We start from the raw sequence: 288,358 nt of genomic DNA, 5'->3' as shown, positions 1-288,358 counted from the left end.
TGGAAGTTATAGAGCACAGCAGACTTTTTTTCCACCAAAAGGACCTTCACTATCTTCTATTTGGCCTCACGGAAAAGTAAGTGAATCAAAGATTAGTGTACATATATGAGATGTATGTTTGAACGTTTTTTTTTAAACACAATCTTTTAGATTGTGGTTTTTTTTTCCCGCCGTTAAATGATGAAGACTTTGAACTCACTAATTTAAGTGAAATTCAATATATTCTGAGAACAGCAAAAATAAATAATGTAACATATTGTAGAAGTTATTGTGTAGTTTGCATTGTGTAATTTATTTTGTGTTCACATTGTCTCACACTCATTTTCCTTTTTCACCCTTATTTACCTCTCTTCACTAATTTACACTCTTTTTTCATCGCTGTTTCTTTACTGCACTTCATTCACATCTTCTCAATCTAATTGGAAATGTCTGCATTTCTCTCTTCCTTCCACCACTTTTTGTCTTTTTCATATTCTCTCAGAACCACTGCTTTAGTTTTCTTACCCTCTCTTTCTTTTTCTCCTTTTTTTTTCGCACTCATTGTACTGTAGTTCACTCAGTCCGTCCTTTTGTTTTTCTGTGTACTTACTCTCTCACTCCTGTTTTATTCATCGTTCTATAATAACCATTCCTTTCATCCCTTCACTCTGTGACTTCACTTCACTCACTCTCAGTCATCTTCTATTCCTCTTTTAAATTAATAGTTTCTCATTCAGACTCCTCTCCTTTTCACTCATTTTCCTTTTACTTTCTTATCTTTACTGATTTTGTTTTGATATCTTACATTCTTTTAATATCTTACTTACCTTTAGAAATTTGTTCTCTTTCTATTTCTTTTTCCTTCTTTTTTCTCAAACTACATTACTTTCTTTCTTTTTTTGTATCCTTCACTATTGCTTCATTTCTTAGTAAACTTTTGTAGATTTTTAAACCTCATGAACTGTTTCTTCTATTTTATTATATATTTTTAAGTAATTATAACGTGTTTTTTCTTTTATCTTTCACAGATACAAGTTTTCATTAACTATATGGTAAGTGTGTTTAAAAAATGTTTTTTATTTTCACTATTTTTCTCTCACCCTACCACACCCCTGTTTCTTTACTTTGCTTCCCTCACTTATTCTTATCCTCCATGTTTACTTCCTACCACATTCAACTTCTTTCAGTACCTCTGCTTATCCACACTCCTTCACTTACCTTTTTTACTGGTTCACTTAGTTCCTTTGTGACACTCCTTCTTTTACTCTCTCTCTTCTTTCTCTCTGTTATTCCCCATGTCTTACCCTTATTCACTTATATATATCCTCTTTCACTCCTCTTTACTTACACTCACTGCTATTTTCATTCCCTCCGTCACCGCTGTTCCTTTTCTCTGGTTCCGTCACTATCTGTCATTCCCTATACTTAACTGTCCTTCCTTTTACTTTCATCATCCATTCACATTCTCCCAGAACCTCTGCTTTAGTCTTCTTCCTATTTTTTCTCTTCTTTTGCTCCCTTATTCTTTTTCTTTTTCTCAGTTACTTCCTCTTACACTTTTTCTCTGTCTTACTATCTATTACACAGTCCCTCTGTGTTCTTCCCTCTAGCTCTCTTTCTCTTAACACCACTCTCTCTGTCCCCATTCCTTTTAGTCTCATACTTTTTTTTTCTTTTTTTTTGTTGGTGCGCTGATGGGACGCGCACCGGTAAGCGCACCGGGAGCGCCCCAGAGATGAAAATATAAAAAAAAAACTATTTCAAAACAAAAACTAATATTATAATATACATTATAGCGTTCATTTTTATAAAAACATACCTTTCTCAGCTATAGACATTTTTGAAAAAATAAGCTTAGAAATTTACTAAAAACTACATAGGTATGAAGCCCTATAAAAAGTTAAAAATTAGCATTAAAAAAACCTATGAAATTCACTGAAAAAACCCAGAGGTTTCACACCAGTTATAGTTAGGAATTAGCATTTAAAAAACCTTTGAAATTCACTGAAAAAAACAGAGGTTTCACACCAGTTATAGTTAGGAATTAGCATTTAAAAAACCTATTAAATTCACTGAAAAAACCAGAGGTTTCACACCAGTTATAGTTAGCTGGAAATTTTACTGACATAAAACCATTGAAATTCCCACGTTATAGTTAGTCGGACTCACTATAACTTGCGCATGCAATGCACTGCTGATGACATCACATATTACATCACTCATGACATGGTCAGTGACATCACTCATGACATCACTGATGAGACCATCCTTGTGACACAGTGACAGACCTCCTCTCATTGTAAAGTTATCTTTGAAACACATATTCAAAAATAGAAACTAACATTTTCAAAAAAGTGGATATACCCATACCAGTTACAACAACCAATTCAGTAATTTTACCATCTACATACAAATTCACACATTCACCAACAGTTTTATATATTCACTCATACATATACTCACTCATCATATGTAGTGATACCCCTATTCATCCTGTTACACACTGACAGTCATCAAAAAGTTACTCACACATATACTCACACATGCAAATAAACTAATAAACATCCATTTATTTGAATTTACAGATTTACACACACTACCACCTTACTTCTAAGTAAACTTACAAATATGTACTCTCTTAAACAATCACTGATAGAAACACATACTTATTTAAACAGGAACTCTTACAATCTATCACTTACACATATACTGACTTAAATAAATCAATATTCACATATACTAGATTAAAATATATCTTGTTACTGATAAACACACTAATGAGACAGGCATTCAATTACTAACACACACATATACACACTCATCCACTCATACAGTCCTGCACATATGCAGTTTTCAAAAAACATACAAACAGTGAGTCAGTCATTGATACATCTATATGCTAAGTAACACCCCCACCAAACTATACAAACACTCATACTGATACTAAAAAAAACAACTAATAACCCATATAGACACTCATGTAGCTACTCACCAACCCATGCAGTCACTTATACACAAAGTGAAACACTGATACAAACATTTAAATATTTAAATATTACTCATTAATATATGTATTCACTAAGATACACTTAATAAGCCAGTTAACCAATCAATTTAAAAAAAAAATGCATTAATTAAGACAATAATTTAAACATTTATTCTTCCATCAACCTTTACATAAACATATATAAAATATATTTATTTTTCAGAAAGACATACATTCACTGGATGGTGTCATCAGTGATGTCATGAGTGATGTCACTGACCATGTCATGAGTGATGTAATATGTGATGTCATCAGCAGTGCATTGCATGCGCAAGTTATAGTGAGTCCGACTAACTATAACGTGGGAATTTCAATGGTTTTATGTCAGTAAAATTTCCAGCTAACTATAACTGGTGTGAAGCCTCTGTTTTTTTCAGTGAATTTAATAGGTTTTTTAAATGCTAATTCCTAACTATAACTGGTGTGAAACCTCTGGTTTTTTCAGTGAATATATATAAATATATATATATTACCTACTGGCGGTCGCCAGTAGGTATATATAGTTAGGATTTTTTCTCTATGGGACTTTTGAAAATTCTATGTCTAATAACTTTGGCGTTTGTGGACGGAATCGGCTGGAATTTTCAGGAAAATGGCACATTTTGTTTCTGAGCAGCCCCTGAAAATTTGAGGGGGTTTCGTCAAGGGGGGGCCGAGAAAAAAGGGGGGTCCCAAAACGCGTTTTTCCCATTCATTTTTCCATAGGGCGTTTGGCCTCACTTTTAGCTCGAACGGCTGAATGGATTTGCACGAAACTTGGCAAAAATGTAGGGACTGTTAGCCCGATGTGCCTTTGCTGGGTCTCAATATATGTGCTCCAGTGGATTTTTGAGAAATTAATGTTTTAAAAAACAGATATATCTGTGACAGCGTCCCGGGTAGCGCTCTGGTTCGCGTACTTTTCGCGTAACGGAGCTTTGTGAAGCGAAGCTGATTGGCTCTCCGGTGTCTGTCAACATTCTAAACAGTCCAGAGCGGCCGCCATCTTGTCTCTCGGTAGGATCGAGAGACAAGAGGAGGCCAAAACGAAGGGGCAAATGACCATAAGGGGGCATAGTAGATCCTCCCTGACCCCCTAGGTTTGATGTGGAGGCTTTAAAAGGGCCCCGGGGGGTAAAAAAAACAAAACGGTTTTTTTCGTGGGGTGCGCCCGGTACGCGCACCGGAAAGCGGTCCGGGGAGCATACTATAAGGAAACAAGAATGATTGACTTTCAAAATATTGTATGTTTATTGATTGTTCGTTTTGTTGGTTTTTTTTGTTTATTTTTATTTACGTAGCAACATGTAGGTACCAATGCAGAGTCTAAAAATAAAAATACATTGTTTCCTTTGTAGATATCTTGCTAGTTGTTTCAGAAGTTATTGAGGTATATGGAACTCATAGCGTAGTCTGTTAGGAAAGCAGAAACACCATGGAGGCAGGAGATGATAAAGAGATGTTAAATATACATTGGAGATGATATAGTGGAAGAAAGGAAGTAACTATGAGCAAACTTAAAGTTGCACGGTATATTTAAAGTCTGATTTTACATTAAAATCAATTTGCTACTAGTTTTAAAAATACATATAAAAATGAATAATGTCTCAAACAATTTTTGAATTATTATATATAAATTTATTATTCTGATTTATTTTCACAATTAAAAAGAACTTCTAATAATTCTTGGTCAGATTTTGACTTATTTTCAATTAACAAATCCACAGCTTCAACACATTGCAGAAGTTCTATGTCCATTGATTGATCAAAGAATTCTGAATCATTTTCTTTGTCTTGGTTGCATTCTGCAATTTCCATGTTATTTTTCTGCTCTCCTTCCATTTTGTATGCTGTAAAATGAATTTAAAAAAAATATATCAGTACAGATAGGGCACTGTTGGGTTTAAGTACAGACAGGTAGTTTGGTTTTTTAAACAGTGATTTTTTCGTTGGGCAGTGTATGGTATCAAACTGGAAGTAGAAATATGAAAAAATGTATGAAATAAACTCTAAGTCAATTCTTAATTATACAAGACAAGTCTAACTCCATCCATAACTAAAACAGAGAAGTCTATTTTATTCTATAAGTATTACAGAGGGATAGTATATAACTATCAGAAAATGTTTTCCTAATTAGCTTACAGTACAGAACATACTTCAGTTTTTAAAATAATATCTTACCTTTCAAATCGAACTTCAAGTTATCAGTTGATATGTACTTGATATGTACTTCAAGAAGTAGTAGTCAAAATGGCTGTGTTTCTCTCTCTTTCTTTATATATATTCAGGTACATAACCAATCAAATGTCATGATATAATAGTAGAAATTGAAAGTAACATTTTAATTGGTTGTCAATTCCAACACTTCAAATGTGTTTTGTGAAGTAATTTACCTCAGGGAATTTAGAGAGTTCTACAAGCTAAATGGCTAAATGGAATTCCAGCCAAATTTGTGAAAATGGTAGGGATTGGTATGTAGTATGAGCTAATGTTTAATTGGTGAAAGTGTCTTCTGTGTTTTTTTTGTAAATTACTTTCCCACCTTTTTTGAGCGAGGGCTTGTCAGTGCGTGTCCCGGTAGGCGAACCTGCAGCGTTACGGGAGTCCTCCATTTTGTGTTTTGGTAGAATTGAGATACAAGATGGAGGGTAAATAATGTTCAGAATGGGTATAAGGGGGCACTTTAGACGTATCCTGACCCCTATGTTTTCTGAGGGTGGCTGAGGAGGCTCATATATGTCGAAAAAAAATTTAATTTTTCGCGCTGTTAGCTGCCGGTACGCGAACCGGGTAGCGAACCGGGAAGCGAACATAAGTGAAAATTAGTGAAAAAAAGGTACATTCGAAATTTCAAAAGAGTAAATAAAGTTAAGGTAGCTCTGAAAAGAGCTTTTGTGTTCTGTGTAAGTTCTAGGTACTTATAAGTAGGAACCAATACACAGTCTTAAATTTTGTATGAAAACTCTGTTCCCCTCATCTGAGAAGTGCAAGCCATCTCCTCTGTAGATATCTTGCATGTAGTAACGCAAGTTATTGTTGTAGATGCAGCCCATTCCATGGTCTCTCATGTAAGCTGAAACAGACTTATTTACTTGCTTCCTCGATTTCTCAATTTGTGGACAAAATTGATTGGACCACCTCCATTTTTGTCTTTGGCATATATTGGAATATACCAAGGCAGTTTGAGGAAAAAGTGTCATCAATTGCTCAAAGGTGTCTTTTAAGAGCATTTCCAGACCTACCCCAGTCAAAGTGCCCAAATCATTTCCTCCACAGTGCACTATTATAAGGTCAGGGTTTGGCAAATGTAAAAAGGTTTTCACCAATGGTATCAATTGGTGACATTTCAATCCTCTTCGGCCAATCCATTTGATTTCCACATTTTGTAAATTGAGGTTGTGTAAATTTCTGTTATCAGCATACCTGTGAGCCCAGTGGATGTAGCTATGTCCAAGAATCCAGACTGAAAACATGGCTAGAGGAGTTTTTGCTGCAGTCAGATGAAGTATGGGAATGAAATGGCAGTTGATATAGTGAAGTTTGTAATGAAAAAAAACTGTGGAGTTTGAGTGCAAATGATTCATTAGTAGTGATTGGTGTATTTCCATTGCTGAAAACAGAAAGTTAGGGTGCATCGATGTGTTCTTTGAAAGATGTAATTTGAATGGTTAATAAAAAATGATGTTATGAAAGATTGCAGTGGATTAGCAGGTGTACTGAGAGTTCAGAGTTCATTTGAAACATTGTTGTGTGAACTTGTAAACATGAGAGGTCTGGCAGGCGGTAGTTGCTATGGAAAAAGGGCAGAAAGGGCAGAGGGGGGAAGGGTGTTGATTTGAAAATAGTGAGGGAAGAGTTTTGATTGGATGAGATGAGAGATATGTGTGATGAATATCAGCATTTCAGTGCCTTTGTTGGTTCCAGCCTCTGGAATGCATACCTTTTATTCTGCTAAAGAAAAATTGGTGTGTTTCTGAGACTGTTTTAAAATTCAAAAAGCATTTGTTAAGGTGAGTTATCGTTTCTATATTTTAGATAAAGACTAGTATGCTTTTTTGCGTAAATAAGAAAGCCAGCTGTGTATTTAAAATGATGTTTTGAGTCAAGTGTTTGCATTATGCTTTCAAAGAAGATTTTGCATTCTTTTACCAATTGTAATTGCAGATAATGTAAAGTATTAGTACTGACAAGGTGTGGTTGTACATAGGAGCTGTGCTGTGTTTTCAAATTATGATCAGAAAATCGTTTTTAAGGAAAAGGAATGCTTTAAAAAATTATGAGAATTTATTTACTTGTGATGTGACTCCTGTAATGCGTGGTTTTTGCGGAACAGATGCATGATGCATCTGTGTTGTTATTGCCCCATGCTGCTCTACAGTGTACATGTTAAAAGTGATGCATAAGTGTTGCACGGGCATTGTAAATACACTCTTATGTGTGCTTAGCCATTTCAAGTCACTTTTCCCTGGTTCAAGGGCCTTGTAAATACGTCCCCATGTGTGTTTGGTCATTTGTAGTCACTTTCCCCGTGGTGCAAGGTCCTTGTAAATACGCCCCCATGTGTGCTTGAAAAATTTTGATTTTGATTGTTTGAGTTACATAGCCATGTTAAAAGTTATTGAAAAAAAGGTGCAAGGACCTTAAAAAGACGTTTTCATGTGTATTAGGGCATTTTAAGTCAGTTCCCCATGAATGTAGGTATATAATTGTTTTACAAAAAAGGTTTAAAAACGTTTTTTTTTTAAATCAATTAGGTTTCTTGATATGTACTGCTAGTGTTTCATAGATTGTTTGGGGCATATTTACAAGGCCTTTGAGTCCCTTTGATGTAATTTTTCCAATTTTAATTTAAGACATTTCCCCTGGAGCAAGGTCCTTGTAAATACGTTCCCATGTGTGCTTGGGTAATTTAAGTATTGATAGGGTGTGCTTCTACATAGGACGTAGACTACATCTGCATAATGAGATAAGTAAGCTGAAGAAATACAGGTGATGTGATTGTTAAATGTGCAAAAATATTTTCACGTTTTTCAATTATATCACTTGTGTTTCCTAACATTACGAATCACATTGTGCAGATGATATTTAGTCGTGTTCAGGGAGATAGAGGAGGTCTGGCCTTTGTTCAAGAGTGCAGTGGACATGATTCACTTCTTTGGTAGGCCTGTACATGTCTTATCACCTCTGTACTCTTTAACAAGTCTAAATTTCATCTGCAACCCTGAGTAGGCATCACCTCAAACAAACTTCTAGATAGTCCACACCTTATCGTCATCCTGAATCAATCATTTAAAGTGTTAGGGGCAGATTTATGATGGTTGTGCACCTATTTTGTGCTGCTGTTGCGTCACTTTTAAAATGCAGTAGTGATTTACAAGATGTACCATGTTGCAAGATAGCAGCCGCGGGTCGTGGAGGGAGTTACGGTGGGGCAGGGAGGCGGGGAGGGGGAGGGGCAGGGTGGAGGGACCTAAACACTGGCATATGTATTATTGCAGGTAAGTACACAATTTAATGTGCGTAAAGTTTCATGTGGGCTTTTTGTTGCAGGGTGGGCAGTCATTTGCATGAAAGCCCTGTAAAACTATCACTATCACAGTAAAATTAAGAAGATTTCACTGAATCATCTTTATAGCATTGCTGAATCAAATCCTTACTGTTATTGAGTTACTGTTTGGTAATAGTGGTTAATAACATTTTTTATTATATTTTACCACAGATTCAACTGCAGATTATTTAGGAATTAGACAATGCCGTCTAAGGATAGAATCCGAAAGGCTACGAAACGTCAAAGACAGCAGATTACTAAATGCTTGCAGCAGTCCTCTACATTAAAATCACCTCAACGCACGAAGAAAGCTCCGGGTAAGAGAACGAAATCATTCCTTAGAAACATTTGTAGAAACAAAACTATAACTACAGAACAAGTTTTAGTCCAGAAAAAGAGAGCCAATTTAAATGGAAAGGAAAGGCCCCTCAAAAAAGTTTCTGCTAGAGCAGGAGATAACTCTGTGCATGGCAGTAGAAGGGAAAATACATTCAGGGACATTCGTAGGCGAATGTTCCGCAACAGGGTAATTGTCAATTTGCTAAAACAATTTAGGAAAGGCCAACAGAAAGTGGCATTTTATAAGAAAAAGAAAAATGTAGAGAAAATTATTGATCAGGCTTTCGAAATTAAGCGAAAGTTATTTATTTTGGTAATTAATAGAATTAGGAAACTAAACAAGGTAATCTATGTTTTCAAATCAAATAGTAGATGGAAGAGAGAAGTTAATCGAAATAATTTTTGTGACGTTTTCTTAGGAGAATGGATGCATAGTTCAAATAGTGAGGCATTTTTTAATGAGGAGAGTTATTTTCAGGACAATGATTTGGTGCATGCAGTTGACAGCAGTGGTCGAGCATATGATGTAAAAGATGGTCGTCCGGTTGAAAAAGAAATACTTGTGTCTGCAGATGCAGAAGAGGTGTAAAGTGATGAGGTTTTAGGGAGACGTCCTAAGGTACCAGTGTACACCTGGAAGTGTAGTTCTATTTGCAGTGTGCGACAGGATTCCATCAATTTGCTTTGTGATTTTATACGGACATTTAATAAGAAAAGTTTAAAACAAAAAATAAAGTTGTTGCAAGAATTAGATCCTTGTAGAGTGAGACAAGTGACAGGTTTGCATGGTCATTCATTGGCTTGTCTTTCTAGGAGAGTATGCCAGAGTGTTTTTCATCATTTTAGGATGCTAGCAGTGCATCATAATAAAGTGAGGAAATTAGTTAGAATGTTGTATTATGCTAAGAGTCCAGCAATTATGCTTAAACAATTAAGCAGAGCTCTTTTGCAAGGTTCTGAAGTAGATGTGAAGAATATTTGTCAAGAAATTGAGTTCTGTTACTTTGTTGGTAAAGAGAACAATGTTGATATTGAACCACTAGAAGAAGGTAATGTGGAAGACAGTGTACAGATTTTCAGTACACATAAGTTTCACAAGGAAATTTCCACGTTTATGGTGAAAACATGTGAGAGGCCTAATTTTACTTGTGTGTGTTGTCGACGGACTTATTATAAGAATCAGACTAAGTTAGTGGATTTATATGCAAAAAGTGATATGGAAAACAATAGTGAATGGAAGGATTTTGTCACATACTTGATGGTAGAAAATTGTTTTGATTTGGGAGCGGACCATCGTATGTGTACTTATTGCTATAACAAATGAAACCAAAACCAGATGCCTGCTAGAGCGGTTTATAATAATCTGGAATTAGTTGACATTCCTTCTCAATTGAAGGATTTAAATACTTATGAATCTATTTTGATTCAAAGTGTCCATCCCTTCCAGGCTATTGTACGAATGGAGCCAAAGACAGGGAAGTGGCCTCCATCAGATTTACAGAGAGGATTAAAGGGAAGGGTTGTTTATTTGCCTTTAGATTTGAAGAAAAACATAAATGCAATTGGAGTAGAGAAAGTGGAAGAGGAACCTCTGGTTATCATAGTTAATGGTGTTCCGACAAAGAGTAAGAAAATCTGGCAAGATTTAGTGGATGTTAGGAAAGTCAAAAAGGCAACATTGTATTTGATAAAAAATAATGAGTACTACAAGAATGTTTATGTTGCAGAAGAGGAAGTAAGTGAAGAAGAGGACAGCGATTTGTGTCCTGGACAAATTGAGAAAGTAGAAGCCTCTAAAAAGGAAGAAATATATGAACATTATAGTGTTCATCCTTTGCATTCCAAGGAAGTCATGGGGAATGCTATTGAGTTGTTTCAAATGAAACAAGCCAAAGGGAGTCCCATTAGTGTTTGGGAGGAAAGTTTGGAAGCTCGATGTTTCCCACAGTTATTTCCCACAGGTCGAGGAGGACGATATGATGAGCGACCTGTTCAAATTCCTGCTTCAGAATACCGGACTTTACGATTGTATGCAGAAGATCCTAGGTTTCGTCAATGCATTCCCTATTTATTTCATCTACTGTTTGAAAGTGATCTCTCTGGATTGTCTTATGCAGTGAACCACATCTTGAAAAGTGGTGTACAACTGCGAAATATCTCGGCAAGGGACTTTATGGATAAAGTCAATGTGCAAGACAGTATTTTGGATTCTCACCTGATTAATCTGATGGCATGTCAGCGTGGTACCAATGAGTATTGGTACCGTCGTCATGGTGACTTAAAATGTATGCTGAGGAACTTAGGAACTCCCACATGGTTCCTCACTCTCAGCTGTGCTGAGTATGGCTGGGAAGACTTACTTGAATTTCTACGAGAGGCAAATGGAAACATTGAAAATATCGAATTCAAGACACCCGAAGAACTGTGCTCTTTGGATCCAGTGAATGTATGCAGGTACTTCAATCATAGATTTGAAGCTATGATGTCTTTCATCATGAACAAGAAAAATCCACCTCTTGGAGAGGTGTTGGATTTCTTCTGGAGAAAGGAGTATCAAGCAAGAGGAGCTCCTCATATACATATGCTGCTATGGATCAAAGATGCACCCAAATTTGGAACAGATCCGGATGACTTAGTGATGAGTTTCATAGAACAGTATGCTACATGTGCTGTTCCAAAGACAAACGAAGACAAAAGTCTAAGAGAACAAGTTTTACGGTTTCAAAGCCATCGTAGTGGAAAGTACTGTCGTCGTAAATTCAGAAACAAGGACAAGTACTACACCAAATGTCGTTTTGCATTTCCATGGTCGGTGATATCAAAAGGAAGAGTTAACAATTTGATGTCTTCGCTGCGACATAATGTGACGAGGAAATCACCCAAAAACACATACAATTTGAAAAGAAACGAAGAGTCCAAGTACATTAACGACTACAACCCAGTGATTTTGTCCATGTGGAATGCTAACATGGATATACAGTTTGTGGCTGACAACTGTATGGCTGTGGCTCGGTATGTGACGTCTTACATCACCAAAAAAGAAAAGACAGAACTGAAGGATATGTGGGAGGATATTTCCCATGAAAAGAGCCTCAGTAAGAAGTTGTACAGTTTCAGTCTGAAGATGTTGTCGCATCGAGAAATCGGAGCTTACGAATGTTCTGACCGGTTATCTTCAGCAAGTCTCTATGCCAAATCTAGGAGTATCATTTGGGCGAGTCTTGGTCTTGCTGCAACGCGTAATCGAGTTCTGAAACCTGTACGGGAAATTGAGTATTTGGCAGAGAAGGAGCCAAACAGTACAGATATTTTGAAGACAAACATGTTGGATACATATTATCCAAATAGAAGCAGTCACCTGGAAAATGTTTGTCTGTATGATGTTCTACAAAATTACGTTTTCAAGAGGAACATCAAAGAAGATATTGATAAAGGAGTGTATGCTGTAATTGGAAGTGAGGGATGTCTGGTCAAGCAAAGAAAATGTCAATTGGTAAATCATCGAAAATTGGATTGCGAATCTCCAGAAAGAAAAGAGTTTTTCTATTTAGCTCATTTGCAACTTTTCAAGCCTTGGCGTGCAGAAGAGGAACTGCTTGGAGATTTCCTCTGTTACGAAGACTCTTTCAATGCAGCCAAGGAGTCCATAGAATGTCCTGTTTTTCCAAAATATCTAGAAATGTTGAATGCAGAAATCGAGCAGGAAGCAACAATTGCAGCTGAGATTGCTAGAGACAGATCTCAGGACAGTCAAAGTTCTGTTTCATTGAGTCAGGATCCACTAGGAGAACCAGTTATCGAAAATGAAGCTGCTACAGCCATGATTGAAGTGGAAAGAGCCATGGCACATGCTCAGGAGGATGCGGTTAACTTAGAAGATTTGGAAAGACAACTCAACGTTGAGCAGAGGAAAATATATGACGAAGTTACCAACCAAATTGATCATGGATTAAGTCATGAGAAGAAAGAGTGCTCATGTACGTCGTTGAAGCCTGTCAGACTGTACGTGAGTGGAGAAGCAGGAACTGGAAAAAGTTTCCTCATTAAAGCAATTTCATGTTATCTGCAGAAAAGGACTGAGTCATCGCTGTCTTGTGTTGTGACCGCTCCAACTGGACTGGCAGCTCATAACATTAAAGGGATTACTTTGCATCGGCTACTGATGCTGCCAGTGGAGCATGATAACAAATTACAATACCACAAGTTATCTGGGGATGCTTGTTGTGAAGTATCTAGAGTGTTGCAGAAGATGAAACTTCTTATCATTGACGAAGTAAGCATGGTTTCCAATGTCATGCTTGCCTTTGTGCATTTGAGAATGCAGGAAGTTCTTAAAACAGAGTATGATGTGTTATTCGGTGGCAAACACATCATTGTTTTTGGTGATCTTCTGCAGCTGACACCAGTGAAAGGACAACCAGTGTTTAAACTGCTTACACATGAAGATACCAAGAAGTGCCTAGGGAGCATTGGCAACGTTAACATATGGTTAAACTTCAATTATGCTGAGCTGCGTGAAAATATGCGCCAGGCGAAGGACGAAGATTACAAGAATATTCTACAAGATGTTAGAATCGGGAAAGTGACTGAGCGTGGGAAAGAAGCTTTACATGCACGATTACTGTCAAATTTGTATCCAGAAGAAGACGATCTGCCAGAGGATATTTTTCAGAAAATTACTGAGAAGAAATCTGGAATATGTTTGATGCCAACTCTTGCAGAATGTTCCATCTTCAACAACAAAATGTTGAATTTAGAAAAACAAGAGATTGTGAAACTGGAAGCTATTGACAGAATAGAGCATATGGGAGCAACAACTATTTTGTCTGAGAATTTGAAATCTAAATTGGATTCATTAGAAAAGACTATATCTAAAACTGCGGGTTTTGAAAAGACTCTGAATGTGTGCTTAAATTGCCGTATCATTTTGAGAAGGAATTTACATGTTGAAAGAGGTCTGGTAAATGGATCAATGGGTAATGTTGTTGATTTTGAGAAATACAGAAGTAGAGATGGAATTGAATTTTTAAAAATTAAATTTGATGGCATTGAAGAAGTACAGCTAATTGGTCGTTGCACAGCTAGGTTTTTGCTTGTAAAAGACCTATATGTTCGCCGTAAGCAGTTTCCTGTTTGCTTGGCATATGCAGTGACAATTCATAAATCGCAAGGTTTAAGTGTAGACACTGCTTTAGTGAATATTGGCAGTTCTGTGTTCAAAGAGGGTATGGCTTATGTAGCATTGTCACGAGTCAGAACTTTATCGGGATTGTACTTGATTGACTGTGATGTCACAAACATTTGTGCGGATCTAGATTGTGTTAAGGAATACAATAGGTTAAGAAGAGAGTATGCGCCACATTTGCCTCAATATCCTTTGTTTGAGAAACGTGTGGTAGGCCGGAAACGAAGAAATATCAGTAATAGTAGGGAGGTTGAAGCAAAAAGACCAAAAGTCGATGAACCAAAAATTGTAAGCAGGAATAAAATGAATTCTGTTGAAAATGTTGTTGGTTTTAAATTTGAAAATAGTTCTGGTGTCAACTGCTATGCTAATGTAGTTGTTAATGTTCTCTTTTCACTAGAGACTTTAAAAGAACAGATTGTGATCAATTCGGAACAAAGTTTATGCTGTTTGTTGAATTCTGTGTTAGAGAAATGTAGCGCTGATAGAACAAGAGTAGAAAGTGTGTCTGAAATTCGTTATCTGTTAGACGAATGTTCAGGTCAAACACAATTCTCTGAAAATATTCAGCAGGATTGTCAGGAGTTTTTAATGTATATGCTTGATGTATTGCAAGATGAAGGTGTAGATGTAGATTATCTGTTTGGCCTTTCTTATCTATGGCAGCATGATTGCGAGAACTGTAGGCTATCAAGTACAACGAACACAGAAAGGTATGAGGAGGGCCTGAGGGATTTTAGAGACCAAGACACATTCCCTAGCTACATGTAGAAAAACAAAAGAGTGTCAGAGGGTCTGGTTTGTCTATGTGAGGGTCATTAACCTAACAGAACCGTGTCAGATCATCTAACCAAAACAGAAAAGAGAGAGAATTGTTGGATACCAGTGATCACTTCCAGGTTATCCATCAGTCACCACACGGAACCGCCCTTCATCATTTGACATTCACCAACTGGCTCAGACGGAGGCTACGGAGTACCGACGGAGAGTGCGGTGCTTCCCTCGACCCCTGAGCCGTTGCCAGGCGGGGTGGAGCCTCCTACTCCAACTATCATGTGACGAATACACTTTCTACAATCCAAAGAATACACCTCACTTATCAGGTGATCTTTTTTCATGTTGTAAGAAATACAAGTATTAAGTCACGTTTAATTTAACTTACACACTTCACTTCACTGTTTGCAGTAGCATCCATATGTCTTTCGGTCCTGATGAAAGCAATGGACTCATTAGTCCCTATAAGTTTGCTGAAACATGTCGACCTATCTAATATCAGGGTAGATATTTGTTAAAACTACCTATGCTGCTTTTTAATGTTGGTGGAGCGAGCATATGACCTAATAAAGTTTTCTTATTTTTGCTCACTCACCCAATTTTATATATTTTCACTCACCCTATCCACACACCCTCTCTCACAGCACTGCAAATCAGTCACCCACCATACGAATTGATGGGTAGTTTGTGACACTCTACCACTATTTGGCCGCCACTTGGCTCTCAGGAGGTTATACCATCTGACCCCTCTCACCTGAGCCAGTGACGTACCAATGATTGTGAATAACAGGAATGCCAAATGATGAAGGGCTATCAAGTACTACTAGTGTAGACTCAGAAAGATTTATATATTTAACTTTGCCTGACAGTAAATCAGTATGCTTCAATAAGCTAGTAAAGGCAGCCGATCAAAACATGGAGTGTAGCCAATGTAAGTCTGCAATGCTGTCCACGTTAATTTTACGAAGTTATGGCCAGTATGTCATTTTAATGTTCCAACGATGTAGGCCTGATGGAACTAAATTGACAACTTTAATTAATAATTTTGTGGCTTCGCAGTTGTCAATATCAGGAAGGACTTTTGTAAGTACAGCAATTATATATCATGACGGTCCTTCAACTACTTCAGGACATTACACAGCTTATTTAAAATCTGGAAACGGCTGGTCATTCTGCAATGATTCTGTTTTAACTTTCAAAAAAAGATTGCCTTTCTACCTTCAAAATTCTTACCTGGTGTTCTTACAACCAAACTTTTAGGAAAGGAATCTTGGGATTTGTTCAGAGGAATTTCCAGAGGTTCTAATGGCTCCTACTCTATATGGCCTTGTGGATAATTGTAGTACAGAGCGAAAACTGTTTGTGTTTATAAGCTAAGTCAAGCAGCAGATCAAAATAAGGAGTAGAGGAAATGTAAGTCTGCAATGCTATCCATATTATTTATGGAAACTCATGGGTGAAATGTCATTTTACAATTTCAACTACATAAACTGGATGAAAAAAAGTTGTTAAGTCTAATTAAAAATGTTTTGGCTACACAGTCATCGATTTCAGGAAGAACATTTGCAATTGCAGCTATTATATATTATGATGGTCCTTTGACAACATCAGAATATTACACAGCTTATTTGAAATATAAAAAAGGCTAGTCTTTCGGCAATGGTTATCATTTTAGTATGAAGCAATGTTGCCTTTTGACTTGTTTTCTGAAGTGAGAATTTAGGGTAGGTAACTGGACTATAATGATTCAAGGTGTTGCTGTAATTTAGTGTGCTGTTTTAAATTGCTTTGTATGTCTCATTTTTCTTAAATCGATGGAGTTTATCTTTCAGAAAGTGGCGGGCAGAAAATAGTAACAGCACAACAGAGTATAAGCTGTTCATAGGACATCCTTTGACGTCATAGAAAGTAAGTTATTTTTGAGGAGTTCTGATTTCTGATTAGTTATATTATTTGGGTTTTTTAAACACAATCATTTTGATTGTGTTTTTTTTTCCCCGCTGTTATATGATGAATACCTTCAACTCACTGTTTTCAGTGAAATTTGATATATTCTGAGAACAGCAAAAATAAACCATTAAATATGTATAATTAATTTTGTACTTTGAATTGTGATTTATAATATGTATTCATCTTGTCTCATGCTCACTCTTTTTTTACTACCATCTATTAATTTAAAATTTTTTGTTCTTTCTTACACAGATTAAAAGTATAAAAATGACAATTGACTACGTTAATGACAATTATAAGGTAAGTGTTTAGTACTCTTTACGTTACATCTCTATCACATTTAACTTTTATTAGTTCCACTGCTTCATTTCTTTAACCCTTAGTTTCCTGCCTTTGCTACTTCCCTCATTTCTTTTTCTATTACTTATTTATACTACTCTTTTCACTCCTTTTCTCAGTCCCTCTTTCAACAGTAACTGTGTGTTACTCCCTCTATTTGTCTTTCTTTTAACATTACTCTCTGTTTACTTACTCATCTTTTTAAAAAAAAAAAAAAATTTTTAGTTCGCTTCCGGTTCGCGTACTGGCGCGCGAACCGGGAAGCGAATCAAAAGAAATAGAGGTTGCTAGAGTGCTAAACATTCTAGCAATTTTTCATAAAGGGAAGGTAGTTCTGAAAAGAACTTTTTTATTATTATTTTTGTTGTTTTATATTTTTTTGTGTTTTTTTGGAGGGGGGGAAACAAAAATGATTCATTACAAAGGGCTCAACAGGAGCAACAAAAAAAAAAGAAAATTTAGTTTCTGGGACGTTTTGTACATTGATGATGTTCATAAGCTCTATTGATTAGAGTTACACTCCTCTCTCCACATGAAATTAATTTGCCGCAAGTTAAACATGTGATTTTCATTTGTCCAAAGTTCTTCTGAAGATTTGGGACCGTTTCCCTTGCCTCTGATTCCGTCACTGCCACTTCATTGGTGGATGTACTGGCAGGTCGGGGGTTATCCACCAAATCTCGTATTTGGGCAGCACTGTAATTAATCGGGTGCCACCTCTCCATATGGCGATGCATGGTATAATTACCATAACTATATTTTTTTTCGGTTCCTCTGGAGAGTACATTGTGGCAGATGAGGCAGGTAACGTACCTGGCATTTACTTTTTTTTCATGTGGAGGAAATGAAAAAAATTGCCAAATAAAATTTTCTTTTATATGGGACCTCCTTGGCTGTTCTTTTAAAAACACCCTTGTCCCTTGCTCCTGTTCCTCGTCTTCCTCTTCTTCCTCCTCTTGTTGGAGGATGACCTGTGGAGTTGGTCCTCTCTTCCTTGGAGGTGGTGGTGGTGGTGGGGATCCACCAGCTGCAGCTACTACAGATGCCATGACTGAACAAGCAGAAACAGGTCTTTCTCTCATAAAAATGAAAGTCAGAGTGAGGAAAAAAAGGTGGGACTTTCATCATTTGGGAAAAAAAATGTTCTAAACCAATGAAAAGTGTTAATTTTACGTCATATGATCAAGCGTTCCATCATTAGGAAACTAAAAGTAAAATGAACCAATGAAAAGTTTTATGAACTAGTCACATGACCTGTTATGCTTACGTTACGCGCTCCGCGCCTCGGATCGTTTCCGGGGCTCTGCGTTTCGCGACTTGGTTCGCGTTCCAGAGCGCTTCCGGGTGCGCTAACGCGGCACGTCATAAGGCGCATTACGTAGTAACGCGATACGTTGCGATTACGCGACGCGTCACGATGTGGCTTTCTAACGCGGTACTTGCACTAACGGAACGTTTACCGGTTCGCGTACCGACAGCGAAACAATAAAAAATATTTTTAATTATAATATTAATTAAATTTAAAAAATATAATACAAAAATATAAAAAAAATATTTTAGAATTAGAATAAGAATACATTTTACAGCTTTTGATATTTGCTATTAAAAAACCATTGAAATTCACTGAAAAAAACCATAGGTTATAGACCATATATAGTTAGGGATTAGCATTTACAAAACCTTGAAAATTCACTGAAAAAACCATAGGTTATAGACCATATATAGTTAGGGATTAGCATTTACAAAACCTTATTTTACTCGCACAAAACCATTGAAATTCGCATATATAGTTAGTTGCACTAACTATATATCGCGCACCCGCAACCCACTGCTGATCATGTCACATATTACATCATTCATGACATGGTCAGTGACATCACTGATGACATCTCAAATGACATCACTGATGACATCACTGATGACATCACTGATGACATCTCAAATGACATCACTGATGACATCACTGATGACATCTCAAATGACATCACTGATGACATCACTGATGACATCTCAAATGACATCACTGATGACATCACTGATGACATCTCATTTGACATTACTGATCACATCACTGATGATATCATTCATGTGATAATACGATGAACCTCTTCAGACTCTAATATAACCTTAGATACAATCAGTGTAAACAGACACTCACAGACTGTCACTCATCCATGGAGTTACTCACACACCTAGTCAGTCATGCAAAGAATCAATCACACCTCCATTTCCTCAACTATACAGCTATACACACCTTACTTATTCAAACATATACTAACACAAAATTTAACCTCTTATACAATCCCTGATACAAGTTCACAATGATCCATACAGCCACTCACACATTCACTGGCTCTTATGCACAGTTATTTATATATGTCAACTCTCACATGTACTGTTTTTTAAATATGTACTTACTTTGACAAGTAGCACTGAGATATCCATTCACTCACCAATACACTCATGCATACAGTCAACCGCCCATACAGCTGTTTCCACATGCACTTTTAAACCCATACATCTAGTGAATCAACTGCTCACACATCTATGCACAGAGTCATACACCTCCCAGCCACCCACACACACACTCAGTATCCCATACAAATACTTGGGCAACCAATCAATAACCCATATAGTTACTCATATAGCTACTGATCAACACATGCAGCAGTTTACAAACCAACAGACATAATGATGCACAAATTAAGATAGTTTAGTCACTAACCCATTCACTCAGTGAGACACATTTAATCACTCACTCATACAGTCAGTCATGCACCTACTAAATCCTTCATCCAGACACTTACACATCCACTCATTCTTCAATATGTAAGACATATTTTAACTTTACAGAAACATACAGTCACTGGATGTTGTTATCAGTGATGTCATCAGTGATGTCATTTGAGATGTCATCAGTGATGTCATCAGTGATGTCACTGACCATGTCATGAATGATGTAATATGTGACATGATCAGCAGTGGATTGCGGGTGCGCGATATATAGTTAGTGCAACTAACTATATATGCAAATTTCAATGGTTTTGTGCGAGTAAAATAAGGTTTTGTAAATGCTAATCCCTAACTATATATGGTCTATAACCTATGTTTTTTTCAGTGAATTTTCAAGGTTTTGTAAATGCTAATCCCTAACTATTTATGGTCTATAACCTATGGTTTTTTCAGTGAATATATATATATATATATATATATATATATATATATATATATATATATATATATATATATATATATATATATATATATATATATATATATATATATATATATATATATATATATATATATATATATATATATATATATATATATATATTACCTACTGGCGGTTGCCAGTAGGTAGTTATAGTTAGGATTTTTTTCAATGTTAAATCTCAAAATTCTATTTGGAATAACTTTGGCGCCGGTTGACGAATCTGCCTGAAAATTTCCTCAAAATGGCCTCTTTGAGCTCCGGTCCTTCCCTGAAAGTTTGGGGGGGATTCGTCAAGCGGGGGCCGAGATAAAAGGGGGGTCCCAAAACGCGTTTTCCCCATGTTAATTTCCATAGGGCGGTCGATTTCACTTTTAGCCCGAATGGCTGAATGGATTTCCACCAAACTTGGCAAAATTGTAGGGACTGGTAGCCCGATGTGCCTTTGCTATGTCTCAAGATATGTGCTGCAGTGGATTTTGAGTAATTTAGGTTCCAAAAAATATATATATCTATAGGCGCTCTCCGGTGCGCGCACCGGAGTGCGCTCCCGGCGCGACACGCGACTTGCGCGCAGAAAGCTGATTGGCTCTCAGTTGTCTGTAAACATTCTAAACAGTCCGGAGCGGCCGCCATCTTGTGTCTCGGTAGGATCGAGACACGAGAGGTGGCCAAAACAAAGGGGGAAATGACCATAAGGGGGCAGGGTAAACCCCCCCTTGACCCCCTAGGTTTGATGTGGGGGCTATAAAAGGGCCCCGCGGGGCATTTAAAATATTTTTTTTTTTTTCGTTTTTCGCGGGGGAAGCGCCCGGTATGCGCACCAGGTAGTGCACCGGGGAGCGTAAAATGAGGGAAAAAGATGACAGTTTATAAAAAAAAAAAGCCTTTATTTAGAAATTGGAGGTAGTTCTAAAAAGAACTTTTTTTTTTCTTCTTTTTGTTGTTTTATATTTTTTTTGTGTTTTTTAACTTTTTGAACTTTTTTTGGCTTTTTAAAACAATTTTATAATTTTTGGGGATTTTTGTCAAGGGAAAAACAAAAAACAGGGATTCCAAAACGGCTCAACAGGAGCAAAAAAATGTGAAAATTTAGGGACTGTCAGGGCAGCGGTGTTGCTGTTTCTTTTGGGCAATAAGTTCAACACTCTGCTCCCCATAGCAGAGCAGTTCGTCACACTCCGTGCACAGAAATGTGATGCCTGCAAACTCTGGCTGTATGTTAGGGACCATTCTTCTACGGGATGGTCCCGAAGGTGTTGCTCCACCAGTGGAGGTGCTGCCGCCATCTGTGGGTAATTTCCGTGCCAGGTCTCTGACACTCTCCCTCGCAAAGTTGTTTGGGTGTCTTCTTTTGACATGCCTGATTAAATTGGCATTTCCAAAACTATATTTTTTCAGAGGATTGCCTCTGGATAAAGTACTACCACATATTTTGCAGGTTACTTTTGGAGCGTTGACTTTTTTTTCTCCTTCAGGGATGTTATAAAATTTCCAGATGAAATGGATTTTTTTCTTCTGCCTAGGAGGGTCCTCATCTACAAATGCCTCTGAATCACTGCTGGATGACTCTCTTGCAGCCATTGCTGTAGATCAGGAAAGTAGGAGATGAAGATAGTACACAGAACAGCTCTTGCTCTCTCCAAGTACAAAGCAATAGTGAAGGAAATGGGTGGGGATTTCATTCTTTGTAAAAAAAACTGTTAGCAACCAATGAAAAGTGTTATTTTAGGGTCACATGACCCGACGCGCTTACGCAGCGCGCTCCGGAGCACTTCCGGGTGCGTTTACGCGGCGCGGTCGTAGGCGCTTCCGGGGCGCAAACGTGGCGCGATCTTGGGCGCTTCCGGGTGCGTTTACGCGGCGCGATCGTAGGCGCTTCCGAGGGCACTTACGTTGCGCGCCAAAGTGACGTCATCAAACTTTTACAGAAATACATAATCATTTTCCTTATTAAAAAAAAACGGATTTTATTTGTATGGAACAAAATGTTTTGCATTATTATTAACTTTTCATTCATATTTTTTTTCACGAACGACAGTAGCGCTCTGGGTGCGCTTTCAGGTGAGCTCACCGGAAAGCTTACCGGAGAGCTTAGCTGAAAGCTTCCCGGAGCGCGCACCCAGAGCGCAAAAGAAAAAAAATATATTAAAAAAATGAATACTTAAAAAAAAACAGCAAATTGTAAAAAAAAAAAAAGGTTAGAAACTCGATATAGAAAGGAATTAGCATTTAAAAAACCTATGAAATTCACTGAAAAAACCATAGGGTTCACACCAGTTATAGTTAGGAATTAGCATTTAAAAAACCTATCAAATTCACTGAAAAAACCATAGGTTTAACACCAGTTATAGTTAGCTGGAAATTTTACTGACATAAAACCATTGAAATTCCCACGTTATAGTTAGTTGGACTCACTATAACTTGCACGTGTAATGCACTGCTGATGACATCACATATTACATCACTCATGACATGGTCAGTGACATCACTCATGACATCACTGATGACAGAGAGACTGACCTACTTTCACTCGCTAATATATGTATTCACTAAGATACACTTAATAAGGCAGATATCCAATTATTTTTTTTTTTAAAAACATCCATTAAGACAATAATTTAAACAAATATTCTTCCATCGACCTTAACATACATATATAAAACATATTTATTTATCTGAAAGACACACATTCACTGGATGGTGTCATCAGTGCATTACACGTGCAAGTTATAGTGAGTCCAACTAACTATAACGTGGGAATTTCAATGGTTTTATGTCAGTAAAATTTCCAGCTAACTATAACTGGTGTTAAACCTATGGTTTTTTCAGTGAATATATATATATATATATATATATATATATATATATATATATATATATATATATATATATATATATATATATATGTATGACTGGTGACTGTTCCGCATGTACCTGGATTCCTGGGTTTGGGCTTTCCCTGCAAGATGACGTCAGCACTGCCTCAACCAATTGTACGGAGGCTAGCAGCTTAAGAGGAGGCTGGGAGAACGTTTGAATTATTTTGGCAGCATTTGAGAAAGTTTAAATATGAAACGTGTCATGCAATGCCAATGTTTTAATAAAGAGCAGCCTTTCCTGAAATCCTGCGTGTGCTCTTCTCCTTTCAGAACGGTGGGGAGGTCTGGCCGGATATATATATATATATATATATATATATATTCACAGAAAAAACCATAGGTTATAGTGGATATATAGTTAGGAATTTGCATTTACAAAACCTTGAAAATTCAATGAAAAAACCATAGGTTATAGGCCATATATAGTTAGGAATTAGCATTTACAAAACCTTATTTTACTCGCATAAAACCATTGAAATTCCATATATAGTTAGCTAACTATAAGCGCTAACTATATATCGCGCACCCGCAATCCACTGCTGATGATGTCACATATTACATCATTCATGACATGGTCAGTGACATCACTGATGACATCACTGATGACATCTCAAATGACATCACTGATGACATCACTGATCACAACATCCAGTGATTGTATGTGTCTGTAAAGTTTAAATATGTTTTACATATTGAAGAATGAGTGGATGTATAAGTGTCTAGATGAAGAATTTAGTAGGTGCATGACTGACTGTATGAAAGAGTGATTAAATGTGTCTCACTGAGTGCATGGGTTAGTGACTAAACTGTCTTAATTTGTGCATCAGTATGTTTGTTGTTGTGTAAGCTGCTGCATGTGTTGATCAGTAGCTATAAGAGTGGCCATATGGGTTATTGATTGGTTGCCCAAGTATTTGAATGGGAGGCTGAGTGTGTGTGTGGGTGGCTGGGAGGTGCGTGACTCTGTGCATAGATGTGTAAGCAGTTGATTCACTAGGAGTATGAGTTCAAGAGTGCATGTGGAAACAGCTATATGGGCGGTTGACTGTGCATGGGTGTGTTGGTGAGTGAATGGATTTCTCATTGCTACATGTGCAAGTAAGTACGTATGTAAAACACAATACATGTGAGAGTTGACATATATAAATAACTGAACATAAGAGCCAGTGAATGTGTGAGTGGCTGTATCGATCACTGTGAGCTTGTATCAGGGATTATATAAGAGAGTAAATATGTGTTATTATATGTTTGAATAAGTAAGATGTGTATAACTGTATAGTTGAGGAAATGGAGGTGTGATTGATTCTTTGCATGACTGACTAGGTGTGTGAGTAACTCCATGGATGAGTGACAGTCTGTGAGTGTCTGTTTATACTGAGTGTATGTAAGGTTATATTAGAGTCTGAAGAGGTTCATTGTATTATCACATGAGTGATGTGATCAGTGATGACAAATGAGATGTCATCAGTGATGTCATTTGAGTTGTCATCAGTGATGTCATTTGAGATGTCATCATTGATATCATTTGAGTTGTCATCAGTGATGTCATTTGAGATGTCATCAGTGATGTCATCAGTGATGTCACTGACCATGTCATGAATGATGTAATATGTGACATCATCAGCAGTGGATTGCGGGTGCGCGATATATAGTTAGCGCTTATAGTTAGCTAACTATATATGGAATTTCAATGGTTTTATGCGAGTAAAATAAGGTTTTGTAAATGCTAATTCCTAACTATATATGGCCTATAACCTATGGTTTTTTCATTGAATTTTCAAGGTTTTGTAAATGCAAATTCCTAACTATATATCCACTATAACCTATGGTTTTTTCTGTGAATTTCATTGGTTTTTTAATAGCAAATATGAAAAGCTTTAAAATGTCAAGTACGTGATAGATAAAAACATTTTCGTATTTATGCACGCTGATGTGCTTTGAACGCTGCCCCCCCCCCCCCTCCCCTCTTTTGCCTTTGTTAGTACTCTCTCTTTGCAGATACAGAAGAGTAGTTAACGCAGGCCTTTACCCCCGTTGTAATCCGTCGTACCTCCTTGTCTCTCCATTTGATTGATTGTTGTCCAAGCATTTACTGTTTTAGAATTGGTTCTCTTTGGATCATTCTCTATTTACAAACAAGCACAAAGTCGCAATCCTCTGTTTAGTCTTTGCAGATAGTGAAAAATCGTGTAAAAAAATAAAAGTAATCGAGCAAAATCAGTAGGCCACTAATTGGATCTCTTTTTGACCTCGCTAAAATAGAAATATTAGGAACAACCCTTCTTGAGAAATACGAAAATAGTGAGATGAACTGAGCTCCACACCATGAGGGCTGCAAGACAGCTCGGCTCTATCACCCATCCCGCACAAAATAATGACAAACCCTATGCAAATATTAAAAATATAGACAACACACCAGCAAAGAAACAGGGTAAAACATTTTATTAAAAAACTATTTACATAACGTTGGTTTATAAGATGATGTCAGTAGTGGACCGATGTGTGAATAGATCGAAAACAGCACAAGGCTCCAAGATCCGGAGAGCAAGCTCCTGGATGTTGGGTGCCATAGTTTAGAGTTCTGAATTTCAGCCTTTTTCAATGCCTGTGCTTTGTTGAATCAAAATGGCGGCTTGACACAAAGCTGACTCAAGCGTTGCTACTGATGCAGACCAAAACTGGTTTTCAGTTTGTACATTTTTCTAGATTTTTCAATCCAAGTTTGGTTGACTTTGTAGAACGATGGCTTCAGATTTTCAACATACGATGTGGTGGCGCTGACTGGGAGGGGGCGCTTCGCTCCTGCCCCCTCCCCAAGTAAGATTTTCATACGTGAAAGTACGTTAATGGTTTTGGTCCCCGAGATGCTTCGATGTCACTACCATTCTCAAATAGCATAAGTTCTAGATGTTGGGTGCCATAGTTAAGAGTTCTGAGCAGCGCTTGTAACACTGTCTGAAGCTTATTTCCACCTACTGCAGCTTCACTATTCTCAAAGTAAGTGAGTGTCGTTTGTGGACCTGACTGCATTAGAAAACAATGTCATATGTTACCTTCCTAAACAGCTTGACGGAGGCCCCTGAGGGGCGCTGTGATGGCCATGGACTCGGAGAAGACGCTTGGCTCCGACACCCTCCCCAAGTCTTATAGCACTGGTGTAGCCTGAGATCGCCCCGGACATAGGCGGCCGGCTCCCGGGGTCCGGCGGTACTTTTTGCCTTTTGATGACTCTTCAATTCTGGACCTTGTCCCACAATCCGTTTGACCTGAAGACAAGCTGTAGTGGGGCGCCCCTTTATCGTTTTAGTTGCCATTCCGCCCGCTTTTGCTACACTGTGCCTCTTCCGCCATTCAGCTGTTTTCCGCCCGCTCTTGCGACTACAGCGTCTCGCTCACCATGTAGTTGAGATGCGCCCGCTCTTGCGGTGCAGCGATAGGCGGCTGCCACAGGACTCTCAAAATGGCGGCCGTCTCTTCGGTTTTGGGCCTGGTCCACTAAAATGGCCCTGGGACACCTTGGAACTCGGACGCTTGTCTGCTAGGGCTTGGGTCCCATTCTCGAAAAGCGTCCCCTCAGCCGTGAAGATTCTACAAAAGTCTTGGGGGCCTCCGACTCCCGCAGGCTTCTGGTGGGGAGCGGCTGCCATGATTGCTCGTGGAATGGCCACGACGGAGCTACGAAATGGTAGTGGTCTCATGCTGACGCCAGCTTTAGTCTGAAACATCCAGAAACACTGTAGACTACCAATTCGATCAGTTCCGGTAGCGCCCCAACATGACCCGGAAGAGAAGAACTTGCCCTCCCCTCTTTGACTGATGGTTCTTGTTGCCTGTCCCCTCTGTTGTCATTTAACAGAACTTTTTGGACTGCTGAAAGGGGTTGTGTTCTGAACGCTGGTTGGTGGAGACATTTAGACTATATTCTTGACCTACGTTGTCGCGTAATGCGTTTTATGACACGCCGCGTTAGCGCACCCGGAAGTGATCCGAGGCGCGGCGCGCAGCGCGTAACGTAAGCATAACAGGTCATGTGACTTGTTAATAAAACTTTTCATTGGTTCATTTTACTTTTGTTAATTTAATGATGAAAAGCTTGGTCATATGACCTAAAAATTACGCTTTTTATTATTTTCGAACAATATTTTTTTTTCAAACATATGTTATAATATTCCAAGCTAATGTACTTTCCCGGAAAATTTACAACTGTCTGGCAAGTAAAATATATTCCTTTTTCGAGAAAAAGGGCGTTTCTTCCTTCCATGACGGAGCCGTTGAGTAAAAGAGATTCGGCCTGCTGTCTTAGTCGCCGATACGCCTGATTATCAGATTCTTATCGATCACTTTATGTTGCAGACATGAAAAACACAACTGCCCTTGACCATTTATCTTTACTGCGTTCCTACATATTATACCTTTTATCCGTCATGTAATTGGACTGCTTTATTTCACTTGCCTTTTACTGATTCGAAAACAGTCACTAAAAGTAAAAACTTTACAAATGAAAATACTACTACCGTGTTTTGTTTTAAAAACCTTTATTGTGAAAATGTCAGTATACAAATACGGGCCTATAACCACGTGGGCCGGCCACGGAGCAAACTCAAATCGTATATGATGAGGAGACATTTACACTGTAGAAGAACGTAACGAGCGGGCCATTAGGTGACAAGAACAAAGGTGTCTAACAGTTGCGGAATCGGTGGACGTACATTTTGTAATTAAAATACGACAGGGCCACTTACAATAACATTTTCTAGATATACATTTGCGGGCAAAGAGTTACGAGTCCCATTTATACCGGCGCCATTTTGGGCGAGGCCGGGCAGGTCCAAGATATAGTCAAAATGTCTCCACCAACCATCGGCCAGACCAGAACCCCTTTCGGCCCTTTATGCTACAAGATGGTGTCTTCCATTCAGAAAATATTGGTGGCAGCATTTTGAAAGGAAACAGAAACAGCCGTTCTCCTAGTGAATTTCACATTGTTACATTTAGGAAGAATGTTGAAGAGTAGTATGTGGAAAATCTGAAGCCATTTTTCTACAAACTCTCAATCAGACTTGGATGGAAAAAAAAACCTGAAGAATGTACAAACTGAAAACCAATTTTTGTCTGTATAGCACCAACAGTAACGCTTGAGTCAGCTTTGTGTCAAGCCGCCATTTTCATTCAATCAATAGCGTCCCCCTGCACACATTCAGGGACCTGGTCGTGTCTTTAGATGAAACGCATTGTAGGAAAAGAAGCAGAAAGGAAAAGGAAAAAAGTTCCGCCGGACCTAGTGAAGCTGCAGCAGGTGCAAATAAGCTTCAGACAGTCTTACAAGCACTGCTCAGAACTCTCAACTGAGGCACTCAACATCCAGGACTTGCCATTCGGATCTTAGCGCCTTGTATTTTTGTTTTGTTTTTGATGGAGGGGAAAGAACAAAAAACAGACATTGAAAACGGCTCAACTGGAGAAAAAAAAAATTACTTCTTGGGTGCATTAGGGCATTTATGATTTTCGAATGCCGTATTCATCAGGTTGATGCTCATGTTGCCATAGGACAGCATAGCACCACAGTGTATACAAGTTAACTTCATATGTTCAGATGAGGCAGGTGGCATATTTAGCATTCACCTTCTTTGATCCAGGAGGGATGGAGAAAAACTGCCAGATGAAACTTGACCATCCAGATCTCGGCGCGTTCATTCATTCAATAGCGTCCCCCTGCACACATTCAGGGACCTGGTCGTGTCTTCAGAAGAAACGCATTGTAGGAAAAGAAGCACAAAGGAAAAGGCAACAAGTTCCGCCGGACCTAGTGAAGCTGCAGCAGGTGCAAATAAGCTTCAGACAGTTCTACAAGCACTGCTCAGAAATCTCAACTGAGGCACTCAACATCCAGGACTTGCCATTCGGATCTTGGCGCCTTGTGCTGGTTCCGACCTATTCACACATCAGTCCACTACTGACATCACCTCATAAGCCAACGGGGCACCCCACGCCATCTTTCGGCGCAGCATTGTAGGATGGCCACACCAGTGCAGCCACTTGCTGGACACCACCTCGGTGCCATCCGGATCTCAGCGCGTTCGAGTCACTGTGCCGGAAGACTAACCGGAACTCAGCTGAACACGCCGTCTTTCGGCGCAGCATTGTAGGATGGCCACACCAGTACGGCAATTTGCTGGACACCACCTCGGCGCCATCCGGATCTCGGCGCGTTCGAGTCACTGTACCGCAACAGTGACCGCAATTCTGCTGGACATGCCGTCTTTCGGCGCAGCATTGTAGGATGGCCACACCAGTGCGGCAATTTGCTGGACACCACCTCGGTGCCATCCGGATCTCGACGCGTTGTGCTGCCTTCGGCCTATTCGCACATCGGTCCGCTACTGACGCCGCCTCACGTGCCAACGGATTTTCTACGCTTTTTGTAGCCCTATGCCGCAGAACAGGTCATGTGACTTGTTTATAAAACTTTTCATTGGTTCATTTTACTTTTGGTTTCCTAAAGATGGAAGGCTTGGTCATATGACCTAAAAATAACACTTTTCATTGGTTTAGAACATTTTTTTTCCCAACCGATGAAAGCCCCACCTTGTTTCTGGATCATTCAGACTGAAGCTGGCGTCAGCATGAGAGCACCACCATCTCGTGGCTCCGTCGTGGTCATTCCGCGAGCAATCATGGCAGCCGCTCCCCACCGGAAGCCTGCGGGAGTCGGGGGCCCCCAAGACTTTTATACAATCTTCACGGCTGAGGGGACGCTTTTCGAGAATGGAGCCCAAGCCCTAGCAGGCAAGCGTCCGACTTCCAAGGTGTCCCAGGGCCATTTCAGTGGACCAGGCCCAAAACCGAAGAGCCGTCCGCCATTTTGACAGCCATGTGGCAGCCGCCTATCGCTGCACTGCAAGAGTGGGAGCAACTCCACAACATGGTGAGCGAGACGCAACTCAGCTAGATGGCCGCCACCTGGGGAGGCCCGTTCACGCCGCCTCCCCCCCCCCCCCCCCCGGGCCGCCGCACGCCAATTTTCGGAGCAGCATTGTAGGATACCAAAACCAGTGCGGCAGTTTACTGGACATCACCTGGGTGCCTGTCGTACATGTTGTGTCAGCCATGTGACACTGGACACAGACCGCTACTGACGAGGCCTCCCCCCGCACCACCCGGGACGCCCCACGCTGTTTTTCTGTGCTGCATTGTAGGATCCCTAAACCAGTGCGGCACCCAGGCGACATCACCTGGGTGCCGTCCAGAACTCTGCACGTTGTGCTGCCTTGGGACTATTCGCACAGCAGACCGCTACTGACGAGGCCTCCCCCCGCCCCACCCGGGACGCCCCACGCCAATTTTCGGAGCAGCATTGTAGGATCCCTAAACCAGTGCGGCACCCAGGCGACATCACCTGGGTGCCGTCCAGAACTCTGCACGTTGTGCTGCCTTGGGACTATTCGCACAAAAGACAGCTTCTAACCATTGTTGCTTTTTGTGTTAATAAATGTTTAAATGTTTTTAGTTTTTGTTCTGTTCATTATCGTTAAAAGTTAATAAAGTTTTATAACCTTACTTTGTTGGACTGTTATCTATTTTTTGAAAAACGGGTGAATGGGGCCTTGAATCGGGTTATTGTCATGTGTGGGCTTTGGAAGTGTGCTGCTGCAGGATCGGACATTTCAAACTCAAATGCACGTTCTTTTTCTTACCTTTCCGAAGCATGGAGCGCAATAGCAAGCAGAGAAAGGGTGATGCACGTGTTGAACACTACCTGACCTGGCAAGTTGCTGGCAGTGCCCCCCCGCCCGCTCCTGAAAGAGGGCACACACACACCGCCGTCCCGAGTACTTCAGAAATCTTTAAAAGACCATGCGCTTGTTCATGAGGCTTAAATGGTTTATCACCTCTTCTAGAACCCGTACATCGACCCTCTGACGTTTCATGGAAAAATTACCATGTAACACAATACCAAGCCCTATCAGCTGAAACCCCCAAGGAATCGTGGGGCATATTAGCAAGGGGGTTTATCTCCGCTTTTTTGGCTTTAAAAACCATGAAAGCGGAGATAAAATTATTTCCCTATTATCAAGCTGTCGCTAACACCAGTTAGTGACACCTAAAAGGAGATAGCGACCATCTTGGGCCCGGCTTTGCATGTCAGTGATACTTATCACTAATGACATGCAAAGTGGCGTGCCAAGATGTTAGCGACTGGAAACAGTCCCTAACATCGCTACCTTCTATTACCAACTTTTGGAGATATTCGCACTAAGCGCGAATATCTCCAAAAGCTAACACCTGCCCTGAGCAGGTCTTAGCCATGTTATCCAATGGGAGGTGGATAACATGGCTAAGAGCATTAGGTCGATAATACATGAATATCGCTGACTTTTCTGCGATAATAGCAAGGTTTATCTGCGATAAAAATCGCCGATGTGCGGCGATAATTTTTGTCTCTAAACAAGTTATAGACAAAAATTATCGCTAGTTGTTAGTAATATGCCCCCGGGTTTTTGCTGGCAGAAATCGGGAGGCGGGAGACTAGCACTGAAATCAGTACTTACACGCCTGAATCAGGAGAATTGGCATGTCTGAATTCTCTACAGCTGGGGCCATAAACTACATCCGCAGGGGTAGGTGATAGCCTGGGACCAGCCTGGCATCTAAAATGGCTGCCGTGCACGACAAAATTGTGGCATTCGAAAAAAGGCAAGATGGCGCAGCCGCTGGAAGAGATATATCAACATATATCAGCCTCCTCAGCCACCCTCAGGAAACATAGGGGATTAGGATATGTCTCCCGCACCCCCTTATACCTAGTACTTTAATTAACGAAGCACAAAATGGCGAATTCCCGTTTCGCTACCAGTTTGCGGCCCAGTTCGCGGCCCGTGAAGCGCTTCTACCGTGAAAAATCATTTTTTTTTTATTTTCCCCACGGGACCCTTTAATAACCCCAACAACATTCCTAGGGGGTCAAGAGGGGGATACCTTGCCCCCTTTCATTAAATTCCCCCTTAGTTTTTCACCTTTTCTTCTCTCTCGATCCTACCGAGAGACAAGATGGCGGCCGCTCCGGACTGTCACGCAGCAAAAAAAAAAAAAAAGCTCACGCACAGCCGCTGGAAGAGATGTATCAACATATATCAGCCTCCTCACCCACCCTCAGGAAACATAGGGGATTAGGATACGTCTCCCGTACCCACTTATAACTAGTAATTTAATTTACGAAGCACAAAATGGCGAATTCCCGTTTCGCTACCAGTTCGCGGCCGCGCTTCTACCGTGAAAAATCATTTTTTTTTTATTTTCCCCACGGGACCCTTTAATAACCCCAACAACATTCCTAGGAGGTCAAGAGGGGGATACCTTGCCCCCTTTCATTAAATTCCCCCTTCGTTTTCCACCTCTTCTTCTCTCTCGATCCTACCGAGAGACAAGATGGCGTCCGCTCCGGACTGTTTAGAATGTTGACAGACACCGGAGAGCCAATCAGCTTTCTGCGCGCAAAGTTCCGATAAGCGAAAAGTAAGCGGACCGGATCGCTGCCCAGAGCGCTGTTACAGATATATATCTTGGTTTGAACGTTAATTTCTCAAAAACTACTGGAGCACATATATTGAGACCTAGCAAAGGCACATCGGGCTAACAGTCCCTACAATTTTGCCAAGTTTCGTGCAAATCCATTCAGCCGTTCGAGCTAAAAGTGAGTCCAACCGCCCTATGGAAAACTCAATGCAAAAAACGCGTTTTGGGACCCCCCTTTTTTCTCAGCCCCCCCTTGACGAAACCCCCCCAAATTTTCAGGAGCTGCTCAGAAACAAAATGTGCCATTTTCCTGAAAATTTCAGCCGATTCCATCCACAAACGCCAAAGTTATTAGACATAGAATTTTCAAAAGTCCCATAGGGAATTTATCCTAACTATATATACCTACTGGCGAACGCCAGTAGGTAATATATATATATATATATATATATATATATATATATATATATATATATATATATATATATATATATATATATATATATATATATATATATATATATATATTCAATGAAAAAACCATAGGTTATAGACCATATATAGTTAGGGATTTGCATTTACAAAACCTTATTTTACTCGCATAAAACCATTGAAATTCCATATATAGTTAGTTGCGCTAACTATATATCGCGCACCCGCAATCCACTGCTGATGATGTCACATATTACATCATTCATGACATGGTCAGTGACATCACTGATGACATCACTGATGACAACATCCAGTGACTGTATGTTTCTGTAAAGTGTAAATATGTCTTACATATTGAAGAATGAGTGGATGTATAAGTGTTTGGATGAAGGATTTAGTAGGTGCATGACTGACTGTATGAGTGAGTGATTAAATATGTCTCACTGAGTGCATGGGTTAGTGACTAAACTGTCTTAATTTGTGCATTATTATGTCTGTTGTTCTGTAAACTGCTGCATGTGTTGATAAGTAGCTATATGAGTAACTATATGGGTTATTGATTGGTAGCCCAGGTATTTGTATGGGAGACTGAGTGTGTGTGTGGGTGGCTGGGAGGTGTATGACTCTGTGCATAGATGTGTGAGCAGTTGATTCACTAGATGTATGGTTTCAAAAGTGCATGTGGAAACAGCTGTATGGGCGGTTGACTGTGTGCATGAGTGTATTGGTGAGTGAATGGATATCTCAGTGCTACATGTGAAAGTAAGTACATATGTAAAACACAGTGCATGTGAGAGTTGACATATATAAATAACTGTGCATAAGAGCCAGTGAATGTGTGAGTGGCTGTATGGATCATTGTGAACTTCAATCAAGGATTTTATAAAAGAGTAAATATGTGTTAGTATATGTTTGAATAAGTAAGGTGTGTATAACTGTATAGTTGAGGAAATGGAGGTGTGATTGATTCTTTGCATGACTGACTAGGTGTGTGAGTAACTCCATGGATGAGTGACAGTCTGTGAGTGTCTGTTTACACTGAGTGCACCTAAAGTTATATTAGAGTCTGAAGAGGTTCATCGTATTATCACATGAATGATGTCATCAGTGATGTTGTCAGTGATGCCATTTGAGTTGTCAACAGTGATGTCATTTGAGATGTCATCAGTGATGTCATCAGTGATGTCACTGACCATGTCATGAATGATGTAATATGTGACATCATCAGCAGTGGATTGCGGGTGCGCGATATATAGTTAGCGCAACTAACTATATATGGAATTTCAATGGTTTTATGCGAGTAAAATAAGGTTTTGTAAATGCAAATCTCTAACTATATATGGTCTATAACCTATGGTTTTTTCATTGAATTTCAATGGTTTTTTAAATGCAAATTTCTAACTATATATGGTCTATAACCTATGGTTTTTTCTGTGAATTTCATTGGTTTTTTAAAAGCTAACATCTGTAGCTGTAAAATGTATTCTTCTTTAAATCCCAAAATATATTTAGATGTTTATTGATAATTTTTTTTAAAATTTTTTTTTCTTCGCTTCTAGTTCGCGAACCGGGAAGCTTTCCGTTAGCTCATCTCGATGCCGCGATCTAGTCCGCGAACCGGTCAACGTTACGTTAGCGGAACTGTGACGCGTCGCGGAAGCGCGACGTATCACGTTATCGCGTAATGCGTCTAATGACGCGCCGCGTTAGCGCTCCCGGAAGTGCTCCGGACCGCGAACCGGAAGCGATCTGGGACGCGGCGCGCGCCGCGTAACGTAAGCGGAACAGGTCATGTGACTTGTTTATCAAACTTTTCATTGGTTCATTTCACTTTTGGTTTCCAAATGATGTATGACTAGGTCATGTGACCTAAAAATAACACTTTTCATTGGTTCAGAACTTTTGCTTTCCCCAAATCATGTAAACCCCTCCTTATTTCCTCACTCTGACTTTCATCTTGGTGAGAGAAAGACCATTTAGCTAGAATTGAACAATGGCTTCTGTACTTGCTGCAGCTGGTGGAACCCCACCACCACCTCCACCTCCTCATAAGAAGAGAGGACCACCTAGTCAATTTATCACTAACAGAGAGGAGGAAGAGGAGGAAGAAGAAGAAGAGGACAGAGAGGAACAACAATTTGTCGAAGAGTTGCCCCGGGTTTCAAAGCGAAAAACAAGTTTCATCTGGCAGTTTTTCTCCATCCCTCCTGGATCAAAGAAGGTGAATGCTAAATATGCCACCTGCCTCATCTGTGATTACAGATTGTCGAGAGGCACAGATAAGAAATACAGTATGGGCAACTATACGATGCATCGACACATGAGCAGGTGGCATCCCTTAAACTACAGCCGGGCTGAGTTAAGGGATCTTCAAGACAATCCCACGACAACTCCTGTGGCCAGATCGACCTCCACAATGTCTTTGACGGGAAGAGAGGCACAAGAAACTGTGCCAAACATTCAACCCAACTTCCAGCATATGAAGTTAAGTTGTATATACTGTGGTGCTATGCTGTCATATGGCAACATGAGCGTCAACCTGATGAACATGGCGTTCGAAAATCATAAATGCCCTAATGCACCCAAGAAATAATTTTTTTTTTTGCTCCAGTTGAGCCGTTTTCAATGCCTGTTTTTTGTTGTCTCCCCTCCATAAAAAACACAAAAAAAACATAAAACAGTTCTAAAAATACAAAAAAATCAAAAAATGTTCAAAAAAAAAAAAAAAAAAAAAAAACAACAAAAACAAAAAAAAACTGTTCTTTTCAGAACTACCTCCCCTTTCAATCAAAATTGCTAGAATGTTTATCACTCTGGCAAGCTCTATTTCTTTTGGTTCGCTTCAAGTTCGCTGACCGGTTCGCGAACTTTAAGCGAACTAAAAAAATATTTTTTTTAAAAAAAGAAGAGCTAGTATAAGGGAAGTAAACAGAGAATAATGTAAAAAGAAAGACAGCTATAGAGAGTAAATGGGAGATACTGTCAATGACATCATCAGCAGTGCATTGCGGGTAAAAAGAGTAGAAAACATTTACCTTATAATTCTTGTTACCTTTTTTTAAATATTTTTTCATACTTTCAATCTGTAAAAAAAAGAACAAACATTTCCAAAAATATTAAAACATGTATTTAAAAATTAGAAAAGACAAGGGAAAAGGTTCAAAAACAAACAGTTTTTCAACAACTTTGACATTTACAGAAGTCTCTGCTTCTCTACGTCCCCTACACAATCCTAAAGATATATATTCTAAGGAAACTGTATCTTGATGTTGATGAACTGAGCCCTATTTTGGAACATGATGTTTTTCTTGCACTGCTAATGTCTCACAATAGTGATGCAATAGCAGCGCAAAAAAGATGTAAAGCCATCATAAAATTGTGTCTAACATTGTAAATGCTTGATTTAGGATGCAAATAAGATGTGTGCTTTCAAGAGCTTTCTTTGAGGTGAGGCCTCTTTTCTTTTTTTAAAAAAAACACTACCCAGAAGTACAGCACTGAAAGCATTAAAATTGATATTTACAGAACTCAGCTTACCCATATGTACCTCACATTTCTAAATGTATATCATAAGGACAAAAAGCATAACATTAATTATACATGTTAAATGGTTTCTTTTTGCTGTTCTCAGAATGTATCAAATTTCACTTAAATCAGTGACTTGAAGGTATTCATCATGTAACAGCGGGGAAAAAAAAACACAATCAAAATGACTGTGTTTAAAAAACCCATACAACCTTCGAAATCTGATTTCAAAACTCCTTAAAATTAACTTACTTTCAATGACGTCGAACGATCTCCTATGAACAGCATCCACTCTGTTGTGCTACAAATATTTTCAGCCCGCCACTTTCTGAAAGAAAACCTCCATCGATACGTAAAATATGTTACATAGAAAAAAAGACTTCTCTCATTATATCACATGTTTCCACTAGGCCAAATCATGTTGCCGCGATTCGCAAGTCTTGTTATTCTTCCAATCAAATCCCGACATTTTCTATTTTCGCAACTTTCAAAAATAAAATATTTGAGATTATTTTCACAATCCTGGACTACTAATAACTTACTCTTCTTTGTCACTCATGTTCTCCTTTTCCTATGACACTGATACTGCTTACTATGAAGCAGACTTACTTGCATTAAGTTTATATAGTTGGATTTTTAATCTAGACAGCATTGCAGACTTACATTCCCTCTACTTAAAATTTTGGTTTTAAAAACACCAGGTAAGAATTTTTAAGGTCAAACGGCAATTTTTTTTTGAACGTTACAACGGAATCATTACAGAATGACCAGCCGTTTCCAGACTTTAAGTAAGCTGTATAATGTCCTGATGTTGTTGATGGACCATCGTGATAGATAATTGCTACAGTAACAAAAGTCCTCCCTGATATTGACAGCTCAGAAGCCACAACATTTTTTATTAAAGTTGACAATTTTGATCCATCAGGCCTACAACGTTGGATCATTAAAATGACATACTGGCCATATCTACGTATAAATAATGTTGACATCATATCACATTTACATTGGCTACACTCCATGTTGTGATCCGCTGCATTTACTAGCTTATTAAAGGAGACTGATTTACTGTCTGGCAAAGTTAAATATATAAATCTTTCTGAGTCTACACTAGTAGTACTTGATACCATACAGTTCTCGCAGTCATGCTGCCATTGATAAGAAAGCCCAAACAGGTGATCTACATCTACACCCTCAACTTGCAATATATCAAGCATATACATTAAAAACTCCTGACAATCTTGCTGATTATTTTCAGAGAAGTCTGTTTGAACTGAACATTCATCTAACAGATAACGAACTTCAGACACACTTTCTACTTTTGTTCGATCAGTGCTACATTTCTCGAAAACAGAATTCAACAAACAGCATAAAATTTGTTCAGAATTCAACAGAATCTGTTCTTTTAAACTCTCTAGTGAAAAGAGAACATTAACCACTACATTTGCATAGCAGTTGACACCAGAACTGTTTTCAAATTGAAAACCGACAACATCTTCAACAGAATCCACTTTCTTTCTGCTAACAATTTTCGGTTCATTGACTTTTAGTCTTTTTGCAACAACCTCCCTACTATTACTGCTATTTCTACGTTTGCGGCCTACCACACGTTTCTCAAACAAAGGATATTGAGGCAAATGTGGCGCATACTCTCTTCTTAACCTATTGTATTCCTTAACACAATCTAGATCCGCACAAATGTTTGTGACATCACAGTCAATCAAGTACAATCCCGATAAAGTTCTAACTCGTGACAATGCCACATATGCCATACCCTCCTTGAACACAGAACTGCCAATATTCACCAATGCACAGTCTACACTTAAACCTTGCGATTTATGGATTGTCACCGCATATGCCAAGCAAACAGGAAACTGTTTACGGCGAACATATAAATCTTTAACAAGCAAAAACCTAGCAGAACAACGACCAATTTGCTGTACTTCCTCAATGCCATCAAATTTAATTCTTAAAAATTCTATTCCATCTCTATTTCTGTATTTCTCAAAATCAACAACATTACCCATTGATCCATTTACCAGACCTCTTTCTACATGTAAATTCCTTCTCAAAATAATTCGGCAATTTAAACACACATTCAAAGTCTTTTCAAAACCCGCTGTTTTAGATATAGTCTTCTCTAATGAATCCAATTTTGATTTCAAATTGTCTGACAAAATAATTGTTGATCCCATATGCTCTAATTTGTCGATAGCTTCAAGTTTCACAATCTCTTGCTTTTCTAAATTCAACATTTTGTTGTTGAAGATGGCACATTCTGCAAGAGTTGGCATGAGACATATCCCGGATTTCTTCTCAGTAATTTTCTGAAAAATATTCTCAGGCACAATCTCTTGTTTGGGATATAAATTTGACAGTAATCGTGCATTTAAAGCTTCTTTCCCATGCTCGGTCACTTTTCCAATTCTAATATCTTGTAGAATATTCTTGTAATCTTCATCCTTTGCCTGACGCATATTTTGATGCAGTTCTGCATAATTGAAGTTTAACCATATATTGACGTTGCCAATGCTCCCTAGGCACTTCCTGGTATCTTCATGCGTGAGTATTTTGAACACAGGTTGACCTTTTACTGGTGTCAGCTGCAGAAGATCTCCGAAAACAATGATGTGTTTCCCACCAAATAACACATCATATTCAGTTTTAAGTACTTCTTGCATTCTCAAATGCACAAAGGCAAGCATGACATTGGAAACCATGCTTACTTCGTCAATGATAAGTAGTTTCATTTTCCTCAAGACTCTTGAAACTTCACAGCAAGCATCTCCAGATAACTTGTTGTATTGTAATTTGTTGTCATGCTCCACCGGCAGCATCAGTAGACGATGCAAAGTAATACCTTTAATGTTATGTGCTGCCAGTCCAGTAGGAGCGGTGACAACACAAGACAGCGATGACTCAGTCCTTTCCTGCAAATAACAAGAGATTGCTTTAATGAGGAAACTTTTTCCAGTTCCCGCTTCTCCACTCACGTACAGTCGGACAGGCTTCAACGATGTACATGAGCACTTGTTCTTCTCATGACTTAATCCGTGCTCAATTTCCATGGTAACTTCATCATATATTTTCCTCTGCTCAACGTTGAGTTGTTTTTCCAAGTCTTCTAAGTTAACTGAATCCTCCTGAGCATGTGCCATGGCTCTTTCCACTTCATTCATAGCAGTGGCAGCTTCATTTTCGATAATAGGTCCTCCAAGTGGATCTTGACTCAATGAAACAGAACTCTGACTGTCCTGAGAACTGTCTCTGGCAATCTCGGCTGCAATCGTTGCTTCCTGCTCAATTTCCAAAGTTAGCATTTCTTGATATTTAGAAAAAGCAGGACATTCTATGGACTCCTTGGCTGCATTGAAAGAGTCTTCGTAACAGAGGAAATCTCCAAGCAGTTCCTCTTCTGCACGCCAAGGCTTGAAAAGTTGCAAAAGTGCTAAATAAAAAAACTCCTTTTTTTCTGGAGATTCACCACTCAATTTTCGATGGTTTACTAATTGGCATTTTCTTTGCTTGACCAGGCATCCCTCACTTCCAATTACAGCATACACTCCTTTCTCAATATCTTCTTTGATGTTCCTCTTGAATATATAATTTTGGAGAACCTCATGTAGACAAACATTCTCAAGGTGACTGCTTCGATTTGGATAATATGTATCCAACATGTTGGTCTTCAAAATGTCGGTACTGTTTGGTTCCTTTTCTGCCAAATACTCAATTTCCCGGACAGGTTTTAGAACTCGATTTCGCGTTGCAGCAAGACCAAGACTCGCCCAAACGAGACTCCTGGATTTGGCATAGAGACTTGCTGAAGACAACCGGTCAGAACATTCGTAAGCTCCGATTTCTCGATGCGACAACATCTTCAGACTGAAACTGTACAACTTCTTGCTGAGGCTCTTTTCATGAGAAATGTCCTCCCACATATCCTTCAGTTCAGTCTTTTCTTTTTTGGTGATGTAAGATGTCACATACCGAGCCACAGCCATACAGTTGTCAGCCACAAACTGTATATCCATGTTAGCATTCCACATGGACAAAATCACTGGGTTGTAGTCATTGATGTACTTGGACTCTTCGTTCCTTTTCAAATTGTATGTATTCTTGGGTGATTTCCTCGTCACATTATGTCGCAGCGAAGACATCAAACTGTTCACTCTTCCTTTAGAAATCACCGGTCGTGGAAAGTTGAAACGACATTTGGTGTAGAACTTGTCCTTGTTTCTGAATTTACGACGACAGTACTTTCCACAACGATGGCTTTGGAAACGTAGAACTTGTTCTCTTAGACTTTTCTTCTCCGTTGCGTTTGGAACAGCACACGTAGAATACTGTTCGATGAAATTCATCACTAAGTCATCCGGATCTGTTCCAAATTTAGGTGCATCCTTGATCCACAACAACATATGTATATGAGGGGCACCTCTTGCTTGGTACTCCTTTCTCCAGAAGAAATCCAACACCTCTCCAAGAGGTGGATTCTTTTTATTTGTGATGAAAGACATCATAGCTTCAAATCTATGATTGAAGTACCTGCATACATTCACTGGATCCAAAGAACACAGTTCTCCAGGTGTCTTGAATTCAATGTTTTCAATATTTCCATTTGCCTCTCGTAGAAATTCAAGTAAGTCTTCCCAGCCATACTCGGCACAGCTCAGAGTGAGGAACCATGTTGGAGTTCCTAAGTTCCTCAGCATACATTTTAAATCACCATGACGACGGTACCAGTACTCATTAGTACCACGCTGACACGCCATGAGATTAATTAAGTGAGAATCCAAAATACTGTCTTGGACATTGACTTTATGCATAAAGTCACTTGCCGAGATGTTTCGCATCTGTATACCACTTTTTAAGATGTGGTTCACTGCATATGACAGTCCAGACAGATCGCTTTCAAACAGGAGATGAAACAAATAGGGAATGCATTGCCGAAACCTAGGATCTGCTGCATACAATCGTAAAGTCCGGTATTCAGACGCAGGAATTTGATGAGGTCGCTCATCATATCTTCCTCCTTGACCTGTGAGAAATAGCTGTGGGAAACACCGAGCTTCCAAACTTTCCTCCCAAACACTAATGGGACTCCCTTTGGCTTGTTTCATTTGAAACAACTCAATAGCATTCCCCATGACTTCCTTGGAATGCAAAGGATGAACACTATAATGTTCATATATTTCTTCACTTTTAGAGGCCTCTACTTTCTCAATTTGGCCAGCACACAAATCGCTATCCTCTTCATCACTTACTTCCTCTTCTGCAACATATACATTCTTATAGTACTTATTATTTTTCTTCAAATACACTGTTGCCTTTTTGACTTTCCTAACATCCACTAAATCTTGCCATATTTTCTTATTCTTTGTCGGAACCCCATTAACCAAGATAACCAGAGGTTCCTCTTCCACTTTTTCTATTCCAATTGTGTTAATGTTTTTCTTCAAATCTAGAGGCAAATAAACAACTCTTCCCTTTAATCCTCTCTGTAAATCTGCTGGAGGCAACTTCCCTGTCTTTGGCTCCATTCTTACAATAGCCTGAAAGGGATGGATACTTTGAATCAAAATAGATTCATAAGTATTTAAATCCTTCAATTCAGAAGGAATCTCAACCAATTCCAGATTATTATGAACTGCCCTAGCAGGCATCTGGTTTTGGTTTAATTTATTACAACAATAAGTACACACACGTTGATCCGATCCCAAATCAAAATAATTTTCTACCATCAAGTATGTGGCAAAATCCTTCCATTCACTATTATTTTCCCTTTCACTTTTTGCATATAAATCCACTACCTTAGTCTGATTCTTATAATAAGTGCGTCGACAACATACACAAGTGAAATTAGGCCTCTCACTTGATTTCATCTGAAACGTGGCAATTTCCTTCTGAAAATTATCTGTACTGGAAACCTGTACATTATCTTCCACATTACCCTCTACTTCAGGGTCAATTTGAACATTCTCATCTTTACTACCAAAGTAACAAAACTCAATTTCTTCACAAATATTCTTCACATCTATTTCAGAACCATGCAAAAGAGCAGCACATAATTGTTTAAGCATAATTGCTGGACTCTTAGCATAATACAACATTCTCACTAATTTTCTCACTTTATTATGATGCACTGCTAGCATCCTGAAATGATGAAAAACACTCTGGCATACTCTCCTGGAAAGACAAGCCAGTGAATGACCACGCAAACCTGTCATTTGTCTCACTCTGCAAGGATCTAAATCTTGCAACAACTTCATTTTCTGCTTCAAACTTTTCTTATTAAATGTCCGTATAAAATCACAAAGCAAATTGATGGAAACCTGTCGCACACTGCAAATAGAACTACACTTCCAAATGTACACAGGACCCTTAGGACGTCTTCCTAAAACCTCATCACTTAGCGCCTCTTCTGTCTCTGTTGTCACAAGTTGTTCTTTTTCAACTGGACAACCATCCTTCACTTCATAAGCTCGACCACTGATGTCAACTGCATGCACCAAATCATTATCCTGAAAATAAGTCTCCTCATTAAAAAATGCCTCAGAACTTGAACTATGCATCCATTCTCCGGAAAAAACTTCACAAAAGTTAGTACGATTTACTACTCTCTTCCATCTACTTTTTGTTTTGAAATCAGAAATTACCTTGCTTAGTTTCCTAATTCTATTGATTACCAAAATAAACAACTTTCGCTTAATTTCAAAAGCATGATCAATAATTTTCTCTACATTTTTCTTCTTCTTATAAAATGCCGCTTTCTGTTGGCCTTTCTTTTTAATACTTTTCAATAAATTAACTAATATCCTATTACGGAACATTCGATTTCGAATGTCCCTAAACTGTTGTTTCCTTCTACTATCATGCACAGAGTTATCTCTTCCTCTACCAGTAACATTTGTGATGGGTCTCTCCTTTCCATTTAAATTACTTTTCTTTTTGTGAACTGAAACATTTTTTTGAGCAAAACTTTTTTTACTACAAATATTTCTTAAGAATGATTTCGTGCTCTTACCCGGACCTTTCTTGGTGTTTTGACAAGTATTTGGGGAAGAGGACTGCTGCAATACAACATCATCCTGCTGTCTTTGACGTTTTCTAGCCTTTCGTATTCGACTTTTGGAAGGCATTTTCCAAACTATGAAAGAATCTGCAGTTGAATCTGTGGAAAAATATAATATAAAATGTTATTAACCACTATTACCAAACAGTAAATAAATAACAGTCATCTAAAACTTAATGCCGTACTAATTATTTAACATAGCAAATGTTTTCCACCAGCACTGCATCACAAAAATGACACTCAATGGTACAAAAAAGGCATACAACACTCATAAATCACTCCCTAATATTTTAAATCATTAATTCAGGATGACGATAAGATGTAGCCTATCTAAAGATTTGTTTAGGCCCTGATCTTTAGACTGGGGTAAATGTGTGTCATTGATCCACATTCAGTCCATCACCTGTTTTGTTTATTTGAGGTGAGGCCAACACATGGTTGCAGATAAGATTTTCACTGAAAAATATCAAAATAAAAAAACATGTGAAGGCCTACCAATGAAGTAAATCATTAAATGAAAACCAATACATTTCTGGAAATATGCACTACTAGTGCTTCATAAGATGTTTTGGGTCATATTTATAAGGCATTTGAGTATCTAGTATGCTATTTTACGTTCTTCCTGGTGCAAATTTATTGTAAATATGCTCCCACCTGCGGTTGGCAAATTTAGATTTTGATTATGGGAGTTAGATAGGCATGTTACTAATTTCCCAAAAATGGTGTATAACCCCAAACAACCTTTGAAGCAAATGCTCTTAGCCATGTTATCCACCTCCCATTGGATAACATGGCTAAGAAGTGCTTGCAAATGTGAAAAAAAACGGCCGCAATGCATGAATATCGCAGAAAAGTCAGCGATATTCATGCATTTTCCAGCACATGCTCTTAGCCATGTAATCCACTTCCTATTAAATAACATGGCTAAGAACTGCTCAGGGCCCCATGAGGAACGCTTTCCATTTAAAAAGGGAAAAATAACATCAAAGACACTAAAATGCCTTCTAAATATGACCCCAAACAACCTATGAAGCTCTAACAGTACATATCCTGAAATGTAATTGATTTCAAAATTCGTTTTTAAACACAGCATATAAATCAATTGTATACCTGCATTCATGGAGAAATGACTAAAAATGTCCTTGAGACACATGAAAGTGTTTTCTGGAATGCCCTAGCACCATTTTTGGGACACTATTAACATGGCTACGTAACTCCCATAATCAAAATCTAACTTTGCCAAGCGCAAGTGGGAGCGTATTTACAAGACACTTGCCCCATGAGGAACACTTTACAATTTAAAAGGAAAACATAACATCTTAGACACTCAAATACCTTATAAATATGGCTCAAAACAACCTATGAAGCTCTAGCAGTACATATCCAGAAATGAAATTGATTTCTTAAATCGTTTTTAAAAGCAACATCTCTGTTTCAGCTTACATAACAGACCATAAAATGGGCTCCATGTACCACAATAACTTGTGTTACTGCATGCCAGAATGTTACACCAAATATGCAATTACAATTTCTCTATGAAACTAATTCTATTAGTATATCACTAGAGACAAAACCACATTTTAAAAACACAGCTTTCTTCATCATTTTCTCCTTAAATCATACTATTCTCTATCTAAATTAAATAAATCTTTTCTCACCTTAGCAAATATTTTTTGAGTTTTGAAAACAGTCTGAGAAATACACCAAATTGTCTTCAGCAGAAGAAAAAGGATGCACTCCAAAGGCTGCAGCTATTGAAAGCACAGAAATACAGATATTCTTTTCACATATCTCTCATATTAGCCAATCATACCTCTTCCCTCACTTTTTTCAAATCAAAACCCTTCCCCCCTCTGCCCTGTCTGCCTTGTTTCCATAGCAACCACCTCCTGGAAGACCTCTCATGTTTGCAAATTCACACAACAATGTTTCAATTGAACTCTGAACTCTCAGTGCACCTGCGTATCCAGTGCAATCTTTCATTAAATGTTTCTTCCTTGACCATTCAAATTACATCTTTCAAAGAACACATCCATGCACCCTAACTTTCTGTTTTCAGAAATGGAAATGCACCAATCACTGCTAATGAATCATTAGCATTGTAAATCCACAGTTTTTTTTCTTTAGAAACTCCTACTGTTTCAACTGCCCTTTCATTACCACACTTCATCTGACTGCAGAACAACCTTCTCCCACCATGTTTAAGGTCTGGATTGTTGGACATAGTTACATCCACTGGGCTCAAAGGTATGCTGAGAGCAGAAATTTACCTAACCTCAATTTACAAGATGTGGAAATTAAGTGGTTGGGCCAAAGAGGATTAAAATGTCACCAATTGATACCATTGGTGAAAACCTTTATGCATTTGCCAAAACCTGACCTGTTAATAGTGCACTGTGGAGGTAATGATTTGGGCACTTTGACAGGGGTAGGTCTGGAAATGCTTTTAAAGGACACCTTTGAGCAATTAATGGCACTTTTTCCTCAAACTGCCTTGGTATATTCCAATATATGCCAAAGACAGAAATGGAGGTGGTCCAACCAATTTTGTCCACAAATTGAGAAAGCGAGGAAGCATGTAAACAAATCTGTTTCAGCTTACATGAGAGACCATGGAATGGGCTCTCTGTACAACAATAACTTGCGTTACTACATGCAAGATATCTACAGAGGAGATGGAGTTCACTTCTCAGATGAGGGCAACAGAATTTTCATTCTGAATTTAAGACTGTGCATTGGTACCTACTTATAAGTACCTAAATGTACCATAAACCCAAAAGCTCTTCTCAGAGCTACCCTACATCTGATCACTCACAATTATTATTTTTCTCTAACTTTTTTCACTAATTTTCCACAAAATTCGCTCCCCGGAGCGCTACCCGGTTCGCTAACCGAAAGCTAACCTCGCGGAATTATTTTAAAAAAAGTTTTTTTTTCCGCACATATAAGCCTCCTCAGCCACGCTCAGAAAACCTAGGGGGTCAAGATAAGTCTACCATGACCCCTTCTACCCATTCTAAACATTATTTGCCCTCCATCTTGTATCTTAATGCGACCGAAACACAAAATGGTGGACTCCCGTGACGCTTAAGGTTCGCTAACCGGGCCGCTTCCCGGAAAGCGGTCCTAAAAAAAGGCGGGAAAGTAATTTACAGAAAAACGACTAGAGACACTCTCACCAAATATAGATTAGCTCATACTACATAACAATCCCTTCCATTCTCACAAATTTCATTGAAATTCCATTTAGCCATTTAGCCTGTAGACCTCTCCAAATACCGTGAGGTAAATTACTTCACAAAACACATCTGAATTGTTGGAATTGACAACCAATGAAAATGTTACTTTCCTTTTCTACTTTTATTACCTGACATTTGATTGGTTATATACCTGTATATATATAAAGGGAGAGAAGGAAACACAGCCATTTTGACTACTACTTGTTGTTGTATATATCATTTAGAATATCACTAATAACATCAACTTGTTTCTAAAGGTAAGTTGTTATTTTTAAAACTGAAGTATATTGTGCACTATAAGTAAATATGGTAAACTTTTTCAGATAGTTATATACTATCCCTCTGTAAGAGTTAGACATTGAGAAAGGCTTCTTTATTATAATTATGGACTGATTTAGGTTTCTGTGGTATAATTATGAATTTACTTAGGCTTCTTCACAGGCACTTTTTAATAGTACTACTTCACGCCTGAAACCATACAGTGCCCATAGATTACTTCTCTGTTATAAACTCACAAGTGCCTGTCTGAACTTAAACCCAACAGTGCCCTATCTCTACTGATATATTTATTTTTTATGCAAATTACAGCAATAAAATGGAAGGTGAGCAGAATGTTTCCTTCGAAATTGTTCTGGAGACCAACACAGAAAAAGTTATTGCGGACAATGATGACTCAGATTTCATGGATGAATCACGGGACCATGAATTAGTTCAATGTGTAGAATCAGTGGATCATTTACTTCATTATGATGACGGTCAAATGTTTGAACTTATGTTCACTGAACAAGAACACATATCAGACAGTGAAATGCTAGACGTTGTATTAAATTTCGAAAAACAATCCGAAAAATAAAATTGTATGTAATATTAAAAAATTGTTTGAGTCTTTAATCATTTTTATATGTAATTCATAAACTAGTTAAATGTTAGAAATGTTATTAAATTTTGAAACACAATCACAACAATAAAAAATTGCTTAAAAAATAAAAAAATTAAAAAATAATCAACAAAACCAACAAATAATTAACATACAGTATTAGAAAAGTCTTTCATTCTTTTATCCATAAAGTTCGCTGCCCAGAACGCTTTCCGGTTCGCGAACATGGCGCTTACCACGCAAAAAAAAAATTTTTTTTTTTTTTTTTGGACCCTCCTAGGCCCTTTTAAAACCTCCACATAAAACCTAGGGGGTCAACGAGGATCTACTATGCCCCCTTATGGTAATTTCCCCCTTTGTTTTGGCCTCCTCTTGTCTCTCGATCCTACCGAGAGACAAGATGGCGGCCGCTCCGGACTGTTTAGAATGTTGACAGACACCGGAGGGCCAATCAGCTTCGCATCGCAAAGTTCCGATACGCGAAAGGTTCGCTAACCGGATCGCTGCCCGGAGCGCTGTTACAGATATATATCTTGATTTAAACGTTAATTTCTCAAAATCCACTGAAGCACATATATTGAGACCTAGCAAAGGCACATCGGGCTAACAGTCCCTACAATTTTGCCAAGTTTCGTGAAAATCCATTCAGCCGTTCGGGCTAAAAGTAAGTCCAACCGCCCTATGGAAAACTCAATGCAAAAAACGCGTTTTGGGACCCCCCTTTTTTCTCAGCCCCCCCTTGACGAAACCCCACCAAATTTTCAGGGGCTGCTTAGAAACAAAATGTGCCATTTTCCTGAAAATTTCAGCCAATTCCGTCCACAAACGCAAAAGTTATTAGGCATAGAATTTTCAGAAATCCCATAGGGAAAAAATCCTAACTATATATACCTACTGGCGACCGCCACTAGGTAATATATATATATATATACATACAGAGTAGTTCTGCCACTTTTACTCTTTTGACTCTCTTCATTGTTTTTAACACAATTTTATATTGACTATGTTAACAAGATATATCTTTCATGGCATATTTTAAACGTCTTATGGACATTTGTAATATAGGTTTTGATATCCGACTGGACAAAACCATTTTTTATATATATTATTGATCTGCTATGAATTTTGATATTGTTGAGTATGTTGATATAAGATGCACAATGGACACTTTATATTTATCATCTTTGCACCTTTGCACATTATTTAGCACTTTTTCATAACTTTGCACTATTCTCAGTCAAGTAGGACTTAAGCGAGCTTCAGGTGAATGTCTTAATGAAGGGGTTTTTAAATGTATAATAGACATCATTTAAATAACAAAGATCTTGGCAAATTTGTTCACGGTTGAATTATAGCATATATCCTGAAAGGATATTAGTGTAAATATATCAAATGAGGATTGATCCTGTCATATGTTATTCAGCTTATTTAATGTGTACAATTTTGCCTTTTGTTAAATCAAGCAGTCGATTTATCATAGAATTTATATATGCATTTAAGCAGTTATCTTCATTGTAAGACTCCGGGAGATCTCAAGAAACACGGTAGTCTTTTGTTCCTGTTCATTCATTACGTGACTTGTAGTCCACGCAAACAAGGGGGTGTGCACATTGAGGTAAAAAATGTATAAAAAGTAACAGTGACGTAATTCATGCTGAATGTGATCAAGGGCTCCTGAAGCCCGAAACGCGTCGTTGCAGGCTGCGTGGGAAACGCAAATAAACGTACATCTTGCCTGAATTGCTGTGGCGGTCTGAGTTCCTTCTTTGCCGGGAGACGGAAGTGGTGGGAATTGTTTGGCATATATATATATATATATATATATTACCTACTGGCGATAGCCAGTAGGTATATATAGTTAGGATTTTTTTCCTATGGGACTTTTGAAAATTCTATGTCTAATAACTTTGGCATTTGTGGACGGAATCGGCTGAAATTTTCAGGAAAATGGCACATTTTGTTTCTGAGCAGCCCCTGAAAATTTGAGGGGGTTTCGTCAAGGGGGGGGCCGAGAAAAAAGGGGGGTCCCAAAATGCGTTTTTCCCATTCATTTTTCCATAGGGCGTTTGGCCTCACTTTTAGCTCGAACGGCTGAATGGATTTGCACGAAACTTGGCAAAATTGTAGGGACTGTTAGCCCGATGTGCCTTTGCTGGGTCTCAATATATGTGCTCCAGTGGATTTTGAGAAATTAACGTTTTAAAAAATTTATATATTTGTGACAGCGTCCTGGATAGCGCACCAGTTCGCGTACTTTTCGCGTAACGGAGCTTTGCAAAACGAAGCTGATTGGTTGTCCGGTGTCTGTCAACATTCTAAACAGTCCGGAGCGGCTGCCATCTTGTCTCTCGGTAGGATCGAGGGACAAGAGGAGGCCAAAACGAAGGGGGAAATGAAGGAATGGGGGCAAGGTACACCCCTCCTGACCCCCTAGGATTGATGAGGGAGATATTAAAGTGGCCCGCGGGGCAAAAAAAAAAATATATATATATATATGATTTTTCGCCGTAGAGGCGCGTCCCGGTACGCGAACCGGGCAGCTAACTGGGCAGCTAACCGGCAGCGTAACGGGAGTCTGAGGAGAAGCTGATTGGCTGTCAACATTGTAAACAGTCCGGAGCGGCCGCCATCTTGTCTCTCGGTAGGATCGAGAGACAAGAGGTGGTGAAAAACAAAGAGGGAAATAAAGGAAAGGGGGCAAGGTAGACCCCTCCTGACCCCCTAGGATTGATGGGGGGATATTAAAGTGCCCCGCGGGGCAAAAGAAAAAAAAAGAAAATTGCGATTTTTCGCGGTAGAGGCGCTTCCCGGTACGCCAACTGGGCAGCTAACCGGCAGCGTAACGGGGGTCCGACATCTTGTGTTTTTGGAGCGTCCGGTTTGCGTACCGGGTAGCGTTCCGGTAAGCGTAACAAGGGGAAAACCAAGAGAAACAGTAAAATAAAATTTAAAGGAATAGATTTCCACCAAACTTGGCAAAATTGTAGGGACTGTTTGTTTAATGTGCCTTTGCAAAGCCTCAAGATATGTGCACGTGTGGATTTTGTCTAATTAAGGTTAAAAAAAATATATATATCTGTAAGCGTGATCTGGCGCGCTTACGTTACGGGTTTTGTTTGCGCTGCAGAGATGATACGTCACGTTTATGCGACGCGTCATGAGGGGTCTCACGTGGATACGTGATACGTCACGTAATAAAGAATATATTTTACAGCTATAGATATTAGCTTTTAAAGAACCAATGAAATTCACTGAAAAAACCATAGGTTATAGACCATATATAGTTAGGAATTAGCATTTACAAAACCTTGAAAATTCACTGAAAAAACCATAGGTTATAGACCATATATAGTTAGGGATTAGCATTTACAAAACCTTATTTTACTCGCATAAAACCATTGAAATTCGCATATATAGTTAGTTGCGCTAACTATATATCGTGCACCCGCAATCCACTGCTGATGATGTCACATATTACATCATTCATGACATGGTCAGTGACATCACTGATGACATCTCAAATGACATCACTGATGACATCACTGATGACATTATCCAGTGACTGTATGTTTCTGTAAAGTTAAAATATGTCTTACATATTGAAGAATGAGTGGATGTATAAGTGTCTGGATGAAGGATTTAGTAGGTGCATGACTGACTGTATAAGTGAGTGATTAAATGTGTCTCACTGAGTGCATGGGTTAGTGACTAAACTGTCTTAATTTGTGCATCATTATATCTGTAGTTCTGTAAGCTGCTGCATGTGTTGATCAGTAGCTATATGAGTAACTATATGGGTTATTGATTGGTTGCCCAAGTATTTGTATGGGAGAGTGAGTGTGTGTGGGGGGGTGGCTGGGAGGTGTGTGACTCTGTGCATAGATGTGTGAGCAGTTGATTCACTAGATGTATGGGTTCAAAAGTGCATGTGGAAACAGCTGCATGGGCGGTTGACTGTGTGCATGAGTGTATTGGTGAGTGAATGGATATCTCAGTGCTACATGTCAAAGTAAGTACATATGTAAAACACAGTACATGTGAGAGTTGACATATATAAATAACTGTGCATAAGAGCCAGTGAATGTGTGAGTGGCTGTATGGATCATTGTGAACTTGTATCAGGGATTGTATAAGGGAGTAAATATGTGTTAGTATATGTTTGAATAAGTAAGATGTGTATAACTGTATAGTTGAGGAAATGGAGGTGTGATTGATTCTTTGCATGACTGACTAGGTGTGCGAGTAACTCCATGGGTGAGTGACAGTCTGTGAGTGTCTGTTTACACTGAGATTATCTAAGGTTATATCAGAGTCTGAAGAGGTTCATCGTATAATCACATGAATGATGTCATCAGTGATGTGATCAGTAATGTCAAATGAGATGTCATCAGTGATGTCATCAGTGATGTCATTTAAGATGTCATCATTGATGTCATCAGTGATGTCATTTGAGATGTCATCAGTGATGTCATCAGTGATGTCATTTGAGATGTCATCAGTGATGTCATCAGTGATGTCACTGACCATGTCATGAATGATGTAATATGTGGCATCATCAGCAGTGGATTGCGGGTGTGCGATATATAGTTAGCGCAACTAACTATATATGCGAATATATTACCTACTGGCGTCTCGCCAGTAGGTATATATAGTTAGGATTTTTTCTCTATGGGATTTTTGAAAATTCTATGTCTAATAACTTTGGCGTTTGTGGACGGAATCGGCTGAAATTTTCAAGAAAATGGCACATTTTGTTTCTGAGCAGCCCTTGAAAATTTGGGGGGGTTTTGTCGAGGGGGGCCGAGAAAAAAGGGGGGTCCCAAAACGCGTTTTTCCCATGTTAATTTCCATAGGGCGGTTGGACTCACTTTTAGCTCGAACGGCTGAATGGATTTGCACGAAACTTGGCAAAATTTTAGGGACTGTTAGCCCGATGTGCCTTTGCTAGGTCTCAAGATATGTGCTCCAGTAGTTTTTGAGAAATTAACGTTCAAAACAAGATATATATCTGTAACAGCGCTCCGGGCTGCGGTCCGGTTCGCTTACTTTTCGCGAAACCGAACTTTGCGCGCAGAAAGCTGATTGGCTCTCCGGTGTCTGTCAACATTCGAAACAGTCCGGAGCGGCCGCCATCTTATCTCTCGGTAGGATCGAGAGAGAAGAAGAGGTGAAAAACGAAGGGGGAATTTATTGAAAGGGGGCAAGGTATACCCCTCTTGACCCCCTAGGAATGTTGTTGGGGTTATTAAAGGGTCCCGTGGGGAAAATAAAAAAAAACATGATTTTTCACGGTAGAAGCGCTTCACGGGCCGCGAACTGGGCCGCAAACTGGTAGCGAAACGGGAATTCGCCATTTTGTGCTTCGTTTTAATTGTTTAGAGACAAAAATTATCGCCGCACATCGGCCACAATGCATGAATATCGCGGAAAAGTCAGCGATATTCATGCATTATCCAGCAAATGCTCTTAGCCATGTTATCCACCTTCCATTGGATAACATGGCTAAAAACTGCTCTGTGCGTGAGCTTTTTTTTTTTTTTTTGCTGCGTGACGTTTGTTAACGTTCCATTCGATGGAAATCAGGAAGTGTTGACCACCATTTTGTCACTGCGAGTAAATATTTTGTTATAAATGAATCCTTATTGATAAACATTGTCTGCGCCATCTTGCGTTTTTGTCCAATGCCACAATTTTGTCGTGCACGGCAGCCATTTTAGATGCCTTGACCAGGCCCACTCTCTGCACGCCGCCGATCCTCAGCATGGCTCCCCACCCTCGCAAGCATCTCCCCCACGCACTGGTCACCCCCGCTCTCTCTCTCATGCATGGGCCATATACTTCCCCCCATCTGCGCTGCTCTTCTCTGAGAATCACACCCTGTGCCCGCCCGACACCTCCCTTTCATCCTATTCACTAACGCACCCTCTGACACTCCTCTTCCTCTGTGTCCGATTGTCCAGGCCGGACCTAGGCTATCACCTAGCCCTGCGGATGTAGTTTATGGCCCCAGCTGTAGAGTATCCAGACATGCCAACCCTCCCGATTCAGGCGTGAGACTACTGATTTCAGTGCTAGTCTTTCGCCTCCCGATTCCTGCAAGGAAAAATCCGGGGGCATATTACCAACAACTAGCGATAATTTTTGTCTCTAACTTGTTTAGAGACAAAAATTATCGCCGCACATCGGCGAATTTTATCGCACATAAACCTTGCTATTAGCAAGGTTTATCGCAAATGCGATAAAAAACGGCCGCAATGCATGAATATCGTTGAAAAGTCAGCGATATTCATGCATTATCCAGCAAATGCGCTTAGCGCGAATATCTCCAAAAGTTGGTAATAGGAGATAGCGATGGTTAGGGACTGTTTCCAGTCGCTAAAATCTTGGCACGCCCACTTTGCATGTCATTAGTGATAAATATCACTGATATGCAAAGCGGGGCCCAAGATGGTCGCTATCTCCTTTTAGCTGTCACTAACTGGTGTTAGCGACAGCTTGGTAATAGGGAGATAATTTTATCTCTTTTTTTTTGGCTTTTAAAGCCAAAAAAGCGGAAATAAACCCCCTTGATAATATGCCCCATGATTTCTCGGGAGTTTCAGCTGACAGGGCTTGGTACTGTGTTACGTGCTAATTCTTCCAGGAAACGTCAGAGGGTCGATGCAGGGGTTCTAGAAGGGGTGATAAACCATTTAAGCCTCATGAACAAGCGCATGGTCTTTTAAAGATTTGTGAAGTACTCGGGGCGGCGGTGTGTGTGTGCCCTCTTTCAGGAGCGGGCGGGGGGGCACTGCCAGCAACTTGCCAGGCCAGGCAGTGTTCAACACGTGCATCACCCTTTCTCTGCCTGCTATTGCGCTCCATGCTTCGGAAAGGTAAGAAAAAGAACGTGCATTTGAGTTTGAAATGTCCGATCCTGTAGCAGTACACTTGCAAAGCCCACACATGACAATAACCCGATTCAAGGCCCCATTCACCCGATTTTTTAAACATATATAGCACTCCAACAAAGTTAGATTTTAAAACTTTATTAACTTTTAAATATAACGAACGCAACAAAAACTGTAAATATATTTAACCATTTTTTGAAATTAACCAGAACTATAACGATAACAACAACAACAACAATAATATAACTTTTATGCCTAAATTACGCAAACATTTAGCTAATCTGCTAAAGGGGGGAGTCGCCATTTCTTTACAATAATCAATAATGAAAAATCCACATCAATAGGGTTGTCCGTTTTCTCGATGCAGCACTATAGTGCAACATACACAGCACCTGGGGTGTCAAGAGTGAACAGGTCTTTCTTTGTTCCTTAAGATGTTATCTGTGTCAACCTCTTCCGAGAATGCTGATGCGTTAGGATTTCCTTGTGTTTCTTAATAGCATTGGTGTCTGCACACTTCTTTGTCAATTCTGTGAAGATGATAACTGCTTCATAAACAGACGATATCTTTGTTTAGTCATTAGTGTTAAGTGTGTCTGAAACTACAGTGCCCTTCTGTTTTTTTTTCTTCAGGCTCTACAGAGTTTTGTGTGTTGTTCTTTTGAGCGACAATTATTCCAGAGGTTTCAGGTTTACTTGTTTTGTCCTGCAGTGAGTTAACAGCTTTAGAGACTTCATGTTTATTTGCTATGTCCTGCTGTTCGTCAACTGCTTCAGAGACGTCAGCCTCATATGTTATGTTTGACTAGATCCTGGACCTGCCCGGCCGCGCCCAAAATGGTGCCGGTGTAAATGGGACTCGTAACTGCTTGTTGTGTACTGGTTGCCGAACCTTGATATCACGAGATACATATGCAGTTTTGAAGCACATGGCGGAGGCTTGTCTGCTGTAGTGGGGCGCCCCTTTATCGTTTCAGTCGCCATTCCGCCCGCTTTTGCTACACTGTGCCTTTTCCGCCATTCAGCTGTTTAGCGCCCGCTCTTACGGCTACAGCGTCTCGCTCACCATGTAGTTGAGTTGCTCCCACTCTTGCGGTGCAGCGATAGGCGGCTTCCACAGGACTCTTAAAATGGCGGCCGGCTCTTCGGATTTGGGCCTGGTCCAGTAAAATGGCCCTGGGACACCTTGGAACTCGGACGCTTGTCTGCCAGGGCTTGGGTTCCATTCTCGAAAGCGTCCCCTCAGCCTTGAAGATTGTACAAAAGTCTTGGGGGCCGTCGACTCCCGCAGGCTTCCGGTGGGGAGCGGCTGCCATGATTGCTTGCGGAATGGCCACGACGGAGCTACGAGATGGTGGTGCTCTCATGGTGACGCCAGCTTCAGTCTGAAACATCCAGAAACAAGATGGGGCTTTCATCGTTTGGGAAAAAAAATGTTTTAATCCAATGAAAAGTGTTATTTTTAGGTCACATGACCTAGTCTTACATCATTAGGAAAACAAAAGTAAAATGAACCAATGAAAATTTTTATTAACAAGTCACATGACCTGTTATGCTTACGTTACGCGCTGCGCGGCGCGCTCTGGATCGTTTCCGGGAAGCTGCGCCTTGCGCACCGGAGCACTTCAGGGTGCGCTAACGCGTCGCGTCATATGACGCATTACGCGACAATGCAGGTCCAGAATATAGTCAAAATGTCTCCACCAACCAGCGGTCGGAATACAACCGCTTTCAGCAGTCCAAAAAGTTCGGTTAAATCTTAAGAGCGGGAGCAACTCAACTACATGGTGAGCGAGACGTTGTAGTTGCAAGAGCGGGCGGTAAACAGCTGAATGGCGGAAGAGGCACAGAGTACCAAAAGCGGGCGGAATGGCAACTAAAACGGTAAAGGGGCGCCCCACGACAGCGTGTCTTCAGGTCAAACGGATTGTGGGACAAGGTCCAGAATGGAAGAGTCATCAAAAGGGAAAAAATTCCGCCGGACCCCGGGAGCCGGCCGCCTATGCCGGGGGCGATCTCAGGCCACACCAGAGCAACACGACTTGGGGAGGGGGCAGGAGCCAAGCGCCCCCTCTCAGTCAGCGCCATCTCACCGCCCCTCGGGGGTCTCCGTCAAGCGGTTTAGGGAGGCACCATATCACATTGTTTTCCAATGCAGTCAGGTCCACAAATGGACCCCACTTACTTTGAATAGTGAAGCTGCAGCAGGTGCAAATAAGGTTTAAACAGTGTTACAAGAGCTGCTTAGAACTCTGAAGTATGGCACTCAACAACCAGGACTTATGCCATTTGTGTAAGGCAGTGACATGGAAGCAACTCAGGGACAAAAAGCATGAACGAACATTCACGTATGAAAATCTTATTTGGGGAAGGGGTAGAATCCAAACGCCCCCTGCCAGTTCGCGCCACTACACCGTATGTGGAAAATCTGAAGCCATCGTTCTACAAACTCTCAACGCTTGCTATTAGTGCATGAGTTTCATGCTCGATCGATTGAGCTAGCCGGATCGGGCAATAAAAAGTATAAAATAGTTATGTAAATAGTTATTTAATAAAATGTTTTACCCTGTTTCTTTGCTGGTGTGTTGTGTATATTTATAATATTTGCATAGGGTTTGTCGTTATTTTGGGTGGGGTGGGTGGCGGAGTCGAGCTGTCTTGCAGCCCTTATGGTGTGGAGCTCAGTTCATTTCACTATTTTCGTATTTCTCATGAAGGGTTGTTCCTAATGTTTGTATTTTACCGAGGTCAAAAAGAGATCGAATTAGTGGTCTACTGATTTTGCTCGATTACTTTTATTTTTTTACACGATTTTTCACTATCTGCAAAGACTAAACAGAGTATTGCGACTTTGTGCTTGTTTGTAAATAGAGAATGATCCAAAGAGAACCAATTCTAAAACAGTAAATGCTTGGATAATAATCAATCAAATGGAAAGACAAGCAGGTACGACGGATTACAACAGGGGTAAAGGTCTGCGTTAACTACCGTTCACTATCTGCAAAGAGAGAGTACTACTAAGAGAAAAGAGGGGAGTGGGGGGGGGCAGCGTTCAAAGCACATCAGCGTGCATAAACACAAAAACGTTTTTACCTATCACGTACTTGACATTTGACAGCTTTTGATATTTGCTATTAAAAAACCATTGAAATTCACAGAAAAAACCATAGGTTATAGTCGATATATAGTTAGGAATTTGCATTTACAAAACCTTGAAAATTCAATGAAAAAACCATTGGTTTTAGGCCATATATAGTTAGGGATTTGCATTTAGAAAACCTTATTTTACTCGCATAAAACCATTGAAATTCCATATATAGTTAGATGCGCTAACTATATATCGCGCACCCGCAATCCACTGCTGATGATGTCACATATTACATCATTCATGACATGGTTAGTGACATCACTGATGACATCACTGATGACATCTCAAATGACATCACTGATGACATCACTGATAACATCTCATTTGACATGACTGATCACATCACTGATGATATCATTCATGTGATAATACCATGAACCTCTTCAGACTCTAATATAACCTTAGATACAATCAGTGTAAACAGACAGTCACAGACTGTCACTCATCCATGGAGTTACTCACACACCTAGTCAGTTATGCCAAAAATCAATCACACCTCCATTTTCTCAACTATACAGTTATACACACCTTACTTATTCAAACATATACTAACACATATTTACTTTACTCTCTTATACAATCTCTGATACATGTTCACAATGATCCATACAGCCACTCACACATTCACTGGCTCTTATGCACAGTTATTTATAGATGTCAACTCTCACATGTACTGTGTTTTACATATGTACTTACTTTGACATGTAGCACTGAGATATCCATTCACTCACTAATACACTCATGCACAGTCAACCGCCCATACAGCTGTTTCCACATGCACTTTTGAATCCATACATATAGTGAATCAACTACTCACACATCTATGTACAGAGTCACACACCTCCCAGCCACCCATACACACACACTCAGTTTCCCATACAAATACTTGGACAACCAATCAATAACCCATACAGTTACTCATATAGCTACTGATCAACTTATGCAGCAGTTTGTAGAACAACAGATATAATGATGCACAAATTAAAACAGTTTAGTCACTAACCCATGCACTCAGTGAGACACATTTAATCACTCACTCAATCAGTCAGTCATGCACCTAGTAAATCCTTCATCCAGACACTTATATATCCACTCATTCTTCAATATGTAAAACATATTTTAACTTTACAGAAACATACAGTCACTGGATGTTGTAATCAGTGATGTCATCAGTGATGTCATTTGAGATGTCATCAGTGATGTCATCAGTGATGTCACTAACCATGTCATGAATGATGTAATATGTGACATCATCAGCAGTGGATTGCGGGTGCGCGATATATAGTTAGCGCATCTAACTATATATGGAATTTCAATGGTTTTATGCGAGTAAAATAAGGTTTTCTAAATGCAAATCCCTAACTATATATGGCCTAAAACCAATGGTTTTTTCATTGAATTTTCAAGGTTTTGTAAATGCAAATTCCTAACTATATATCGACTATAACCTATGGTTTTTTCTGTGAATATATATATATATATACACACACACACATACATACATATATATATATACAAATATATATTACCTACTGGCGGTCGCCAGTAGGTATATATAGTTAGGATTTTTTCTCTATGGAACTTTTGAAAATTCTATGTCTAATAACTTTGGCGTTTGTGGACGGAATCGGCTGAAATTTTCAGGAAAATGGTACATTTTGTTTCTGAGCAGCCCCTGGAAATTTGGAGGGGTTCCGTCAAGGGGAGGCCGAGAAAAAAGGGGGGTCCCAAAACGCGTTTTTCCCATTCATTTTTCCGTAGGGCGTTTGGCCTCACTTTTAGCTCGAACGGCTGAATGGATTTGCACAAAACTTGGCAAAATTGTAGGGACTGTTAGCCCGATGTGCCTTTGCTGGGTCTCAATATATGTGCTCCAGTGGATTTTGAGAAATTAACGTTTAAAAAAACAGATATATCTGTGACAGCGTCCCGGATAGCGCACCAGTTCGCGTACTTTTCGCGTAACGGAGCTTTGCGAAGCGAAGCTGATTGGCTCTCCGGTGTCTGTCAACATTCTAAACAGTCCGGAGCGGCCGCCATCTTGTCTCTCGGTAGGATCGAGAGACAAGAGGAGGCCAAAACGAAGGGGGAAATGAAGGAAAGGGGGCAAGGTAGACCCCTTCTGATCCCCTAGGATTGATGAGGGGGATATTAAAGTGCCCCGCGGGGCCAGAAAAAAAAAATAATAAATTGCGATTTTTTGTCGTAGAGGCGCAAATCGGTACGTGAACCGGGCAGCTAACCGGGAAGCTAACCGGCAGCGTAACGGGAGTCTGAGGAGAAGCTGATTGGCTGTCAACATTGTAAACAGTCCGGAGCAGCCGCCATCTTGTCTCTCGGTAGGATCGAGAGACAAGAGGTGGTGAAAAACGAAGGGGGAAATGAAGGAAAGGGGGCAAAGTAGACCCCTCCTGACCCCCTAGGATTGATGAGGGGGATATTAAAGTGCCCCGCGGGGCAAAAGAAAAAATAAATTGCGATTTTTCGCGGTAGAGGCGCTTCGCGGTACGCCAACCGGGCAGCTAACCGGCAGCGTAACGGGAGTCCGACATCTTGTGTTTTTGGAGCGTCCGGTTTGCGTACCGGGTAGCGTTCCGGTAAGCGTAACAAGGAGAAAACCAAGAGAAACAGTAAAATAAAATTTAATGGAATAGATTTCCACCAAACTTGGCAAAATTGTAGGGACTGTTTGTTTGATGTGCCTTTGCAAGGCCTCAAGATATGTGCACGTGTGGATTTTGTCTAATTAAGGTTAAAAAAATATATATATATATCTGTAAGCGTGCTCTGGCGCGCTTACGTTACGGGTTTTGTTTGCGCTGCAGAGACGATACGTCACGTTTATGCGACGCGTCATGGGGCATCTCACGTGGCTACGTGATACGTCACGTAATAAAGAATATATTTTACAGCTATAGATATTAGCTTTTAAAAAACCAATGAAATTCACTGAAAAAACCATAGGTTATAGACCATATATAGTTAGGAATTTGCATTTACAAAACCTTGAAAATTCACTGAAAAAACCATTGGTTATAGACCATATATAGTTAGGGATTAGCATTTACATAACCTTAATTTACTCGCACAAAACCATAGAAATTCGCATATATAGTTAGTTGCAATAACTATATATCGCGCACCCGCAATCCACTGCTGATGATGTCACATATTACATCATTCATGACATGGTCAGTGACATCACTGATGACATCACTGATGACATCTCAAATGACATCACTGATGACATCTCAAATGACATCACTGATGACATCTCAAATGACATCACTGATGAAATCACTGATAACATCTCATTTGACATTACTGATCACATCACTGATGATATCATTCATGTGATAATACGATGAACATCTTCAGACTCTAATATAACCTTAGATACAATCAGTGTAAACAGACACTCACAGACTGTCACTCATCCATGGAGTTACTCACACACCTAGTCAGTCATGCAAAGAATCAATCACACCTCCATTTCCTCAACTATACAGTTATACACACCTTACTTAATCAAACATATACTAACACATATTTACTCTCTGATACAATCACTGATACAAGTTCACAATGATCCATACAGCCACTCACACATTCACTGGCTCTTATGCACAGTTATTTATATATGTCAACTCTTACATGTACTGTGTTTTACATATGTACTTACTTTGACATGTAGCACTGAGAAATCCAATCACTCACCAATACACTCATACAGACAGTCAACCGCCCATACAGCTGTTTCCACATGCACTTTTGAACCCATACATCTAGTGAATCAACTGCTCACACATCTATGCACAGAGTCACACACCTCCCAGCCACCCCCCCACACACACTCACTCTCCCATACAAATACTTGGGCAACCAATCAATAACCCATATAGTTACTCATATAGCTACTGATCAACACATGCAGCAGCTTACAGAACTACAGATATAATGATGCACAAATTAAGACAGTTTAGTCACTAACCCATGCACTCAGTGAGACACATTTAATCATTCTCTCATACAGTCAGCCATGCACCTACTAAATCCTTCATCCAAACACTTATACATCCACTCATTCTTCAATAAGTAAGACATATTTTAACTTTACAGAAACATACAGTCACTGGATGTTGTCATCAGTGATGTCATCAGTGATGTCATTTGAGATGTCATCAGTGATGTCATTTGAGATGTCATCAGTGATGTCATCAGTGATGTCACTGACCATGTCATGAATGATGTAATATGTGACATCATCAGCAGTGGATTGCGGGTGCGCAATATATAGTTATTGCAACTAACTATATATGCGAATTTCTATGGTTTTGTGCGAGTAAATTAAGGTTTTGTAAATGCTAATCCCTAACTATATATGGTCTATAACCATTGGTTTTTTCAGTGAATTTTCAAGGTTTTGTAAATGCAAATTCCTAACTATATATGGTCTATAACCTATGGTTTTTTCAGTGAATATATATATATATATATATATATATATATATATATATATATATATATATATATATATATATATATATATATATATATATATATATATATATATATATATATATATCAGTCACCACCAAAGTTTGGCTAATCCCAAGCCTCAGGTTCGGCGGGCTCACGGCGGGGTAGCCACCCCCTGTAAATTCCACACGCTGTTACCAATGTAACACTCCTTGGATAGAAGGCGAGTAAAAACACTGGAGCCGCGGCCTCAAGTATTCAGTGCAAATTTATTTCAACACGATGTCCTACGCATTTCGGAGTTTCAGGCACTCCTTCTTCAGTGAAGCTGGTAGCTGTAAGCAGTTTTGGTGGGGATGTTGGAGGTGGTACTGCTGCTGAGGGGACAGTTGAGTTGGACTTCTGATGCATGGTGGTCTCAATGAGCACCTCATTATCTACGCAGGTGGATCAGCAGTAGGGGTCCCTGAACCACCAGCTGCTTCAGTCCTACTGCTGCTATCCATCTCTTTCTTTATGGATTACAGGTTATACGATTATTTACTATTTCACTGATGGTTCTGGGGGTAACCGTACCTACATAAGCGTACTTCTGTGTCCTGATTGATATACTTTTTTTGTGTGTTTTGTGTTGCCTGTTGCAGCTTCTCTGTGTATTTTGTTGTCTTCAATTACATTTCTCAATTTCAATTTCCGTCTTTATTCGATCATAATCAATCATAAAAGACACATTAAGACAAATACAATATGATATAAAAAGACATAAAATTTCATACAAAATATTTTGGTAAAAAAAGCATGCCATATAAAATCCCAAATGACATTTCTCTATATTAGTTTCTTGTTATTTGTTTCTCTTTAAAAGTATTTGTCTTTAACACTTTTCTCTGTAGTTGCTTCTTTGTAAAGGTATTTCACTGCTAATGTTGTTTTCTTTTATATCTTTTATAATGGTATTCTTTGAAATACAGAAAGCACCTTGCGTTTTTGACTGGTTCCAGGATGTGAAAGTGTGCTGTGTGAAATAGTGTGTAGTTGCACTGGTCTGCGGAGGCATTTTGCCTCCAGAGGCCAAGTCAATAGGCACCTGGAGTGATGCCTGCAGCAGCTCTCTGAAGTCCACATGACACAGAGACATTGGAGGAATCTTAATGTGAGAGCAGAGAAAGAAGGACCTGGAGATGGGGCCTGAGCGGTTCACACAAGCAGGGACTTGCACATAGCAGGTTGGCCTCCCTGTTTACATCTGCCTCAAAACACTGCTCTGAAACATTGAATTGTGAGATGCCACTCCAGGGAACCAGAATTGGAAGTGATGTGAAAACTGCCTCAGATTACTGACCCAGAGACTCTTCCACCTTTGCCAGAGGAGGGGCTGTCAGCGCAGCTCAGAATACCGACCCATGACACCCTTACACCTCTGCCTCAGACTACCGCCCTGAGTTACAGTTCTACCTCTACCTCATAATGCCGGCCTGACATCCTACCACCACTGCCTCAGAACACCAACCCTGGACACCATTTAACCACTACCTCAGTACACTGACCGCTTACCCCTTCCATAAAATTCAGCCTGAGAGACCCTTTCACCGATGCCTCAGAATTCCGCCCTGAGGGACCCTTTCAACGATGCCTCAGAATACTCACCTGAGTGACCCTTACACCTCTGCCTCAGAATACAGTACATGCACACCCTTTGACCACCACTACCTCACCATACAAACCCTAGACACCCTTTCACCACTGCCTCAGAATACCTACCTGAGAGACCCTTCCATCTCTGCCTACACTACCTCAGAATACTGACCCCTGAAATCATCTCTCCTCTGCCTCAGAATACCAACCAGCGAGAGCTTTCTACCTCAGCCTAAGAATACTAACCTGAGAGACCCTTTCACCTCCTCTTCAGAATACGAACCTGAATGTCCCTACCACCCCTGTCGCAGAATACCAACCCTGGACACCCTTCAACCACAACCTCAGAATGCAGACTCTTGACAACCTTTCACCCGTTCCTTAGAATATCAGCCTGAGAGACCCTTCCGCCTCTGCCTCAGAATACCAACCCCGGACACCCTTTCACTACTGCCTCAGAATACCGACCCCTGACAGCCTTTCACCACTGCCTCTGATTACTGCCCCCTGGGACCTATCAGTTTACACACCTTTTGTTCTACCCGGATCCAGACCCCTGTTTGAGAATCCTTAGGAAAAAGAGGTAAACGTTGTTCCCTACTGTACCCTGGTCTTAGACTTTGCCCTCTGGTATGTATTTTTCTGTCTGTCCTTTTTAAACATGAATCCAACCCAGTGTCAGTTCATATATCTGCACACTCAGCTATCAACCTTAATAAGCAATTTTGAATTTCTTCAATATTCAGGACTATTGTGATTTTCATGTAAAGGACAAATACTTAATGAACTGTTTTACAGCAGCCGGTGTTGCATCAAAAACCGTTCGTAAAATATAGTATCATCTCCTTTAGGACAGCCCAGTGCCAAATCCCCTCCCTTTATTTATTGTTGGTGTGTGGATGTCTAGAGGCAGTGCCTGAGCCTTGGGCACAGTGTTTCCCAATTAAACAGACTTCCCACCTCATTGGGAACATGTTTGCCTCTCCTGTGATCTTCATTAATAGGATGAAAACAATGAGAAGCAGACAGGGAAACTGGTTTGGATGAATAAGATCGCAGAATAAGGATGGGAGCTATGGACATGGACAGGAACTACTAAAAAAAAGTCTAAACTTTCAATCTAACAAATCGCGGGTTTCAAGACACTTGAACAGTCGTGCCACGAGTTTGTCTAAAGATGAAGGAAGAACTCGACAAAGTAGCGCATGGGACACCTGGAGCCTCTGTATCAGAATGATCAGAGGTTCCTTTGTAGATGTGTGAAATCAGAGGTTCCATCAATTTAAAATAGGAACCTGCTGCATTGGGACATTCAAACCTAGGTCCTGATGAAGATGGAGACAATGTGTCAAGTCCATTGAAACGTACGTCAACCCGATTGTATGATGTCCCAGTTACCAGCATAGCATTAGAGGGTTAATGTTTTCACCTCAAGCATTTTCCATCTTTGCATGCAGTGTTGCACTGGGCAGTATTAATGTGTGTAGTATGTGTCAGTGATATGAATGGGGATCATGTGAATGAGGTCTCAGTTTGGGGAAATTTTTTTGGGTTTGGAAAATTTATTTCAGTGTCTAAAGAGGAAATGTTTATGATGATTTGTATAGATTACACAAGGATTAAGATTATTACAAGAAAATGTACTATTAAAATCTGTTGATATATTGGAAATGAAAAATAATGTAAATGAAAAATGATGTTAAAGAAATGGTACAATGAAAATCATGATCTTTATTCAATGGTTTTTAATGATGTGAATAACAAAATAAAATATATGTGAAATGTTGAGCTAGTATTGAAGTATCTAAGGTCACGTGGGAAGTAGCTTATTATTTGTAATGTTTCCTTCCACACCTTACATCCTCTGATTGCTTGCTATCTCAGAGAGCCTTCTCCCACTATACTCCCAAAAGTCGGCTTCTTTCCTCTCCTTTCTTTCTTCAAAATGACCCTCTCCTTAACTTCCATCCACTGCATGCCTTCTCTTTCTAAGCAAAGCCTCCTCTCAGCCTCATGCCTGTTTGCCCCAATCCTTCTTAGTGTAATTCTGCAATTGGCTGACACCTCATTTCATAGATCACAACCTCTCCCCTTTCAAACACTATCCCTGCAATCTAACATTATCTATTCTACTACTCTCCACCAGCCTTTCTATCTCACCAACCATTTACCTAAACAACATATCGCCCGCTAATGATAACACCTAACTGGTATTACATAATCCATCTATCACAAAGTAAGTAGAATAAATTCCTCTCTATATTAACCTTAGCCACCTACTACTTTCAACTGATCACAAAGTAAAGAGCTTAAATTCGGTCAGTCCAGTTAATTTGCTTACAAAGCCTTACACGTTGTGCTTTGTGATCCCATCTTTTTAACAGGACAAGCAAAACTGGAAGCCCCAGAATCCAAACTGCTGTTGAATAAATATGTCTGACCCAATGAAAGTGATCCTCCTGACCTAGGGCACATGGAAGTTAAATTGACTTCCTCTCACTCCTTTCAATATAGGGCATTCCTGGAGGGGCATGGTAATTTGCATTGCAGTGTTTAAATCACAGAATCCTTGAGTGAGTGTGTGGTACATTCAACTCTAGTCTGCTTAAGGTGCACGATTCTTTAGTAATTTTAATGTAGGTTGATGACCCACTCTGCTTTAGAATGAACCCCAAAACAACTCGAAGTAGAATCATAGTAATGATCAAGATAGACTAAGATTGCATGGTGGGAATACTAGGCAGCGTCCTTGTAATGCTGCAGATCTCCGATGACTTGTTGGAAATGTCTCCAGCAGCCTTAACTGAGGAAGAGAATCGAGGTAATGACCAGCAGAAACAAAGCTTCTTTCCAGACGTCTTGACAATAGTAATGTTACTAGCTATCAAGCTCTTTATGCAATATTTTCCAAGCTTAATCTACAGTATTGGCTAAAATATTACATTTTTATTCTGATGTATCAAGCTATGTTTTTTTTTAATATGGGGTTACAGCTCTTTCTCTCACTACTCCAAGCTCATTACCTTTTTGCAACAGCTGTCTAAACCCATGCCACCATTACTTCCTTGAGCACATTCATTAAACATGTTACTGTTTGGCATCAAAGTGGAAAATTAACTGCTGATTATATGATGAATGTCCTTTTAGATCCATTTATGAATGTATCTACTGGAATCATAATTAACACTTTTAATACTGTTTAAGTCGTGGATGTACATGAAATATTTGAAGTTACAATTTGTAATCAAAGCACAAGAACTCTGTACTTAATTATTACTAAGAACACTTTGCAATATAGTATACAAATATTGTTTTATGTCGACGTAGATATGAATATGATTTGAGTTCCCTTGCACAACTGTTTTCATTACATTTTTGTAAACTGATTAAAACGTTGTGACTCAGTGCCATTTATAATTTGATACTACAGATGTACTAGTGAACGGGTGAATGGAATCTTAGGATGGGTGTGAGAATGTCTTAAATAGTGGTGTTTGTTACCTGGAAGCAGGATTGGGGTAGTGGGGGGGGGGTTGATAGGCGGGTGGGATCAGGTTAAAAAAAAATCACTACCGTTCCGAATGGCCGGCAAGCCGGTCACCACCTCTCCTGCATCCTCTTCCTGGCTTCTTGGGGGAAACAGGAAGCAGAAGCACCAGGGCTCGGTGAACAACACTTACAACGCAACTTTTACATCGCAGAGCCTTTACAACGCAACCATTACAACATAAACTATTACAACGCATTGCTCTGGGGGGCGCTCTAGGATAGGGAATAGGTTAATTTACTATCCAATAACCTTCCCTAGTGTCCACGGGGACTAGAGTTGGAATAGTAAATTAAACTATTCACTATCCAGCGCCCCAAAGCACTATGCGTTGTAATGTACTGCGTTGTAATAATTGCGTTGTAGAGGCATGCGATGTAAATGCATGCGTTGTAACGTCATAAATCCCCCCGGCTCCCGCGCCCCCTGCAGCCAATCACAACACTTCAATGCAGCAGTGTGATTGGTTTGAGCATCCTGACACAGCGCTCAGCCGGGGCTGGAGGGGTGAGCATGACTGTTTGACTGGCTCGGGAGAGCCTACCATTCATTCATTCTCACATAGGGAGCTCAAACCACCCCTCCCCCTGCTCTGGGAGTATCCCCACCCCACAAAGACGTCACAACCCGGAAAAAATTAAATGATAATAAACTCGAGTTTTTGCGATTTTATTTTTCCTTTTTTTACACTGCATACAGCAGTGGGGCGACACTCCTCTGCCTTAGCAGAGGAGCCACCGCTGATCTTGAATCACTTGCTGGCTCCCATATTCATGGGTCTCATTCAAAAATAATATATTTCAGTATCAATATTTGGCATATTTGGCATGACTGTAATAAAATGCAAGTTCTTTGTATGTGCTTGTATGGAATCTACAATTCCTTCTTAAGCTGTATCAAGCTAATGGATAAGCACAAGAGTGGCTATTCTAGAGAAATTGTATGTTTATTTAAAGGATTTGATTAATCTCTATTGTTTACAAGAACAGATGAGCATTCCCTTAAATTGGAAAGTTGAAATTGCAAATAGGTGGTTACGTTTTAACATCCACTGGAGCAATCAAAAGACCCACAGAGGCTTTTCCTCTAATGAAATGTTTGTGTCTTTTGTTTAATTTAAAAAGCTATAATTTTATAGCAAAAATCATGTGCTGCTATTTTCCATGGCATACTCTGTAATTACACTAACCAGTGTGTAACATGGTTCATTCAAAAGCAAAAGCCACTGTGCCATTGTGTAATTGGAATAATTCTGCCAATCGGGCTACATTGTGTAACTGCGGTTAGGTGTCTTACACAATCTAGTAAAAAAGTTGAGTAAACTTTGGGAGACACAAGATTATATGGTTCCAAGAAGTAAATTGGCATGCCTCCTGTATTCTGTTCTGGAAAAGACGGAGAACTGTTTGTGATATATACAAACAATCCGATGGAGCGCCATCCTCTTAAGCAATGACTTAAAGATGCAGTCCATGAAATGTAAAGTCAAGCTGTACGTCGAGCTCATGACTACAGACAGCACCATAGAGGCCGGCAACTCAGCAAGAACTAGGGAACGTGCCATTCAATGACTCATATGTAATTTCAACGGAATGACAGTTTTTTGTTTTTTTTGTATTATTTGATCTAATTTTTTATGAAGTAGAATTGACCCTCTTTATCATAATATGAAATATGAGAGCAGAGTGAGAAGGAAGAGTTTAAAATAGGTAGAAATATTGCAGATGCATCTGTTGACTTTTAAAACAACATTCAAGTTTAGACGATGCACCATCATTTAAGACATGGTCAACGTGGTCGATGTCTTAAATGCTGCCTATTTATGTTTGGTCCTCGAATATTAGATGCAGTGTGGATTTCGTACCAACCAGTAACGCTTTTTTCTTTATTTTGCAAGCGTTGTTTACTGATGAAAATGCACAAATTCACGTTTGCAAGTATCAGCTTTGTTTTTTTGCACTCTTAGGGCCAGATGTAGGTAAATATCATTTACCGATTCTAAAATATCGAATTTTACCTATTCGGTATTTTAGAATTGGTAAATGATATGTAGCTAATGATTCGGTAAATTTGACCGAATCTGTAAAATTCGGTTAATACCGATTCGGTATTTACTGAATCTGTACTCCCCATTCGTTCCTATGGGCCTGGAGGCCCATAGGAATGTATAAGAATTACCGATTCGGTAAATACATAATCGGTAATAGGGGTAGACCTACAAGGGTGGCAGGGTGTCACATTGACACCCTGTTGCACCCCTGTATAGTGCATTGGTGCACATGTGGCAGACATACATGCCCTAAGGGCATGTATGTCTGCCACATGGCACTGAATAAAAAGCAAAACATTGCTTTTCATAAGGTATTCAGTATTTACCACCAACTAATAGTTGGTGGTAAATAACGAATCCTTAAATGTAAAAAGCACTCACTTGAGTGCTCTCTACATTAAGGATTCAGTAATTTACCGAATCGGTATGTTAAGAATTCGGTAATTTACCGATTCCTTAAGTTACCGATTCGGTAAATTACCGAATCCTACAATTTGGCCACCTACATCTGAAAAGCCTAATTCCGGTCGGTAACGGCTGGAATTCGGTAATTTCGGCCGTTACCGACCAGAATTAGGCTTCCTACATCTGGCCTTTTGTCTCAAATAATTTCCCATGGAGATCACTAATCAATCACTATTATCACTAGCGATTCCACTACCACACATACAAATAACCAGTCTTGACAGAGCCAAATATTGAAAAAAACACAATTGTTTTCAATATTTCGCTCTTTCAAGACTGGTTGTATGTATGTGTAGTAGCGCAATCGCTAGTGATATTAGTGATTGAATAGTGATCTCCAAGGGAAATTATTTGAGACTGGCAGTTTAAGAAGGATCCCTAGGGGATATGTACAATGAAGTGGTGGAGCGTGGCGTTAGCCTCCTGGGCTTAACCACATGGTCCGTGCCTTCAGAAACACAAGGCTGCACCATATTTACAAGAATGTGGTGCAGCTTTGCTTTCCCCCTGCGTTGGCGCTAAGTTTAACAACTTAGCGCCAACGCAGGCACTCTTTCACATGAGTACAAGGGTGTCTGCGTGCAGGGGAGGATTGGTTATGTGTAGGAAGTGTCCCTTCCTGCACATAAACATTCCGAAAATGCTATTTTGTAACTTTCATGTGTGCTGCTGCTTCATGCAGCACACATGAAAGTTATAAAATGGCACTTTTTTTAAAGGTTTTTTTATGTACAGGAAGGGACACCTTCCTGTACATAAACAAACAATGGCATTTTGCTTTTTCCACGTGTGCTGGACAAGGCAGCATACATGGAAAAAGCAAAAAACGAGGAGAAATAATGCATTTCTCCTCATTTTGCCAACTTAAGACCAGGATTTTCCTGGTCTTAATTTTGAAGCTGCCTCCTATGTACATCACCCTTGTACATAGGGGGTAGAGTCAAATACAATGGGAGTTGTGGTGGAACGCCCACCGCAACACTCACTACATGCCCCTTTCATGCTAAACATAGCGTGAAAGGGTGCCTCACATACAAGGCAGAGTTAAGCTACGTTAAGTGGCTTAACGTTGCCTTGAACATAAGGCAAGGCCCCTATCGCCACTTGAACGTCACAAAAAGTGATGTTCCTGTGGCGATATGGCTACATGTTCTCCCATGTCTCTAGGAGTAGTGGGGCCTCTCTTTTTTTACACAGTGCCATCTGCACCAAAACATTCACATCGAAATAGTGGGTAAGTTGTTTTTGAAGTCCTTTAGGGATAGGTTTAATGGAAGGACGCAAACTAAGTGACGTGGTTTAAATAAAATTGACGGTGTATGTGGTTGGTGCATATTAATGAAATGGTGGCAGGATTAGATAAGCTGATATAGAAGCTCATGAAACTGGAAATGCATCTCTTGTGTACGTCACCAATTATAATAAATGTAAGAAACATAAATGCTTTTGTGTTAGTATCTCAGCTTTACAAAGTAATACATGTGTCACCCAAAGTGATATCACTAGGCAAAGAAAGAGTTTGTATGAATGGTATGTGCTTGTGTTGTATGTCTATTCTTTGTCTCAGGGTAGAGCCTTGACTGTGTCACCAATCATAACTTATCTAGTGTATTGTCAGAAGATGAAGCGATATTGCCAAGAACTGCTATTAGCTGTAATGCTTGCCCAAATGCAGTTTCCACATAATGTTTGAACTAAGCCATAACTTGATGTTTTCAAATCATGAACTGCACAGTGGCGGCTCTACCACTAAGGAGGATTAGCATTGCCTCACTGCTATTTGAGCAGTGCAAAAAAAATGAAAATTATAGTAACAAGACTTTATCATCATTTTATTTCACTCTGTGGGACTGGAGCCAGTCAGGTCCCGTGGGAATGAGCAAAATGAGGAGTGATTTGCACTCCCTAAGTGAGCATGCATGTTTGGCTGTCCCTATTGGGCTGGCCAAACATTCATGCACACTTAGAATGTTCTCCATCTGGCTGTGTTGCACAGCCCGATGGAGAACACCCCCAAGCTCCCAGGCTCTGCCTGAGTGGCCAAACAGTCCGATCAGACCAATAACAATGCTGCTCATGCAGCGTCGTGATTGGCTGGGAGAGTCTGCTTCAGGTGCTACCAGTGCAGATGAAGAGGATGGAGTAAAGGTGTGCTGTTGCAGCTGTGGCAAAGGGAAGGTAAGTTCATTTAATTATTTTATTAATTCTCCCCACCCACCACCCCCATTCTAAGGCAGCCACTGCTGGAACTGGAGACACTTTTCAACACAGATAATGCATATGAGCATAGCTTCTCTATCTCCAAAGCTCACAAAACTCAATTTTCAATAAAATGATGAATCCGGTCAAATATCCTGATAACAACTACTTCAGAGGCACCATGAAAAAATCCAAGTATATTTGTTGTAAAAATGGTATGACATCAAATGTAGGAACAAATGAAAATACTGTGGATGCAAAGCAAGTCATCCACCAATTGTAGGCTTTTCTATTGATCTTGAATTTACACCTAAAGTGGCGAAAGTGCTTGTGACAATCAATTTTAGATCAATCAAGGGTCTTTAAAGAATTGATACCAGAGAGAAAGCAGAAGATCAGTGTATAATGTGATTTAAATCAAGTATAATGTTTATTGCACAATCCTTTCAAAGTGGGCAATGCTCAATATTGTTGTTTTATATAATAGATGGCAGGCTACAGTCTGAGCATGTTGTGTTTGTTGTAGAATTTCTTGAAGAAAAGGGTCAACAAATTCATATATAGAGAACAGACACAACTGAATGATCAGTGAGACTACATGTGAATACACAGAATGTGTCAGGTGCGGAAATCACCAACAATGGCAATCCAGTGTTACAAATTGAAAATTGGGAAGCAATAATTATATGGTCCCATTCTTCCATACGAAAGACGATGCACCATCTGATAAATGTAGTTAGTATCCCATGAAAAATAATATAAAGATAAAGACACCCTACTTGGTTGGTTAACAGAAAAATCATATCAGAGTGACAAGCAAGCAATATCATCCTCTATTGATCAGCCACTTGGAGTACCACTCAGAGGGAATTGTCACCAACATGCCACATTTGAGCGAAAAAGAAAAGCAGGAATAAATTTCAAACCAAAAGAAAGTAAATTATGTAAGTTGCAATGTGATGTAGATTGCACCACATTCAACTAGCTTGTTTTCTTATATATTGTTTGAGATGTCTTTCATCTTTGACAATACTCATTTTGTTTTAGCCATGAAATGCCTGATGGACAGATGCCAAGATGAAACTGTAATACATCAGGTGTGGTTGGTGTGCCCAGAGGGCATCCATGGTGGTGGCTCCGGGTACCTAGAAGGGAGCATTATCCAAGGCCGGAGTGGGAACCAAAACCGAGCCTGGCAAAGTGCTCGACAGGCCCCCCTCTCCTCCAGGGGGTTGTGGGTGCCGCCGAGCTCTTCTCCGGGGTCGGTTTTCGGCTGCAAAAACAGCCCTGTAACAAAAACGGACCGCAGGGGCCCCATCCGTGAAGCGCAACAGGGGATTGCCCGGTGCCCGTTACGGCCAGTCCGGCCCTGGCATTATCCAGCATCTTCTATAAGCTGATGCTGACAGACTGTGAGTGCCACCACTCCAAACGAGATTGACAATTTTGTAAACATTGTATCTACCCTACAAATTTAAAGGGCGATTACTTAGTACATGCAAATATTTTTATCTCCCATTTACTAGGTGACTCACCTACCAGGGAGTCTTGGATCTTCATACAATTACTTTGTCCTGAATATGGTCTCACAGCTACATGACAATAGAGACCGAAACATCGACACCTAACCCAACTTTCCCTTTAGTCATTGTTAAATTGATATTTAATGTCTAGTTCTCATGTGAGATACAGACAATTGAAATTTGAGTTTGAAAGTGGGTGCTTACATGCACTGAAGATCCATATGCCAAGATTTTATTTTTTAATTCTGTCCTCTATCAATGTATGTGAACATTTTCTAGGAACCACAATTTTGATAAATTTCTATTTGAATATGCATGGTATAGAAAGACATACATCTTTGTGCTGAAATGTATTTTCTTAAAGAGTAAGATATATAATTTCTAGTTCATTTACAATACCATGCATAGACATATGAAACAATTGATACATCAGTCTAAATATTGGCATAAGAAAGAATCCCTTGTTGGCACCATTATCAATGTGACTTTCAATACTCAAGCCCACAAGGAGATATTGGGTTGCACTTATATGGGTAGCTTTCTAAATTGTGAGTCTAGAGCTACCAAACTCCAATTTTCTATTTGCTCCCAATGGGAAATTACGGTGAACAGACAAAATATCGACTCCAAAATATCGACTGGACATAATATCGAGTTTTAAATATAGACTGGACAAAATATCGACTGGACATAATATCGACTACAAAAATATCGTTTTTCAGGTAAGTGAAGTAATATCGACTGTATAAAATATAGATAGCAAAAATATCGAATTTTTGATAATATATAATATTTTATAGTGTATTTTTAGTGTATTTATATGCATGTTTTTGAAGTCCTTTAGGGATAGGTTTAATGGAAGGACGCAAACTAAGTGACGTGGTTTAAATAAAATTGACGGTGTATGTGGTTGGTGCATATTAATGAAATGGTGGCAGGATTAGATAAGCTGATATAGAAGCTCATGAAACTGGAAATGCATCTCTTGTGTACGTCACCAATTATAATAAATGTAAGAAACATAAATGCTTTTGTGTTAGTATCTCAGCTTTACAAAGTAATACATGTGTCACCCAAAGCGATATCACTAGGCAAAGAAAGAGTTTGTATGAATGGTATGTGCTTGTGTTGTATGTCTATTCTTTGTCTCAGGGTAGAGCCTTGACTGTGTCACCAATCATAACTTATCTAGTGTATTGTCAGAAGATGAAGCGATATTGCCAAGAACTGCTATTAGCTGTAATGCTTGCCCAAATGCAGTTTCCACATAATGTTTGAACTAAGCCATAACTTGATGTTTTCAAATCATGAACTGCACAGTGGCGGCTCTACCACTAAGGAGGATTAGCATTGCCTCGCTGCTATTTGAGCAGTGCAAAAAAAATGAAAATTATAGTAACAAGACTTTATCATCATTTTATTTCACTCTGTGGGACTGGAGCCAGTCAGGTCCCGTGGGAATGAGCAAAATGAGGAGTGATTTGCACTCCCTAAGTGAGCATGCATGTTTGGCTGTCCCTATTGGGCTGGCCAAACATTCATGCACACTTAGAATGTTCTCCATCTGGCTGTGTTGCACAGCCCGATGGAGAACACCCCCAAGCTCCCAGGCTCTGCCTGAGTGGCCAAACAGTCCGATCAGACCAATAACAATGCTGCTCATGCAGCGTCGTGATTGGCTGGGAGAGTCTGCTTCAGGTGCTACCAGTGCAGATGAAGAGGATGGAGTAAAGGTGTGCTGTTGCAGCTGTGGCAAAGGGAAGGTAAGTTCATTTAATTATTTTATTAATTCTCCCCGCCCACCACCCCCATTCTAAGGCAGCCACTGCTGGAACTGGAGACACTTTTCAACACAGATAATGCATATGAGCATAGCTTCTCTATCTCCAAAGCTCACAAAACTCAATTTTCAATAAAATGATGAATCCGGTCAAATATCCTGATAACAACTACTTCAGAGGCACCATGAAAAAATCCAAGTATATTTGTTGTAAAAATGGTATGACATCAAATGTAGGAACAAATGAAAATACTGTGGATGCAAAGCAAGTCATCCACCAATTGTAGGCTTTTCTATTGATCTTGAATTGACACCTAAAGTGGCGAAAGTGCTTGTGACAATCAATTTTAGATCAATCAAGGGTCTTTAAAGAATTGATACCAGAGAGAAAGCAGAAGATCAGTGTATAATGTGATTTAAATCAAGTATAATGTTTATTGCACAATCCTTTCAAAGTGGGCAATGCTCAATATTGTTGTTTTATATAATAGATGGCAGGCTACAGTCTGAGCATGTTGTGTTTGTTGTAGAATTTCTTGAAGAAAAGGGTCAACAAATTCATATATAGAGAACAGACACAACTGAATGATCAGTGAGACTACATGTGAATACACAGAATGTGTCAGGTGCGGAAATCACCAACAATGGCAATCCAGTGTTACAAATTGAAAATTGGGAAGCAATAATTATATGGTCCCATTCTTCCATACGAAAGACGATGCACCATCTGATAAATGTAGTTAGTATCCCATGAAAAATAATATAAAGATAAAGACACCCTACTTGGTTGGTTAACAGAAAAATCATATCAGAGTGACAAGCAAGCAATATCATCCTCTATTGATCAGCCACTTGGAGTACCACTCAGAGGGAATTGTCACCAACATGCCACATTTGAGCGAAAAAGAAAAGCAGGAATAAATTTCAAACCAAAAGAAAGTAAATTATGTAGGTTGCAATGTGATGTAGATTGCACCACATTCAACTAGCTTGTTTTCTCATATATTGTTTGAGATGTCTTTCATCTTTGACAATACTCATTTTGTTTTAGCCATGAAATGCCTGATGGACAGATGCCAAGATGAAACTGTAATACATCAGGTGTGGTTGGTGTGCCCAGAGGGCATCCATGGTGGTGGCTCCGGGTACCTAGAAGGGAGCATTATCCAGGGCCGGAGTGGGAACCAAAACCGAGCCTGGCAAAGTGCTCGACAGGCCCCCCTCTCCTCCAGGGGGTTGTGGGTGCCGCCAAGCTCTTCTCCGGGGTCGGTTTTCGGCTGCAAAAACAGCCCTGTAACAAAAACGGACCGCAGGGGCCCCATCCGTGAAGCGCAACAGGGGATTGCCCGGTGCCCGTTACGGCCAGTCCGGCCCTGGCATTATCCAGCATCTTCTATAAGCTGATGCTGACAGACTGTGAGTGCCACCACTCCAAACGAGATTGACAATTTTGTAAACATTGTATCTACCCTACAAATTTAAAGGGCGATTACTTAGTACATGCAAATATTTTTATCTCCCATTTACTAGGTGACTCACCTACCAGGGAGTCTTGGATCTTCATACAATTACTTTGTCCTGAATATGGTCTCACAGCTACATGACAATAGAGACCGAAACATCGACACCTAACCCAACTTTCCCTTTAGTCATTGTTAAATTGATATTTAATGTCTAGTTCTCATGTGAGATACAGACAATTGAAATTTGAGTTTGAAAGTGGGTGCTTACATGCACTGAAGATCCATATGCCAAGATTTTATTTTTTAATTCTGTCCTCTATCAATGTATGTGAACATTTTCTAGGAACCACAATTTTGATAAATTTCTATTTGAATATGCATGGTATAGAAAGACATACATCTTTGTGCTGAAATGTATTTTCTTAAAGAGTAAGATATATAATTTCTAGTTCATTTACAATACCATGCATAGACATATGAAACAATTGATACATCAGTCTAAATATTGGCATAAGAAAGAATCCCTTGTTGGCACCATTATCAATGTGACTTTCAATACTCAAGCCCACAAGGAGATATTGGGTTGCACTTATATGGGTAGCTTTCTAAATTGTGAGTCTAGAGATACCAAACTCCAATTTTCTATTTGCTCCCAATGGGAAATTACGGTGAACAGACAAAATATCGACTCCAAAATATCGACTGGACATAATATCGAGTTTTAAATATAGACTGGACAAAATATCGACTGGACATAATATCGACTACAAAAATATCGTTTTTCAGGTAAGTGAAGTAATATCGACTGTATAAAATATAGATAGCAAAAATATCGAATTTTTAATAATATATAATATTTTATAGTGTATTTTTATGTAATAATATGTGTGAAAAGTGTGTATTAATGTTATAAAATATTTTATTAAATGGATTTTGTTTTTTTAATAATTGCGTTATGTAATTCTGTAGCGGGTTGTGGGTTTATAGGGGAATAGGGTGGGAAGTAATTTAATAATAATTAATTAATTAATATATGTTTGTAAATATTTATAATTAATAATTAATTGATAATTAATAATAATTAGTTAATTAATTAATATAATTTTGTACATATTTTGAATTAGTAAATAATTGGTAATTGATTAATTGTAATTAGTTAATTACATTAATTAGAGTACATTTAAATATATATAATTTTGTGTTATTGTTAAGTAATTAATTGGGAAAAAATAATATTAATTATTAAAATAATTACAGCTAATGTGCTAATATATTTACTTTATTGTTATTGTTAATAAATAATTATTTGGTAATTAAATAATATTGATAAATTTTGGGTAAAGGAGTATTTTTAGGGTTCAGGGTCAGTTTTTAGTTTTTGGGTAAAGGGGCATTTTTAGGGTTCAGGGTCAGTTTTCAGTTTTTTGGTAAAGGGGCATTTTTAGGGTTCAGGGTCAGTTTTCAGTTTTTGGGTAAAGGGGCATTTTTAGGGTTCAGGGTCAGTTTTCAGTTTTTGGGTAAAGGGGCATTTTTAGGGTTCAGGGTCAGTTTTCAGTTTTTTGGGTAAAGGGGCATTTTTAGGGTTCAAGGTCAGTTTTCAGTTTTTGGGTAAAGGGGCATTTTTAGGGTTCAGGGTCAGTTTTCAGTTTTTGGGTAAAGGGGCATTTTTAGGGTTCAGGGTCAGTTTTTAGTTTTTGGGTAAAGGGTTTTTTTTAGGGTTCAGGGTCAGTTTTGGGTTTTTGGGTAAAGGGGTATATTTTAGGGTTCACAGTCAACAAATAAGATTGTAAAAAATTATTTTTATTATTTTCATTTATTATTTAATTATTATAATTTAATTTAAGTATTTTTAAGTATATTTTAGTAATTAAAATTTAATATTAATTTAATTTAACACTGTTTTTAATAAAGTCGATATTTTTTACATCTATATTATTGTTAACGATATTTTGTACTCGATATTTTTGTACTTACCTGTTTGTAGATAGAAAGTCGATATTTTGTCTGTCGATATTTTGGCAACGATATTTTTGCAGGTCGATATTTTGGAAGTCTATATTATTTCAGTGATCCGGAAATTACACTTAAAATATGTGTTAGGGCAATTCCCATGTTAACCTATGGTATAGATAGGCCTTGACGTTGTGAAAAACAAGTATAGCAGTTTTTCACTACCAGGACATGTAAACATCAAAAGTATATGTCCTACTTTTTAAATACTGCTCATGGGGCTACATAGGGCCTACCTTATGGGTGACTTACATGTGATAAAAAGGGAGGTTGGGGCCTGGCAATTAGGTTAACATGCCAGGTCGAAATAGCAGTTTAAAGCTGCACACACAGGGCCATGTTTAAAGGGCAACTGAGTGGGTGGCACAATCAGTGCTGCAGGCCCACTAGTAGCATTTAAATTACTGGCCCTGGGCACATTCAGTGCACTTGACTAGGGACTTATAAGTAAATTTTATATTCCATTTGTAGATAAACCAATGTTACCATGAATACACTACAGAACATATACACTTTAGAACTGGTTAACAGTGGTAAAGTGCCTGGAATCTTAAAGCCAGCAAAAATAAAGTCAGCAAAACCGGAGGTTTAGATGCAAAAAGTCAGGGTAAACCATGCCAAGGATGCCAAGTCTTACAGGTGTATATTCATGAGTATCTATTTAGAGTCCAATGTGTGGTGAATCGTGTGTATTAGAACACACAGACTGCTCAGATACAGACCGTTTCCACATTAGTGGCATAAACCACTACTGTATTCTACATTGATGTGATGACATTGGACAGACTGTGAGTAGTGGGGAGGGGAAACTTGTAGTCTTTTATTTACACACAGTGATTGCAAAGCATGGACAAATATAGAGAATGTAACAATGAAACACAAGCACAAGAAGTAAAGTAGTCATTGAAGATTAAGAAGCAAAATGCAGTGGAACTGGGAGGAGCTGGAAGGATGAAACAATATTTCAGTTTTTGTCTGATTGTGGTGTCTTATTGATGGTTTACACTATAACAAACACTATGTCATGGGCTACTGATAAAGTCTAACAAATACAAAAGGCAAGTAGAATAGAATACCTTTAGCTCAATTCATTGGCTAAAGCTCTCACATGTCTCTCCCCGGAACTAATTCCGAACACTTTTGTGTCCCACTTAATCTACATATCAGTAGCTCTGGATGCCCTGCTGCCATGTCGAAACATACATTTATCTCAACTCTAAGAAGTAGCAACCTGTGTTTCTCAATAGAAAATTTATTTAAAATTTATTTATTAGGTTTTATAACACAAAGTCATAAAAAAGAGAAGAAAAGGAAGAAAGAAAGGGCATACATGCATACTCAACAACAGAGCCAGGGGGCTGCAAACAGAACTCCTCGTACCCATTAAAAATACACAGCCGTAGTACCAACAACCCAGGCGGGCAGGCGGGCAGGCGGGCAGGCGGCGTATCCCACTCTGTACACAGTACCCCATATCGGTAGGCAGAATCTCCCAGGTCAACTCTGTGACCCCATGTCGCAGTCTAAATCCCTCCCCGTCTTAGGGTGTTTCACAATGATGCGTTTCCGTCTCACCTGCACCCTCGTCTCTCGCAGGCTCAGTCTCCTCTTCCCCTCTATGTATCTGTGCAGCAAATAGACCCCAGAAGTTTTTGGGCCGGCTATGTGGCGGAAGTAGTTCATTATAGATTTCAGACTGCATGCAGCAGTACTGTACATCACGCGACCAACGCTCAATTGTAGGCGTCGGTCCCCTCATCCAGCACTGCACCACCACCCGCTTCGCTATGAGCGTGCCCATTTCAACCAATCTGTGCACCGCCCTAGGCAGCTTCTTGGCGTATCCCAGGAATGCTATTGCGGGGTCCGGGACCAGCTCCACCTCCACTATTCTACTCAGTTCCCTGAATACATCCTCCCAATATGCCCGTACTCCCGGGCATAGCCACTCCAAGTGTAGGAAGTCAGCTGTCAGAGCACGGCATCTCTCACATGTCGCTTCCTCCCGTAACCCGTACTTACATAGACGCTCTGGGGTGTAGTATACCCTATTAATATACTTGAAATGTATAAGCCGGTGCCTACCATGAAGCGAGATTCTTCTGGTGTTCGTGAAGCAGTATCGCCACATGTTATCATCTATCTGAACCTGCAGATCTCTTTGCCATGCAAGTCTCGCTGCTGTGTATCGGTTCTCCCTATGGGACATTGAAATTTTGTAAATATTGGTCACCATCTTACGCGGCGAGTCTGCCTTAATCACGTAGGTGAGTTCCGGCACCTCCTGTGGCTCATCTAGGTCCTCACCTAACTGCTCTGTCTGGGCCCTGCGCACTCTGTAGAACTGGAATGGCAGCCCCTTCACCTGTTCCCACGTCTTCACAGTCCCGTCTTGAAACATATCCCCTGCTGTCCGAATGTTCAGTTCGCGAAGTGCCTTTATCACTCCCTTATCTCTGCAGGGGGTCATCCAAAGGGCCCAATCCACCGGCATGGATGGAGAATAAAGTAGTGCGCCCCCCTGCTGCTGCAACAGGCAGTGCCATGCATGATTAGTGGTAGTTATGGAATCTATTATCCCGGTTCTACGATCAACCTCTTTGAATGTCGTCGCTGCCAAGGGGAGAGGGTCAGCAAATAATCTTTCCATTCGAACATGTGGGATATTGAAGTCTCCATGTATCCATGTGTGCATATGCGCCCCCTGTGCAACTCTGTAATACAGCTCAAAGTCTGGGCTCCCATGCTGTACGGTAGCATGAGTACCTGCCACTTTACCCGCACCTGTTTGCCCGCCTAGCCAAGCTTAAGCATGGATTGTTTCAGTCTCTGAAAAAAGGCTCGCAATAGCACCATGGGGATCTTTATGAACAAGAACAGCAGCCTAGGCAACACCACCATCTTCATAATGGAGATGCGCCCCATCAGTGACAGCGGGAGTCGGCACCAGCCAATCTTCTAATGGCCATGCCATAGTTCTCCCGGAGCACCGTCTGCAGTTGGATTCCCAGATATCTAACTGAATCTGTAGACCACTGCAGGGGGAACTCCATCTCAAATTCCCTTGTGAGTGGCGTGAGAGGGAAAGCAATGGACTTCGCCCAGTTAACTCTCAGACCTTAGAGTGCTCCAAAGTGTACTACTTCTCTAAGTACTGCCGACAAGTTATTCTCTGGGTCGCGGACATAGAGCAGCGTACCATCGGCGTAAGTGGACACTATAATTTTATACGTAGGGAAGCCAATGCCCTCGTTCCCATGATATTCTCAGAGCGCACAAGCCAGCGGCTCCGCCACCATGGCATACAGCACGGGCGACAGTGGGCAGCCCTGTCTAGTCCCTCTGGTTATGGCACAGGGTTCCGTAACTAAATTGCCCACTCTAACCCTCACTCCGGGGTTGTTGTACAGTGTGCCAATCATTGCAAGAACACCGGCCCTATTCCCATTCTCGTTAGGACCTGCCTCATGAGCAGCCACTCCACGGAATAAAAAGCCTTCTCCATGTCTAAAAATACCGTAATTGCCTTAGTGTCCTGCTTTACATGCTGCATTGTCCCAAAAACTGTGCGGATGTTATATGTAAGGTTCCTACTTGGGATAAATCCCACCTGTTCCGGGGCCACAAGCTGTGGAACCAGGAGTGCTAGTCGATTAGCCAATATTTTGCGGTAGACCTTAGTGTCCACATTTAGGAGTGAAAGGGGATGGCACGAGCTACACTCCTCCGGCCGCTTGCCCTGCTTTGGGATAGCCACCAAGATTGCCTCCCGCATCGTCTGTGGCATGCAGACCGTTGTACAAAGATCGTCAAAGAGGGCTTCCAGGTGTGGTAGCAGAAGATCTATAAACGCCTTGTAGAAGCCCACCGTGAGTCCGTCCGCGCCTGGTGCGCTCCCAGATCTCATGCCTGCTAGGGCCTCTACTATCTCGTCCTTCTCTATGGGAAGCATTAGGAATTCCCTGTGTGTGTTAGTGAGTGACGGGAGGGCAATGTGTTCTAAGTAGTCTAGTATCTCCTCATCTAGGTCCCCAGCCTTTGAGGTGTACAAGGCTGCATAATAACTTCTGAACCGGTTCGCTATGTCAGCTTCTTCTGTTAAGGTCTCTCCCTCTTCTGACTTTACTGCTATAATTTGTGTCCTCCTTCATTTTTCACCTAGCACTCTCGCAAGTACCGACCCCGGTCTGTCGCCCTCTCCATACGTGCGCGCTGACGCATACTTCCCCATGTGTTTAACTTCCCTATCCGCCTCCTCATGATATTCTGCTGGAAATCCTTTAATTGCTTCCTCCAGTCCCCTGTTGTTAGCCGTCACCTGGCGCTTTTCCAGATGCCCCAGTTTATGTTCCAAGTCGCCTAATCTTTTTCTTATAACTTTAAGGACCCCTGAGTGCTTAGTCATTGCTATGCCCCGAACATAAACCTTAAAAGCCTCCCATATTGTTTGAAAGCAGTCCACAGAGCCTATATTTGCCTCAAAGTATGTTTCTATCGCCTCTGCGAGCTCCCCCTTGAAGAGTGGGTCCAGTAGCAAGTAGGGTGGAAAGTGCCATGTAAACGGTCTTATCATTTTCTTAGGGGTAGTTAGGGTCAGTCGTAACGGGGAATGATCTGAGAGCGTACGTGGCAGAACTCTGCAGTCCTGAATGTGGCCCAGCAATGACGTAGAGGTGAACCAATAGTCTAGGCAAGTGTGTATATTGTGGTAGGCCGAGTAATGCGTGTATCCACCCTGTTCTGGATTGTGCAATCGCCACACGTCCTCCAGGTCCATACTAGTCATTACAGTATCCGGGAAACCCATTGCGGGTAGCTGTGCGCAATACAAGTTCAATAAATAAATACAGTATCTAACATTTTGGCAGCCGCTGCCAGCTTCCTTGTGGGGCCAGCTGATCTGTCCAGGCCTGGGTCCTGTACCAAATTAAAATCCCCACCCAATAAAAACTCTGCTGTATGGAATCTACGAGTGGCCGCTTCTATCATTGTATAAAACTCTGGACAATCATAGTTCGGGCCAGAGACATTCACTAACACCAAGTCCAAACCCTGCCCCTTACATCTCAAAACCACAAAGCGCCCTTCAGGGTCCACTTTCAGCAGTTATAGTGAGTACGCTGACCTGGGGTTCACCCATGTCAGTACGCCCCTGGCATGTGTGGAGAAGCCTACCGAGGTAATATTGCCAGCGAGTCCCCTGCTACGCAGTATCGCGCTCTCCGGCGGGAGGTGGGTCTCCTGTAGCATAGCCAAGTCGATATTCTGCCTATATAAATAACTCAGAACCTTGCGCAGCTTGCGGTGGTCGTTGAGCCCCCTGACATTCCACGTCAGTGTTGTTATACTCTCTAGCCTGCGGGCACTATCTGCCCCCGCCTGTCCTGCCATCTGTGCCATCACTGAACATAGTGAGCTCTGGTGTGTTGTGCATAATCAAATTGTGCTCTGTATGCATAAACCAAAACAATCTCCCCAAACATTCCCCGATCCCCTGGCGCAACTCCTCTCTCCCCACCCCCTCCCACAGTTGACCTCCCCAACATGGTCACACAGTACCCCAAGGCCCGCCCAACCCACCCCTTAACACTCCCCCAAGCACTCCCCGCAAGAAAGATGTGTGGTGCTTAGCACGCGTGGGCGAGGTCGCTCCATCTACAAAGAATGTAGGGTATCTTCCTTTGCCTAGTGCCCGTACACCCCACCGTTGTGCTACAACAGATGCATCATTTGATACCGAAAAGTCGCATACCCACCTAGCTCACACCCCTTCACCAGTTTCCCTAATAGACCTCTTCCCCCCTAGAGGGGCAGTGAATTCTCTGATCCAGGCCCGGACAATCCCTCTCCGTCTGCTGGAGGCAGGTCCTGCCCCCCCTTTCATCATTGTAACAGGCGCAGCAGCCCTGCATCGAACGTAACTCTGCACTGTATCATCCATATGACCCCCCCTCATCAGCCGGGCACGGGGCTAGTCTCAACAGGGGCCCCAGCATCCCCGACCCCCAACCTCCCCCTACCGCAAATAATCTGCTTTGTCAGTCCTGCTCTTCCAAGGTGTCGCCATTTGCCTCCTCCATCTCCTGCTGCTCCGGAACTTTGCGCTGTTCTTTCGACCACCCCTTCAGCGCCTGCTGCAGGGCTTTCGGATCCATGAAGATGTGGGATCGTCCCTGCCGGTTTACTTGAAGCTTTGCCTGGTACATCATAGCATAATCGATGCCCAGGTCACGCAGTTGCCTCTTCATCGGTGCAAAGTGTTTCCGAGCTTCCTGCACCATCGCTGTAAAGTCCAGGTAGATTGCAATATCCGAACCTTCAAATCTCAGTGACTTCATCTCCCGTGCCATGCGCAATGCAGCATCCCTATCCCTATGATTCTCAATAGAAACTTTCAAATGTCAAATTAGAAGTTAACAGAGCCAAGAGGATACAGTGAAGTGACTATCCTAGTGCATAAGACGGCTAATTCCTCCATAGCCACACCATATAAAAACAAAATCAAAATAGCCAAAACAGTCTTCAATGCAGAGTGAATCAGTCTAGCACCAAAACATTCAGAAGCATTTCTGTATTGCCTCGGAACAAAAGTCCCACAAGGCTATGCAAATGAATATTCTCCACTCACAACTGTGTTGCTTTTTAGTGGAAACAATTGATCACATTTGGAACACAATTGTCAATTATCATATCCCCACAGGGAACATCTATTTAATTGCCACCAGTTCCCCCACTGTGGAGTTAGCATGCAGACCTTTAGTCCCATCATAGAGGACTTATTAGTCCAGGTCATAAAAGACAGTCACTATCATGCTCTCATAATAATTCTCTGCCCAGCCTGATACATGAAGCCATTTTTCCTGGCCAGCAGTGCAACACTACTTACAAATGTAGCTCCATAAATTGGAGCACTTTTCCAGAAAAGGGGACGTTAGTGGTGGTGAAGCTTCTGTTAAAGAAGGCCTCACTTAAGTCATAAGATGTAAACCATTTTGACTCATTTATTTGCTTCTCTAACCGGGTAACATGATGGACAAACTTGTATTAGCACAACTATGAAGAAATTGCAGAAGGGCATGTTTTGCTGGATGGGCATAAGTAGCTTTCAGGGCAGGTAATGCATTGGGTTGGTATTCCTACCTCCATCGGATGGCCATAGATTAATTTTTGATGATGGTGGTGTTAGAATGTTGTTCGTGTATCAAGAGGGAGAGAGAGGACCAGATAGCTAGTCCAGATCCCCGGTGTATATGTAGATTAATCAAAAAGAGACTAGCTATGGGATGGGGTGGTGTGATGTTTACATTGTAAAGATCATGGTGACTCAGGTAAGTTTTGTTGGTCAGGGGTGGCACCCATTGGGTGTCTTAAGAAAGCCCTCACCCACCAACCTAGTTGGTGGCATGCTTCATCATCGGGCCCACCCAGTGACACCTAGCGTGTCCCGGGTGTGCTACGACGCCTGAATACAGCGGAGCAGGTATGTCACTGTGTGTGCGGTGAGGGATGTTAAGAAGGTGAGTTTAAAACGGCTTGGCGCGGGTCCCTGTCCCTGTACCCGGTGGGTAAAAGACTTTATTAACAGGGCCTCCGTCAGCGGTTAAAAATAAGGCTGTGGGACGCAAGAGGCGAGTTACGACCTCTCACGTCCTTTAGAATGTCAACATGTTTCAGCCAGTGCCTTATTGATATGCTGGCTTTCTTCAGGACAATAAAAATGGGTGTGGGTGTGATTAAAACTAGTGGGTGTGTAGTGTGGACTATGTGTCTACACGCCCTAAAGTGTATCTAACTGTGAGAGGGGGGATTCCCTTCTCAAGATCACGCTAGTTTTAAGTGGTGTCCTCTTCAAGGTACTTTGAAGTGGCAAAGGTTAGACCAGGATTACTGGTCGATACCGGCTGTAGACCTAGTGTGCCTCCTTCTTGGAACCGGTCCGCGGTGTTAGAATGCTGTCACCTGCTTTCAACACCATGGTGTCTTGCGAGTTAACAATGAAATAACACTTTTGGCTCCTGATGAACTCCGTTGAGCTATGACAAAATGGAGTGTTTAGCAGTAAAGGTTGCTTTAGAATGTTGAGTTCTCAGTTACATGCAGTCTAATAAAGATGTGTGATATCAAGCTATATGTGTGGTGTAGTCATTAGTGGGTACTGCAGCTGGGAAGACAATTCAAATGGCAACAACATAGGGGATAAGTTACCCGAAGATAGACAGTGATCTCCCAGAGAATTTGCTGTGGTCCATGCAAACTGCTTGTGCGTGGCATATATGCCATCATTTGAGAACATAACACTAAATGCATGTGGAGTCAATTTGCAGTTCCAGTTGCTGTTAAGCAGTTGAAAACAAAAGCATTTACAGAGAATCTACAGGTTGCTGGTTGAGAGCCGTTTGGTCAGGCCATACATAAAGGTACCACACCACTACGCAACATCAGGGTGATTAACATTGAGATTAAAAGTGCTGCTATGTAGTGACCAACTAGGTGTCAAGGAAAGTACAAAGTGACAGCCAAGTGCAAGAGAAGTCTGTGCTTGCAACCATACAATCACGTACTGTCAATGTACTTAAAAGAGCCTTGAAAAGGAAGAACTCTATGACCACAGCTTTGGGCGAAGAGACCCAAGAACAAGCACAGGAGTTGTGGTTGCTGTGCTGTCCAATACCTTTAGTGGCACACCATGAAAGCTGTTGAGTGGCAGTTCAGAACAACACCAAAGGTCTCAGAGAAAGTGAAGGACTCAAATGGAGACCAAGAAAGAGCTCACTATTCCACAGACTGTCCATGATGACATAGAGTCTAACACATCACAAGAACGCAGAGATGGTATGGATGACCTGGGTCCCTTCGTACGGCAGACAGTGTAGGAGAGAACTCTACCCTCAGTGTCAGCCACTCTCACACACACAAATGGTTACAATGCTGCTGCTTCCTTGAAACCACTATCATCATTTGATACTGCCAAAAAGCTAGATATTGGTGGCACATGGACTATGTGGATAGAGACAATTGAAGATTTTGTTGATGTACTTGAAGAGACTGATAACAAAAAGATGATCAAATACCTCTAACCTCTTGCTGGCAATAGCATAAAGGAAGTCATTAAGAAAATGCCACAAACTGACCAAGAAATCCAATAGCGTCAGATTAAAGAAACCTTGAATCTCAAGTTCAATCCAATGGCCTGTGTTGACTACGAAAGATATTTTTTCAGTCAAGAATGACAGAAAGTTGGCAAAACTTTGATGAATTTTAGAAAGACTTGTCACAAACATCAAACATTGTAACTTCAATCGATTTAATGAAAAAGAAGCCATAAGTCTCAGGGTCATTGATGGCTGCTTGTCCAATTCATTCAGAGGGTGAATGCTGAGAGAAACTCTGAGTCTGGAATGAGCGTTAATGGCTGCTAGAGCTGAAGAGCATGACGATCAAAAAGCTGCTGACTTGGAGGCCAGAGGTACCAAGACTGAATCAGTCATGAGTGTAAAAAGCAACTTAAAGCAAAATATTGAAGGACTCATGGTGATGTCAACACATAAAAAGAAGTAATGTTTAAGATGTGGATTTTTGTTTCCACACAATGACAAATGTCCCGTCATAGAACAGATATGTAAGGGTTGTGTGAAGGAAAACCATTTAGTGATGGTGTCCAAAGCAAAGGGAAAAATAAGTGTGTCATGGCACAAAGAGAAAATGGCTTCCGGAATGTTCCATAAGCAATGTTCGGCTTGTCCCCATAAGCCCAGCAGAGGCGTCAGGTATGACAAATCGACATTGAATGAAGTTGATGGTCTTCTAAATCGTTGTCAAAAAGTTCCTCCATATGCGTATCAATTGAAAGTTGAGATGGCTGTGCCATGTTGATGTTTACTTCAGAAAAGTGTGCACATGTTGGACTGACTGCATTTGAAGAAAAATGTCAATCAAAGAAAATTTGACATGCCAAACCATCAAAGTTGTTCAAATATTCTCAGAAAATAACACTGAAAATAAATGGTTTTTTGATACCTATCAAACATTGACAGTGGTGTATTGATAAACATTATGCCTAAGGAGAAATTTAATGAATTGCCTCCCTTGCCACAACATATGCCATCGAAAACCAAAGTGTATACATGGGCTGCAATGACTCCCTTAAAGAAGAAAATAAAGGTGCAAGCACGCATCCATGTGCTTTAAGGGACAGCGTCAAGTACCTGTCTAATGAGCTTTAGGACAGCTGCTGATATGGGACTGATTTCCGTGGACTACAACATGAAGGATCACCATGAAAAACTATAAAAGTAAAGTTACATCCGTCCCGTTACTCAAAGATATAGGCAAATCAACAAGATGATGATGAAAAAGAACTTGAATTGTTGCTTAAGAATGATATCACTGGTCCAATGCCATAGGTTTCTCCCATTGTGGTAGTGCCCAAAAAGGACAGTGAAGAAGCGATATGCATTAGGGTTGACATGCGTCAGGCAATCAAGGCAATTGAACGAGAACGATACCCAGGTCCCAACATTGCTGATATGATAACACATCAAATTATGAAAAGGTTTTCTCTCACCTTGATTTGAATGAAGGTTATCATTAGTTAGATCTTGAAGAAAACTAAAGGTACATTATAACCTTTTCTACACCTGATGGTCTGTTTCGATACAAAAGGCTACATTTTGGTGTGTCATCAGCTGCAGAACCTTTTCAAGACATCATTTGACATATCATACAGCCTGTCATGAACGCGTTCAATTATAGTGTGGACATATTGGTTTTTGGAGCTACCCAAAAAGAGCACAATAAGACCCTTTCAATTGTATGTCATTTACTTGGTGATGCAGGTGTGACTTTGAATGCAGATATATGTGAGTTTCATAAGACAAACTTAAAATTCTTTGACCATATCTTTTCAGATGGGGGTATAACACCTGATCCTGCTAAAGTACAAACACTGCCAAATGCTGATTCCCCCCTCTAGATGTGTTAATGGTGCATTAATATCTTGGCATGGCTAGCCACTGTTCTAGATATACACAAGACTTTGCCACTGTAAGTGCAGAATTGAGAGAGTTGGCGAAAAAGAATGATAATTTCCCTGGTCACATGAATGTGACAACAGTTTTAAGAAAATCAAACAAGCTATTGAGAACGCTACTGAAGTGGCTTATTTCAATCAGAAACTTCATACAGAGGTAGTTGTTGATGCTAGCCTAGTTGAGTTAGGTGCTGTCCTTGCACAGCGTACACCCAAATGCTTGAAGGCTTATTGTGGCATATGCAAGAAGGAGTCTGTCCCAACGAGAACGTTCTTACTCACACCCTGAAAGAGAAAGTTTAGCCTTGATATGGGCATGTGAACACTCCCATGTATTCCTTTATGGAAAGCATTTTATGCTGGTACTGATAATCAAGGTTTACTAGCAATATTTGGTAATCCATAGGCCAAGATGCCTCCTCGCATTGAACATTGGGTACTATGGCTACAAGAGTATAATTATAACCTTGTGCATCATCCAGGAAAGGATCAGAACCCTGCTGACTATGTTTACAGAGTGCCCATTCAAGGTCATCGCACACCATCCCAGTCAGCTGAAGTTTATATTAACTTTAACATAAAATCAAACCCACCAGCTGCCATTCCGTTAGCCCAGATTATCATTGCCATGAGCCACGATAGCGGCATGCTATAGTTGAAAGATATATTTACACATCAATCGTGGAACCAGCACACTTGACCTTTCACCAGTGAGGGTAAAAATCCAAAATACAGAAATGTCAAAGATGAACTACCAATAACTCAAGAGAGTTATATTGTGTGAGGGTCAAGAATTTTGATTCTGGAGAGTCCGCTGCTGAAAATAATTGAAGTGGCCCACAAAGGAAATATGGGGAATCGATGCCACAAAACATGCTCTCCGAGACTGAGTCTGGTTTCTGTATCTCGAAGAGCAGATCAAGAAGGAAATAAATACCTGCCATTTATGCAACTGTCTATCTACAAAAGTTACTCAGCACACCCTAAACATGTCAGAACTGCCAAAGAATGTGTGGGAGAGAATAGCCATTTACTTTTTCGGTCCACTCGACAACAGACATCACCTCCTAAAGAAAGCTGTGCAGCACGCTACCCTTGAGAAGCTTGATTTACAAACTGTTTTAAACTCGACCTTGAGAGCTTCCCTCACTCGACCACTGGTGAAAGTCCGGTGACATTGATGTTCAGGAGAGAAATGATAACCAAGATACCTTAGTGGATCAAAGAGAAAGATATGAGAATGCAACTCGTATGAGGGACTTGGTTCAGAAACAAAAGATGAAGACATATGCTGAAAAGCAAAAAATATCATCTTCTGGAGAGGAGACCGAGGGCTTCCATGTCAGATGTGAAAAAAAAAATCTGATGCTCCCTTTTATGCAGAACCTTTTCAAGTGGTGCCAACCAAAGGAAATATGGTGACTGCCAATCGCACTGGTAAGTCTCACCAGATCTCCATGGTGAAGAAGGGACAGATTCTGAAGCACCAGTGACTACTGCTGCCTTTTCACCATCAATTCAGATCTTGGATCATGATGCTAGCAGGTCATAACTTTACAGGACATGTTCAGGTAGAATAATTAAAGCACCAAAGAGATTAATTGAAAAGATTTAAATGTATATATATATATTTTGTAAATGAGTAAGTTTTCATTTAACAGAGGGGGTGATGTAGTGTTTTACGAGGTAATAATGAAACAACTCTTTTGGCTCCTGATGAACTCCAGAAGTCTATGACGTAATGTATAGAGGGTATTGCAATGAAAGTTGCTTTAGAATGTTGAGTTTGCAGTTACACGCAGATGAATACAGACATGTGATACCAAGCTCCTTGTGTGCATCTTCATTTGGACACTACAAATGCCATCAAGCATAACATCCTGTTTACCACCATAAAAGATGACAGCATTGCTAGAACGGTGCTTGATTAGACCCGATCTTTCCTCTCATATTGAATCCATGAAGTCATGCTCCCTCTCTTCTCGCTCAAACATAAAACTTTAAACTGCTGTACTACTCAAAGCCTCTTTTTCACCTTTTGTATTTCATCTTTAAAGTATTGTTCCCACAAGCAAGAGTTCATTTGTATGTGTATTGGTTAACACGCAGTTTATCTTCACCATATATACACGAAATCTAGCCATCAGCCCCCTACCTGAAGTATTATCATCTGTCGGGTGGTGAATGGCTAGACATTTCCTTAAGCTTAATTCTTCTAAAACAAAGATTTTAATTCATTCCTCAGGAAAGGCAGAATGAGTCCTGGCCTGTACTTGTGATGAGATGGGATGGGCCTGCACCCATACCTCCAGTGTAGTTCACACCTGAAGGGTGGTACTGGATCACACACTATCCCTGGAGACCCAAGCTATGAGAGTGGTTCATTCCTGCATTACCAAATTGTGCATTGTTAAAAAGCTTATTCCGGTTATGCACCCCACTTTAAATGTTATGGGTACAAACTCTCTTACCTTAATACATTTGAGCTTGACCAACTCCATCTTTTTGGCATCACTAGGAAACCTCTCCATCGCGTACAGTCAGTTCAAAATCCATCTTTGAGCTTAGTGTCAGGTACTTCAAAAATATCATATTATTCCTGTGCTCATCTCTCTTCACTGCCTGTCCATTTATTTCGCAATCCTTTGCAAAACCCTAACCAGCATTCACAGAGCCTTATACAATAAGCATCTCTCGTTTATGGATAGTAAACTTGCCACCAAACAGTCTGTGCGTATCTTAAGTTTGACGAGTTTTTTTCTGCTTGCTGTTCCTAGAACCAGAACAGTCACCGTTAGGAACCACACAAACTCTATAGCAGCAGCTAAACTTTGGAATGATTTACCACTTTATTTTCAGGCTTAGATTTATGTCCTCCATTTTATATAATTTAAAACAAAACTGTTTTTTAATAAGTGATCTTCTTTGTTGACCCTGGGTGTAGAATCTTTGTTATGCGTTTTCACTAGTACGAAGAAAGTCCTCGTGCAACGCTTTAGAAATAAAAATAACACAACAATGTATAAAATAATAAAGAGGCGTTGCCGCCCATTTGGACACATTTCAGATAACTGCTTGAAGAATTGAAAATATTTTGTGGGCCAGTGTCATTTGTGGAGACTCAAATGCAACATTTTCTGAAGTGTACTGTTTACAATCAAATAAACCCTGATGAAATCATAGATGCGAACTGGAAAACGTATTTTCCCTTCGCTAGAAACAGGATACGCTTCCAAGAAACATCATTCAAGGATTAGAGGATACAAGAGCTTCCTTCAGAAAAAGGGCCTACGTCATCAGATGCAAGAGCAGCCTTTTTTCACTCCCAGGTTAATAATCTCTGGTGTGTGTTTTCTCTGGAACATCAATTCTAAAATACATGCAATGAAACATCTTTCCTCCATTTTTTCTTGCACGCTTAGAAGCAGTTATATGATGCTTCTCACCCTCTTTAAATTGGTCCCCATTCCATGGCTAAGAACTTTTTACTGCTTTGGATTTTAAATAAAATTGGTTTGGACTTTAAATTATTTTATATGTTTTATCTTTGCTGTGTATTTTTGAGGTTTGCTACACAAACACATTACATATTTATCTGAAAGTTTCCCCTCTTGCTAGCCATGTGAGTTATGGGCGTCCTAATAGAAGACCAGTTTACCCTTGTTGGTCCCTCTTTTGCACTGTGAGGGTCAGCCAGAGCTCACATCATGAATGTGACATCCTTCAGCCATAGACTGACTGTCAAAGTCTCTACATGAAAAAAACTGCAAGTGAAAGGGAAGAGGAGTTGCAATCATCGACTAGCTTAGCTTCTGTTTCAGAGCCTAAACGTCTTGACCCAACAGATTCGCTCACGGAAATGAAAACCGACACTGATGTTGGAATGGGATGTGAGGAATGCTTCCAACTATTTACGTTGGGGGTATACATGTCTGCTAAAGAAAGTGGAAATACCGATTAGCACATACAACATAAAATGAGAAGGTGGCATAAATTGACTTTGCTTTTGGCCATATGTAAGGGCTGGCAGGCCAGTCATTCGTGTCTTTAAAGCTTGTGATCTTGACACGTTTCGCCCAATCAAAGATATTAACACGAGAAGTACATGGGATTTGTTACTAGACTTACACAGCATTTAGCCCTCCCTTGCACATCAAAATTGTGAAAACACAACTACACGTGCCTGGACAGCCTTCCGGATCAAAGTGACGTTCCATGTGTAGTAATGTTATGGGTGTGAAACTTTCTCAGTTGTGTTAGTGATAGTAATGGCAAGTTTAAAACTCCATTCCTAGCGGTGTGAAATATTTTGACCGCTTAATATCAATATAATCTAATAAAAAAAGAATTGTGCGTCTATCTAATTCATAGTTCTTAAAAAATGCTTAACAAATGTGTAATTTGCGTGAAATCAAAAACAGCATTTTCTGTGAATACCTGTTGCTTTAACATTTAGATTTTTTGCAATATAGATATGCACGTATATGTTCATATTAAATAACGCTTCAAAGTTGGAAACGGGTATATTGGCTGTTTCATTCTGTTTTCTTTGTTGTGATTTGTTTCTTGTCATCTTAATAAACATGTGCTGCCTTTTTTTCTTTGCCTAATTCTGCCACTCTTTTTCTCGACCTGTTTATTTATTTTATGTCATTTTACTTTAACAGTATAATACATTCTGTATCATATTTTTAAATAATTAATTCTTCCACTTATTAACTTTTTTGCTTCGTGGTTCTGTCAGTAAGCAGACTGTTTTTCTTTGTTCTAGTTTCAGATGAAATCTCTTTATGAGGTTTCTGAGAACTTTCCTACAGGCTCCTGTTGACATTTTCAGCTCATCTGCTGCCAGCTGGACGGCAGAGAAGACCGTTCTAACAGTTGCGTTGTTTAACTAATTGCCAATTATCTATAACTAGCTGCAAGGTTTCCAACAGCTGCACTTGAAGAGCTTCCCATGCTCTTTATGTTTGCATTAATGGCTTGTGCCTATATATGAAAGCACTCATTATTGAGAACGTAAGGTCGATGCCAGAACCTCACAAAGGTACAAAATAGATTACAAAAACGGCCACACATGGTGACTTCCAGATTAGTTTGATTAAAATTCCTAATTCCTCCTTAGACCTAAAACGTTCTGCAATAGGTATATCTATGAGGAAGCAGAGGGGCATCTTTAAGGGTGGAGGGGCCCAAACCCACCACACACCTTTTTGAAAAACATGAAGTGTCTGTCGGGACGAGCAAAGGAAAGCCTGACAGACAATGTTTATGTTCAGGTCAGGCACTGAATATCTGCTAAATGTGTAAGGTGCCTGACTGCCTGAGCTGATCTTTGTCAGGCTGAAGATTTCACAGCCCTATTTTTATGAACTCATCAGCCAAGCAAGTGCTTGGAGTCTTCCCCCTCGTGACAGGAGGGCACATCATGGATAGATTTGGACCTGACCACTTCAGTTTTAAGCCTTGAAGTGCACTGGGCTGACTGTCCACCAGTGACGCCTCATCACAGTGTAGGTTAGGATTGGGAGTTTCATTGACCCTATCCTGCTCTGTGACTAATAAGGAACTATCACCGCCTCTCATTGGTTAAACAAGGTCAGCCAATGAGAGGAGCAACATTACCAATCCTCCGGGAGCCACTGAATCAACCTATCCGCCACCGGAGATCACCACTGTGGCCTGGTACTTTTTTTAATGTTTGGTGAGTGCCTGCATGCGTGCATGTATGAAAGTTGGTGAATTTGTACATATGTGCTGTGAGTGGGTGTGTGCCTGTGTATGTGCTTGTGTATGGGTGCACACTTGTGATAGGTCGGGTATGAGGGAGGTTGCATGTATATGGATGGGTGTATGTGTATGCGCGTGTGGCACTCCTGCCCCCCCCCCCTCCAAAAACCTGCTGCCACTGCCATGAGGAGCTTCATAAACAGGGTTGGCTTTGCAAGTGAAATACTGCACAAGATGGTCCCTTCATGTGCTTGCAGTGCATCACACCTGCACAGTATTCAAAGTGCTATGATCTGCATGTGGCATCAACACATTTCCTCTGTTTCGGAGGATACAAAATGTTGTACTTTCATAGCTAGAGATTGCAAAGTGTTAAGGGTTTGTTCAATGGCACTTAGGCATGGAATTGGAAAATTGCCTAATACTCATCACTTAACTGATCACCTACAATGAGATAGTGCTCACCATTGCTGATTTCAAAGAGTTCACGAATACCCCACACTGTCATAGATATTGTTAAAAAATCTTGCTACAGGTCCTCAACTGAGATCCCTGAGTACCTGCACCCGCTCCAGTCCCTAGATTCTAACAATCTGAAGGAGATGAACTCATCATGTCCCTAATACACTGCCTACATAGATTCCTTCACTGCTTTTCATAATATTGTCACCTTGGCAGCTGCAAATGACAGCAATAATTATTAGTATCTTGTGAAGGGTCCCAGACACCTTCAATGCTGAATAAGTCCTCTCGCCTAAGAAGGTGTGTGATTGGAGAGAGCAAAGCACCTTTCTCGTCCCAACATTCAACTCTTCCGCAATGTAATAAGGAACAAGCATTTACAATGCAATGGTCTCGGCATCATTAAAGGTAGAGCTATTGGCATTACTCATGACATTTCTTTTTTTTTTTAAATCATCAATGGCATTGTCATTTACATTGCCAATAGCTTAATAGTTAAATAAATGGCATTGTCATTTACAATGCCAATAGCTACACCCTACACAGAGCCACCCTCACAAAGACACACTCGACAGCACTCTGCACTCAAAAGCACACAGCACTCTACAGCACACAGCACTCTACAGCACTCTGCAGCACACAGCGCTCTGCAGCGCACAGCGCTCTGCAGCACACAGCGCTCTGCAGCACACAGCATCTACAGCACACAGCATCTACAGCACACAGCACTCTACAATACTCTGCACTCTACAGCACTCAAAAGCACTCTGCACTCTACAGCACTCTGCACTCTACAGCACTCTGCAGCACACAGCACTCTACAGTGTGTGTGTGGTATGTGTGTGTGGTGTATGTGTGTGTGGTGTATGTGTGTGTGGTGTACGTGTGTGTGGTGTATGTGTGTGTGGTGTGTGTATGGTGTGTGTGGTCTTATGTGTGTGGTGGACTTAGTTTGAGTGTTCATTTCCTGCACACTCACACACTACCCCTACACATTCACACACTGCTCACCCTGCACACTCACACTGTTCACCTTGCATAGTCACACACTGTTCATCCTGCACACTCACACACTGTGCATCCTGCACACTTACACACTGTTCACCCTGCACACTTGCACACTGTTCACCCTGCACACTCACACTGTTTACCCTGCACACTGACACACTGCAGTCACTGTCACTCTGCAGTCCGCAAGACTTTGAAAGGTAACTGGAAAGTATACACCAGTGTTCCTAAAGCAAACATGTGGTCAGGGATCAAAAAGTTACTCTTTTCTGCATTAGATAGCGACTCTTCCAATATATGTTCTGATAACGATGTGCAGCAGCAGATGGTGCTGTTCAGATAACTTGCTGAACAACGGATCAGGTGACCTAATGTTCCCAGAGTGAGACGACTCTTAACAGCTCCTCCTTCTTGGTTCTGGTTTTACTGCCATGCATTTACCTCTGAATGTGTGGTGCCAGGAGCTTTGCTTGCCATAGTTAAGCCACACGATTTCTTGTCACAGCATATCCTACTTTAGGGATATCCTGCAGCATATCCCTTCCTTGAAGTGCCCATGAGCAAATTTAACTTTTCCTCTGTTGAATTTCAAATTTCGCATGCCCCTAATCTTTTAATACTTTTCTCCTGTTGTGGAGCTTGCTATCAGTGGATTGGCCATCACTCACTGCAGTGGGAAGGAGCACAGCAACTTGAAATCTACATCATCTCTGAAGGACAGCGGTACTAGATGAAGCAGCGTGTGGGGTACTGCTTTGAGGGGGACGAGGCCCTACTCACAGAAGAATTTGGCCACGATCTGTGCGCTGCCCTTCAAAGTGATGCCCCCTTGACAAATTGCTGGTGCGACATGTTACCGATCTTTTTCTGCACACAGGGCGAGAGTGCGCCGTACTGTCCGAATAAAATCTCGCGCGAAATCCCGCCCCCTAAAACAGCTAAGCCATGTGACCCTAGAAACAACAAGTATTTTATTTGCAGCTTTACGTAGAGTTTGCACCAGTGCAATTTCTTGCATTCCATGCCCCGACAGAAAAGTGTTACAAAATAAAACGTATGTCTTCACACTAAATTACTGTCTTGGGATACGTTTTACATAACCATCAACTAAGTGTGTTTTCACGGACCAGGAATGTGACCCGTGTTGACCGCTGCCTTCTGGGGTCCAAGCAGTTATTTCAATTGTTGCATACACACCTAGACTCAAACAAGTAAGGGGTGGGGCTCTCCTGACCACCCACCCCCGCCCCCAATCTTCAATTTCCGGGAAGGAAATAGTAAGCTTGAAGCTTTCCATAATGTGACAGATGTTTTCACGTGATAAAGTGAATTCTCACTGCCCCGAACGTCAAAGTTTAAAAAGTTTACATACATTATGGGCAGAATGAGTGAAGGGAAAACAAAACGTCTCTGGGTAGCTGTGCGTTTTGTAATGGTGCAAGGCATAACTAGACTCATAACGTTTAAAGGGCGTCTGGAATGGGAAAGAGTGAAAGGAATCTATATACCCGATAAGACCGAAATACCTAAGTGCGGCAACACGCTTTCACAGGCTTCTTGTGTTGAGGGGTGCCTCCAGAGCAGATACCCGAGGCATCGGGGCGATCACGGGGGTGACCTCCCACACAAACATTATCAGAAGCAGCAGGCATTACAGGTGTCTCAGACTGACAAACGTGGGGGAGGGGAGGCTTTAAAAGAAGGGAACGTTTGGAATCTGATTAGGCACGGTCACCCACCCCGACCCCTTCCGCAGGCTACATTTTAAAAGTATTTTCGCGACTCTCACCATTCCCTCACCAAAAATGCTTAAGGAGGGAGCATAAATGAATCGCACTGTCCCTTCACGGAGCCCCACACTGCTCAGGTCATGGCGCCTAGTACGGCCGCACGTCTTCCACTGAGGCAACTGGCATTAACAGATTTGTTTCTTAGATGTCCTTTTCTGTTACAACGCTGGTATGTCGCGGCGCTGCATTCTTTTAGTTGTGGCCGAAGGCAAGGCGATTCTAAGTAATATCTTTGTGACCCACCAGAGCAGTCTGGGAACATTGAGGTTCAACTTAACTCTGCACTAAATGACCACACTTAAGCCTTGTTTATGCCTACCAGCAACTCACAAATTCCTGTCAGGTGTAAACGCATTTACTATTGCGGATTTGTCCAGCATGAGAAATCGCCAGTAATATGTCTCACTCTTAGGCTGGGAAGTTGGTTTTCCAAGGTGCAGTTTCACTTGAGGCTTCGCTAATGTCCAGAAAGATTGACACTGAAATTTCGATCCGACTCCTTTGTTCCCTGAAAATGGTCAGAGATTTACTCCAGGCGAGGTTTGACCTAACTCCTAGGATCGAAGAATTCTTGGTGGAGAACGTCACGGATCACAAACTACCCCCTGTTTATCTGGCGGGGGGTGCTGACTTCACACCTGCAGACACCCTACTAATAAAGAAAGAGGCCCCAGCAGGAGACGCTGCCGAAGAACAGGAAGTCTCACACACAGGCGTGCTTGTAGGGCAAGTGCTAGGCCGCATACTCAGTCCGGATGAATGACCCTGACGGGGGGCGGGAGATAGTCACGTCAGCCCAATGGCTGTTGTGCGCTGCCTTACAGGGGCGAGGAACATTCTAGGTGCGTGGGGATCTTTTATCCATCAAAAGGAGAATATCCATCCACTGGAAGAGGGCTCGGAAAGTAGAGATAGTCCACCTAGAGAAAGACGAATCACGGGCAGAAAGCCCCTCACTCACCTTCACACCGAGAGACAGTAAACCACTTATCAAATGACCCCCGGCGAAAACAGACACGCAGAGCCCGACAGAGAAAAGAAAACACTCTTCAACGCCCATGAAGTCTCGGGAAGCAACTTGGAAAATCCTTTTAACTTAGATGGCGCTGCGCTTGTAAATAGCGCTCGGTGTGGATCTGCTTCACGGGGGCTCCCTACCAGGCAGGCAGGAGGCTTCAAGAGAATCAACACGGACCTTCCGGTCTACTGCGTACCTTATTGACTTGCATCAGCTGTAGGGACAGCGAGGCTCACCTTCCTTGCAAACAAAACGAAATGGCGGCCGGCAAGCTCCGTCTTTTTTTCGGATTTGGGGGCGTGTTCGGTGGGCGTGGCTAAAAAGTGGAAAGAAGAACACCGAACACACCTCCAAATCCAAAAAGGACGGAGCCTATTTGGAGTGACGGCTCTCTCCTCCAATGGCTAGCCTCCATTTAGGAAGCCAGCCAAAGGGAGAGAGCCAAAATTAGAGGCGGGATAAAGAGCCCCTCTAAGAAACATAAGATCTCGCTACTTCCGGTTCTGCCGAACCGGATAGTACCTCGACCTAAAAACGTACCCTGAGTCTCTGAAGTGCAAGTGAAGAAGGGGCTATGAATGTCTAGAAAAATGCATCACCTGTCTCTGAAAAAAAACAACTTAGGTTTGGGCAGTGTGGTAGGTAAGAATATATAAGATAATAGTTTTGGTGGACCCATTTATTCCTTTCTCCAAAACATGATTTGTGCTCTGAACAGATTGGGGCGAGTATACCTCAAAGGGAGTGCTAATAATAATATCCCTTTCTCTGCTGCTGAATGTCCTCCTTCTGTGATGAGCATGAGCTAGCTTGGGTTTAAGGGAGTGTTTGAGGGAAGCAGACTCCCTATCTCCCAATTTTGATAAAATATGTTGCTGTGAGTGAGCAACTGAGAATGGTAGAATTGTCATCGATGTTTAGCTCAAAAGTGCTCTGCAGAAGATAATATGTCTGATCTATTGCTGCTGCCCTGACTCTCACAAAATCATTGGTAGCATTCAAAAGAAAAGATATATCATATGTTTGCAGAAAGGAGCCATTATGCTGGTGGTTGTCCATCCTAGGAATAGAGTGCTGCTGTTCTTTGCTCAGATGAAAAGAGGGGGTTGTCTGCTAAAACTAATATTCTGTCATGCAGTATTACTGATCCCTGAAAGTTCATTGTTTCTGGATCAGCAGTCACAAGGAGCTATTAAGGGCACATAATGTTGTTTTTAATTTAATTTAGTAGGATTGTTATATATGCATTATATTTTGTGTGATATTTAATCTGGCAAGTGAAGTATTGTATTGGCTCATGTTTCATCAATGATGATAGGTTCTAGTGCAGGGGTCTCTAACCTTTTATGTAAAAAAGCGACTTTTTCTATGAAAATCATACCAAGCTACTAATAATAGTGATGTAATGCTGACCACCTCTTCTAAGATTGTCAGCAGTGATAACATCAGTGCATTAAGCAGGGCTGCCATCAGGAAAGTAAAAAAAAACATTATCAATAGGGATGTCTCTATGTGAGTAATGCATAAAAGCCATGTCTGCAATCCCCCTGGCACCGAGGTAATAATGTGAGTAATAAATCTCTCGAACTCAAATAGCAGCTTCAATACATTTTGAATATTCAACAATTTGTTGCCAAACATCAACTTGTGAGTTATGAAAATACACACATTTTCGTCTCAAATACATGCTTTAGTACTTTTGATATACATATAGTAATTCACCCAAGCCAAAACATCTATAATAGGCTGGACTGCACCCAGGTGAGCTACTCACCGGTATCTAGAGAGCTACGGGTAGCTCAAAAGCTACTTGTTAGAGATGCCTGTTGCAGTATGATGCCCAGCACCTCTTTGAGAACACCTGCATTTCGCCAACTTCCTTCATCATCAGACTCTGTAGGCAACTGTATCAATTTGAATAGCACTGTTTAATTGTGTGAGTTAAGTGGGATTGCAGAAAAAAACAAAAGGCTGCAATATTTTACTATGTGATTTCTCAGAGCAAGTTGCTACAAAACACAGTGTCGTCATGTGACAAACATCACGTATGCCCAGATATTAGCATTTGAGACAGAAGTTTAAAAAAATCTTAATGGTATATGATGTACTCTGTCATGTCGGCTGTGTTCTGTGCAAATGTTTAAGGAATGACAAACATGCTTCACTCCAGTAGTGCTTAGGATGTCATAACACAGTCAGCAGATTTACTATTGTGATAATGATTTCTACAATATGACATTAGTGTCTCAATCCTAGACCATTTATGATAAAAATACCAATTGTTCACTTGTGTCTCTACCAAAACAATGCAGAATTTCTTCTTTCTCCACTTAAAGAATCCCTAGAGCTTATATAATGAAGTTTGGGCTCAGCATAAAACACAATATTGTATGACACCGGAATATTGCCCATTCTATTTGCGAATGACAACTAAGGCACCGTTATCAGCAATAGCCAAAGGCATCAGGAGCACTATCTTGTGGTCCATTGTAACACTCCATGTTATATATTCCATGTGGTAACGAGGAACAGCTAGGTATTCCCAATTAATTAGTCAGGTGTTTTCCTACAGGTAAAAAAAACAACAAATGGATAGTAAAATTTTAATTAATGTTCCTTTTGCCCAAATACTTCTAAGGGGCCATAATTGGTTCACAAACCTCACATAGGTGGACTGGCCCAGCATAGAAGATGCTTCTGTGCATCTGGGAGAACGGGTGCTTCGTTAGCCCAGTAGAGACACAGCACATCAATGGAGACATCTGATTAATGTACAAGGTACTTACTCCAGCTCCAAGATTCCTTTAGGTACTCTCTACAAGACCCTATAACATAACATACCATACTTTGAACTAACCATGGAATTTCTCTTGATTTGGTATTTGACGGTCCGCCATGCTCTCTGATGTGGGATAATATTCTTTTGGTAATTAAATGTGATTGATTAACGTCACAAGTCCTCATTGCATATAGTGTTGCACGCTATCTCCAGGTGTTAATAGCAGCTACCATCGGGCAGTAGTCTGCCACCCAGGAGGGTAGAATATTAGCTCAGCTCTTCCATGCAAGAGAGATGTGCCCTGTGCATTGCCTTGTATTACAAGGTAGCTAAGAGCTTTAAGTAAGTACGGGGCAGTTTGTACTGGGGCAACAGTTGATGTCCCTGCCGGTGATACCCACAGAGCGAGTAGTGCCCAAATGGACAATTTCTAAGCACACACAAGAATGCCCCCTTTTTCACACTACTTTCGATGTAACTTTACCGAAGACCAAATAAACAATTTCATTAAATCCGGTCTGGTATATTTATTTATACCTCTTACTCCTATATTCTCTATGGAAACTAGTATTCTCTAGAAAAAAAAAATTGATGACAGAAAAAGAATACACACAGTATTATTCAATCAATAATGTCCATTCTCAACTAACATGAAACATTACAAAAATATCTAAGAAAATAACATAAAAAAATATCCAACAAACATTACAAATTCCAACTCATCAATTTGCAATACATAAATTAATTTCCTTAATCACAAATTTTTTAAAAAAAAGACGAATTCATAACAAGAGCTACAAAGCTTGTATCACTTAATCTAGAAACACTAGATGTAATAATTGGCTCTTGGAAGATTTGCCGACGCGTTTCAGGTTCGGGTCATTGGTCCCCAAACCCTCATCAGGGCTCTGTTACTCATCTGTTTAGGATGCAAAAAACATAAAGTTTTAATGACAACCTGTGAGCCTCTTCCCTAGATCGTACCGTTTAGACGAGGTGTATATGTACCTGTATCTTCTTATGTGGGTGACCACTGGTAACTTCTGTTAATGGATGCACTCCTTTCTTCGTATCTCGGATAGTGCACCTAAAGATCAACAATATATTGCCTGTATTCATGAAATATATACTTATAAAGTGTTGGGAAAACTAGTAAAGTTAGCTAAGGAATCCATACCTCCGTCTGAGCGGACTGGCGCTGCGAGAGGAGCGGAGGAATTTCTGTCTCTGTTAGCTTTTTGTTCTATTTAAACAAAGACACATATAGTGCTTTTAGCTGCACTATAAATGTCAATTAGCAGTCACTTATCTTTCTGTATACTGCAAGTCTGCTGTACCTTACATGTAGTCCACTGTTATAATGCAGCTGGGCTGCTTCATCTGTTCACGAACAGCGATCTCCTTCACCTATTAGAACAATAACGTTTCATCAGGGCCCCCATTTATTGCTTTTTTTAAAACCTATTTATTACGTAATGGACCACTACCCTACCTGTTTTCGTTCGTGAAGCGAGGAGACTCCTCTCGTCCCCGCCTGCCACCCCGTCCAGGGCTCAGCATGTATCGGACTCGCCTTTGCTTCTACTCACGAGGTCCAATCTGTCCCTGAGTAAATCAATCTCTCTGTACAAAGGGAAGCGGGAATATTATGTCAATCGCGGTTTCGGCTTAGTAAACCAACGAAAAACGACGAACAACGACCGCTACGTTTGTATTACAACAATACCTGAAAATGCGGTCTGCTCCACTTAGTGAAGTCGGTGCTATTGCGTGTCTCGCTAGCCGTTTCTGATGCCAGCGGCCATTTTGGAATACTTAAAAAGTCCAATATTACGTAAGGTGCATTGTGGGAGCTGTAGTTTTAAAGGAGCTGCAGTTTTAAAACGACCTGTGTGTAAATGATTCAATACGTTTAAGGTCAAAGTTAGTATTACGTTTATTTTCTAAAGGGTTATTTTGCGCGTAGCTAGCTGCATGGCACACTTCAGATTAGAAATGAATCAGTCACTCTTCATTCTAATCGCAGGGGGTAGATTATACATAATTGCTTGCAATGGGACCCATTTTTTTATGAGACCGTGCTATTTGTTGCAGCATCTTACTACTACCCTTGCATCTACAATCCAGCAGTATGACCCCAAACCTCAGATTCTTGACAGTTCTGACATACTGTTCAACCCAGTCATTATGCAATTAAATTTCAAAATCAGATATGCTTCTTTCTCATGGAGCATCTTATTGATGTCTGCAGGGCGCTGTGCGTTATTCATTGTGAAAAGTACTGACCATTTGAAATCGTTCTCATTATGGGACATTTCTTCAAAATGTCCCATAATGAGAACGATTTCAAATGGCCACCCCGAGACGCACCCACGGACCCTTCTGCTGCAACTCCTGCAATTTCACCTGCATCCGGACCTGCTCTACAACTAAACCAACCAAGACGAGCAACAGCAGCAGCCACCTGAAATGCATCCTGCTCAACACCCGCTCCATTCACAGGCACGCCATCGAGGTCTGGAACCAGCTCGACACCACAGCCCCAGACGTCGCCTTCTTCACAGAAACCTGGATGAACGCCTCCTCAGCGCCTGACATCGCCATCGCCATCCCAGACGGCTACAAGATCATCCGAAGGGACCGCATCAACCACACCGGAGGAGGCATCGCCATCGTCCACAGGAACACCATCCGCATCACGACCAACACCGATGACACCCTCGCAACCGCCGAGCACCTGCACTTCCAAGTCCACATCAACCCCAAGACCACCCTCAGAGGCACCCTCATCTACAGACCCCCTGGACAACGCACACAATTCAGCGAAGACATCGCCGACTTCATCAGCCCACACGCCCTCTGCTCCGCCGACTACATCCTCCTAGGGGACCTCAACTTCCACCTGGAGTACAACAACGACCGCAACACCACCACCCTGCTGGACAACCTCGCCAACCTGGGACTCAAGCAACTGGTGACCACCCCCACCCACTACGCCGGACACACACTCAACCCCGTCTTCTCATCCAGCAAGGACATCGCCTTCAGCCACGCCACCGGACTCCACTGGACGGACCACAGCTGCGTCCACTTCAGCTTCGCAAGGACCACGATCCACCACCACCAGCAACAGGCTGCACGCAGGAACTGGAACAAGATCACAGCCGACCAGCTCGCATCCTCCCTGAGCATGAACCCTCCCACCAGCACAACGAACCCTAGCCAGGCGGCCACCAACCTCACGAAGTGGAGCAGCGACTGCGCAGATGAGCTCGCCCCCCTGAGGACCCCGCCCAGCAGACCCGGCAGCAAGAAAGCCCCATGGTTCACCGACGAACTCAAGAGCTCCAAGAAGAACTGCCGAGCCCTCGAGAGAACCTGGCGCAGAGACCCAACACCGGACAACATGACTGCCCTCAAGCTCGCCACCCGAAAACACCACCAACTCATCCGCGCCACCAAGAAAACTGCATTCAAGGAACGACTGGACAACAACGCACACAACAGCAAAGAACTTTTCAACATCGTCAAAGAGCTCTCCAACCCCAATGCCGGAAACAACGACATCACCCCTTCGCAAGACCTCTGCAACTCCCTCGCCTCCTACTTCCACAACAAGATCGCGGACATACACAACAGCTTCAGCACTCAACCGACGAACACCACGACCGAACCACCGCCCCCCACCACCACCCTCCGCGCCTGGACTCCGATCAGCACCGAAGACACCATCCGCACAATGAACTCCATCCACTCAGGATCTCCGACCGACCCCTGCCCTAACCACGTCTTCAACAAGGCCGACGCTGTCATCGCACCCCACCTGCGGGACATCATCAACACCTCCTTTGACACCGCTACCTTCCCGGAGAGCTGGAAGCACGCCGAACTCAGCGCTCTACTCAAGAAGCCATCAGCGGACCCCACCGACCTCAAAAACTACCGCCCCATCTCGCTGCTCCCGTTTCCTGCTAAAGTCATCGAGAAGACCGTCAACAAGCAGCTGGCCGCCTTCCTCGAGACGAACGGATCCCTCGACCCCTCGCAGTCTGGCTTCCGGGCCAACCACAGCACCGAGACCGCCCTGATCGCAGTCACCGATGACATCCGAGCGCTGCTCGACAACGGAGAAACAGCGGCCCTCATCCTCCTCGACCTCTCCGTGCCTTCGACACTGTCTGCCATTGTACCCTAGTACAACGCCTCAGCAACGTCGGAATCCAGGAGAAGGCACTGGAGTGGATCTTCTCCTTCCTCGCCGGAAGGACACAGAGAGTCCGCCTCCCTCCGTTCAGATCTGAAGCCACCGAAGTCATCTGCGGCGTCCCTCAAGGCTCCTCGCTCAGTCCAACCCTCTTCAACATCTACATGAGCCCCCTCGCAGACATCGCACGCCAGCACCACCTCAACATCATCTCCTACGCCGACGACACCAAGCTGATCCTCTCCCTTACCAACGACCCCGCCACCGCCAGAGCCAACCTTCACGAAGGGATGAAAGAGGTAGCCGAATGGATGAAGAACAGCCGCCTGAAACTGAACTCAGATAAAACGGAAGTCCTCATCCTGGGATCCTCACCCGCCGCTTGGGACGACTCCTGGTGGCCCCCCGCCCTAGGCAGCGCACCCAAACCAACAGACCACGCACGCAACCTGGGCTTCATCCTGGACTCCTCCCTCTCCATGACCAGACAAGTCAACGCCGTCTCCTCGTCGTGCTTCAACATCCTGCGCATGCTACGTAAGATCTTCCGGTGGATCCCCACCGAGACCAGAAAGACGTCACCCAGGCCCTCGTCACCAGCCGTCTGGACTACGGCAACACCCTCTATGCCGGAACCACCGCTAAACTCCAGAAGAGACTCCAGAAGATCCAGAACGCCTCAGCACGACTCATCCTGGACATCCCCCGTCGCAGCCACATCTCCGGACACCTGAGAGATCTGCATTGGCTCCCGGTCAACAAGAGAATCACCTTCCGTCTCCTCACCCACGCACACAAAGCCCTACACAGCCAAGGCCCAGGATACCTCAACAGCCGCCTCAACTTCTACGCTCCCAAACGCCAGGTTCGATCGACCAGCCACGCCCTCGCCGCCGTCCCCCGCATCCGTAGAGCCACCACAGGGGGACGGTCCGTCTCCTACCTCGCCGCCAAGACATGAAACTCCCTCCCCACCCACCTTCGTCTGACCCAGGACCACCTCGCCTTCAGGAAGCAACTCAAGACCTGGTTGTTCGAGCAGTAGCAGTTCCCCTCCCCCCCCAGCGCCTTGAGACCCTCTGGGTAAGTAGTGCGCTATATAAATGCAATGATTGATTGATTGAGTTGGAATAGTAAGTTATATGGGTTTGGTGTCCCGCACCTTCCCTGACTTTGTATTTGGTGGAGTGGGAATAGTAAACTATATGGGTTTTGTGTCCAGCACCTTCCCTGACTTTGTACTTGGTGTTGTGGGAATAGTAAATTATATGGGTTTTGTGTCCAGCACCTTCCCTGAGTTTGTACTTGGTGGAGTGGGAATAGTAAATTATATGGGTTTGGTATCCAGCACCTTCCCTGAGTTACTACTTGGTGGAGTGGAAATAGTAAATTACATTGTTTGAGTGTCCAGCACCTTCCCTGAGGTTATAGTTGGTGGAGTTGGAATAGTAAGGTATATGGGTTTTGTGTCCAGCACCTTGCCTGACTTTGTACTTGGTGGAGTGGGAATAGTACATTTTATGGATTTTGTGTCCAGCACCTTCCCTGACGTTGTACTTGGTGGTGTGGGGATAGTAAATTATATGGGTTTTGTGTCCAGCACTTTCTTTGAGTTTGTACTTGGTGGAGTGGGAATAGTAAATTATAATATAGGAATGTTTTGTATTTTGTGAAAGTACATATAATGATATTAACTATGTTGAACTCATGTTGTATGGTAAAATTATTATTACAATATTACATTATTTTTGTAATTGTTAGTAATTAAAAAAACATTAATCAGAGTCACAGCATGTTTAAAATATTTTATTAATTTCAAAAAGTAGGTTGTAAAATAGGAAATCTGAAAATAATTGTATTGACATTTTTTAATGTTATCTGTACATTTTTATTTTCATTAAATTATAAAACATATTTACATTTTCATCACAGTTGTACATTTGTCTGAAAAAATTATTGCAAACATAATTTATTACAATTATTTTGAAGTAAAGTAATATTTATTCAGATTTTCTAACATTGTGGTAGTATTTTTAAACATTTTTTGTAGTACACATATTTATAAACATTAATACAAAAAGGTAGGTTTTGTTAACATTATTATAATATTTATATTTGTATATTTTTGAAATACATTTTTATTATTAATATATAAAATATTAATAATAATAATTTTTACAGATACATTGCTAATGTTTTTAGGTAAAACATTGCTTTATACAAACAGTAAAAAATAGTAATATTAATAACAGTATTGTATATTCATACAGTCATGTAAGTAATTTGTAGTAAGAAAAATGTTTTTGTTTTTAATATAAAGTCATTGAAAATAACACATAGTACATTGGAATGATATTTATAACAATGTTACATTTTTCTTTAATTGAAAAAAATACAATAGTTACATAATGTATATTGTAACATGTGTAAAATAATTTTTAAATGTTATTTAATGTTTATAGAAATGGGACTATTTGTTTGTTTGGGCCTATTATGTAACCGCGCCATGTTATTTTGGGTCATTTCGACTTGGAAGAGCTCGAGGTTGGAGCCTGCTTCGCGTGTGGAAGGGTACGTTTAATTTTAAGTACTTTATATATGTTTAGCTTGAGTGTTTGTGGAGTGTATGTAAGTTTTCTATTGTTTTGTAGTTGTAGGATGTCTGTGTTTTAGGCGGTGTTTACGGTTTTCGTTGTGTTTTTTTTTACTAATTTTGGGTTAGTTTGTTGAAGAGGTAGGAATAGGGTTAGAAATGTAACGTAATGTTTTGTATTGTGTTTAATAATGTTTTATATTGTATGTTGGGGTGTATTGTGTGCGGGTGGGAATGTATTTTTTCTATTTTACAGGTACTTCATGTGGATCTCGTTTCTGGGAGAAGATTGCGTTTTTTTTTTCGTAAGAAGGGTCTCTATTATTTTTTAATATATTAGAGACACACTTTCTACCATTTTCAGTTTTTCCTGGAGCGTTTTTTATGTTTTACACTATTTTCGGGTCTTTAATGGCTTATCGCTGGATCCATTATGGAAAAGAATTGTTATGGATCTGTTTTTTTATTTTATTTCTATTTCATTTCCATGGAGCGTTTTTTCTATTTTTGTGAACTATTTTCGGGTTTTTTAAGGGTTTCCTAGTGGATTGTGTTGGAGCATATTTTTTTGGATTTCGTGTTATTTTCGGATGACCCCTTTTGAATTGTTTTGGTGGATTATTTCGAAGGAATTACTTTTTTGGTTACAAAGGTTTTTCTTCAGCAACAAAGTGAGTAAGTATTTTTCATTTTTTTATTGGGTGGGTTTGTTATGTTATATTTTATGTAATTTTATGGTATATGTTAGTAATTGTATGGAAATTATTTAGATATATTTAAATAAATATATTAAATATATTTCAATAATTTTGTTACAGTTTCTAACATGTGTTTAATATCTATATTTTATGTTTACTATTTGAATATTGTAGGTATGTGAATTATGTTTAAAGAATTGTTTTAGCTATTGTAGATAGGTATGGTAGGTCTCTGGTAGTTGGGTATAGGGTTACTTGGCTTTGTAAGGTGTTGTACATTTTTTAGTTTCTTTAGTTAGTTTCGGGCTTATTTGTGTTATAGATTGCTCCATTCTGAGTTCTTGATAGCTTTGCTCTCTTTGTAATTATTGAAGGAGTTTATGTAGGGTTAGGGAACCTCTGCCTGTACCTGCTAGGTAAGCATTGTGCCATCCTTTGACAGCGTTGTTGCTTTTAACTTGTTTATTTAGTGTACTTAGATAGACGTTTCACCAGGGGATTTGGTATTTGGGTTGCCTTCTGTGTCCAGATCTGTGTAGTCTCCCTACCCATGTATCCTCAAAATAATCTAAGAGAGGGCTTAGTTTAGTTTTTTTTTTTTTTATAATAGGGACTGTCTATTAATAAGTTGTAATGTTCCGCTACGTCTGTAACTGGAACGTAGGCCAGTGCAATCAATTTTTTTACCTGGTAGGCAAAAGTACTGTCAGTGCAGTATTAGGTGCTTAGGGCAGATTTTGTATATTTTTCCATATACATTTGTTAAAGTGGTAGTAGCAACCTTGGATTGCTGTGTGAGGGTAGGTTTTTAGAATAGTATTTATCATTGCTTTCTCAAAGTCAATGATATTTTTGGGGGGGAAGTGATTATTTGTTAGGTCTTTTATTTTATTTAGTACCTCAGTATAGGTTGCTTGCTGTTTGTTGGGTAGTAGGGCATATATGAAGGGGATATTGCAGTTTTGATATCAATCAATCAATCAATCATGTGTATTTGTATAGTGCGCTACTCACCCGGAGGGTCTCAAGGCACTTGGGGAGGGGGGTCCGCTACTCCTCGAACAGCCAGGTCTTGAGTTGCTTCCTGAAGGCGAGGTGGTCTTGGGTCAGACAGAGGTGGGTGGGGAGGGAGTTCCACGTCTTGGCGGCCAGGTAGGAGAAGGATCTTCCTCCCGTTGTGGCTCTTCGGATGCGGGGAATGGCGGCGAGGGTGTGGTTGGTCGATCGAAGCTGGCGGATGGGAGTGTAGAAGTTAAGGCGGTCGTTGAGGTATCTTGGGCCTTGGTTGTGGAGAGCTTTGTGTGCGTGGGTGAGGAGTCGGAACGTGATTCTCTTGTTGACGGGGAGCCAGTGCAGGTTTTGTAGGTGTGCGGAGATGTGGCTGTGTCGGGGGATGTCCAGGATGAGTCGTGCTGAGGTGTTCTGAATCCGCTGGAGTCTTTTGCAGTGATTCGAGTGTAGAGGGAGTTGCCGTAGTCCAGTCGGTTGGTGACGAGGGCTTGGGTGACCGTCTTCCTGGTTTCGGTGGGGATCTACCGGAAGATCTTCTGTAGCATGTGTAGGATGTTGAAGCATGACGAGGAGACGGCGTTGACTTGTCTGGTCATGGAGAGGGAGGAGTCCAGGATTTAGCCCAGGTTGCGTGCGTGGTCTGTTGGTTTTGGTGTGCTGCCTAGGGCAGGGGGCCACCAGGAGTCGTCCCAGGCGTATGGCGACGATCCCAGGATGAGGACTTCCGTCTTATCTGAGTTCAGTTTCAGGCGGCTGTTCGTCATCCACTCGGCTACGTCTTTCATCCCTTCGTGTAGGTTGGCTCTGGCGGTGGCGGGGTCGTTGGTGAGGGAGAGGATCAGCTGGGTGTCGTTGGCGTAGGAGATTATGTTGAGGTTGTGTTGGCGTGCGATGGCCGCAAGGGGCTCATGTAGATGTTGAACAGCGTGGGGCTGAGTGATTATCCTTGTGGTACGCCGCAGATGACTTCGGTGGCTTCTGATCTGAACGGGGGGAGGCGGACTCTCTGTGTCCTTCCGGTGAGGAAGGAGATGATCCATTCCAGTTCCTTCTCTTGGACTCCAACGTTGCTGAGGCGCTGCACTAGGGTGCGGTGGCAGACTGTGTCGAATGCCGCGGAGAGGTCCAGGAGGATGAGGGCCGGTGTTTCACTGTTGTCGAGCACGGCTCGGATGTCGTCAGTGGCTGCGATGAGGGCGGTCTCGGTACTGTGGTTGGCCCGGAAGCCGGACTGTGAGTGGTCAAGGGATCCATTTGTCTCGAGGAAGGCGGCCAGCTGTCTGTTGACGGTCTTCTCGATGACTTTGGCAGGAAACGGGAGGAGCGAGATGGGGCAGTAGTTTTTGAGGTCGGTGGGGTCGGCTGATGGTTTCTTTAAGAGGGCGCTGAGTTCGGCACGCTTCCAGCTCTCCGGGAAGGTTGCGGTGTCTAAGGAGGCGTTGATGATGTCCCGGAGGTGGGGTGCGATGACGGAGTCGGCCTTGTTGAAGACGTGGTGATGGCAGGGGTCGGTTGGAGACCCGGAGTGGATCGAGTTCATCGTGCGTATGGTCTCTTCGGTGTTGATCGGGGTCCAGGCGCGGAGGGTGGTGTTGGGGGGCGCTGGTGCGGTTGTGGGGTGCGTCGGCTGTGTGCTGAAGCTGTTGTGTATGTCTGCAATCTTGCTGTGGAAGTACGAGGCGAGTGAGTTGCAGAGGTCTTGCGATGGGGTGATGTCGTTGTTTCCGGCGCTGGGGTTGGAGAGCTCTTTGATGATGTTGAAGAGTTCCTTGCTGTTGTGGGCGTTGTTGTCCAGTCATTCCTTGAATGCTGTTTTCTTGGTGGTGTGGATCAGTTGGTGGTGTTTTCGAGTGGCGAGCTTGAGGGTGGCCATGTTGTCTGGTGTCGGGTCTCTGCGCCAGGCTTTCTCGAGGGCTCGGTAGTTCTTCTTGGAGCACTTGAGTTCGTCGGTGAACCAGGATGCTTTCTTGCTGCCGGGTCTGTTGGGAGGGGTCCTCAGAGGGGCCAGGTCGTCTGCGCAGTTGCTGATCCACCTCGTGAGGTTGTTGGCGGCGTGGTTGGGGTTCGCTGAGCTGGTGGGAGGGTTCTGGCTCAGGGATGCGGCGAGCTGGTCGGCTGTGATCTTGTTCCAGCTCCTGCGTGGAACCCGTTGCTGGTGGTGGTGGATTGGGTTCCTTCTGAAGCTGAAGTGGACGCAGCTGTGGTCCGTCCAGTGGAGTCTGGAGGCATGGCTGAAGGCAATGTCCTTGCTGGAGGAGAAGACTGGGTCAAGCGTGTGGCCGGCGTAGTGGGTGGGGGTGGTCACCAGCTGCTTGAGTCCGAGGTTGGCGAGGTTGTCCAGCAGGGTGGTGGTGTTGCGGTCGCTGTTGTTCTCCAGGTGGAAGTTGAGGTCCCCGAGGAGGATGTAGTCAGCGGAGGGGAGGGCATGCGGGCTGATGAAGTCAGCAATGTCTTCGCTGAATTGTGTGCGTGGTCCCGGGGGTCTGTAGATGAGGGTGCCCCTGAGGGTGGTCTTGGGGTCGGTGTGGATCTGGAAGTGCAGGTGTTCGGCGGCTGTGAGGGTGTCGTCGGTGTTGGTCGTGATGCGGATGGTGTTCTTGTGGACGATGGCGATGCTGATGTCGGGCGCTGAGGAGGCGTTCATCCATGTTTCCGTAAGGAAGGCGACGTCTGGAGATGTTGAGTCGAGGAGGTTCCAGAGCTCCACGGCGTGTCTGTGGACGGAGCGGGTGTTGAGCAGGAAGCACTTGAGGTGGTTGCTGCTGGGGGTCGGCTTGGTGGGTGCGGTGCAGGTCTGGATGCAGGAGAACTTGCAGGAATGGCAGGTGAAGGGTCCGTGGGTGCGTCTCGGGGTGGCTCGGTAGCAGCCGGGGGTACGGCCGGTGTTGAGTGCGATGAGGATGGCGGCGTCGTAGGTCCGGCGGATGGGCTGGCATCTTCGGGGGCCAGGGGTTCTGGCGCTGGGCGCGGTCCAGGTGCGGACGGGCACAGACGGGCTTACCTTTGGCGCGTCTTTGGCATGCATATGGCACGCCCGCTGCGCGTGCACGCTGCGCGCGGACTCCTCCATAAATGACGCAGTGGGGGGGCGGAGCGAGGGAGGAGTAGCTGGGAGGCAGGAACGGGGTGGCCAATGGGCGGGAAGCAGGAGCGAGAAGGGGCGGGGCCGCAGGGGAGCAGCGGCGGGGAGCGGGGAGGGGGACAAGCGGCGGGAAGGACACTAGGACGGCACAGGAGGCACAATCAGGGGCAAAAGTGAACACAGTACAGTTAAACAGAAGAAAACCCAGAAAACAGTGTACAATGGCGAAACAAAGCCAAGTTCACGATCAGGGGCACAATGGAGACAGAAAACGAGCCGGGAGAACAGCAGTCCAGGCACACGCCTGTGCGAGGCAGCAGCGGAGGGGTCGGGGGTCCCGGCACTCAAGGAGGGAGCTGCGCGGTGTGTGGAGCGACCAGCCCTGCAGGCAGGGGTAGGGATAGTGTCCATGGATGGTGTATAATTGGTAGAATGGTTTTGGGCACACTGAGAATGTGCCATCCATCATCCATGTATCGCATTGGTGTAATTTCACCATATTGTTAGCTGTAGCAAACATTATAATTCTTTTTTCTTTACATGCATTGTCATATATGATGAAAGGTTCATTATTATGGGTTATTGTTAGTCCAGGGGGTATTTGGACTTCCTCAAATGTTTTTGGGGCAGGTGGTGTAGCTGTAGTTATTCTTTTTTGCCTAGCTATTGTCCTTTTTAGAGAATCTATAGAAGGGACTTGACTTGATGCATGTTGGGGGAGAGTTCTTAGATGGTCTTTAAGAATAGTTGTAGATGGGCGGTCTGTGTTAGTGCTTGCTTCTTTTAGTGAGTCAAGCATTTGTCTAATTTCTGTTTCTGTAAGGTTGGGAGGGTGGTTATGTTCTGGTGTGTTAGTTACACAGTTGTTTCATTAGTTATAGCACGTCCATTACATTTATTACTGTAATATTTATTGCATTTCCAAAACACTTTCAATTGATGTTTTTTTTCTTGGGTATATGTGTAGCCCATATAACAAAGAAGCATTTTCCGTTTCTGTGAAGTTACAAATTTAGCTTCTTCTGTCATTGTTCTGGTTTCTTTCTACAGTAAATAAATGTTACATAGAGAAATTTAGGTTTGTTTTACTTTTATCATTACATTTATCACATTTGCATAGTATATTTCCCAGTTTTTCAGTTGTTTGGAGGGCTGTGCTCTGTGTTTTGATGCTTTTCTTCTCTGTTTCTTTTGTAGATGGCTCTGTTGGTAAAAGAAAAATAATATATTGTATATATTTTGTTCTCAAGTATTGTTTTCCTTTTCACTTGGACTTTTTCTGTCTAAGTTTCGTTTTATAACTTGTCTCTGTTATTTCAGTTTGTATACTTACTTTGTTTTTAGAGTTGATAGGTTTGTAAATGTTGGACTTTTTTTCTTTAATTGTGGCATATCTGCAATAAATGGTAAAAATGAAAGAAATTGATCAGTTTATTGTTTAATGTATTATTTGTAGTTTGTAGTGTTAAGCCTAGTAGTTAATGTCAGGTACTTACTTAGGGATACGTTATCCTTTGTTTGATGGTAGCAGTTTTCTGTTCTGGTGAAAATTTGGCAGTTTCCCCTTCTTCACGTTTTGTGGCACAAAGTGGTATCTAATTGTGTGTTTTCTTTCTTTATATAGTGTTTGAATTATGTGTTGGTTGATCTCATTGGTCGATGTAATTGTTTGGAGTGTTTTATTGGTTGTTTGAGACATTTTGAATTTTTTTGGTAGTTCAGTGAATCGTTTTGTAGATGGTAGGTAATGATTTTATAGTGTTGTGCATTTATAGTTATTTTTTATTATTTAATATAGTTTTGTAATATGACCTGTATAATGTTTTATATGATTATATCATGTGAACTTATTGTATTATAAAAATGTTTTATATGTGTTAAATGTTGCTGTTTATTTATTGTTTAATTGTAGTATGTTGTATGTTATATAAGTATGCTGATTTATGTTATGATTAAAGTGTATTTTTATAGATATATTCTTATATTTATTATACATATTGCAGTCAATATTTTTTGGGGGGATATTTTAGTGGTCTATATTGTAGTTTTTGATATTTTTGATTATTTCTTTATGTGTATTGAAAGCCGATATATTTTAATTGCGATATTTTTTAGGGTCGATAATGTTGTTTTCGAAGTTTTTTAGTATCAATATTTTTGAGTCGATATTTTAGTAGTTTTATGTTTAAGTATAGAGAGTCGATATTTTTGTAGTCGATATAATTACGTCGATAATTTTTGTAGTCGATATTCGGTCCGTCCATATTGTTTCAGTGATCCCTTTCAGTATATGGAAAATCAAACAACACATCTCCTGTAGCCCTCAGGCCGGACGCTTACTGCTTTAATGCCAATAACCCAGCAGGCCCTACTAAAAATGATACTTCAAACCACAATCCCCCATTAGTTGTTCCTCTTTTACCAAACATTCTGATTGTTAAGGGCAAGACAAAACAAATCGAAGAATTTCTAAATGATCATAATCCGATTAGGGTCTGTAACACAGGGGGCAAGATGGCGGCCGTGTAGAACGGCTGTGTGTGATGAGGTGGTGAGGATGAACGTTTAATCCTGGATGTTACCGCAAATGCCGAATGCCGAATGCCGAATGCCGAAGGGAACCATAATACGGCATGGAAACACTGCGGGTGCTTGTCCTACAAAAGTTCATGAATAACGTTGAAATACGGTGGACGACGGCGAGATCAGTGTTCGACTAATGCTCCTGCATCTTACCTGCCCCGGGTCCATTGGACGTCTGCTCCGGGAGGTAACGCTAGCGGCAAGAGCTGTGAGAGGAAAAATCTACACAGAGGGGAGGCGCTTGGAGTCACAAAGTGCGCGGAATCAGCGAAGCAGACAAACGCCTCCTGCAATACCGAAAAGTGAAGTTTCGCTGGAAGTCTCTTGGGAGGGGAATTGTACGGAGGCTGTAAACCTGCAAAGCCAGTGGGACGGACAGGAGGTCCCTGATTCAAGAGGAGGCCACTGAAGCCGGGGTGTGTGCAAGACCAAAAGACAGAGAGGAGGAGTAATGGCGCCAAAAGTAAATACCGCATCAAAAGCTGCCGCAAAAAGGAAAGCTGCAGCTGAAGCCGCGGCTGAGATGCAGGATGAAGATATGCATCAGATGAAGCAGACGCCCCCGGTAAGGAGACATCAACATGGGGGAAAGTTAAGCTGTCAGCAACCCCTATCATTGATATGTTAGCGAAAATGGGTAAAGAGAAAGACTGTGAAGCTGGTGCCGCGGATGTGGAAAAGGATTTACAAAAAGGGGGGGGGGTGGCGGATGTGGAAAAGGGGCAGGAAAAGGCGATTGTAGAGGCCATAACAGAAGCAAATGCGGAGGGGGGGAGCGGTCACCCCCTTATCTCACCAGACATAAGCATGGAGCCTGTCAATAGTGCAGTAGAAAATAGCGGCTCAGAAGCAAAAGAGGCTCAGGAAGAGGCTGGCGAAAATATAGAGACTGAAAGTTTGAGCCCAAACAAGAAAATGGCTAGGAAATCGGCAGCTAACCAAGAGGGAATTGCTGATAATATAGATAATCCGATGAACTATCCTGGACACGAAAAGCCAGCCGATAAGGATAAGGAAAAACCCCCTAGCGAATGCTTTTTTTCTGTCTCAGAGGTTGGCGAGTGGTCAGAGAATGATCGCTCATTACAGGAAGGAAGTAATCTGGACTCGGAAAGCGACATGGTTCTGATCCTTATGTATCCACAGCTAGACCGCCTGCGGGGATTAAAATCCAGGAGCTTAGTTGGGATCACTCGTCAGATTCTCCTTTACTTGGAAGTCCTCATGGGGAAGCCGCACAGATGTCCCTTTTAGAGGTGATACATAAGGAGATCCTCGCTCATAGAGAAGAGACTCGCCAGGACAGCCGTAAGGCACAGGCAGCTGTTAGAAAGATGCAAGGCGCTGTAAGGAAACTATCTAAAGTGTGTGTCAACCTAGGAGACCGAATATCAAACTTGGAAGAAAGAGTGGTCTCAACGGAGGCTGAGTCTGCAGCAGCCACTACCAAGGTGGATGCCCAAAACGCCCAGATAACTGACATACAATGGAAGCTGGAGGACCTGGAAAATCATCAAAGGCGGAATAACCTTCGAGTCCTGGGAATACAGGAGGGGGCTGAAGGGTCTGATATGAGAGCTTTTGTTATTAGGCTTTTTGAGCAAGCTTTTGTCGATCTACCAGGTTGGAACTGGGCAGAGGAAATACAGCGAGCACATCAAACTCCGTTTAAACCAAAAAAACATGCAAAGGAAACGGACAAGCCTAGCGCTATTTTGATATTCTTGGGCAATTTTTTATTGAGACAAGCAATATCGGAAACAGTGAGACCAGACGCAAGAAAAACAGTTGGGGAGATATCGTTTTTTGTCAGACCAGACTTCTGCCATATAACAGTTGAGAGACACTGGAGGTTGAGACAGCTGATTTTACCTTTTCAAGCTAAAAAGATGCAGGCTTAGTTTAGTCTGCCCTGTTCCCATGATGCACTGGGCCAGGGACAGACTGATTTGCATATAGCCAGGTTCTGAGCTGGGATGGGGCAGTGAGATAAATAACGGTGATGGATCAAGCCCTGATCTTTGGACTGGGTAAGAGTGGTCTGCTCAATTCAGACACTCTGTTCATCACCACCCCCTTTTCTGAATCGTTTTTGGCCACTATAGGTGTGGCAGGGTATACTCAGACATGAGTCCCTTTCTCACTGCTCCATCAGGATTCAAGCAAGCCGGGCCGAAGATGGCTGAAATGCCAGAAACCGGTCCCCGGTAGCTTGTCTCCTTTCTGGTGAAGAATTGGCTTGGTAGTTTAGTCTGCCCTGTTCCCATGATGCACTGGGCCAGGGACAGACTGATTTGCATATAGCCAGGTTCTGAGCTGGGATGGGGCAGTGAGATAAATAACGGTGATGGATCAAGCCCTGATCTTTGGACTGGGTAAGAGTGGTCTGCTCAATTCAGACACTCTGTTCATCACCACCCCCTTTTCTGAATCGTTTTTGGCCACTATAGGTGTGGCAGGGTATACTCAGACATGAGTCCCTTTCTCACTGCTCCATCAGGATTCAAGCAAGCCGGGCCGAAGACGGCTGAAATGCCAGAAACCGGTCCCCGGTAGCTTGTCTCCTTTCTGGTGAAGAATTGGCTTGGTAGTTTAGTCTGCCCTGTTCCCATGATGCACTGGGCCAGGGACAGACTGATTTGCATATAGCCAGGTTCTGAGCTGGGATGGGGCAGTGAGATAAATAACGGTGATGGATCAAGCCCTGATCTTTGGACTGGGTAAGAGTGGTCTGCTCAATTCAGACACTCTGTTCATCACCACCCCCTTTTCTGAATCGTTATCTTATCAATCCTGCACAATTAAAAATAATTAACGCTGGTAAATATTGTATTTCACGTCGGAGGTGAAAGCTAAAGAATATCTAGATTCTCAAGGGACCTAAGCATGATGAATAATAGTGTGGGCTGATATTTCGATAAGCCTCGTTAAGATGGCCAATAGGTTAATCTGCTATTCCCCCTATATGGTACGGTTAGTTTTACTGTTATTTGAAGTGTGGTGTGCGGCTATCGTAAGGTATTCGGTTATGAAGTTACTTAGCAATGGCAGTCTATTATCCAGGGCATGGAATTCTTTTTCGAATGATTACGAGTAATTTCATCTCCACCACTCCAATCGACTCTCCATCACGTGCACAGACCCGGTCTGAGCGCCTCATTTGAGTGGGTGTGTGGGTGGTGGGTGGTGCTGGGGGTGGGGGGGGGGCCGAGTGGGGGGTGGGTGGGAGACTGGCGGGAAGGGAGGGGGAGGGCGGGCTGGGAGCAAAAAGAAAAAAATGAGTTGTTTCGGTATGTAAAGGTTTTTGGCCTCAGTCAGAGAGTAAGAAGAATGTCAGTTGATAAATTAAGATTTCGTCTTCTATACCATTCGGAAAAAAAATATTAGATTATGTCACACATTAAAATTTGTTCTATTAATGTCGCTGGGTTAAACGATTGGAGAAAGCGTCAGAGAGTGGGTCATTTTGTGAGATATAACAATATCGACATTCTATGTGTGCAAGAGACGCACCTGCCGTGGGCCAGTAGAAATCTATTAAATATAAGGGGTTACGAGATACTGGCTTGCTCATCACAAACCTCGATGGTTAGAGGGGTGGCTATTCTTGCCAAACAATATTTAGGAGGAGCAAAGAGAGTGAAGGCAGATAGTTCAGGACGATGGGCAATAGCAGAATTGACTTTTGGTTATACATTGTGTACTGTGTATGGCTCAAATTTTGATGACCCGGAAGTATTTGATATTTTAGAGGAAGAGTTGGTAGACTGGCCAACACCGATCATTATGTGTGGGGACATGAATGTATCGTTGATTGGAATAGGATAGGTAGCTATGCAGGATCTAAGCCAAAAGTGTTCAGGGCGCTTACTTCACTTATTAGATCGCATGGACTTGAAGATGTGTGGAATGCGAAAAATCCTACTGAACCAGGCTATACCTGCTTCTCTTTCCCACATCGGAAATACTCTAAACTGGACTATTTCCTCCTCTCCTCAGATAAACTTTGTAAAGCCAAAATTACGAAATTGCCAAAATATATCTCTGACCATAACCCATTGATTTTAACCTGTGTGATGGATAAAGTAAAAAGGCGGCAAACGAAATGGTCATTTGAAAGAAAGCTTCTTGCTGATGATAGATTTGTGAGACATACAAGGCAATGGACAAAGGAATTCTATGAGATGAATCGGTACAGTGCCTCTCGCAATACAGTCTGGGATACGTTTAAGGCGTCTCTGAGGGAGGAAACAATAAATTGCTCAGCCAGACTGAGGAAGGAAGATAGGTTGAAGACTGAAAATTTGATTGGGGAGCTGGGCATAGCGGAAACACAACATATTACAGAGATTGGGCAGGGGGCTGATGGTCAGGCAAGTTTAAATAGAATGATTACCATCAAAGCGGATCTCCAGGAGATAGTGACACAGAAGGAGTCCAGGGAATACCACTCCTCAAGGGCAAATCACTATGAGACGGGGGAGCAGGCAGGAAGAGTGTTAGCACTTCGAATTAGACAGGAGATATCTAATAATCTGATATCCAGTATACAGGAAAATGGGACCGAATATACTGAACCGGAGGAGATTCTGAAAGTGTTCCAGACCTTTTACCAAAAATTATATAATGAAGAAGGTGGGGGGCCAATACAGAGCCCAACTCTTAAAGATGATGGCCCGAAAGTAGATGAAAGAAGTAGGGAAATATTGGAACGGGATTTGACTCTGTCAGAGGTTAAGATAGCGCTACAGGAACTAGCTGCTGGTAAAGCCGCGGGACCCGATGGGATACCCCTCGAAGTTTATAAGTGTCTAGAGGAGGAAATTGCCCCAATTTTGCTAGATTTATTTAATGGTATAGTAGATTCAGGGTCAATTTCGGAAACTTGGAAGGAAACTAACATTGTTATATTCCATAAAAAGGGCAAACCCAAGAATAACCCAGGATCATATCATCCGATTTCCCTAATTAACTCAGATACAAAACTATATTCCAAGGTCTGGGCAAAGAGGCTGGGAGGGATCATTGGTCGGTTGATTTCCCCTTGGCAGCATGGGTTTGTACCAGGTCGTGGCACCACAGATCATATAAGACGTGCTATAGCCCTCTTTGATGCCCATGCTGCCAAGGGCAATGATATGGCCATGATCCTTCTCGATGCTGAGAAAGCATTCGACCGTGTGACCTGGGAATGCTTATGGGGGATCTTGGCCGGAAGAGGGTTTTGAAATAAGAGCATGAAGGCAATTAAGGCAATGTACAGTGATCCGATTGCTAGGGTTATGGTTATGGGCCAAAGTTCGGATAAGATAATAATTAGAAGGGGAACCCGCCAAGGGTGCCCCTGCTCCCCGATATTATTTTCGCTATATATAGATCCTTTAATTCAAAAAATCCTGAATTCGGTTCAGATCATTCCGGTGATACTTAACGGACATACGACCAAACTCCTGGCATATGCTGACGATCTGGCAATTATTACATCCGTCCCACAACAAGCAATGGTTGAGATTTGTCAGTTGGCCAGGGACTTTGGAGCTAGGTCGGGGTATCGCCTGAATGAGGAAAAAACTCAGATCATTTGTACGAACAATATTATCAAATTAGATCAAAGATACGTGGACTCAGCAGTGTATCTGGGGGTAAGTGTGAACGCCAATGTTAATAAGATTATCTCGGATAATTATCTCCCGTTGTTAGAGTCAATCGAAAAGGAGCTTAAGAGGATAGACGTGCTACATCTTTCATTGATCTGTAGGGTAAATGTCCTGAAAATGACTATGTTCCCTAAGTTGCTCTACTTGTTCCGTGCCATACCTTTGCTTTTGGAAGAGGGGACAATTAAGAAGATCGAAAGAACATTTATCCGATTTATTTGGCAGTATGGGAAAGTTAGAAGGTCGATTGCACATATGTCTCTACCACTCAAGAGGGGTGGCTTAGCGATGCCCAACATCAGATTATATCATTGGTCATGCTTGCTAGTACAAATGAATTTACTGTTTCAATATGATGCAGGAACATTAGAATCCGCGATAGATACTCAAGTTCTCCCCACTATTTTTGAGCTTCTAGTAGGAAGGAAGACAGTAGGACTGCTGATGTGTGAGGTTGAAAGAAGATACTATAAAAGAGCCAGATACAAGATTCTGATGGGTGCATGGGGAACTTGGAAGTCGTTAATGAAATTTTTAAACATTCCAAAAATTCATGCTAACATTGACATATGGAAATCGAACATCTTTGCCCATCTAGGCCAAAATATAAATAGTCGTCTCTGGAGGGAGCTGGGAGTCAAGTGTTTGGGTGATGTTATAGTAGGTGACGAGATTCTAGGCTTTAATACACTGCAACAGAAATTTGGGCTCTCATCTAGTCAATGGTTGTTATATGCACAACTGACCCACACTATCAGATCATTTAGGCCTAGGCTATCTCCCTCGTTGAGTTATCCAATAGTGGAATATTTGAAAAAAGGAAGCAGCAAAATTGGAATATGCTATAATAATCTTCTGCAGGAGCTAGATGATGATATTGAAAAGACAGAAACCACCATAGCTCAAAAATTGGGTGACCCAGACGTGGACCTAGATCGAGCCATAGTAATAAATAAAAAGATTTTTCGCTCCTCAAATTTAAGGGCTCAGCATTATAAAACACTATTTAATTTATATTTTACCCCATCAAAATTGTTTGCCTGGGGAGTAAGGGATACTGATAGTTGCCTTAGGTGTAACTGGGGCCCTGTAGATCTACTCCATATGTTTTATAATTGCTCGAATTTAATACCAATTATCAAGGAAATTCAGTTATTTTTGGAGGGGCTGTAAGGACAAAACATCGTTCTATCCCCTACGGTGATCTTAGTGGGCATGGATGGAAAACTGAAGGCAGAAGGTGGGGAGGAAGCCCTAGTTTTTATATCTGCGGCTATACTACGGCTATTAATCTCAGCTGGATGGAAAGATACTACAGCACCCACCTTCCAACAATGGCTTTCAAGGTTTTTAGGAATGCATAACATTGAGGAGTGCTTATATGATTTTAAGGGGAAGAAAAAACGGGATATGGGTAGGAATATATGGGCATCAGTCAGAAAATGGAGGGAATCTAGATACTAAAAATGTAAGATGATTGTGTATAGGATGGTTGGGCTTTCTTACATCTCCTGTCTATTATAATGTATGTTTTAATCTTGTTGGTCACTCCTCAGCCAAGCCGCTTTTTTCTACTGCTTTTTCATGCTGCTTTTGTATCGCTGATGTTGTCTCTATTTATTCTGATTATTTATTCTGATTGTGTAATGATTATGTAATGAATTGATATAAGTAATGAATTCTTTTTTACCTTAAATAACTGAAACATCTCAATAAAAAATATATATAAAAAAAAAAGATCATAATCCGATTAGAGCTAATGACTTAGGAGCCAAAACATTGGTGCTCGAAAGCTTGCCTGGCGACTCACTACTGCCTTAGGAGGTAATGAAAGAAATAAAGAAGCCCATATCCAAACAGAAAATGCTGTGAACCTAAAGACCATTGGTACAACCCCCGAATCTCAAAAGAGCTGTCCGACAACTCCGCAGCCAACCACTAAATTGGGGGATGAAGAAGATGACGTGAGACCCCAACGAAACAACAAACACTTTGTTTCAGGGTTGGAGGAAAGCACAACAAATTTGAACGCACATTTCTCGTTCTGGGAATCTGGCTTGGTCCCACAAAGGATAGAAAACCATCTGGCAGTAATCAACGAGGCCCTGATACCTATGGGAAATGCTGCACTAATGCATGCCGACAAATTAGATATTCAAATGAATATTTTACAGTCCGTAGCAAGCTCAATCTCCGGAGTGGATTCAAAATTGGAACACTTAAACTCCTTAATACGCAGAGTGCAGGCGGACACAGAAATAACGATGAAACCTATTGACTGCAGGTGCTCCCCGATACTGCAGTCTTTGGAAAAACTTCTGGAAATAATTAACACCTTAGTCATTGATCTCAAGCATGAGGTAGATAGAAAGAAAAGCAACACGACACGCTTCTCCCCCCAAAAATCATTGCAGAGAACAAGAGCAAAGATACCTTATAATGGGATAAATATTACGCCTACACCCTTAAGGTTAGTTGGAGATCCAATAGACAAACCGACAACAAGCAATCCACAGTCCAACTTGCACTCAAACCAATGCTCAACCGTCACCAGGAAGAGAGAACCCAAGAAACTTCCAGTAACAGCAACAATGAAACAATGAAAAAATTAAACAATGAAACAAGTTGCCCATTGATTCCCAACATTCTGAGCCCAAATTTAAATTTATACGCACCTTCACAACCTAATCAAACAATTAATAATAGCCGCGGCAAACTGGATGATTTAAACCCACCTCCCTCAGAGAAGCTACGCATATCAAGGAAAAATAAGAAAAAACTGAAAAAACTAAATAAAGTAAAAAAAGACAAAAGCTACGCAAAAAGGGAAAATTGAGCACTGGTTTGTACCAGCAAACAAGGTTAACAAAGTTTCCAACATTGAGGATCAGAAGGGTCAGGGTCTAACCTTTATAGACCAAAAAAGAGACCTACAAATACAAATACATGAAACATCTACCACGGTAATGGTCCCCAGGAGCCCAACATGTGCTCCAAGTGAAAACGTGCCTAAAGGCTCAATGGATAGACCTCCCGTGCAATGTGGCACCTCGAATCATGCACAGGGCAAACCAGTGTACGATTGCGAGAATGATAATAGGCCAAAAATTGACTCAATAGACATAAGTGCCCATAAGGGCCGTCAATCGGAATTAACCTCTAAAGCTCAAAGGGAACAAATGACCACCCAAGCAAGAAACAATGATGGCCGACCTCAGGGGACCATACCATCGCCTCTAGGCTTGCCCCATATATTCATATCATAAATACAAATGGGAACAAGGAGGAACGGGTCTTAGGGATAACCTCACCCGTAACTTAAGTGAGCCTCTTGCAACCTCTATGGTGCCTCCTAACACAATAAATTCCGCCCAGTTGCTAGACCCTGATCCCGAAAATCTTAAAGTATGGCTATATCCAGAATACATCTCGCAAGGGAGTTGGGACATCCTCAATAGAGAGAACCTCCTGAAACTCTGCAAAAGCATTTCTGGTCTGGAGAACATAAAATCAACAGATATCGAGAGGGTGGCCTTTTTTAATCCAGGGCCCAGTGAACAAAACAAAACGACTGAGATAACCTTTGCCAATTCCAATATGGCGCAGGCCTGGAAGAGATACAAAATACAGCTGGATAATTGGGGAATAAAAATTAAACCCCATTGCTGATGAAATATCCAGAAATTTTGAAAGAAAAAAATAGTCAACAGGAAGATGAAGACAACTATGTATACTACCCATCCACCCCCTCCCGCTTCCGGATCTATCTTACACGGTTCATTAGGAGGCACACAATCTATGAAGCTAACCAGCAATTTAATTCAAATTTTCAAACATACTGTAGGAGGCAATCAATCCTGCTCAATTGTGGGGCAGGGCAGTAAAGATTGGTCTTGGCTTGCCCAGGCTTTAAACTCTACTTCCTAATATTGATATTGGGAATTTGTCAAATAATCTTCCGTTCACATCAAAGAACACCATGGGTAATAGCAGGTGCAAAGAGCCTGTTTCAGGCATCATTGGCACCGATCAAGAGTTTGGTAACCATTTATCACAAGCAATTCCCAACATTGGCCGTATTCCCCCTATTAGTCCGACAAATAATCCAATCATCAACATAGTGTCTTGGAATGTCGCATGGATACATAGAGCCTTGCAAAGCCCAGATGCAGTAGCACTTATGGTTGGAGCAGACATAATTTGTGCACAGGAAACATGGGCCATCTCCTCTAAAGCATTATGGAACTATGCCGAATACTTCAAACCCGCAAAAAAGTTTAACATCTTTGGTAGACCGTCAGGTGGCATTTCAATTTATATTAAACATGCATTAAAAGTAAACTTTGAAACAATACAGCACACCTCTGATATGTTTCTGGCCGGAATTTTGAACGGCCTTATAACGTCTAAGGGCCCGACTTCAATTCTCCTCATCAATATCTATTACAATCGCCATGGGCTGAACTCAAAAGAAAAATGACCGACCTATTAAAACAGATCGAAACCCTACTGGTACGACATGCAGGCATGGACTCAATTATATTGGGCGACTTCAACTTGCACAATATAGGGCATACAACTGTGGAAAACCATCACAATGGAAGTACTAGACGATTCAATGCCCTAATGCGAGCTTACAAACTGGCAACAACACACCATAGTTCCATAAAAAATAATCCAACAGTATTGATACCACCTACTTTTAATATTCAGACAACAATCAACTATATTTTATTAAGTGAATGCTTACAAAAACACATGTTAAGTTACACCGTTCAACCTCGGACTGATAGCGATCATGCTGCTCTTATATCAGAGCTGTCCTTGAGTGCGAAATTTAGACAAATTCTTCATTATATTGGAACTACAAATGGAGATTAAAGACATAGACTCCTCAAAAGAATCAAACGGAGACCGCTTCCGACCCACAATTTTGCCGTATGGAAACTGTCCTGGAAAGGCTGGCAGACCGGCCGCAATGATCAGGGAAGAATTGGAAAATGGGGCGTTCTCGCATATGATCTAGCCCATCAGCTTCAAGGGAAGAACCATCAAAGAGCCTATGATAACTCCATATACAAACTGGGATTCCAGCCAGCAATAAAGAAATCTTCAAAAGTTCTCAGCTCCAAACGTAGAGCTTATAGGGCAACTGGATCGATAACTGCAAAAATGACTTAAAGGAGGTGGCCAAGGTCCACGCAAAAGTGGTTTAGCAGGTGGAACGTGAAGCAACTGAGCAAAAATGGTTGATAATCTTCAAATTGCTTGCCCCTAGCAAGTCCCAAGAATTTTGGCAATATATAAACAAGCTCAGCCATGGGTCTTGTAATAGAGAGAATTCACTTGATGCAAGCACTTGGGTAGCCCATGTAAAATCTCTCTACACTAATGACTTAGAGACAAACCTAAGCAAAAGAACCCCTCTTGAGGAACATCTAACTGAAGAATCAACCGAATCAATCCCCCTTCTTGCTAATGTCACATCTGATGAAAAAAATGGTTTTAAGAGCAATCTTGAAAAAAATACGCCCCAACGGGGCACCTGGACCAAATGGCCTGCCGGGCTCTCTCTTCAGAGAGGATATCGACTTTTGGACCGAGAACCTGGGTCAGCTGTACGCAGAGTGTAGACTCCTGATGGATTTCCAGACTCCTGGAGGGGATCCCTGCTACACCCAATGTACAAAAAAGGGGCAAGCACAGACCCTAAGAACTATCAAATGATTGCCTTATTGGACGTGAAAGGCAAGGCATATGCAAGTTATCTCCTCACTGAATTAGCACATTGGGTCGCCAAGGAGAACTTGCTCCCTTCTACCAAACAGGGTTCCGCCCAGTAGGCTCAACCATAGACAACATCATAGTCCTATCATACATCATACAACAATCAGTGGCCCAGGGTGCCCAGCCTCTTTTTGCCTGCTTCATTGACTACACAGCAGCATTTGATGGTGTCGACCGGAACATCCTATGGAGAAAATTGGCGGGTTGGAACATCTGCCCGAAACTTCTACAAGCCATCAGATCACTGTACACCCAGACGTGGGTAAGAGTCAAACTTTCGAGTCAATCAGCCACAGAAAAAATTGGCACAGACCATGGGCTAAAGCAGAGCTGTGTCCTTGCCCCGCTTCTTTTCAACTTATACACAGCTGACTTGGGCAAGGCACTGCAGGGAGCAAACTTGGTGACTCCAAGGATCGGGGGAACCAGACTCCAATTGACTCAGTACGCTGATGACCCAGTCCTATTGGACCATACCAAAGTTGGACTTCAAAAAGGTTTAACAGCATTAGCAGATTACAACTCCAAAAACAAATTGGTTGCAAACCCAGCAAAATCTAAAATACTGATTTTTGGCCGCTATCCAAAAAGAAGCAAATAAAATGGAGACTGGGATCGCTTACGTTATCTAGCACACAAACATTCAACTATCTTGGAGTATAGCTCAGCGAAACTGGTCGGCCACAGGTTCATCGATTCAAGCTCATGCAGAAAGCCAAAATGGTAACTTATGCCATTTGCAAACTAAACGCCACCTTGGAAAGCCCGACCACCATGGCCATCCAAAGGGTTTTGAAAGCAAAACTATTACCCTCCATCAATTACGGCACACAGGCGTTCCCAGGTATATTGGGACAAGACCTCGAAAAGATCAACTGCGCAGCCTATAAAAAGTTATTTTGTCTACCATCTTGCACAAAGGAAACTTTAATTTGCTTAGAATTCAATCTCACCCGGCAATCCTTGGAAGAACTGGCAAGCATAGCAAAATACTATTATCTAACGACCATAGCACCAGAGAATTCGATGAAGCAAGTAATAAATAAAATATTCACAAAGTCAGGCAACCTGTGGTCAGCCAGCCTAACTCTAGCCAAAGAGCATATGGATTTAGCAATAGAAAACTGGGACCCTAACATAATAAAATATGCAAATTTTAAATCAGTTACGAAAAAGCAAGTAAGAACCTGCTCACGAAAACTGGACATTGAAGCCTTAACGGTCAGAGGCTTCCTCGAGTCCCAAAGCTCTCCGCATATTCTAAATGGCCCGAAACCACATCTTGTACAGTTGTTGCGCAGGAATTTTGGCTGCGAAATTGCATGTGCTCCCCTTAAAACAGCTGTACCCTTCTGTCAAAGTGGGCCCAGCGATCACGGAATGTCGCCTCTGTCATTATAAGCGTGAAACTTTATCTCACATCCAATTATGTTGTTCTGCCCTGCTGTCAGTTCGTAGAATCCGTCTAAGGTCCATTCTTCTCCAACTAGGAGTACGGACGGTAAAAGAGGCAGTTCTCCAACTATACCTGTTGGACACTGTGAAGCACATGGCTAACTTCGCCAAATTAATTTACCATGCGCGAATAGCATAAATGGACAAGACAACCATGGTATAAACTGAGTTTTAAATGATGGAAGCTTCCATGTAGTATATGCTTCCCAAACACACATTGTTTTACCTAAATTTTAAACATCTTTTTATATTGATTGCTCTTTTTTATACTAATTGCTCTCTCTTGTATTGATTTTTATTAATCACTCAAATAAGGTATTGTCATTGTCAAACCATAACACTCGTACAAGTGTGACTAGTCAGACTATTTTAAGCCCCCAAAACTATAAAGAATGGCATAGGTGTCAGGAGGTTATCATTTTTAGTGTATATTGAATTAATAAACAGCTGTTCTGCTCATCTATAAATTGCACAGACAGAGCCACCACCTGGAAGTCTGTCATAGTGCCAGTGTGCATAATTAGGTGCCAGTGCGGAGCACCGAAAACCACCTGCTCAAATTAGACACTGGTGCTGAGGTAACAGGGGAGAGGGACATTAGTTCAAGAAGGTGTGGAAGACAGAGGGGAGATGTGAAAGATGAATGGGAGGGCTGGAGAGGTGTAAGATACAAATAGACAAAACTTTTAATGGAGAGACTTGAGGTGAATGAGAAGTGTTGATGTGCACGGGAGGTGACGGGCCAGAGAGGCCATGAGATAAATGCGAAAGACTGTTAGAGATGAGGGCAGTGAAAAGACAGAATGGCAAGAGGTGATTAAAGGTGAAGTGATAGGTTGAATCAGGAGTTCAGAAGTTGTAAAAAGGGGTGAAAGAAAATGGCCTGCAATGTGAGAGAGGGATCAGGGGTTGGGAGAGGAGAGAAGAGAGGGATGGAAGGAACTGGGTGAGAGGAAAGGGGCACGGGTAAACTGTTTAACTCTGCACAAGACCGCCAAGGTTTGAAGGGACCCTTGCTTCTCCCGGCCAGGGCCAGATGAGCTTCTAGTGTGGCAGCGCGTATTCGTGCGGAGTGGTAGACCCTTCACAAAGGTTGACTAGACATCTTTCTGATGTTAATTGCTGTATTTTGGTTATAACTGGTACTGATGGGGTGAAATATTTCCTCAGTGTTACTGTGTTTAAAAAATTTCAAAATAATAAAGTAATGCTATCCCAAAATACGTGGCATCACAGAACATTATTTACATTTTCTACCCACACAATTTAGTCAAGCCTGTCGCATAATTTGGTCCTCACCTGCCTCATAATTCCAGTAGCCCTGCCTACAGGTTTAGAAATTTTTGTCAGGAAGGGGTCCTTACGCCTGAAAATGTTGACAGGGGGTCTCGGCATCCAAATGTTTGAAGACCTCCTGAGACCCCCCCCACTTGAATGAGGAACCTGCACCACCAGACACTGGCGCTCTGAATTGTCTACCGCAATTACTTGGTGGGATGCCGCCAGGACTACTTGCTTTCAGAGACCATGTGACACCGGACTGAGGTCACACTGTCTCCAGTATCTCTTAGAGCCTCTACCCTTTTCCCTTTGGTGGTCACCCATGCAGTGCAATTTACTAGGGATTGATGCATAAATCAAATATCCAATCATGGAAACACCAATCCATAACACAATTTACCATAGGAGCACCTGCACTTTACCACTGATCAGCAGTACGAAAAGTGCGCAGAAAGCTACGCCAGAAAAAACAGAGTAAAAAACCGAGAGGTCAGAAAGCAAAAACTCAGGGGAAACATGCCGAAAGATGCCAAGTCTAACAAGTCTAACAATTGGAAAATCAACAGAGTACAATTTATGCTGCAATGCCCTCCGCTCACACTTACCAATGAATCAGTACCATCCGCCGTGGCTGGCAGTGGTCATAATGATGACAATCCGGTGAAATAGTGAGCAAACCTTCTTGTATGTTGTGCTTATCTTTCATGGCTCGGAAGAATCATGTTTTTGTAGCTTGTAGTAATTTTATCCTAATCACTAACATCCTGGAGCATGTTGTGGTTTTTGCTGATTATACTGAGGTACATTGAGATAAAACAATATAGGACCCCATTCACACTCTGCTCCACAGCAAGTACCCAGGGACTCATTTATGAGGCCTTGCGTCAGTTTTGCGCTTCCGATGCGTCACTTTTTGTGACGCATCGTTAGCGTAAAACATGCCTCCTACTGCGCACTATTTACAAAGTGACGCATCTAAGCAGATGCGTCATTTTGTAAACCCGTGCGCTACATAATACCTGCGTTAGGTATGATGTATGCAGGGGAGGAGTTCCCCCGCAAAAAGCCTCATAGAAGTGACGCAGTGAAATCTATGAGATTTCACTGCGTCACTTCTAGGACGCCATTGCGTCAAAATCTTGCGCCTGCCTCACAGCAGGTGTAAGACTGACGCAGGCCCTTTCACATGGGGCTTGCCCCATGTGAAAGGAAGCATTGCTGGGGTTGCGTCACTTTTGTGACACACTCCAGCAATGCGTCACTTTTGCGCCTACAGATACGTCAGAAATACAGACGTATCTGTAACTCCTTGCGACATGATGCGTCATATTATAAATATGACGCATCAATCATGTCGCAAGGAGTGCGCACTGAGAAGTGACGCATCGCTGCTTTCACGCTTTCACTGGGGGCCTCCAGTGTTCAGAAAGAAATGACAGAACAGTCACCAGTGAGCTAATACTGTGTTTGGGAAATTATAGATTTTTTATGTTTTTGGATTGTTTGTTTTTGGGTGTTTAACCAGCTCCTCCACAATACCCCTGCACGCCCTGTTGTGGGAGCAGTACACAATACATCTTTTGTAGAAGACATCAAGAAGTGTAACGTCATGACGCTTTGGCTGTAGTAGAAGAATGCAATTCAGGGTAGTTGCTTGGGGGTGCATCATGGCCTGTGTCTTAGAGACATGTTGTAACAGTCCCAGACAGTTCGTAGATTGTTTCATTACAGAGTTTGAATAAAAAACCACCGCGTCGAGAAAGCTTTAAAAGTGAGTTCTTCTGAAGCAGGTTATAAGTAAATCAGAAAATCCTCGTGCCGATGTGTTGCTAATGTCCCCCCCGGCTGTGTCTGTTAGACATACGGCAACTGCCAAAGCCCTGTCAAAGGTAATCTTCTAATACTCAAGGTATCGGGTTTCTTTTGAAGTTGCTAAACGTGTTGACGCCCATCGCGGTCCCACGTAGACTCCGATCACACTTAATGCTCCGCGTGTTGTGTCTACCGTGTCCTTGTTGAAAGTCTAACAAAGCTCGCTTCCTTTTTACACGAATAACTTTGTGTAAACTATAGCACTGATCTGCCATTATGTCACCAGATGATACATCCAAAGGTCACAAAGAACCACTAATAATACATTCCAAATGCGTCTCTCTTGTGTGTGGAATATTTATCTCAAAAACAAGCGCAGCCATTTCAGGGTTGGTGAGTGATGACATTGCTTGGGCTATATTTGCTGAAGTGCATCACGGCGATTCGGTCATTCAACGAATTCTAATCGGTTTGGAACGCGCAGAATTTAAAGGCACAGGATTTAAAAGTCAGTGAATATTAATACTTTTTATAAAAAGATGGACATTCTTTTTGTGTTTCAGAATTAAACTGCATTCCCTAGAATACTGCACACGCTTACATAGATACACCAGAGAAAATAAATATGACCCTGTAAAAGGTGCTATTTATAGCAACAACGCTAACAAACCCTCTTTCGCACATTTACTAGTATAGTCAAATGGTTACATCCCATGCTAGTTCTATAGCACATCGAAATTGACATGGGAAAAACAAGGTTAATTACCTCACATACTTCATATTCCAATGTCTTTACACAGGAAATACTTATTTTAATAGGATGCCTCTTCAATGGGATTTTAGTTCACTGCACTAATTTCAACCCCTTTCATCCAAATTTCGGTTCGATTCCCTATTTAAAAGGAAACACACATGAAAATATATCATTGCAGAAGGCATGCATTACAATGTGCAGAGTACAATGTATGGTTTATTAGAATTGTTGAGGGCGAAAGGGCAGGACGGGGCATCACGACCCATTTGAGTTTTGATACAATCGATTGCTCTATTTGACTTGTGAAATGTTGTTTATCTATGCGAAGGGCTCTGGCACTGCTGCGCCCTGTTTGCACAAAACCGATTTTCTGAAAAAATAGAAATAATAGCGTTCCACAGAAAGCCTGAAATGTACATGTATGTATTACGTGTGTCGTTTTAAATAATATGGAATGTAATTCTGCAGGTATTTTAAAGAGCTTCATTCGGCATTCTTTACCGAAGGTATAGGACAGACGCTTGTATGATACGTAAGGGACCCTTTCACATGATTCAGAATTTACAAAAGGGTAAAATGTCCTTTGAAATACTTCCAACATAACTCTGAAATTAATCTGCTAACCTAGGCCTCTTTTTTGATTTATTTATTGACAAGTTTTGCAGAGTGATTTGTATATCTTTGGTTAGTGAGAGCTGCAGATATGCAGCGAAAATGCAAATGTGTTGGACTGGCCTGTCGGGCACTCTGACACTGCCAGATGGGCAAGGTTAACCCCTTGCGTGCTAGTGACGGAACCGTTCCGTCACGAGCCTCGGGTGGGCTGTGCTGGTGATGGAACGGTTCCATCACGGCCCGCTCGCCGCGCTTGAGCGGTGCGAATTCCATGCCTGCGCTGAGCGTTCAACCAATCCGTCACAAGCACAGCCCACCCGATGCTCGTGACGGAGCGATTCGGTCACGAGTACGGGAGCGCTGCGCGCCCCCCTCTCCCCCTTAGCACTGCGGCGAAATAGCCGCCGCAGCTAAGGGGTTAAAATGGACATGGTGTGGCCAGTTTGGTGTGTGGTCCTTTGTGCTGTGACGGAACCACAAACATGGCTCACACAATGCTGTTTCAAGCAGGCTCACCTGGCAGTGCCAGACTGCCTCAGTGCCCGACAGGCCAGTTCAGCACTGCCTGTACAAATCATTCTCTGGGGCATGCAACTATAGGGGCTGCCAATAATCTGAGACAAGGCAGGGGGCTCTAGCAAACAGAATACTACTAACCACGTCTACAGGGGAATACTGGACTTACTAAACTTCTTTGACACTCTGGATACACGTGTACAAGCAGACCAGGCCTAGGAATTAGTGGGCAACTCTATGTATAATGCACACAGTGATACCAGTTCCAATAAAGCTGTACATTTCCAGCCAAGGTTGTGAGGTAAGAAAACTCTAACAATATCTTAAAATACACAAATATACACTTTCAAAATAAATAGTAAGTCAAAAGAGAAGACATTTCAGAATCACATTAGAAACTAACCAATACTCAATCACTACAGTAAAGAAAATATATTGCAGCAAAGTCTACGCTCGTGATTATACAAACTATATAATGTTGCTGAACATCTAATGTTTGAGAGACTCAGAACACCCCTGAGATACAAAGGCACAATACCCAACATCAATACAACTTGGGCAAGACCAACCAATGTTTACAAACAGGCTATGGCCCAAAGCTGTGATTATTCACAATGAAGATACTGCTTGCATTTACTGGGACCAACAAGGTGTGCTGACCTCCACATTTATAGTTTGTGGGGGTCACTCTTCTGAAGCAAAGATATTTTGGTATCTATTGGCCCTAGGGGTTCTGCGTCAGCAGTTCCTCACAATTCCTTTCACCAGAAATACTAGCGCAAAAAGGGGCGATTTCAAGGCCTCTGCTGTCTTCTTCAGGACAGGGATCAGGAGGGAAGGGGGGTCAGAGGGCTCGACCGGGGGACCAAGGGTAAAACGAAGGGGTCACGTCAATGCAATTTAGACAGGCCACCTAATATAGATGTGTCAAAGAATCCAAACGATGGAATTGGTGAATACTCAGGGTATTTTTTTACGTTTCCACGCCTTAATCCACAGATGTCGAAACGGAGGATCAATTTGCTACAGGCAATCAAATGCAACTTAGGACACGCCTCCTTGTCTTTGTAAACCCAGCTAAGATGCTGCCCGACTTCACCGGAAGACCGCAGAATACATTTCTCCTTACGGTGCATTTCGACCAAGAGAAGTGCTCCAGTTATTCGGACCTCGGCTTAAGAAACCTCATCATATGGAGCAACCTGATTGAAGACTGCCAAAAGTATCAGCCTTGGTGCCCCATGTGGGTTCGCCCCCTCCCCTTCCTTTGATTGCCTGTAGCAAATTGATCCTCCGTTTAGACGTGATCCCTGTCCTGAAGAAGACCCGCAGCAGAGGCCTTGAAATCGCCCCTTTTTGCGCTAGGGTCGAACCGTCGACGACTACCCCCCCAATTTGAGGCCTACACCTTCATCTTTTCCCCCCCTCCCCCTTGTGGTTACTATAATTGATGTCTATACAAATGTATGGGTAGGCCTTTGGTTGTTCAACCGAAAAATTGTCTTTTTTAGTTGTACTGAATTATCTTAATTCTGCCTTTTTGAGCTAAACTTCCTTTCAATTCACTTGAGCACCCTTTTTTCCTCCTTTTGTCCACTGCATCTTGCAGTTTTCCTTGCTCACTTATTTTAGGATTATGTAAATAAACTTGTTATATAAAAGTGAGATCAAGTACGTCTGGCCTTTGATTTGTTTGTGTTGGGATTGTTGCAGTTAATACTGCTGTTTGCAAATTACACATCTCCTCAGGTACAGATTTAATCTGTTTAGTTGAATCTGCCTTTGCTAATAACAAGATTTACATTAATTGCGTTTTGAGTTGTATCAAGGACTACTTTGTTTCTATATATACTTTCTAAAAGTGGCATTTTCAAACACATAATTTGAAAACTGTCTTTACTGAAAGATGTGTTATTAAATTCTGAGTTCAGATAGCCTAAACTTTAATCTCCTATCTTTTTTCAATGGAAAGTTATACTAGTAAGATGTTACAAAGTATCTCCCATTCTATTCCATGGGGCAGATAGTCTTTCAATAGTGAAAACCGAAATTGGCAATATTTCACTATCAGCACATGTCACACACACCAGTATATTTCATACGCTGCACCCTGCCCATAGGGTTACTTTTGGCCTACCCGAGGGGTGTCTTACATGTGAGAAAAGCTGAGGTTAGGGCTTAGCAAGTGCACTTGCCCGGTCGATATGGCAGTTTCAAACTGCGCACAGACACTGCAGTGGCAAGTCTGAGATACCTTTCCAGGGCTACTCGTGTGTGTGGCACAATCAGTGCTGCAGGCCCAGTAGTAGCATTTGATTTAAAGGCCCTAGAACATTCAGTGCACTTTAATAGGGACTTGCCAGTAAATCAAATATGCCAATCAGGGAGTACCAATTGTAATGACAATGTATATAGGGAACACTAAAACGTTGTCACTGATCAGCAGTGACAAAGTGCCCAAAGCATCTAAGCCAACACAAATTAAAAACCAGCACTGCATCACAAATACAGGAGGTAAAGGCAAAAAATCTGGGGAAACCACGCCAAAGATCCCAAGTCTAACAATATGCATTACCTACTTTAAGAGCTCAGTGCATCCCGACAATGTGACCAGCTTTTTATCATCTTTGCATGTTACCTTACCCTGTTGCATGTTTTTCATGGGAGCCTTTTTAAAGGACGCCCTGCATTGGCGTAATTTTGTAAACTTATAACTTATTCTTTTACTTGTAACTTTGTATAATTGATTTGTTACAGTTTATTTTAGCATGACGATTGCTCTTTTCTAATTATTTTTCTAATAATCGAAGAAAGAATGAAGTTGAAGTGGACACAGCAATATATGGTTTACAAAGGTCTTCTTAATAGTGAAATTGGAACTTGTCATTATGCACTAATTATCCACATCCCCAAAACAATGAACAATGTAATGCAATATACTATTCTTTCCTCGAAAGAAAGCAGGGAATTAGTTGAATGATCATGATTATAAATATGGTGAACAAATAATTGTTGAGAGCAGAAGGAAAACTAACTTTACTCAGAATCATTCATGCAAACAGTTGACTGTAGCACATGAGTTCATTTAGAATGTAAGATAGCTGGAATAGTGTTTTTTTTATTTTCAGATCTATTTATCCTTCGTTGTCCTTCATTTTTTAAGGAGAACTGTGGAAGAAAACGAAATGTTTCAAATATTAAATTAATTAACCACACAGGTCTCTTTTTTAACCCTGGTCCTAGACCCTTTATTGATATTTTTCGTTTTTGAATGAAAGCCGGGTAGGACTAAAATAAATACTGATGCATTCTGTTTGGTTCAAACATTGTCTAGTGATGCATGCATATTATGTTTACAGATGGCGAGGACTTATCACATCACAGATCAGTACACTTTTCTTAGCTGAACTACAGTGGACTGATGTGTATCTCTGCCTGATTGAAATTAAGAAAGTCTGCAAGAATAATGATAGTGTCCGTAAATAATTTCATTGAACGCTGATATATCTTTTTATGTTTTGCCTTCATTTAATGTTTTGAAAAAATGGGAGTCTAAAAAGAATGACGTATTTCTTAAAAAAGTAATTTCTATGATGCTTTGAAAACATAATTTAAAGTAGTATTATGTTTGACAAAAGATTAAAACATGTTTCTGTATTCATTTTTGCATATATTATTTGTTTTCCTTTTATTAAACACATACCGCACACACATCTATCAAAATGCTGGCCATGTGGTAAAAAAAAAAAAATTACTCACAGTAAGAGGATGGCATCAGTCAAAAAAGTGTTTTTTGGGGGAGGCACATGGGGGCGAGGGGAACAGCATGTACTCAACTGTGCATATGGAAGTGGTGAAAAAAGGCCTGATGTAAGGATTGCAACTCTGTTGAGATGCTGGCAAAAATAACACAAGTAAAAGTTCATATTTCAGCCACTACTAAGGAAACCTAGTAATGTACATTTCACAAGGTAGAAATCGTCCTTGCATAACTAAACATAACATAACTTATCCATACCGACCGTGGAAATAAGGGAATTGTTACAACCCAGTTCCCTCTTTCAAAGTGGTAGGTAATGAGCTTTTCTGTAACAGGATCAACATCGTTGTCATAAAGGGTGTCATCTTAAATATTGAAGCCAGAAGAGTTTTACGAGGGGAAAATATTGAATTCAAGATATAGAAAGGTATGGATAGATTTTCTATACCTGACTCCACATCTGTGTACCGTGTTGACATATATGTCATTATTGCACATAGATAGTGAGATAAGAATAGCAAATCTATACTTCCTCTATATGCACTTCCCTTTCGATATTTTGATCTTCAACATTTTGTCCACAATATTCTAGCACCAGAATAGTAATAGACTCAATATTCAGTCATACAATCGTCCTAAGGGGTTTTGTGCAGGTTGGGGAGGATGGGGCACCCTCTGCCGCATAAGGCCCAGCAGTAAAGGGTTCATTAAATATTGGCACACCAATGCAAGTATGTGATGCACTAAGATCACCACAGAACCCATCGGCATGGTGACAACTTGACTCTATCCTTCCATGATGGCTGTCTTAGAGTGCATGAGAGCTGTACCTCAGGGTTCTCCAGAAGCATCAGTTTTCTTTTCGGACAGGGCTGATCCCTGGTGTTGGCCCCTGTCTGCAGAATCTGCATGGGAGTCAGTATCTGTGTTAAATAGAGCAGGCTGCTTTCCAACCGGGTTGGTCGAAATGTAATACTTTAATTCGATGACATTATTAAATTCAATGGACCCAAGGAACTGGTTACTGCTGAACTCATTAAAGTACTATACACTTTTTAACCAAAATAGAATAAGGTGGAATCAAGTAGACAAATTCACCAAAACAATGCTCCTATATTTGTAGATAATATACCTGTAATTGAAATTGATTTTGAATCAGGGTTTTTGTCTGCTTGTCAAGTCCTTTTAAACTTAGCAAAATAATGTGTGTGTCTGTACTTGTTGCAGTGACTTCTTTCAAGTTAGGACAGAGTGGCTGACATATATATGACATGTCACAATATCAAAGCTGCCATTTACTTGGGAAGCTCAAAGTACAGACAACTCAGGACATGCATGTATACAATAAAGTAATATTAAGCTGACTGGGCCATATGTTTTGAGACTGACCACATGTGCACTCTTAGTGGGCAGATGAATTGCACTAGACAAATGATATGATTGGTCTGACTTTATCAGACCACCCAAAGGGTTGCCTGCTACGGGTTCTCCCACATAATAAGAAGCTAAAGGTGGCAACAAAGCTTGCGGATCTGGCCTGATGATCGGAAAAAGAAAAATAGCAATTTCTTGGAAGAGTAATAATTAACCCTCTCTTGACCAATGGTGCAGGGAGCTGACGAAGTGAGATGAGGCTGAGGATCAGTTCCATACGGACCTGCAACACAGTCGCAAACTGGGTGTGAAAGTGACGGAATGGGACATGTTGATATAAAAGATATGAAGGAGGGTGTCAGACCACCATGGATGGGGAGTGTGTTTGGAGGTCATTGTACATATAAGATGCCAGACCTAGTGGTTTAGTGGATTGATGAGTCAACTGTAGGGGACTATGCTCGACCTCATGGTCACAGGTTCAAAATCCTGGCATGTCACCTCAGCCTGTTATCCTTCTGAGGTTGATAAAATGTGTGCCATTGAGTTGGGTAACAATAACTATTATTCAGCGCAAAGATACCCTTGGGTGAACCTGCGCTTTACAAATACTTATGTTATGTTAAATGAGCACTGAGACCCGTGAGAATAAGTGGGGCTGGCGACTGATGTCCCGAAACTTATTTGGAAATTTTATGAGAGGCAGAATACAGATTCAAATAGTAAGATATTGATAATGGTTCATGAAGTCTGAAGTATGGTCTTTCCCAAATAAACTTTATTTATGTTGTTTGGAAGTCATTGCAGGGAGTTTTGCATTGCCATGAATTACATAATTTTCTAGGGCCTACATCTTCCTTCTTTTGTGACTTCTTACTTAGTTCAGACTCAATAGTTCAGAGTGTAAACTTTAAATAAAGAATAATTGTCAATTGACTGTTGGGACGTTAACTCTTACACACACGCAACCCCCTTACACGTAAACACAAATAAACATATCACTCCCAAAAAAGTGTCTGAATTAATTAATCTAGACCTATGTTATGCAACTGTGTAATGCAATGTCTAAATAATTGAGTACAATTTTTAACTGAGTCTATAAATATGTACACCTAGAAAACATTGGCAATGAAATGGAAAAAGAAAGATGATCATCATTCAGGAATTATTGTGCAAGTAAAGAAAATAATATGCTTTGAAGATGTAAAACGACAGATCTAATATAGTATAGACACTACATCATATTCTGTGCATCTTACTTCATTTGCCCTAAAGGTATTATAGTTATATGAGAGTTTTATTATTTGGCAGCACATCTGTTGAACTGAGATAGTTTGTACGTTAGTCACACTAGAGAAGAAAAAAGACCACACACAAAGACATTGTTTATGTATGTGTAACTGAAAGAAACTTACCTACATCCAGTTTCTGGTCGAACTAAATGAGAAGTAAAATAAAAAGTATTCTTTCTACTGACCGTAGTAATTTAATGTGCGCAAGGAATGTTAGGTAGAAATTGATTCATGTATGCATCAACAAAGTGAGGAAAGATAGTTTTGGCGTTACTTTTCTTTGAAGCAAATTTTATTTGGAACCAAATTGGCAAATTTGATGAAGTTGCTTGTCCTGGAAGACACGTGCCACCACAATGGGCATTCAAATGCTCTTCCACATCATTGCATTATCTGTTTTATATTAAATTTTTCTGAGTTTCTGTAAATATCGAGGTGCTTGCCTTAGTTTTGAGGCTAGGGCGTGGGTATATGCACTTGTAGTTCATTATGCTTTTAACATCATGACCGTAAAAAATATGCCAATATTTATCTAGATAGATAACCCTTTTCTTACTCCCTGGCTCACTTTTGTCTTTCTCACTCTGTGCTCCTTTATTTGCCAACTAGAATAGACATTTATAAAGATTTGGCTTTTCAGCTGATTGCTCCTATTCCCAATTCAATTTGCCCTTTTTCTCTCCTATTAACACCACAAAAACATTCCTTTGTCACCTCAAAACCCTCATTGATTTTTTCCACCATTCATAGTGTGGTGATTTGTCCTCATCTTCAACCTTCTCCTGCTCTCTGACTATGGGCCTGATTACGAGTTTGGCAGACTGACCGTCCAAGTACAGTGTCTGCGCCTGCCGAAGTATCAGTTGACTATGGAGCCAGCAGTGTGGATGTGGAGATCTTGCAACGGTTGTGGGTACTTTTACCAAATATATCGATGACTGAGTGCGTTTTGACTGCATATGTGTTGGATGCACACATATACATGATACATGTGAAAAAATGCCATCTACTCATTGCCTGAGTCCGGCCTGTATTTGGGCGGTCCTGGCAATGGGTATATGGTACGAAAAGTACTCACATGTAGCTCGTGGCAAATGAGGTTGTATCCCTGAGGGTGTAGATCCTGCTGTGAAGGGGGGACCTGGAGAAAGGGATCCAAGTCAGAAGCTGCCTGGAAGAACAAGAATGGAGTGAGTACGCACCCCAAATCCTTCGTGCCTGCCACCTTGAAGCAGGTGGTCGGACCACCTGAGTCAGCTTGTGGACAAGGCAACCCGCAATATGCACGGCAATGCTGCATTCTATGGTGGTGCCTTTGCCCGACCGTGTCCCCAAAAGTCTGCTGGTGGTCTCGGTGGTCCAGCCACGGAATTCGCAAAGGCAATCCACCCAACTTGTAATTCGGCGTTTGGTTTGACGAGCTCTCCACGCTCGGACTACCACCGCCGGTTTTGCCGTCCATGGTATTGCCAACCTCGTAATAAGGCCTTTTATGTTCTCTTTTTCATCTATTCTAGCCAACTGGTTGGGAAATCCCTTTTCCTTTGTCTCTGCTGCATTATTTTCTGCTCCGACTCCTCGTTCTATAAGCACTTCCTGTACATTTGATTTTTCGCTTCCTTTTTCTAGCACATGATCATCCCTAGTATTCTTTCATTTCTTACCTACCATTTCAGCATTGCTGTTTACCAGGGTATAACTGACCTTTTTTAAACAGTGTCTACTCTTCCACTTTGTAGAAAAAGTTGCTTCTTCTCGACCGTTTCTCAGCATCTTTTTACTGTACCATCTCCCTTTTCCCCTTCTTCAAATTCTTATAATTCTTTATTCTTTTCACCCACAGTACCACAATATGCTGACCGGAGGTGACCCATTGCCGTGAGGGAAACGGCCAACGCAACACTGTGAAACCGCGGACCAGTCCAGAGCGCTGAGGGGAGAAGCAGGCTTGAGCGCTAGTACCGCGAGGGCAGGGACTTCAATCCCCAGGTGCCCCGGCGGTTGTGGCGCGTCAGTGACGCCAGCGCTGCGCCAGGAGGCGCGAGAAAAGCCCAGAGCGGCGAGTAGGGAAGCGGGGGCAGGTCTGACCGGAGGTGACCCATTGCCGTGAGGGAAACGGCCAACGCAACACTGTGAAACCGCGGACCAGTCCAAAGCGCTGAGGGGAGAAGCAGGCTTGAGCGCTAGTACCGCGAGGGCAGGGACTTCAATCCCCAGGTGCCCCGGCGGTTGTGGCGCGTCAGTGACGCCAGCGCTGCGCCAGGAGGCGCGAGAAAAGCCCAGAGCGGCGAGTAGGGAAGCGGGGGCAGTGCTGACCGGAGGTGACCCATTGCCGTGAGGGAAACGGCCAACGCAACACTGTGAAACCGCGACCAGTCCAGAGCGCTGAGGGGAGAAGCAGGCTTGAGCGCTAGTACCGCGAGGGCAGGGACTTCAATCCCCTGGTGCCCCGGCGGTTGTGGCGCGTCAGTGACGCCAGCGTTGCGCCAGGAGGCGCGAGAAAAGCCCAGAACGCCTCGCGCCCCGCGAGTCGTGCCCTTGGGAGTGCCCGGGGCTAAGCCGTCAGTGGCAGGAAGAGGCTGGGCTGGGCCAGAGACCCTGTGCAAATATTTCGGTGACCATCTTCTGCACGGTAAAGTGACTGGAAGGGCTGAAGGACTAATTGTAACTGCTGTGTTATTAACATTGAGTGTTGAGCCCATTGGCTTAATTTGTGAATAAGTTAACCCTCATTAAAGTATATCTGTATTCATGTCGGGGACAAAGAAGGACAAGGCTACTGTGGGGGCAGGTCCCATTGACAACTTTCGAGTAAAAATGGTAAATAAGATCAATAATGATAGAAGGGCTTCACTGGGTAAAGGTAATCTATCAGACTAAGATCTATCCATAGTGGGTCTTTCCCCATTGGAGGTTCCTCCAGAGACCGAAAATGTCACTGATTTTGGGCCCGAGGTAGTCAATGCAGTAGAAGCACTGACCCATCGGGCTCCGGATATAGAAGTTCTTGACAAGTCTCTCTCGGACTCGGAGGAAGAGGTGGTACCAGCACATAAAAACACTAGACCCGTTAGAACCTGCAGAAAGCAGCAAAGTAAAAGGGGGGGGAGGAATGCTCATAAAAGAAGGGTAGATACTCATCTGCCAGATATCCACACCTCCCCTGAGGCAACTACGATCCTGGAGGGTAAGAACGAGGCAAATATAACCTTGAGCCCAGAGCAGTTTGGCTTGTTAATTCGAACCCTGGAAGCCAAATTTGAATTAAAACTCGAGGAATCCCTTCAACCTCTAGTGTCCAAACTGGATACTGCTACCGCAGAGATAAAAAGACTAGGAGGCTTGTTAGAGAAACAGTTAGCCCATGAAGATAAGGTTAACCCCCGCCTCCCTCAACTAGAATAGATCACCCTGAGACTGTCGGGAAAAAGGTAGCCAAGTTGGTTAAACAAACTCACGCCTATCAGCAGTCTACCAGAGTTGACCCTGACTCCCCCGCTCCTTCAGCTCCACCCCCTCTTCCATCAGTTACTTCAGTAGCACACCCAAAGCCAGGGCCTGTTAAAGATCCAATTGCCGTCCCAAGTAGGAGAAGCTATTTTATTAATTTACCCCCGGATTGTGCCCCCTATGTAATTGTACTGGCAAATGTCCCGACTCAAAACCTGGATGCAGTTGAGTCACACGAGGAATCACATGATTCTCTTAAAAATAAAGTCGTATCTTGGCTGAGCTCAAACTGTGGTTTTCCTACAAAATATGCCGTAGAAATTATCACAACAAGGAGGGTAAATTGGATTGGTCCCACACGCAAAAACTGTAGAGGGGATTGCGTGATAGTAAATTTTAAATATCCTCAACACGTGGCCACAGTCTTGTTAAGGGCAGCCTTGATGACGATCGACGACAACAGCATCTCAGTGCGCCCTTTGGGATATTTTTACAATCACCTTACTGGGGCCTCCACCCCTAGACGAGGATTGAGTCCCTTTACACCGTTTGGGCCACGGTCCACTTGTCAAAGTCAGGGATCAGGTAGGGAGAATTTTTTCAGATTTGGACCCCCCATTGCAACACATAATAGGTTTGACTCGAGATGTGCTACTGACGGGGGGCCGGAGAGGGTATGGTTGATGAAGTTATAGTGGACTCTGCCCCTATGGCTCCTGTACCTTCTTCTGCTAACGATGGATATAAACCGGTATTGGGTAATCCTGGCAAGGGGGATATGGTCAGGTTGTTTAGTTGGAACATTGCCGGTCTCCGGTCCAAGAGAGGAGACCCCTACTGGATAAACTTTGTAAAGCTATATGACATTGTCGCCATGCAAGAGACTTGGGACACGGAATGCGATTTTTGGTTGGATGGCTTTACTTCATTTTTTGTACCTGCTTTGCCCTCTCCAGCAGGACGGAATAGAGGGGGTCTCTTGATGTTAGTCTCAGTGAATGTAAAGGGTAAAATTATAAAGGTTGATTGTGCCACACATAATTTCCTTGTTATAGAGGTAACCTTGGATGATGGTTGCAAAATACTTCTCGTAAATTGTTATAATTCACCACATGGCTACCCTGCTAATGTGCATTTAGTGTGGCTAACAGATTTTTTAACCTCATATAAGGAAAAGCAAACCACTTATTGTCATTTTATTTTGATGGGTGATTTTAATGTACATTTGTGTTTAAATTGTGCCCTAATCGATTCAGATGAGCCTGACAGTATTTACCCCCCACACCTCGAACATACCCAGAAGGGACAGGTTCTTGAAAACCTACTAACCAGTAATGATTTGCATGAGGCGGAGTTTTATGATAAAAGTTCACGAGTTGCCACATATACTGGAAGGGACTGTGATTCGATAATTGATTTCATTTTTCTATCATTAGGTCTCCTTAAATATGTGATTTTTTATAATGCTGTATCCATGCCATTGAGTGATCATAACCCCGTGGGGATGGAGTTAGCTAATGGTTTTTTGCTCCTAAATTCTTCTGTTATTCCACAGGCTATAATACCAGTCAAAGTTAAAGATCAGGGGAGAAGGATCAAATGGGGACAGGTAGTTCCTGATGATTTTTTCGTAAAATTAACATCTATGGCAGCAGAAGATTTAAATATTTGTGTCAATCCCCACTCTAAGGGCGAGGAGGTTCTAACTTCCTTTGAAGGTATCTGTCGGACAGTGGCCATGAATTTAACAGCTAAAGGCCAGGGAGTTAAAAATAGACTGGTAATGGTCTGGCTTGATTGCAACTGCAGTAAAGCCCATAACCTCCTTAAAAAAGCACTTAATACTCGTCCGAGGGACAAAGCCCTAGTGGTGCAGCTTAGAAAGGATTATACCAGGGCAATTAAAACACGTAAAAATGAATTAAAGAGTGAAGCCTGGGCCGAGCTCATGGATAAAGCCACCCTAAAAAACAGTGCAAAGTTTTGGTCAATTATTAATACCCCATTGTTTTCTCGTGACCAAAATGCGGTGTTGGAACTTAACATCTCTGAGGAAGACTGGCTTAGCCATTTTGAAAAAATCTACGGTAGCAACATGGAGCAGGAATTTTTGAAGTTCCTGTGTCCGAACTCCCCTTGGCGCCTGTAAGATTTGATACAGTCGAAGTCATTAAAGCAATCGAGGGCACTGCGGATCGAAAGGCCCCGGGCCCTGATGGGGTTCCCGCTGATATGTTTAAGGTAAATCCGTTGTACTGGGCTAATATTTTAACCAAAGTTTTTATTGCCTCAGCCATTGTGGGATTTCCTAAATCTTGGTCAAGAGCTACTATAATCCCAGTGTTTAAAAAAGGTCAGAGGGGAGACCCAAGATGCTATAGGCCTATATCACTGTTGGACTCCTCTGTTAAAATCCTAGGGAAGGTTGTCCTGGCGAGAATAACATCTTGGGCCAAAGGGAATAATATTCTGACAGAGGTACAATACGGCTTTAGGTCGGGGAGGAGTACAGAGGACCAATGCCTCAATCTTCACCTCATAATATCCAAGTACACGAGGGCAAAAAGGGGATCGATATTTTTAGGCTTCATGGACCTATCCACAGCCTTAGATCTAGTTAATAGATCAAGGCTGTGGACTATGCTCCTGAAGATGGGCCTTGACTGCTCCTTGGTGCATTTCCTAGCGGAGTTACATAAAGATCTGAAAGCCTCCATTAGGATGACAACAGAGGGGAAATGTACGGCGAGTTTTAGATCCAGCAGAGGGGTGCGCCAAGGCTGTATCTTGGTCCCCATGTTATTCACATTATACGTGAATTCATTGGAGGCTAACCTAACAGCTGTCACTCAGGATATTCCGTGCATGGGGGGTACACCAATTCCGGTGCTCCTCTATGCCGATGACGCAGTGCTGATAACCAGGACCCCAATTGCCCTGGAAAAGCTGCTTGATTCTTTTGGAACCTTTATGTCCAGTCTAGATCTGGTGATTAATAGTGGCAAATCCCACACAATGTCAGTAGGCTGCTCTAAAAGTAAAGATAAAACCTTTTTCTGTGGCAGCGAGGTTATCTCTAGCATTAAGGTTTTCACCTACTTGGATGTAGTATTCGATCATAGGGGAACTTGGACACCACAGTTAACATCCAAAGCGAATGCGGTGAGAAGTTCAGCCTCCGCAGTCTTGGGGTTCGCTAAAAGACTAGGGAGGAAACCCACAGAGGCAATCTTGGCTATTTACAAAGCCAAGACAGCCTCTATTGCAAGATATGGGGCTGCAATCTGGGGTTTTGCAAAACCTGACTGCATCCAAACAGTGGAAAACAAATTCCTGTGGTCATTGCTGAGCCTACCTCAGTCAACAGCAACTTACTCCCTACACCTTGAGCTAGGTCTAGGATACATCACAGACATGATAAAACTAGCCCCGATCCTGATGTGGATTAAGCTCTGGCTAAATTCGAACCTTAGCCTTAATCATAAGATCATAAAAGATTGTCTTAAACTAGATCACATGAGGGATATCCAGTGGCTGTCCTATGTAGAGTCTCTGGCTGTGAAGCTAGGACGCCCTGAGATTTTTGCTAGTCCAGAATCCCTGTGTAAAGCAGATCTAGTGTGGGTGAAGACTAATTTCACTAGGCTCTGTGTTGCCGAGCGTGAAGCGGATGAGCTATGTAAACCATCTGTGAGGGCACATGTAATGGTAACTACATCCCTTGAGTTGGCTCCTTATTTGTCAGTGGTGACAAACTTTTTCCATAGATGGCTACTGACTAAATTCCGTTTCAATCAAATCCATATGGTTCTTTGGGATGAGAAAGGTTGGTGTAGGCCTGAGGATTCGACCCCATGTAAATGTGATGACCATTCCGCCCAGGACACTGCGCACTTTTTGTTTTTCTGCCCCTTGTATTGTGAACCCCGGAATCGATTTTTAAAACCAATACTGAAGGAGATGAGATTTACGCAGTATAAGCCCGCATTGCTATTTTTGCAAATGATGGAAGCTCCTGTAATTATGTACTGTATCTCCAGTTTCTTGGCTGCATCTGTAAGAAGTAGGAGATTAAGATTGGATTTTTAACGCTGGAAGCGAACTATTTCTGAATCATGTATTTGATTAATGGATTGGTGGGCTCAAATGGAAATGAAATTGTGTAATTATCTTTTTATAATGGGTTGTAATTGTTATTATGACTAAAATTGTATTAATTGACTTTTAAACATGTTTTTAACAGTTTTATAAATGTCTAGAATACTTTTATGATTTTACCTAATTGAATAAAGTGGTTTTGACTGACTGACTGACACAATATTCTTCATTTAACTCAAAACAAAATGCACACTTCTGTTCTCATTGCTGTATATCTTTCATTCATGGCAGAAAAGATGTATCACTTGGTTTTTATGTTCTTGCTGTCCTCTGTTTGAATAGGACATGTATGCTATGATTTTACGTCTCTTGCAGCAATTCTCCAGCACCTGGTATAACTGACACTTGTCCCAATTACATCTCTTATTAGCATTCCCTAAGGCTCCATGTTTGGTCACAGGCATTCCTTTTATTATACTCCCTCAATATGTGTGATTATCTCTTCCACTTTATCATTTTTAAATTTCCTGATATAATTATAGCTCATTCGGTGTTATCTTTTGAGAATTGTGTTGTGATCAGATCAATTTGAGCTTTGGTATCAGATCAATTTGAGCTTTGGTATGGTTTTGCATATGATAGTCAGAATAGTTTGACTAGCAGGTGTTGAAATTCCCTTCCCCGCAGCAGTGGTCTGATGTTTAACTGGAAATACTCTTGTTCTACCCAGGCACACATACCTGTACCAGTAGTGGCTGTTCTTCTAAATGTATAGAAGTCACACTGAGAAGGCAGCAGATTCACAGCAGCAGCAGCCTTGCTATTGGATGTGACTGCTTGATAGGTGAGCTGGCCAGTAGAATCTGGTAACATCTGGAATTCCCAACATCATTAGGATGACAGTAACTGTGTGGTGGGCTGGGTGGTGTTTCGAACTCTGATTAATAAACGGGGCTTAGTTGCAGTGAGGTGTTACGTCATTAAACTAAATACCAAGCTTCTGAAGTTCTTCAATTCAAAATTGTGACCCGTTTTATTAAGGCTTGTGTTGTCTTTGTGTGATGCAAATCAAGTACTCAAATGGGATTTACAGAGCCACACAAGGGGATATTTCACCCACCTTGTGTGATACTTTAAAGAAATGTGATGTAAAACAGTAGCTGTGCTACATTTCGTTATGATAATGGTTCCATGGGTGGAGCATGGGAGTTCCCATGCATCCCCCCATGGAATTTGTCAAAATCCCAGATTTATTAGAGGTAGTAAACTTTGAATTTTGCCAAAATGCTGCCCTTACCACAAAGAACTGCAACAAGGGGAAAATGTTTATTCCCCCTCGTTACTTCCTCTTTCTGTCCGTGATTAATTCTGCATCCCGCATAGAAAAAGGACATTGCTTTTTGGAGTTCTTTTTTTGTAGGAAAGTGTCCCTTCCTGCACAATAACAATTCTTCCTTTATCACAAGCACCCTTGTGGCATGGTGTAAGGGTGCCTGCATTGGTACTAGACAGTCTCAAGTGTGCCAGTGCAGGCAGTGGCCTGAAGAGCACCATATCTTAATAGCTATAGGGCTGTTCAGGCCATTCCCATTCATGCAATGCAGGCAGATTTGCTTGTTACCCTGCGTTGCTTAAATGTTTAGTAAATATATACACTGGATCTTGAGGTACTAGGGGTGAATGCTTCCCTGCAAGATTTGGGAATCTCATTCAATTATGCATTTCTAATGTTTATTATGAACACAAGAGTGACTGAATAGATGCAGAGGCATGAGAAGCATCTGATTTTAATCACTTTGATGTGCGGATATGAATCATGAGTTCAGGCCTTCCATAGCTGTTTACAGATTCTTTGGTTGTTTTGCCTCTCTTTCTAATGAGTTATGTGGTTCCTGAGGTGTCTCCTTATCAGATGGTCTTGAGCAGCTCCTTACATCGACTGATGTAGAGGATTAGCAAAGTAGATGACATCGTACACCATTTGAAGAAGTGTGCTCCTTTATTGATCAATCTGGCCAGCAGATACGGTTAAGATATATAAATAAGTATCAGGATAATGGCCACATTGGTGCCTGGACAGTCGTCTTGAGCCCTCAGAAACTGATTTATAAGCATAGCAGTTCTTGTCTGGATTGGACCATTAAGAACTCACCTCAAAGTCAGTAAGTTCCTTCTGCTCTGCCAATTCTTATTCAGCATATAATATTTGAGCTGTTCCTGTGAAAATGTGTGATCAGTAATACCACATTTTTGTTTATGCTGTGCATTTGATTTCATCTAAATATTCTTTTACATGACTATTACTAATAATACATTTTAATATACTGTATAAAAAGACTTAAGTAATATAATTTTACAAGATTTTGATTTGAGTTTAATAATGTAGCAAAAGGAGGAGCAGCATATCTGGAGTTACTTACAATTAAGGAATTATTACCCTAGGTTTGAAGAAATGAAAGAGAAGATTTGAGAAAATGGAGATGGTACAACTTTTGGGACTTGTTAGACCGTGTTAGACTGTGCCTTTCATATATTTTTTTTATTTATTCAAAGTCGCGGATTGTCATGGGAAGTAGTTTTAGAATTTGATATTTGCTCAACAATTACTAAAGCATAATTCTCATCTCTTTAGACATGATAAAAGCAAAACTTTTTTTCTGGGTGGCAGGAAAGAGTTTTCTTTATCTTCCAGTAAAAATATAACTCCTTATACACACAATGTGACACAATAAAAAAACAAGAGTAATTCAGCTTTTTCTACACAACCTCAAATGGTGTTTTTCTAGTATTCTATACTAAAAGCAGAATGTGTCATGCCTCACTGTGAAGCTCCTTGGTATATTGAAACTGTTCCCCCAAAAGAAAGTAAATTATAACCCCAATTAAGGACAATATCACATGCTGGATACTCAGCCAGCTGACTGCTGGTAAAGATCTCTGGTTTGATTTTTAATGGGACTGCTAATAGCAATTGGTGCTAGAGACTGGGTTTAATTCAAAAGAGGCAGATCAGGCAATTGGTAAATGGTGAGAGAAAGGCAAAGGCCATTGTTTTCACAAGCCCAACTTCATAATAAACTAGTTTTTTTAGTTGAATCAGCTTTATTAAAAAGCAAGACATATACACATGAATAATAAGCATATCAGATATATATGTAAAGTCATACATTTAAAAAATACACTATTTTTTATCATCATTCTCACCATTGTTTTCCAACTACTCTGAATAAGCTTTAATATAGCAAAACATCTAAAAAGTAACTGCCCTGTGCCAATTTAACCCTTCACTGTATCCATTTGTATATCTAAAAGCATAATAATCTCCGATAAATATATTTCAATAAAACAAATGGTATATTTGAGTGTTTTGGATTCTTCCTGTTCATCATGGCAGACTGTTAGATAAAATTCAAAAGTTAGAATCTGTACGTAATTTTCAACGTTTTGTGAAGTGATTGAAAATGTACGACATTCTTAAACTCAATAGACCCTGTTCAAAAATGTTTGAACATGTTCTAATTTCTACTCTATATTTGCCCTCAAGCTGGACACTTCTGCTTAGAGCGCAGTGTTCCTGATACACTATATTGTTGCCTCACCAATAGGTGTTCTTATTTTTTCAATGCGACCGTAGAACTTAAGGGATATGTTTGACTGGAAAAAGTATTAAAGAGTTAACAAGTTACTGTAGTTGAGACATTCACTTCCGCTCTGGCGTGCTTAATTGGAACCAGAGGTTGCCAGAGGGCCTCCTCCACTCATTTTTGGGGACCAGCACTTATTTTTCTACTTCCGGCATTTACCGATAGCAAGAGAGGGAAAATCAAACTAAGCAGAAGCATGCAGAAAGAGAACGACAGAAAAACCATCATAAAGAGAGAAAACAGAAACCATCAAGAGTGAGATAAAGGAGGGGGGTGTGTCTGATAGTTGATTAAAGAGGCATGAGGTGGATTAAAAACTATGCAGTCTTGGTATTTGCCACACTGACATTTAATTGCCCCAGCAAAAGGCTTTTGATCAGCACTTTGGGCACCGGGACTCATTCCTGTACAAAAACATTTGGGAGGGGGTAATAAGGCTGTAGTAGCATACATTTAAACATTTCAAAAAGAATAATGCTTAAAATTTGCTAAAAGAAGGTAATATTGCAGCAGTATTACTGCACATTTTAGCCCAGCTCTGTGTGTACAGCAAAACCTTTTAACGATACTAGTTCCCTGGTTCTTACCAGCAGTGTGTGGCATGAAGTTAATGCTTCTTTTGGTGATGATAGCCTCAATGGCATAATGCAAAATTAGAGCCCCCCTGCAGAATGTGAAGGGGGATCTCTGAACCTTCCATATCGAACAGATATTCACTTGTTTTGGGTTGGATAGGTGCCCACAGCAGGGTGAAGGCATGGTGCTGGAGGGGCCTATGTTATGCCTCTGGATACCTAATAACACAGAACTAAAAACAGCTTTTAATAATTTAATTGTAAAAACCACTATAATCAGAAACTCCATCATAAACATCAATGATATCTATTACATGTAGCTGTAGCTGCTTTGGTTAAAATTTTAGAGTTATCCTTTTTAATACAGTGATGTTTTGTTTCAAATAAGTATTTTCAGATGCACACATAAACTTAAAGTCCCTCTAGCTTGTGCCACTAGAATTAAGGAGTAGTGATTCATGAGGAAACTCACCAATGCCAAAAGTGCAATGACTCATCCCTATTTTAAATTATTGTTGTAAAGACAATCATGTCTTGCTAATTGACCTCCCTTGTGGGCTTTGAGCCTAGTCTCTGCTCTAAATTAAGAACAGATCTACCAATTTTCTTTTTTGTGGGTTTTACTACCGAGTTTAGTCATGTCAAATGTTGCTTGGATGCAAAGAGGTTTATGATGCTACTGCATTTAGAATGTATTTTATGACTACTGATTCATGTGGTTACATTCCCCTTAATCACCAATTTAAATAATGAAATTGGGATTAAACATCATTTGCTTTTTTATTGTGCACTGCTTTTTGTAGAGTGTATATTCTTCTTCAAGTCTACACCCAATTCACAAAGCCATTTGAGCTTATACGTTTGATTTACTGGAGATCAGTGGTAAACTATAATCAAGCATATCCCTTGCAATGCCCTTAAAGTGGCCAGCCCTTTCTCACAGAGCCAGAAGTACACATTAAACTAAAATAATCTGAAATGTAAGACACTGTTGAAAACATAATGAATCTCAGCCAAACTAAGTTATTCTGTAAGATCTTGAAACAATAACATAGGCCAACAATATAAATTATACAAAATCAACGAAAATAAAACTGAAATTAACACAACTTTTCTTCGTTTATGATCCTTTCAAAAATACAGCCCTTATGATCTGATTTGAAGAGCAGGAGAAACCCATTGGTATGCCTCAATGTCAGCATTCTTTTTTTTGCCAAGGTACCCATTAAGCAACTTTAATGCACACTATGAATGTTTTGGGTAATTTCCAAATCCTGTAATTCTCCTTCATAACACATAAGAAATCCATGGGCAAATTGCATGTCTTCACAATAATATTAAGGGACACTCTGACATAGGAAATGCATGGGAAAGCCAGGAGAGTAGTGTTTATCCTGGAATTAGCTGAGCCGACTTAACAAGCGTTACACAAATGCAGAGTTGCTTTTTCTCCATAGTATCATTCATGACTTAACAGGTTCTGCTCCCAATATCAAAAATGTATATAAATTCCTGCTCCATCTTGAATTTCACATCGAGGAGCCTGCCTGCATGCTTTGTGGGCCTCAGAGAAATGCATTTTGAGCTACCTCAAGTGAGCACACCATCCTAAAAGGAACATTTAATTGCATATCAGGCAACATTAGTTTAATTGCATATGATGCAACAGTACCTGCTTTAATTTGATAGATTTTCAATATGAACTAAGTTGTTGGCAGCCCCATTTAGCCTTGAAACACCCATATAATTGACAGGCTACGGGAAGGATGCAAAGGATTTACATTTCTGGACTTGGCAATTTAATTCCCTGACAGTACTTAATGGCGGTCACCTTTTCTGTCTTTAATTTATCATATACCTTTGGCCCTACTATATAAAAAACCACAATGTTGTCTGCATATAAAGTATAGGAGTTGTTTAATATACTGCTTAAGATATTCTAAAAACAGTTTTGAAGAACATATATAAAGAATGAAGAAGGGTGTTGTATTCTCCCTCTTTTCGCATATCACACACAAGCTATTGGGACACTATGCATGAATGTATGCATGAATATTAACGACTCAGAATTAGTAATTTTTACTGAAACGTAATTTCCAAATCATATTTTTCTCAGGATTATTCTTAATAGTGATTTGTTATGCTTTGCAAATCCACCCTACCGATGACTAGATGGCGAATCTATAACAATCACAATTTTTTAAGTTCTTAATTCTATCAACTTTATTTCAAGTCACAATTAGCAAATACTTAATTTGGCACAGGCAAACCTGACTGTGACTAATGACGTTGCAATCAGGAAGTGAATCTGAACTTCCACCTCTGGGTGCTGAGAGCAAGACAGGAGAGCAGCAGTGTGCTCAAAAACTATTTTGTGACTAAGAAAAGTCTCCCCGAGTCCCATAAATACAGGAAGTGTTGTAGAAAAGGAAGCACAAGTTGAGTAAACAAGAGTTGGCAATCGTAGTCTCCACAGGTGTGTTGCTCACAAAGATCAACTCTTTGGCAAGTCTTCTTTCGCAGTGCCTGAGGCAACCAAAAGATTAATATGGAGCAGGATCCTGGAGTGAATAAATGTTGTTGGTGTACCTCCAGGAGCATAGATGAAATTTGAAAGAGATGGTGCAATGTACACTTATTTAACAAGCAGAAAATGTCTGTTTGACAAAAAGAAGCCAGTTGCACTGGGGGAGGGACGCAACAGTGCGCCACCCACATAGCTCAAAGAGGCTATAGAGAGCCCTTTAGCGCTGGAATCATTTTAAGGAGTATTAAGCATCAACACATCTTTATCGAATGAAGCAAATATTTTAATTTAACATATCTGGGAAGAAAACATCAACAACATAAATCAGTGTATATTGGTTTGTGTTTATGTAGAAAAAATACAATTAGCTAAACACGTCCATAAGATATAATATATTTGCTAGTCCACTGTCCACTATGGGAAATGTGGTATGTCATTGAATGCCATACCAACAGACAAATATCTTTTATTCCTTATTTTTATGTGACATACATCCTATTTATGATGAAATATTTGTCAAACATTTAACCCTTGGATGTTGAGACAGAATAAATTAAGGAGACCGAAGTGTCTTTAGGGAAATGAGGACCCACACAGACGTAATTCAGTGTATACCGTCACACTGGCTACAACATCCAGTATAGAGCTAGTTACAAAACCCCTAAAAAGTTTTTTTTAAATGTGTAAACTTTACCCAACACAATCAAGAAGTCACAGTATGCAGCACACACTTTAAGGAGCAACACAGTCAGACAGAGTCTGATTAATGACCAGAGAGTAGGAGTCCGAGCTATTCCTACCTCTGGTCGTAATATTGAAGATGGTGTGACTGATTCAAGAGAATTTCATCCAATGGCGGGATCAGTGATGGCATTGCAGTGACAGCAAACAAGAGTAACACAGAAAATGGATAACAAAATTAAAATGTTGGCGGCATTTGTGCAGCAAGGAGTCTAAAATTTGCAACAGGGCATGGTAGCTGTTACAGACTTCATTACAACATTATTTTCAGTTTTACATGACGACCCTCATGCTTACAATATCCATTTTGCATTGTCTAGGGAAAATTGATCTTCACACATGATCTGCTGATAAATCATCAATTGTCACCGGTACCCTCTCTAGAACAGTAAAAATTCAGCATGAAATGGCTCAATACAGCCAAAATCTAAAAAAAGGAATTGCTTCAGTTACAAATGCCTTTGAAGGTTTCAAGCACTACATGCACTTAGTGCAGGCCCAAGTCCTGTGTCTGTAGAAAGTGGTCAGATATTTACAACTAGCAATGTTTCCTTAGCAGTGAAAGAATAAGAAGTGCACTGAGCAGCAACAACGAAATGCCGCAAAATACATTATCTATATGTTTTTTACTATTGTTAAAAGTAAATGTTGGATTTTTACTTCAATACATTTGAGAATAATATGAATAATGTAATTAAATCTTTTAGTTCTTAATCCACTTTTTTACTTTAATTCTATGAAGAATCAGAAATAAAAATACTGGTGTAGTATTTTAAAAGTATTAAGTTTGTTTTACAATGTATCCAATTCTTGCTTCTACACTCAAAGGGACTTTTGCTTCGCTTGGCCTTTCTTAAGCAGCCCAGTTTCAATCTTGTCCATGGAGTGTGTGTTGTTCTACAAATCAGAGTCATTATTCTCCAGGGGAATGGAAATGCCTTTTGGTATAGCTATATTGTGTAGCAAAGCACACGTTTCCATAAATATATATTATTTTTCTTTGGTTTATTGTAAAGACCCATCACTGTCTTATAAATCTACTTAATAGTTAAAATGTAAGTTCAATAACAGATTGTGTTCACTTGTGTCCTTTGATAGATCTGCTTTTTAGATCTGGTGGCAGTTAGATATGAGATTAGTATTCAAGGTTGTATTGAATATGTACCATCATGTACTGAGATTAAAAAAATGTTATTCCTTAATCCAATGTTACTATATTAAAGAGTTATGACATATCTGATGTGAATAACCTAAAATGACACTCTGTCCAAAATCGCACATAGCTAAAATGTTGTACAGGCCACAGTGTCTGAAAATTTAAGAATTGTGTGTTCTTCAAGGATAGTGTACTATAATGTTTGTTATAATTCACTATGCACTGCATATAACCTGGATGTATAACGTGTCATGATTTTTTTCATTAAAATTCAGCATCTTAATATAAAGAAAGAAATATATCCCTACTAGTAAATTAAGATACAAATTAAAAGATCATTTACCAACAAGGCCAGAAACTTAAATAACTAACAAATCATTGGAACTGCTTTGCACGATAAACAGATCTTAACAGACTGGTTTGTTCTCAATCCTGCTTGTATAAACAACAGCTTTAAAAGAGTATGACGTGCATCAAGGAGAAAAGGACAAACACAAAGTGTGTGCAATAAAGTTTCTTGAGTGTAACCACAAAGTGTGCAGCAATTAGATGTCCATTGTTGAGTCCAATTTGGTATTCCGCCCTTGGTTGGGTATCTACTACAACATCATTTTAAGATGATATCCCTCATGTGAAAAGGAAATAGGTAGACATATAAGGCTGAAATTCCATTTTATCAAATTAATTTATAACTGACCTGGCATGCTTATTTGCTGCAGAGTATCCTTGTCAACTAAAACGAAATTACTTTTGTTCTCTAGTTCAAATAAAGCTTTAAGAGATGCTCAAGTCATTTCCTGAAACTTAGACACAAGTTCAAAGCTCCAGGGACAGATGGATAAATACAATATCCAAGCACCAGCATAAATTGAGGAGATTATTTCATGCCAACACATATTGGCCAGTGAGCCTGAGTCAGATAAAGATAGAGAATGCCTACATTTAAGAAACGTTGCCTTCCTAGCTAAGATGTGGCTTTGGAGACCTTACTCCAGAGGAACTCCAGCTTAACCAATATCATTTGGGGTAAAAAAAAAACTGATTTACACATTTTAATCTGAAGTAAGTCCAGTAATGTGGCATCCCTCCTTTTAAATATGACTGAATCACGCAGAAGACATACAACGTATGTTTTTTTTATTGAAGAAGGACGCAAGGAGCAGGAAGGAGAGGGGCCAGGCAGGGGAGGCAGCAGACACACAGGTAAGTGCTTTCTTTTTTAATTTTTAAATATTTTGGAAGGGTGGAGGGGCTGGCTAACTGTGCTCCGCCACAGAGTCTGAGTTTTCCCTACCTCCGCATTCGCAACAGATCGCAGAGTAGACAAATCACTGCTAACTCTGCTGGCGGAGCGGAGATACCCACCCAGGGTTAATATTCTTCAAAAGAATCGATTACATGCTGTAGACCTATGGAGGTCTGACTAAGTAGGATCATATCATCTGCCTATTGTAAATATTTTATATAACAGTTTGCAAATGTAGGTGGATGGGCATTGATCTTATCCAAATGCTGATACAAGTCTTCCATAAAGAGGTTCAATAAACATGGAGCAAGTAGACAACCTTGTTTTAGCCTATTAAAAGGTTTGATGAGATGAATCAAACTGTGACCATCATCAAACTTGACATGAGCCCAGGTGTTTGTATAGAATATAAATAATTGCATCTAGATATTTTTGAGAAATGCCCCATCCTGTATTTTTTTCCATAGCATGGCTCATGGAGCATAATCAAATTCTGCTTTTAGATCAACAAAACAGACATAGAGATTTTGTTTTTTCAGAACTGCACTTTCTGCCTGCAAGTTAGGGTGAGTAAATTAGTAACTGTGGTTTGATCCTTGTGAAAGCCTGATTGTTTGATTGAGGATAGATGCTTGGCTGCTGACCATTCTTCCAAATCCTTCAATATCGGCACTACTTCCAAATCTGTTATAAGGTCATATATATTTGCCAGCTCAAACTCTATTTCAAACATTGCATTTCTGATCCTGAAAATTATTCCCTGTCTCCTCCTCTTTCTATACTGTGCTGATACAACCTTAATCCTCCCTGCTGCTGCATGTAGTGCAACTATCTTGAACAAGCATTTTCAATACAGTCGGTCTCGCCTTTGGGACCTTATATGTACTACTTAGCTACACAGCACATTAGCCTTGGTTCTGAAACATCTACTGTTCTTTAACATGGAAAGTATGCACCAAACTGCATGACACACCAGGTCTGGGAACACATAGAAAGAAATATTTCCTTTCAGCAGGAAGTGGTATAGTCCAAGCTCTGCTTTTAATATAAAATCATGGCCTTTGGTGGTCATATCACTGAAAATACACGATTTGAAAAACAAATCATTATCTGCGCAATATAAATAATGTTTCATTCATTCTCTATCTGCTCACAGTCGTTATTTGGACTAGGCGCCTTGACGCCCATTGGGCATAGCTGCGCAATATAAATAATGTTTCATAGGTGCTCGTGGAAGACAAGTTCTATGGACTCAAATCTAGATATTGCCAAAGTGAGCCTGGCATTTAACTGACCTCTGCTGGTCGTTTTCTATCAAGAAAGTTAAATAGAGGCAGTTTGCAGAAAAATAAAAGAACGTCCCTCAGCAGAAAGCAATTCTGGTATTTTACTGACCTTTGCTGGTTGTTTTCTGTCAAAATAGTTAAATAGAGGCCATTTCACAGAACAAAAGTCCCCAAGTGGAAGCAGACAAGTCCTAGGGCTGACCTCCAGAGCCCACAAAGTACATACACATATAAGTATATACTAAAGTATATAGTATGTACAAGAGGTCTCGAAAGCTCAACCTAAAAAGCAGACTTGCTTTCTGGTTTCCTTTGATACTCTTGATACTAACCGAGGGTGAGGTCATTGCATGTCCTAGTGTCTTGATTGTAGTGGTGTGAAAGACACTGCAAACTAAAGAAACATTCAGATGTTGGAAATTGTTCTCTCCGACTGTCAATCATAGCTGCCAGGGTTGAGGCAGAATGAGGCACACAGTAGATGAAGCAGTGAAGCCCTAAGCTTTGCAACATCTCACATCAGTGAAACAACCCCCTCTTCATTGAATTTAACAAAATAATCACTTTTTCTGAAACAAAGTGATTTATTTTATATAGTTTGGGCTAGTATTACGACACTAATGTCTATAGTATTAAGGACATTTTCACAAATGACCATATTTTTTTAATGGTTAAATTCATGCACTTTGCATGTTTCCCCTTTTAAATAATTAATGCACTCTGGCTCGAAATGTGCTCTGAAAGAATGAAAGAAGGTCATACATCTGCTTCCTATAGTGAACTTTTCACTGAGACCTGTGACATTATTAACAACCACTACTGGTAGGTCAGTCATTTTGAAGTATGAAAAGTGAGAGTTGGGGATATGTAATTGCAGCAGTTCCTCTCTCGTAAGACAATTCATGCAACACGAGTCGGTGATAACTGTTGATGTCTCTTTTAAATAGAACTGTTAACTTTACAAATAATTTCAATCTTAGACTTGAAAATATATTCACCCTCCATATCATATTTTTAAGAAAATCCAGCCTGTTATGCCAAACTCTCGAATCAAATTTTAGCTCAGATTTTAGTTGCCTTTCTTAATGTTGTACTAAATTGAGTTGAAACGTTTTAACATTTGCCAAAGAGCTACTTTCGGCTAATTCCTGGGTGGACCCCTGCGGCCAGCTCCATTGGGAATGCTCACATTGGTCATGAAAAGGGAGCAGACCTGACTTGGCAGTTCTGCCTGATTATTCCATAGTGTAAGGAAATATCAAGTTGATTACACAATTATGTGGCAGAATATATCTAAGCCAGAATACCCCCATGCTGTCTTTTTACTTAAGGACTTGAGTGTGTAACACCAGGATATGAAAGGTCATATTACAGAACTGCCCCAGGGGTGCAATGGGTGTTTGCGTCCGCTTTGTGCATCTTCGGGGCACTTTGGTATTACAGAAGGGGTAGTAAATGCTTAAAACATACAAATAGTGTTGATACAAATGTAGCGCCAGTGCTATCATTAGAAGGTGTTCCCTTATTTGCATGGGGGTGTGGCCTCAAGCAAATGAGGGTATCTCTTTGCCACTGTGCCTGTGCCATTTTAGTGACATGGGTGCAGAGGCACCTCCTAAAGGCAACCCTTTAAAGGAACGAAAGGAGTCCCATGGATCCCCAGACATCCCCTTGCAGGAGGGTACAGTCCCTTATTGCACCCGCCTGCAATGGGATCTCTAATCCCTCTTAAAAGTGCAGGCAGTTTGCTGCCTGCACAAAGAAACACAGAACAGCTTTTAAACAGCTGCTTCATATTTCTCTTGTTTGTGCTGCCCTGGATACGGCGGATATTCATGGCTGTCCTGAGGACAGCACATTCAAAATAATAGGGTGCGCTTTCCATGTTTGCACCCAGTGCACCTGCTTAAATGTGTGCCATGGCGCAAACAGGAAAAGTATGCCCATATCAGTAATAAATCTCCTGGTCGCTCAGTCTATTGGATTATATAACCTGGGCTGAATTAATCAACTCTTTAGGCTCACTGATATACCTTATCACTCTGCATGATTACACAGTCGTACAAGTCAAACAAAGCATCTCTGTTATAGTGAAGTCATTCTTCCCATAATGGCAGTAGTAATTCTTGCATTCTCTCTTCTGAAAGTATTGGGAACCTAACTACTTCTGGAGTTGAACATTTGAGTCTGGAACCCGTTCATGAGCAGCCGGGTGGGCAATGGTAGGGATTTAAATAAATGTTCCAGCATGTTTCGCTGTTATCTTGCATCCACACAATGTCCTGGAGAATGATGAAAGGCTTCGCATGATCAGCAAGTTCCCCAGTTTCACTTTAAATTCTGCATTATGTCACAGCAGCCTTCCTCTCTGAACATTCTATGTAGTCTTTGCAGAAATATGTGCCTAGTGCTAAAAGCACCCACATCGAATGCTGCCCATTGCACACAAAAATAGTAGTGCCACAAAATAATCAAATCCCAGATAACCTAAATAGTAATGATTTTCTCTGATAGGTCTGCACCAACATAATGGGGAATTGTTTCATGCACAGTATTTCTGTAGGTAAATATTCCAAGTGGCAATTGTAAGGAAAGGTTGCTTTTTTGCATGCCCGCCTCACAATTTTTAGACTGACGCTGCGATGTGTATGGATTTTTTTAACCACTGGACCACTGCTATGCAGTGACATGTGTGTATGCTCTGATCCTTAAAAACATGTAGAATTGGCTAATCACTGATTGGCATATTCAACTTACCTGGAAGTTCCTAGTATATGTATACCAAGGGCCTATACGTTAAATATATCTTGTAGACTGCAGCACCTATTGTGCAACCACTAAAGTAGCAAAGTAAAATCATGTATTCAGGCCTGCCTCTGCAGTCTGAGTATGCAGCTTAAAACTTTAAATTTGACCTGGCAAAATAAACCTTTATTCAGGCCTACATCTTCCTTTTTAATACTGTTATGTCACCCCAAGGTTGGCCCTAAGAGCCCACACAGGGGTGTTCATGGTATTTAGAAAGTTAGAAATGTGTTATTAATTGTTACATGTCCTTACAGCAGCCGCGGCCTGTAGAGGGAATTGCGGTGGGGCAGAAAGGCGGGGCGGGGGAGGGGCAGGGTGGGGGTTGCTAAAAAACGGAATATGGATAATTGGAGTTAAGTAAACAATTTAATTATTAAAACAAATGTTGTAGCGCGCCCTGCATTATTTCAATTGCTTACTTACCTCCAATTATCCAGTTTCCGGCTTTTAGCACCCCCCACCCTGCCCCTCCCCCGCCCCGCCTTGCTGCCCCACCGCAACTCCCTCCACGGGCTGCGGCTGCCTTGCAGTGAAAAATCTACAAAGTCATTTTTCACAGTGGAAAAGCAGGCTCTCCCATAAAGAACTGAGTTGCAATATAACACCTTATAATGTATAACGTTCGTGTTTGTGAATAGCTAGACCCAAGGCTCAAATTAATAAGAATTTAAATTACATTTTATCTGATGGTAAAGTCAGATTTCAGATTACTATTTTGAAAATACCCATTTAAGAACTTTGGCATTTTCCTGCATAAAGCCTGCAGTGGCCCTTGTTGAGATAATACCCAACTGTCACATGGCAGCCTGCTGGGAGGTGTCAATTGCTCTCAGGAAAGGAAACAAATGGGCCTTGGCTCTAAGAAGCTGTGACCTCCACCTAGCAGGATGGTCTGGGAGATGTGGCCACTGTAGGAAATTGGGTTACTGGTTGAGGGGGTGAAACCCTACCAAAGCAACCACCACAATTCTTGTCAGGGTAAAACACAAACCAATCCCAAATTAACATGTGTTTTATCTTCTGGTAGCTTGGCACAAAAGCAGTCAGGCTTAACTTTGAGGCAATGTGTAAAGTAATTATGCAACAGTTCAAACAGTGATAAAGTGAAAACACAACTCAACAAAAATTCCTCACCGATTTAAAATAATAGATTGCAATTTAATAACATTTCAGGCCAAAATTACAAAAACTAATCAGTAGAACTAGAGATATGCAATTTTAAAATCTAAGTTTAAGTGAAAACAGTGCTTAGAAGCACAAAGCACCAACTGTCGTTACCTGATTTCGCTGGACTAGGTCAAATGTTTAGACCGACTGAAATGGGGAATAGGCTAGATACATGGACAAAGTTTGCCTATTTAATCAAAGTATCTTAAATCTTGGTTACGGGGCAATGTGAGATCCTGCATAAAAGATGTGTGATGCTCAATGGTGCTTCCTAGAAGTTGCTGGTGGTAATGTGAGGTTCTGCTTTGTAGATGCATCACAGCAGTGGCAGTTCCGATCAAGCCGTTGACGGGGCGTGTGATTCGACGAGATCCTGCATCGACTTCAAGGATTCCGTTGACAAAGACTTGTGATGTGAAGTCCTGTGTATGGGATGCATAACAAAGCAGTTGTTTCCGAGAAGCTGTGGGCCGCAAAGCGAGGTCCTGGGTTGGGGTTGCCTCGCGCAGTGGCGGTTGCAATATGGGGCTGCATGGAGATGCATCACACTGCATTAGTTCTTCCCAATGGTTTGAAGAGTATCTTGAGGCCCACTTCCAAGGATGGATCCAGGACTGGGGAAGCACCACATGGGGGCAAGGCTCACAGCAGGCCGAGTCCAGGAGCTGGGTTCAAGGTGGTTGGTGCCTTTTCTGTTCCAGAGACTCAGATCAGGTGACCAGCCAACTAGCTCTTGGAGTCACTCTGGTGGTCCTGGGTTCAAGATTCTGGTCCAGTCCTTTTCACTCGGGCAGCAGATTTGCAGAGCAGCAGTCCTTCATGCAGCAGTGCAGCACAGGAGTTCTTCTTCTGGGCCTGGTTCCACCCCTAGGAGTGTTTGGCATTTCCTTCCTCTTGGCCCTGGATCCAGCTTTTCTGGGCACACAAAAGACTAGTGTAAAACCCTTGGTGAGTGCACTGGGGCAGAGCCTTTGTGATGTGCAAGTGTGGTAGGTGACAGCTCATCATCCTCATCAGGTCAGAGATGGCAAATCCTCCAACACCTGTTTACCCTTTGTCTCACTGTTCGGGAGCAATAAACAAAGGCAAACCGCCAGCTACACCTAGTCCTAGTCATGTGACTCAGCATACAGGTTGCAGGCACCAAATGGTTGTGACACAAATTGTGACTTAAAAGCCAAACTTTAACATTAAAGAGCGTTTTAAATTGCTATTCTTTAGACACCAAACTTAATAGTCCTACCTGCTCACGATTGAAAGTTATCTTTTACTAAATGTAATAAGGTAATATAATGTTATTCTATGGGCAGGGTAGGTGTTGCAGTATGAAAAATGAATTTAAGAGTTTTTTATTACTAGGACATGTAAAAGTTTACAGTGCATGCCGACGTTTTAATTGATGTCCACCTTGTCCTTTGGGCTGTTAAGGGCCTACCCTGGTGATAACTTATATCCACTGAAGAAGAAGGATTAGTCCTGGTGAAAGCTTTATTTTAGTGGGTAGAAATGACAAGCCTGACACATGTTTGAAAGGGTACTTAGGGGGGTGGCACAATTAGGGCTACAGGCCCACTAGTAGCATTTAATTTTCAGGCCTTGGGTACATGTCTACTAGGGACTTATTAGTCAATTAAAAGTGCCAACTAGGTGTTAGTCAATGTTACCCTGTTTTAGGGAGTGAGCACATGCACTTTAGGGCTGGTTAGTCAGCACAAATGAGATCAGCATAATGGAGGAGCAAGACAAAGGTTTTGTGGGAAAACCCTCCTAAGGCTGACTGGCCTAACAGCCACCAGCTGTGCAAGCTTCAAAGAGGCAGTCCTTGTCTCAGGCAGATGGAACATACACCTAGGCCATGCCTTTGCCTAAGTAGCCTTAGTGGCACCTGTCTCAGTGGGGGGAAAACATACCCCAGACTAGTTTTGCGAGGTCATCATTTCCCTAGTGTCACTTCAGGGGTATGCCCAGAGCTCTGACCAAGGAAAGAAATATTCTATCTTGTTGGATTTTGGCAGAGCATGGCACTGTGGCATTGTTTAGGTCCCCCCCAGGAAATGATGTTCAAGTAAGTAGAGTTACGCATGGGTACTATTTCCCTATTGTTTGGGGAGTCATCCCCACCCACAAGCTAGAGGCAGCCATAAAGGTGGAAACACAGGATACCTTTTTCAGAGTACTTCTGGACCTGTGAAACACAGAAGAAGGACTGCACCTGCTGAACCCTGACTTCAGAAAGAGGACTCCACCTACTGTGACCTGTGGAGAGAGATCCCAAGGCTGAGGGCTGGACCTGCTCCCACCTGTACACAGCGCGAAAGAGTGATCTCCAAGGGCTAGCTGCTAGCTTCCTATTAAAGTTTTATATTAAGCATGTAAACGCTGCATGAGCCCAAGAAATTGTTAAGCCTAGCTGACCAGTTTCAACTGGATTTGGCCAAGACCCTAAATGTGGATTCTGTGAGATTAAGTCCTAACCCCCTAAATGGTGCCTAGAGAGTCCTGGACCCTTAGCTGGTGTTTGAGTGTTCTCTTTTCCCATCCAAGATTACAAGACTGGTCACTTGCAAAGTTTTTCCAAACTTATTGCCAAAAGAACCAGATGCTACCATCAGACCACCACCGAGCTGCTGCTGCCGGTGTCAAATCATCATGGAATTCAACTTTCTTTTTTGCCCCACTAAAGAAGCCTGGCTGTTAAAAACATTTTAAGTCCGAACTTAGAGAGATTTTACTGAGATCAATATCGAGGAGCAGCTGACCACCGACGACCTTCCTGGGCAAAGACTTTAGACTTCACCCTTGTGAAACCTTCCCACTGTCAATGCCCAGAGCCTTGAACTTCCCGCAAAAAGCCAAGGCTGCTACCAAGGTTTTGCATTCCAGCTTAGCGACAATGATGAGCCCTACATCAGATCCAGTCCGCAGTTCAAACTCCAATGACCCAGTCGAAGAGATGTTATGAATATTCAGAAGGTAAACTTTCCACCAGACTAAACCTGGCCCCAGTATCTGACCTATGCTCTATTGTAGTTGGCCTTAACTTCTGAGTTTGACCCACTCTATCATGACCACAAGTACGCCATTAGCGCTTTGCTCATTTTGACAATACAAACATCTAAAGCTTTGAAAAATATTATCTCCAGTTTCCTGCATCCGATTTTTGTTGTCTTGGTGTCTATTTGCTCACTACATTTTCCTCTATTTTTATGAATTGGATTGGAACATTTATTGTGCTGTGTTATTTTTATAAATTGGAGTGGGACTTGTATTGTTCTGTCATTTCTACTATTCAACTGTTCAACTGTTTTGGTGGTGATACATACTTCATACATGTCTCCTAAGTTAAGCCTGTCTGCTTTGTGCTACATATACCAAGGGCAGAACTCTAAATCATTTAGGCCTAGCTGAACTAGGTAGGAATAGTGCAATTTTTACAGGAAGGGGACTACTATGCACTTCAACTAATAACCCACATTCTTATAGCCATACATACATCTAGAAAACAGTAGTGACAGAGAACATATGTTCCACAAAAAAAACGTACGTCCTAGAGAAAGGCAACAATACTTTTTGATATTTTGGACAGTCTAGAAAAAAACTTAAATTACAGCAAATATAACTAATGTTGCCATTTTCTGAATTATGCTGATTTGCAACCAGGTTAATAGTGCATATTGGTTCACCATGTCATCCTCATTTCACTACTGTTAGCCCTGTCAGCCTTGGTGTGGTCTTCCCCCAAACTTCTTGCCTAATTACCTACATTTATTGCTCCAGTTTTGTTTTTGTTGGTGTTAGGACTTTGCGCACTCTACCACTGCTAACTAGTTCTAAAGTACTTTTGCACAATCCCTTAATCATGGTTTGATTGACAGATACCTAATTGGCATATTTAATTCACTTATAAGTCCCTTGTAAAGTGGTGTACCATATAACCAGGGCCTGTACATTAAATGTTGCTAGTGAGCCCCCACCACTTTTTGTGCCACCCACTTAAGTAGCACCTTATAACATGTCGCAGACCTTCCATTTGAGCCTGAATGCAGTGCCACACTGCCATGTTAAATTAAAATTCAAACCCCATCGCCAAGCTTTAACTCCCCTTTTGTTACATATAAATTACCCATAAGGTAGACCCTAGGTAGCCCATAGGGTGGGGTGCTGTGTAATTAAATGGTTGGACATGTACTCAAGTTTTTATGTCCTGGTTGTGAAAATAAATCACAAATTCGTTCTTCACTACTGTACAGCCTACCCCTTCCATAGGATAACATTGAGGATTCCTTATTACATTTACTAAGCTGTAATTTATAACTGAGAGGGGGTAGATACGTTATGTTTTGTACCCATGAAATTGTAACAATAAACCCTCTTTAATGGTAAAATCTGACTTTTCATTACAATTTGGAAAATACAACTTTTAGAAAGTTGGCTTTTTCCTGCCCTTTTGTGCCTGTAGCCTGGCCTGGATCACATGACTCGGTATAACTGACAGTTAGACTTTGTGAATTGCTCCCACACAGTGACAGAATTGCGGTGTTAGATGTGCCAGAATGGGCCATCTCCTGACAGGACGGGGGAAGAGCTGAGCACAGCCTCACTTAACCCTGAATAGCTCTGCTCTACTTCCATACAAAGAGCTTAACGACCCTGTATTTTCACTGCAGTCAGCTTAAAGCCAGGGCAGGTGAGTCAGGAAAATCCAAGCACTTCAAACAAAGTTTCCAGAAGCTTCTCCCACATTCCAGAAAAAGGTGTAAAAATAGAACCTTTACATCCACCCATCAGTTCTATTCTAGAACTGCAGAAGAACTCACAGATGACTGCCTGCTGATGTGACCTGTTGTGCACTCTGCCAGACTGCTGCTGTACTTGGAACTACTGTTTTGCTGCCTGGAGCCTGCCTTGAACTCTCACAGGCCAGTCCTGCTATTGAGCCCTGTACACCTGGGCCCAGGACTACCAGACATTACTCCAAGGGCTAGTTTGCTGGCCTCCTGTTCAGAGCCACCAGGACATAACAGGCTCCCACCATACTGAACCACACCTGGACCCAGTCTGAGTGAGTCCTAAACCCACAAGAGGTGTCTCACGGGTTGTTGTGCTAAAGGTGCTCAGGTGGCCATTTTCCAAGACTGAGGAATTAGTCAAAATGTGGCCATAAATTGCTCTGAGAAACAGGAGGGGACTGGGACCAACTTGCTTACTTATCTGCCTGAGGTGCATAGCCAGTTGTATTGACTTTGTGGCTTCTCCAGCTATGTTCTTCTGTGCAGCACCAAATCTGTTTCAATGGTTTTCTCCAAAGGGGTATCTGACCTCAGAGAATTGTCTACAGCTTCAGCCTTCTGCCTCGTCCAGCTGAAGTTTTCCGGATTGCATTTCAATGATTATATACGAATGTAGAAATCTTCACAGTGGCTTACACCCAAGGCCACTTGATGATGACTTCCCTCCTTGGACACTTCATGCAAACTTGACCCCCTAAACTCTCTCTTCTCAGGCATTTTTCTTCAGAAATGTTTCTAAGTCCGGAGGTAAGTGCTGAGTGGTCACAATCCAGTTCTTGTATCTGAACCGTGCTCCATCACAACTTTCGACTATTACCTGGCCTCACTCTACAAGATGTCTATGTTTGGCGCTTTGATTTTTTGGGTGTTATTTTCAACCTTAAACTTTAAAAATTCATAACTCTGGTTCTACTAAATGGATTTTTGTCTTGTTGTGTCAAACAATTTATTGAAATGTATTCTATATTTCTAAATAGGTTTGGGATTCTTCGTGTGTTGTGTTTTCAATGTATTACTGTTTGTGTGACGAATAAATACTTTGAACATTGCCTAAGTTAAGCCTGCATGCTTTTTGTGCCAAGCTACCAAGGGTTAAGCACAGGGTAATTTAGTAATGTGTTGTGGTATGCCCTGCAAGGGATTGTGCTGTTACTTGACCAGGACCCAAACCCCAGTCAACCTACAACCCAATTTCTCACTACTGCAATATAATATACAGGTGGATAGGTTATACTTTATTGTATACATTTGAATACAAATGATTCTAAATATAGACACATCAAGAAAATGTCAAGTCCCTTGATAAAAAATTACAATAATGTAACTTTGTTTAAAATGTGAAAATATGCTACAACTAAAACTGTTGCCTATTATTTTTTTTATTATTGGTAAATATTAAAATGCTACTTTTAAAAAAAGAACTGAGCAGTCATTAAATCTATTAGCTGTAAGATTATAATTTAATATGCAAAACTGAGGTGTGTGATAGCGGTCACAAGAACTTAAGGAACAGAAGCACATGTGAAATAACGTAAGAATCATGCCACTTAAAAATAATCAGAAAAGTAGTAATTAGAAATCACAAAAAATATTAAACAAGCAGTACAATGTTGTTGCATGTCAAATGTAAGGGCCACAGAACAATTGCTAGAGTCCCGAATTAGAGTTTGGGGATAAAAGGAATCCTCCAGTTTATTGAGGATGTGTTTTTCAGTAGATGAAAGTGACACTAGCATTGCCATGTGTATGGATGCATCTTGCGACCTATGACCCTGCTCGCAGGCAGGTCGCTCCCTACACTGCTGCACGGCTCTGCCTGCATTGTTTTTGCCTAATCTTGTATTTTTCCCCTGTGCCTAACTTGTTTTCTTGACCAGACTTGTTTTTATTCCCCTGTGCCTGTACTTGCTTGCTTGCCCAGACTTGTTTATATTCCCCTGTGCCAGTACTTGCTTTCTTGCCCAGACTTGTTTTTATTCCCCTGTGCCTAACTTCCTCTCTTGCCCAGACGTGTTTTTATTCCTCTGTGCCTGTACTTGTTTTCTTGCCTAAACTTGTTTTTCCTTTCTGTGCCCAGTTCTCCCGTGGCCCCCACCCGTTTTTCCCGCCGCTGCGTCCCTGCAGCCACGCCCACCTGCAATCCCATTCGCCGCTCCGCTCCCGCCTCCCAGCTGCTCCTCCCTCCCACATCCCCTCATACGGAAGCCGCACAGCGGTGAAAGGAGAGACCTATGACCCTGCTTGTAGGCAGGTCGCTCCCCATGCTGCTGCACGGCTCTGCCTGCATTGTTTTTGCCAAATCTTGTATTTTTCCCCTGGGCCTAACTTGCTTTCTTGCCCAGACTTGTTTTTATTCCCCTGTGCCTGTACTTGCTTTCTTGCCCAGACTTGTTTTTATTCCCTTGTGCCTGTACTTGGTTTCTTGACCAGACTTGTTTTTATTCCCCTGTGCCTATACTTGCTTTCTTGCCCAGACTTGTTTTTATTCCCCTGTGCATGTACTTGCATTCTTGCCCAGACTTGTTTTTATTCCCCTGTGCCTAACTTGCTCTCTTGCCCAGACTTGTTTTTATTCCTCTGTGCTTGTACTTGTTTTCTTGCCTAAACTTGTTTTTCCTTCCTGTGCCCAGTTCTCCTGCGGCCCCCACCCGTTTTTCCCGCTGCTGCGTTCCTGCGGCCCCGCCCACCTGCAATCCCATTCACCGCCCGCTCTCTCCTCCCAGCTGCTCCTCCCTCCCACATCCCCTCATATGGAAGCGGCGCAGCAGTGAAAGGAGCGACCTATGACCCTGCTCGCAGGCAGGTCGCTCCCCACGCTGCTGCATGGCTCTGCCTGCATTGTTTTTACCTAATCTTGTATTTTTCCCCTGTGCCTAACTTGTTTTCTTGCCCAGACTTGTTTTTATTCTCCTGTGCCTGTACATGCTTTCTTGCCCAGACTTGTTTTTATTCCCCTGTGCCTGTACTTGCTTTCTTGCCCAGACTTGTTTTTATTCCCCTGTGCCTGTTCTTGCTTTCTTGCCCAGACTTGTTTTTATTCCCCTGTGCCTAACTTGCTCTCTTGCCCAGACTTGTTTTTATTCCTCTGTGCTTGTACTTGTTTTCTTGCCTAAACTTGTTTTTCCTTCCTGTGGCCAGTTCTCCTGTGGCCCCCACCCGTTTTTCCTGCTGCTGCGTTCCTGCGGCCCCGCCCACCTGCAATCCCATTCACCGCCCGCTCTCTCCTCCCAGCTGCTCCTCCCTCCCACATCCCCTCATATGGAAGCGGCGCAGCAGTGAAAGGAGCGACCTATGACCCTGCTCGCAGGCAGGTCGCTCCCCACGCTGCTGCATGGCTCTGCCTGCATTGTTTTTACCTAATCTTGTATTTTTCCCCTGTGCCTAACTTGTTTTCTTGCCCAGACTTGTTTTTATTCTCCTGTGCCTTTACTTGCTTTCTTGCCCAGGCTTGTTTTTATTCCCCTGTGCCTGTACTTGGTTTCTTGACCAGACTTGTTTTTATTACTTTGTGCCTATACTTGCTTTCTTGCCCAGACTTGTTTTTATTCCCCTGTGCATGTACTTGCATTCTTGCCCAGACTTGTTTTTATTCCCCTGTGCCTAACTTGCTCTCTTGCCCAGACTTGTTTTTATTCCTCTGTGCTTGTACTTGTTTTCTTGCCTAAACTTGTTTTTCCTTCCTGTGCCCAGTTCTCCCGCGGCCCCGCCCGTTTTTCCCTCTGCTGTGTTCCTGCAGCCCCGCCCACCTGCAATCCCATTCGCCGCCCCGCTCCCTCCTCCCAGCTGCTCCTCCCTCCCACATCCCCTCATATGGAAGCGGCGCAGCGGTGAAAGGAGCAGCCTATGGCCCTGCTCGCAGGCAGGTCGCTCCCCACGCTGCTGCATGGCTCTGCCTGCATTGTTTTTACCTAATCTTGTATTTTTCCCCTGTGCCTAACTTGTTTTCTTGCCCAGACTTGTTTTTATTCTCCTGTGCCTGTACTTGCTTTCTTGCCCAGACTTGTTTTTATTCCCCTGTGCCTGTACTTGGTTTCTTGACCAGACTTGTTTTTATTCCTTTGTGCCTATACTTGCTTTCTTGCCCAGACTTGTTTTTATTCCCCTGTGCATGTACTTGCATTCTTGCCCAGACTTGTTTTTATTCCCCTGTGCCTAACTTGCTCTCTTGCCCAGACTTGTTTTTATTCCTCTGTGCTTGTACTTGTTTTCTTGCCTAAACTTGTTTTTCCTTCCTGTGCCCAGTTCTCCCGCGGCCCGCCCGTTTTTCCCTCTGCTGTGTTCCTGCAGCCCCGCCCACCTGCAATCCCATTCGCCGCCCCGCTCCCTCCTCCCAGCTGCTCCTCCCTCCCACATCCCCTCATATGGAAGCGGCGCAGCGGTGAAAGGAGCGGCCTATGGCCCTGCTCGCAGGCAGGTCGCTCCCCACGCTGCTGCATGGCTCTGCCTGCATTGTTTTTACCTAATCTTGTATTTTTCCCCTGTGCCTAACTTGTTTTCTTGCCCAGACTTGTTTTTATTCTCCTGTGCCTGTACATGCTTTCTTGCCCAGACTTGTTTTTATTCCCCTGTGCCTGTACTTGCTTTCTTGCCCAGACTTGTTTTTATTCCCCTGTGCCTAACTTGCTCTCTTGCCCAGACTTGTTTTTATTCCTCTGTGCCTGTACTAGTTTTCTTGCCTAAACTTGTTTTTCCTTCCTGTGCCCAGTTCTCCTGCGGCCCCGCCTGTATTTCCCGCCACTGCGTCCCTGCGGCCCTGCCCACCTGCAATCCTATTCACCACCCTGCTCCCGCCTCCCAGCTGCTCCTCCCTCCCACATCCCCTCATATGGAAGCCGCTACGCGGCCGCACTCAGCGGGAGTGCCGCTGGTGCACCTAAGGCAAGGCCGTCTGCGCCCGTCCGCGCCAGGACCGCGCCCAGCGCCAGAACCCCTGGCCCGCGCGCCCCCCACCGCACCTAACCCAGACTCAGCTATGATGCCGACTCCCTCCACGCTCTCAACACCGGACTAGACCAACTCTGCAACCCGGCCGCCCCGAAACACACCCACAGACCCTTCTCCTGCCGCAGCTGCAGATTCACCTGCGACAGAACCATCAAAACACCAAGAACCAGACCCAACCACCTCCGCTGCATACTTCTCAACACCCGCTCCTCACGCAAACACGCCATTGAGATCTGGGACCTGCTTGACACCACAGGCCTGGACGTAGCCTTCCTGACCGAGACGTGGTGGAACAACTCCTCTGCACCAGACATCGCCGTAGCCATCCCAGACAGACACAAGATCACCCACAGGGACCGCGCCAATGGCATCGGAGGAGGAATAGCCATCGTCCACAAGTCCACCCTCAAGGCCACCACCGACGCAGAGGACTCCCTCAACACCGCCGAACACCTGCACTTCCGGATCCACACCGACCCCAACACCACCCTCAGAGGAACTCTCATCTACAGACCCCCCGGAACCCGGCCCCGCTTCAGCGACTCCATCGCTGACCTCGCCAGCACCCACGCACTGGCCTCCACGGACTACATGCTCCTCGGGGACCTGAACTTCCACCTCGAGAACAACAACGACGCCAACTCCTCCACGCTGATCGCCAACCTCGCCAACCTCGGCCTCAGACAACTCGTCACCACGCCCACCCATGCCGCCGGCCACACGCTGGACGTCATCTTCTCCACAAGCACCCACGTCACCTTCGACCACACAACCGAACCCCACTGGACAGACCACCGCTGAATTCACTTCACCTTCAAAAACCAACCACGCACCATCGCACCCAGCAGCTGTCTCGCTGCTGCTGGAGCAAAGTCAACGAAGATCAGCTGATCACCACCCTCCCCAAGAACCCACCCACCGACCCCACCAATCCAGACGCCGTAGCCTGCAACCTCAGACAGTGGATAAACGACTGTACCAACACCCTCGCCCCACTGAAGACACCCTCCAACAACCACGCCAGCAAGAGAGCCACCTGGTTCACCGATGAGCTCCTGGCCTCCAGGCACGCACACCGGAAACTGGAGAAGAAATGGCTCCACAAACGCACACTGGACAACCACGCAGCCCTCAAGGACGCCACCCGCAGATACCACCACCCCATCAGATCAGCCAAGAGCTCTTTCGCATTGTAAAATAACTCTCCAACCCCAGCGCCAACACCAACGACTTCCCGCCCTCACAGGAACTGTGCGACTCACTGGCCATCTTCTTCCACCACAAGATCACCAACATCCACAAAAGCTTCAACACCCCGACCGACCCGACCACGCCAGACTCCACCCCTCTCCCGAACACCAACAGCACCAGCCCCCTGACCTCCTGGTCCAACGTCAGAGACGTCGAGACATGCAAGGTCATGAACTCCATCCACTCAGGATCACCGGCAGACCCGTTTCCACACCACATATTTAACAAGGCAGACGCAGCCATCGCACCCCAACTACTGAAGATCATCATCTCCTTTGAAACAGCGACATTCCCGGAAAGCTGGAAGCATGCCGAAATCAACGCCCTCCTCAAAAATCCCAAGGTGGATCTCAAGGACCTCAAGAACTTCCGGCCTATCTCCCTGCGCTGTGCCCGGCGAAGGTCATTGAGAAAATCATCAACATGCAATTGACCCGCCACCTCGAAGACAACAACATCCTGGAACCGTCCCAATCCGGTTTCAGACGAAAATACAGCACCGAGACAGCCCTCATCGCCGCCACAGACGACATCAGGCGGCAATTAGACAACGGCAAAAAATCTGCCCTCATCCTCCTGGACCTCTCGGCCACCTTCGACACGGTCTGCCATCGCACTCTAAAAACACACCTCCAAGAAGTCGGTATCCAAGAGAAGGCCCTCGACGGAACCACATCCTTCCTCTCCGACAGATCCCAGAGCGTCCGCCTCCCACCTTTCCGATCCGAAGCCACGACATCATCTGCGGTGTGCCCAAGCCCGACGCTGTTCAACATCTACGTGGCCCCCCTTGGACAAGTGGCCCACCACCACAACCTCAACATCATCTCCTACGTTGACGACACTCAGCTCATCCTCTCCCTCACCAAGGACCCACGCACCGCCAAAACCAACATCCACGACGGAATGAAGGCCATCACCGACTGGATAAGGACTAGCCATCTGAAACTGAAATCGGACAAGACGGAGGTCCTCATCCTCGGACCCAACCCTTCAGCCTGGGACGATTCCTGCTGGCCAACCACTCTGGGGACAGCACCGACACCCACTGACCATGCACGCAATCTTGGATTCATCGTCGACTCCTCCCTCTCCATGTCCAAACAGGTCAACGCCGTCTCCTCCTCCTGCAACAACACCCTCCGCATGCTCTGCAGGATCTACAAGTGGATCCTGACCGAAACAAGAAGAACAGTGACACAGGCCCTCGTCAGCAGCAGGCTGGACTATGGCAACGCACTCTACGCCGGAATCCCAGCCAAACACCTACGATGACTACAGCGCATCCAAAATGCTTCCGCCCGACTGATCATCAACATCCTCTGCCGCAGCCACATCACCCCCCACCTGAGAAACCTACACTGACTTCCCGTCGACAAGAGGATCACCTTCAAACTCCTCACCCACGCACACAAAGCACTCCACAACGCAAGACCAGCCACCTGAACAGCAGACTCAGCTTCCACACCCCTCGCCGCCAGCTCCGCTCCGCCAACCTTGCCCTCGCCGCCATCCCCCGCATCAATCGAACAACCTCAGGCGGCATATCCTTCTCCTACCTAGCCGCCAAGGCCTGGAACACCCTTCCTACCCACCGCGTTAGACCGAAGACCTACTCACCTTCAGAAGACTCCTCAAGACCTGGCTCTTCGTACAGTAGCGAAGCTTCCAGGAAGTGGGAAAAACTGAAATATAAACAGAGCTTGAAATGGAAAACAGAAGTGCAGGTACTCACAAAAAAATCGCTAACAAAACACTATCCAATATCTACTTGGTACTGAAAAATACCCTTACTGTCAAACGAAAGGAATAGTACGCCAGCAGAGAAGTGCTGGTTCGTTGCCGTTCGAATGAAAAATGTTTTAGTACTAAGTGTATGGGACTACCTGCTAATTTAAATCACTGAATATAGCAGACAATTTGTGGGTCTTAATAGGTTTGATTTAATTTAAGTATTGCTCAAGGCCTTAGCAGACTTCATGTCATCGAATCTGAAAAATGTAGAACCAGTCACCATCAGCTTGTTTTGCCTAAGTCCATCTTGGAACCACCCTGTATGCTTTGCAAATGTGTATGAAGGTATTTGTGGCTGTTCCTGGTAATTTGGTATATTGCTTGGCCATTTGCAGCTACAAAGGGGACTCGAAGCCTGTGCTAGGCAATTGATGACAAGGATACCTATAGGTAATGTGAAATTTGTGTACGATCAACTCCGTAGGGTTTTGTATTAATTCAATTTACGATTTTAAGGAGAGAAAATATTATAGCTTGAATTTGATTCAATTACGTTTTTATTGAAGTGTGAAATATCTTCGTATGTTGTTTATTGTGCTTTTATGGTCAAGATTGATCGAATAAAGAAAGTGTTTGGATGTATGATGTTTGTAAGTGAGTATGTAATAACTTTCCCATAGCATATGTACCTTTAGTTAGACATTTTAGATTGCACTTTCACATGACGTACCTGCTCCTGGGTATTCTGTGGCTACTCAGTTGGCATATCAGGGCCCATGCCTAGCAAATCACACCAATACGATGGGTATTTCATCTGTGATAACTAAACTGTACTCACTAAACAGACCTGTCTTGTAATTTCATTGATTCTCTGCACACTGTATTTGTTTGGTAAAGCAATGTCAATTATTATGATGCTTTTGGGGCTGAAGAACAGTGACGTCACTTCCGTGGCCAATGGAATGTGATGCAACTTCCTCTAATGACGTCAGGGTCAGAGGACATAGATGTATTTTTCTGTTAACTCGGGAGTTATAGCGCTTGCACCCCTGAATGGCAGATGAAGAGAGAAACGGAGAGGATGTTGGAGAGATTTCCTTTTTCTGTCATTCCAAAAGTGAGACAAACGTTGGATCACAGAGGAATTCTCGAGGTCAAGTGACTGATCATTATAATACAGAATGGAAGATAGAAATCGTGTTAAATAAAAACAAAATAAAAAGTCTAGGGTTTTATTTCAGAAAAGGGCCTTGTAAATTGTTCATTACATTCATTTCCTACCGCCGCCATAAATAAAAGGAGATCTAATAACCTCAATCACTAGTTTAAGGTACAGTAAAAGCAGCAGAAGCTACATTTTCGGTATTGCTGAAATCTGGTTGAGATCTCATAATCCCCATCCCAGCCTCAAATTACTCGTCAGGAACATAAACAACACGGATTACAAGAAACAAGAAAGTTGGTTATTTTAAACGGAAAGATCAGAGTGAGTTTGACCACACAGTGTTAATGCTAAAGCATACAGTACAAGGTGTGGTAACAATTAGCTCTTTAATCTTAGCAGCATGTTGCAATTTTACGAGATTGCAATCCTCAACATTGGACATGCTGTCCTTTACAATTATCAGCCACAAGAGTGCGTGCCGGGTATAATCACAGTACTCTTAAAATGGTTCAAGTGAAATCAACACAGAGACATGCAGTTTATTTCATTCTCACCAAGGATTTAATGTGTCCACAATATTGACCCTTAACCCGTAGTAAAATGCAAACACGTAAGGCCATGTACGACTCTCACTAACCTCCCTCCTAAAAATGTAATTAGTCGAATAAGTGAAATTCAGATTTCTCAACTTAGCTCTGGTGTAGAAGAAACGCATGTTTCATGTCACAGCACTGCTTGCAGCTCTAGCCTTCAAGTCCTAGAAAGTAGTATCTCTGAATCAAACCCGAGATGCTTGCATAGGCCATTACTGACGGCCAGGGTTCCCTGATATGCCATAATCTGTATATACTTTGCCTTTCTGGGACATCAGTTAATTCATCACACAACTGGAGCACAAGCTGCGACATCGGATTTTGGGGGCCCGGGACCAAGACTATATATTGAGGACCCCTTATCGGAGCAGTTTTGAATTTATGATCCAGTTTCACCTATTTCATGCTCTCTTTGGCCAGGTCACTCCCAGTGCACAAGCACAACAAATTCTAAAGTTATTACATCAACTATGAATGGCTTGTGATTTGTGTTTTCATATAGTAACTCAGCAGCAGCTCACACATTTTACTGCAAATATTGTTTGTGACACCCTCCCATTTCTCATGTATGAGGTCCTGTTTTTTATTTAAAAGAAACTTTATATGTTTAGATGTTGCATGAAACATAAGCACAACATTTCTCCGCCAAATGTCTGTAACAGACTTTCACACATCACTCACATCACAAATAAATTAGAGAGAAACAAGTTGTTGAAGAATTATTCAATGTCATCAGGCCTCGCCTCTGGAGAACAGACCTGACTCTATCAAGAAGCCCACTTTGCCCATACCTTGAAACGTCTCTGAGGACAAGTCATTTTGATGCCCTAAATCAGCTATTCTTAACTTTTTGATTTCTGTGGACCCCAAATAAATCATTGTTGGAATCCAGGGACCCTCATAAGTCATTACTGAATGCTGGGGACCCCTTACCTATGCAAGTTCCATGATTTAACTTGAAAGTCAAGTCAAAGATAGCTTTATTCGATTCCGTTATGAGGATCATATAAGCACAGTGTAAAAACATACAAATTTAAAAATTCAGTAATAATTGGATACAAAGTAGGTTACATATATAAAAAAATACAAATAAATATTATAAATAAAGTACTAACGAGAAACGGTACTGACTAGGGCTTTCTCTAACCAAATTCATTTACCACAGTCCAAGTACACACAAAGTGCTGTTGGCAATACTAAAATTCATTCAGCCCATAGAAGATCTACATTTCATGATGATTTTTAAGAACTTAGATACAGCACTTATGGTCATTTCATCCTGAAGCAGAAGGATCTTAAAAAGTGCTGGTCTGCACTGTCTCAAACCCCAGAGCTTTAACAAGGGAATTACATACCCTTTTCTTCCCCATCCAAAGAATTTACAAAAAAGAATGCAATGAATTGTAGACTGTGCAGAATGATTGTCGCATGGACAACTAATTAGGTTTTTATACCAATCATTTATGGCTGGAAAAGTAACCAGCCTATAAAAGATACCCATTCTCAACCGTGACAAAATCATTCTATCATAGCTAGCCAGCTCGGGGGACAGATAAAGCTGCCAGCCAGAATCCTGCATTAAAGAGTGATGATGCAAAACAGAGGTCTTCTTCCCCTCAATAGACCAGCCTTGGTCAGCCAAAAAGACAGAACATTGTTCCTTTAGCATTTTTCTGGATATGGAAGATAGAGATGCGGGCGTATTATAAAATTTCAAATGCCCTATATTTGTTAGAAATTCCTTGACATAAGAGAGCCACTGTATATTTTTGGACCCCTCATGTCGCATACAATCTATAATAATCGCCCTGTTAGGATCAGTTTCAGTTGAGGTCCAAATTTTATGCCAAAGCAACACTGGGCTAATCCTGATTATATCAGAGATATAAGCCATGGCAAGTTCCATGTGGCAAGCATAAGTTGAGGTAGATCTGGGGACAGCTAACAAGTATCTAAGGAAACTATTTTCTTTCATCTGGATTTCCTGACAATCTGAGATACCCCATATGCCAGCCCCATAAGTGGCAGTCGACACGCATTTAGCTTAATAGATATCTAGCAAGATGCGTGCCGGCCTACCTCCCAGCTTGTTAGCGAACTGTAATAGTGCCCCAATAGCACGTGAGAAAGCTAAACACCTAGTAGTTTTAGCAGTAATCCATGTACCTTTTTTTTATTAAAAACGATCCCCAAATAGGAAAAGGTACTAGTATTTTCTATCCTTGACTGTTTTAAAAAAGTGTTACAAACAACCTTATTTTTAGATGTGCAGCACATAGTAAAGGTTTTCCCAATATTGATTTTCAGGCCCCTATATCCCATAGGTTCTGAAATTGGGTTCTTGCCATGATGACTGCATCATCTGCGTAAAGCAGAATAGGGACTGCGGCACCATCAATTTGAGGCTAATCCACAGCCAATTTTAATAAATGTTCAGCTACACTATTAATATAAAGATTAAAAAGAAAGGGTGCAAGAATGCATCCCTGACGTACACCCTTCATTACTAAACATTTTTCAGTGCATTCACCTTTCTTACCGTGACGCACCCTTGCCCCTGCCCCTCTATATATTTCCTTGAGGAAATTTTGTATATTTACATCAACACCCACAGTTGCCAAGGTATCCAATAAGACATCGTGGCTCAGACAGTCGAAAGCTGAACTGAGATCAACGAATGTTAAAAATAAGTTTCCCTTTTTGGCCATCTTATATTTTCCTATCAGCAGTGCCAAATTAAGTCCTTGTTCAACAGTACCAAGACCAGACTTAAACCCATATTGGAATTTACATAAAACACCTTCATCCGTGGCCCATATATGTAGATATATGTAGTCCATTTAAAATGACTCGACCTGCTATTTTCATTAGAGAGTCAAGCAAAGAAATGGGACGATAACATTTTGGGTCGTTACGATCGCCCTTTTTAAATATTGGCACTACTATCGCATCCTGCCAAGTGGAAGGAAATCCATTTTTGTTATAACTATTTAATACATTTGTCAGGAAAGGTGCCCAAAGAGCAATATTGGTCTTCTAAATATCAATAGGAATACCATCTGGTCCTGGGGCTTTACAATTAGAACTTTCTATGACGGCCAGTTCCACCTCTGATAAAGAAAAAACTATATCCAGTGGCAATGAGACTTGGAGGACGGACTCTAGGGTTGCAATCTGGTCAGTACTAGTGCTGCACAGATTAACCAAGTCATCTATCTTATAATACAGCTCAGCGAAATAATTAACCCATACAGTCTCCTCAATGGCAATTTCCATGACATTACATTTCCTTTCTACGAAAAAGGGGGCATTAACTGCTCGCCAAAAGGCAGTGTTATCCCTCAAAATACACGCCTTAAGCAGAGTTCCCCAAGCAACCTCTTTCAGTTAATTTTTTCGTTTCCGCAAGGCAAGTTTATACATTGCTCTTGCGGACTTAATGTCAAGGGGATTTCTGGGCATAATCTTCAAAGTTTTCTTTAAGTGAGAGTGTGCCTTACTGCAGTCGGAATTAAACCATCCCTCAGCCTTTAGGTTATCCCCGCCCCGTGTTGTCCCTGTTAGTTTACTACTGATCTGAAGGGACATTTTTTGAAATGCTGCAGTGACCTAGTGTGGATTTATATCTTGCCCGAGACAGATCATAAAGTCAGAAAAATTATCTGCTACCAGGCTTTGAAGAAACCCTATAGGATCCAACTTACTCCACTTTATTGTATAGCCATTAGTTCTATTCAAAAAGATCTCATGCCTATACAAATTTTCTACTACATTAGGAGGTTGACCACAGCTCTCCCCTAGCTAAAGGTTGAACTAATAGGAAAATGGTCACTAAGAGCAATGTCCTCTGTTTTAAACATTAGGACATTGCGGTGGTAACTTGTAGTGACCAGGGTGTAGTCAATCACCGACTTTATTCCCCTACCATGATTTAACTTGAAAACAATACATACAAAAATACAAGTATAAACTGAAAAATACTAAAATATTAATATAGTTGACAAGATCCGCAAAGTTTATTCACACTTGTGGAGGACGCCCCGCTCTCGTGGCCTGGATCCCGAACTCGTTGAGGGGATCCCGCATTTGTGGCAACAGCCCCGCAATGGGTACTTGCAGTACGGAGGTCCTGCCACTAGTGCCGAGGCCCTTTGTGAATTGGGCCCATTGTACTTAATTTACAATCAAATATAGAAAAAGCTTTCAGTTTTTCAATTTTGCTTTGTTATTTGTATATACCTCATTAATTTGTATGTATTAATTCTGATGTTATTTATTAAATAACACAGCAGAAGACACCCTGAGTAGGCCTGGCAGATCCCCAGGGGTCCTCCCAGATGCCACAGGCTAAGAACCACTGCCCTAGACAAATTTGCATGTTGATTCTCAGTAGCATAGATGTAACACATAAAATGGCTGACATTTTTCAGACAGTAACTTTGTCTATCGGCAGGAGGAGCTTCTGCATAAAGGTCTATTAATAGCTTCCAAATACTTAACCAATAACATGTGATTCTACCTTTTCTGTCTTTTGCTTTCGGTTCTGAGTTGGAGTCACTCTCACACAAATGTCAACCCATTTGCTCGTGGTGGAAACCAAGCCACGAAGTAAATCCCAGAGACAGTCCTTATGAAATTTTTAAAAAACTGATTGTTTACACTTCAATTTGTGTATCTGTGGCAAACTCCGAATATTTCATGATTTTAAAATGTGGAATGTGTTTTATATTGATACACAAAACATCACATTATCATGACCTCCGAAGCACGAGTAGTTCTGTTGAACACTGATCATGTTTATAATCTCATCAGATGTTTGAAGATAATGCGATGTGCTTTAAGAAAGAACTACAAGTACTTTTAATACCAGCAGCCAACTAACACCCACCCCAGATGAGTTGGGAAATGAGGCTGTGTAACAGATAGATTAGATTTCTTCACATCCAACATTTTCATTCTTAACAAAACAGTGGTATAATACCAGAATACCGTGGACAAAACATCGTCAAACAAACATATTTTGGTCAGTGTATCTGGTACCAAAATATCTTAAAAGTAAGCATATATAGGTAAGTATAGATTTTCTATAATTAACTCGAAACGTATGTACCTCAATGACATATGTACTGTCAAGGAACTGGAATATGAGTTAAGAATAGAAAATGTATATCTACCTATATTCACTGTAAACAAAACAAAGGTTATAGTGATGTTAACGTTGGCAGCTGACATAAGACACAAACTAGCCTTAGAAATCTCCAAAACACTGAAATATACAAGTTTTAGTTCGTCAATTAATGCTCTTCATGTTGTGGCCATCCAATCAACAGGGTCATTTTTTGTTCTCCCTCCCCACCCCACCACCACCTACATGCCCCAGGCAAATAGTTTTGCTCACCCTGCCCCTTATATATTTATATGTAATTCGTTTTCAGGATGCAGTGACTGTGAGCCATATGTATCAAGGCGAAATGGGTTCACAAACGCCGAAATTCGCAGAATTTCGGCGTTTGCGAACTCATTTTCGCAAAATGGTATTTATGAAGGAATTTGGGTGCAAAATAAAGAATCGCAAAATGTGGGATTCTTTATTTTGCGATTGAATTTAAGGAATCGCAAATTTTGTCATTCCTTTAACGCAATGTATTAAGCAAAAAAAAAATCCAAAATGCCCATAAGTAATCGCAAATTACCACCAACTTCTAGTTGGTGGTAAGTTGTGATTTCCTTGAAAAATGCACATTTCAGCATTTTTCAAAGTGCCATGTGACGCACATACATGCCCTTAGGGCATGTATGTGCACCACATGTGCACCCATACTTATTTCAGGGGTGCAACAGGGTGTCCTTTGGACACCCCTGCACCCTTGAAATTATTCTCAATTTGCGATTAGCAAATTGAGAATCGCAAATTGAGAAAAAATTCCTATTCCTTCCTATGGGCCAGGAAGACCATAGAAATGAATGGGAAAGTATACCATCTACAGCCTGCACTATGCCTATGATGATTAGATGTAACAAAGAAGAAAGCTACCTCGAAGAAAGTATAGGAATGATTACGGGGGAAGAAGCTTCCAACTGTTTAGGTATTGATGTAATTCCTAAGTTCCCACAAGATGAGAGATGCCTGGTAGTGTCACCATTACTGGATGTAGTTATTCCAAATGTAGGACTTTCTAGCAGCAGTAACAACTCGCCACTGACGTTAATCTCATGGAACATAGAAACTACGAATTTAAGGGATCCCTAGTCAGCGGAGTATATTGACTCCAGTGACCCCTGTCTATTACAGGAATCATGGGCAATTGACACACCACATAGGGTTGGCTATAAAAACATATGGCATTGGAGCAGTTCCTTCAGTTAGGGGTAGGCCCTCTGGGGGCCTAATTATCTGGGTTAAGGTAACCCTGAAGATTAGGATAGAAGTTATGGATACTAGCTCGCCAGACATCTTGGCCCTTAAAATTAAAATTGTGGATGGGAGACTGTGTTATTTAATTAATGTCTATAATAGGCCATTACCCCACACTAAGGAATTGGTTATTCTAGCTAAACTAGACTCATTCATGGGAAGGGTGGTTGGCAAAGAAGCAGTTATAATAGGTGGTGATTTAAACTGCAATTTTGAACCTGTTCCAGGACTTATTGATGTCTTCGAGGATGAAGACTTTGTAAATAACATCCCGCGGTTGGAAAACACTAAATTTGCAAAATGTTCCACCTTAGCAGTACAAATAGTGAAGTTGATGGCTGACCACGGTCTTAGGGCATGTAATGGCCGCCTTCCCTCAGATGTTTTAAAAAAGCCTACTTTCTCAAGATCTGCCATTAAAATTAACCTAGCCTTTGTGATCGTCTCATTATCCATCTGGCAGTATATGGTTGACCTTGAGGTGAAGGATAGATCAGAGAGTGACCACTACCCTATGGAATTAACTATAGATGCACTTTTGCTTAAGAAATCTAGTGATGCATTGTCTCTGGAGGCACACAATACTGTCCCATGCGATGAAACATTGGTCAGCAACAATAGACGAGCCTTAAAGTGGCCTCATGTGCTCGAACATGGTGACACTCTCATGGCAATATACACATTGTTTGAGACGACCTTTGCACCCCTGTCAGGGCAAGATACCACTACTGAACAATTTATGGTATTGCACAAGGAGTTTTTTAAGACAATGAAAACATTATTAACAAAAATGCCAAAGAAGAGGTAGCAAAATGAAAGGAACTTGTCCCATGGCAAAGCATGGTACGACAAGTCCTGTAGGCTAGCCAAGGGGGAGCTTATGATCGCCATAAAAAAGAAAAGTCAAAATGATGTTAAACTAGCCAGGGAGGCATACAAGCACATTCAGATGACCTCAAAGAAGGCCTGGGAGGAGGCTAGCTGGGCAGAAATGTTGGTTGCCGCCAAAGCGAAGGACACTGTAGGGATCTGGAGGCTAGTTGCCAACGGGAGCCATGCAGGTAGAATAGTGAAAGATGTATATCTTGATGAATCCACATGGGTGAATCACTTCACAACTCTATACAAAAATTTGATAGTGGTATAGGCAAGTGTAGTAAGATAGCATCGTGGGCCCCTCCCCAGATTGAGTGCCTAGACTTCTCTATTGATGAAACAGAAATGGCAATTAGTGCATTGAAAAATGGCAAAGCCCCGGGTCTTGATAAAATACCCAGGGACTTGTATAAACACGACATAAAGGTCTGGGTTCCCTATGTAAACTACTTATTTAAGGTCTTATCTAGTAATTGTAACTTCCCAGACAGCTGGCGGGGTGCCGAGATTGTCCTAATTTTTAAAAAGGGCAACCGGTCTGAACCCTCTAACTCTAGACCGATTAGCCTAATGGACATTCTGCAGAAATTATATTCAAGGCACATACTAACCCGTATAAACTATTGGCTAGAGGAGAAAAGGGTACTTACATAATTGCAAGCTGGGTTCAGGAGTAAGGTCAGTACCATCGACCAGGTTTTTAGGTTTTGCTGCCTCTACTGGAAATACGTACTAATCAGGAAAGGGCATTTATATGTCGCTTTCGTAGATTTGAGAGCGGCATTTGATCTAGTGCCACCGGATCTCCTTTGGAGAGCCCTTGACGAGGCTGGGATGCCAGGATGCCTTCTGGCTCAAATAATTCAGCTGCACGCCAGGAATTTCGCTAAAGTGAGATGGGGTCCTAATGGTGAACTGACCCAAAATATACCAATAGAGCGTGGCGTTCGCCAAGGATGCGTCCTGGCCCCAAACCTATTTTCACTTTTTGTGAACGTCATCCCTGCTCATCTGGAGGGCTGCACGAATGATTCGCCCCGACTTAATGGAGAAAGGGTGCCTGCGTTACTTTTCGCGGACGATCCCATCTTGATTTCGCAAACCAAGAAAGGTCTCCAGGCGCTACTTAACTCCTTTAGTGAATACTGCGACAAGAAAGGGCTGGAAATTAATGTAAATAAAGCAAAGTGCATGGCCCTAAATCCAAGTAGGCCAGATAAAGGGTGCTTAACCTTAGATGGTCAGGATTTGGAAGTAGTTGACCACTTTTCTTATTTGGGGGTTGAGATAGACTCGAAATTTACTTGGAAACCCCAAATTCAGAAAAGTAAGGTGATATTTGCCCAAAACATTACACCAATTATTAGTAAGTTTAACGTAAGTAGTAAGTACAAGTAAGGCAGTGACACCTGTTATGGAACTCTTTAAATTTAAAGTTCAACCTGCAGCACTTTACGGGGCTGAGATCTGGGGCCATCGGCAAAGGATACCTTTTCCACCATGGACAATAAATTTATGCGAAGTATTGTAAGGGTTCCTACAAGCACCCCCTTAGTGTCTCTTCAACTGGATCTGAACTTTAAGAGGACATATCATTATACCACTCTCAGGCCTTTAATGTTCTGGGTAAGATTGTGGCTGACACCAGAATTGGACGATTATAGGAAAGGGTTACAAGCAATAATGGGCTTAGATTCACTGAACTCTATTCTCTGGCTCAAACATATTAAAACATGGTTTTCCATCTTAGGCCTTTCACAGTTAAGGGAGTATCCCGAAAGGCTACCACATAACACAAAAATCATGGTGAAAAATGTCTTTTGGTCCTTCATAAATAACCAATTAGTCAATGGGAACAGATGTGGGACTCTAGTGAATAACTTTTTAACCTTTAAGGACGAACCCCTTTTTGAGGTTTTCCTCGATGAAGTTGAGCCCCCCCTTGCAAAGACCCTATTTATGAAGTTTAGGTATGGAAACCTTATGACCAACTATCTAAAGGAATACTGGTCTAGGAAAAATAAAGATGAAACTCATGTAGCAAGTCAAAATTCAAAATTAACTTTATTCGGATTTCAATATGAAAACCACAAAAGTACAAATTTATACTGTAAAAAACACTGATAAAAATAGATACATTTAAAAGGTACATGATATGAATTAAAAATTTGTTCACTGTATTCTGTGCAATGCATTTACTAGAGGCCGTATTTAGACGGATTCACGGAGTGCTCATAAGTTCATACGGTGTTTAAGGCACACTCTAAGATAATGCACCACGGATCTTGAGACTAGTAGATTGTCCAAGAGCTGCAGTGCCAAAAATGCTGGGCGACATCTTCTGATCTTCATTACTTTTAGGATTGGTAGAATCCATCTCTTCCGGAATGGTGTATAGAAGGTACAGAAGAAGAGGACATGGATTGTGGACTGTGGAGAGGTAGAGTCACAGGGGCATGGTGTTCTAGTGTATATCCAGTTGTTTTGGGTGGGGAATGATACCATGATGTGGAAAAGATTGAACCTGAAACGGGTTAACAGTAGCTTTTCAAAATGTGTCAAGTCTTCCTGTAGATATGGTTGTATGGATGGAACGGATTGTATCATGAGGCTATGTTGAACCGCTGGTTTACCAATTTCTGACATCAGTCTTAGTTGGTTTAAGTGGGACAGACATATCTTTTTTAGTTCCTTTTTTGCTATGTCTGTGACTGACTGTGGGTCGTTGAAAAACCTCAGTAGGCCAATATCTGTGAGGAAGGTTTTTACATAATGAAGCCACCTGATCTTTTCCATGTGTTCTAAGTTCATGCAGTCCTCGATGATTGCTCTTGTGAGTGTATATTCTTCCGTTGCCCATATTCTTCGCCATAGCATTATGGGTTGGATCTTGATCAGATCTGAGATATATTCTAGTCCAAGTTCTAAATGGCATCCAAGGGTGGTCGTGCTCTTAGGAACTGCTAGTAAAAATTTGAGGAAGGTGTTTTCAACCTTTTGGATTTGTTCAGCGTTTGCCGTTCCCCAAACTCCTGCTCCAAAGATAGCCGTGGTGATGCATTTTGCATTATAAATCTTTAACATCTCCGCCAGGGGTTTTTTCCCTAGACGGAGAGAAAAGGCTTTTAGAGCGCCGACTGTTCGTATGAGTGATAACTTGCGGGAGTTAATTGCATCTTTCCATTTGAACTCCTCGTCGATGGTAATTCCGAGATATGGGTAGGTTTTTGTTGTTTCGAGTGGTGTGTTATCTATTAAAATTGTTTTCATCCTTTTCCCTTTACTGCCGACATGCATCACGAAAGTTTTCTTTATATTTACTTTCAGATTGAGGTTGGTCATGAAGGTACAGTAGTGATTTACGGCTTTTTGCAACTGTATTGGAGTTCGGGCAAGGATCACCGCATCGTCGGCGTATAGCAATGCTGGAATTGGTCGCCGTCCTGCTGATGGAAAATCTTTTGTGCCCTGCAGCATTGCTGCCTCTAGACCGTTGGTATACAGCGTAAATAAGAAAGGGGCCAGTACACACCCCTGCCTGACCCCCTTCCGTATTGGGAAGCTGTCTGTGAGTTGTCCTTCCAGCCCGTATCTTACCTTGCCTGTGGCGTCTGAGTATAACTCACGTAAAAAATCTATGATTGGGGGGTCAATCCCCATGTCCTGCATTATTAGCCATAGTTTTGTGTGTACCACACAGTCAAACGCTGCCGTAAGGTCAACGTAGACTAGGTGGAGACTGGTTTTTTTGACACTTGTGTACTTTGCGGCCAGTAGAGTTAAGTTCAGAACTTGGTCCACGGTGCTCAGGCCGGCCCTGAACCCGTACTGAAGATCTGAGAGGACCCCGTGTTCCTAAGACCATTCCTGTAGACGATTGAGGAGGATCCTTCCTGCCATCTTACCCACAGAGTCCAGAAGTGAGATGGGTCGGTAGCAGGAAGGACTGTCTCTATTACCTTTCTTGAAGATGGGAATTAGGATTGATGTTGACCAAGATTTAGGGAGGGTACTTTCTTTAGCTGCGTTCAGTACTTTTGTTAAGAGTGGGGACCAAAGGTCAGGAAGGGATTTATAGAGGTCCATTGGAACGGAGTCTGGGCCTGGCGCTTTACCATTTTTTGCCGAGTTAATGGCTTTCTGTGTCTCATTGATGGTAAAGTGTATATCTAATGGATACTTCACCGGTGAGAGCGCTGGTCCAGTGGGTGGAACTTCAGTTCTTGCCTCTCCAAAGACTTCTGAAAAGTACACCACCCAGTCTTTCGCGTTAATTGCTACGTCTAAAGATGGACCCTCCTTATTCCCTACTAGGAAAGGAGTCTTGACTATTCTCCAGAATGCTATGTTGTCTTTTTGCAAGCTACTATTTAAAAGCTGGGTCCAGAGATTGTGTTGAATCTCTTTTTTTCGTTCTTTGAGTGCTTGCGCATATCTTTTCCGTAGTTTGGCTATCTCTTCCCTGTTTCGTTCTTTCTTTGCTAAGGCTTTCTTTAGGGTAGAGTACGCTTTTGTACACTTGGTGTTAAACCATCCTTTTCTTTGTGTGTTGTTTTGTTTTCTAGGCTTGGTTAATTCATTTCCTATGGTTTTCACTATTCTGTCATAGTCATTCAGGATTTCGTCTGCGCCTGCTAAAGGATTTAAGCAGTTTTCGATGTATGGCCTGCATTTATCCACTATTCTTTTGGTGATAAGTTCCTGGTCTAGGGTGCCCCATTTTAAGGTAAAGCCATTTAACCTGTTTAACGTGAGATTGTCTTGTAGTAATAGAGTATGGTTGTCTTTTACTCGATTCTTGTGGCGATCAGGTTCAAGGTATATTAATTTGAGGGGATAGTGGTCACTAAGAACGTTGTTAACCACTTCAAACTGCTTTATAGAGTCTGCATTGATGGTAGAAACCAGGATGTAGTCAATTAATGTTTGCGCCCCTCTTCCGTGAAAGGTTGGCTTGAATGGGGTTGTTGGTGACATTATCATATTTGCAAACCCTAGATCTAACTCGAAGATAGTGGCTTGTGTATTGTTTCCTTCTTCCGTGTGTTCCAAGTGGGTTAAGGGATTATCATGCTCGTCAATGATCCCACAGGTAGGTGCATTACTTTGGCTGCAGATGTGTAAGTTAAAGTCTCCTCCCCAGATTATTGAGTGTGTAGTTTTTGCAAATTTGGTTTTTTGCATATTTATTTTTTCAGTTATTTCACTTAGTGTTTTGGATAGGTCTTCTGAGCTCATATTGTTGTAGAAATTTACTATTGTATAAGAAATATTGATGGTAACTTTGATATTGATTATTTGATAGTTCTGATGAAGAACTACAGGTGTTATATCTTGACAGGGCCAAAGATTTGAGATGTATGTTATTAGGCCTCCTTTGCTTCTCCCTGATTGCGATTTGGTAGCTTTTGAGAAAAATGTTCTGTAACCCTCTAGATGGACTGGATCAATCAGCCATGTCTCCTGTAGGCATATTAAGTCTTGTGTGTGGACCAGTTCCAGGAAGGCTTTTTCTTGGTGCTTTGTTGCAAGACCCGCCACATTCCAGAACAACAGGTTCCGCTCAACTTTGTCTGTCAGATGATTCTTAAGGAAGACGGATTTTTCTTGTGTACTTGAGGTTGGATGATCGATTATCTGATTTGTTTTAAACAGACATATATTTAAAGGTGATGATGACAGTTTCTGCACAACCGGGACCAAATTACCATGTTGTCGTGTAGTTTCGGTCTGACGGGCTCCATTTGGTTTTCCCTGTTTTAGTGTATCATCATTTATTCTTAGCTTTGTTACAGACTGAGTTTTTCGTGCGATATTTATTTTGGAAGCAGTAGGTGGCAGGAGTGGTGACGTGTTGGTTTTATGCGGGAGATTTGAGAAATGGGGCTGAGATGATGGTCAGTCTACCATATCTAGACAGCTGTAATGGTTAAATGTCGGAATTCCCGACCATGGTTCGTTATACATTTGTTGATGTGGTCTTCTACCGGAATTCCAGTCACCTCGGTCGCTGGGTTCGTATCCCCAGTCGTTCTGCGGATGGAACCTCTGGCTATATCCTTGTCCCCTATTTCCCTGGTGCCAATTTCTTGGTCCTTGCTCGGGTTGGCTCCAGGACCAATTTGATGGCCAAGTGGGGTCCTCGGAGCGATGGGATTGTCGGGGGTAGAAAAAGGATAGGCGTTTGACACTTATTCCTTCGTTGTATTCTGGGGTATCCCAGGAGCAAGTGTAATCGACTGCCCGTGGATTTTCAAAATTTACGATTATGCAGTCTCCTGGGATTGTTTTAGGGTGGTGGCCAATCCACGAGACTCTTCTTACCGTGGTTATTCTGGAAATGTTATTAGGGTGGTTGGGCCTGTTGATATTTAACCAGTAACGTACTTTATTTAGTAGGGACCATGTGGGTTCGTCTGAGTCTCTGCCTAATTCGGGGACGCCCGTTAGAATGGCTACGAACGGAGTTGCCTCAGGAGGGAGATTTACTACCTTTCTCCATCTCTTGTTGGGTTGTCCTGTTTTGCTATTATGGGTCTGTGTTTGTTCGAGTCTTGAAGGAGTCTCAGTTGGTAATTTAGAAGGTTTATTTGTCTGTGCAGCGTTTGCTGAGTTGGAATCTGTATTTGGTTGGTTTTGGGTACCTGAGTTGAGTATTGGTTTATTTTGATCGGACTTTGTTTTTACGGTGTTAATTTGATTGGTAGTTTTGTTTTCTGGTTCTGTCACTGTTTTCTTTGTAGTTTTTGTGGTAGTAGTATGGACTGGTTTGTTGACTGTTTGTTTTGGTGGGTTGGTTGCATTTATTTTTCCTGGGTCAATGGCAGCGCCTAGAGGAACAGGAAGATCATTTTTCTTTGGGATGGTGGTTGTTTTTGCAGAGGCTATTAATATGGCCACTTGTTTTTCTATTACCTCAAGGCTTTTTTGTAAAGGTTGTAGTTGATGTTTTATTATTTCTGCGATTTTGTTTAACAGTGATATATCTACTTTAGAATGATTTGTGCCTTTTTCTGCTCGGGCAAGTGGTTTGTCTTGACGAATCTTATTGGAACTGGGTCTATTTGCGTGGTCTTCGACTATGAGGACATCGGATATGATATTCTTAGAGGAGTCTGTGATGACGATGTTCTCCTGAATTTGTTGACTAGCTGTATCTGGGTTAGTGACACTTATGTGAACTGGGCCATTAGATCGTAATTGTAAGGGGTTTTGTTTTGGAATTGCTCCTTCTCTTATGCCTCTTAGATCTTGTTGTGTTGGATCATTGGTTGTTGGTTGGAGGCTTGCGAAGATATCAGGGGTCAGTTCAAGATCCTGTGAGGATTGCGAATTTGACAGTTGTGACAATTGTGTGGTTACCGATAAGTCAACAGTGTTAGGTAAGGCATGTATTTCAACATTTGTATCTATGGTAGATTTATTTAGAGGTATCGCATTTGGTGTTTGAGCCTGTGCCAAGGTGCCCATTGATGAGCGCCGTGCTTGGTCTAGCTCATATGATACGCGACGATCAAGCAACATAACTGTTTGATCTATGGTTTCGTTTACTTTGTGTAGGAATTGTTCAATTAGACCGACAGTAGTTGTTACGTTTTTTTTCATAGTTTTGCTTCTGGAGCCTCTCGTGGTCATTGTATGTTTATTGAGCAGGTGTGGAGCAGAGGTAATGACCTTAGTTGATTTTGGTTCAAAAAGGAGGAGTGCTTATACTTTTTATTGAGGAGCCTGTCCTCGGTGATTTACCTTTACTTAGTTGTTAGGGGGGTGCGCCCGGCCCGGTCTCCTCCGGTCTGTGACGGGCTTGGACGGGCCCACCCTTGGCCCAGGCTTCGCTCAGCGTCCCGCTCGCGTCCCGCGAGGGGGACGATGACGCCCTTTATGCGCCTCCTAGCGCGTCGTGAAGGGGGTGTGGCTGGAGACCTCGAGGGCTGCCGGGAGTTGTAGGCAGCCCCTCGCCTCGCTCCACTCGGCGGCCCCGCTGTCAGTTGGCAGCAAACAGCAGGACGGCGGTAGAGAGGCGGTGGGGGGTCTCGACAGCGCGGGAGTCCGTGACGGTGGCAGAGCCTTCCTCTCTCGCTCTGCAGAATACAGGTCAGGCCGGTAATGCAGCTGGGCTGCTTTGGTGAAAAACAGCGTGTGTCAATTTCCCTGTGGCAGTGACGCCCTTTATGCGCCTCCTAGCGCGTCGTCAAGGGGGTGTGGCTGGAGACCTCGAGGGCTGCCGGGAGTTGTAGGCAGCCCCTCGCCTCGCTCCACTCGGCGGCCCCGCTGTCAGTTGGCAGCAAACAGCAGGACGGCGGTAGAGAGGCGGTGGGGGGTCTCGACAGCGCGGGAGTCCGTGACGGTGGCAGAGCCTTCCTCGCTCGCTCTGCAGAATACAGGTCAGGCCGGTAATGCAGCTGGGCTGCTTTGGTGAAAAACAGCGTGTGTAGCAAGTCGAAATTGCTTAATGTGTGAAGGATTTCGTTTTTCTGTCAAGCATATTCCAAAGCCACGAAAAAATGGATCAAGCCCTTATGCAACATATTGGGAATTAGGTCATGTAATCTGGCATATAGAATAATTAAGTCTGATACTTCTCAGATCATTGTTTTTAGTGTCAGCAGATTCCTTCATTCTGTTTATTTTGCCAGGAGCAAATAGGTCTTAAATTGTAACTAAAAATGCATTACCATTTACTTGCACCATTCAACGGTAGCATATCCAACCATGCAGGCATGTTTTGGTATTTATTTGATCCATTGTGTTAAATTTTAAACAATTGTACATTAGTCAAACTGGCATGTTCTCTTGTTTTATTTTTTTGTATGTATATATGTATTGTGCAATCTTTTATGGCAAAACTGCGGAAATAAAGAAATAATGATGAATGGGAAAGTATTCCTTAATTGCGAATTCGCAATTTGCGGTTTTGCAATTAAGAAATATCAAGAAATCGGTAAAAAATGCGATTTTCTTGATACATACCAATTAGCGATTCTGAAATAGCGATTTCTTAAAAATCGCTATTACAGAATCGCTAATTGGTATCTTGATGCATATGGCCCTGTATCCCAGAGTCCTGCGATAGTGACAGCCAATCACAATTAAACAATCCTCTTTAAATTGACCAATCTAAACATATATGGGCACCAACGCTCCAGACATCACACATTTTTGCTGGTGGTTACCGTTTTCATGCCCACCCCAAGCACCTTTTTAAACACTAATTTCTCAAAAACTACTGACTGTTTTCACACCAAGTAATGAAAAGGACTCTTTCTGAGTTAAGTTCTAAGATTCTGCTAAATTTGGAGTAGCTCCTTTCTGTTTTTTTTCTATATCAGAGAGCAAACTTTCTGATGAGAATTAAAATAGGATATCAAAGTTATTCCCCCCACCCCTCATTTTACAATCTCGCTTGATGGATCAGGGTGAAATATACATTAAAAGAGACAAAATAGGGGAAGAATTTTGTAAAGTTTTGTGCAGAAATGAAGTGAAATGAAATAAGTGCATTTGATATAGCGCACAGCTACTCAAACTAGAGTGTCCTGGCGCAAAACAGCGGGAAGTGTGGTGGGGTGTTGGAGAGGGGTTAGTTTTTAAAAAGCCAGGTTTTAAGATTCTTTCTGAAAGTTAGCAGGTCTGTGGTTGATCTCAGAGGATCTGGAAGACTGTTCCACATCCTTGCACCAGGGAAACCAAACAACCCCCCCCCCCTCCCCATATGTGCATGGCATATTTTGGGAACAAGGGCAAGATTAGCATTTGTGGATCTTAGGGATCTAGTTAACGCGCTTATTCAGGTAGCAGGTCCCTAAGCCGTAGAAACCTTTAAAAAACATCACCATAGCTTTGAAGTAGATCCTTTCCTTCATAAACAGATAGGCACAAGGACCTTAGAATGGGGGTCACACTAGATCTTGGTTTAGGCCTCACAATAGCTCTAGTCACTGTGTTTTGCACCACTTGCAGGCGCTGAATGACATATTTTGTAAACCGAAGTACAAACTGTTGACATAGTCTAGTTTAGACGTCACCAACGCTTGAACCACTATCTTTCTACTGTCTAGTGATAGCAGTTGCAGGATTTATTTTAACATATTAGTATACCAAACAACGCAGTTTGGACTGTGAACGCATGGAGAGATATTGTTAAGGACAATACCTAAGTTCTTGACTTTCTCCTTAGCGGAAGGCAGGGGTGAAAGGTCTTTTGGCCACCAAGTGCTCTAGTTATACGTTTCAGGTTCTGTTTTAACCAGGTGACACTTCAGCTAATTTATCTTAAGCCAATTGAATACCTTTGTGAGGCAGGATCTAATATTTGTGCCGTCAAAGTCGGTTCGTTTGTCACAGGTAAAAATCAGCTGAATTTCTTCCGCGTATGAGATCATTGTAGCGCCTTCTTCTTCTACCAAAGATGCAAGGGTTGATAGGTATATATTAAAAAGGGTGGGACTGAGAGTAGAACCCTGGGGAACAACCACATTCATGGCAGATATGGGAGATGAAAAAGGGGGTTGCCAGATGTCCTGTGACCTGTTTTCCGATGAAGGAGGACATAAATGTTTGGGAGGTTCCGCCGAAACCAATGTTTGCTAGTCTATCAAGAAGCCTCTTGTGTGGGACAGTATCAAAGGCCGCTGACAAATCGAATAGGATCAGAACAGCCTTTCCTCCTTGGTCTAGCTTCATAAGTTATGTCTCCTCCAACAGAGAAAGGGATAGGTTAAATGGTTCATTAGCTGTAGGATGGATGACAGATGCTAGTAGGTTAAGAATTTTCACCGGGCAAGGGTCAGTTGGAGAACCTGATTTTCTGCTTTGGAGAAGACAAAGAGACTCCGCTAAAGAATATCAGCATGCGTACTGTTGGGAGGAACATTTATGTCAAGGGAACTTACAGATTATGTGTTTGATTAATCTATTAATATTTTCCTCTAGTTATTTCAGTGTGCTGCTGTGTAGTGAATCAAATCTTCATCACATTAACATTGGTAAACTGAGTGAGTTCTGACTTATCCAGACATTCTGATGAGCAACTGTGGATTATAGTTTAACAGATAAGCACTCTGTTTCAATTCTAGACTCCTGGGTTGTTGGTTGATGCAACAAGACTGTGAAGGGAATGGTAAATATCCTGAGACAGCCCTTGAAGAAGAAGAGGTGGGACATACTTCTGCCTATTTTATGCCATAACATCATTTACCAAATCATCCTTTACAATAATTGCTATGTTATTTTGACCAACGCATCTTTTCATAAATGTTGACCTTCTCTTAAAATCTTTTTTTTATATTTCCATTTCTAATAATATATATATATATTTTTAGATAAATGTATGGCCCCCAAACTGAATGGCTCTGTAGACATTAAGGAGAACAACAACGTATTAAACTTCGAATACCGTTCAAAAATAGTGTTTGGTCATTCTTTAAGTTAATGAGGTGTCTGTTAAATACCTCATCTGACATAGAATTTTAAGTCAGCTGCTTCACATCAACAAATTACCCAATGGTAAGGCATGCACAATCTGGACCAATGGACAAACCTCCATAGTATGTAAAAGTTCCCTACACATATTCTTGAAATGAGTAGAATGGTTTCCAATATTTTAACAATGCTTACAGTAATACTGTGACTATAACCGTCGGTGAGTCACCTATAGATCATATAATCTATAACAATGTATAATGTCATAGAATTTTCACTGAATTTACTATCAGTGCAGAAATCTACAAGTGAATAATGTGCTGTAGAGGGAAGCTTAAGTGTTTATCACATGTTTTGGACACAGGCCTTTGAATTAGTACACAACCTATGTGACTTGCACATCTGCAAGTACCGCAAGATGCATTCAGTCTTGACTTTAAATGAGGCACTGCTTGAACTTACAAGTTTACTGTTAGTTAAACTGTGCACCATATAACTTTTACAGTTGCTGGAATTTTGTTGTTAGTAATGTCATCAGTGATGTTATCAATGGGGTAATTTGTGAAGTCATCAGAAATGTCATTTCCGTAAATTGAAAACAATTGAGTGCTCTGAGTAATCACAGGTCAAAGTGACATGATAGTTAGGTTTTAAAATCATACAGAAATTAAAGATTACAAAACTAACAATAAAACATTGAAATTCACTTGTTAACTATTTATTGTTTACTGAGCTATAATATAAGCCACGCACTGCTTATGACTGCACATATTATATCACTCATGACAGGCTGAATGACATAACTAATGTCATGATGCACTGGGCCAGGGACAGACTGTTATGTTGTGCTTACTATTATTTCTTGTGTATTGCTTTAAGGCTCGTGTTAGAGCGAGCCACTCTGTAGAATGCCATTGCTCCTGTAAAGTTCGTATTCTATGTGGGGGCAGTTGAAGCCTTCCTGAGCTACTGTGCAGCTGTGCTTCCTGGCTCCACCTGTTTTATCCTTTATCTCAAATAAATCTTATGAGATCAAACCAGCCTCCACCTCTACTTTACAATTGGCGACGATCGACACCCTGCAACCTACAACCTCATGAGGATTATTTTTTTTCTTTTCCTTCGTCTAACAAGAAGAAAAGAGAATCGCTTTAAAGAGAATTATTTTTTTTTCTCTCTACTATCATCCGAGCCATCTACATTTCAACGGATTCAAAAGCTTCTGGGTTCGTATATTTTCTTTTACTGTAACGGAGACTTACTGACTTTCAGGCTCCGGTTGGTCGCGCATGCCGGCATCTTTCAATCGGGAGCTGAATTCCAAGCACGATCTCCCGACGCGCGACCACGGAATGCCTTACGTCAGTCACGCGTTCCTTGTTTAATCGCGTGATGACACAATCGCGCTAGGTCACGTTGCGTGACCCTGCGTGGCGGCCATTTTAGGTTGGTCGTGAAGTTCTCAGAGATTCAGTTACCGAGGCTCAGTCACCGAGGCAGTTTTATAAAAAAAAAAAAAAAGAAAGACAAACAAACTTTAATGAACTACTGTAGTTAAAGATACTGTTAAGGATTCAGACAAGGCATCATCTGCTGTCTTCAAAATCCAAGGAACACCAAAATATCAGAATAAGCAAGTTCAAAACAAAAACTTTGGTCAACCTTTCAAGAATCAAGGAATGGATAACAAGATGGAAGATAAAAGGTGTTACCGTTGTGGTAGCAGAGAACATATGGCTTACTACAAGTCATGCCCTGCCCTACGGAAAAAGTGTAGTGTTTGTGGTCTCATAGGCCATTTTAGCAAAATGTGCCGCAGGCGTACTACTGTCAAATGTATTTGGAATGAGGATGTGTGTGTTAATGAAAGTAGTGAAGAAGAGAATGGTTGTGTAAAGAATGTGAGAGGAAATTACATGTTGAACATTACTGAAGAAGGCAATTACATGTTGAACATTACTGATGAAGCTATGGAGGGCAAACCTATCTGTGAAGTCTCTTTTGGTGGTGTTAAAGTTAAGGTATATGCAGATTCGGGATCTCCATGTACGATTGTCAACGAAGAGATATGGAAAAAGAATTTCACACAGAAAATAGGTGATAAGTTAAATGCCTCAGATGTTAGTCCTGTGAGTTATACAGGTGGAAGAATTGACCTTTTGGGTTTCAGATGGCTCACCTTCATATTTAAAGGTAGGGTGACCAGGGGCAAGTTATACATAGCCAAAAAAGGACCTTCTGTTCTGGGGTGGTATGACCAGAAGAATCTTCATATCTAGTTGTAGATGAGGGCAGCAAGTTGGAAGATATTTTGAAGAATAAATTCGCCAGCGTAGTAAGCGGACAGTTAGGCAAGCTTAAGGGTTTGGAGCATAGAATCATGCTCAAAGGAAATGCACAACCCAAAGTGCATAAAGTTAGGCCTATTCCTCTGTTGATAAGAGATGAAGTCAAAAAAGAAATTCAGGGTCAATTAGCTAAGGGTGTTATCGAAGAGGTAGACTCTTCGGAGTGGATTAGTCCAATAGTCGTAGCGAGGAAACCCAACGGTAAAATCCGTTTATGTATTGATTTACGCCATCTTAATCAAAATATTGTGATTGAACGTTTCCCCTTGCCCAAAATTAATGAAATGGTTTCCTCCTTAAGGGGAGCGACTTGGTTTTCCACAGTAGACCTTTCCGCTGCCTACCACCAGGTAGTCTTAGAACCTGAGTCTAGGCATCTAACAGCCTTCATCACACCATTTGGCTGTTTTCAATTTATAAGGATGCCTTTCGGCCTTGCATCAGCCGCGGCTGTGTTTCAACGCTTAATGCACAAATTATTTGGAGATATGGAGGGCATTTGTTTTTTTCAGGATGATGTTCTAATTGCTGGCACTGATAAAGAAGATCATGACACGAAGTTGTGGAAAGTTTTTAACACACTTAGTTCTGCTGGGTTGACTGTTGAATTGTCTAAATGCAAATTTGGTGAAAGAAGTGTTTCATATCTTGGCCATATAATTAGTGAGGAGGGCGTCAGACCAAAAGCTTCACTAATAGAGAGTATTGTTACCTCACCTGCACCTGATTCTAAGGAAGGATTCAAATCCTTTTTGGGTATGGCTGAGTATTGTGCCAAGTTCATCAAGGACTTTGCTTCAAAGGTATTTAACATCAGATCCTTACTGAAGAAAAATGTGAAATTTGAATGGACTAAAGACTCAGAGTGTGAGAAAGAGTTTTCTGAAATCAAGTGGGAGTTGCAGAAAGTGAGCGCTTTGTCTAGTTTCGACCCTAATTTGGATTGTTGTCTGACAACGGATGTAAGCGACAAGGGTTTGGGCGCAGTCTTGTCACAAGTTGATGAAAAGGGTAAAGACAGAATCATCTTATTTGCATCCAGAGCCTTGTCACCTGCTGAAAGCAGATACCCTATTATAGAAAGGGAAGCCTTGGCTTGTGCTTGGGCTTTAGAACACTTTCGCGCATTTGTTTGGGGGAAAATGGTTCACATTAGGACTGATCACAAACCGTTGGTCCACATTTTATCCACTGATGGCACTGCTACTGCTTCTGCTAGGTTGGCAAGGATCTCCATGCGCATGAAAGAATACATTTACAATATCACATATGCACCAGGAAAAGACAATGTTGTTGCTGATTGTCTGTCAAGACTTCCTTCCCCCCTGGAAGAATGTGTTGATGACCCTTGGGGAAACGTTAGTGTGGCGTTTATACACGATTCTGGGTTCCCGGCCATTAGCAGGGAGGATTGGTCAAGAGAACACAATGCAGATAAAGAATTAGTAGAGGTCTCAAAGTTTATTTGTCACGGCTGGCTGAAAGAAAGATTTTTATCTGGCACTGTGAAGCCGTTTTGGGAGGTACGTGCTGAATTATCATTTGAGAAAGAGGTTCTACTGAGAGGGGACAGGATTGTTCCACCTTCTGGGTTAAGGAAAAAAATCCTAGAATTATGTCATGAGGGGCATTTTGGCATAGTAAGGACTAAGTTATCTGTTAAAAGTTTGTTTTGGTGGCCCAAAAGTTGACAGTGAAGTGGAGACTTTTGTCAGAGGTTGCCCTGTTTGCAGTTCCGCAGACAAATCCTTGAGGACTTTGAGACCAGCTATGAGTGAGGGACTCATTCCTAGCATGCCTTGAGAAACTATCGCTGTGGACATATTCGGTCCTGTAGGGGACCCGAAGGAATATGGTTTGGTTGCCATTGATCTGTTTACCAAGTGGCCTGTAGTTAAATTTGTGGATAGAGTGGATACTCAGGCTGTGTTGAAGTTTTTAGATAACATTTTTATAGTGGAAGGTTTACCCGTTAATATCTTAACGGACAATGGTGTACAATTCTTGTCCAAAGTTGCTAAAGATTATTTTGTGAAGTGTGGTATTACACACAAAACGACCTCATTGTACAAACCTAGCGGGAATGGAACTGTTGAACGCTTCAATAGAGTGATTAAGGGGATTTTGCAAGCTGCAAATTACAAAGGTTTGGATTGGAAATTGGAAATACAAAAAGCTGTGTGGTCTTACAAAGTGACCTTAAATAACTGCACAGGAGTTTCCCCCTTTGTAATGATGAGAGGTAGGCTACCTAGGTGTAAGTTTAACCCTAGCTGGTTATTCAAAGATAGTGTCCAACAATGGTCACCTGTTGAGGTCAAGAAAAATTTGGAATTGGTGCATGACAGGAGTAAGGCGTACTATGATCAGCGCCATAGTGTGAAAAATGTCATTGTAAAAACTGGAGATTGGGTCAGGATTAAGAAACCTTACAAGGTTTTGAAAGGTGAGAATAAATTTGATTCGCCTAAACAGGTTCTTGAAGTTCTTAGGAACTCAGTCAGGTTAAGTGATGGAAAAGTTTGGAACCTGAAAGATGTGGCTTAGGATATTTGTCAAAACCATGATAAGGGCAAAATCGTGAAAGGCAAACTTACTGATTATGATTGGGTTGAGGATTACTTTCAGGGCAGCAGTTTGCAGTCCCAACTTCCGCCTAATGTTTCTCTGCCTCAATTAAGGGAGGGGGGTGGGGTAACCGATTCTCCTGTTTCTCCTGACTGTCAGATCAATGAATTCTCACATAAACCTTGCCATGCTGAACATGTACCCAGCTCGGTTGACACCAGTCATGTGCGTGATAATGTGACTTCTTTTCCCAATGTAAGTTCCTCTTCTGTCAGTAGTGGCACTGTTTCAGCACCCACATTACCTGCTGTTAAAGTTTCCAATAGGACGCGAGTGTTGCCTTGTTGGCTAAAGGATTATGTTAAGTAGTTTATTAATTTTCATTTTGTTTTTCTTTTCCCCTTCCTTTTTATTCCCTTATCATTTCCCTTGGAGTTCCTTTTGCTTTGTTATTGTGAGGGGGGGGATGTGTTATGTTGTGCTTACTATTATTTCTTGTGTATTGCTTTAAGGCTCGTGTTAGAGCGAGCCACTCTGTAGAATGCCATTGCTCCTGTAAAGTTCGTATTCTATGTGGGGGCAGTTGAAGCCTTCCTGAGCTACTGTGCAGCTGTGCTTCCTGGCTCCACCTGTTTTATCCTTTATCTCAAATAAATCTTATGAGATCAAGCCAGCCTCCACCTCTACTTTACACAGACTAATTTGCATGTAGCCAGGTTCTGAGCTGGGATGGTGCAGTGAGCTAAAAACGGTGATGGATCAAGCCCTGATCTGTTGACTGGGTACGAGTGTTCTGTTTAATTCAGATACTCTGCCCATCACTACCCCCTTTTCTGAATCGTTTTGTCCACCCTAAGCGTGGAAGGGTATACTCAGACATGAGTCCATTGCTCACTGCACCATCAGGATTCAAGCAAGCCAGGCCGAAGACGGCTGTAATGCCAGAAACCGGTCCCCGGAAGCTTGTTTCCTTTCCAGTATAAGAATTGGCTTGGTAGTTTGGTCTGCCCTGTTCCCATGATGCAATGGGCCAGGGCCAGACTAATTTGCATGTAGCCAGAATCTGAGCTGGGATGGTGCAGTGAGCTAAAAAACGGTGATGGATCAAGCCCTGATCTGTTGACTGAGTACGAGTGTTCTGTTTAATTCAGATACTCTGTCCATCACCACCCCCTTTTCTGAATTGTTTGTCGTGCCGGCACATACCCCGCGCTCTAAGTCAGAGCCAGTGATCTCCTCTCAGATGGCAGAGGGGCAGGAGTCTACACTGATTGCACTTAGTGGTGTCTTACTAGCCGAGATTTTTCAGACTTTGTGCCAGGAACCAGACTAAATATTGATCTTTCCCTTAGTCTGCTCTGCTGCTGTTATTGGATATATATAAAAAATAGTTCCTCCCAAGTAAAACCTTCATGAATAATCACAATGAAGAGCCGTAGGCAATGAATCTTGTACTGAACAACTAATTACAATAAAATACCATAAGGGATAAATAAGACAATCATTGCAAACATAGCAATATATTTTTAAAATTGAATATCGTTGAAAAAGTGCAGTAAGGCACAATGCTCAGTGCAAGGAAAGTCCTACAAGAACATTGTGGAAAACTAACCTACTAGTCAAAATGTCTTAGGCCTCAAATGTGTGAATTTAAAACAAATGGCAACAATCATTTGTCAGGGACTTGACGCACTGATGAACATATTACCACAGAATGATCAAACTTGCATATGGAAAGTCACTATTTTGACCCCATTGGAAGAATCATATGGTCATCATCAGCACAAAAAGACAATTCACAAGCATCTGAGATGAAGGAATGACCAAAGAAAGACAAAATGAGAGTGGTGTGCTGAATTGGGGTGTGCAAAATTCATGTAATTTCTTTACACATAAATAACACATTATTATTCCCAATTATGCAGTCCATGTGGCATAAGTGTGTGGCCATTTTGTTCTACTTCAGCCTGCTCCTGCCTAGCTATTCCTCTTGTTTCTAACTCTCTAGGATGCATCAATCACCATTCACCCAATTCTAGCCCACCTCTCCCCTTTTTTTAACATTATTTTCACTTTTGGTTAGTTTCTCTTTGTCCTGTGTATCTATTTTCATTTTTGCACCCTTTTTGTTGTATTAATTTCTATTCACCACCCTAGCTATGGCAGAGGCAGGCAGCATTGTCATTGGTGACTGATGCACCCCCTGTAGGTGACAGCGGTGCATGGGGGCAATGCCCTGCCACATCATTAATGAGTTGGAGGCAGCACAATGTTTTTTTCAAAGAACACCACCTTCCACTCACGCTAGCAATATGCCAGGCTTAGGTCACACTCTGACAGAGTGGAAGCTGGAATGGGGATAGTGCGATTCTGTGTGCATCGCCACATTAGGGCCTCCTGCACCCTGCGGCAGGTGATGTGCCACTGTGCTAATATCCTCGACTGCAAAGAGGATTTGTTTGAATTTCCTGACTTTGTAGTATGGGCTAGGTAAGTGATGTTTAATATGCTTTTAAATTGTCTTTATTTAGTACCACAAACATTTTCCAGCATCCCACATTCGCTAATGTATGTCCCCTCCACAAACAAAGGGAAAGAAAGTAAGTGGCACAGCTCCGATTTCCAAGGCAACCTTTTATGTTATTTTTCCCATCATATAAGGTGCAAGAATGTTGGCCTTTAGAAAAAGCTTAAAAACCTGGATCTTTGCCCAATACATTTTTTTCCTGTGCCTTGCCTAAAAGAGATATAACTAGCGCCAGGACACCCCCAGGTAACCACTGCGCTGTATAAATATCATTAACATCAAGAGTGTTGACCAAAGCGTTTCGGCCATAGCCTTCAATAGGGTCATAGAGTTCTTTTAGAGCAGAGTGTACATTTAAAGGTATGAACCCATTTCCCACCACCAACCCATTCCACAGACCAACTGGATTTCTAACATTTCTGTGATGTAACACTTGTTTCAATGTGTGCATGAAAACCACCATATTGATCTCTACATTATGTATACAAATTATACATTTCAACTGCTCAGTGCAAAATTCGCAATAGCATACATGATTTTAAAATGCAAATTAACCCTGGGAGTTAAAATATGCTCTGCTTGCAGAATTTGTGGAATTTCGGCATTTCCGCATCCCGCGGAGAACGCGGAATTACCGAAAATTCTGCGATCCGTGGCACATATGAATTATTTCCTTGCTCGCGCTTTTAAAATGTGTTTTCACATGTGCGGTGCGACTTACCAGGATCCCTGCATTTACTGACAAATTTTCCTATCCGTTCACGTGCACCACAAGATTTTGGGAGCCGGATGTGTGATCCCGCGAGAGTGTGAGATCGCGAACATGTCATTTGCCACGCCAACAGATACCTCGAGAATGTGCGATCACAATTACGTCATTAAGACTCACCATCGAACATCCGGCGTTGGTTCGGTGAAGCACGTGCGAACACACAAAATTTACAATCTGGAGAAGAATATTATCTTGCGCAGCATAAATATTCCTCCAAAATGATGATTTGGATGAAAAAAAGTCCTCAGATTGACATTTGGCTGTACTTTTTTTGTGCAAGGAATCCTTTTTTTAAAAACTTTTTTTTGGAGAGGAAGGAAAGGTCAGGATTCTCCAACTTCCTGTTCCTGTCCAGCAGACTCCTCCCAGTGCTTTGTCTATCTCCTGTTCATTTTTCATTTGGATTTGGAGCTGGAAGGATCATTCTCTGTGTCTGCTCTCTGCTGCATAATTGGATTTGTTGACTTATGGATTTAAGATTTTACTAGTAAGTTGGTGATGTTGTTTCTTTGATTGGGGCATTGCAGTTTCTGCAATTACAATTTTGGTACTTTTCATCTTGTATGTGGGTAGCCAGTAGGCCCAGAGCTAGCGAAAACAACTGTTCCTTTGGTGTGTGTTGAATTTATTTTAAACATCATTTAGGGCATGGATGGCTTTGGATTGAGTTGAAAAATGTGTATTTTTTGGGTTATTTCAGTTTTTGGGTGTGTGTTAAATAAATGCCTTTGTGTGAGTGGTGTGTTGGGTACCTTCCTGGAACACCTTGTTTAGCTCTGTGGATTGTCGTTTTTGCATTTTATTGCATTAAAGCTGTGTTGTTTAGAATGCCTCCTTTGCCTGGCTAATATAGGCCTGTTTCAGTTCATTGTTTTCCAGGCTTCCTGCTTGTTGCTTGTGACTGTGAGTGTCCATGTGGCTGGTGGCCATTTTGTGGTGGTAGTTATATAAGTGTGCTGCTTTTACCATATAGGCCTGCATGTGTTTCCTTTGTTCCTTTTTGGGCTCAACTTGTTGTTGTTGTGGGCCTTGCCATGTGGCTGGCGACAATTTTGAAGCCAGGCAGTGTACTTTTGCTATTGACCTGTATTGTCTGTCTTCGCTTTCTCATTTTTGTTGTGGGTCTGGCCATGTGGCTGGTGGCCATTTTGAAGCCTGGCAGAGTGATTTTGCCATAGGCCTGCAAGCTTGTGGCCTAGTCTCCAACAGGCCTTCCATCTAGTAGGCTCAGAGGTAGTCATGGTTGCATGAAACATTTGTTTATGTGTGTTCTGTTGAATTTAAACATAATTTAGGGCATGGATGGCATTGGATTGAATTGCAAACATTTTCCGGGGGGGTATTTCACTTTGGTGTGTGTTAAATAAATGCCTTTGTTGTGTGTGGTGTGTTTGTTGTGTACCTTTCACACCTTGTTTAGCCCTGTGGATTTTTGTTTTTGCATTTTTTATTGCATTAAAGCTGTGTTGTTTAGCATGCCTCCTTTGCCTGGCTATTATAGGCCTGTTTCAGTTCATTGTTTTCCAGGATTCTTGCTTGTAGTATGTGACTGTGAGTGTACATGTGGCTGGTGGCCATTTTGTGGTGGTAGTTATAAAAGTGTGCTGCTTTTGCCATATAGGCCTGCATGTGTTTCCTTTGTTCTTTTTTGGCCTAGGCTTCTTTTTTTTTGGTCCTCATACACTGTGATGGGCATTCTTGATGGGAAACCTACAACCCTTCCCATCTGGCCAACCTGTTCCAACCCTGGCGTTTAGGCCTATGAGAACAGGGAGATGGAATTCCCTCAAGCCGGTACTGTTTTCTTAATCCACTACGGTTCACACCACCTACAAGACCATGTGTTACTTAGGAGAAAAAGAGCCAACAGAACCCAAGCAAAATCATAGGACCACCATTACTTGTTTCGCAAGGCCACTAGGGCCACCCATATCTTATCTAAGCTCATACTGTCACGGGACCTTGGGCTGGCCTCACCCAACAAATATATTCTGTTAAAAAGATTTTTTAACACAGGAACTACTTTATCGGATATCGCAAGATATACCTCAATCGGAAGCCCGTCTGGGCCGGCTGCCTTACCCCTGGCCATTTTCTTCAGCTGAGTTTGAACTTTACCCTCTGTTATGCTGGAATGTAAAAGGGTCCTATCTGCTTCAGACAGTTGGGGGAGATCTAACTGGTTTAACCATTATTTAGCTTTCTGAGGTATATAATCAGTATCTTCTTTATACAGATCCTGCATAAATACTCTAGCCTCCTCCCGAATTTGATCATCATCATATAGAATAGTTCCTGTACTACTCTGAACTATACTTTTTATCTGGTTTCTTACCCTATCTGTTCTGGTCTTCCAGGCAAGAAAAGAGCCACATCTTTCACCATTGGAGAAATGTTGTAGCTTGCTAGCATCCCACCTCTCTTTTAGAATCTTGTCCAGGCTTGCTTGAAATTCTGCCCAAAGTCCATCTAGCTTGTTTTGTAGACGTGGTACTATATTCTGGGAGACCAATGAGGCCCTCTGCAATTCTTGTTCTTTTTCCTTAATCTTACAGAGGCGCTCCTCCTGCCTTTTCGTAGTTTTATTTTTATATTTTATTTCATATTCTTCTGAATCGGTCGCTAGATCTAACTTAACCTCATCCTTCAGTAGCAAAGATCTGTCCAGAGTCCACCTTCTCTGGCATTCTTTTTGTTTGAGGTTAACAATCAATTCCACTGCAGAATGTTCAGAAAGTATAGCTGGAATGTAAGAAATTGAGTGTACTGCTGTAAAGATAGTCTGATCCAGCAGGAAAAAAACAATTCTGGAGTGATGTTTATATTTCTGACTATAAAAAGAAAAATCCCTTTTACGTCCATTTTTTACTCTCCATATATCTAACAAGCTAAATTCTTTAATGATATTTCTAAATTCCATGTGTGATTTGAGAGGAGGAGTGTATTTTGCCTTTGAGGTCCGATCTAATAACTCATCAAATATCAAATTAAAATCTCCCCCTAAGATAATGGGTGCTGCTGTACCAAAAAGGCTGGCTTTTAATTTCAGGAGAGCCCCTGAATTATCTTGATTCGGCCCATAGTAGATGCACAGACCAGTGGGGAACCCTCTATTGATAGCGTGGCCACCAACCACCTCCCAGATTGGTCCGTATCGAGCTTCTCCACTTTGATCCCTGCATTGGTTCTAATTATTATTGCAGCTCCCCGGGTGCTGCCCCAATGTTCGGAATAGAGTACATCTTGGACCCATCTGAGCTTGCCAAACACCAACTTGCACTCATGTGCTTCTATGTGAGTTTCTTATAAAAAGCAAATATGGGCTTTACAGTTGTTGAGTAATTCACTCACTCTGGACATCTTTCTCCGATATCTTAACCCATTCACATTCCAGCTGATCAGCTTGATTTTAATAATGGTGCTATCCATCTTGGGAGTTCCTTAAATCAACTGAATTCTGTTCCCACACGAATGTTATGCTTTCCATTCTACACAGTTGTATGAGGATTCATTTTTCTATTTTTTCCAAGGGCTCCGCGACCGTCATCAGCCCGCCGCCATGTTCTTCCTCTGGCCTAGGCTTCTTGTGGTTGTGGGCCTGGCCATGTGGCTGCCGGCCATTTTGAAGCCAGGCAGTGTGCTTTTCCCATAGGCCTGCAAGCTTTTGGCCTAGTCTGCCAACAGGCCTTTCATCCTGCATGTCTTTCCTATGTTCCTCTTGTCTTACTGCTTCCATCCATCCCCTTTGCCATCTGCAGCTCCCTGAATGACGTGATGAGCTAATAATTTATTGGCAGACAAACAGGTTCCACTTCCATTACATTTGTATTTTTGTTTTTGTTCTTCGTCATTCCTATCCTTCCTGAATGTACACAGTATACCAAGAAACCCCTTGTTGTCAAAGTCTCACAAATGGCTACACTGTTACTTTTTTTTCATAACTTAAACTGAGTTATTAAAATGTAATAATATATAACACTAAAAAGTGTGACCACGACACACTAAGTTATATATTATATTTATTTGTTTGTACTAGTAGTAATTGAACCACAACAACAAATGCAACATTTCACTGATGTTCTTCTGGCTTCTTGCTTTTAGGTGCACAAAAAGACTGAGGAGGAGGTGTCATCATCTGTAAGTTTGGTGATATTCTTTTTGCAGCATATTTTGCTCCTGTGTGGGGATTGCAGCGTTTGCCACGTTTGCAGCAATTGCCACCTCACAGAGAACACCAAGTCCCTGAACCTTGAGCCCGGAAGAATCTGGGAACAAAGAGCTCACACCAATTGCAACAGTGCCAATGTGGTATATCTGATCAAATGCGTATGTGGAAAACCTTACATAGGTATGACAACACGAAAAGTAAAACAAAGAATAAGTGAACACAGGAGCACAATATGCTGCAAAAAGAATATCACCAAACATACAGAACACTTCCTGACAGCAAATCACACCCCAAATGACATGAGGTGGACAGTCATTGAGCAGGTACAACCCGGTCCAAACTTACAAAACCGTCTTTTCAAAAAGGAACAAAGATGGATTTATAGACTTTCTACAAATAAGTCAGGCTTAAATGACAATGTTCCCTGGGCTACTGTCCTGAAATGAATACCTGAGAAACATGCTGACGACTCAAAAACAATCCCCTTTTCTGAAACCCCACGGCATCCGTAGAATGGAGACGCTCACGCGTTGCTACAGCAACAATCACGTGAACCAAAGGCAGTCCTCGCCCAACCCGGAAGCCCAACTGTTACTTAATCACACACGAGACAGTCCGGCTTCGTAGCAGGGCAGCGGAGGACAAGCATAGGTAACCGGCATTTCCACCATGAAGTAACTGTAAGTAGAATCTCTTCCCTCAACAGGAACCAATGCTGAAAACGACCCTTTCGCCCTCAAGGCGTGACTCAATGGTCTTTTGAAAACAAATATTTGCCGTCTAACGAATTCACCCATGTTGTTACAGAAATCGGTTAAGTAGTGGGGATACCCCCTCCCGCCCTCCGAGGAGATAGGACTCCAAAACAGTAGTAAGCTAAGCACTTACAACAACCATGTGTCTGTATTTGTCTTTGTTTTATGACAAGTAAGCCCGAGTATGTCGATTGAAATGCCACAGATAAATTATGCACTCCTTATTCGCATTCACCATTAATGTATGGCGAGATAGTGATATCACATCACCTATATAATCAGGACGAATGCCTGAATTAAAAAAAAAATATCGGCAACAATCACGCTGCCGTTGAGCACGCACCTCTTGATATGTTTGCGTGCATCATCCAGACAAATATCCTGCACTGGATATTGTCAGCAGGTGATAGTTTCACTTAACGATTTCACAAGATTCCTTCTATTGAGAGTGGTAGTAAGCCTGAAGAGTAGAACGACACGACACTGCACTACGTAACAGGCATGTAACACTGTTCACGTTTGACTGATGTCTGTTTTTATTCTTCTTTCCCACAGGTATTTTTTCATTGTTTTGGACTCACCCACTGTGGTTAGAGTCTTCTATACCAGATAGCAGATTTTTGCTATTTTGGGTCACAGAGAACTAGGAAAGGGTGTGCCTTTTAGGGGGTACATACCTACCAGTTCCCTGTCTACACGGTCCTGATGAAAACCTGGTACATCCCAATCACAGTTGAAACATGTAGACCATCACACATATAAGAGATACTCTGGTTCTTAATATACCCACACAGTATCTCTCCTCACCCTTTTTAACATTGTCCAGTTTCTTGTTAATACAATTTATTTTAAGATAAACCAGGACACTTTTTAAAAAAAAATTCTGCACTTACATTCACAACCTGCTCCACTGTAACCCAGGTGTCGTAGCACACCCTAGTGACGTTAGGCCACTAGGGTGGACCCCGATGATGAAGCATGTCACCACTAGGTTGGTGAGTGAGGGGTTTTTTAACAAAAGGATAAATTCTTTCCTTTTGTCATCCTATCACCACATTAGGAATCTCTTTTTGACTTTCCCATGATGGTACTCCTCTCTTTGTTTTTCTAGTTCTTCCACAGGGGAACAGGAGAACATTCCGTTCACCTTCAGTGAACACGATCCCTTGCTCGCTCCTTTGTTAGCATATGTTCTGGCAGCGCACAGCTGTGAGAGTTCATACAAAGTGCTACATCTGTTATACAGATAGGCACACCGGGCAACCATGGCAGAAAACCAAGGCCTATCTTATTCCACGGACGAGATTGATTCCATCATGAGCAATCTAACAGCATTCGCAGATGCAAATATCAGCAATACCCTCTCCCAAACCTCAAATTGGGATAAACTGTCTGAGCTGAAACGCAACCGCATAAGAACTATACTACATGGGACAATACGTAAAGAGTATGTAACAAATAACATGGCACTGAAAGGTTTATTAGTTACTAACGCTCCCCGCATCTTTCTGGATGACCCTGAGTTCAGAAAAGATTGGACCCTCATAGCATGGCACTGTACACACGACTGGATCATGCTGATCCTTAAAACAGCCTTGCGCCTATCGGAGAAAATCCAGATAGAAATACAGGTAACCGAGTCACAAATCAAGGCTACAATAACAGGATACAAAAAGAAACTGGACAATCTCAATAAAGAGATCAATGAGTATAGGGATAACCTAACTCAACAAAAAGTTACCAAATTCCAAAAGGATCTAAAGAGATTCTCTTTTGTAAAAGCGTACCCTTACTCAGATCAAGATTACAAAACGTCCACAGTTTCTGATCCCGACTCAGATGCCTCAAAAAATACTTCCAATACCTCCAACAGCAGTGGGGGTTCGGGAAACGGTACCCCGAGGCAGAGACAAAGAGAAGAATACAGGGGACACTACCAATGGCCACAATACAACCAAGCCGCTTTCCAACACCTGTTCCAACCCCCTCAACAATTCCCAATGTATGGATGGCAACCCCTGTTCCAACAATACCCTTTCCCACAGAACCAATTCCGCCCTCCTTTTCCGAACAGAGGCAGGCTCGGGAGAGGACGAAAAAAACAAGGAAACAATGTCCAATGGGAAGAGGAAGAACCAATAGGGAGTTATACCAGGAGCAAAGCCGGACAGAACAAAGCGGGTCCGAGCAATGCGAAGAACTAATAACCAACCTATCATCCAGAACCCTCACTGAGACTGAAACCAAGGTTCTCAATAAAGGACTAGGCTTCGTGCCCACAGCTCATTTGGACAAATTCAAATTGCACTGCGAACTGGCCTCCTTTTTCAGGAAACTCAAATTAAAAGCCTTTTCTGAGAAACATAGCACGGATCAATCCGACAAAATGACCAACGAAACAACTTAGAGTTAAGTCCACTTTTGTGCCTCCACCCCATACTATCCCTGTCGAGATTAACACCTTCGAGCAAGCCGTATTCAACGAGATCGAATCAATGACAGTGACCAAACAGTACCACAACAATAGCAGAGCGGAAAACAAAGCTATTACAGATCTTAAAACAGATAGCAGTGTCATAATAAAACCTGCGGACACAGGTGGGGGCCTTGTAATAATGGATAAGGTTAACTACGACACAGAATGCAGAAGATTGCTAGGAGATATCAAGAACTACCAACCTCTCCTATCTGACCCCACAGAAGACCTAAAAACAGAAATCCTACAACTAGTGGAAACAGCCGAGGCAGCCGGCAAGATATCAAAACAGGAAGCTGACTACCTAAGCAAAACGGAAGGCAAGATCCTGTATTTCTACATCTTGCCCAAGATGCACAAAGGCAAAAATCCACCTCCAGGAAGACCGATTGTCTCAGGGATTGGCTCACTACTCGAACCACTATCCAGGTTTTGTGATTTTTTCTTAAAAACAATAGTACAAAACACCACAACATACCTGAAGGATACAAAAAGCCTACTTGTTCTCTTGAAAGAAATCAAGATAAAGACAGATACCATCCTGATAACCTTCGATATAGAGAGCCTCTATACCAGCATTCCTCAAGACGCTACCATCGCAGTATTAAAAACAACATTGTTGGAAGCCGAGTGGGACCACAAAACACCAAAGAAATTTATACTGGAATGTGCCACACTAGCGCTGAAAAGAAACTTTTTTGAATACGAAGGATCACTGTTCCTACAAATAGGGGGCACTTCAATCGGGAGTGTTTTTGCCCCTAGTGTAGCGGGATTATACGTTTATGATTTTGAGAAAAAACATATTCTGTCACCCAACAATCCTTACGCCAATCACATCAAGTTTTGGCGCAGATATATTGACGATGTCCTAGCAATCTGGGAAGGACCACTGGAGATACGCACTGAGTTCATCACCTGGATTAACACCTGTGACCCACATCTACGGTTTACACATTGCCACAACAAGGACACAATTGTCTTCTTGGACATTGAAATCAGTAGGGAAGGAGAGCACCTGAATACCAAAACTCACTTCAAGCCCACAGCTAAAAACAACCTCTTGAGATATTAAAGCTTCCATCCGCGTCCACTCAGGGAAAGCCTCCCATACAGACAATATCTCCGCTTACAGAGAAACTGCAGTGAACTCGCAGACTACAAGAACCAACCAGAGGACCTGACAAAGAAACTGAAGCAGCGAGGCTATCCTGCGAAAATTGTAAATAAATGTCAAATGAGAGCGAGAAATCAAAGCAGAGACGCTCTATTGGAAGATAAAATAAATGAGCCTGGAGAAACACCACTAACCTGTGTTACAACCTATAACGCACTATCCAACCAAGTGAGCAAAAGCATCAATAAAAACAGGTCAATACTTAACACAGACAACTTTAAATGGGATAAACCTCTATTCTCATATAAAAAAGGACAGAGCTTAAAAGAGCCTGGTTAACACTAGACCAAAAACCACAAACATCAACGCAAATCCCTCCATAACACAAATATGGGGGCTTCCTCCGGTGACAGGACACTCAAAATGTGGGGATTGCAGCGTTTGCCACCTCACAGAGAACACCAAGTCCCTGAACCTTGAGCCCAGAAGAATCTGGGAACAAAGAGCTCACACCAATTGCAACAGTGCCAATGTGGTATATCTGATCAAATGCATATGTGGAAAACCTTACATAGGTATGACGACATGAAAAGTAAAACAAAGAATAAGTGAACACAGGAGCACAATACGCTGCAAAAAGAATATCACCAAACTTACAGAACACTTCCTGACAGCAAATCACACCCCAAATAACATGAGGTGGACAGTCATCGAGCAGGTACAACCCGGTCCAAACTTGCAAAACAGTCTTTTCGAAAAGGAACAAAGATGGATTTATAGACTTTCTACAAATAAGTCAGGCTTAAATGACAATGTTCCCTGGGCTACTGTCCTGAAATGAATACCTGGGAAACATGCTGACGACTCGAAAACAATCCCCTTTTCTGAAAACCCACGGCCTCTGTAGAATGGAGACGCTCACGCGTTGCTACAGCAACAATCACGTGAACCAATGGCAGTCCCCGCCCAACCCGGAAGCCCAACTGTTACTTAATCACACACGAGACAGTCCGGCTTCGTAGCAGGGCAGCAGAGGACAAGCATAGGTAACCGGCATTTCCACCATGAAGTAACTGTAAGTAGAATCTCTTCCCTCAACAGGAACCAATGCTGAAAACGACCCTTTCGCCCTCACGGAGTGACTCAATGGTCTTTTGAAAACAAATATTTGCCATCTAACGAATTCACCCATGTTGTTACAGAAATCGGTTAAGTAGTGAGGATACCCCCTTCCGCCCTCCGATGAGATAGGACTCCAAAACAGTAGTAAGCTAAGCACTTACAATAACCATGTGTCTGTATTTGTCTTTGTTTTATGTCAAGTAAGCCCGAGTATGTCGATTGAAATGCCACAGATAAATTATGCACTCCTTATTCGCAATCACCATTATTGTATGGCGAGATAGTGATATCACATCACCTATATAATCAGGACGAATGCCTGAATTAAAAATAAAATATCGGCAACAATCACGCTGCCGTTGAGCACGCACCTCTTGATATGTTTGCGTGCATCATCCAGACAAATATCCTGCACTGGATATTGTCAGCAGGTGATAGTTTCACTTAACGATTCCACAAGATTCCTTCTATTGAGAGTGGTAGTAAGCCTGAAGAGTCGAATGATACGACACTGCACTACGTAACAGGCATGTAACACTGTTCACGTTTGACTGATGTCTGTTTTTATTCTTCTTTCCCACAGGTCTTTTTTCATTGTTTTGGACTCCCCCACTGTGGTTAGAGTCTTCTATACCAGATAGCAGATTTTTGCTATTTTGGGTCACAGAGAACTAGGAAAGGGTGTGCCTTTTAGGGGGTACATACCTACCAGTTCCCTGTCTACACGGTCCTGATGAAAACCTGGTACATCCCAATCACGGTTGAAACATGTAGACCATCACACATATAAGAGATACTCTGGTTCTTAATATACCCACACAGTATCTCGCCTCACCCTTTTTATCATTGTCCAGTTTCTTGTTAAGAAAATTTATTTTAAGATAAACCAGGACAATTTTTAACATTTTTTCTGCACTTACATTCACAACCTGCTACACTGTAACCCAGGTGTCGTAGCACACCCTAATGACGTTAGGCCACTAGGGTGGACCCCGATGATGAAGCATGTCACCACTAGGTTGGTGAGTGAGAGGTTTTTAACAAAAGGATAAATTCTTTCCTTTTGTCATCCTATCACCACATTAGGAATCTCTTTTTGACTTTCCCATGATGGTACTCCTCTCTTTGTTTTTCTGGAAAAAAACATATGTCTGCAGCAACGGCGTCCGACGGGGACCAAGCTGGGAGCAGCACCTCCGCATCAGCGGACCCACAACACCAACCTAGGCCCAAGCCAATGAGTGTGCAGAGGTACCCAGTCTACTAACGAGCAGTGATGTTGAAATTTCATAATCGTAAAGTAGTACCCAATCAACGTAGGTGGAGAATCAGCAAATAAGTGGGCAACAACAACCGCAACAACAGTCGCAACAGCAGCAGCAACAGCAGCTGCAACAGCAGCCAAAACAACAGCCGCAACAGCAGCCGCAACATCAGCAGCAACAACAGCCGCAACAACAGCCCACAATAGTAGACGTTCCTTCCAGAAGTAGGGGCAGTTCAGGAAATAGTGCTTCCTGCAGACGAAGAGGAGCAAGCCACTCTTATCGTAGATCCATTGTCTTCCAGATCCCCGGCAAGGAAAAGGAGGGTTAGTCCATCAACTTCTTCTTCAAGCCCCGCTTCTGATGATCTACATGCCACTTTGAATCCACCAGCTCAGTCTGAGAGTGATGCATGCTACAAGACAAGGCTAGTGAAAAGGAAGGTTGCAGAAAGCCTTAGAGTTATGGAGGTAGATGTAGAAGAGGGAGATGGTGATGATGACGAGCCAGTCATCACGAACATCACTCCCAGCCCAGAGGAGATGGAGACCAACATTATTACCCTATCCAAAATTGCTGCGAGGGATGTAGCACGTATACTACCAGGAAAGGTAACACCAGCTCCAGCTTCCATATCTTCACTTGCTAAGGCCCGGCAGGGACCTACATCAAGCTCAACCACCACCTCAGTAGGTAGTGGTACTGTAAGTGCACAGAGTCAAATTCCACGCCCACCCTCCAGTTCATCTGGAATTGAGAGTGGGACGTCCAGCAGCACCAGAAAGTACACCTACCCAGTTTGGGACTTCTTTTCGGTTAGCAGTACAGAGGAGAATATTGCTATATGCTCAATTTGTCCACACGCTGTTAGGCGGGGTAAGGTTGTTACAAACTATGGTACAAGAGACCAAACAAGTCATCTGAAAAACACCACATCACCCAGTCTGAGGATCACCTACTTCGCTTACAAAGAAGTAAAAGTGCACCCATTGCTGTTGTGGGGATGAAGAAGTAGAAGAAGATATGATCACGGTGGAACGTGAACAAGAGAGAAACATTTCTAGCCCTGTCCCCAGCAGTGTAGTGGTACCGCTCACATCCTCAGCAACATCTCAGTGGCACTGTAGTAAGAGTCAGGCTGAGACACCAAGGCAAAAGAGTACAGCAATGAAAGCAAGTGCGTTGTTGAGCCTAACTGGGTTCAAGAAGACAGCTGCACCACAAAGGAAAATATTCCAGCCTACCATTGTCAGCATGCTTAGGTCGGAGGGGCAGTACGAACGCAACCACCCAATGGCAAGTTTGAACAATCCACAGCTGTCTAAAATGTTAGCGCTGGACCTTTCCCTTTTTTCTTTTGTGGAAGGGGTGGGTTTCCTTGAATTTGTACCAGCCATCTGCCCTGAATGGAAGTTTCCCAGCCGGTCCTATTTTGCCAGAGGTGCTGTTTCAGCACCACATCACGATGTGCTGGACTTGCTTGGACAAGCTTTGCAGCAGAGTGCTGTTCACAATATCCACCTGACAACAGACATGTGGAACAGTTGCCAAGCCACTGATTACATGTGCATCACTGCACACTGGATCTCTTTTGTGGGGTTTAGAGCAAAGATAATTGAAGCAGGTATTGGTGACACTTCTGAGAATTTTAATGCTACTCGAAAACATGCAACTTTAGCCATGTTCGCCATGGAGAAAACTCATTCTGCTGCAAACATTTTGGAAGAGGTTAACAGCAAGGTCTTAGAATGGCTGCACCCAAGAGGGCTTAAAATTGGTTTTGTTGCCACGGATAATGGCAGTAATGTACTTAAGGCCATGCAGGATGGTGCATAATTCAGGGTACCGTGTTTGGCGCACTGCATTAACATTATTGTTCAAGACTTTCTGAATAAAGAAGCCATAGTCAACAACTTACTGACCACCGGGCCGAAGAATATGCACACATTTCAGCCATTCTTTTAAAGCCTGGAAGCAGGTGAGGATCATTCAACGTGACTATAGAATGCCAGTCAAAGCACTAATCCAGGAGGTGGCAACACTTTGGAACTCAACTTATTACATGCTTGACCATCTGTTTGAGCAGTACAGATCAATCTATGAATATGTCATGCAAAGGTTTAATGCTACATGTGAAGGCATGACCCTTCAGATGGACCAATGCCTGACAGAGATGCTTCTTCCTTTCAAGGTCTTCACACATGAAGTCAGCAAGGAGGACTGTACTATAGGCCAAGCTATCCCATTGTTGCACATACTACAGCAACTGCTGAAGGAGGTGTCTGAAGCGTACATAGGTGTGGAGGAAAAAAAGGAAGCATAAGAGTTGGTGGAGAGCTTATCCTGTTGCTTAGCTGAAAATACAAGGGTGCAAACTAAGATTGTGTCAGAACAACATTACATTTGTGCCACAATTCTGGATCCACAGTACAAGTCTGCACTGAACAGTAAGACATTAATTCCTTTTTCAGAAGTGGACGTTGCCCGGTACAAAAGTTGGATAGCTGAGGTAGCCAATGACTTTGAAAATGAACGGTTGGCAATTAAAGGCCTGCTACTCAAACCCACAACAAGTACTGCAGCATGGCACCCAGCGTCAAGTTCCACTTCAGAGCCTGGGGGCAGTGCGTTTTTTTTTTCTCAAAGCGGTCACCAACACTATCAACAACAACAACAAGAACCGGATCATCAGCCCCAGTCAAATCTGCACAGGATTGGTATTTACAGGAAGGGCTTGCTAGGTCTAGGGCTGATGCAAAGACAAAAGAAGCCAAACAAACTGCAGCACCCCTGAACATTGACTTGGTGGTCCAGGCCTATCAACAGAGGTCTACATTGATCAAAATCCATTGCGGTATTGGTATGGGGAAAGAAACCAATGGCCAGTGCTGAGCAGGCTGGCAATAAATTATCTGGCTTGCCATGTCGCAAGTGTCTCTTCTGAACGTGTTTTCAGTTGTGTTGGTGCCATTGTAACTGTGAAAAGGACAGTCTCTCACCAAAAACGTGGGGAGGTTAACCATGATCAAAATGAAACAGCACTTTATACCACCAAATTACACAATACATGAATCAAGGCAAGAAGATGAGGAAAGCAACTTAGGTGATGGAGGTAGTGTGTTAGATAATGATTACCTACTTCTGGTTGAGCCCCCAGAGTTTGAGAATAAGCTATACTTCCCTGACAACTGTGCTTGAACTTATTACTTTCTTTCTCCCTTATTTACTTTTATTTGTGGGTGTCTGTCTTTCTGGTTGGAAAATTTGAATCAAAACAAATCCATCTTCACCACCTTCTAGTCTTTTTATTGCCATAATGCAGTTGCAGCTGTCTGCATTTCACTGAAGTCCACTCCTCCGAGTCCTACTCCTCCATCCTCCTGACTCGCCCTTAATACATTTCTCTCAAGACAGATGATGATTGGATGTAGAATAGAAGAAAAAAGAAAATGTTGCCTTGTTGAGTCCCTCCAAAATAACTAAGCGTAACATGATGACTATTGTAGCTATCCTCCTTTCCGAGCCGAGAGAGACTGCCCCTTAAACTAGGATGAGAAGGTAATGAATGATGGCATGCATTGGACGCTGACTGAGTGATTTGTGGTGTTGTTGTTTGTTGTGCATGAAGTGAATTTATTGTGTACTATTATTCAATCTATATATTAAAAGTAACTCTTGTCAATGCTTCCCTTCTTGTTTTTTAAAAACAAAATTGTACTTCTGATGCAGGCCGATTTTGAATATGGAATGTGGACTCACTCTGTACACTGCACACTGAGTTTGACAACACCATGATGATGACCACAGTGACATATATCTTTGCAGTCACTCTGTGTTAGACTTGGCATCTTTTGAGGGTTTCCCCCGACTTTTTGCTTTCTGACCTCCCGGTTTTGACTCTGTTTTTGATGGTGTACTGTGCACTGCATGTGCCAGGGCCTATAAATCAAATGCTGTTGGTGGGCTGCAGCACTGGATTGTGCCACCCACGCAAACAGCCCGTAAAGTGTAACACTGGCCTGCCATTGCAGAGCCTGTGCGCAGCCTGGGGCTGCGGATTTGACTTGGCAAGTGCACACACTTGCAAGTCCTTAAACCTTCCCTTTGCAGTGGGCAGTGTGTTTTGTACGTAAAAGGTAGGACATGCCCTTATTTGTGTGACATGTCCCAATAGCGAATTACTGCCTAACTTTGTTTTTCACTATTGCAAGGCTACCTGTTCTCCTTGGGCCACAATAGGCAGTTTGATCATTACATCCTATGAACCTAACTGACTCAGAGAACATGGTAGAAATTTGAGTTTAGTATGCCTGAACTCAGTATGATAAAATACATCTTTTAGTGAAGTTGGTTTTAACATTCCGTATTTGAAAATACCACTTTTAGTAAGTAGGTATTTTCTGACCTAATCATCCAGCCTGCCTCTGCTAGCGTGTGTACTGTCTGTCTGGTTTGTGAGTGACAGGAGCTGGGGGGAGACAGGGTGAGTCAGCCGGGCTGAATAGGCACATCTACACCTAGATGGGTGGGAGGAGTAGCGCCTAGGTCTGAATAGGGCTGAGCTCACCTTCCACAATGCTGGCTCCACACCCTATGGTGCGTCTGAGGACACTGGCCCACACTGACAAAGAAAGAAGGTGCACCCTGGCAGAATGCACCCCAAACTGGTTCGAACTAGGTCCATGCCCCTCTGCCTTCAGAGGACAAAGGATTTGCTGGTATAAATTTTGGGGCCCAGACCCCAAGACTTTAGATGTCGCTGGAATCAAGGAACCTGCCAAGAAGAAGAGCTGGAAGAGCTGCCAGGAGGAGTACTGCCCTTTGCTGTGTTGTTGCTTTGTTAGGTTGGCCTGCAGCTGCTGCTTCTGCTTTGGGCAGTGAAAGGACTGGACTGAACTTTCTCTACTTGTGCTGAGTATCTCCAAGGGCTTGAGGTAGAGCTTGCCCCCTGTTCACGAAGTCTCAGGAACATCAAAGACTTCAATCCCGATGTCGTCCACAACCCCGCTGCCGACACCGTGTCCTCAAGGCACCGCAGAGAGCACCGCCGCTATGCCGCACCTTGACCCTGGTCTCACCAATGACTCCAGTTGTCAGCCGATGACAGCGCATCAGTGACAACGATGGCGCTGCTGCACTGTGACCTGCCAGGCCGTGACGAGCACCGCCTTCATCTAACACCGCAACTCTGGTCTCACAGACAACGGCATTTGATACCGCCACCGAGTTCCTGCTCGCACTGCGACCTGAGGGCCCCGCAAGCCGCACTGCTGCACTTTGCACAGCAGCACCCGACGCCTGCCGATGCCTGCGCTCCTGATTCCATCAGAGAGGAGACCGACCTGCAACGGGCATGACAACGAAAGGTCATTGACAACCTGCATCTCTGAAAGGTACTGTTGGCAGGTCTTCCCGACACCGCAGCTGACCCGCGATGCCGCGGGCAGCCAGAACTGTTTGGACTTACTTGTTCACAACACCGTGCTGGCACGGACGGAGCTATCGACATCAAGGAACTGTGTTTTCAAGACATCTTGCAACGCAACTATTTTTAAAGTACTGTACTGTGGATTCCTTATCGTAATTAGTCTTGTTTCATTATATAAAAATATTGGATATTTTTCAGAACTCGTGTGGTGTCCGTTTGTAGTGCTTACACTGTGTTACTGTTGGTTATGTGCAAATGCTTTACACACTACCTCTGAGATAAGCCTGACTGCTCGTGCCAAGCTACCAAGGGGGTGAGCAGGGGTTATTTTAGGAGTGTAACTCCCTTATCCTGACTAGAGTGGTGGTTCTGGCCTGGCTTTGGTGCAAACCTTAGTCAACCCAAAATCCCATTTCTAACACTTCAGGACGGAGATGTTTGATTGAATAAGTCAGGGCGTTTCATGAGTGGCATAAAAGGTAAACAAGTCAACAACAACCACACTGGACCTAAATGTCTGTGTTGTGGTGGAGTCGAGTTGGGTGTAGTGGTATGACTGACAGCAATGCATTGATTTAGTCACTTAATTTGTAAAATGCTATGTTGCTGTATAATTGCTTTGTCTGCCTCTGTTTAAAAATGTACTCTAAATGGAGGATGGGACACTGGTGCCGTGGGCCTGCTCTGTCTTGTTGTTGTTGTTGTTTTAGTTTAATGCTGGAAACAGAGTAGACATGATGTATCCTATCCATGCCGCCACTGAAAGTGTTCTTGTTGCCCTCCACCGTAATTTATGCCTTTGTTTTCTCCTTGATTTTTCAATATCCCTTTTGTTTTTCCATCTACAATTACAGGCCGGATCTTACCCTGTGCTATACTGGGAAAAAGAACTCACACATACCTTACCAATCCATATCCACCAGGCAGGCAGTGGCGTCACCCAAGATTGATAGACGAAGCATCCATGGAAGGGAGGACCAAGAGGTATGCCGAGATGCAACTCCCCAATTTGACCAGGATAACAACATACAGTAACAGTATCAACATTTATCATCTTTTAAATAATTTGATTCATTTTTTATCTTTAATCATTACGACTGTGTGCTGTTGTTATTATGTTTGGTCTATGCTTATAATTCATCCCTATAGGTATTTTTTGATTTTCAAGGCTGTCTTTAAAAGTAAGCCCGGTACAACAAAACAGAAACTGTATTTAATTTGGAGCTCTCTGAGGGCAGACAGGCAAGGCACATTGCAAAATATACTGCTGCCCTTTACTGTGTAATTGTCTAGTAGTAGTTAGTACATACTACTTATCATTAACCATCAAGTTATCAATATCATAATCATGTATGCATTTCCTTTTTCTCCCTTAACAGATTTATGGATATGTTCTCCTGCCAAAGATTGTGTTTTCTTGTTTGTCCATGCGTAGTGTTTCTGTTTGTCAAACCTTTCCCCAAACACCCTGTAGTATTCTCGGTTTAGTATTTATGTTACTCTACTTCTCTGCATCTAGCTGCTCAGCCAGCGTGAGTGTTCCAGGTTAGAATGTGAGTGTGATTGACATGGATGGAATGCTTGGGTGACTGGTATGAGGTTTGGCAGTTGGAGAACGGGCTGAGTAGCTAAAAGGCTGCTTCTGGTGGGGCTGCTTATTCCAGAGTTATACTTCCTGATATCCTACCTATGGCTGAATAAACCAACTACATAACTCAACTACATCTGCCTCGGCTACCTCATTATATGTATGTATGGACTTAGATACTACATATTTTATGGCGACGATCTGGAGGAAACTTTCCTGCGCATAACATGCCATTTAACAAGAGTTGGGAGTATCCTGTAACGAAAGTGGAACAAGCGTCTATCATCTCAAGAAGAAGGAACCTCTACAAGCACGAAAAGTAGCCTCACCAGTGCCGTACACACCAGGCAGCCCTAGTCCAGTCGTGCTGTCAAGTCATCAAGAAACAAGGTTTCTGCGTCGAAAATCATCACTGAAGCTGCCTATGTCACGCAGAAGAAACAACATCTATTTTATGTCTAAAGCAACAATCTACATCTACTGCCTTTGGAAGCAAGCAGTGTCAGCAAAGAACCTGTCTGTGAAACCAAGGTTTTTGGTGACTGTCTGCGTTTTGGAACAAGTGCGTTGTTTGACTCTCTTTTACTCAAGATGTCGGATGTGTAACCATCTTCGTATGCGTGTGCTCATCCGTACTAGCGCTGAACATGGATGTGATTTTCTTGTGACTGCCTGCTTAATTTGTCAACGGCCGCTGTGACAGTTGTCACGGTTGTACTTTATTCTTAACCAAGAGCATCTCTGCCTAATTGGGAGGAGGCCGACATGGTGGGTGGAGTTCATCGTGAATTAAAAATGATTTTGTGTGATTTTCAAAAGCCTCTTATGGATGACTGTTAGGCGTTTTTTTAAAATTTGAAATTTAAACAACTTACATTTGCCTTCGTGCCTCGTGACTGTGTCTCAAGGAGACGCTCTTCTACCTTCTATGACGACTTTTTCCTTCGTGGTTGGCGTTGCTGCATATGTACGTCTGGCAGCAGCAGCGTGCCGTGAGCCACTCAGCGGTCGTCTCCTGAGCGTGCCGCCATCTTGGAATTTGCACGAGCGGGCATTCAATGTGTGGTGTTCTTGGAAATCGCTGATCATTTTTGCTGTGCTGTGAGGAGGCAAGCTCTTCATTTTGGGGGTAAATGCAGCAAGCTCCAGTGCCAGCAGCTCCGGACTGTCTGTTCATCGCATGTGCACATCGAGCACGACTTCGGCTGCGTTAATCAGTTTTCCAAGACTAGGGCACTGTACTTTGTTTCCAGTTCGTTTGGTGAGTTATCCTCAAGATCATCTGTGTCAGCAACTCCAGACTGGTTGTTCATCACATGTGTACATCGAGCATGATCTCTGGTGCTATCAAAGTCAAGGACACTGTTCTTTGTTTCCAGTTCGTTTGGAGAGTTCTCTGCCAGATCATTTGTTTATTCTGTCTACATCTGACATGCTGCAAAGTACTTGGGAATGTACCTTGGCGTAGTTCTTTCTTCAGGATTGTCATGAAAACATTTTCAAGGGCCTGTTTTTTCATCTCGGTGACAGGCACACCTATGACTGTGGTTAATCACCAAGCTTGTTTTTAACTTACAGTTTGTTCATTTATGAAATGTGTAAGAAATGTGTGTGTTCTTTATCTGACATGTTTTTAACACTGGTGTCACATTTCTTATGTGGGTTCTCTCACCCTCATGTCTGCACTACAGTATTGGTTAATCCTCATGTTTGGGTTATAGGGTTATGATCCCTTCTCAAGTCAAGTCAAGTCAAGTCAAGAGATTTATATAGCGCGCTACATACCCATAGGGTCTCAAGGCGCTAGAGGAAGGGTGGGGGATTACTTGTCGAAAATCCAAGTTTTAAGTTGTTTTCTGAATGCTAGGTGGTTCTGAGTAAGGCGAAGGTGAGTGGGAAGTGAGTTCCAGGTTTTAGCTGCCAGGTAGGAGAAGTATCTACCTCCCATGGTGGTTTTGTTGATGCGAGGTACAGTGGCAAGGGCTTGGTTGGAGGATCGTAGCTGACGGGAGGGGGTGTAGAAGGACAATCGTGTGTTGAGGCATTCGGGTCCAAGTTCGTAAAGTGCTTTGTGTGCGTGGGTTAGGAGGCGGAAAGTAATCCTCTTATTTACGGGGAGCCAGTGGAGGTTTTTCAGGTGACCAGAGATGTGTTCTTTACGCGGGATGTCTAGTATGAGCCTGGCTGAAGCGTTCTGGATGCGTTGGAGTTTTTTCTGGAGTTTTGCGGTGGTACCGGCGTATAGTGTGTTTCCGTAGTCCAGGCGCTCGTAACCAGTGCGTGGATGACCGTTTTTCTAGTTTCGGTGGGGATCCAGCGAAATGTTTTTTTGAGCATGCGAAGAATGTTGAAGCAGGATGATGAAACGGCGTTGACTTGTCTGGTCATCGAGAGTGAGGAGTCCAGGATGACGCCCAGGTTCCGTGCGTGGTCCGTCGGGATGGGTGCTTTTCCAAGGGCTTCTGGCCACCAAGAGTCATCCCAGGCGGAGAGGGAGGTGCCTAAGATGAGGACTTCTGTTTTGTCTGAGTTCAGTTTCAGACGGCTGTGCTTCATCCACTCGGCTACTTCTTTCATTCCTTCGTGTAAGTTGGTTTTGGCGGTGTTAGGGTCTTTGGTGAGTGATAGGATCAGTTGAGTGTCATCCGCGTAGGAGATGATGTTGAGATTATGTTGTCGAGCGATGGCCGCAAGGGGGCTCATGTATACGTTGAAGAGGGTGGGGCTGAGTGACGATCCTTGTGGCACGCCGCAGATGACTTCAGAGGCCTCTGACTTGAATGGTGGGAGGCGGACTCTCTGGGTTCTTCCGGTGAGGAACGAGGTGATCCATTCCAGTGCTTTTCCTTGGATTCCTACGTTTCTGAGGCGCTGTAGGAGGGTGCTATGGCAGACTGTGTCGAAGGCAGCGGAGAGGTCGAGGAGGATGAGGGCGACTGTGTCTCCATTGTCCAGTAGAGTTCGAATGTCGTCTGTTTCTGCGATAAGTGCGGTCTCAGTGCTGTGTTTGGCTCGGAATCCAGACTGTGAGGGGTCGAGGGAATTGTTGGTTTCGAGGAAGGAGGCGAGTTGGTTGTTGACAGCTTTCTCGATGACTTTGGCCGGGAATGGAAGAAGCGAGATGGGGCGGTAGTTTTTGAGTTCGGTGGGGTCAGCTGTGGGTTTTTTCAGAAGGGCGCTGAGTTCTGCGTGTTTCCAGCTTTCCGGGAAGGTGGCGGAGTTGAGGGAGCAGTTGATGACATCTCGGAGGTATGGTGCTATGATGGAGTCTGCTTTGTTGAAGATGTGGTGAGGGCATGGGTCAGTTGGGGATCCTGAGTGGATGGAGTTCATCAGGCGGATGGTGTCCTCAGTGGAGATCGGGTTCCAGTCATTAAGGATGTTCAAGGGGGGTGAAGGTCCTGCAGAGGGTTGGGTGGGTTGGTCTTCGGGTCGGTTGTCGAAGCTGTTGTGGATGTCTGCGATTTTGTTGTGGAAGAAGGAAGCTAGGGAGTCGCAGAGGGCTTGGGAGGGGGTGATGTCGTTGGAGTTGGCTGATGGGTTGGTAAATTCTTTGACGATGTTGAATAACTCCTTGCAGTTGTGGGCGTTGTTATCTAGACGGTCTTTGAATGCGGTTTTCTTGGCGGACCGGATTAGTTGATGGTGTATGCGGGTGGCGTTTTTGAAGTCGTCCCTGGTGCAGGTGTTTGGGTCTTTTTCCAGGCCTTCTCGAGGGAGCGACAGTGTTTCTTCGATTTCTTAAGATCATCGTTGAACCAGGAGGCGTTTTTGCTGCCTGGTTTGCTTTGACGTTTTTTCAACGGTGCTAGGAGGTCAGCGCTGTTAGATATCCATTGGGTGAGGTTAATGGCTGCTTGTTCGGGGTTTTAGGAGTGGGCGGGGGGATTTAGAAGAAGCGATGAGGAGATCTGGTCGATGGTGATTTTGTTCCAGTTTCTTCGCATGGTGGGTTGAGGATGGTTGTGGCTTGTGGTCTTATTGTAAGTGAAGTGAACGCAGCTGTGGTCCGTCCAGTGAAGAGCTGAGGTGTGACTGAAGGAGACGTGTTTGCTGGAAGTGAAGATAGGGTCGAGTGTGTGACCTGCAATGTGGGTGGGGGTAGTGACCAGTTGTTTGAGTCCGAGGTTGGCAAGATTGTCCAGAAGGGTGGTGGCACTGCTGTCGTTGCTCTTTTCCAGATGAAAATTGAGGTCTCCCAATAGAATGAATTCCTCGGAGGGGAGGGCGTGTGGGGTGATAAAGTCAGTGATGTCGTCACTGAATTGTGCACGGGGTCCTGGAGGTCGGTAGAGGAGGGTGCCTCTGAGTGTGGTCTTGGGGTCGGTGTGGATCTGGAAGTGGAGGTGTTCGGCGCTGGCAAGGTTGACGTCTGAGCTGGTTGAGATGCGGATGGAGTTCTTATGGACGATAGCGATGCCTCCTCCTGTTTGCTCGATGCGGTCCTTACGGATGATCTTGTATCCTTCCGGGATGGCAATGGCGATGTCTGGGGCTGAAGAGGCATTCATCCATGTTTCTGTTAGGAAGGCGACATCCGGGGAGATGGTGTCTAGTAGATTCCAGAGGTCGATGGCGTGTCTGTGGACCGAGCGGGTGTTGAGCAGGATGCATTTTAGGTGGTTGGTGTCAGGTCTCTGATTTGTGTTGGTAGATGAGAGGCAGGTTTTGGTGCCGTCGAACTTGCAGGAGTTGCAAGAGAAGGGTCCATGGGTGAGTCCAGGAGCGGCTTGGAAGCAGTTGGGGGAGCGGCCGGGGTTAAGGGCTAGGAGGGTGGAGGCGTCGTAAGTAATGCGGGAGGGCTGGGCAATGCGAGGGCCAGGGGGTCTGGCGCTGGGCGTGGTCCAGGAGCGGACGGGCGTAGACGGGCTTACCTTTGGCGCACCTTCGGCGCGGCCGCAGCGCATGGACGCAGCGCGTTGGGACATCAGGCATTTAATGGAGAGTGGAGGGGGCGGAGCGTGGGAGGGGCAGCAGCTGGGAGGCGGTAGCGGGGAGGAGGGGCGGGCCAGGGAACTGCTACAGACAAAATGGAGGGTCAAAGGGAAAGTGAGGCAGGGGCAGCTAATGGACCAGCGCGCCTACTGTCCTATTAAAGCGCCAGCAGGCACAGAGAGCAAATGTCGCGCTACAATATAGAGCTGAGAGAGCGGCGCCAAAGTCAATTCTTGGTCGGTTTACAAGCTAAACGAGCACAGCGCTAGTCAAATACAGAGGCTCCTGGTAAACAAGCGAGTCAAATACAGAGGCTCTCGCACAGCGCTATTCAAATACAGAGGCTCTTGGTAAACAAGCGAGTCAATTACAGAGGCTCTCGCACAGCGCTATTCAAATACAGAGGTTCTTGGTAAACAAGCGAGTCAATTACAGAGGCTCTCGCACAGCGCTATTCAAATACAGAGGCTCTTGGTAAACAAGCGAGTCAATTACAGAGGCTCTCGCACAGCGCTATTCAAATACAGAGGCTCTTGGTAAACAAGCGAGTCAATTACAGAGGCTCTCGCACAGCGCTAGTCAAGTACAGAGGCTCTTGGTAAACAAGCAAGTCAATTTCAGAATCCCAAGTAACGATACCAAGTGAGATCAGCAGCGCCCACAGTGCGTGAGACCAGCGGGGGAGGGAGGGAGCGACCGTTCAGGAACAAGTCCGGGCGGTCTCATGGTCTTTGGTTAACCCATATGTTTGGGTTATAGGGTGATAATCCCTTCTCATGGTCTTTTCACCATTCATTTTGTTGTTAACCCTCATGTTTGGGTTATAGGGTGTTAATCCCTTCTCTAACTGTGTTGGACACTTTGTTGTACATCAATTGCGTGCATGTCGCCCTGTGCGATATTTTCTCTTGTGTCCAGTGTGTAAGCCGCCCTGCGTCTCACTTTTCATTGTCGTGTGTAAGTCGCCCTGTGCTTCACGTTCTCTTGTGTGTGTAGTCTTGTGTGTGTAAGTCACCTTGTGCTTCACCTTGACTTTATGTGTGCGTTGGCCACATTGTGCTGCACCATCTCGTGCTGCGTGTGTGCTTGGGTTTCTGTCCCTTGTTACACCTTCTATTATTTGGTTATGGGTTAACCCCATATTTTCTCAGTTCCTCTCATGAGGAGTGGAATTCTTTTGGTTTGCCACATTGTGCTGCACCATCTCGTGCTGCATGTGAGCTTGGGTTTCTGTCCCTTGTTACACATTCAATTGTTTGGTTATGGGTTAACCCCATATTTTCTCAGTTCCTCTCTTGAGGAGTGGAATTCCTTTGGTTGCCACATTGTGCTGCACCATCTTGTGCTGTGTGTGTTCTTAGGTCTGTCCTTTGTTACACCTTCATTCATGGGTTAGCCCCATATTTTCAGAGTTCCTCATATGAGGAGTGGAATTCTTTTGGTTTGCCACATTGTGCTGCACCTTCCCGTGCTGCGTGCTTTCTTGGGTTTGTCCCTCGTTACACCTTCGTTTATGGGTTAACCCCATGTCCTCTCAGTTCCTCACTCGAGGAGTGGCCTTTGGTTGCCACAGTCTACCTTCGTGAAGACGTTTTCTTCATGTTAGGTCTTGCTCACTTGTTGTTTGTGAGTTCGTCTCTCATTTTTCATTTTTCTTTTTGTTCAGTATTAAAGGAGGAGGATGGTGTCAGTGTTAGTGTTTACTGTCTCTTTCTTCCTTCTTTCTTGACTTTTGTCTGTTTTCCCTCTCGTAATGTGATGTCCTTCTCATCCCTGGGTTTACAGATTATTATTACGATAGTATATTTTTATTGTGGATAGTTTTCTTCTTCGCTTACTGATTCTCTTTTGTTTTCCAATTTGAGAGGGAGAGGATAGTGTAGTATTCTCGGTTTAGTATTTATGTTACTCTACTTCTCTGCATCTAGCTGCTCAGCCAGCGTGAGTGTTCCAGGTTAGAATGTGAGTGTGATTGACATGGATGGAATGCTTGGGTGACTGGTATGAGGTTTGGAAGTTGGAGAATGGGCTGAGTAGCTAAAAGGCTGCTCCTGGTGGGCTGCTTGTTCCAGAGTTATACTTCCTGATATCCTAGCTATGGCTGAATAAATCAACTACATAACTCAACTACATCTGCCTCGGCTACCTCATTATATGTATGTATGGACTTAGATACTACACACCCCTTCCTAACCATTCATCAAACCCTAACCCTCTTCCCCCAGGCTGTGTGATTTATTGAGGTGTGACTAAATTGAATGTACACCAATAACTGTTTACACGCTTGCTGGGGCGGATGTCGCGAAAGCAACACTAAATCAATTTCAAGGTTGGGCGAGGAGCTTCTTTTGCTTGCCCGCCCATGCTCAGTATATTTAAATTGCAAGTCAATTTATTTTCCAAAGGAACCTAATCCATCATAATTAATTTCCAGCATCAATTGGATTAATCAACATCCCCCTACACAGCACTAAAGCTTACGCTTGTGTCGAGTGACTCAACACAACTACAGTTTGTAACTTGTTGTCCTAGGCTATCCCTGCCACCATTATGTTTTATTTACTTTGTTCTACTGCTCCTCCCAGAGTCTCTCACAGGAGACTGACTGTCTCATTTTCCTTTTTTGCAAATGCTCCTGCCAGTGTCTACTAACACCACCACAACCATGGCATCTCCATTCTCTTGGCAAACCAAACCATCATCGTCATCCAGGCATCGTTGTGCCTAACTTAAACATCAATCACAGGTGAGAAAAGAAGTTTGTAGGACGTATAATAATGGACTAGGAGGAGAGACTGACAGCACCAGTAGGACAAGTCACTCAGTCAGGGGTACCAGATCTATCTATTTGTGTGTTACAAAATTGGCAGATTAAATAAATCAAACACTGGCTGCGGGCCTGTAGCAGCAAAGAAGGATACCATGTAACCCCTCAACAAAACATTAACAAAGTATTCTATTTTTAAGTATTAATACAATTTAATGCCCTAACACAAATAAACTACGTAAAAAATCCCATAACACCCGACCTACCCCTCTCTCTAACCCCAACCAATGTCCAAAATGAGAAAGTCCAACGGTAACCATTGTCCAAAATGTCCATAGCCCAACGCCCAATTCCCAACTACAACAAAACGGATTGATAAAGGGGCAGTCAAAAAGGGTCTTTAGCAGTGGGCTCTTCGGTTTTCCCTCTCCAGGACCTTGATACTCTTCTTGAGCTCCTCTACCTGTTCCTCTAGGTGCACATTTTGAATGAGCATGTGGCGCGCATATGCCCTGCAGTTGCATCCAAAGGGGGGGCAGCAGTGCGGGATAATGAAGTGCGGCGGCGGGCGGCTGCCTCACCATGGCACCGTACCACTGGAGGGCCGTGGCCCGGGTCATTGGAGGAGGCTGCAGCTGCTGCCACCTCCTCCTCCGCCAGAACCACCAGCCACCGGTATTCATCGCAGATAGCCTCCATCTGTCAGCGCTGGGCCATGGCTGCCAATTCCTTCATGGTTGGTTTTGCTTCGTAAGGAGGAGCTATATCAAGAAAGAAAAAAAGACTATTACCAATACTCCTGGCAAAACAGTAACACAAAATTAATTCAACACATAGTGGCACAGTAGCACTAGCAAGCACAGTACATAAAATGTGTGGTATATATCTGTCCTCCCACTTCCTGGGCCTCTAACATTTGTGGGAGTTTTGGGCATTATACTAGCACGATGGACTCGAGTACACAGTACACCAGTCTTCTTCTTCTCTCTTGTTTAGCGAAATTACATAACCTTGTTGTAGCCGGAAATCCAGCTCAGTTAGCTTGCACTCCAGACAAACATACTCGAGTCATGACGCAGACTCACATTAGTTTTATTTACTACTGTCTGCAGGTGGGGAAGCTCTTATTTTTCTATTACGGGTAGCACTAGCCATACTCTCTCTGTTACATCAAGGGCAACTTCTCAATTTCACTTTCACCCTGCCCTGACTACTTCAAAAAGGCAGATGATATCTGATCCAATGATCATTGATATTATTTGGGGTGAAATGTGGTACGTTGTTTTGATTGATTGTGTAACCAGCCAATAGGCCTCCCAAGGCAGACTGGCTGACACAATTGAAAATAAATTAACATAGGTCGGAGTGGTCCTCGGAGTCGGAGGAAGGCACTTGATAACTGAATACATGCACAATATATATATATATATATATATGCTGTGCTTTGAAACTACTGTGAGTCAAGGGAGTATTCTGAAAATACAACTTATATTCTCCTCAGCTTTGTTACTCTGGCACAGTTTCTTTTATATTCTCTTCAACCTAAGACTCTTCATCCAGTGACAGTCTCCACCTGTGCTATCTATGATGAATACCATTCAGGCATCCATCCATTCAAAGTAAATGTCTATCATTCTTCTTAATCACTCAACAAACCTTAGCTTGTTTAATCAACAAACATTTATTTTTTTCCTCCATGGCCAATCTCTGATTTTCTAACTCCAATTTCTTACTCTCCATGTCACTCTCCTTCCCCAGCCTGAACTTAACAAGCTCCCTCTCATGTACCCTATTTCTTTCTCAGTCCTCCAACTCATCTGGAGACAGACCTATTGAAGAGACACTGCTGCCATCTCTGGACTGTACCCCCCCTTGGCAGATTCAACAGCCCCTCCTGCTGCCCATCCAAATTCTCTGCCTCCACCAGAGGCTCCTCATCCTGCCCACTGGTATTTCTGTATTCCAACCAATCTCTCAGAGCCTTTTGGTATTCATCCTTTCTGGTGAGGCCTTTCACTGATATTTTAAACTTCTCGCAGATGGCTTTAAGCTGAGACACAGTGTAGGTTTCCACCCTATCCTCCTCAAACTCAATACCAATAGATGCAATGTTGGCTTGGTCATGATGAAAAAATTGGCAGCTCTCTAGTTGCAGAAAATTCAAAAGGAAACGTTCAGTAAGAGATTGTTGTTGCATAATGGTCTGCACTATACAAGTAGTGTCCACCAATCACTGTATGTAAGGCACAAATGCAAGTCCAGATCCTCACCGCTGACCACCAATATTAGAAATGGAGGTCTCTAGAATGGCTTGCAACCGTTGTCCAAGTAGGGACTCTTCTTCCTAGTCATGGTAAGGGGGATACACTTCTAAAATAACCCCTGCTCATCCCCTTGGTAGCTTGGCATGAGCAGACAGGCTTATATCAGAGACAGTGTGTAAAGCAAGGGCGATATACCACCTTCCTTTCTTAAAAAGAATGTTGGAAATTTTTTGAAAGAAAGGCAAGGATGCTGAGGATCCAAGCTTCTATTGCCTTATCTCATTACTGAATACAGTTTATAAGATCATTGCAAAGCTGCTTGCCAACAGATTTAACTTAATAGCTCACAGATTGAGCAATACAGATCAGAAGGGTTTTACAACAGGCCTGCAGTTGGGGACAAATATGCACTATCTACCAGAAGCCCTGCACTATTTTGCAGTTAAAGATACACAAGCTCTGGTGTTTCTGCTAGATGCGGAAAAAGCTTTTGACCTTGTTGTCTGGGAAACCTTATTTAATATGCTGTCCAGGTTTGTATTCCATCTCGGATCACAGGGCTCATATATAAAATATATTGGAAAGCTGAAGCCTGTATTATCATCATCTCAGTAGGAGTGGGGCAAATAAAGGTGTTGCATTGCACAAGGCATGGGGTGCCCGCTTCCCCTGTTTTATTTGCCTTCTTGATTGAGCCATTAGCCAGAGCAATCGGAGTAACTAATAGTAGCCATCCTCCTATCCCAGAATTCTTTAATATTAATAGGGGTACTTCTTCCGATTCTATTGTCTGGAACACATTTAAAGCGGCCTAACGTGGGAAACTAAAAACTTTGCCTCTCACTGCTGGAAACAAGCACAACAACTCACTAAAGATAAACTTAAAGAGCTGCAGCAAGCTGAACTTGAATTGTGTAACGATATCCGTCTGGGTCATGATGTATCAAATAGTCAGAAGGCGGTCACTATAGCTAAATCTAATCTGTTAGAACCTTTGTATCAAGACTTAGCAGCCACATATGTTCAATTTCGTATGCTAATGTATGAGTTTGGGGAAAACTCAGGCAAGGTATTTGCAAAAAGACTACAGCAGAGGGCCATGGCGAACCGAAATTGTCAGAATTACAGACCAACAGTGCTGCTTACAAGACACCCCGGCGGGGGTCCTGGATACCTTTGTGAGCTTTTACACTAAATTATATACAGAAGACCCTAGCATGGTTCAAAACCAAGTTGGTCTAGATGACTTTTTTACCCCTTAAACACCTTGCGGGTAACAATGGAACAGAATGAATTCCTTTCAGTACCCATCAGCTAGGATGAGGTAGAAACCGCTATTAAATCTCTCTCTAATGGCAAGCCCGCTGGCCCTGACCTTATCCATCTCGAGTTGTATAAGACCTTCTCACGATTGTTCAGACAAGAAATGTTAGCGGTTTTTAGGGCTGCCCAACTTGGGGTTATTCCTGATTCTTGGCGCCGGGCTACCAATGTGTTGTTTAAAAAAAAGGGCAAAGATGAGCTAAATCCTGCCTCATATCGGCTGATTGCACTTATTAATACAGACAGTAAGATCTATTCTAGAATTTCAGCTTTTAGATTAGTTCAAGTTATAGTCCCCTTAGTCTCAATCCGGCAGCATGGTTTCATTCCCAGAAGGGACACAACATATCACATTCGGCGCGTTATTGCCCTTCTTGATTGGGCTCAGGCCACGAGTTCTCCCCTCGGGGTGATCCTGTTGGACGCCGAGAAGGCGTCCAACAGGGTCTCCTGGGGGTATCTCTGGGCGGTACTGTGCTGGAAGGGATTTTCTCCGAGTTCATCCAGGCCCTCCAGGTGCTATATCTGGCTCCAACTGACGCAATTTATATCTCAGGGAGAGAATCTGCTTATTTTTCTATCAATAGGGGGACTAGACAGGGTTGTCCCTGTTCCCCCCTACTATTCTCCCTGTTCATTGATCCTTTCCTGAGTATGATTGAAAATTGCCAGGGGATTGCTCCAACCAGGGTTCGCGGGGTAGACTACAAGGCATTGGCGTATGCCGATGATATCGTTGTATTAACTGACAGTGTTGGCTCATCTTTTACAGCATTAGAGAGTCTCGCGGCTCAATTTGGTGCTTTGTCTGGGTACAAGCTTAACATCTCGAAGACCCAAATAATTAAATCCTCAGCTATGCCCCTCTCGCATGTTCCTATAATCAAAGAGGCCACATACCTCGGGTTCAAATGTCCGCCGATGTTGATCAGATCCCAGACCTAAATTACCTCCCGATAATCGATTCGCTACATAGGAAACTTGAGAGAATGGACCATCTGCATCTTTCTCTATATGGACGCTGCAATATCCTGAAAATGCTTGCTCTCCCAAAGTTTTTATATCTCTTTAGGTCCATCCCACTCCTAATCCCTAATTCAACATTAGGGAGAACTGATAGAATATGTCAAAGGTTTCTCTGGGGGTATCCCAGGCCGAGAAGGGCCACTAAATGGACATGTCTCCCCGGGACCAAGGTGGCTGGGCCGTTCCCAATTTGTTATACTACTATTGGGCCGCCCTGATTCAGCACTTTGGCCTCCCCCTTCTTGGGGATAATGTTGAGATTCCAATTTGTATGTCCCCATCCATTTATGAAATAGCACTTGGTGATGCCGCTAAAGGGGTATTAACATGTGTACTGGAACACAGTTATTTCAAAGAAACAAAATTTAAGATTTGTTGGGCCTTATTCTCTGTATGGCAGAAAATTCGCTCTCGTCTGGCTATTCCAAAACTTAAATATTATACCCCATTAGATGCCTCTGCCTTGCTTCCTCCAATATTTTATGATGGTTTGATGATCAATTGGAGGTCTTTAGGGTTGAAGGGAATTGGTGATTTAGTCCACTACGATCAATTGGCCCCTTTCTCTTTTTTGAAGGAGAAATTTCATTTACAATCTAGCTTTTTTTTAAAATATTTACAGATTAGAAGTTTTTTTGACAAAAACCTCTCCAGGATCCCAAATCTATATGCTAAGATCAATGTAATCGAATTAATTTGGATGGAGTCTAGAATTAGCTTTCTGTACCAAAGTCTTTTGTCCGAACTTCCGGATGACCTATCGGCTCAGAATGCAAAGTGGGCTGCTAAATTTGGTGTTCCAACACTAGACCTGGAACTGCTGCTCGAATTAGCTAGATCTGTTCTTGTCTCTTCCTCACTTCACACTGAAAGCTACATGGCCATGTTCAACCTGTATCATACCCCTGCAAAGATAGCGAGTTGGGGGACTTCCAGATCAATTAGCGGGGGCTCCTGTCCTAGATTTAAAATGGGCTTCGCTGATTCCATACATATGTTTTACTCATGTCCTAATTTAAGTCCCTTTTCAAACGAAGTGGAAGTTTTACTCAATCAATCACTTCTAATACCGGTTAAGATCTCAGCGGAAATAATAATAATTGGATATGAATATTCAACTGGCTCTCAAAGAACACACCATCTATCAGCGTTCTTGTTCATTGCAATGGCTATGATCAGACTGTGTATCATATCGCAATGGCTAAATCCTGAAACTCCTTCCTTCATCCATTGGAAAGCTAGGATTCTTGCTTGGTACAAATTAGAGTATTCGGTGTTGTTGTTGCGGGGAAGGACATGACGTTTATTGGCATCTAAGAACTGGGGTCCTCTTACAGATTGGCTCTCTCAGTAATTGTGTTATTTATGTTTAACTGTGTTGTGTACCTATTTGGTTATGTATATACGTGTTTTTTTTTCTGTATCAACATGTGCTCCTAAACTATCTACCTTGTTTTATTGTCTTCTGATGCCCTGTTTTTTGGAGTGGGGCAAATAAAGGTGTTGCATGGCACAAGGCTTGGGGTGCCCGCTTCCCCTGTTTTATTTGCCTTCTTCATTGAGCCATTAGCCAGAGCAATCGGAGTAACTAATAGTAACCATCCTCCGCTCCCAGAGATGGATAAGATTAAATTATATGCCGATCATATCATGTTAATTTAGGATAGTAGGAAGAAATCCCAAGAAAAGCTTTTTGAACTCTTTGCTCAATTTGAGTAGCTGGGAGGGTATAAAATGAACAAGAAGACGACAGACATAATACTGTGTGACTGTACTACCAATGTTTTTTACTCGGATATGGTCGCATGTGTTAATTTACATCCAAAGCGATGCCTGGGGATAAGGTACTCTTCTTAGATTGCAAATATGTACACCCTTAATTTTGCTCCTCTCCTTTTAAAAGTACAAGATCTATTTTCCAGATAGAATTCTGTCCCGCTGTCTATTTTTGGGAGAGTTTCCTTGATTAAAATGTTTGTTCTCCTACTATTCAATTTTTTGTTTTCGGCTATTCTGTGTGTTTTATCCGCCGCCTTTTTTAAATTCGTAGAGTCTGTGTTCTCATCATTCACCTGGCAAAAACAATCTGCCAGAAATCAACGAATTACTTTATAAGAAACACAGGAGGCTGGAGATTTGGCTCTTGAATATATGTCATTATAACACATGCGTTACATCGCATGCCATTACAATGCAGTTGTTACAAAGACCGTGTTGTTACATCGCACACAATTACATTGCAAGTCGTTATAAAGACTTGCTGTAGGGGGCAAGCTGAGCTTAGTAATAGTATAATTTACGATTCCTACTCCAATTTGTGCAAAAGCAGGTGGTTGTAAATCCAACGCCTTCTGCCCACTACAGCAAGTCTTTGTAACGACTTGCAATACAATCGTATGTGATGTAACAATGCAATTGCCTTTTGACAGAGACATTATGAACTGACGATGCGATAACACTTACTTGTGTTACCACCTATAGCACCATTTCCCACCAGATGTCAAAAATGATCCAAAAACATTGGGGAAATTTACAAATAGGATTGCTACACCAGGAGAAACCAATGTTTTCATAAAAAAACTGAGGTGTCTGAAAGAAAGCTTAGTGTTGACACCCCCGAAAACACAGTTACAACAGAACCACACAGTTTTAAATGCATGGGGACTATCAAATGTCACAGGACATTTCCCATGCAGGAATTGTAGCATTTGTCACTTTACAAAGGTGGAGAAGACACTGAGTTTGGAACCCGGGAAGACATGCTACTTAAGGAAATACACACATTGCAACTCATGCAATGTAATTTATTTAATCCCCTGCCCCTGTGGGTTGCATTACATTGGCATGACAAGCTGCAAAATAAAAGTAAGAATCTGCGAGCATCACAGTCACATCAGATGTACGTGCAATACTACCAAAATGACAGACCATTTCCTGACCATCTGACATATGAACAATGATCTCCAATGGATGGTTATTGAACAGATTGATAGAGGCTATGTCAACCTACATAGTCATCTGCACAAGAAAGAGCAGCAATGGGTTTATCGCCTATGAATACATAAGATTGGCTTAAATGACAACATCCCTTGAAACGCAATTAATAATGGTTAATTACTTTTCCTCTTAACCCTGCATAAATAACTCCCATTTCTTGTTTGAATAGGAGCTGACTAAGGCCATATACAACACTGCATCTTTATTCCATCCAGACATTGCAGTAATTGCCCATTCCAATGGTTTTTGTTCCTGCTCTTTGTTTCTTTTTTCCGGGTGCCAAGTGGATCTTTTTTTCAAATGATAAAGTATTTATCTATCCATACGGACAGATTCTTTGATCTAGCATTTCTTTCTGTTTCTAGTCCCGTGACCCTACATGAGAGCTCCCCAGCCGGTGCCCCTCCGGTTCCACTTATGACCACAGGGTGGCGCACATTTAAGATTATCTTTTCCCACATATCCTTTTGTTTCGGGACCTAGAGAGGGTCTCATGTTATGTACCATTATATACCGCTCTTTTAACTTCTGGGTGCGGCCTAGTTGTTTTAGGGTCATCCATCTTGGGTGTTTTTTCCCTTTTCCCTTGACTAGTGACTTCCTTACAGAACATGTTTGACGTAATCGCGCCCGATGACGCTGGACAAGACACATGCCACGTTTTGGGTGGCGTCTTCCTGGTTTCTACCTCATTATTCGGCATTGCACGCAGCTTCTGTATCATCAGGATCCCGTGTTGGACCGCAGTAGCGTTTTGAGGGGCGCTAATTTGCGTCGAATCTTCAGTTTCTCTAAATGGCTTCTTTATAGAACCACAGGTTTTTTTAGCACATATTAATCTCCCCTCCTTTTGGCTAATTGTTTTCAATGTATAGGCTAATCTCCTCCACATTGGATGCATGTAATAGGTAATTTATCATCTATCCAGGGATTCTAGGCAGAGAAATTCCAGTACCTTGCAGGGGAATGGAAGGTCACTATTGCTTCAACCACTTGGTTGAGCGACGTAGGGTACAATCCGGTGCTGGGGCTGTCTTCTAAATGGGTAACATTTGTATATATAGTAACAGCCGTAGCTCGGTCCCTCTTACTTAAAAAATGGCTTACTCAGTTGATCCCCACTATGAAGGACTGGCTACAGAAAATTAGACGAGTTAGAATTAGCGAACAGCTCTATGCAATACAAACAACTGAGGGAGTGAAGAAATTTGAAAACCTTTGGGGGCAATATTTCCTGCCAGAAGAGGCAGGGTTAGTTTGCAGGATTTTATTAAATCCTCTTCTCCCTCATTTAGTTGCTATTCACCTTATGAGCCATTTCTCTATCTGTTTTTAATGCACCTCCATTCATGGTATATTTTTTTTGTGTCCTGTTGACAGCTGCTTATTGTAATTTTGTATGGTTTGTGCATCGATTAAGTTGTAGAAAATGAAATATGTATTTATGTCTATATTTATTATGCATATGCTAAATCTATGATGACTATTATCTGGAATATATATTTATGTGAATGCAATGCTTGGATCCTAATAAAAATGTAATAAGAAAAAAAAAGTGGGAAGTGAGTAAAGATGAAAGCAGCAACCACAAACTCTGTCAGGGTGTGAGACCAAAACAGCAAAAATCCAATCAAGTAGAACCGGAGATATGTAATTTTAAAGATTTAAATGAAAGTAGTGCCTAGAAACACAAACAGCAATTGTGGTTATCTGGTCACACCATACCAGGAAAAAGTCACAGGTTCAGACCAACCTTCCTGGAGCGCGAGCTGGATACAGGGACCAAGTTAGTTTCACTGAACAAAGTCCTTAAATCATGATTTGGGAGTGTCGAGGATGCATCATGTAGTAGCAGTACTAAGAAGCTGCGATGCTGTGGGGTGAAGTCCTGCATCATTGTTGACAATGTGATCGAAGAGGGATTTGTCATGCAGAGTCCTGCAATGAGTATGTATCACGCAGTGGGGGTTCCTAGGAAGATGTGGGTCTGTGATGCAAAGTCCTCAGTTATCATTGAGGATACTGTTAAGCAGTGGTCTGCAATGCAAAAACCTGCATCGAGGATGCATTGAGCTACTGTAGTTTTGAAGAGGCTGCCTGCTGTGTGCGAAGTCAGTGGGGGCCAAAAATTCGTTCCGCTCGCGGAATTTGCGGATTTTCTGCAATTTTGCAATCCGCGAATTTCAGGAAGCACTTACAGGGTTACAGCAGGTGCCCAAGTTGAAGTTAATTTATTTGTAACCATTTACAAAATGGTTACAAAGAAATTAACTTCAACTTGGGCACCTGCTGTAACCCTGTAAGTGCTTCCTGAGCGGCGCCTCCAGAGTTCGTTGCCTACTTGCAACTATTCTCTGACCCTGCTCTGACCTTCGAAGCAGGGTCAGAGAATAGTTACAAGTATGGCACGACGCTCCTGGTACAAAAATTCAACCTCAACAGGAACCACTTACAGATATGAATAAAGCAGGTGCCCGAGTTGAAGCTCAAGTTCAGTAACGTTTTAATCAGCCCAAAACATTAGTGAGCCCGGTTGAGGCTGGGCAAGTGTGCTTGCCTTTAAGCCCGTCTCTGCAGTCGAAAATTAGCTGTATAACTTCGGGGAGGTCTTTGCATCCATGAGTTTCTCGAGCGTGATCCCCCTGTAGTTCCTGTGGCCAGGAGGCTGCTTTCTCCTCACCTGCTGCCCTGCTCGCTCTCTGACCCTTTATACACAAGAGGCATGTGAACATGCATAGCAGCCCCGCCCGTTCGGCCCGCACCACACACTAGCGGTATCAAACGTCTTCCCGCCCTTTCCACTCTATGATGGACAGCTTTGTCCATCATAGTGCCATCTTCGTGGATAACTATGCAGGGCAGGATTCATTCAGGCACAAGAGTCCTGTCACAAAAATTAAACCTCAACAGGAAGAACTTACAGATATGAATAAAGCAGGTGCCTGAGTTGAGGCTCAAATTCAGTAACGTTTTAATCAGCCCAAAACATTAGTGAGCACGGTCGAGGCTGGCTAAGTGTGCTTTAACCCCATCTCTGCCATTCAAAATTAGCTGTAATACTTCGGGGAGGTCTTTGAATCCATGAGTTTCTCGAGCGTGATCCCCGTGTAGTTCCTGTGGCCAGGAGGATGCTTTCTCCTCACCTGCTGCCCTGCTTGCTCTCTGACCCGTTATACACAAGAGGCATGTGAACACGCATAGCAGCCCCGCCCGTAGGGCCCCGCACCACATACAAGCGGTATCAAACGTCTTCCCACTCTTTCCCAACGATGATGGACAGCTTCGTCCATCATAGTGGCATCTTCGTGGATAACTATGCAGGGCAGGATTCATTCTGGCACGAGGCTCCTGACACAAAAATTAAACCTCAACAGGAAGCACTTACAGATATGAATAAAGCAGGTGCCTGAGTTGAGGCTCAAATTCAGTAACGTTTTAATCAGCCCAAAACATTAGTGAGCATGGTCGAGGCTGGCTAAGTGTGCTTTAACCCCGTCTCTGCCATTGAAAATTAGCTGTAATACTTCGGGGAGGTCTTTGCATCCATGAGTTTCTCGAGCGTGATCCCCGTGTAGTTCCTGTGGCCAGGAGGCTGCTTTCTCCTCACCTGCTGCCCTGCTCCCTCTCAGACCCTTTATGCACAAAAGGCATGTGAATACGCACAGCAGCCCCGCCCGTTCGGCCCTGCACCACACACTAGCGGTATCAAACGTCTTCCCACCCTTTCCCAACTATGATGGACAGCTCACTCAAGGGACCCCAGCACCTTTTGGCTCGGTGGCAAAGTTACAGGCACACATGGTCAGTGGAGACAAACCTTCTGGCCCTTTATGCAGCTGCAGTTTAGGAAAAGCACTATACATTTACCCAACGAGGTAACACTTACTGATTAGCCAGTAGAAAGTACTCCAGTTGAGTATAGTGCAAATTGCAAAATAATCTGCGATTTCGCTGGAAAATCCGCAAATTCTCAGATTTTTTTCCGATTTCGCGCAAATTCGCGTACCGTAGATCCGCAAAATTCGCCCATACTTAGTGCGAAGTCCTGTGGGGATGCTTTACACAGAGGGTCTTCCGATGCAGCTGCGGGGAGTCGCCTCATTCTGCATCTATTCTGTTCACAGGACCACAGCTGGGCTGGCAGAGCACTTTCAGGCCCACTTCCAAAGGTCCAGGGCTGAAGTGGCACCACTTGGGGTAGGACTCATAGCAGACAGAGTCCTGGTGCTAGGGTCAAGGTGGTTGGAACCTTTTCTGTCCCTGATGCTCTGATCATGAGGCAGCGGTGTGGCCATCCTTCTTTCAGAGCAGCACAGTAGGCATTCTGAGTCTTCCACATTTCAAGAGGTATACTAAAGAGTTGGGTCAGAGGGTCCAATATTTACACCTGGTGTCACTTCGAAATAGGAAATGGTTCTGGTGGTTACCACCCCTACCAGTGTGTGGAATTACCTGTCTCCCTGCCCTGGCCCCAGCTTGTCTGGGGTTACAAAAGACTAGTGTCTCAGGTAGGCACTTTGTGATGTACATGTGTGTAGGTCACAGCTCCTCCCTCCATCAAGTCAGAGATAGCCCATCATGCCAACACCTACTCCCTCTTTGTCTCACTGTCTTGAACCAATACACAAAGACCAACTGCCAGCTACACCTAACTATGTGACCCAGGATACAGACTGCAAGCACCAAACTTTACCATTAAAGAGGGTTTTAAATTACAATTCCATAGACACCAAACTCGACATCCTGTCTGCTGCCAATTGAAAGTTACCACTTAATAAATGTAATAAGGAGACCAGTCCTAAATAAACGAGTCACACCACTGAAGATACAGAATTTTTCCAAAGCATGTATCACTGGAGGACCAGAAAATTGTGCCATTTCTACAAAAAAGGCAATATTGGCAATTTCATCTTAGTGGTTTGTCCAGTTCTAAAGTTACAGCGGAACCAAACACTTTGTTTATCTGACATTGAAAAGCCCTTCTCAGCTACAAGCTCCCGACTTATGTCGCTGTATATTTCTAACTCTAAAAGTATGCAATTCCAAAAGTAAACTAGTACATTTTGATTGGAATATGACTTTTGTGAGTTGGAGGCAGAGTGAGTCTAGGCTCCAATCGACTACATTCCATAGGAGAACATAGACACTGACTTATGTTTTGTTGCTGCCAAAAGGCACACTTAGCCCAAACTGCTGGCTTCTCATTGCTGTGCTTTTGTGCTGTTTTGTGACCTATAGAGGACACCTCATCCGTTTAAGGAGTACCTTCTGATTTATTGACCACATTTTGAACTAGTGAGGATTTTTATTTATTGTGAAGTCAGAAAATATAACACTCCTTAAAGTGATTTTGATAACTGTCCTTATCCCACAGTAGTTTAGACTCTATTTGATTACTTATTGGTTTTTTATCAAATTACTTTTTTCATGGATTTAAAATCTGACTCATATCCTGTGCTATTAAGTAGGCCTTTTACTTGCTTTAAAACAACAGTTTTATGAACAAGTGTTCTGGCTATGAAAAGTAAACGTCTTACTGTTTTTCACAACAAAGAAGTGAGTAAAAAGAGAAAATACGCAGAGAAATATTGTTTTTTAATCTTATGCTAAGTTGTGTCACTTGCAAGTTTTCTTCATTGACATGTACATACATTTCCTACAGTGGTTGTGTGTTTGGTAGCTTACCTACATTACCTATAGTGTTTCAGTTCTGTTCATGAATCTTTTGAATTAAATTTACACCTGCTAACATCATTGTGTGCAGATAATGGCATCCGTTCTCTTGATATCACTTTGAGGCATTCAAACTTTAGAATTGTGAAAGTGCAAACCACAGTTGCCACAGTTGTTTATTATTGATTTGATTAAAAATGTTCTAAAGCCCACGAATACCCAAGGTGTCTTGGCGCTAGCCTAATACTAACATCTTCAACCTCCAAACATATTAATTAACAATAGGAGTTCTGGAAACAGCAAGGTTTTTAATAACGTGAGAAAGCAAAGAAAATTATCCTGACTTTTCAGAGAAAAGGGCAGATCATTCCGCAACTTGTATGTGGAGTGCACAAAACTGCGACCACCCTATGTTACCTTCTTTATCCTTGAGAAAAAAAAAACAGATCTACCAGTAGTAGATTGCAATGTTCCTTTGGGACTGTACCACTGAAATTCACTTTTAAAATATTGGGGTCCCACTTCATGTAGCGCTTTATGACCTATACATAACATTTTAAAAACAATCCTTTTTTTGACAGGAAGCCAATGGAGCTCCACCAGAGAAGCAGATACCGACTTGAATTTGGAGATTGTCTTGATCAAATGACTAGTTGTATTCTGTAACATTAGAAGCTTGTTTAAGGGTCTCTGGTTAATACCTAAATAAAGGGCATTTCAGTAATCAAGTCTAGACAAAACGAGGGAAATGACGATGGAATTCTGTCTAGTGGAATAAAGGATAACACCTTCTTTAATGTTTTTATCATTAAGAAGATGGAGTTTGTCAATGTATTAATCTGTACCACAAATGTATACTCTGAATCAATTGTGATTCCCAGATTTCTTACATTGGGAACTGGCGAAGAACCAGAACCAAGAGACCAAGGCCACCAAGAGTTATTCCAGAAAGTGACATCATTCCCAAAAAGGAGACCCTCTGTTTTCTTGTTATTTAATTTTAAACAGTTGCTACACAACATCCAATGTATGAAAGCCAGCATACAGCTTTTAAACTGAACTGCAACTTCTTCAACATTGCTAGGGATTGACACCCCAATCAGGGTGTCGTCTGCATACGCAATAGTGGAAAAGTCAAAACAATCGATAAGTTGGCAAAAAGAGCCACATAGATAGATATTAAAAGCGTAGGACTGAGAGTTGGCCCTTTGGGGAACCCAGCATGGCACAATAAAAGGTCTTGAGTTAAATTCCCATTGGGTCACCCTTTGCTCCTGAGCTGCTAAAAATGAAGAAAGAAGATCGAAAGTGTGTCCTTAGGTCCCAATTGTCGCCAACCTCTCCAAGAGAACTGTATGGTTCACTGTGTCAAAGGCTGTGGATAGGTCCAAAAGGACCATGCCAGCTCTCCCACCATTGTCCATAGTGAGGCTAATCTCTTCTAAGACTGCTACTAAGCAGTCTCAGTACTGTGGCCGAATTAAAACCAAACTGCGCATCATTCAAGATATTGTTAAACTTCAAATAATATGATAAAACACCATTAAAATACTCCTCGATAACCTTAGCAGGACACGATAATCAAGATATTGCTCGATAGTTACTTACTATTATCAAGTCAAGAGTGGGTTTTTTCAGAAGCGGTAAAACCCGAGCTTTTTTTCCACTCCCTTAGAAAGCAACCTTCTCTTGTCTTATCATATTGTTGAATAATGATGTAAGGGTTGTCACTATTGTAAGGGCCAATTCATGTGATATCTCAGGTGGAATAGGGTCTGAGGGGGGCCAGGATTTAGTGTGTGAGATAAGCATAACCATTTGATTATCTGAAAGCAAATGAAAGTCCAAAAGCTTAGAATTCTTTAAGTCTGGAGGAAAAGGTTCAGGTCATGGATTCTGCAAGGATCCAGTAAAGTAAAAGTCATGATAAACTACTCCCACTTTGTCTTTAAAATGCGAGGCCAATTTATTGCAAAATAGCTGGCTTGGGGTAAGACCAACCTATTTAAACAATGTTTCTTCTCGTTGTCATTGTTTTTAATAAAATATGTGTATTCTTGCTTTATCAACTGGCCCCACGTCTGATTTTCTTCATGTTTGTTCCACTTTGGCTTGTAATTTTCAAGTTGTTTTATATCTCACATGTATTGTTGTTATGGTGTTGTTGAACAAGCACTAGATGCATTTTTGACAGGAAAGAATTTCTGATGTAGAATAGCTACCGTAAGCGATCAATGGATTCCTCACACACGCCAGTTTGATTTTCAATAGTCAGATTCTTTGAACCTTTTGGGATCTCTGTCAGATCTCACATTAATGACTCGTGCCCCATCTCACCCGTAGCTTAACTAGTATCCATGTTCCTACTGCACAGAACACATACATTAGGGAGATGTGGATATTTAGGGCCCGATGTAGGTAAACTCCAATTTACCACTTCTTAAATACCGAATCATACCGATTCGGTATTTAAGAAGTGGTAAATTGGAGGGGGGGAGATGTGGGTATTTCAGAATCGGTAAATACCGAATCTGTAAGATTCGGTATTTACCGATTCTGTAAATACCGAATCGGTATCCCCCATTGATTCCTATGGGCCTTGAAGCCTATAGGAATCAATGTGCATTACCGAATCGGTATTTACCGATTCGGTAATTACCGATTTGTGCAAGGGTGCAGGGGGTGTCACTTTGACACCCTCTAGCACCCCCAATACTGGCTTGTGTGCCATGTGGCGCACAGACATGCCCTAAGGGCATGTCTGTCTGTCACATGGCATAGGTGTGCATGCACACATGTGCATGCACACCTGGATTCGGTATTTTAACACCCAATTGGATTGGGTGTTAAAATACCGAATCTGAAGGGCCTGTGGGACTGAAAGTAGTCCCACCTACATCCCGATTTTTTAAAATCGGTAAACTTACCGATTCGGTATTTTTCCGATTCGGTAATTTTACCGCATCAGTAAAATACCGAATCGGAGAAAAAAAGGTCCCCTACATCTCAAAAGGCTAAATACCGGTCGGAAACGGCCGAATTCGGCCGTTTCCGACCGGTATTGGCCACCTACATCGGGCCCTTAGAGTACAGAACACTGCTGAGATGCAAGCACATTTAGTGGAAGGGACCTGGATGGTCATGACAACAAGGCAATATGGTTATCGTGGAGACACTGAAGATAAAAGGACTAGGTGAAAAATAAGGACACAACAGAGGTCATCGCTAAGACAGAAGAAGACACCTACTAAACACAAGAAGACAAGATAAATCTGCATAAACAAAGGAAGTCAGTGTGGAGACACGTATGCGACTTGAAGGGCATATCAGCAAGGGCCAGAGTTAAAATTATCGCCGCTTTAGCGTCCGTTTTCGGACAAAAAGCAGGGATAATTTTAACGCCCTATTAGCAAGGACACGCTAACGGGTGAATCCATGCTTCTCCGCCCTTTCCATTAACGCCCAGCTTTGCATCTCTAATGAGATGCAAAGTGGGCGTTCCTCCCCAGAATAATGGGAGAAATGTTGCTAAGCGACATTTCTCCTATTATCAAGCCTAACGCAAAGAAGCATAGCGATAAGGAAAGTAGCGATAACCTCTGTTATCGCTACTTTCCTTACACCTGCTGTGAAACTGACTTAGCCATGATATCCTATGGAAGGTGGATATTAATGGCTAAGTATGTGTAGCCCTATCAGCAAGCTATCGCAAAAAGTTGTGCAATTATCACTGGATTTCCAGCGATAATCGCACAGTTGGCAGCTTGTGCTCTGAACTTTATCGCTTTGGAGATAAGCATTGCTGATAGCAGGCTATCTCCGCGATAAAATTCAGAGTTGGCCGGCGATAATTATCCTAGCGCTAAGTGCGCTTAGCGATAATTATCGCCGGCCCTTGCTGATATGCCCCTTAAAGAGGAACAAAGAAAACCAGGGAAGATCAAATGAAAAAACACACACTGTAAAAGACACAAATACAGAGTGGGACATGGACGAGCACTGAAAAACAGCAGCACACTGGCTAGACACAAGCATGGAGAGGCTCCAACAACAGGAGAGAGAGGAAGTAGGAGACTCCAACTGCAAAAAACACTAGGAAGAAACAGATGTGAGGGGTCCTGGACACCAGAAGACAGACGAGAAAATACAGCTCGAGGAAGGGATGCCAATGTGGACATACAGAGTGACCTTATGGCAAGGGGCAGATGAAGGCATGCCATGTAGAGAGAAATGAGACTGAAAGAGACATGTGGCATAAGAACATGGGGTAAGCATAGACCCCGAAAAGAAACATTATAACACAATAACACAGCGAGGCAACACCTTATAACATGGGGAAACTGCAGAAAGACATAGGATGACACAGGAGAATCATAAACTCAGGCGATGCACTAACACGGGACAAGCTGTAGGCGGGGTAATTATAGCGCTTAGTGCATGGAATCTTCATGATAAGTATGGTTTTAGTCAAGCTTGCCTACATTGCTGCTGCTTATAATGCAAAGTGCACATGTATACTACTTCCGTGTAGTGCTTAGTGTACGTAAGTACAATGAAGAAGAAAAAAGTGTAACCTACAGTAAAGAGAGAAGTGATATCCCACTGCTTCACTGTAAAGGTCAGTAGACTGACAGACGTGCAATACAGGCCCACTTTCAGGCGGCATAAAATGGTTCGTTTTATTCTGTGTACCATTACCCCTCACCTTTGAACCGAAAAAGACTTTCCGTGGTGTCATAATTTGGCAAATTACTTCCTCAAAGGAAGGTCGTTCATTTTACCATTCGATCAATAGGAAGCGCCATACAAATCATGTGTATTGATCATTGTAATCATCCGGAGGAATGTAGGGCAGACACTAAAATCACATGCACTTAGTCTTAATTGCCCACATTAAAGCAATTATGCCCCAAAACTGTCATTGTCTAATGCTATGCATAGTATGTAGCTTAATACATCTTGGTAACTTTTAATAAAACATATTTTATCGTAAATCAACTTTTTTATTGAATTGCCCCAAAGACCTGCAAAAGTGCTGTAATTATGCAAATGCAGAAGTCTCTTTGTCTTCTTCACAGAGGATCATGTTGCAAAGTAACTGTGCCGTAATACTGTTGGTGTTTTATATGTACATTAAACATGTGCTGTACACTGGTGACACAGATGTTGAAAGTGACCTGAAATTGCTAATGAACAAAGAACATTTGTAAAAGCAGTCGTAGGTCAAGGACTCGGAGATAAAACTTGCCTTCTATTACATTATGTTGCTAGTAAATATTTATGTGATAAACCCATATATTTTGACTACCTGATACATTTTTATTTCCTTTGAATATTTTTTGCAGACTCCGTGCATCATAGATAGCAAACTCCAATATACAACTACCAAGATTAGAAGCAAGACGATGGCAGTAATATTCGGTGAATCTCTTTAACTCCCTTTTCATGTTGGTGTTAAGAAAAGAGTGGATGTAAAAGTGCACCTTCAGGCATCTGCTTTAATTTGATGGATTGTTGCAGAGTGTATTTTTCTTGTCAAAACTGGTTAGATTATTTTCAGAAATAGATTACATCTTTGAGACTAGGCTATATAAAACATTTGCCAGTAACAACCGAAGCACCTTTTGTATTAACTCAAATATCAAGAACTGGCAAAACCAATAGGTATGGCTTGCATTTTGTGCATTGACTAAAACATTATAGAAAAGCCTGATGCAGTGAAAAATTAAAAGAAAAAATTGTTGTTTTCCGTATAAAATGCATGTGTGAATAAATCATTTTATGTGTGACAGTTCACTGTATTTTTGAGGGTAAAATACTTATTTAGCCATTGCAATGCAAGCATTCTACAGGCGGAGGAATGATACTCCAAACAGCAAAAGAGAAAATAGCCAGTAGCATGAAGTGAGAGAGTAATACTCCTCTTTGTACAGCCTAAGCACACTTTGTGTGTATTTGAATAAATTAGAAGCATTAAAACTAGCACAGTGCTGTGCTGTCAAGCCAGTAAAAAGGAATCCCTGTAGACAGGTTGTTTCCTTTGATCCTGATGGAAACGTGGCACTACATTTATGCTTTTTTAAATGAAGCATAGTGGGTTTTCTATACTGAACCATGTATGTCAAATCACTAACTGAACAAAAAATCATTTGAAACCAATAGACACATTAAGCATCAATTTGAAATATGTTCAGCTGAAGTACAGCAAATGTCTAAAAACCTAAAGTGCAGCAGCTGCATTCATTTGTAACTGAGCAACTGTTCTAGCATGTCAAGCTAAAATATTGTTCTATGTCTATCATCACACCTAGATCAGGATCCATGCCATTTCATTTATATTTAATCACAATCCAAGATTCAATTGAGTAGGAGTCCACAGTTCGAGCTAACAATAACCTTCTTCATTGCCCTATGAATTCCATTCAGCCGGGTCAATGGGAGACCATCTGAGCTCATGTACCCTTTTAAATATGTTCTAATAATGCCATAGCTATTGAAAGAGGGTAAAACAGAGCAACCTGTTAACGCTTAAAGTATACTCTTGTCTTGAGTTGATTTGCCCTACCCTAAAGCAGTTCACAGTTGTATGCATTGGCTTTAATATTGGCGGTGACATCATTATCCTGGAGTATTTTGTCCAGCAGTGTAAGACATTTTTAGGGAGGAGCCAGGAGTCACCCCACCAACTAGCAAGTACCAGGCATAAATGTGGTACCCCGAGGCATTCTCTTCATAAAACATTCTGGACCTGCAGAAGAACAGAAGGGCTTTGGACCTGCCGTCTGTGACCTTGAAGGTGCCCTGAATGAGAGGACCTGCTACCTCCTGGGGACAGGACAAAGAAGTGAATTCTAAGGCTCACCTGCTGTGTGACTACAGGGCTACAAAAAGTTGCAAGTGGCTTTTTTTACTGAAGTGCCTAACAGGTCAGTATCAAATGGACCTGACTTAAATCCTGATGGTGTGGTCTGTTGGAGTGGGTTGTGACAGCCTATCTGACCAAGCCGAAAATCCACTGAACTAAGAAAAGAGGTTTCTCCCACTCTGAGCTTTCTGCAGCAGAATTTCTGATTTAGTAGACCTTTGGCGCGAAGGTTGTCCAGCCTTGTGGAACTTAACATTGGATACAGCCTCATGCTTGCTGAGATGAAGGATTCTGAGCTCCAAGAAAGAGCCTAAATGAAAGATTGAAATTGACCTGGCAACGATGCAAAAAGTATCTGACCTGTGAGAGGCCTTCCTTGGGCACCAACTCTGATTTTCTCCAACTCTGAGCTTTCTCGCCATAATCAACAGCTTAAGAGGTATGTCCCCCAGCCTTGCTGACTTCATGAAGAAACTTCATCAGACACAGTATGCTACCTTGAGCCGCTGAATGGTTTTGATTTCCAGAAAAAATATTAAATCCCAACATAAAACATCCATCGTGGCCAAACCTGGTTGGTGTATCCGACCAGGGATCCATTTTGGTTGGCCTCACATTGCGCCTAAGTGCTGGTCTACTGCAACCATTCACTACCATTGGTGTTTTGGGCTTTTTGGCACTACTTTTTATTAAAAACATAATACTACATAACTCTGGTTCCCCTAATTGGAGGTTTGTCATGTTGATAGCTGCGGGTGGCGCATTATGGTTTTACACGCCATATTGCCGTTTATTCTTTAAAATTTCATAACTCCAGTTCTACCGACTGGATTTTTGTTATTTTGGTCCTATTCTATTGATTACATGTTCTTCTATTATTCTAACCTGGTGTGTGGTACTTTTTGAGTGGTGTTTTCAATGTTTTACTATTTGAAGTGTTGCACAAATACTTTACACATTGCCTGTAAGTTAAGAATGTCTGCTCTGTGCCAAGCTTCCAGGGGCTGAGCACAGGTTAATTTGGGGTTTGCTTGTTCCGTACCCTGGCTAGAATTTTGGTTTCTGCTTGACCAGGGCTCACACCACAGTCAATTAGTAACTCATTTTTTACATTAGTGATCAGCGATGAGGATAGGACTTGGGTTTGTGCAGTACCATACAGTCATTTGGTGTACATTAACATCCCATATCTGAAACCATTGCAGATGTTTATAGTTCTCCTTTTTCTCTCATTTGGTGATTTTCCTAAATTTCACACCTGCTTTACCTTCTTCAACTTGGGACGCTTTTTTGTTGTCCCGCCTGTGATGCTTTGTCAGAACAATCCTGTATCCCCACTACCTAGTAGTCTGCACTGTGAAGGAACTGAAGGAAGTCTGCGAGGATAGGAAACTGGCTGTGAAGAAGAGGTCCACTAAGTGGGTCCTTCAGACAGCCTTGTATGCTCATGAGGATGCATGCTAGTTAAGGGCTTCAACAGAGGACTCTAAGGAGGAGGATTACTGGGCAGGGCTAGAGAACACAGAGTCCATGATCTACCTGACCTCAGAATCAGGGCCCCAATTAGGTGAAAGCTTCTAGGACGATGAGGAGGAGGAGATCAATGACATGGCAATGGCTCTAGAGGAGAAGGGGAGCCCACAGAGGCAGAGGCCCCTGCTAGATCCAATGCAGGGTGCTGTGTCTCCTACCACACCCTGTCTCCCGAGGAGTGGAAGGACAGACTGGCTGAGAGGGACCTGAGACTGTAAAGGAGAGAAGAGCTGAGGCTGACAAAACCCTGGTGGAGGAGAAGAGAACTGAGGCTGAGCGGGCCTTAGCCAAGGAGAAACTTGCCATGGAGACAGAACAAAAAAAAGCTGAGGCTGAGAGACCCTGAAAGAGAGAAAGATCTTGTTGGCTCACAGACTGAGTCCTAAGGAGCTGGACTTGAAGACGAAACAGCTGTTAGAGTCCAGCCAGAATGGAGGCAGTGAAACTACACTATTCATTCCTGAAGGAAGGGTTCACATACCCAGAGACTTGGTGTCCGACTTCAAGGAAGCAGATGACATAGACAGGTGGGTTGAGGTATATGAGGTAGCTGTAGAGGTGCACAGGATGCCTGAGGAGAATTGGGGAGCTGGCCTTCGAAGGCATATCGCTGGCGATGGTAGAGACTCCCTACTTGCCCTAGAAAGGGGGGGACAGGCTGAGGTATCCCACCATAAAGGAAACCCTTGTCAAGAGATATGGATTTACCCCTAAAGAGTACTGGTTGAGATTCAGGGACAAAGAAAAACCAAAGGAAATGATGGACGGAGCGTTGACAATACAAGCACTCACCCCCAGTCAACTGATCTGGGTTTAATCCATCACCGTTCTTTAGCCCACTCTGCCACCCCAGTTCAGACATGGCCATATGCAAATCAGTCTGACCCTGTGCCTCATGGGAACAGTCCAGCCGGAATTGCCAAGCCATGCCTTCCCTGGACCGGAAACAAGCTACCGAGGACCGGTTTCTGGCATTTCAGCCTTCTTCAGCCCGGCTTGCTTGAATCCATTGGCAAAGTGAGCAAGGGACTCACGTCTGAGCATACCCTGCCAACTTAGGGCGAACAAAGAAAAACCAAAGGAAATGATGGACGGAGTGTTGACAATACAAGCTCTCACCCCCAGTCAACTGATTTGGGTTTAATCTGTCACCGTTCTTTAGCCCACTCTGCCACCCCAGTTCAGACATGGCCATATGCAAATCAGTCTGACCCTGTGCCTCATGGGAACAGTCCAGCCCGAACTGCAAAGCCATGCCTTCCCTGGACTGGAAACAAGCTACCGAGGACCGGTTTCTGGCATTTCTGCGTTCTTGAGCCCGGCTTGCTTGAATCCTGTGGCAAAGTGAGCAAGGGACTCACGTCTGAGCATACCCTGCCAACTTAGGGCGAACAAAGAAAAACCAAAGGAAATGATGGACAGAGTGTTGACAATACAAGCACTCACCCCCAGTCAACTGATCTTGGTTTAATCCATCACTGTTCTTTAGCCCACTCGGCCACCCCAGTTCAGACATGGCCATATGCAAATCAGTCTGACCCTGTGCCTCATGGGAACAGTCCAGCCCGAACTACCAAGCCATGACTTCCCTGAACCGGAAACAAGCTACAGAGGACCGGTTTCTGGCATTTCAGCCTTCTTCAGCCCGGCTTGCTTGAATCTAGTGGCAAAGTGAGCAAGGGACTCATGTATGAGCATACCCTGCCATCTTAGGGCGAACAAAGAAAAACCAAAGGAAATGATGGACGGAGCGTTGACAATACAAGCAGTCACCCCCAGTCAACTGATCTGGGTTTAATCCATCACCGTTCTTTAGCCCACTCTGCCACCCCAGTTCAGACATGGCCATATGCAAATCAGTCTGACCCTGTGCCTCATGAGAACAGTCCATCCCGCACTGCCAAGCCATGCCTTCCCTTGACCGGAAACAAGCTACCTAGGACCAGTTTCTGGCAATTCAGCCTTCTTTAGCCCGGCTTGCTTGAGTCCAATGGCAAAGTGAGCAAGGGACTCACGTCTGAGCATACCCTGCCAACTTAGGGCGAACAAAGAAAAACCAAAGGAAATGATGGAAGGAGCGTTGATGATATAAGCACTCACCCCCAGTCAACTGATCTGGGTTTAATCCATCACCGTTCTTTAGCCTACTCTGCCTCCCCAGTTCAGACATGGCCATGTGCAAATCAGTCTGACCCTGTGCCGAATGGGAACAGTCCAGCCCGAACTGCCAAGCCATGCATTCCCTGGACCGGAAACAAGCTACTGAGGACCGGTTTCTGGCATTTCAGCCTTCTTCAGCCCAGCTTGCTTGAATCCAGTGGCAAAGTGAGCAAGGGACTCACGTCTGAGCATACCCTGCCAACTTAGGGCGAACAAATAAAAACCAAAGGAAATGATGGACGGAGCATTGACAATACAAACACTCACCCCCAGTCAACTGATCTGGGTATAATCCATCACCGTTCTTTAGCCCACTCTGCCAACCCTGTTCAGACATGGCCATATGCAAATCAGTCTGACCCTGTGACTCATGGGAACAGTCCAGCCCGAACTGCCAAGCCATGCCTTCCCTGGACCGGAAACAAGCTACCAAGGACCGGTTTCTGGCATTTCAGGGACAGTCTGAACCTACCTAAACAGCCCTAGGGGGACTTTTTGGGTTACTTGCATAAGGCTCTGGATAGTTGAGTAAAGGGTCATGAGGTGAAAATCTATGAAGGGCTGTACAATTTGATTGCCAGAGGGCACATGTTCTGTCACTGTTTTCTAGAGGAACACCCACACCTAGTTGTTTGCAAGTTCATTGACCCCAGGGAGCTTGCAAAGGAGGCAGACGTCTTGGTGAGTTACCAGAGTTTCTGGGAAGGCATTTGGGAGTGAGCCCAAAGAGGGTGGCTAAGGTTTCCCCATCAGCATAAGAGGGAATAATGCAGTGACCCAGACAGGTTCTAGTATGGTAAGGGAGCAAAGGGCACCCATGTGCCTTGTAAGTGTAGGAGGGGAGGTTTTGGTGCGCAGAGGCCCAGGGTACCCTATTACTAGCCCTGGTGCTTGGGTTGCTCCGAGTGGGGGCGCAGGCATAGGGTGCTGGTCTGTAGCAAGAGACAATCCACTGGTGGGAGCTCCACAGAATTGGGGAACTGTTTGGGTTGGCCACTACAGCCACTACAGCCACCCTACCTGTTCTATTTTCTGGGTGTAACACTCCACACTAGAGGATACAGATGCCCAGTTGGAGGGATATGAGGTGGAGGCAGTCCAAAGTGGGAGGACCAGCAGGTCAGGGGTTGCCAGCTCTGAGAACAGAGAACCCTAAGACTGACACAGTAAGGACACTACTGACCAGGGAGACTTCATGCATTGTCACAAGGACAGAGGTTTGGGGATCTACACTAGTAAGACTCTTGCATGACACAGACAGCATGACAGCCTTTAGGGGAGTAGTAGTTCCCATCTGGAAGCCATGGCTCACCAGGCACATGTTTAACCTGAGGGTACATACTTTGAGCTGGGTGGTCGGTTGTAGTATACCACCCCTGAACTGGTGGGAGGCAGAGTTGAAAAAGGGTGCAAGACACCTGGGGTTACTGCCCCTCTCTCTGAAAAGTCACAGAGGTCAGAGAACCCTGGATGGCCTGGATCTGGATGCTGACAGCTGTCAGCGGACTCTGTTGCTTGCTGTCCATATGGACAGAGTTTTCTTTGGGCTAGGGATAGAAGTCTAATCCGAGACGTAGAATGGGCCATGTTAGTATGTTGGACATGGTGACACTGTCTGCTACTGGGATGCATCTGTGAACAAGTTAAGGTTAGGTGTTGCACAGATGGGATCCACAGATGAGTAGAAGGGCTACCCATGGGTCAGTTCACTGGCTCCGGAGAGCATAGACAGAGGGGTCCAACTGAGTTATTTGCTATTTCTTGCACTTTCCTGCGTGACACTTAGAGTGACACTCTCTGTTTACTTACAGTACATCAGGTGGTACATTCTTGAATAGCACTAGGATAGTAGACCCCGGATTATATGTTGTTTTTTGTGATAGATTGGTTGGGGGATTTCATCCGTGTAGGATCTTTGAAGTTCCCTCAGACCCTTCTTTTTGTATGATTAGAATATACCTTTTAGAATATACCTTTTGCCGGGCCCAGACCTTCCTTTTCAATACATATACGTCATCCCTTGTGTAGGCTGAATAACCCAGAGGGAAGGATGCCACGCTTTAAACAGTTGGACATGTACTTTTAAGTTTTACATGTCCAGGTAGTGAAAAACTCTTAAATTCATTTTTCATTACTGCAAGGCCTGTCTCTCCCATAGGATGACATTGGAGTTGCCTTATTACATTTTATATGTTCAATTTCCAAGTCGGAAGATATGTTTAATTAATGTTTGGTGTCTCTGGAATCCTAATTTAAAGTCTTAACTTATGGTGAAGCTGGATTCTAAATTTCAGTTCTGAATATACCACTTTTAGGAATTTGACATTTTCTTTCCTTAACCGATTGTTACCTGCACCTGTGTCTGGTCACAAGACTGGGTGTAGTTGTCAGTTGAGCATTGTATATTTCTCCTAGACATCCACACACAATGGGAGCATAGGTGTGACTACAAAGGCCATCACTGGCTGGATAGAAGGGAGGAGTTGGACCCAGCCTCATTTACACTTAAATAGGCTGAGTTCTGTCTCCACACAAAGGGCATAATGATCCTGCATTGTCACTTCAGCTAGCTTGGAGCCAGGACAGAGAAAGTAGTGAATTTCAAGCACTTCAAAGACACTGTCTAGAAGCTTCTCCCACCTGCCAGAACCAGTGCACCAGTTTACAAAAGAAGGACCTCAGACACCACCACTTCAGTACACTTCTGGACTTGTGGATACTCTGCCAGGAAGAAGGACTGCTGTGCTGCTACAAGACTACCACTCTGCTGGATAGCTGCTCTACAAGGAACTTCTGCCCTGCTGTGTGGACCTGCTGACCTATTACCTGGGAAAGAAGAACTGGAACTGGAACTACATCTTGAAACCAGGATCCCAGAGTGACTCAAATTGATAATCTGCTGGCCTCCTGATCTGAGCTGTGGGGACATAACAGGCTCCCCAACAGCACCTGGACCCGTCTTTAGTGAATCCCAAGTGGTGCACCTCAGGTCCTGGACCCTTGATATTGTTCAGCTCAATCTTAAATCATGTTTTTGGGCTATATATGACCATGAATGGACCCGTTCACATCTGAACAGCGCCGCTTGCACAGAAATTCAGTGTGAGCTGCCACCCATCTCCTCACATAGCAAACATCGATATCCATGGAGAACCACCAATGAAGCTTCAGTCCACCCATCTGCGATTGCCTGCCTGCTCTTCGCACCTCACTGGCCATCGCCAGCGACACTCTCCTTGCTCCCTGTGTCCCACTCCAACGAGAGAGGGACTCTACACTCACAAGAAGGTAAAACTTCAACAGGACTAATCTGGGTTTATCTGGCCCGCGCACCATTGTGGTCGGCCAGAACTTTTGAATTTGACTCGGTCCACTATGACCCGATAGACGTGGTTGCACTTTATGCTTTTAGGCTCAATATTGCAGTTTATTCTTACTATGGTTTACCTTATTGGATTTTTTTCATTTTGGTTATTTTTATTCATTTACTTTTGCTCTATTTTTCTACCCTGGTGTAGGATTCTTTTTGTGTGGTGATTTCACTGCTTTATTGTTTGAAGTGTTGCACAAATGCTTTACACGTTGCCGCTAAGCCTGACTGCTTAGTGACTTTTCTCTTAATGTCAAATGTAACTTTCTTTCGTGTTTGGGACTGTAGGTAGGCATTTCATCACATTATTTTAAAATTGTTGTTGCCATTTTCAAACCTATTCATAGATTATACCAGAGGGCCGGCATTAGGGCGGTGCAACTGGTGCAGTCACACCTGGCACTGAACTAGGGGGGCGGTGCTGCGTTAGAAATAACTTATGGTATTAAAAGCACCTGTTCCTTGTGTGTCCAGCAGTTTTCAAGCAACCATAAAAATGCCAACATAACTCCAACAATTATTGCTGGAGAGAGAGCGGAGTTTTCTCTACTGGAAATTTCACTCTTCATATAGTAGTGCAGAGGGTTGATAACCTGGCTATTCTCCTCTGCATACTAAACTATAGAAACGTACTAAGACGGGATCACTCGCCAATTTACAGGAAAGTACTTAATGGTAGGTCCCAGTTAGAAATCCGCTAGCGTGGGGAAACGCCAGATGGCGTAACCAGGTGCTTTAAAAATGCTAAATAAATAAATAAATATGCCTTCTGCAAAGAACATGAACCATGCAGATCACAGAAATGTATTTTATGTGGATAGCTCAGTGTGTTACAGTTTTGGACACAGAGATCCTTTTGTTACTTGCAGTTGATAAGTTGAAATCCCAATATATCACCGTGACTTATGAATAGTTATCAAAGAGCTGCATGCATACTGCATAGTATAGGTTAGGACGTTATGTTTTTCCCCAGTCTTTCATTATCTTTATCTAATGTTTCTAAAAAGGGTTTGTTAAGGTAGAAATAGTTTCTTAATCATAAAGCTAATCCCAACCAGTGATTTAAAACAAATGAAATATATGTGAGACAGGGGCACTGTTGGAGGATGGTAGTGAGGGAATCTGTGGAGAAGGAGGTCATTGAGGGGGGCCCCAAAAAAGATTGTTACCGTGGACGTCACCATTGTTAAAGCCGGACTTGGCACAGCACTTTGCCCTTATGAGTATTGCGCCATTCCTCTGATTTATTCAACTGTTTGTCTCAGAATCTTTATATTCATGTTAAAAGATTTAAAGCAGTAATCCCTTTTGCTGCAGCTCATTCATGCATTTTAGTTATTATCAAGGGTTGTTGCTCTAGAACGTTATTCTCTGGAGCAGTGGTCCCCAAACTTTTTTCGGCGGGGGCACATCAACTTTCCTTTCTGTGATGGGGGGCCGGGGTCAGTCTTATAATAGGAAATTATCCGGGCCAAAGTGACAACCAGTATTATTGTGGAGATTATAATGTATTTTTTTTTGCAGCTGCCCTTTGGTGGCCCTTGGCGCCACCTGTTGGTTTGCAAAAAAAAGTAATAGAAAGTCTTCTTGTGTTTATTTGAAGTACCACAGATACTCCTTTTATTTTATAGATGTAGATTAGATTCGAAAATAAAAACACAAGCTGATGATAATTTTTTTGTCACACAGTGAAATAACATTAATACAGAATAATTGTAATGAACAGGCTGACTTTAGGGTGGTCCTGGAAGCATGCAGGCCCTTCAGGAATGGCAGATAAAAAAAACACAAGCAGCCCATCAGCAGATGACATGCTGCAGTCTCATTTTGTATGTGACATCACTGTTCAAGAAACATGTTGCCTATAAAAAGAGCATTACTATACTGACATTTTTTCATATTCATAGTTACTGAAATCAGCAGGCTTACGATATCAGTGTGAGCTGTGGGCTTGCTTCTGACTGATGAGGAGATTGATGTCAGGTTCCATTCCAGTTACAGCCAGTCTCAGAGACTGATGCAGGTGTTGATCTGAGAGTCTTGATCTTGTCGGATTTTTTATCAGCTTCATGCGTGAAAAAGTTTGCTCACAGATATATGTGCTCCCAAAAACTGTGGACATCTTCATAGCGTGCTTTCTGATGTTGGGGTAGGTCTCGTTAGGGAGGGAAGCATAGTCCTCTATGAGACAGTTGGGCTTGAATGCGTCTTTCAGCACATCACAGGTGTGCAACTCAGCCAGTTCAAATTGAAGAGAAGGCAGGGTGTCATTAATGAATGTCGGCAGCAAAAGGGTTCTGGAATATGCGAATTTCTTTAACATGGACATGAAGCTCACGGCACCACATACTGAACTCCGCTCTCAGCGTTTCCAGTGCGTCCTTGCACTTCTTGGTTGGAAACGGGACTGCTGACTCCTCAGCTGAGAGGCTCCGAGTAGCAGGGAGATGGGTGAAGTCTTGTTTTTGCACTTGCCAAACAAGCAGCGCCAATTTAACCTCAAATGCTTTGACGTTGGAATACATGTCTCTGATTAATTTTCCCTTGTCTTGGAGCTGTAAATTGAGGCTGTTTAAAATTTCTGTCACATCTGTTAAAAAGGCAAGGTCCCATTTCCATTCTGTGTCGATCAACTCTGGGACAGTTTTTCCCTTTGTCAGGAGAAAGACATTGATTTTGGGTAGCAGCTCGTAGAAGCACTTCAAAACTCTACCCCGGCTTAACCAACTGACTTCAGTGTGGTAAAGCACGTCTCCATGGGCAGACTCCAGCTTGGATAGAAAAGCTTGGAACTGCCTGTGTTTTAGTCCGTTTGCTCTGATAAAGTTTATACAAGACACAACCACCTTCATGACAGATTCCCACTTCAGAACTTTGCAGCACAGATCTTGCTGGTGAATCAGGCAGTGGACTTGTAGTGGGGGGAGTGAGACCTCTTTTCTCCATTTCTCTTTTTATGCGCCCCACTAGCCCCCGCTACGCACCAACCATACTCGGAGCACTGTCCGTTGTGATGCTAGCCAGCTTAGCCCAGTCTAAATCCAACTCTTCCATCGTTTGGCGTACTTTACAAAAAATTGCTCACATCCATTGCCAATGCAAAACACTCAAAATCTTTAGCTTTCTCTTTCTGCTGGACATGTACATTATGCCCCATTTCTTCAATTTGCCTGGTAACTGTAGATGCAGACAGACTCAACGCGTTCAGGGCATCTTTCTTGTCCGGACACACCTCCTCCGCGATAGCGTTCAAATACTTCTTGACAAACTCCTCATCACTGAACGACTTTCCACAGCTTGCAATCAGTTTAGCTACCTTGAAGCTGGCCCGAACGGATGACAGGTTCGCCTGTGTTTGGCGTAGCATTGTACTCTGCTTGGCGGCAAATCCATTTTGTAGCTTAGCCACCTTGTCTCTCCTCACTTGGCCCAGCAAGCTAGCATACTGCCCTCCATGGCGGGTTTCATAGTGTTCGCGGATATTAAATTCTTTAAACACCGCCACTGTCTCTTTAATGATTAAACAAACTGCCTTTTCCTTGCACTGGACAAAAAAATTGTCATCTGTCCACTGCTATTTAAAAACTCTGCACTCTGAATCTATTTTCCATTTCCCCAACAGTTTCGACATTTTGTTGTCTGTCTTTCTTCCGTTCTTCTCGGGCTGGTAGGGGAAGTAAGGGAGACCTGATTACAATGGGCACAGATAAAGCCCTCTCTACGTTTACTTCTTGTGCTTATGCGGATAACAGCGTTTACCTTGAGCTTAGGAACACCCAGTGAGTAGAGTCGTCTATAGTGGGTAGTTAGAAAACAGCGCTCCTGTGTAGAAACGAAAAAAGATAAGTGCCCCAGCGCGTAATAAAAGCGCTCCAGCGGGGTGTCCAAGGTATTCACATAAGCGCCCCAGCACGTTGTCACAAACTGAAAGTAAAGAGCTCCAGCGTGGTGCCAAAACAAACCACAAGTAAAGCGCTCCAGCGCGGTGCCAAAACAAACTCAGGATACCCCAGCGTGGTGCCCAAACAAACAACCAAACCCCAAGTAAAGCGCTCCAGCGCGGTGTCAAAACAAATGCAGAATAGCGCTCCAGCGTGGTGTCAAAACAAACACACAATAGCGCTCCTGCGCGGTGTCAAAGAACCTCAGTAAAGGTCGCGAACACACGGACTCAGAAAATACAGTTCTTATTTGCGTAGAAGCAGGCAAAGGACAGGCATCAATCCGAAGCTCTGTGGTAGCGGGAACTTCTGTGTTAAGTGATTTCCCCCGGAAGCGATGTGAGACGACCCAGCAGTTTCTGGTCGCCTGGTTCTGGACCGCCAACCACCTGCTACCTGGAAGGGAGGAATACGTGTCTCCGCATGAGACAAGAAGCAGAGGATTGTTTGGGATTGTTAAGTGGGCCACTCCAGTTGATTAGACGGGCCGGATGTGGCCCGGGGGCCGTAGTTTGGGGACCCCTGCTCTGGAGCATCAGCCAGGATTGTCATTGTTTCCCCTTCTCATATTTCCTGTGCTGTTTTGTTTTCTTAGTTACGTACATGACGCATCCATAAATGCACATGTATGAATATCCAAAGTCTATATTTCCTGTTTCCAGCAATATTATGTTATAGATTTCTTATATAATGCATCACCATGTTTGTGATGCTTACAGAGATGACCTACAGAAAAGACAATGGGCCACATGCATCATGCATTTTACTGGTCACAAACTGCTCAATTTTTAGAATCAGGCCTATTCGACCCACCCGTAAAATGCATTTTGGTATGTATGAATTCCAAATTACGATTTGGTAACATGTTACCAAATAGAAATTTGGAATTGCATATAGATACCCATTTGGTATTAGGAAGGGGTGTGTTTAGGGTGCCAATTCATAATACCAAATTGCAACTGTATGTAGGAATGCTTTGCAACCGAAATTTGGTTGAAAACACCTTCTTCTAGTAAGTGGTAATCTATTCGCAAATAGGTGGGGGGTCCCCAAGGGACCCCTTCCATTTTGTGACTCTTTATAAAATGTTTTTTAAGAGCAGGCAGTAATCACACTGACCACGGCTTAAACTTGAAAAATGAAAAGAAAACTTTTCCTTGTTCTTTTGTAAATGCAATCCATTTTCCTTTAAGGAAAACGGGCTGCATTTAAAAAAAAAATATATTTCTTTATTTTAAAGCAATCACAAACATGGTGGTCTGCTGACCCCAGCAGGCTACCATCTCTGTCATTTTGATGATTCCTAATGGGTCGCAAATTGTTACCTGCCTCATTGCTATTACTGAGGTAGGTCGATTTGTGACTTATTAAGAAACACTAAATGAAATTCATGGAATTTCATACATTCATGGAGTTGTATACACTCAAAAGGTGATTACCAAATTGTGATTCGCAGAGAATCGCAATCAGGTAATCACTATTGGAAATAATGATACATGTGGCTCAATATCTTAGTCACTTAGCCAGAGTAAGAGTGTAACCAATATGAAAAGGTTTATATGAATCTGCACAAGTCATGATTATCAATTTTTTCTGTTATAGAGGGATCCAATTCTACAAACAAACAGACAGCCATCAGAACGAGTGCTCACTCATCATGTCTTTCTTAACTATGCACACTAGTTAACAATGGGCATATTTGGAACCTGGGTGTATTGATGTCATGAAGTCAGATAATTTTTCAGTGCAGGAAAGAGACTATGGGCCAGATGTAGGTGGCCCAATACCGGTCGGTAACGGCCGAAAATACCGATTCTCGGCTGTTACCGACCGGTATAGAGCCATCGGGATGTAGGAGTCCGAAATCCGTCCGATTCTGTAAATTTACCGAATCGGTAAAATACCGAATCGGAAATAACACAGAATCGGTAAATTTACCGAATCGGTAATATACCGAATCAGTAAATATATCGATTCGGTATATTTACCGAATCGGAAGAGTTACCAAATCGGTAAAATACCGAATCGGAAAATAAGAAGTGGTAAAAACGTTGTTTGAGATGTAGGGAAGCACAGAAATACCGAATTAGCCTCAAAATCGGTATTTACCATGGATTGGAATCAGGTGGTAACCAACTGCAACCCATAAAAAAGGACCCAAAATGCAATTCAACTTGCAGTATGGCGGCATTTTATGTCATTGCAAGACGGCTACGGCTACAGCAGGAAGGAGAGAGGGAATGGCAGAGAGAGGAGCAGGTCTACAGACAGAGGATCACCCTGTTCATGCTCACAGAGGCAGAGATCCTCCAGAGGTACAGGTTGGACTCAGACACCATTTTGGACCTCATCAGGGACCTCCAACCACTGTTGGAGCACACCACCCCAAGGGCACACGCTATCCCACCGCACGTGCAGGTGCTATGCAGCCTACACCTGCTTGCGTCTGGCAGCTATGAGAGTGTGGTTGCTGCGGTAGGTGGGGTGACCCAGAGCTGCCTGTCAAGGTTTTTCCACAAATGCCTTGACGCCATGTTACAGAGGATGGACCAATACATTTCTTTTCCTGCAACCCATGCGGAACTGTAACAAACAAAAGCAGACTTCTACCAGATGGCCCGATTCCCCCATATCATTGGCTGCATTGATGGCACGCACATTCCCATTTGCCCCCCTGCTGACACAGAATACATATACCGGAATCAGAAGTCAAAGCACACCATCAATGTGCAGGTGATTTGCAATGCAAAGTGCGCCATCACTGACCTGGTGGCAAAATTCCCTGGGAGTACCCACAACTCCTACATATTTCAAAACAGCGGCATCTATGAACGGCTGACGGCAGGGGAATTTGGTGAAGGATACCTCCTAGGTGAGACACATTGTCAGACCCCCATAATAACAATAGCAGTGTGAAGTACATGTATGCATGTGAGTAATGTTACCCCTTATCCTTCTAGGAGACAGTGCATATGCCCTCCGCTCATTCATACTGACCCCCTACCTCAACCCCTCAACACCCAGCCAGAGGAGGTATAACCGGGCCCACAAAAGCACAAGGAATGTAGTAGAATGGACCTTTGGCATATGGAAAAGCAGATTCAGATGCTTGCACAAGAGTGGAGGTGCAAGGCAGTATACCCCCATCACCTGCTGTAAGATCATTGCTGCCTGTGCCATGTTGCACAACCTTGCGGTGAAGAAGGGCAATGAGGTGGAGTTGTCAGACTACGAGGACCATGACGACAACATTGCTGTGCCAGAAACACAACCTGCTGGAGTGTCAACACCAAGTGATGGCAGATACAGACGTGAGGAGATTACAGACAACTATTTCTGAGTGAGTAAAGATACACAGACAGGTTGTGAATGTGAAAAACTAAATTTAATGTTGCGACAATGTTCATGCACTGATGTGCAACAAAAAAAACCATGAATTTGAAGGTGGGGACTGGTAATGCCCCGGGTTGCCTCACCCACACTGTCAATGTCATTTTCGGCTGCGCTTCCCAGTGCCACTGGGATGCTGCTCACTCCCTTCAGCATGGCCTGCAGGCTCTGCTGAGCGCCTGGTGCTCCTGCGTGGCTCTACAACAGCGCTAGCCATGCTGCTGCGGCTACTGCTGTCTCTGCCTCAGCCACGTCCGGGGCAGGATTGACAGCAGAATTAGAGATGATCATGGCCTCCAGGGCACTGGTGATCCTGGCCATGCCCCTGGTTACCTCCGCGGTGTTTTGCGTTAGGCTCTCCTGCATGGTCACGCCTCTGCGGCATAGCTGGGAAGTTGCCGTGGCCAGCCGGTTCATTGCCCTGTTGTGCACACGCGCATCCCTGCGCCTTGTGTGCTCGATGGTTTCCATTTTTGCACACAGCTGGTTGATGGCGGTGGTCATGTGTAGCATTCCAGATGCAATGTCACTGTTGGTTTTTGCAACCTCCCTGTTGCTTTCCACTAACTCACTTATGTCCTTGCCCATGTCTTCCATTTGCAGATTGAGGGTCCGGAATTGGCGGTGGCAGGCCTGAATAGATTTACCCTGCATGCACTGGATGCGCACCATGACCCCTCAAGGCCACGGAACACAGTGCCCTCTCCAGGTGGACCTGCACTGCTGGGAGTGCGTTGGCGGCGGCGAGTGGTGCTGGGCTGCTGGGTGGACTGCTGTGCAGCAGGAGTGACTGGTGTGGGTGCTGGTGCCTCACCCTCAGCTCCCGCCATGACTCTCATTGGGGCCACATTTCTCCTCCTGGCTGGTGAGGTAGCAGGTGCTGGCAGGGACCGTTACGGGGAGTTCTCAGGTGAGAACACCAATGGGGGGATTGAGACAGTTGTGGGGAGTGGGAAAACATGAGGGGATGAACAGGCTCGTCCTCATGGAAGATGGCAGTGCTGTCTTCCTCCTCCTGCGAGGCATCTATGGTGCTTGGCCCTGCCACCACACTCTCCTCCCTCGCTGGTGCTGCCCCTTGTGAAGCAGATGCTCCACTGCCTGATGTTGCCCCTAGGTATAAAGAAGCGAATGTAAACTGAGTGCAAATGCACATTTCAGTTTCATTACTCTCATTTGCTTTCAGTGCCTTGCTGATTTCTGTGCACTGACAAATGGTCCTACATTAGCTGACTACATTTCCCATAATGCATTGCTCATGTATGGTGCTAGCAGTACTGGACTGGGGTTGGCCTGTACACAAAGGCTAAAGGGGTGCTGTTTGCTTGGGTGTGTCATGCTGCGCAAGCCTCTTACCTTTTGTAGTAGCTCTGGCTGAGCTGTCCACATCTCCTACTCTCACAACACTGTCCAGCTCGATGGTTGAGGCCACCAGTTCCTCCAGGTCAGTCAGGGGGGGCGCTGAGTTCCTGCCTCCACCGGTGACACCAGCCTGCTTGTGGATCTCTGGCATTTTTTTTTTGGTGAGGCTCCTGATGTTGTAGAACCTTTTCTTAAGGTCCTTTATGCTCCTGGGGGTCACACCCACAGCATCCACCTTCTCTCCTATGGCAGTCCACAGTTTTCTATTGGCTGACTCTGGAACAGTGAGGGACTGCCTGCCAAAGAGCTGTCTGTGGACCCTCACCACTTCCCCCACCAGTACTTGCAGCTCCATGCTGCTAAACTTAATATTTCGTTTTCTTTCAGCCTTCTGGCTCTCAGTGCTGCTTGCCATTATCACAGTCTTTCAATTCACACAAAACTCTCCCTGCTGCTCTGTCTCTCTGCTCAGCTCTGACTGCCTCGCCAGAACCTTCTAATTAGTTGCAGCTGCCTGGGTAGCCACTCCCTGGTAGGGTGGGGGAGGGTGGTGCCACCTGATTGCCTGTTTTCATTAGTTTCACTTTTACTTGCTTATCGATTCGGTAGTTACCGAATCGGTATTTACCGATTCGGTATTTACCGATTCGGCATTTCCAATGCATTCCTATGGGCCTTTTCTATTAATATTGCTAAAATTAAAAGATTTGTTGTTGTACCAAGGACTTTGACAAAGCCTGTTTGATTTGGGGGTAATACATGATTCTCTTTAACCCAGTCGATTAAATTCGTCAGGAGAATTCCAGCAAACAGCTTAGCATCCGTGTCCTGTAAAGTGATTAAGCGGTAGTTTTCTGGCTGTTGCCAGTTTCCTTTCTTGAATATGGGTGTTATAAGTGATTCTTTCCATGATTTCGGGATTTGTCCCGTCTGGACCACTTCGGTAAAAACATCTGTAAGGTAAACTGACCAGAAGTCGGGCGCTTCTTTGAAAAGTGCAAACGGGATGCCATTCGGACCAGGGGCACCATCTTTTTGTTTTTTTATCAGACTTGTCACTTGACTTTTAGTTATGAAAATCTCACTATCTCACTATCTCCTTCTTTGTCGATCTTTGTTGAACTAGCGTCGACAGTAAGTTCTATAAGAGACGGTTGATGTGGATTTAGATGTGTTTTGAGAAACGTCACCCATTCATCTGCTGATAGACTGGTTCCAATTCCCAGTTTGTTTGGTCTGTCTAGACCATTGATTATTCTCCAGAACTCCCTTGAGTTTGCCAATGTACTTGCATGGAATATTTTTGTCCACAGGTCTTTTCTGGCTTTGCTCTTTTCATTCCAAATCAATTTCTTTAAGGTACGGTTTACATTTCTCAGTGAAGCAGCTATTTCTTTGTTGAGAGGAGACTTCGTTAGATGTCTCCTCATCCTGTTTCGTGTGCATCTGAGTTTCCTTGCAGCATATGGAAAAAAAGATGTAATTTTCTATGCCTTCCCCTTTTTCTCTGTATGCCCCTTCCCTTCTTTGTACTCCTGTTGTTTTAGTATTATCGGTAACTACTTTGTGGGTCAAATTTTCCCATCTTTCTATGGGATTTATGCTTGTTTTTTCATCCATAGATTCTGTCGCTAACTTTTTTGCCCTAGCCATGGTTTCATCCATATTTTCCGGTTTCCATATAAGTTTCGTATAATTGATGGTACAGATCTCTCCTGGGATAGTCTGGAAGTTCTCAGATTTTGGACACAATGACGAAGGTATATTTATATATATATAAAAGACGGCTGATGACAGTGTGTGGTGTGAGATTAGCTGAAAATGTATCGTAATGAGACATTACTGTACATTAAAAATCATAGAAGTTCACTGAAAAACCAAAGGTTAAAGTGGAGTTATATGTAAGTATTCAAATAATTGAAAAAAAATATTTTGAACCCATCCCTCCAAAAAAAACAATAAAATTCACCAGCAATACATAAATTACATAAGTATAACTTGCACTGCTATGACTGGAGATATTTAATCACTGAGACTGTCTGAAATGTATGACTGTACAAGCTATACTGATGTCAGTTACATATAACTGGTGAATTTCAATGGTTTATTAGTTTTAAAACAATTATATTAAGGATGGGACTCTATTGCTTCAGACTAGCCAGAATGTTACTGTTAGAACTGGGGGTCTCTAGTTGGCGGAGGTAGGTACCACTGTCCAAATGGGACCCTTGCTTCTAGTCAGGGTAAGGAGGAAACACTCCTTAGATAACCTCTGCTCACCCCCTTGGTAGCTTGGCACAAGCAGTCAGGCATATCAAAGGCAATGTGTAAAGTATTTGTACCACCACTCACAGTAACACAGTGAAAACACCACAAACTGACTCCACAACAGTTTAGAAAAATAAAGGTATTTAATCTAAACTACACAAGACCAAAACAACAAAAAATCCAACATAAACAGTTCAAGAATTTGGTTGCGAAAGAGTTCTTAAAGTTACGATAAAAATAATCCATATTTGCGTGAAATGTTCACAGTTGCGTCACGTTTTGCCAACAGTACCTTTAAGTGCGACAAAGTTCCCAAAGCAGAAGCTGGTGGGATGGAAAACAAGTGATGCGTTGCTCCTGAGACCATGGGGAGGCGTTGGCGACAGTCCTGCTGCAGCAGCGAATCCAGTCTTTATGGGGAGGAAGGCGATGACTTGTATGGATTCCGGTGCGTAGGTTTCATAGGAAGTTTTGGTCTCGCAAAGGCACGATGCAATGAGCTGTAGGGGCTGCGACGATCTCCTGGGCGACGATGTGTGATCCAGCGGCGATCTTCCTCTCGCAGCTCCTCGATGTGATGGCTCTGCAACGATGTTCGCAGCGACGTGATGTGATCCACAAGCAGTCAGTGCGGCGATCTCACCCAGCGATGACAGGCTCTGCGACGATGCTCGCAGCGATGGTGATCTTCCCGCAAATGAAGGATGCGGCGTCTCCGGCAGCTGCAACAGGCGATGCGACGATCTCATTCTTCGTAGCGGCGGGAAATTCCTCGCACTGTCGGGAATGCGCTCCGCAAGTGAGCGATGCAATAATTTTTTTGTAGCAACGTCTCTCAAATCTTGGTTCCCAGCTTCCCAGCCCAAATACAACTTCCAGAGGCACCACTACTGGCCCAAGCACTCTAGGAAGGACAGAGCTCTCTCAGCAGAGCTCAGGGAAGCTGGGGATGAAGTCCTTTTGTTCCTGGGACTTCAAAACAGGGAGCCAGCGCACAACAGGCCCTTTGAGATTCCTTCAAGTAAGGGGACAAAGCAACAACAAAGTCCTTCCCCTCTCCTAGGCAGCAAAGCAACGGCAGGTCAGTCCAGCATCACACAGCAGGGCAGTCCTTCTTCAGTCTTCCAGCTTTCTCCTCAGCAGAGGTTCCTTCTTGTTTCCAGGATGATCTAATTTTCTGTAGTCAGGGGTCCTGTACTTATACCCCTAAAAGTCGTTGTTCCCTTTGTGCAGGAGGGCCCTGAGCCCGGTCTGAACTAGTTCTGGGTGTTCCTTGAGCACTTTGTTTTCCTGGCCTCTCCTTTTCTTTCAGAGAGAGGGGCAGGGTCGTCAGCTGCCCAGCAGGAGGTGGAGTCAGCATTGTGGAAGGCAGGCACAGCCATATTCAGGCCCAGGTGCTACCCCCTCCCACCTCTCTAGATGCAGATGCAGTCATTCAGCCTAGGGCTGACCCAGCCAGCCTCCTGGGGGCTCCAAGCCCCTGTCACTCTCAAACCAGACAGCCAATTCACAAACAGGCCAAGGCACACAGAAGGGTCAGACAAGAGAACAGCAACTTTCTAAAAGTGCTGTTCTCAAACACAGGATTTAAAACCAACCTTTCCTAAAATATGTGTTATTAAATCCTGAGTTCAGGGATACCAGACTTTTATGTCCTATCTTACTCCTATGGGAAGATATGCTGGTAGCCACTGTAGCCAGCATCCCCCATGATAGCCTATGGGGAAGATAGCCTTACAATAGTGAAAAACGAAAATGGCTGTAATTCACTACCGGAGCATGTCACCTGCACAAGTACATGCTACCTTTCACATACACTGCACCCTGCCCAAGGGGGTACCTTGGGCCTTCAATAGGGGTGGCCAATGTGTAAAGAAAGGGAAGGGTTAGGCCTTGCCAGTGGGGACACTGACCAGGAGGACATGGCAGTTCACAGACTGCACACAGGCACTGCGGTGGCAGGCCTGAGACACCATTGTTGGGCTACTCATGTGGGTGGCACAATCAGTGCTGCAGGCCCACCAGTAGCATTTGTTATCACCAGCCCTGGCGCACTCAGTGCACTTTACTAGGGACTTCTTGGTGACACAAATATGTCAATCATGTATAATCAATCATAATAGCAATTTACACAGGGAACACTTGCTCTTTGACACTGAACAGCAGTGGCAAAGTGCCCAAAGCATCTAAACCAGCAAAAACTAAATCCAGCACAGTATCAAAAATACAGGAGGTAGAGGCAAAAAGATAGGGGGACACCACACCAAAGATGCCGGGTGTAACAGTTACAAATAATGTCAACAATATTTTAAGGCTGGGCCTTTGGAAAGCCAAAGGTAGCCACATTGTGATAAGAAACACCAACAAAATATCAAGTATGCTGACAAATAGGCTAGGGTGAGTACACCACCAACTAACAATGCTCCAACTCTTATTCATAGTATCTCCTAACCCCCAACCCATTAATCACTTCCTAATCCTATAATCCTATAAATACATACACAGTCAATTAAATGCATGTCTGCATGAATACAATGGCACACGTACTACACAAACATATACAGATGTACGCATACACAGACAGGCCCCCTTAACTTCTTAGACCGGGTGGTGCTGCATTGTGGGCCTGCTTTGGCTCTATCGTGTCCTGTGTGAAGTAGGTGCAACACATCAGTTGGGACAAGTGAAAACTGCCAGGATTAACGGTTTCCACTTTTCCTATGCCAATTCAATTCTCTTTTGCCAGCCACTTGTGAAAAGATGAGTTAGGAAGGTCTCTTAGTGAGTGAAGACTGGTTCTTGGGCTGTGATTTTCTTACATGCACACTGCATGTCATCCATCTACATGCAGTATGTAAGGGTAAGGGATTCATTAGCTAAACAGAGACGTCCTGGCCGACCCTCACCTGGGATAATGACTTCTTGCAGGATGGCTTGAAAGTGGTGGAACTTTACCCATCAAACAATAATGGGCGAGGGGCTGCAACAGATTCTGAATATTGGTATGTTATGTTGAAGCTGTAAGAATTTAGAACAGTTGCAAGCAAATGTTCTATAAACCTCTTTCAGGAAAATGGAAAATAATTTGTTAAGCTCTTATAACCAGGATACTATTTGGAAAAATTGAAAGAATACTCGAGCAACAGAAAAAGAACGAAGTAAAGCCAGAAACAGTCATATAGAAAGTATTATTATGGTACAGAATTGAGAAAATCATGAAAACGTTAAATTTCAAATTAAGGTACATTTTTAAGAGAAAACAATGGATGAAATAAAATAACAAGAGTGTAAAAGTAGTAAAAAAAAAAAAATTAAACCACAAATTAAACCACAAAGATGACATATAGGTGAGTCTATTTGAAGCTCTGAAATGTACTAATCTCAAAAACATTTGGGGCTTCATCGCAACTTATGCAGAAACAGTAATTTCATATCCAGAACTATCAATACAACATTGTGTAGTTTATTCTCAGGTATGTGATTACAGCAGGATAACAGGTTATTCTTGAAGAATTAAGAATAATTCTGAGAATCAGCATCGATTCAGCATTGATTCCCAAAGATTTATCCCCCAGATTCATCAAGAACACATTTTGCGATTCCTTAATAGCGAAAAATACCGATTCGCTATTAAGGAATAGCAAAATGCTATTCATCAAGAAATCACTTAAAAAATAGCAATTTCTAATAATTCCTTAATTGCGACTCGCAAATTGCGAGTCGCAATTAAGGAATATCTCCCCATTCATTCCTATGGGCCTAGAGGCCCATAGGAATGAATGGGAAGACCATCTCAATTTGCTAATCGCAATTAGCGATTCGCAAATTGAGATTGCGATTTCAAGGGTGCAGGGGTGTCCTGTTGCACCCCTGAAATTGATGTGTGCACATATGTTGCGCACACACATGCCCTTAGGGCAGAGGTATTCAAACTTTTCCAGGTTGAGCCCCCCCAGCTGAATTCCCCCAGATGTTGGGCCCCCCCACCACCCGACCGAAACCTCGGGAATCCGGCACACCACATGATCGACTGCAACGCGCACACCACGGGCCATATCCGGCAAACAATGCTCAACACAACAAGAGTGCCTAGTAAACTGCAGGCCTGTGAGTGGGTGTGGCGAAACGACAGAGGCGTACCACACAGCTCAAAACACAATCCTCCAAGGCAAAGGAAGTCATCACAACCCTCCCCATCCATCATGTACGCCTTTTCATCCACCAACTCCCCCACCATTCATTCCTTCCCTCCATCTGTGCCCCATCCACATCCAAACCCCTTCAACCACTTGCAAACTCATCCACCATCCATCCCTCCATCCATAATCTCACCCATCCATCCCTCCATCCACCCCCTCACCCATCCATCCATCATCCATACATCCCTTCACCCAATCCATCCCCTCACCAATCCATCCACTCTTCCACCCATCCATCCACCCACTCATCCATCCAACCACTCACCCCTTCACCCACTCACCCCTTCACCCAAGCTATCCTCCCATTCATCCATCCACTCCTCCATTCATTCATCCATCCACTCCTCCATTCATCCATCCACTCCTCCATTCATCCATCCACTCCTCCACCCATCCATCCACTCCTCCACCCATCCATCCACTCCTCCACCCATCCATCCACTCACTCATCCATCCAACCACCCACCCTCTCACCCATCCAGCCATCCCCCCACCCACTCATCCATCCACCCAGTCACTCATCCGTCCACCCACTCAACCCCCCACTCATCCATCCATCCACCCACCCATCCATCCCTCCCGCTCTCCACCCTCCCCCCACTCATGCATGCACTCTCTGACCCATCCACCTCCATGCTCCTCTCCTCACCCATCTATGCACACACCTGCCCATCCACTCTGCCAATCATTCATCCATGTCCTCACTCATCCATCTATTCATCCTCCCCCTCTCTCTCTCCATTCCCCCCCTCACCCAGCCACCCATCCCTCCATCCACCCTTCACCCATCCACCCACTCATCCATTCACTCATCCACTCATGAATCCATCCATTGACCTCTCACCCACCCCTTCACTCCTCCATCCATCCCCTCGTCCATCCACCCTCCTCAATCACCCATCCATCCCCACATCCACCCCTTCACTCATCCATCGATCCATTCATTCACCCCTTCACGCATCAATACATCAATCCATCCATCCATCACCTCTCTCATCCATCCACCCACCGACTCGTCCACAATCCACCCCCCCATCGATCCATCCACCATTTCACTGATCCATCCATCCCTCCATCCATCCATCTACCCTTCCAACCATACACACATCCATCCACTCCCATCCATCCCTCCACTCATGCATCCATCCTCTCTCCCACCATCCATCCACCCCTTCACCCATCCATCCATCCCCTCACTCATCCATCCACCCCCCACCCATACATCCACCATGTCACCCACACATCCACCATTCCACCCATCACTCCACCCATACATCCACCACTCCACCCATACATCTATTCACCCACATGGCAACATAACGAACGTCTGGTGGCCGGCTCTACCCGACATCCCTCGCTCTCCTTATGTCTCCCTCGCTATGCCTCCCTCGCTCTCCCTCTGTTTCCCTCGCTCTCCCTCTGTTTCCCTCGCTCTCACTCTGTCTCCCTCGCTCTCTCTCACTCTGCCTCCCTCGCTCTCCCTCTGTCTCCCTCCCTCTCCCTCACTCTGCCTACCTCGCTCTCCCTCTGTCTGCCTGTCTCCCTCCCTCGCTCTCCCTCTGTCTGCCTGTCTCCCTCCCTCGCTCTCCCTCTGTCTGCATGTTTCCCTCCCTCACTCTCCCTCGCTCTCCCTGTCTGCCTCAGTCTCCCTCGCTCTCCCTCGCGCTGCCTCCCTTGCTCTCGCTCTGTCAGCCTCTGTCTCCCTCCCTCGCTCCCCCTCTGTCTGCCTGTCTCCCTCCCTCGCTCTCCCTCCCTCTGTCTATCAGTCTCTGTCTCCTTCCTCCCTCCCTTTCCCTCTTCATCTCACCATGCTTGTGTGTGCCCGGGCTGACACAGCTTCTGGGCACACACACATTCAGCCAGCCAGCCGCACCCGAGCACTTCACACCTCTTTAAGAGACCATTTGCATGCTAATGAGGCTTTGTTCAGCTCTTAGGCCCCTGCAGCCCCACTGACGGAAATCGCCCGCCCTCACAGAGAGTCTCTAGATGTCGCGCTGCCACAGGGACAAAGGAACGGGCACAAAAGGAAGTTTGGAGTGGAGCGCGCGCCCCCCCTGGGATGGTGCCGGGCCCCCCTAGAATAAATGCCTGTGTTGTGACTAACTCTCACAACAATATCCTGATGAGGTATTACAATTTTCATCAATACGAGAACCAGAATTGTGAGCAGTGTTATTAAAGCCTGTTTATCTTCCCTAGCTAACTGAATTATCCATGATTGATTCTCGGAGAAGTGGTCTTATAGTACCAAACTACAACAACTGAATTGGTTTGCTCTTTGCAAGTTAAAACGAATGATATAATTGTGAAATGCGGCAGGGAAATGCTTGGTAAACATATTTTGCAGAGGCCTCAGCTATGTTGTCTTTCAATTGCAATATATTTCTTATTTGAATGAAGTAGAATCAGAAAGGCCCATTGAACAAAATGGAATTAGTGGTCATCTCAACGACTGATGGCCTATTTGTTTTGCAGTTTTATATATTCACATGTAAATTTAGTCGAGAGGACCGCCCTGCTGGTAGGGGAGGTGGACTGGCCGTTCTGCATAGGAATATTTGGGCTCTTTATAGTGAAACATCTAGTCTTTGGGGTGACTGTGAGGTCTTGGACTTCAGTATGCAGCTTTATGCCCACTTCACCCTAGGTGGCTCCCTCATATATCGTCCCCCTGGCCCGGCTGGCGCCTTTCTTAAATCTTGGGGGGAAGCAGTGGCTGGGCGAGCACTGCGTTTTCCACACTCTTTGGTCCTAGGTGATGTTAACCTTCACCTTGACCAACCCGAGGTGGGTGACTCCACTGTCTTTCTTGGCTCTCTTAACATGGCACAGCTTTCTAAATGGGTTAGTCACCCTACCCATCAAGGGGGCCACACCTTAGACCCTATTTGTTCGAACGTTCCCATTTTGGTTGTTAAGCCCTTGCCCGTCTCTTGGTCGGACCACTTCCCTATATTTTTCTCCTGGGAAGTTATGCGGACTGCACGACTGGACTGCAGCCTGAGCCGTCCGACTTATAGTAGAATTGACCCTCTCCATTTCATAGAGAGTAATGCGTCCTGGTTTTCGGACCAGATTGCTGATTCAGTGTCTGCCCTATCCGCGTCGCGTCCGCCTAAGCTGACAAGAGATTCCTCTTCCAAGCCCTGGTTTTTTCCCGAGTTGAAAGCCTTGAAACATGACTGCAAAGTATTGGGGAGGGCGTGGCACTCCAGTGGTTACTGTCCCAAAGCCAAACTCGCACTTAGAGCCAAACAAAAAAGCTATTATGCTGCCATTGTGGTCGCTAAAGGCCGATACTACACTTCTCATATCGACCTGGCTAATAAGAATTTAAAAGAAATCTTTGCAATCGTGCAAAGCTTTATGTCTCACTTTGCTCAGGCTCATGCCACGCCAGCTTCTGAGTCCTGTTTTTTTCCGGATAAAATACACAGTATACAAGATACTTTTGCGGCCCCTACTAGGGTGCCCGCAGTTGCCGCACAGGGGCTATTGGTGGCTGGTCCTGTCAATTTGCTCTCCATTTTTATGCCAATCGGTCCGTATTGCTCACTTAAAATTCTTAAGGGGTTGAAGTCAGGCACTCCAAATGACCCTTGTGCTGCTCGGCTCCTGGCTGCCACTGCGGACCTCATTAATCCCGAACCCTTGGTTCGATGACTCCCTAGTTACGGCTAGAAAGGGTTCCAGGCAGCTGGAACGCGTATGGAGGCGCTCTTATGATCTGACGGCAAAAACGAAATATCGTGCCGCGATTCAGCATTACCATAAGCTTATCCATCAAGCTCGTGCCAAGTTTGTGGCCGATAGAATCCTGACCAGCACCAACCCCGCTAAAACCATCTTCGCTGTTCTGAAGAGCATGAAAAGTGGAGGGGTCATGGAGACCTCCGTGATCTTGTCGTACAAACAGTGTACCGAGCTGGCCTTGCACTTTGTGAACAAAGTTGATAAGATCTACCAGGGGTTACCCACCCCCAACCCACCCCAGGCGGGGGTGGACTCGGGATTCTGGGATCAATGGGGACTAATACCTTGACTTTTTTCCGGCCAAGGACTGAGTCTGAGTTTGAGGTTCTTTGCTCTAAGATCAAATCCGATTCGCCAGCCGACACATTGACGCCTGCCCACTTCCGCCAATTCCATTTGTTTCTTGTTCCGCTGAACTTCAATCTGGTCAACTTTTCCTTGACCTCAGCGTCTGTCCCCAGGGCTTGGAAACATGCCAAGGTTATTCTTTTGCTCAAAAAACCCTTGCTGGACCCCGCCGAGCCAGCCAATTACTGTCCAATTTCCCAACTGCCTTTCCTGGCTAAGGTGACTGAATCGCATGTGAATGCCACACTCTTCAGGTTTGAGGAGCAGAATCACATCTTTGACTCATCTCAACATGGCTTCAGGACCCGGCACAGCACTGAGTCTGCGTTATTGGTGGTCACGGAGACCATCCGGGCAAACCTGGACATTGGAGACTCAGGGGCCTTGGTCCTGTTTGACCTAAGTGCGGCTTTCAGCACTGTCTCCCATGTAACTCTCTTGCAATGCCTAAAGGAAATTGGCATTAGAGACCTGGCCTTGGAGTGGCTTTGGTCCTTTTTGGAAGAAAGGTCCTTCCAAGTCCATGTGCCACCTTTCCAGTCACAGAAGTTTGCTTTGCGCCAGGGTGTACCGCAGGGGTCAGTGTTAAGTCCCCTATTGTTCAACATCCACGTCCAGCCTTTGGCTGCGTTCCGAGGGATAGGGGCTTGGCACTGGTATCTTACACTGATGACACCCAGTTGGTGATCGCGTTCTCCAAAAAAAACATTACAAACCTGCTGAAGTTTAAGGAGGATCTTGCTGTGATTGCGGACTGGATGGCAGTGAACTGCTTGCAGTTGAACATTGGCAAGTCCAAGATCCTGCTGTTTGGGAAAGATCGGGGGATGTGGTCTGAGAGTTACTGGCCCGACCAGCTGAAACCTGCCCCTTTGCCCAAGGAGACAGTGAAAAATCTTGACATCTGGTTCGACAGTGAACTAACATTTGACACCCAATCTAAAGCTGTGGCTGTAATGTGTTTTGGTGTTCTGAGGGTCTTGAAACCGCTGTTGGGTTTTTTCCCCCAGAAAGTCTGCCAACTCATTCATCAGGCGACCATCTTGTCAAGATTGGATTACAGGAACTGCCTATATCTAGGCGCAAACAAGGCTAGCGTTAAGCGTCTGCAGAGGGCACAGAACGCTGCTGCCCGCATGCTGTTGGCCCTCCCGACACCTGCTCGGTCTCCCATGTCCTGCAGAGTCTTCACTGGCTGCCGATAGCACAGCGTATTCAATTCAGGACGCTTTGCTTGGCGCATAAGATCCTATCACCGTAGTGCCTGCTGGTTTGCGGGGACTGCTGCAGTCCTACGCACCCCGCCGACCTTTAAGATCTGACACCTTAGCACTTAGCGTGTTTGGAGAGCCAGAGCTGGTGGCCGTTCCTTCAGCTGCCTGGCTGCCAACTGTGGAATTCTCTCCCTGGGTCCATCGGAGCAATTTAAAACCATCTTGCGTTCCGGAAGGCCATTAAGACCTGGCTCTTTCCGGCTTAATTGCTGGTTGCCGCGGTTTCTTGTCTGGGAGTTGTTGGTCTGCGCTGGGACGCCCCGTCGCTGGGGCAGCCATGCGCAATATAAATCTAACAAATAAAATAAATAAAATAAAATAAATCTAATGGTTAATATGTCTCTTCGGAAGGTCGTGGTCCTGGTGTCTTGGAAGGAGGCACTAATTCTTCCTCTTCTTAACTAGCCATCTCTTTACCCATTGCTACCCGGTAACTATCATCCTACCTTGCTTCTGCAAAGTCTGGCTAAGTTCTGCGAAAAGGTGGTTACTAATCAACTTACCAATGATGTGGTGGTATCGCGTCTGCTGCACCCGGCGCAATCTGGTTTCCGGCCATTGTACAGCACAGAGTCAGCATTAATGGAGGTCTTGGAGGCCATGCGGGAGTGTCTGGACGGCGGCGGGAGAGCAGCTCTGATTTTGCTAGATCTCTCGGTGGCGTTCGACGCTGGGCCCCACTCCTTACTCCTTGATCGCCTCTCGGAAATAGGCGTTTCCGGGTCTGTGTTGCGCTGGATAAGGTCTTTTCTGGAGGGATGGTCACAGCAGGTCTGGCTTCCTCCATTTGCCTCAGTGCCTCAGCATGTGGCCACTGGTGTACAGCAGGGGTAATCCCTTGTGCCTTTCTTTTTAACATCTATGTCACCCCCCTGGTTTATCTAGTGGAATCATTAGGGGCTAAGGTGATGGCCTACGTGGGTGACACTCAGTTTCTGTTCTCTTGGGGTAGGGACGATGGCTCAGTCCTTGCTGCACAACACTGCCTATCCTCTGTTTTTCACTGGCTCCCTCGTGCGCAGCTGAAGTGCAATGAGGAGAAGTCTGAGGTCCTCTTATACGGTTCATTTCCTGCCAACTTCAGAGAGAGGCTGTGGCTCCCTGGCGTCCCCCGTACTAGTGCAGAGAGAAATACCGCTAAAAATCTGGGTGTTTGGTTCAATGAAAATTTGAACTTTTCAACACAGATCAAGAAGCTGGCTGGGAACTGTTTTGGCACCTTGAAGGCACTGAGGAAGCTTCTCCCTCTTCTCCCTAGACGTGCCAAAGAAATGGTGGTCCGTGCTTTAATCCTGTCCCGTCTGGACTATGCAAACACACTCTTGTGGGTATCCCTGGCTACCTCCTAAAGAAATTCCAAGTAGTCCAAAACTCTGCAGCTAGACTCCTACTGGGTCTGTCAAATAGGTGTAGTGTGCAGGCTCATCTGCACATCCTGCACTGGCTTCCAGTAGAGTCTCGGATAAAATTTAAATGCTGACCATTGCGAATAGGGCCCTCCATGGTCTAGGATTCAGAAAAGGGGGTGGTGATGAACAGAATGTCTGAATTAGGCAGACCACTCTTACCCAGTCCAAAGATCAGGGCTTGATCCATCACTGTTTTTTAGCTCACTGCTCCATCCCAGCTCAGAACCTGGCTACATGCAAATTAGTCTGACCCTGGCCCAGTGCATCATGGGAACAGGGCAGACCAAACTACCAAGCCAATTCTTATACTGGGTAAGAGTGGTCTGCTTAATTCAGACACTCTGTTCATCACCACCCCCTTTTCTGAATCGTTTTTGGCCACTATAGGTGTGGCAGGGTATACTCAGACATGAGTCCCTTTCTCACTGCACCATCAGGATTCAAGCAAGCCGGGCCGACGGCGGCTGAAATGCCAGAAACCGGTCCCCGGTAGCTTGTCTCCTTTCTGGTGAAGAATTGGCTTGGTAGTTTAGTCTGCCCTGTTCCCATGATGCACTGGGCCAGGGACAGACTGATTTGCATATAGCCAGGTTCTGAACTGGGATGGTGCAGTGAGATAAATAACGGTGATGGATCAAGCCCTGATCTTTGGACTGGGTAAGAGTGGTCTGCTTAATTCAGACACTCTGTTCATCACCACCCCCTTTTCTGAATCGTTTTTGGCCACTATAGATGTGGCAGGGTATACTCAGACATGAGTCCCTTTCTCACTGCACCATCAGGATTCAAGCAAGCCGGGCTGACGACGGCTGAAATGCCAGAAACCGGTCCCCGGTAGCTTGTCTCCTTTCTGGCGAAGAATTGGCTTGGTAGTTTAGTCTGCCCGGTTCCCATGATGCACTGGGCCAGGGACAGACTTATTTGCATATAGCCAGGTTCTGAACTGGGATGGTGCAGTGAGATAAATAACAGTGATGGATCAAGCCCTGATCTTTGGACTCGGTAAGAGTGGTCTGCTTAATTCAGACACTCTGTTCATCACCACCCCCTTTTCTGAATCGTTTTTGGCCACTATAGGTGTGGCAGGGTATACTCAGACATGAGTCCCTTTCTCACTGCACCATCAGGATTCAAGCAAGCCGGGCCGACGACGGCTGAAATGCCAGAAACCGGTCCCCGGTAGCTTGTCTCCTTTCTGGTGAAGAATTGGCTTGGTAGTTTAGTCTGCCCTGTTCCCATGATGCACTGGGCCAGGGACAGACTGATTTGCATATAGCCAGGTTCTGAACTGGGATGGTGCAGTGAGATAAATAACGGTGATGGATTAAGCCCTGATCTTTGGACTGGGTAAGAGTGGTCTGCTTAATTCAGACACTCTGTTCATCACCACCCCCTTTTCTGAATCATTTTTGGCCACTATAGGTGTGGCAGGGTATACTCAGACATGAGTCCCTTTCTCACTGCACCATCAGGATTCAAGCAAGCCGGGCCGACGACAGCTGAAATGCCAGAAACCGGTCCCCGGTAGCTTGTCTCCTTTCTGGTGAAGAATTGGCTTGGTAGTTTAGTCTGCCCTGTTCCCATGATGCACTGGGCCAGGGACAGACTGATTTGCATATAGCCAGGTTCTGAACTGGGATGATGCAGTGAGATAAATAACAGTGATGGATCAAGCCCTGATCTTTGGACTGGGTAAGAGTGGTCTGCTTAATTCAGACACTCTGTTCATCACCACCCCCTTTTCTGAATCGTTTTTAGCCACTCTAGGTGTGGCAGGGTATACTCAGACATGAGTCCCTTTCTCACTGCACCATCAGGATTCAAGCAAGCCGGGCCGACGACGGCTGAAATGCCAGAAACAGGTCCCCGGTAGCTTGTCTCCTTTCTGGTGAAGAATTGGCTTGGTAGTTTAGTCTGCCCTGTTCCCATGATGCACTGGGCCAGGGACAGACTGATTTGCATATAGCCAGGTTCTGAACTGGGATGGTGGAGTGAGATAAATATCGGTGATGGATCAAGCCCTGATATTTGGACTGGGTAAGAGTGGTCTGCTTAATTCAGACACTCTGTTCATCACCACCCCCTTTTCTGAATCGTTTTTGGCCACTTTAGGTGTGGCAGGGTATACTGAGACATGAGTCCCTTTCTCACTGCACCATCAGGATTCAAGCAAGCCGGGCCGACGACGGCTGAAATGCCAGAAACCGGTCCCCGGTAGCTTGTCTCCTTTCTGGTGAAGAATTGGCTTGGTAGTTTAGTCTGCCCTGTTCCCATGATGCACTGGGCCAGGGACAGACTGATTTGCATATAGCCAGGTTCTGAACTGGGATGGTGCAGTGAGATAAATAACGGTGATGGATCAAGCCCTGATCTTTGGACTCAGTAAGAGTGGTCTGCTTAATTCAGACACTCTGTTCATCACCACCCCCTTTTCTGAATCGTTTTTGGCCACTATAGGTGTGGCAGGGTATACTCAGACATGAGTCCCGTTCTCACTGCACCATCAGGATTCAAGCAAGCCGGGCCGACGACGGCTGAAATGCCAGAAACCGGTCCCCGGTAGCTTGTCTCCTTTCTGGTGAAGAATTGGCTTGGTAGTTTAGTCTGCCCTGTTCCCATGATGCACTGGGCCAGGGACAGACTGATTTGCATATAGCCAGGTTCTGAACTGGGATGGTGCAGTGAGATAAATAACGGTGATGGATCAAGCCCTGATCTTTGGACTGGGTAAGAGTGGTCTGCTTAATTCAGACACTCTGTTCATCACCACCCCCTTTCTGAATCGTTTTTGGCCACTATAGGTGTGGCAGGGTATACTCAGACATGAGTCCCTTTCTCACTGCACCATCAGGATTCAAGCAAGCCGGGCCGACGACGGCTGAAATGCCAGAAACCGGTCCCCGGTAGCTTGTCTCCTTTCTGGTGAAGAATTGGCTTGGTAGTTTAGTCTGCCCTGTTCCCATGATGCACTGGGCCAGGGACAGACTGATTTGCATATAGCCAGGTTCTGAACTGGGATGGTGGAGTGAGATAAATAACGGTGATGGATCAAGCCCTGATATTTGGACTGGGTAAGAATGGTCTGGTTAATTCAGACACTCTGTTCATCACCACCCCCTTTTCTGAATCGTTTTTGGCCACTTTAGGTGTGGCAGGGTATACTCAGACATGAGTCCCTTTCTCACTGCACCATCAGGATTCAAGCAAGCCGGGCCGACGACGGCTGAAATGCCAGAAACCGGTCCCCGGTAGCTTGTCTCCTTTCTGGTGAAGAATTGGCTTGGTAGTTTAGTCTGCCCTGTTCCCATGATGCACTGGGCCAGGGACAGACTGATTTGCATATAGCCAGGTTCTGAACTGGGATGGTGCAGTGAGATAAATAACGGTGATGGATCAAGCCCTGATCTTTGGACTCAGTAAGAGTGGTCTGCTTAATTCAGACACTCTGTTCATCACCACCCCCTTTTCTGAATCGTTTTTGGCCACTATAGGTGTGGCAGGGTATACTCAGACATGAGTCCCTTTCTCACTGCACCATCAGGATTCAAGCAAGCCGGGCCGACGACGGCTGAAATGCCAGAAACCGGTCCCCGGTAGCTTGTCTCCTTTCTGGTGAAGAATTGGCTTGGTAGTTTAGTCTGCCCTGTTCCCATGATGCACTGGGCCAGGGACAGACTGATTTGCATATAGCCAGGTTCTGAACTGGGATGGTGCAGTGAGATAAATAACGGTGATGGATCAAGCCCTGATCTTTGGACTGGGTAAGAGTGGTCTGCTTAATTCAGACACTCTGTTCATCACCACCCCCTTTTCTGAATCGTTTTTGGCCACTATAGGTGTGGCAGGGTATACTCAGACATGAGTCCCTTTCTCACTGCACCATCAGGATTCAAGCAAGCCGGGCCGACGACGGCTGAAATGCCAGAAACCGGTCCCCGGTAGCTTGTCTCCTTTCTGGTGAAGAATTGGCTTGGTAGTTTAGTCTGCCCTGTTCCCATGATGCACTGGGCCAGGGACAGACTGATTTGCATATAGCCAGGTTCTGAACTGGGATGGTGCAGTGAGATAAATAACGGTGATGGATCAAGCCCTGATCTTTGGACTGGGTAAGAGTGGTCTGCTTAATTCAGACACTCTGTTCATCACCACCCCCTTTTCTGAATCGTTTTTGGCCACTATAGGTGTGGCAGGGTATACTCAGACATGAGTCCCTTTCTCACTGCACCATCAGGATTCAAGCAAGCCGGGCCGACGACGGCTGAAATGCCAGAAACCGGTCCCCGGTAGCTTGTCTCCTTTCTGGTGAAGAATTGGCTTGGTAGTTTAGTCTGCCCTGTTCCCATGATGCACTGGGCCAGGGACAGACTGATTTGCATATAGCCAGGTTCTGAACTGGGATGGTGCCGTGAGATAAATAACGGTGATGGATCAAGCCCTGATCTTTGGACTGGGTAAGAGTGGTCTGCTTAATTCAGACACTCTGTTCATCACCACCCCCTTTTCTGAATCGTTTTTGGCCACTATAGGTGTGGCAGGGTATACTCAGACATGAGTCCCTTTCTCACTGCACCATCAGGATTCAAGCAAGCCGGGCCGACCACGGCTGAAATGCCAGAAACCGGTCCCCGGTAGCTTGTCTCCTTTCTGGTGAAGAATTGGCTTGGTAGTTTAGTCTGCCCTGTTCCCATGATGCACTGGGCCAGGGACAGACTGATTTGCATATAGCCAGGTTCTGAACTGGGATGGTGGAGTGAGATAAATAACGGTGATGGATCAAGCCCTGATATTTGGACTGGGTAAGAGTGGTCTGGTTAATTCAGACACTCTGTTCATCACCACCCCCTTTTCTGAATCGTTTTTGGCCACTTTAGGTGTGGCAGGGTATACTCAGACATGAGTCCCTTTCTCACTGCACCATCAGGATTCAAGCAAGCCGGGCCGACGACGGCTGAAATGCCAGAAACCGGTCCCCGGTAGCTTGTCTCCTTTCTGGTGAAGAATTGGCTTGGTAGTTTAGTCTGCCCTGTTCCCATGATGCACTGGGCCAGGGACAGACTGATTTGCATATAGCCAGGATCTGAACTGGGATGGTGCAGTGAGATAAATAACGGTGATGGATCAAGCCCTGATCTTTGGACTCAGTAAGAGTGGTCTGCTTAATTCAGACACTCTGTTCATCACCACCCCCTTTTCTGAATCGTTTTTGGCCACTATAGGTGTGGCAGGGTATACTCAGACATGAGTCCCTTTCTCACTGCACCATCAGGATTCAAGCAAGCCGGGCCGACGACGGCTGAAATGCCAGAAACCGGTCCCCGGTAGCTTGTCTCCTTTCTGGTGAAGAATTGGCTTGGTAGTTTAGTCTGCCCTGTTCCCATGATGCACTGGGCCAGGGACAGACTGATTTGCATATAGCCAGGTTCTGAACTGGGATGGTGCAGTGAGATAAATAACGGTGATGGATCAAGCCCTGATCTTTGGACTGGGTAAGAGTGGTCTGCTTAATTCAGACACTCTGTTCATCACCACCCCCTTTTCTGAATCGTTTTTGGCCACTATAGGTGTGGCAGGGTATACTCAGACATGAGTCCCTTTCTCACTGCACCATCAGGATTCAAGCAAGCCGGGCCGACGACGGCTGAAATGCCAGAAACCGGTCCCCGGTAGCTTGTCTCCTTTCTGGTGAAGAATTGGCTTGGTAGTTTAGTCTGCCCTGTTCCCATGATGCACTGGGCCAGGGACAGACTGATTTGCATATAGCCAGGTTCTGAACTGGGATGGTGCAGTGAGATAAATAACGGTGATGGATCAAGCCCTGATCTTTGGACTGGGTAAGAGTGGTCTGCTTAATTCAGACACTCTGTTCATCACCACCCCCTTTTCTGAATCGTTTTTGGCCACTATAGGTGTGGCAGGGTATACTCAGACATGAGTCCCTTTCTCACTGCACCATCAGGATTCAAGCAAGCCGGGCCGACGACGGCTGAAATGCCAGAAACCGGTCCCCGGTAGCTTGTCTCCTTTCTGGTGAAGAATTGGCTTGGTAGTTTAGTCTGCCCTGTTCCCATGATGCACTGGGCCAGGGACAGACTGATTTGCATATAGCCAGGTTCTGAACTGGGATGGTGCCGTGAGATAAATAACGGTGATGGATCAAGCCCTGATCTTTGGACTGGGTAAGAGTGGTCTGCTTAATTCAGACACTCTGTTCATCACCACCCCCTTTTCTGAATCGTTTTTTGCCACTATAGGTGTGGCAGGGTATACTCAGACATGAGTCCCTTTCTCACTGCACCATCAGGATTCAAGCAAGCCGGGCCGACGACGGCTGAAATGCCAGAAACCGGTCCCCGGTAGCTTGTCTCCTTTCTGGTGAAGAATTGGCTTGGTAGTTTAGTCTGCCCTGTTCCCATGATTCACTGGGCCAGGGACAGACTGATTTGCATATAGCCAGGTTCTGAACTGCGATGGTGCAGTGAGATAAATAACGGTGATGGATCAAGCCCTGATCTTTGGACTCAGTAAGAGTGGTCTGCTTAATTCAGACACTCTGTTCATCACCACCCCCTTTTCTGAATCGTTTTTGGCCACTATAGGTGTGGCAGGGTATACTCAGACATGAGTCCCTTTCTCACTGCACCATCAGGATTCAAGCAAGCCGGGCCGACAACGGCTGAAATGCCAGAAACCGGTCCCCGGTAGCTTGTCTTCTTTCTGGTGAAGAATTGGCTTGGTAGTTTAGTCTGCCCTGTTCCCATGATGCACTGGGCCAGGGACAGACTGATTTGCATATAGCCAGGTTCTGAACTGGGATGGTGCAGTGAGATAAATTACGGTGATGGATCAAGCCCTGATCTTTGGACTGGGTAAGAGTGGTCTGCTTAATTCAGACACTCTGTTCATCACCACCCCCTTTTCTGAATCGTTTTTGGCCACTATAGGTGTGGCAGGGTATACTCAGACATGAGTCCCTTTCTCACTGCACCATCAGGATTCAAGCAAGCCGGGCCGATGACGGCTGAAATGCCAGAAACCGGTCCCCGGTAGCTTGTCTCCTTTCTGGTGAAGTATTGGCTTGGTAGTTTAGTCTGCCCTGTTCCCATGATGCACTGGACCAGGGACAGACTGATTTGCATATAGCCAGGTTCTGAACTGGGATGGTGCAGTGAGATAAATAACGGTGATGGATCAAGCCCTGATCTTTGGACTGGGTAAGAGTGGTCTGCTTAATTCAGACACTCTGTTCATCACCACCCCCTTTTCTGAATCGTTTTTGGCCACTATAGGTATGGCAGGGTATACTCAGACATGAGTCCCTTTCTCACTGCACCATCAGGATTCAAGCAAGCCGGGCCGACGACGGCTGAAATGCCAGAAACTGGTCCCCGGTAGCTTGTCTTCTTTCTGGTGAGGAATTGGCTTGGTAGTTTAGTCTGCCCTGTTCCCATGATGCACTTGGCCAGGGACAGACTGATCTGCATATAGCCAGGTTCTGAACTGAGATGGTGCAGTGAGATAAATAACGGTGATGGATCAAGCCCTGATCTTTGGACTGGGTAAGAGTGGTCTGCTTAATTCAAACACTCTGTTCATCACCACCCCCTTTTCTGAATCCTCCATGGTCTAGGCCCCATCTTCCTACAGAAGAGATTTGCTTTTTATAACCCATGGAGATAGCTGCGTTCCTCCTCTCAGTTACTGATGCAGACCCCTAGATTCAACCGCCAAAGGCTTGGACGGAGATCTTTTGTCCGGAAAGCTGGCATTGCGTGGCATCCAGGATCCTATAATCTTCAAGAAAAAACTAAAAACCCTTCTCTTCTAGTTACTGCTAGGCTTTAACGTCCTTTTCCACTGCACTCTGGTGAGTAGCCCTGCGCGGTATAAATAAATATAATAAATAAATATAACATAACAGTATGAGCTAGACCTAAAATTATTGAAGCACTTTACATGAAGATCAGTTACATCACACAAAGACACATTAATTTTTTCAATTTAGACACTGGTAGATTAAGGGGTTTGACCAGAATAACAGGATGTTGAGACAGACTCAAACCTGGTTCCCCAGTTTCAAAGTTGGCAGCTCTAGTCACAGTGCCAAACTC

Source organism: Lissotriton vulgaris, chromosome 12, assembly GCF_964263255.1.
Source record: "Lissotriton vulgaris chromosome 12, aLisVul1.2, whole genome shotgun sequence".
In the NCBI taxonomy this organism is placed as follows: domain Eukaryota; kingdom Metazoa; phylum Chordata; class Amphibia; order Caudata; family Salamandridae; genus Lissotriton; species Lissotriton vulgaris.
This window is presented reverse-complemented; position numbering follows the sequence as displayed.